The sequence below is a fragment of the Stigmatopora argus genome, chromosome 12 (assembly GCF_051989625.1).
Source record: "Stigmatopora argus isolate UIUO_Sarg chromosome 12, RoL_Sarg_1.0, whole genome shotgun sequence".
In the NCBI taxonomy this organism is placed as follows: domain Eukaryota; kingdom Metazoa; phylum Chordata; class Actinopteri; order Syngnathiformes; family Syngnathidae; genus Stigmatopora; species Stigmatopora argus.
This window is the reverse complement of record NC_135398.1, coordinates 15,563,881-15,841,532: the sequence shown is the minus strand read 5'-3', so window position 1 is coordinate 15,841,532 and position 277,652 is coordinate 15,563,881. Positions and strand designations below refer to the sequence as shown.

Sequence of the window (277,652 nt, the reverse complement as noted above, 5' to 3'; positions counted from 1 at the left end):
GGCTTTTTTCTTTTACAATAGTCACAGCCCTTGAATTAATACTCAGTGTATCTTGCTATGTAAGTTGAGATAATATTAGCCATGCAAATTTTAACAAATTATTCTGCAAAAGCAAATACGTGACAGACCAAAAGTTTGGACACACCTCAATCATGTGATTTCTTTATTTTCATGACTTTGCATTGTAAATTGTGCTGAATGTATTAAAACTATGAATGAACACATTGAATAATGCATTAAAAATGTGAAGGAATTGGAAACGTGTAATATTCTAGTTTCTTTGAAGTATCCACCCTTTGTCATGCCTTTGATTCTTGCAAAAAGTGTAAGAACGAAGCTAAGGTTAGGCAACAGACAAAGCAGACAAACACAAACACACATCTACACAACTTAGCATTAAATAGAACTTGCAGTATCAGTCATAGATGGACAAGTAGAGGAAATGTGTTTTATTGACATTTTGAGGGATTTTGTAACTTGGCTCTTGTTTTCGTATATTGAAACAGTAAGTTGCATATCAAAGTGATTTGTAACCTGAAAATTTCGTATGTAAAAGCATTCGTAAAGAGATACCACCGTAATTGTAATTAGTGATGTGTTCAATACTTATTTTGTCCATTGTCTATACATGCACACGAGTAGACTATGATATATGGATCATATAAGGGACTCCTACACGCAAAATACACATGAATCATTCTTTACGCACCATTCAGTCCAGTACCTGAACAAGCAGCTTTAAGGCAGCCCTTTCATTGTATTTAAAAATTGTTAGCGCTTTCTTAAACTCATACACACAAAGCTATGTGTTTTTTTCTGTTCTAGGGGATTTTAAGATAAACGGAGACAATAAAGAAAACAGTCTCAGGGTACGTTCACACATTAGCAAGGCTTTTAATGAAAGAAGCACACCTGATTTGACATCTGACTGCAGTATATATCTTCTTTCAGGCAGGCAAATGTGGGCGTTAATTTGAATATTAGTGGGCATGTTTCAGTTTAGAAACATGAATTTGAGTTATTATACAAACAAGTTACATGATCAGTGTGTGTTAAGTCTAAGGGGGTAATAGACTACTCTCATCTCATCTTCTTCCGCTTTATCCGAAGTCGCGTCGTGGAGGCACAGCTTCCTTCTCACCAGCCACTTCATCCAGCTCTTCCGTGAGGACCCCAAGGCGTTCCCGGACTAGCCGGGAGTCATAGTCTCCCAGCATGTCCGAGGTCGGCCACGTGGCCTCCTCCCGGTGGGACATGCCCGCGAGGGAGGCGTCCACGGGGCACCCTGATCAGATGCCCGAGCCAACTCATCTGGCCCCTCTCGATCCGGAGGAGCAGCGGGTCTACTCCAAGCCCCTCTTGGAGGACCGAAATTCTCAACTTAATAGACTAGTGAAAGTATAAATTTGAATATGTAAAAAAATGAACGTGGAAGGACTTAAAATAGCACTTTTTTTCTGAAAGTAGGTCTTGAGAGTAAAAAGCTTGCATACTCCTGTTATTTGGACTTCGTTGATCCATTACATACTTTACATTCCTATAACCAATTGGAGAGAACCAGATTGGGGTTACACTATTATGCGCAATGAATTTTTACCATGGGAGTGTCAAATTAACCTGTAAAATCTAAATGCATCGTTAATCGTAACACTTATCCTCACAGTCGCAAGTCAAATGTTAAAAAAAAAATGCAAGTGTATGAACACTTACTCCTAGCTTTTACATTTTCCTAGTTTTACATCAAATAATAGTGTCACATCCAATCATTTGACAATATATACTTGTATACCACCGAATAAGCATATTTCATCAAAATTTGAAAAAAACAGTGATGTTAGTTATGATTATTTGATTTAAATAATACCAACAATTTAGTGACTCTGAGAAGGCAAAATAATTATTTTCTTTCAGGGTAAAAGCTAAATTAAGGTCAGTTAGATGGCAACACCAATTAAATATATTTATTTAGTTTTCAAACTCCAACAAATTTGCACATGAACAATAACATCTGCATCTCAGAAATGCAATGCATGTTAACATATGAATAAGGTGTCAATTAAAAAAAACAACTTGTGAATAGCAGTGATGTGAATGACAGAGCCAAATTGAAGTAGAGAAAAAAAAACTCAATTTGGCTCAAGATGAGTCAACAATCGGTTTCAGAATTTTCCAGAATCAACATTTACACGCCATTTTATGTGGTATGTATACATTTAACAGTCAACTGTATTAACATTGTTATGGATTTAAAAAAAAAAAGAATTTGCATGGTAATGCCAGTGCTTGGAAGTGCAAAATACACGTGAATCATTCTTTACGCACCATTCAGTCCAGTACCTGAACAAGCAGCTTTAAGGCAGCCCTTTCATGTGGTACAATTAAAGCAGACAGACAATGGGAGTGATAATTGATAAAAAGAGTGTTTTGAAGGTAAAGAGGCAAAATACGGGCAAGCACGCAAAATTTGCCAGGCAACTAGGGTCACTCCACCCAAATTTTGGAATTATATTTTTAACTGCGATAACAACAAACATCTAATAAGGATTGAGTACTATTGCTAACATGCATTATTCGTTTTTTAAAAAGTGTCATGGTCTTTTTATCTACAACTTGAAACAAAACAATGTTGGCACTGACTAAGGGTGGCCTTATACTACAAGATAATTGAGCTTTGTTGCATTGAGATTAGGGTCAAAGGTCAGGCATAATTATTCACTAATGAGACCTTTAAAAGTATAATCTAAACCCTGCCAACCCACGTGTTTTGGAGTCATTTCATAGAGTATTTGATTGAAATAGATAAGTCATCACCTTATCGTGGTGGTGGTGTTTGTTTGTCCTAATTATCCTTGGAGGTATGTTGTCTGGGGCCATGTGCCCCTGGTAGGATCACCTATGGAATGTGAAAGGTGGCATGCCCTCAGCCAGTCAGGGATATGGTCCTTCCCCAAGTGGAGGAGTTTAAGTATCTTGAGGTCTTGTTCACGAGTAAGGGAAGAATGGAGCGGCAGATCGACAGACGAATCGGTCGAGTCTGCATCGGTTCGTAGTGATGAAGGAGCTGAGCCAAATAGCTCAGCTCTCTATTTACCGGTCGATCTACGCTCGCACTATGATCTATTTCACGAGCTGTGGGTTGTGACCGAGAAGAAAAAGATCCTGGATACAAGCGGCTCAAATGAGTTTCCTCCACAGTACATCCAGACTCTCCCTTAGAAATAAGGTGAAAAGTTCGGGTCATCCGGGAGGAGCTCGGAGTAGAGCCGCTGCACCTCCGGATCATGAGGAATCAGGTGAGTTGGGTAGGGCATCTGATTAGTATGCCTCTGGACGCCTCCCTCGTGAGGTGTTCCGGGCACGTCTCACCGGGAGGAGGCCATGGGGCCGACATAGGACACCCTGGGGAGACTGTCTCGCGGCTTTGAGATCCTACCGGAAGAGCTGGATGAAGTGGCTGGGGAGTGGGAAGTCTCGGCTTCACCTGCTGAAGCTGCTGCCCCTGCGACCTTAACTCGGATAAGCAGATGATATGAGATAATGCCGGAATATACTGTTTGCCTCCATGTAAAATGCTGTTCCGCTCAGAGAAGAACCATATGATGCACTGACAAGTAAAAATAAATTAACCTCCCCATATTACTACAAGGAGTACAGCAAGAGGGAGATTTCCAGAAAAGTAACTTTTTATTTAATATATTAAGTAAGTGACTTCTGCTCCCATGTTTGCAGATGCCAAAATCAGGCAGAAAATAGTAACTGCCACATTGCTAAGGGTGCTTTTGGACACACAACCATACCCATTAACAGTCATAACGTTATTCTCAAGAGCTAATCATATAATTGGGCGCATCTCAATCTGGATGGAATATGCATAATTTGATTCACGGATATTTAAAAAAAATTGTAATATGAATGTGTAAGATTACCGTATTTACTCGCACATAAGACGCCCGCGCTTATAAGCCGCACCCTGAAAGTTGTCTTGAAATGTTTGAATTTTACAATTTCTCGCATATAAGCCGCCCCCCTGATTTGCAAATTTCACCTCCATATTTATGGCTTTAATGAGTACAAATGTGTTACTTTGGAGGGAAAAGTCGTATTTCTGAGATACTGTACGAATCAAAAGCACATTATTAGGGTCAATATCATAAGGAAGTTAATGTGCCTGTCTTTGTAAATGCAAAATATCAAATTATTCGATTTGAAAAAAGAAACAAGTCTATCTTGATGAGAACCTGATGCTTCTTAATGACATAAATTACAATTATCTTACCAGAAGTTTAAGATGTGGCGGCCAAATTGCTTCTAATGTCGAAATATCTTGATTTTTTCGATGGTTCATATTACTGAAATAGTTGTCACTTTCGAACAAGAAATAAAAAGAAAAAATTCAAAGCGGAATTGTTTTATTTCATAATCACAAATGCAGTATTGTTTCCTTTGTGTTCCGCAAGGGAGGGTGTTATTTGCACGTAGATCAATTCAAAAAGGAAGTAACGCAAGCACAACCAGAAAATATGCCTATAGCGCTATACGTAGTGTTCACCAAGTCTCTGGGTGCAATAATAGCATACACATTACGCAGGTATCAAGGTTTATATCTTGACGATCGACCGCAAGACCTTCGAACAGCCTTAACTATTGACTGCTGACATGGTAAACGCTACGGTCAGAGCACGTTTAACTACGGTAAGATGGCGGCGCCCCGAGCAAGCAATAGCAGACACAAGTAAGTGTACTCACGTCTGGCCAGTCTGAGCACTTTTAACTACAGTAAGATGGCCGTGCCCCGAGCGAGCAGTGACAGGAACATGAGTTTTTTCACGTTTTATGCGAGATACGTACGTTTTTTTCCCTTGAATTTCATTCATAAACGTCAGAATAAATTTTGTTTAGCGTTTTATCTGTTTATCTTTTCTCTATTTTGAAATAAATGAAAGTATCGGCCAAACTCGTGACGTTCCGCGCCGACGCAAGGGTGACATCTTGAAGTGATGTCATCGTGTCACGGCGCCATCAATTTGCAGTTTTTTTTCCATGTCGTGTTTATGCGCATATAGGCCGTACCCTCGATTTAGTCATTTTTTTTTGTCTGACAAAAGCAGCTTATATGCGAGTAAATACGGTACATTCATGTACATATATACACACACGCACACGTTATCCTTGGTCTGCTACTTATACAATGATGGTCCACTGACAATTTGTGTTCACAATTTTGCATGTTTTTATAGTGGTATTTAGGTGAAGTGTCCCCTTTACTTTGGTGAAAGCCAAAAGTGTGGGCTCATCACTCCTCAGCTGTGGAAATAACATAGCAATAAAAAAATAAAATCAAAATGCAGTGTTTCCAGTTGTATGCTGAAATTAACCAACAAATTAAAGCCATTTTAACCAGTCTAGGTGTGTCAAGATTTCACTTTGCCAGGTGCATGTTGAAAACATTCGGTTTGAGGAGCTACCTTGCTGCTCGACACATGAAATATTGAGGTATAGAGACAGATTTAATTCAGCCAAAGAAGTGATAGGAGCAAACAGCATCACATCCAGGGAAAAAAAATATTGCATAGGATAAAAATATCAGGCCGGTCTCCATGTATTTTGAAAACATCAGTGTCGCAATTGAAATTGTGCTCTGAAATTATCCTGCTAGAGAAAAAAAAGTTAAGTTTATTGGTGGGGTCAATACCTGGTTGAATTCTTTGGATGCACTTCAGGTCATTTGCTTTTGCCTAACCTTTCTAATTTGTGAAATAATTTAGAATACCTTCAATCTTAGAAATAGAACTTTTAATCAGATATTCACTAATAGTTGTGCAGGTGATAATATGGTTATTAATAGTGTAGGGCTTAATCTTAACTGGTCAAATTCAGTGTAGTATAATGTGACATTGGAACGTGAGTTTTGTGGCACAATTTAATCTAAACACATACAAAAAAATGATAAAACGGAAAGGAAGGCATCATTTCCAGTACAGACAGAAGATGGTTTAGGTTGATCTTAAAAATGGGGCGGTCGGGGGTAGTAATTGATTGCATGTCTTCTCCCACAAGCGCACGGAATGAGCGCACTGTAAACATTTTAAGTGTTTCTGAGATGAACTAAACCTCCTCTCCATGTGGTCCTCGTTCATCCTGTCGCAGTGTCACACTTAGCCAGCTTTACATCTTGTCGTCCTCATCTTTGGCAGCAATGGCATCATAGAATTGACTAGCATGCAGCATTGCATCACCAGTAGTTGCTGTCTTTTGCTGCACGAATAGTTGACTTAGCTGATGCTGAGCTGCGCAAAGCCAATAAGTTTTATGTCATCAGGAATTTCAGACTCTTCCACACTGGATGCCTGTAGAACACAAGATTGAGACATACTGGAATGGATGACGAGAGTTGGCCTGCAATACTTTGGATCATCTGTAATGCTGATTTATTTGTGAGTAGTGTATTGAGAAAATCAAAACCTGCCATTTATACCACTAGTAACATGATGAAATTAAAACATCGGGACTATGTTTGATGAACATTTAGGGATCGCATTTAGAAAGTCATGTGACCAAACTGATCATTTGCCACCCACTTAAGATGGATTCATACTCATGCTGCCTTGACACATTGACACTACAAGAACAATGTCGCGTGCAGTTTTGCTTCACATTCGGGTAACCCCACACCTTGTTTTGAAAATGTGCTAGTTCCTTTCATTTATTGGTGTCCTTACCGCTGCTATTTTTGCTCATTTTTCAATGTTTCATTATTATTGCACATTGCAGGGACCGTTCTTCTCCATGAAGCTCTGCCGCTGTTCACCGCCTGGTAGTTCTCGCCGAATTTGCACCGTACGGCCGCCATGGTGCCGGCCTACACCTGCTCAACAACACCCGGCCACCCCCGCAGCAGTTTGCGCGCAGCCTGAAGCTCGCATCACCCGAGGTGCGGAACTGCAAATTCTCGTTTGGACTAAGACACCCCACCTCAGTCTCCGAGGAATTAAAAAAATGAACCAGAATTATGAGGTATTTGCGCCTCAACACACTACATGACTCCACCAGGTGTGATGACAACATGGCCATTGAATTTGGCAATGATCTTGACAGTGTCAAGACAACAACAACATTTGTACAAGGAAAGAAATGGCCATTTTTCTTGTGCGCGGAAAACCTCTCGCAGAAAGAAGCTCCTCCTGCTGCCCCTACGGCACCTCCTGAAGATTCCATCGATGCCTCTCAAATATGACGAAAAGGACTTGGACTAAAGCTCCCAATAACTGTTTTTTTTAAATCATTTAAATCATGAGAAGGGGAACTATTTTCACTGTGAGCATAGTCCTTAAAGTATTTACAATTTTTAATGAGTAAATTATATTTGGATATTAATACATAGCAGGTTTCATATGCCTATAATTGTAAGATTTAATAAAAAAAACTTATTGATAACTGTACTTGTGTACTTGCATTTTTGTATAGGCGCAAAACGTAGTATGGTATGTTGTAATATTAGGGGTGATCCTACTTCGTGGTTTTCCGATGATCGTGTATTCACCTGTAATACACAACTGAAACACCCTTTAACCTTTAAGTTGTGGGCCATAAAGGCATTTAAATATGGTAACTGATCGACATGTTTGTATCTACCATCTTTGGAAAGCCATTTGGGCAAATGGGTTTTTATTTACAATGCACAATGCTTACCAGCTTAAATGTGACATTTTTGTGACTGTGAGGATCATCCACAATCTTTTGCAGATTAGCAGCAACTGCAAAGAGGACAAAAAGGAAATCAGGAGTTTTGTCTCAATCAGTGGAACTTGCTACAGAGCATACAAACTGATATCTACAGTCGTATGAAAAAGTTTGGGCACCTCTGATCATTTTCAAGATTTTCCTATACATATCATTGGTTGTTTGGATCAGCAATTTAAGTGAAATAAAAACTGTGATATTTAAGAAGTGAAATGAAGTTTATAGTACTTACAGAAAATGTGCAATAATTATTTAAACAAAAGTAGGTTGGTGCATAAATTTGGGCACCCCAACAGAAAAATTACATCAAAATTTAGATTAGAACTTTGTTTCATCCCGTATTCGGGAAATTTCCTTGGTTACAGTAGCAAGCCTAGACCAAGCCACGCGACGGGTGGGGTCGAGTCGAAAAGGTCGCAAAACAACAAAGCAAAAAGCACAAAGTACAATGTGAAGTATGTAGGAAAGCATTAAGAAATATTAAAATGCAATTAAAAAAGATAGAAAAACAGCAAAAACACAAAACGAGCAAGAGCGGACGGAGCGATCGCTGTACATCCTCCTCCTGCAGAAATAACAGCCTCTAAATCCTTTCCTAAATGCTTCCTATAGCTTCCAATGAGGGTCTGGATTCTGGTTTAAGGTCTTTTTGACCATTCTTTGTTACATAGCATTCCAGTTCAGTCAGGTTTGATTGTTTCCGAGCATGGACAGCCCACTTTAAATCACGACAGATTTTCAATAATATTCAGGTTTGGGGACTGAGATTGCCATTTTAGAACCTTGTTCTTCTGCATGAATGCCTTAGTTGAATTTGAGCAGTGTTTAGTGTCGACGACTTGTTGAAGTAACTAGCCCTGGCGCAACTTCCACTTTGTCACTGTTTCTTGAACATTGTTCATAAATATCTGCAAATTCTGACTGGAATCCATGTGACCTTCAACTTTAACAAGATTGCCAGTACCTGCACTTGCCACACAGCATGATGGAACCACCACCAAATTTTACTGTGGGTTACAAGTGTTTGTCTTGGTATGCCGTGTTCTTCTTTCGCCATTCAAAATATCAAATTATTCAATTTTAAATAAGAAATAAATCTATCTTGATGAGAACGTGATGCTTTCTAATTACAGAAATTACAATTTTCTTACCAGAAGTTTAAGATGTTGTGGCAGCCATATTGCTTTTAATGTCAAAATATCTTAATTCTTTTGATGGTTCATATTACTCCAATAGTTGTCACTTTTGAAGAAAAATAAATAAATCGAAGTGGAATTTTGTTTTATTTCAAAATCAAGGCTCGTATCGGCCGCATTTGCTTGCGTCATGACGTCCTGGTGCCATTTTGTCGTGACATCATTGTGCCATGGCAGCGTGAACTTGCAGTTTTGTGCATGTCGTGTTTTTAAGCGCATAAGTCGTGCCCTCGATTCAGTCATCATTTTTTGTCTTACAAAAGTGGCTTATATGCAAGTAAATACGGTACTTTTGGGGTGTTTTCGTAACTTGGATATTTTTATTATCTCGAGGCACTCATTTGCATAATAAAAGCTTTTGTAACCTGGAAATTTTACACCTGGAGGCATTCGTAAGTAGAGGTATGACTGTATACTAAAACAGTGTGGTTTCTCAATGACTTTTTAAAAATAAATAAATGTTTAGTAAAATGTATACTAAAACGATGTGTGGCTACTAAAGTAAGGAACGCTTGTTATAAAATAATTTTGGATAAAACAGAAGGCGCAGTAATGTAATTGTAATTGGAGGCGGAGCCACAGAGCCAGAGCATGCTCTGCGCACATCTCGTGAACACCGCAAGAAGTTAAGGATAAACTAAAGACAGGAGAACTGAAAAGAGAAACACGTTCCGGTGCCGGTAAGAGTGAATTTTGGAAAAGCTTCAAATTGATTGTTGAATATGCTAGAGAAACTTGCATTGGCTTCGCTGAATGTAGTGAATGTGGTGCTTTGCTCTCATACGAGATCAAAAGGATTGGCACCCTGATGCTGAGCAGGCATTTAAAAACAGTTGAAATTGTCAACCATCTATATTATCATATAAAAGATGTAGATGTTTATAGTCTTGTTTAACTTAGATTTCGTTACAAAAGACAGGCTTTAATGTGTCATCATGAATCACGTCTCCTCCTCCCGACTCGGGAGTCCCGAGTCCTCACATATAAAATATGAAATTTCGGGTTTGCCTGGGACTTGGTCCTGCAAATCAAATGTCCCTGGCTCTGCTGAGGTAGCGAGGGCTGGCAATGTCATCCAGTGAGGGCAGAGAGCAGCTGATGATCTTCTGGGCAGTGTTGATCACCCGCTGCGTGGCCTTTCTGTCTGCTGCCGTGCTTCCAGCGTACCACACTGTAATGCAGTATGCCAGGATGCTCTACACAGTGGCTCTATAGAAGGTTACCAGAAGCTTGGTGTCCAAGTTGTTCTTCCAGAGTACCCTGAGGAAATGGAGTTGCTTCTGGGCCTTCACCACTGCCGTGGCGTTGGTAGATCAGGAGAGCTTGTCCGTGACGTGGACCCCCAGGAATTTGAAGGACTGGACCCGGTCTACGCATGCTCGATTTATGAGGAGTGGGGCCAAATCTGTGCTGCGTTTGCGAAAGTCCAGGATTATTTATTTAGTTTTTGTGTTTAGTGTGAGATTGTTCACCAAACACCACAAAGACAGTTTGTTGACCTCATCTCTGTAGGCCGACTCATCCCCTCCGGAGATGAGTCCGACCACAGTGGTGTCATCGGCAAATTTGATGATGGAGTTAGACTGGTGGGTCGGTGTACAGTCGTATGTGTACAGGGTGTACAGAAGAGGACTCAGTACAGAGCCTTGAGGGGAGCCAGTGCTCAGTGTAATGGAGGAAGAGAGGTGGGGACCAAGTCTAACAGTTTGTGGAAGGTGGTTAAGAAGTTCTTAATCCATTAGCAGATGGAAGAGGATTGTCCAAGGTGGGAGAGAACAAGCAATGATTTAGAAAGGAAAATCTTGAAAATGACCAGGGGTGACCAAACTTTTTCATACAACTGTAAATGGTGGACCTGTGTCACAAAACCCCTTGCAAGGTAAAAGCACAACTTATGGTGCCTATAAAGTCTTATTTGAACTTTGCAGCTTTTGGCAGCCTTTGAAAAGATTGCAGTTTCAAATGCGTGAAAGTAGCAAATAATTTCTTCAGATCGGCTATGGAAAGCACTCTTCAACATTTTCTATTCATTTAGCTGATTATTCCATTTTAGCACTTTATTTGTTAAAGTCAAATTTTGTCCCAAAAATGTATACGACAGAAATATCTGTCCCATTCCTTTTCCTCAGATGAAAATTGGGTGGGTTAAAAGAAAAGGTCAACTTTTGCTGTTTTTTTTAATCTTCAATTATTAACCACAAAATAAAAACAGAAACTCTGACCTTTTGTGTCATATTTATCTTAATATCTGAAACCCAAACGTTTTCTGTAACTTCACAAGTGGTTCACACACTGTAGCTAGTATTTTGCCGCATTGCTTCATGCAGATCTCCTCTAGAGCAGTGATGTTTTGGGGCTGTCGTTGGGCAACACGGACTTTACCTACAATAGGTATATGGTCAATACCAAAAGTTCATCTCAATACTTTGTTATGTACCCTTTGTTGGCAATAACGGAGGCCAAACATTTTCTGTAACTCTTCACAAGCTTTTCACACACTGTTGCTAGTATTTTGGCCCATTCCTTCATGCAGATCTCCTCTATTCTTCACAGTGGGTATGGTGTTCTTCGGATGCAATTCAGTATTCTTTCTCCTCCAAACATGAGAACCTGCGTTTCTACCAAAGAGTTCTATTTTGGTTTCATCTGACCATAACACATTCTCCCATTCCTCTTCTGGATGATCCAAATGCTCTCTAGCGAACCACAGACGGGCCTGGATGTGTACTGGCTTCAGCAGGGGGACATGTCAGGCAGTGCAGGATTTGAGTCCCTGGCAGCGCATTGTGTTACTGATAGTAGCCTGTGATCCCAGCTCTCTGTAGGTCATTCACTAGGTCCCCCCGTGAGGTTCTGGGATTTTTGCTCACCGTTCTTGTTATTATTTTGACGCCACAGGGTGAGATCTTGCATGGAGCCCCAGATCGAGGGAGATTATCAGTGGTCTTGTATGTCTTCCATTTTCTAATAATTGCTCCCACAGTTGATTTCTTTACACCAAGCGTTTTACCTATTGCAGATTCAGTCTTCCCAGCCTGGTGCAGGTCTACAATTTTGTCTCTGGTGTCCATCGACAGCTCTTTAGTCTTGGCCATAGTGGAGTTTGGAGTGTGAGAGACTGACGTTGTGGACAGGTGTCTTTCATAGAGATAATGAGTTAAAACAGACATTAATTCAGGTAACGAGTGGAGACCTCGTTAGAAGAGGTTAGACCTCTTTGACAGCCAGAAATCTTGCTTGTTTGTAGGTGACCAAATACTTATTTTCCACTCTAATTTGGAAATAAATTCTTTAAAAATCAAACAATGTGATTTTCAATTTTTTTCCCCACATTCTGTCTCTCATGGTTGAGGTTTACCCATGTTGACAATTACAGGCCTCTCTAATCTTTTCAAGTAGGAGAACTTGCACAATTGGTGGTTGACTAAATACTTATTTGCCCCATTGCATGTCATCTTACATTCTCTATATTGTGCAACAAATTCAGAGAAGGGGGTTACCTTTATGCCACTCCACAGGTAAGAACACTAAATTAGTATGCTATTCCTTATCCTAAAAGAGTACTTCCATCACCTATAGGTTATCAATATTTTAATGAACTATCCCATATTTTTCGACAAAATATGAAAAACTAGCACATGCATTTCAGGAATAAAGTAGAAATTAGGAATACAGTTGTACCTCTACTTACGAATGTCTCTACATCCAAAATATTCAGGTTACGAAAGTCCCTGATGTAAAAACTGTCTCAGGATATGAGAGAAATTCCAAATTATGAAACCTGAAAAAATTTAACATCCTCTTGTAGCATCCTGTCTTTTATATCTATCTTGTGATATAGTAACCTTCCCATTGGCCACTGGCCTCACATCACCTTGTTGGGGCTGCTTCTCCATGAAGCGAAATCACGTGGAGTATGAGCGCGACCACAAGCCTTTTTTTCTGGCACTTTTTCTGGGACTATGGCGCAGCCATTCCAGCCGGCGATGAGTTCCCAATACGTGTGCCTTCAACCTTCGTTCGTCATGGAGCTCTAAACTTGTTTTTTGTGTGTGCTTAATACATCTTTTTTTTGCTTATAATAATGAGCTTACAAATGTTGATGAAAGGCCTTCAAAGGCAATCGTCATTGCATTAATATTTCACCAAACGTAAAATATTTTCTCGAGTATACGACGTATTTGTCGCAAAAAAAAATGACTGAATCGAGGGTACGACTTACATTCTAACAAATTAGGTGACAAGGATGAAACGCGAAAACGGCCTATTTATTTTAAAATAGAGAAAAGATAAACAGATAAAACGCTTAACAAAATTTATCTTGACATCTATCAATGAAATTCAAGAAAAAAAACGTCTCTTGCATTAAACGGGAAAAAACTCACCTACTTGTGCCTGCTATTGCTCGCTCAGGGCGCCACCATCTTACCTAGGGATGACACCCTAGACGGCTACGGACACACTTCCTGGTTGTACTGCTCACGTGACGTCTTTTTAAAATCTGTTTACGTGCAGGCAACACCCTTTAGGAATGTGCAATTCAGCAGACGATTCATACAGTATCTCAGAAATACCACGTGCGATGTAAGATTTCCCCTTCAAAGTAACACATTTGTACTTCCCTATTAAAACCATGAATATGGAGGTGAAAATTGTGACTCAAGGGGCGTCTTGTACGAGAGAAATTATAAAATTCAATGATTTTAAGGCAATTTTAAGGGTACGGCCTGTACGCGGAGGCAGCTAATATGCGAGAAAATGTGGTAAGTTGCGTGTTTGTATGTACGTATGTTTAGTCAGCTGCCAAACATTTGCCTTGCCCACCCACTTCTATGGAAAATATCTTTGCACATTTTATTAATTTTAATCTTAATCACATTTTTTCTCTTTTTTGTGTTTCAAAATTATTTCATATTAAATTGCATAGTTTTATCATTTCAAATGCTTTTTCGGGGGTAGTATTGTATACAGACGCTCCCCTACTTACGAACATTCGAGTTGCGAACAACGGTACATACGAACATGTCTGCGAATATGGCATATGTCGAAAAATGTTCGGAAAGAGATGCTGTAAGTTCGTAAGTTAGATTTTGTATTGCGCGCCTTTTTCCGAGTAGTGCTTCTTTCCGTCGCTAATACCGACGCTTGGCGCTGTGAGAGGGAGGAGGCTCCGCAACGTGTCGAGGACGAGGAGGAGGAAGAAACGCCTGTCTCCATGAAGAAATTCGCTCATAGATAAAGCCCTCGCACTCTTCGAGCAGCAAGACCCAAATATTTAACGTTGCACAAAGGTTGCATATCAATTGAATTATGCCATACAGTGCTACCTCATCATTTATGATGAAAAAAAAGAAGAAAACTGTGCAATTGTCGTTAGATCGCTTCTTTCGGCCAGTTTCTAGTAAATCCTCCAAGGAAGATACTCATTAACCCTCATCTTCTTCTCCTCGACCCTCAACTTCTTCCTACATTGAAGTTACGGAGGAGGAAGTAACTTTTGAAACCCATTCCAGCGACGACGAAGACCCTCTCATGATATAAAATCCTCCTCTTCCTCCATCTCCTTAAGCATCGAGTACATCTTCCAAAAGTAAGTTAAACTTCATTTTATTTATCTTATTACGTACATGTACATACTGTGTGTTACTTATAAGAGCCTTAAACTTACTTATATAAACCTTCAATATACTTATATAGGCCTTAAACAAATTATAATACAAAATATAGCACTGAAGCAACTTACGAACAAATTAACCTTACGAACAATCGCTCGGAACGTAACTCGTTCGTAAGTAGGACAGCATCTGTATACCTAATATATAATATAATATATACAGTTGGAACAAATTACTATAAAATGTGGATCAACTTCCAAGTTACAAAACCACTTCTGGAACAAATTAATTTCATAAGTAGAGGTACCACTGTATTAGCATTTTTCATCAAGTTTTTAGATAAAAAGAGAATGCTACTTACCAATGACTAAATCTCTTCCATCAACGAGGCCCGCTGAAACCAATTCCTGAGAGACTCCATCAGCAGAATCTGATGACATGGAGAAGCATTAGGGGACAGAATAACCAGGGATTTAAATTAGAGGATGCACAATACCTCTGCCAGACATGAACTCAAATCTGATGTCATTGAGTTCCTTCTTTGGATTCCTGAGCCTCAGCACGAGACTAATGGGGACGCTAGCATCAGAAACAAAGGGATCCTACAACAGAAAGGAGACTATATAGATAGAATGAAAGGCTTTGTAACATCACCATTACCTTGGTGGAGGGTCCATGTGAGGGGCTTGCTCTTTGAGCAGGAGTAGGAACCTGTGGTGAAACTTCTTCGCCACTTTGCCCAACAGAAGTAACATTCGCATTGACAGTGCATGGCGGCTGTAGGTGTTGACTGGACCCAGCTGGTGGTGGGAAAATCTAGGCGGTATGACAAACATTAAAATTATGTTTGTTGCATCTCCTGAGTGGAGAAGAGTATTAAAAATGAATGAATTATTAATATTTAAGATGAGATGTTATAAGAACTAATCTAACAAAAATAAAACAAAATTAAATTAAAAAAAAAAAAATTAAATTCAAAAAGTTGTGGGACGAAGGAATGACACACAACTGAGATATTCATGCAGATCACTTATTCAAGGAATTGTAAGAAATCAACATCTACTGATAATGTCCACCACAAATAAACTCACCTCTGTAGTTTGAGACCCATCCCTCACTCTAGGTGACTGTGGAATGGACACGACAGATTGACAGGATTAAAAACATGCAATTGTCCAATTCACCCAATTTTAATTCAAAGCAATAGAACTTAAAGATTCCCATACTCCAAAAAAAAAGGATTAATTACGTCACCGCAGAAAAGACAGGTAGTACAGTCGACCCATGCCTATCCACGATTCAGCATTTGTGACTTCACTCATTTGTGGATTTTTAGACGGAACATAACTCCCATAGATTCATCAGAACCAAATGCTCACTCGTATTTTTCAGAACTATTCCTCTATGGAACTATAGTTCGGGTTATAGTGTTAATAGGGATAACGTATTGTCAGAGGGAAACCAGGATGCACGTGTAGTTTTCCCTGGTCGGGGGCATGACAACCAGTGTTTTTGGCAGCTGAATAAATGTAATGTCAATACTGTCATCCCTCGCCACTTCGCGGCTTCAGTCTAACGCCGTATTTTTCATAAATATCCATGTGACCAATGTATATTCAATACAAACAAAAAAATCTTTACTGGAGATGTTGTAGCAGACATAGCAGACGCTCAGGACTACAAGTGTGTTATATTTCCAGTGTGACACAATAAATCAGCATTTCCCAACCATTTTTGAACTGCACCACGATTTTTGCATAGTAAAATTCCCAATCCACACCATCAGCTGAAAATATCATTTAAAACTCTGTCACCTACATTTAAATATAAAGCATTCTCATCAAATGAATCTCAACAAGAATCAAACAACAAAGAAAATATTTAATTGTTTCCTTTTTGACACCGACCTTTATGTGCACGGACACCAAAACACTTCTGGTTCACGCGATACAAAAACAAGTAGTGTACTGATTTTATTCTCGGAATTATGTGGCTTTCTCCTAAGATGACTTCAATCGCTTAATTTCACGAGAAAAGCAGTGCTGAGGTTATAGACTTTACATCACCAAAGGATAATGTCCATGAAACCAAACTACCGTATTTTCTCACATATACGCCATATTTGTAACTAAAAAAAATGATGACTGAATCAAGGGTACAGTTTATATGCGCACGATTTAGACTTTACATGCACAAAACTGCAAGGTGACAAAGATGAAACACCATAACGCAAGACAATGCGGCCGATACGGTCATTTATTTCAAAATAGAGAAAAGATAAACAGAAAAAACGCTAAAAATGTATTTTGACGTCTATGAATGCAATTCAAGAAAAAAAAACGTATCTTGCATAAAACGCGAAAAAACTGACTTGTGCCTGCCATTACTCGCTCAGGGCGCCGCCATCTTACCCTAGTTAAATGTGCCCTGACTGGCCAGATGCAAGTAGCCTTGATACGTGTTCGTAATGTTTACCATGTCATCACATCCCAATAGATGTTAAGGCTGATCGAAGGTCTTGCGGTCGATCATTAAAATATCAGCCTTGTTACCTGCATAATGTGTATCTCATGCTGTTATTGCACCCAGAGACTTGGTGAAAACTAGACTGCTACGGACACACTTTCTGGTTGTACTGCTCACCTGACTTCTTTTTTGAATTCGTGCACGTGCAGGGAACACCCTTTCGATTCATAGAGTATCTCAGTACAGTGGTACCTCTGCATACGAGCTTAATTCATTCCGGGACTGAGCTCGTATGTCGATATTCTCGTAACTCAAATGAACGTTTCCCATTGAAATGACCTAAAAACAAATTAATTCGTTCCAACCCTCCGAAAAAAACCAAAAACAGGATATTGGATTGGAAAAAATGTTTTATTTCTTCTAATTCGCCATCTATTAACAAATTAACACATAACTAGTGGTTTAATAGTAATAAAATGTGTTTAATAGAACTAAAATTAGACGGATTTCGCGGAGGGTAGAGAGAGAGAGAGGGACAGAGAGAAGGGGGGGAGACTTTCCATGGCAACGCACTCATAACAGAACAAACAAATTTAAATGAACTTGGATTAATATATAGATACACTCAAAAGTATGTTTAATGTAACTTTACACAAAACTGAATTCTAATTCTGAAATTGTTTTAATTTGTTTTACCTTTGTTCTCCGGGTTGACTCCACCCGAATGTTCAGTGGGAGTTTTTAAAAGGAACGCATCAAGGGTTGTTAGTTTTTGCCTTCCCTTCAAATAATTTTGAAAATGACGCGCACAACTGTCCTCACAATACGATAACACGCGACCACTTGCCAGCTTGTCAGGGTGCCTCTTTTCTACAAAATCAGAAAACTCTTGCCACTTCGCTAGCATGTCTTTGATATCCTTTGTAGCCAGGCGGCCCCCTTCTTCCGCCTACTCCTCACTACGGAGTTCCCGCAACACCTCCAAATGTTCACTCTCCTGGAGCTCGATTAAGTCCTGTGTCATCAGTTCTTCGTGGTGCTCGGCGATTAGATCATTCACATCTGCCTCGTTAACCTCCAGCCCCTAGGAATTTCCAAGTGACACGATATCATCCATGACAACGAGCAAGCTCTGTGACACGTACCCCACTCTCATATTTTTCAATTATTTCGTGCTTAATGTTGATTGTCAAAGTTCGCCTTTTCTTTGCACAACTCTTCATTCCACCTGTTTGCTTTGGATCCATTGTTGTTCACTTTGTATTATGCATTGACTAACGAGGGAAAAACACGGGAAAATGCAAGCTCCGCCCAGTGCTCGTAGATATCTGTTATACACGAAAGAGATGCGGCAAAAAAGACAGTGCGCTACAATGATAAACAGCCTCTCATGTCTTGGCCACCTGGCTTTCTCGCATCTCGAATTTTTTCTCGTATCTAGAGATAATTATTTGCTCGCAATTTTTCTCGTATCTCAAAATGCTCGTATGTAGAGGTGCTCGTATATAGAGGTACCACTATACTACCACATGCCATTTCCCTTCAAAGTAACACATTTGTACTTCCTATTAAACCAAGTACTTCCTATTAAAATCATGAATATGGAGGTGAAAATTGTATATCCGGCGGCATCTTATACAAGAGAAATTGTAAAACTCAACGATTTTAAGGCAATTTTATGGGTACGGTGGTCAATATGCGAGAAAATACGGTACTTCTGGTTCACATTGCACGAAAAATAAGCAACAAAATGACTTGAATTTTAGTCATGTAATATTAGAATGTATAACTTTGTGGCAGGTAACTTCCCGCGGCACACCTGATCTTCGCTCACACGAAAAAAAAGTGCCTGGTTGTCACAACATTATGATCTGCACTTGTGAGACACTGTTAAACACCTCTTACCCGCAGAGCAGCCACTGCAGCTTTCCCTTCCTCACTCTCCTCATCCAGCTCATCGTCACTCCACTCCCAACCACCATCCTCTGTCTTGTGGAGGCGGCCACTGGAACCTGGAACACGTCTCACCTTAAAATGATTTCAGTTACTGCTGGTTAATGCTTGTCGTTTCAATGGAACACGAGATGTAATGCATTTCCGGTTGGCACACCTTTTTAGACCGATCTGTTATTGATGGACCTTTATGTAGTAGCTTTTCCTGCAGGTAGTCATTATTCTAAAACGAGGAAAATGTGCATAGATATTACATACACAAGTACAAAATTGTATATCACAATCTAATAAAGACGCTTGCCTTAGCTTTTGTGAAGAATTTGTGTTTAAGTAACTCAGCAGCAGTTGGCCTATATGGATCAAAGTAGGGGGGAAAAAAGGAGAATCAAAAGAAAAATAAATACAAAAATAGGCCACTATTAAGAAATGAATACTTAACAGACCTTTTTTCTGGGTCCTTCTGTAAACACAGGGTAATCATCTTTCTGAAGGATTTGCCATATTTCTTGACCATCTCCTTGTCTGCAATGCCTGTCTCTAAACAGGGTGGGTCGTTCTGCAAAGTCAGCATCAGCACCTACGCACATTCAACTATCAGCTTCTAAAATCAAACTGAGTTGACTGGGCAGATGCAAATAAGCATCTTATCCTTTATGTTGATGACTCCCATTTCATCTAAGTAGTTGTTATTCAGCTATTTAATTTTGTAGGGACCCTTGTTGAATAGAAAGCGTTATTGTCATTGTACATACATACATATACATACTTTGTATACTGTTCTTTGCACAACGAGATGCATTCCAGCTACAGCCCGGCTTGACAGTTATGCCATACAATGGTGGTCAACGTTTACATACATTTGTAAAGAACATAGTGTCATGGCTGTCTTGAGTTTCCAGTTATTTCTACAAATCAGTTTTTTTCTCTGAAAGAATGAATGGAACAGATAGTTTTTTGTTACAAAAAAACAATCATAAAGTTAGATTCTTTTATAACTTTATTATAGGTAAACTGAAAATGTGACCAAATGATCTGGGTCAAAAGTATACATACAGCAATGCTAATATTTGGTTACATGTCCCTTTGCCATTTTACTTAAATTAGCCGCTTTTGCTGGCAATCTTTGGTAGTAAGATTCTGGTTGAGTCTTTGAACTCTCTTGGCAAAATTGATTCAGATCCGTTAAATTTGTTGGTAGATTGCTGACATAGACTTGTTTCTTCAGCATTGTCCACATGTTCTTTAGGGGGTTTAAATCAAGACTAAAGATATCTATGAGCACCGGCCGGACAGGTTGCATTTTTTGCATTAATCAGTGCAAAATTAAGGGAAAAACAATGGATCCAAACCAAGCTAGTGCAATGAAGGGCTAACCATAATTTCCAAGGTGCGCAGTGACATTCATAACGAGATGGAGAGCCTTCGTTAAATATGGTTTAAAGATGAACAGTTAGCGGGAGATAGCATGACTGGGTCTCTAATCTGCGAAAAAGCCAGTGGAATCTACATGGACTTGAAAGCAAAGCAAGCATCTGAAAAAGACACCAGCTGAACCCTTCAAAGCGAGTCGTGGTTGGTTTGCTAATTTAAAAAAAAGAACTGGGATACACTCGGTTGTGAGGCACGGGGAAGCAGCAAGTTCCGACTCGAAAGCCGTGGTGGAATACATTAACACCTTTGCCTTGGTTATAGCACAAGAAAGTTACATCCATTTAAGTGTGTATCGTAATTTAAGTTTAATTAAATTACTGTATTTACTCGCATATAAGCCGCTTTTGTCGGACAAAAAAAAAGACTGAATCAAGGCGTATAAAAATTCAAAACCGCAAGTTAATAACGCCATAATACCATAACGTCATGACGTCATGACGTCATGACGCCATGACGCCATGACGCCATGACATCATGACATCATGACGTCATGACGACATGACATCATGACGACATGACATCATGACGACATGACAAGACAATGCGGCCGATACGGTCATTTATTTCAAAATAGAGAAGATAAACAGATAAAACGGTAAATGAAATTTATTTTGACATCTATGAATGAAATTCAAGAAAAAAACTCACTCGACCGTGTCCCCCGGGCAGTCTTGTGGGGGGGTACTCCGGGAGAATGGGGTTCCGGAAACCCTGTTACGCGGGGTCCGGTCCCTTTATGACGGTGTCAGAGTCTGGTCCGTCAGTAAGTCTGTCGTTTACGGTGAGGGTTGGAATCCGCCGTGGCGTTGAGGGGGTTCGGTTTGGTGGCCTCAGTATTGCATCCCTGCTTTTTGCAATGATGTAGTTTTGTTGGCTTCATCAGGCCGTGATATTCAACTCTCGCTGGAACGATTTGCAAACGAGTAGGGAAGCGCTTGGAATGAGAATGAGCGCCTCAAAATCTGAGACCATGGTCCACAGTCGGAAAAAGGGGTCATGTCCTCTCTGGGTCAGGGATCAGGTCCTTCCCCAGGTGGAGGAATTTAAGTAGCTTGGGGTCTTGTTCACGAGTGAGGAACGAAAGGAGCGGGAGATCAACAGGCGGATCGGGGCAGCGTCTGCAGTGATGTGGACTCTGCACCGGTGCGTCGTGTTGAAGGAGCTGAGCCAAAAGCCGAGGCTCTCTATTTACCAGTCGATCTACATTCCCACCCTCATCTATGGTCACGAGATGTGGGTCGAACCCGAAAGAACAAGATTCCGGATGCAAGCGGCTGAAATTAGTTTCCTCCGCAGGATGTCTGCACTCTCCCTTTGAGATAAGGTGAGAAGCTTGGGAATCCAGGAGGGGCTCAGAGTAGAGCCGCTGCTCCTCCAGATCGAGAGGAGCCAGATGAGTTGGCTCGGGCATCTGATCAGGATGCCCCCTGGACGCCTCCATTGGGAGGTGTTCCGGGGACGTTCCACCGGGAGGAGGCCACGGGGCCGACCTCAGACACGCTGGGGAGACTAAGTCTCCCGGTTGGCCCGGGATCGCCTTAGAATACTCCCGGAAGAGCTGGACGAAGTGGCTGGACAGAAGAAAGTCTTGACTTCATTGCTGAAGCTGCTGCCCCCACGACCCAACTTCGGATAAGCGGAGGAAGATGAGATGAGATGATTCGTACAGCATCTCAGAAATCCCTCGTGATTTTTCTTAAGATTTTCCCTTCAAATTGACATTTTTACTCCCTATTAAAACCATGAATATGGAGGTGAAAATTGTGAATCAGGGGGCGGCTTATACGCGAGAAATTGTAAAATTCAACAATTTTAAGGCAATTTTAAGAGTGCGGCTTATATGCGCGGGCATAAGTAAATACGATCAATTTAAAGTTTATGTTATGTTACAATCCTGTTGCCATCTGTCAGGTCTCTCTCGGTCTCTCACTCTCTCTCACACTCCCCCTCTCTGCTTCCCCCTCTGTCTCCCTCCCTCCTCCTCCCCTTCCCTGTCTCTCTCTTCCTCTCCCTCTCTTCTTCCCCCTCTATCTCTCTCCCGCTCCTTCTCTTCCTCCCCCTCTCTCTCCCTCCCTCTCCCTCCCTCTCCCTCTCTTCCTCCCCCTCTAGCGCTCTCCCTCTCCTTCTCTTCCTCCCCTCTATCTCTCTTCCTCCCCCTCTCTCTTTCTACCGCTCTATCTCTCTTTCTCCCTCTCTCCCTCCCCCTCTATCTCTCTTTCTACCCTCCTCTCTCTCTTTCTACCCCTCTCTCTCTCCCTCTCCCTCTCTTCCTCCCCCCTATCTCTCTTTCTACCCCTCTATCTCTCTCCCTCTCCATCTTTTCCTCCCCCTCTATCTCTCTACCTCTCCATCTTTTCCTCCCCCTCTATCTCTCTCCCTCTCTTCCTCCCCCTCTATCTCTCTCCCTCTCTCCCCCTCTCTTCCTCCCCCTCTATCTCTCTCCCTCTCCCTCTTTTCCTCCCCCTCTATCTCTCTCCCTCTCTTCCTCCCCCTTTCTCTCTCTTCCTCTTCCTCCACCTCTCCCTCCCTCTCCCGCTCTTCCTCTTCCTTCCACTCTCCCTCTCCACCCCCTCTCCCTCTCCAATAATTTACTTTAACAACACTCAGCAGGTTGCACCACTAAACAGAGAGGGAAAGAACACAAGAATGGGTTCAGTAAATTTTGTCTGACCAACCCGGTTTGCACACATTCATCCCCACATAGTGGATGAAGTCTGCCAAGTGTCATATTTCGCAGTAATTTTAATCATTACAAGTTGGACTTCATTAAACTGGTATCAGCCGATTTGCACAATGAGCAAAGGTGGTGATCCAAACTGATGGAAGAAATTAATCACTGTTTAACCAACCTCCCAGACAAAGGTGTGTTGGACTTTAAACAGGTTTCAACAAGCCAAATTCAAGACTTTTTGAAGACCATAATGAATACAATTTGACACAAATTTAACATTAATACTGGCAAAGTACAAAAGATAAGAAGGAAAACTGGAGGCCTGGAATTCGTTGAAAAGTATTTGAATTTATTCAGAGCTCTTTGCTGGGTAATCCTAGACCTTGATGCTTCGGCTACTGAGCAATAGTGGCTGACTGATGCCGTTAACTGCAGGCATTTTATGACCGCCTTGTCCTTTTCTGAATTGCAATAGTGTTCTAATGCCATTATATCCAAAGTTTTAAAGTTTTCTTGCACAGAGTACAGTGTACTTCATATGCCTCTGTCGGCTTCTACCATGCACCTACCCATAGGTACAACTACTGTAATTTGGTTCCGTTTAAAGTTATCTCTGCTGATATGCTAACTAAGCTGCCAACACACGATGTCTCTACAGCAATATCATTAGCATCGGAAGTAGCAAGTGCCAGTATTTAATCTATAAAATCCTTATAAAGCGTGATTTATGGGTGTGAGTGTGTGTGTATGTTAAGATTCTCTCGCTACGTTTGTCCAGACCGTGCAACGTAGAGTTGAAATATTTTATGTTGGCCAGAAACGGTCATGGAAACGAAATGGTCGTAACGTCGGACGCCTTTCCACGTCATTTACAAACGTCATTTTCGGAAGAAATTCCGCCAGCGAGTTTCTCGGTGCTCCCCGAAACACTTTTCCCCCTGTCGTTACGGGAAGACTCAGCGAGACACGATGCTGTTGGCTGCATTGACCCAATTTAGTTTTAAGGTACGTCATTTACAAACGTCATTTTCGGAAGAATTTCTGCCAGCGAGTTTCTACGTGCTCCCCGGAACAGTTTTTTTTTCCCACCCATCCACAAATCACGCTCGATCTATTTTAAAATCCTTATGAAGCGTGACATATGGATGCGTTTGTGTGTGCACCTGGAAACCACACTGGAGTGCTTCCTCTTAGACATTTTCGCTTAAAGTTAGTTGCATGAACTACGCATCAGCACCACTATTGTGAGTTTTTATTTTTGTCATATTTTCACTTTGGTTTACAATGTTTTACCAAAAATAACAAGGTCACGAGGGTGCTGGACCCTATCCCAGCTGACTCCAGGCCAGAGGCGGGGGACACCCTTAATTGGTGGCCAGCCAATCGCAGGGCACAAAGAGAGGGACAACCATACACACACACCCATAGCTAGGGGCAATTTAGTGTCCAATCAACTTACCATTCATGTTTTATTATGGTGGCCAGACACGACTGTCGGATCATAATAGGCAAGTGATTGCATTTCCTTACCTTCTTTAAGTGTGTAAACTCAATCTTTTATTTGTTAAATACCCATTTTTCATCAGAGAATTTTTTTTAATAGTGCAACAATTGTCTTTTGGTTCTAAACAAGCAGGGGGGCCCGGCAAAGCTTGTTACATTAGAACAGACAGGATAAGCCATTTTTAAAGCCTTATTTCATGTACTCTTAAAAAAAAAAAAATAATTAATCATTCAAATTTATCAGCATAGGAAAAAAAAACTATTTTCACCCAATGGATAAAATTATTCATTTTAATGTGACTTCTCAGGAACGTTAAAACTTTTTAAGATCCTGCTATAGCAGGGGTCTCAAACTTGCGGCCCGCGGGCCAACTGCGGCCCTCGGGACGATAATTTGCGGCCCCCGTCTTAATATGAAAGATCGATTTTTTTTTATTTTTTTTTTTTATTTTATTTTTTTTTTTTTTACCCCTTTCCCCATGATGGCGCCGTTTAAGTGGCAGCCAGTGGCAGTAGCTCTGTCCACTCATGTTTTTCTTGTTTTACAGCATGGTTTACATGAAAAATTAGAGGGAACATTGACATGCACCTGCTTTTGGCAGGTGTGATACTGGTGTGCCGATAGCGAGCAATGATGATGTCGTGACCGGATGATTCGCCTAAAGACGTTTCGCCGACGGACGTTTGACAGACGGACAGGTCGTACTAGTATTTGTTAGTTTAATGATTAAATACAAATACTAGTATTTGTATTTAATCATTAAACGCTGTTTTCAGCTGGATTTGACCGAATTTGAGAGCATTTTGAGCGAATGGACGTCTATAGACGTTTTTTTGCCTCCATCGCGATATCATCCAGTATTTGTATTTAATCATTAAATGCTGTTTTAGGATGGATTTGACCCGATTGCTGTCATTTTACGGCTCGGTTCTGCTACATCTGCCTGCCCAAGAGTGCTTATTCCCGGACTGCCATTGATGGTAGACGAACATTGATTTTTACTATAATTTGGACAACACCGGCGGCGGGCCGGATTAAAAATCCTAACGGGCCGTATATGGCCCGCGGGCCGAGGTTGAAAAACTTGTACACACACGATCCGGCGGGGCGAGCGTTCGAATCCCGTTTCGGCGAAACCTCCGTTCGGCCGAATGAACGTTCGGTGGAACGTCCATTCGGCGACCTGCCCGTCTGTCAAACGTCCGTCGGCGAAACGTCTTTAGGCGAATCATCCGAGTACCGATGATGTCGCTCACACTGGTACTCAGTGCGCTCAGGGAGGTTGTCTTTCTGCTCAGACCAACAAAAAATTAGAGGGAACTTTGGTTCGGAGCTGAATGAACCAATCACGGTGAGGTATACGGCTCTGGAGGGCGGGACATCGGCCGTGCTGTCCAGTGCCTCGCTCACTCACTCATTCATTCCTCCAATCAGCTGGGCGGAGGAGAAGCCGTGAGGCCGATTACTCCGCTCGGCGCGCACACTCCTCCGCTGCTCTCAGCATAGAACTGAATGAGGCGCTATGATCCGTGATCCAGCCTGTGTCAGTGTCTGTAGCCATCTCCGCGATTGAAACGGAGAGCGAAAGTGCACATGCGCCACAAACCCGCGCGACTGAATGTGAAAGATCAACCCGAGACTCATTCCAAGTGGAAAAACATATTACAGAGCCCCAGAGATGTCTGTTTCAAAGCCTGCCGTGAAGAGAAAGGTCGGTGATGAGCACAGACAGTTTCAAGAAAAGTGGGGAGTGCAATATTTCTTTGTTGAACACAGGGGCACCCCGACGTGTCTCATTTACACTGAAAAAGTTGCGGTGCACAAGGAATACAATTTGAAACGTAATTGTACTACGAGACATGCTGAGGAGTACGAAAAATACCAGGGAGATGAGAGAGCCAACCAGGTTGCCAGTCTTAAAACACGTCTTCTGAGGCAACAGGATCTCTTCAAGAAGGCTACCAAAGACAGTAATGCAGCAGTCAAAGCTAGCTACGCCGTTTGTGAGTTGATTGATCCTGTGCTAAGTGATCCCAAATGGCTCATGGACTTGGCTTTTCTTGTTGATATCAAATTTTTGCGGACCCCTTCAGCTTTGATGTGCAAGATGCCCCTCCTGAGCTTCAAATGGAGCTCATTGACCTGCAGTGCAACTCTGCACTCAAAGCCAAGTTCAGGGAGGTGAGTGGAGAAGCAGACAAGCTTGGGCAATTTTTGAGAGAGTTGACCCCCAGCTTCCCTGAACTTTCCCGAAGGTTCAAGCGGACCATGTGCCTTTTTGGGAGCACATACTTGTGTGAGAAGCTCTTCTCCACCTTGAACTTCAATAAGTCCAAGTACAGGTCCAGACTTACTGATGAGCATCTTCAAGCTCTACTGAGGGTCTCCACTGCTTCCTCCCTCAAGCCAAATGTGACTATGTGAGAAGAAGCGCTGCCAGGTCTCTAGCAGCAAGGAGTAGGCAAGAGAAGCCGTGTTCAGAATATTTCATGTTCAATGTTCCATTCAAGTTCAGAAAGCTAAAGGTTAAAGAGCTGTTAATACAGACATTTGAAACGGAATAAAAATAATTCATTTTCTCTACTTAGCCAGCCAGTGTATATCTACTGTATGCTCATTAGTATTATTTGGTTTTGTATTACTGATTGATTTATTTTTTATTCATCTTTAAGTTAATTTATTTAATTCATTATTTTTTGTTAAAAAATAAAGATATTTGATAACGTTGGAATGTTTTATCAGTGCTTTTCTTGTGGAAATCCTGATGTGGCCCAGTCTCACCCAGACTCGGCCTCTAGCGGCCCCCAGGTAAATTGAGTTCGAGACCCCTGTGCTATAGGTTTCACTGCAGTTTGATTAGAAGCATCAAACATGCCACAAAATGTTTAAAAAAATTACCTTCATTGGTGGATATTTGTGATATGGTGCAGCACCTGTGGCTAACTCAATGGCAGTGATTCCAAAGCTCCAAATGTCAGCTTTAAAGTCATAGCCACGGACCTGTTTAAATAAGCGGAATAAAAACATAAAAATTAAAATCAGTAAAATCCAATTCAAAGGATGCCATCAGTCTATCAAAACCATATCCCACCTGCTCCATGACTTCAGGGGCCATCCAGCATGGCGTCCCCACAAACGTTTTCCGAACCTTGTTTCTTGTCATATCCCCACCTGCTGCTAGAAAAGCACTCACACCAAAATCTGGCCATGAGGATGTAAGAAAAAGAAGGGCAGAGAAAAGATTCATGGTCAAAAATTGTCCCCCAAAATAATTCAATGTCTGATTTTCTCACCAGTAGGAAAATTTATACTGAGAAAAAGTTATTTATGTATATTCTTTCTAAAAACACAATGTTAAATATAGCAGTCATGATTGCTTCTTTCAAATTTCATTGTATGTAAATATTTCAAAAAAAAACACCAAAAAAGCATGTTTTTCATATTTACTTGTTAAGAAAACTGAAATACTGTTGACTACTTATCTTGACTACTTATCTTGACTACTTATCTTGATTACTTATTATGTTGACTACGTACTTACGTTGATTTTTTAATCATTAATGGGTGCACTTCATGGTGAAATTTAAATTTAATTATGCTTGTATGATATAGTTGTGGTCAAAAGTTTACATACACTTGTGAAGAACATAATGTCATGGTTCTCTTGAGTTTCCAGTTATATATCTGATTTTTCTCTGATAGAGTGATTGGAACATATACTTCTTTGTCACAAAAGCCATTTTATGACTTTATTATGGGTTAACAGAAAAAGTGATCAAATCTGCTGGGTCAAAAATATACATACAGCAACACGAATTAGCAATTTTGGTGACTTAGAAAGTTGTGTCAGTGAAATGAGCTTCATATCATGGCCTCTTAACGTCTTGTGAGTGATTATGAGTGACTACAGCTGGTGACTTCTCTGAGGCCATTTAAATAGGGCTTATTGGATGCAAACGCCCACAAACGCTACAATGGGAAAGTCAAAGGAGCTCAGCATGGATCTGAAAAAGTGAATCCTTGACTTGAACAAGTCAGGAAAGTCACTTGGAGCCATTTCAAAGCAGCTTTATGCTTTAGCCTTATGCTTATCCTTTCAACAGGGTTCTAATGTAAAGACGATTTACGAATAATGGGTTTGTATTGTTTTCATGTAGGGTTGGAATGGAGAAGAACTGTGTCAAAGACGGGTAAACATTTGGCGCTAGGAGGTATTGGGGGATGTTAGAACTTCTTATAGCGTCAGGCCGCAATAAATAATGGGTTTGGTATTTTATTTTATTTTAAATTATATTTGCTGTTAAGAGACCCATGTTCTTGAAACTCCGGATTAACACTTAAGATGGGAGTTTATTAACGCGTGTCGAATTTGATGTGAATCGGACAATTTTTTTATTAACGATTTTTTCGATCATCGATTTTCAATACTTTTCGGGGGTGCTTTGACACAAAACGTAGCCTATGACACTCCCAGACGCCTATAGTATAACTGTGTGAATTTTCATGAACATCGATTCAGCCGTTTCAGAGTCCATAGGGATCGAACTGAAAATTGGCTTAGCCGTTTTAGAGTGCATAGGGAACGAACAGATACACCCACAGACAGATATGCACACGCACACAGGCAAAGATGCATTTATTAATAAGTTTAGATCTTTGCTGTTCAGAGACCCATGTTCTTGAAACTCCGGATTAACACTTATGGCGGGATCTAACAAACGTGTGTCGAATTTGGTGCAAATCGGACAAAGTTTTTGAAAACCCGATTTTATTGATTATCAATTTTCTTTACTTATCGAGCGTGCTTTGACACAAGAGCCTAAAACACTCGCAGACGCCTCAAGTATAACTGTGTGAATTTTCATGAAAATCGGTTCAGCCGTTTCTGAGTCCATAGGGAAAGAACAGATACAAACAAACACACACACACACACACACACACAGACAAAGATCCATTTATATAAAAGTATAGATATAGATAATAAAGCGTACAAATACAATGTGGCACATATTTGCTCACATAGGGTGCACTTAAGTTGTTATAGGCGTACACAATTTAAAATGATCAAAAAAAACGTATAAAATACAGGAAAAACATATAGGTTGGCAGGTATGAAGTTGGGTTCTCCAAAAGTGCTTTTGCAAACTTTAAGTGAGTCTGTTTGCAGTTTGTCTGTTTGTTAACTCTCTGTAGAGCTTCTCCTCAAGTAAAATTCTGTGAATTATTGAGTGATGCACAGTGACACCATCTGCGGTAAAAATGTGGTTGATGATGATCTGTGCGTTGTCTTTGACCATTTTTACCATCCTGCGCCTTGGCATAGCCAACATTTTTCTTTGCCTGCTACTTCTTGCCTTAAGAATTGTGTTTGTGGTTGTTTTTTCGACATGTTGCTCATAGTGGAATCTGGCAGCTAATATGTCATAAATAGCTTTTTGTAGCTTTCTATTAAACCATAGTTTTACTCAGTCCTAAAGTGCCATGAAAAAGTATTGCCCGGTTCCTGATTTGTGTGGTTTTTGCATATTTAACGCACGCACGCACGCACGCACACACACACACACCTAATGTTATTAGGTTCAGGGGGCAATTACTATTTCACATAGGGCCAGACAGGTTTGTAATTTTTTTCTGCCTTGGTAAATAAAATCATTTAGAAACTGCATTTTCTATTTCCTTGGGTTGTCTTTGTGTCATACTAAAATTGGTTTGACTATCTGAAACCTTTTTATGTGTCTTTTCTTTTGTGCACCAGCACTCCGTTTTTCCTTTTGCTTCCCGCTCTCTGGGTCTTACTCCGCTTTGCAGCGGAAGACGTCCAGGACAGTCTGAAGTTTTAATAAGCGCAGGTGCAAATTTTCATTTCCTATAAAACCAGTACTAAGAAGTTAAATGTATTCAAACCAACAAAATGACAAGGCAGGGACAACAACACATTTTTGTTCCAGTGAAATTCAGTTTTGAGTCAAATTGCAAATCTTTCTGTTAGTCTGAAACTTTTAATTTTGAAATGTTACTCAACAAATTATCTAATCCAACCACTTAATGAATTATAAATAAGTGATGCAAATTGTCAGGGGTGCCCAAATCTTTTCATAACACTGTAAACGAAAATGCATGGGAAATATAAAGATTTGCAATGCAAGAATGTCAGGATAACAATGTATACAAATCATTATTTCTTGATTTGAAGAAAGGAACAATACTGTACCAGCAATTTGAACTGAGCCATCATCTCCAAGAAGAATATTTCCAGCCTTTAGATCACTGTTGGCGAAGAAAATATATCAACCATTGTGATAAAAAAGTACTAATCATATGCGTGTAAGTTTAAAAAAAATTCAATGGACTGCAGGAGCAGGACAGCAACACAAAATGCATTCTTGATGGCAGGAGTTTAAGGTGTATCAGTTTCTGTTTTTTGTCATATATGCACCCTATATGAGCCTTTTTGACCAAGAGAGCCATGAACAATTCATATAAAATGTCTTTTACCATGTCAGCATTCTCACCCTCTTGCTACTGTGACAGTGAAATTTCCCAGGAAGAATAAAGTTATCTAATCTAATCTAATAAATTTTAAAGTAATTCCTTGAGAGCCATTGCCAAAATTTAAAAGTAAAAATGCGTGTGCATTTTTTGGGTCATTTCAACACTTAAAGTACAATATGTATCTAAATTCCTTTATTAACAATTACTGCCAGCGCCACTTGGATGTGCAAATGCGAGGCTCCAATTGATCGATGTCGGGGAGCTCGAGGTAGTGTCGCGAACAGTGATGTGCCAACGCAAGGCACTTTTTGGTGAATTCAGGATTCTCTTTTACCAGCGGGTTCCATATTTTAGCTTACTGGTCAGTGGAAAGCATGATGCACCCATCCAAAGAGACATGTCTGGCTCGCGAGCTTTAGGTTCCCATCCCCTAAACTAGAGCAATAATTGTCATTCCTGGTAATTGCACCGGCAGAGACATTTCACTGTCATCTTTATTTTTTTTACATATTTATTTGAATTTATTACGCCTGCATACCCCAAACACAAGTGTGCATATATATATATACAGTGGTACCTCGTCATACGACCGCTCGTCATACAAAATGCTCGTCTTACGGGGGAAATTTCGATCGAATAATTCGCCCGTTATGCGGTCAAAATTTCGTGCTGCGACCAAGCCGGGTCTTTTTTGCATATCTTTCGTGTATAACAATATTTACGAGCACGGAACTAATTAATTCAGACGAGTTTCTCATACGACCAGGAAACGCACAACGCGCATGCAAAAAGAGGGCTTTCTGGGTAATGAAGTATACTCCTGCACACAAAACCATAGGCAATGGCAACCTTTCTCAGATTAAAACTTCATTACCCACAATCACTACTTGGGAAGCTCAGCTATGTCATTTCCTGTTATTCTTTCTTAGGAAAGCTCCTGCGATCGTTTTTTAAAGACTATTTCTCGTTGGCAAGTGGTCGTGCGTTATCCTATTGTGAGGACATTTGTGTGCATCATTTTGGGAATATTTTGAAGGCAATGCAACAGCAAACAGTCCATCGATAGCGAACGTGAGGGTGGATGCGTGGCAAACCGCTAACCCGGCCAGAACGAAGGTAAAAAAAGATTACAACAAAATTAGAATTCAGTTTTGTGTAAAGTTACATTAAACGTATGTTTGAGTGTCTGTATATATTAATCCAAGTTAATTTAAATTTGTTTGTTCCGTTTACGAGTGCGTTGTCGTGGAAAAAAAAAAGGAACCCCCCGCCCACGCCCCCAAACGTCTCTGTCTCCCGTCGGCGAAATCTGCCCAATTTTAGTTAGATTAAACACATTTTATTACTATTAAACCACTAGTTATGTGTTACTTTGTTAATAGATGGCGAATTAGAAGAAATAAAACATTTTTTCCAATCCAATATCCTGTTTTTGGTGTTTTTTCAGAGGGCTGGAACGAATTAATTTGTTTTCCATTCATTTCAATGGAAAACGTCCGCTCGAGTTACGAGAATCTCGTCATACGAGCTCAGTTCCGGAACGGATTAAGCTCGTATCTCGAGGTACCACTGTATATATATATATATATATATATATATATATATATATATATATATATATATATATATGTCCATTGTCACAAGCAACGACAAGCTACATGTAAGGCAGAACATGAAACAAATCTCAATTATTCCTCATCATTATACTCTTGATTTATGAACTGAGGTAGCGTTCAACCCAGGTGATTAGATAAACAGTAAAAGTTATATAATCGGGTGAAATTCATGTAAAAACAGTCCAGCAGTCACACCAGCCTGTTTTCTTACCGATGAATTTGTCCATTTTTATGAAGGTATTCCAGGCCCTCCAATACTTCCTTCAAGATTGTGGCAATAGAGGCCTCATCCAACACGCCAGACTTGTGTTCTCCACGTGAGATGATGTGTTTGATTATGTCCAAGACTGAACCTGAAGTAAAATACAGTAAATAAAGTATTAAGACAAAAAAATAGTGGTTGTCACTAAATACATAGACTCCAAGCGAAAGGAGTGTATAGTTCACATTTACACTGGGCAATAGTTCAATGATTAAATGAAACTGAGGAATCGGCTATTATTTGGCTATTGGATTGGATAACTTTATTCATCCCGTATTCTGGAAATTTCATTGTTACAGTAGCAAGAGGGTGGGAATGCAGATATAGGAAAGGCATTTTAGACATAAATATATAGGTAATAAGTTAATAAATAAAATAAATACATGAATAAATATATAAATAAATAAGCGTGTTGCTGTTTTTGTTAAAGAGCCTGACAGCTGATGGGAGGAAGGATCTGCGGAAGCGCTCCTTCCTGCAATGAGGGTGCAGCAGTCTATTGCTGAAAGAGCTTCGGAGGGACTCCAGAGTCATGCAGGGGGTGGGAGGTGCTGTCCATGATGGACATCATCCTGGTCAGCATCCTCCGCTCTCCCACTTCCTCCACAGAGTCCAAAGGACAGCCCAGAACAGAGCTATTGTTTTTTTTATTTTTTTTATTATTGTTGCTCTATTCACACGCCTTTAAAATATGTGTTAAGTAACCAGACAGTCAATTGTTGCTATACATAAAGGCTGGTACAAAATCATAATAAATATCCATGTGAAAATGCCATTGGTGTCTGCCGTATAGAACTGTCTAGGGATGTATTTCACAAAGCAGTTTCAATCAACTTTGAGCCTAATGTGATCCTTCACCACTTCACGGCTTCAGTACATCATGTTTTTTTTAATATATAAAATAAAAGTTCATAAAAATGTCAAAATTCGCGCTCAAACTCGGAAAGTCAGGGCACTCAGTGCAGAAGATAAATTTCATGTAGAAGAATGACGCGCAGAATAATACAAACAGCTGAAAAGGATGTCGTGTTGTCTTTTCCTCTTTCGCATAGGGCAGACAAAGACTACGGCAAGTCTATTCTAGCATTGTTTAGATTGTTTGACGTTTTAAATGCCTCCTAAGCGTCCCATCATAATTTAATCTACCATGCGTTACATCAAGAAGGAAGAAGTGAAGACGGCAGCAATATTTCCAAGGACACGAAGCGAGTGGTAACCACGAGGAATAAAATCATCGTTAAGATGGAGGATGCCTTATCGGTCTGAATTTCGGACAGTAGAGAGAAGATTCCTCTGGATAAAAACAATTAGAACCAAAGCCAAGACCTTTTACGAGAGCATATCAGGGCCTGGACAAAAATATTATTTGTGCGAAAAATTTATTTGTCTCACCAAGTAAATCAATTTTAATTTTGGCCGTAAAAATTAATAACTGAAAATTATTGCAATATCTTTCAACTCCAGCTATTTAATCTTTTGCAAGTTTACAAAAGAAAATCGGTCTTTAACTCGACACGTTTAAAAAAAGTCTTTGTTTCACGATAAACCGCATTTTAGCGCTTTTGCGTTGTTTACAATCTGTATAAATTGTGAAAACTACATCAGATTCTGATAGCCATAGTCTGCCCTCTAATCATTAAATGATGCCCATACCACGTCCAAGTGGTCAGTGTTGTAGTCCCCAAGTTCTCATAAGTGGTGCACAATGCGTGCGGTCAACGAGGTTGGGGAAATGCATGAGCCAATCAACAAGCCCTAAGTGTCCCAACCAATAATTATGCGATCACACGGATTATGCATGCTATCTTGTGTGTGCACTGCACACATTCACAGCATTTGACCTTGAACGTATGGAATCTTCGCAATGTGTGTGCAAGCGTGCAGATGCGTGTCTTGGATTGATTTTCTGCACGCATGTTTTTGGAAATTTCTCGCGTGCTACGGAGAATGGCAGAGGAAAATTATTGCAAATAATTGTGGTTTGGCAACCAATAATTGATAATTTTTCAGCAGAAAAATACATATACCGTATTTTCTCGAATATAACACGCAGATTTTTGCTATATAATTCATTCCAATAGATGGGGTGCTTGTTATAATCAATAACTAAAATAAATTACAAATTTTCGATCGAAAAAAGCATTGTCAAACTCACTTTGACGCACGGACATTGTGCAATTTCCAACTTTGAATTCAAAATACACGCATATTAAAGATCGTCAAGCCTCACAAACATCACAATCCTGCATTAATAAGCTGGAAAGTAGAATACTACATTGTAGTGTAGTACGTACTTGTATTTAGAAATATGTCCAGCGGGGGGCAGTACATTCCCTTGTTACATGTGATAGTCTTTTCCATTGTGCATATCTTCAAATCATTTATTTATTCAATTTGTATGTTCCTTTTCTTGTTTGAGAATGACAATAGATATTTGAATTAAAACATGGTATTGTCAATTGAAATGTAGTCAATGTTCAAGGAAGTCTAAAAGGTATTGCAACATAACATGTCTACATGATATGTTTGTCCACTCTGTGTATCATCTATTGTCCTAAAATTCAAACGCATAACTCCACCAACTGCACGACACTCGACACGCTCGTACCTGAAGATTTCTCTATCCGGTTTTGAACAAAACAATCGTGAAACGAAGAAAAAAAGGTAAGATTTCTGATTTTCGTCAGCGGGAAATTTTAGGTGTGCACTATATTCGATTACTGCGTTTTTCCAGATGTTTTTGGCCCAAAATTACCTGTGTGTTATTTTCGAGTGCGCGTTTAATTCGAGAAAATACGGTATTTAAATTGCACAAGCTCAACTGGAAATATATTAATGGAAATATATTGCAATAATTTTTTAACAATTATTTATTGCCGACCCCTGACCTCTGGACGAAGACAATGAAGATGAACCTCATCCCCGTTCTAGTGCTGCGAGTGAGCATCGTAGTTTTATTGCAAGCAAGGGCTGGTTTGAAAACTTTAAGATGAGGTATGGTCTTGAAAATGTTTCGCTGTATAGGGACGCTTCTTCAACAGGCTAAGAGGCAGCGAAACATTATGTCGAGTTCCCTCACATAATTCAAGAGAATGGTTGGTTATCTTCCGGAACAAGTTTTCAACATGGATGAGGCTGGCCTTTTTGGAAGAGGATGCCTTCCCAGACATTGGATTGGATAACTATTCATCCCGTATTCGGGGAAATTTCATTGTGACAGTAGCAAGAAAAGGCATAGTTATAAGTTAGACAGTACAGTCGCAAAGGCCGCACAACAACAAAGCAAAAGCAAAAAGTACATTCTTAGAATTCAAAGATTAACTGAAATTGCGGATCATCATGTGTGGGAATGCTGCTAGCTTCATGGTAAAGCCAGCCTTTAACCACAAGTTTGACCATCCTCATGCTTTAAAAAAGAAAGAACAAAGCTTTGTTGCCTGTTTACTGGATGAGCAACCGGAAAGCCTGGATCACGTAAGCCCTACCAAAGGACTGGTTCTTAAACTGTTTCATCCCAAACATGAAGCTGTACCTCACTGAAAGGGGATTGCACTTCAAGGTGTGGACTGTGCAAGATTGTCTTTATACAAGTAAAATGGACTTGGAATAAACATATAATTAACCTGTTCTTTTGAATTTATATAAAGAGTAACTATTTTCACTGAGTACAGTATTTAAAGTGTTTCCAATTTTTATATATACAGTGGTACCTCGTCATACGACCGCTCTTCATACGACATTCTCGTCTTACGACGGAAATTTCGATCGAATAATTCGCCCAAGATACAATCAAAATTTCGTGATGCGACCAAGCCAGGTGGCCATGGCACTGTCTTTTTTGCATCTCTTTCATGTATAACAATATCTACGAGCACTGAACGATTAATTCAGACGAGTTTCTCCTACTCATCGACCAGGAATCGCACAACGCGCATGCGCGGGCAAAAAGAGGGCTTTCTGGGTAATAAAGTATACTCGTGCACACAACGCCGATAGGCAATGGCACTCTTTCTCAGAATGAAACTTCATTACCCACAACCAATACGTGGGTAAGCTCAGGTGTTGCATTTCCTGTTGTTATTATTATTATCTAATACGGGGAGTATTATATTACTTCTCGTTCTCTGCTCCCAAGAACATCTGCGGCACTGGCTCGCAATTCCCTCTTTGTAATATTTCTGGTCGCAACTCTCTCTCATAGGCGTTCAAAGCGGTTGCGACCAGAGCCATTACAACGAGGGAGTTGCGAGCCGGTCTTTATGAGCAGCGGAGCGATCGCTAAAATGTACTACAAGACTATTTCTCGTTGGCAAGTGGTCGTGGGTTATCCTATTGTGAGGACATTTGTGTGAATCATTTTCGGAATATTTTGAAGGGAATACGTAGTACAACAGCAAACAGCCCATCGATAGCGAACGTGAGGGTGGAGGCGTGGCAAACCGCCAACCCGGAAAACGAAGGTAACAAAAGATTACAACAAAATTAGAATTCAGTTTTGTGTGTTGTTACATTAAACGTATGTTTGAGTGTCTGTATATATTAATCCAAGTTAATTTAAATTTGTTTGTTCCGTTTACGATTGCGTTGTGAAAAAAAAACCGAAACCCCCCGCCCCCTCTGTGCGTCTGTCTCCCGTCGGCGAAATCCGCCCAATTTTAGTTAGATTAAACACATTTTATTACTATTAAACCACTAGTTATGTGTTACTTTGTTAATAGATGGCGAATTAGAAGAAATAAAACATTTTTTTCCAATCCAATATCTGTTTTTGGTGTTTTTTCAGAGGGTTGGAACGAATTAATTTGTTTTCCATTCATTTCAATGGGAAACGTCCGCTCGAGTTACGAGAAGCTCGTCATACGACTTCAGTCTCGGAACGGATTACGATTGTATGTCGAGGTACCACTGTAGATTAAATTTATATATTAATAAATTTAAGTGTTATATATGCTTATAACTGTAATATTTAATAAATACACTTGTTGATAATTGTACTAGTGTACATGAATTTTTGCATAGGCGCAAACACGTAGTATTGTAGTAATAATAGGGGTGATCTACTTCGTGGGTTTTCAATATCGCGGCAATTTCTGGTCAACATCTGATCTACGAAATTCGAGGGATTACTGTAATCCTGGACTCAAGAGTTGAAGTCCTCTGAGATAGAAAATGCCACATTCTTAGTTACATGACAACAGATGTGTTACTTTAATTGACTTGAACTAGTTTCACCTGGTGCAGCCAAAACATAAAAAGCCATCTACAAAAGCTCTGATTCAATAATTCTTGGCAACAGAGGGCTTTGTATTTCACCCCATTTGTAAGAAATTTTAATGAGTTCAAATGAAACGCAATGCAAATCCAAAAAGATTGGTTAAAGCTGTTTCAGGGCGAGGAAGACTTTTGTCACCGCTCAGCATTAATTTTTAAAATGTTATTTAAAAAAAAACGTTTACAACACATCATCTGCTTGAACATTATTCCCTGACTGAACATGATAATGCTTGCAAATTAAGGACAGATTGACTCGATGGGTGGCATTGACAGCTACAGAGAGGGCTATCAGCAATCCTTCAATTCCAGCCTCTCCCAGCCAAAATGGAATGGATGTCTTCCGCAGTCAATTGCACTGAAACATGCTCACTTACCCCTTTGCAGTTAAAAGATGCGTTAGAAACAAAATTACTCAACAAAAAAAATGCAGCACCCCTGTAGCCCTTGTAAGGATAAAATCTACGGAAAATGAATGAATGAATGAATATGTATAACAACATATCACAACAAATGCTCGTTCAGACCTAAAGTATTCAATTTTCATTCATTTGTAACCCTCTGAAAAAAAGCCCCCAAAGAGAGAGAGACAGACAGAGAGACAGACAGAGAGACAGACAGAGAGACAGACAGAGAGACAGACAGAGAGACAGACAGAGAGACAGACAGAGAGACAGACAGAGAGACAGACAGAGAGACAGACAGAGAGACAGACAGAGAGACAGACAGAGAGACAGACAGAGAGACAGACAGAGAGACAGACAGAGAGACAGACAGAGAGACAGACAGAGAGACAGACAGAGAGACAGACAGAGAGACAGACAGAGAGACAGACAGAGAGACAGACAGAGAGACAGACAGAGAGACAGACAGAGAGACAGACAGAGAGACAGACAGAGAGACAGACAGAGAGACAGACAGAGAGACAGACAGAGAGACAGACAGAGAGACAGACAGAGAGACAGACAGAGAGACAGACAGAGAGACAGACAGAGAGACAGACAGAGAGACAGACAGAGAGACAGACAGAGAGACAGACAGAGAGACAGACAGAGAGACAGACAGAGAGACAGACAGAGAGACAGACAGAGAGACAGACAGAGAGACAGACAGAGAGACAGACAGAGAGACAGACAGAGAGACAGACAGAGAGACAGACAGACTGTATGGATGCTGTCGCGGAGGAGGTGTGTCCCGAGAAGAAAGATGCATTTAATGCCGTAAGTCTGTCGGCGAGTACAATCACCAGACGCGTTGAAGAAATCGGGAGTAATGTATATGCCCATCTGCAGCAGAAGACGAAAGAATTTGACTTTTTTTCATTAGCACTGGATGAAAGCACGGACGTGCAAGACACAGCGCAACTGCTCATTTTTATTCGTGGAGTTAGCGCAAACTTTGAGATATGCGAGGATCTGGCAGCCCTCCAAAGTCTAAAAGGGACTACAACGGGAGAGGATATTTTTGACAAAGTGTGCCAAACCATGGAGAAGTTGGACCTGGACTGGTCAAAGCTAGCTAGCATCACGACTGACGGGGCTCCTAGCATGGTGGGCGAAACTCGCGGTCTAATGGGACGCATGAACCGGGAGTTGGAAAAAAGGGGTCTCACCGCCCGGCTACGAGTCCACTGCCTAATTCACCAGCAAGCACTGTGCTGCAAAGTGTTGACGTGAGAGAGATTCTGCTCTGACAACTGAGCTGAACTTTTATCTGTTAAGATTGTGCATGGCACAACAGAAAGTTAATGTTCCATGACTTTTTTTTCTATGAAGAACCCAGAGAGAGTTATTTAGTTATTATTTATTTCATAAATAGTGTTATTTATTTCCTGTTTTTTCTGTGAAGAACTCAGAGGGTTATTTAGTTATTATTTATTTCATTAATAGTGTTATTATTTGTTTCCTGACTTTTTTTCTGTAAAGAACCTGGAAAGGGTTATTTGGTTATGTGTGGCTTTCTCGAAAACAATAAAAATTTTAAGCTCCCCTACGATCGTCACACTTTCTGTTACAAACTGACACCGGCCCCCCATCAGAGAAGGAAAAGGTTATGTGGCCCTCACAGGAAAAAAATTGGGGACCCCTGACCTACACATTCAGTCAAGGACTAATGTTAAAAAAAAGCACAACGATTGAGCGATATTAAATTAGTACTCACCACCACTGAGCAGTTTCATGACCAGCCAAAGTTCATCCTTCACCACAAACGAAGTGTAGTATGATACAATGTTGGGATGGTGGCACTGGCTCATTGCTTGGATCTCCTTCTGCAAAATTAGATCATGACAACATTACAACTTTATCCTCATAAAGGTTGCAGGGGGTGCTGCAGCCAATCCAGCTGTCTCCGGGCCAGAGGAGGGGGACACCCTGAATCGGTGGCCAGACGATCGCAGGGCACAAGGAGATGGACTATTTTACTCTAAATACCCAAAGATAATTACATTTAATTAAAGCCACTCTAAATTGACTAACTGAGGTTTATATCATGAGAATGCCATAAAACCAAGGTACATTAATGTCTAAAGCAACCAGGTCCAGATATGTCTAGTTTGTTCACAAAGGCTAACAAATGAACGTAATTCACTTCTTGAAAATACAATGTATTTATATCATTTTTACATGCTAGTATGATATGGTGACAAGTTTCAACAACAACCGTATTTACTCGCATATAAAAAAAATGCCTTGAAATTTTTGAATTGTACTATTTCTCGCGTATAAGCCGCCTCCCGGATTCCCAATGTTCACCTCCATATTCATGGTTTTAATAGGGAGTACAAATGTGTTCCTTTGAAGGAAAATCTTAAGAAAAATCATCACAAGTGGTGTTTCTGAGATACTGCATGAATCAAAATCACATTATTAGCAGGGTGTCTGCAGGTTGGAACAAGTGCAATTTTAGACTATTTTAGACCTTTTTTAGACCATTGTGGGTTAAATTTAAGACTTTCACAAAGTATTAAAAATAAGAAAAAAAACAGATCCAGATTGCATTCAACTGATATTAATTGTCATTGAAACAAACAGACTACAACACGCAACATTTTCAGGTTGTTTTAAAAAAAAATTCAAAATAACGCCTCTACTTGAAATCCTGAATGTTGAAAAGAACCACATTTATACATATTTTAGATATTGAGAGAAAAAGAGAGAGCCCAGGAGTGATAGTGAGTGTGTAGTTTTATTGTGCTTTCCGCTAACAGTGATTTCCGCTAACAGAACTACAAGGACAATAAGCCACCCCAAAAAACGGAACGGCGTGATAAATAGACGCAAGAAAAATATTTGTAAAATGTATTCTACGTCGATATTTTGAACTTTTGCACTAGGTCTTAAATGCCCCAAATGAGATTTTAGACTTACAGTGGAAAATATCTTGGTATTTTAGACTTTTTTAGGCCTAAAATTGCAAATATCTATTTTTAGACTCCACGGGCACCCTGTATTAAGGTCAATATCATAAGGAAGTTAATATGTCTGCCTTTGTTAATGCAAAATATCAAATTATTCAATTTGAAAAAACAAATAAGTCTATCTTGATGAGAACCTGATGCTTTCTAATTACAGAAATTACAATTTTCTTACCAGAAGTTTATGATGTTCTGGCAGCCATACTGCTTCTAATGCCAAAATATCTCAATTCTTTCAATGGGTCATATTACTCCAATAGTTGTCACTTTTGAAAAAGAAATACAACGGAAAAAAAATATTAGCGATTTAGCTTAGCGTTCCGATGTTCTTTGATAGCGCTGGGACACCTCATCTACACAGATTCTCCGGTCAGAGACTGAGACGAAGGCACACAGATGATTCTTCAGCTTCATTTATATCAAATCCAAGTAATTGACAATGTAGAGGATTCTTCTTTGACAACACATTACAGTCAACTTTGATGAAGACCAAATCAAACTCCGCTGGAAACGTTCGCAGTGCTTTCTACTAAAGACTACAATTCAAACTACAACTATAGGACCCCAAGCTGTCCACCTAAGTGCCTGAATGAAAATAAGGATATAATCTGCTTTATGATGAAAACAACGGAAAACATAGGAAATTTATAACAATCAGTGGAATTTTGTTTTATTTCAAAATCAAGGCTACTCGCGTTTGGCCAGTCAGAGCGCGTTTAACTAGGTTTAGACAGCAGCGCCCTAGTTAAGATGGCTGCCCAGGGACCTAAATAAGATGTCTGCGCACCGAGCGAGCAGTGACGGGAACGCGAGTTTTTTCACGTTTCATGCCAGATATATACGTTTTTTTTCTTGAATTTCATTCATAGACATCTAAATAATTTTAGTTTAGCTTTTTATCGGTTTATCTTTTCTTTATTTTGAAATAAATGACCGTATCGGCATTCGCTTGCATCGTGACATCACGGCGCACGCAGCGGCACCATTTTGTCGTGACATCATCGTGTCACGGCGTCAACGTTTTTTTGCATGTCGTGTTTTTATGCAAATATAAGCCGTACCCTCGATTCAGTCATCATTTTTTTGGTCCGACAAAGGCGGCTTATAAGCGAGTAAATACGGTAGTTTAAGTCCAAAACTGCATGCTATCTTTACATTCATTACTATTAACTTTGAATAATGTTGGCATGGAGGTATAACATACTTGATTCATTTCTATTATTTTTTTCAGTTCATATTTTTTGTTATGGCTCCTCTGACAGTAGGTAAGACCTTGTTCACAGCATGGCCCTTGGAACAGCAAAAGTAAAAGAAATGGATTTGATTGGTAAAACATTTCCTAAGATTAGGGTGCAATAACTGACATGTATAAATGGTATGTAATACTGATCATAACTAAATACTTTAAAACCTTGTTATTCCAGCACATAATGGGGAAAAATGTGTACCGGTATAGAACAGAACGTATCTACCTGTCCAACATAAGATAATAAATGTCACAGAAAAACTAACATCCTAAATTAATAGTGCGAATATATTATGTAAGCAAGCAAATGGCACATTTTTCAGTGGAGAAACACTTTTTTGCTCTGTCCCCAGTCTACATGCGTTAAGAAACATTGTTTCCACATGTTTTATAAGTCGTTTTGAGCCTTCCCAGTGAGATCAGACCCAAACTATTTCACACCGTACTTTCACTAAACATGACACACCACAGAAAAGATGGTAACTATCTCACACATCACTCGAATTTCTTACCAGAAGTTCATCCATACTAGTTTGACACTTTTCAAGGTTGATACGTTTAATGGCCACCTTCTCCTTTCTAGGTTTGCAGGTGGCTGCTTGGACCACTGCTGTGGCTCCACTGCCTGAGGAGAACAGAAGCGGGTTTGAAGCAAATCCATTCATTTTCTGACGAATGTTATCACGATATACACCGTCACACTTGAATGTTCTCTAATACAAGCCTAAATCTTGCATTGATAACTGTTGGGACAGATTTACTTGACTTTATCACTCGTTTAACTGTGGAGTAATATTACTGCATTGCATCAATAGACGTTTTATTCTGTTACAACATGGATGTGAAAAAACAGCTGTCACCGCAACTCATTTGTTCTGTACAGTCTAACATTAAGCTCGTATCTCGAGGTACCACTGTATTTCAAATTGCTCATGTGTTGGGGAACTCGTATGTCAAGGTATTACTGTACTATAGATCTTAGTAGTGATTGTAATAATAATAATCGGACATAGGCTTTGTCCTCATCATTGACTTGACAAAAGCCTAATTGGTATGATGACAATTAGGCTTTTGTCGAGTCAATGATGATGGCAAAGCCTATGTTCGATTATTATTATTACATTCACTACTAAGATGTATAGTACAGTAATACCTTGACATACAAGTTCCCCAACACATGAGCAATTTGAAATAAGTGGTACCTCGAGATACGAGCGTAATTCGTTCCGGGACTGAGCTCGTATGTCGATTTTCTCATAACTCAAACGAACGTTTCCCATTGAAATGAACTAAAAACAAATTAATTTGTCACAACCCTCCGAAAAAAAACACCATAAAAACAGGATATTGGATTGGGAAAAATGTTTTATTTGTTCTAATTCGCCATATATTAACAAAGTAACACGTAACTAGTGGTTTAATATTACTAAAATGTTTAATAGTACTAAAATTATACGGATTTCGAAGGGGGAAGAGGGAGAAGGACGGAGAGGGGGGTTTCGTACGACCCGCGCCTAACATAACAAACAAATTTAAATGACCTTAGATTAAAATGCAGACACACTCAAAAATAAGTTTAATCGAACCTAACACTAACCTTAATTCTAATTTTGTTTGACATTTTGATACCTTTCTTCTCTTGGCTCTTTATGCCCCGCCTCCACAATGACTTTCAGTCAATTTCGAGGGATGTTTGAGTTTGTATTCCCTTCAAAATATTCCCAAAATGATGCACACAAATGTCCTCACAATAGGATAACGCACGACCACTTGCCAACGAGAAGTAGTCTTGTATTAGCGATCACTCCACCAACGGGGGCTAACGGGGGAAAAACACTGAAAAAAATGCAACCCTCCGCCCAGTGCTCGCAGAGACATTACAAAGAGGGAGTTGCGACCAGAGAGACATTACATGAGGGAGTTGCGGGGAGAGCCAGTGCCCATGATGTTCTTATGAGCCGCATCTCGCGTCCGCTGTCTGCTCGTATATCAAAATTTGTCTCTTATATCAAGATAAATATTTGCTCGAAATTTTACACGTATCTCGAATTGCTCGTATGTCGAGGTACCACTGTACGAGTACTGTACTTGAAATACGAGACAAATTTTGAGATACGAGCATATGAGACAGCCAGGTGGCCGAGACGCGAGCAGCTGCTTATGATTTCATCGCACTGTCTTTCTCGCCGCATCTCCCTTGAGCAAAGATATCCACGAGCACTGGGCGGAGCATTGCATTTTTTCCGTTTTTTTTGCGTTAGTCAGTGCAGAATTAAGGGGAAAAAGAATGGGTCCAAAGCAAGCCGGTGCAATAAAGGGTAGTGTGGAGAAAAGGCGTATGATGACAATCGATATTAAGCACGAAATACTCAAAAAACATTATAGTGTACGCGTGACTGAGCTGGCTCGCCAATACATATGGAGAAGCAGGAAGTTCGCCTTGAAAGCTTTGGTGGAATACATTAACATCTTTACCTTGGTTATAGCACAAGGTTTAAATTTAGTGTAACGTAAGATCAAAACTTTTTTAAGTGTGTGTGTATAGCAGGGATGTCCAAACTATTCCACAAAGGGCCGCTGTGGGCGTGGGTTCTCATTCCAACCCATCAAGAGGACACCTTTTCACCAATCTGGTGTCCTACAAGTGCAATCAGTGGATTGCAGTCAGGTGCTTCTTGTTTTCTGCAGAAATCTCATTGGTCAAAGTGTCTGTACTGGATTGGTTGGAACAAAAACCTGGACCCACAGTGGCCCTCGGGGACCGGTTTGGCCACAACTAGTGTATGAGAATCTAAGTTCATTTCAGTTAAATTTAAAGTTTATGTCATGTTACAAGCGCATCTGTCAAGTCTCTCTCTCTCTCTCTCCCTCCTTCGCTCTTTATCTCTCCGTGCACTCCACGTTGCACTGAATAATGTATCATTTTAGTATTAAACATGATAACCATTAGTTATTTTTTACTCTGTTAGTAGATGGTGAATTACAACCATTAAAAAAAAATTTCCACTGTAATTTCTTTTTTTGTGTTTTTTATCCAGAGGGTGTGAACTAATTAATTTGTATTTAGATCATTTCTATGGGAAACGTTGATTTTAGATACGAGTAAATCGACACACGAGCTCGGTACCGGAACGCATTAAGCTCGTATATCACGGTATGACTGTAGTCTCTAATGTAGTAGGTAGAAGTGCAGCGTCCCGTACGAACACCACCCACTCCTCCGGGCGTCTGACGAGACTACTGGCGACTATGGAAACAAGCCTAGCGTAATGGCGTTTTGGGGATATGTCTTTAACGATCTAATCGAACGAATATTATGAATTTTACAGATTGAGGCGACGTGTCGTAATTGTCCTTGGGTTGCACGGAACACGACTCGGCTAACTGCAGTTAGCATTTAAGGGCTATCAGGCAAACATTAGCAAGCTAGGCTACTAACCGATCACCTCGTTGAGAACGTAGTCATCCTTGTCTATTGACCAGGATTGTGTAGACTGGTCGTCTGCCATAGTGTAGATGCGAGGACGTTTAAGTTGCGTGTCCTATTTATTTCAAATGCGTAAACTGAAATGATCGCGTTGAAACTACTCCATTTGGTACAATTAGTACCGACTGCGGCTCTTCCGCGACAAATGCGGCGCTGCTGTCAACACAACTTTAGGTGCGACTGACGCATAATATGACGTCATCACAAATTGGAAGGAACAAAGAAGCCGCCATATTGAGTGTACAGAGGTTGTACACTCTTATGTGATTTAAAGTTCGTAAGATACGATCGTATGCCTTTGATGTTTCTTTCCAAACAATAGATACATTTTCATTGTCCACACAATGAGCAGATGAACAGATCAAGGTTTTACCACCTTTATAAAAAATACCGATACTAGACAATACATGTTTGTTATATACAACCTAATAAAAATATATGAACGTTGTTTTTAATATTATCAAGATTGTGGCGAAAATAATGCGACAGTGCATGTCTTATATAAATTAATAATAAACAGGTGAAGCTCTCACACGATAACCACTAGAGAGAAGCAGAGAGCTACATTGGACCAACATTATTTTGTACCTGGAATGATATTCAGCAATAAAATGGCTTTTTTGTTCTAAATCAAGGATATCGGTGTTTAACAGTGTTTAACATATTTGGCAATATCAAAAATCAAAATCCATCCACCCATCCATCTATTTCTGTCACTGCGAACAAGTTGGAGGTTGTAGCCTGTGTAGTTCAATTTGGCTTAGAGTCAGTGTAGACCTGGCCTGGACTTGTCAAGAGTCAATTAAAAATAGGAATTGTAACAAGTAATCATTCGGATCTTGCAATTGGCTGGCCACCAATTCAGGATGTCCCCTGCGTCGTTCTCATAGTTACCTGGGATAGACTCCAGCATCCCCCGCGACTCTTGAGGATAAATCAATGAGAGAATAATTCGGGGTCCTCAATTAAGCAAACAATCGAGTTATAGGAGGAGTACCCTGTAAAAACCTATGTGAATATATAGACAATATGCCAACTCCACATTGGAAGGGCAGATATGATCGTTGTAAAACAGATGTGTCTTCGTTAACCCACACGGGGGACCATCGTTTTTGCACAATTTACTCGTCTGCCATGGTTGGAGAACATTTGTAATTTTGTTTTATACAAATAAAAATATGGGCGGCCCGGCGGATGAGTGGAGTGGTTAGCGCGTCGGCAGTGGGGGTCCTGGGTTCAAATCCAGGTCGGTCCACCTCTGTGGAGTTTGCATGTTCTCCCTGGGCCTGCTTGGGTTTTCTCCAGGTACTCCAGTTTCCTCCCAAATTCCAAAGACACGCATGGTAGGCTGATTGCACACTCTGAATTGCCCCTAGGTATGAGTGTGAGCGTGAATGGTTGTTTGTGTCCTTGTGCCCTGCGATTGGCTGGCCACTAATTCAGGGTGTCCCCCGCCTCGTGCCCGAAGGCAGTTGGCATAGGCTTCAACCCAATACAACGCCAACTCACCCTAACCCCCCACCGACCCTAGTGATGATAAAGCGGTTCAGAAAATGAAATGAAAAAAATGACAAATAAAAATAAATTAAAGCTTTTTTACGTCTAAAATCACACAAATATTTGTCTTTAATCAGTTAAAGGGTTTAAATGGCGTGAAAAAAATTCCGGGCCTAGAGAGCCAAAAAGTATCTGGTATGTGATGAAGCAGTTGGGCTTGTCTCTGCTTGTTGAATCCACACTGAGAAGAAGAAATGACAAAACGTTCTATTCATCGTCATTCCCAGCCCTCATCTGTACGCTTCTCCATTCTTTCAAATTTATCTTTTCAGTGTTTTGAACCTTTGTATGTGTCCCGAACTTTGTGGATTTGCAATGAGTAAACAATTATATTAGTTTCCCCCCGAAATTCCTGTTGTAGTTTGGATTCCTGTTGTAGTTTGGATTCCTGTTGTAGTTTGGAACTAATCATTCATTTCTACTTTTTGCTCCACCTTTCCTGGATACCAAATCAGGGTCGTTTGTCGATACACTTCCTTCACAAAATGTTAACCAGAATTTGGAAACCCTTATGCAGAAGCCCAAACACAAAAGCCCCACCACGTGCCATAATCGTGATAGGTGTAAGGTCGTAATCGATGTTGGGTGGTATTGTCAAGTCTTCCATCTTCCATACCTCATATCCTCGCAAGGGTTGTAGGGGTTTGCTAGTGCCTATCCCAGCAAACTTCGGGCAAAAGGCATATGACACCCTACACTGGCGTATCAAGTTTTTTTTTTTCTTTTTTAATTTCTAAGTTGAAGTGCATGCAGCCCGGTGGAGTGAGTGGTTAGCGCAGGGGTAGGGAACCGGGGGCATGTGGCTCTCCACTAACCTGTAAAATATGGAAATCATTGGTGAGCAGTGGTGGGCCGTTAGGGCCTTCAAGGCCTTCTCTGCTGGCCTAAGAAATATCTGAATCATATTATATTTTGTCCATCAATACTTATTATTCCAAATGGTCTGTTAGCTTCCTTTCATTGCTTTCCCCCCTGGTTGCACTGCTTCCAGATGTGTTTTCATATTGAAGCATTTAACCAATCACATTTCAGCCATTATTTGTTGCCAGATCAGATCTGCCTCAAAGCCTTCAAAATCAGTTCTGCGGGGTCTCATGATAAAGTAATCAGCTAGCAGCTAGCGTAACAGTTTTTTTTTCAGGTAGTGTTAAGTCTCACCATCTCATTTTCTGAACTGCTTTTATCCTCATTAGGGTCACGGGGGGTGCTGGAGCCTATCCCAGCTGACCTTGGGCCATTGGCAGGGGACACCCTAAATTGGTGGCCAGCCGATCGCAGGGCACAAGGAGACGGACAACCATGCACACTCACACCCATACCTAAGGGTATTTTTAGAGGGGAGTACTTGGAGGAAATACACACAGGCCCAGGGGGAACATGCAAACTCCAGACAGGTGAACCGACTTGGACTTGAACCCAGGACCCCAGAGCTGTGAGGCTGACGCGCTAACTACTCGGGCCACCGGGCTGCGCTAGTGTAAAGTTTCTCAGGTAAATTAGCAATTGTTAGGTCACCGTCGCGACTTGTGCAGCCGGTTCGTCAAACCGGAGGCCGTCCACCACAGCAGCGAGCTGATTGCGTTGTCACAGACGAGGGGAGGTGGCTTTTGAATACCCACCTGTGTCACCTGTGTCACCCACAGATACGACTTCTGCGTGTGATTTCCACGTTCTGAAGTGAACGGCATCCCAAACACGCACACATCATTGCATTAGCGCAAGTTTGATCACTACCACAGTACACGGAGAGAAGAGCTTCTGTAATTGAGAATCAAGGAAAGGACCAACGCAAAAATATGGACTCAAATGGATTAGAAAGGAATCACGGTAGGACTTATATGATCCATTTGTTTGATTTAGCCGCTCTTAAGTATTTAAGATGTCTCGTAAGTTTTATATCGCAACTTGTTCAAAACACCTGGTAGGTTTGATTAACTATTAAAAACTCCAACTTCCGAAACGAATACTAAAGGTGTGGCTTCCTCGCCTGTTTGCAGTTTAACCTTCTATGGACAGTGGGGGTGTGTTGCAAAAACGATGAAATGTGAACCCCTGCTGCAACAATAGTCGTTGCTGCAATATATGTGAAACTGAACCACTCACGTTCCGCCTTTGACTTTACTTTACCCTTATTAGTCTGACTGGGTGGACTAACCGGGATGGGGCAACAAACTACTTAAGCCCTCCCAAGAAGTAAACGTATCGTACTATCCACGTAACCTTTTTAGAAATTTCTCTGACTGATTTAAATGTTGAACTTTTAACAATATGTTAGCTAATGGGATTTCAACGGTTTATACGGCCATACTTGAGGCAAACACGCGTGTACGTATAACCAAGACATTTCGCTAAGGTACTTTTAAAAACACACAGGGGGCATTTGATATGGAGTAAAATGCTGGACTTTGAGTAGGTCTGGTTGGCTCACGCACGCCCCTTTTGTTACTTCTTCCTGTCCACGCACGCCTTTATCACACGATAACAGCGTCTCAGCAGCTGGAGGAGTGCAAATCATGCCGTGTCTGTGTAAGGAACCCAAACTTAGCACATCTGAGGAGTTACTGCGACGTTCCAGAGAACTAGAAGTGTTAAAAATGAATGTCCAGCTCATAGGTAGGGTGTACAATATTGAAATTCATGTTAGTGCACCTGAAACCAAGATGGATGTGGTCTAAAGATCCTAGTTAATGGTGAATTCCCAGAACTACACGGTTCATTAAAGGTAGTCTGCCAATCTGTTTCTTAGGTTTGGATGACGACATGGATGTCCAGTTCCTCCGGGAGGGGGGAGATCTTCTCAAGGTACGCTCGGTGTCCTGGAAGAAAAATCGGTACTTTCGACTACAAGAGGACTGCAAGACAATGTGGCGGGAGTCCAAAAAATACTTCAGGAGTCACCGGACATGTGAGTGCTGTGCTAACTTTGTTTATTAACCCTCCAGTCAAAGATTTTACCCTAATTTCATGTGTAATACACTCCCATGTTTAGCACAGGGTAGCAGAGTATTATCTGGTTATTAATTTGCATTTTTAAAATAAATATAATTTGTTCTTTAATCAGATAACGTCGATGCAAAAATTGCAAAATCATTTGAAGCGAGCTTAATTGTATATATTCGTCTGAATATATTATTCACTGTTGGTCTCACATTTGGGACACTAAAACAGATTACAGTTACAGAAGCTGTCAACACAGACAGAGCCACACTAAGCCAACTTTGACCTGTTTAGCATTGAATGGCCAAAATGTGATTGCATACCAATTTATAACATTAGATCATATTGGAATAAAGTACAGTAATACCTTGACATACGAGTGTCGCAACTTACGAGAAATTAGAAGCAAATTTTTACCTTGACATACGAGACAAATTTGAGATATGAGCATACGAGATGTTTCCCGATGTGGCCGTCCGGGTGGTGGAGTATACGAGAGGCTGCTTTTGAGAACAGCATCGCTCTGTCTTTCTCGCTGCATCTCCCTCGTAAAAGTATCTACGAGCAGCGGGCATACAGGTTGAATTTTTTTACGTTGTTTTTTTGCGTTAATCAGTGCAGAATTAAGGGAAAACAATGGTTCCAAAGCAAGCCGGTGCAATGAAGAGGAGTGAGATGAAAAAGCGTATGATTACAATCGATATTAAGCACAAAATAATTAAACATGGACGGCCCGGCGGATGAGTGGTTAGCGTGTCGGCCTCACAGTTGGGCACCTGGGTTCAAATCCACCTGTGTGGAGTTTGCATGTTCTCCCGGGCCTGTGTGGGTTTTCTCCGGATACTCCAGTTTCCTCCCACATTCCAGAGACGTGCATGGTAGGATGATTGGACACTGTAAATTGCCCCTAGATATGAGTGTGAGCGTGAATGGTTGTTTGTCTCCTTGTGCCCTGCGATTGGCTGGCCACCAATTAAGGGTGTCCCCCTCCTCTGGCCCAAAGTCAGCTGGGATAGGCTTCAGCACCCCCTGTGACCCGAGTGAGGATTAGGCAGTTCAGAAAATGAGATGAGACCTGTTCAATCTGAAAAAATTGAGCGATTTTGATTTTCTTGACTTTTACATTGTCGCTGAACATGTTCTTAAGTTTGTTTCACTATTGTAAACATAAATATATAGTATAGTATATGTACTATTTTTTGCAATATAAATCAGGAATTATTTCATTGTTTGTTAAAGTAACCGTTGTTTACTGGAGACTTCCATTGCCGATAATAAGGCTCTGATGCCAAATCTTCCATATCTGTTCTAGCTGGTAATGAGTAACCCTGACAATTTTTTAGTCATATCTTGAGATCATAAATGCAGTGTATACATTTTCCAGTTTCAAATTTGTGCCAACTTTGCATCCATAAATTCTTTTTGATGCCTGCTGCACTATACTTGTTATTGGGATGGTTTTATTGTCATGTTTTCTGCGAGCTATGCCAACGGTCTTTTTGAGGACACTAAGTATAACAGATCTTATTATTTTATTTCTGTTACATTTTCTTTCTAAAGCAAAATAATGTGCTGTAAAATGACAGGAGTTTTTCGTCTGCATAGTTTCCATTGACGACATCGCTGTCGTGCGACTGGGACGTCAGACGGAGGGTTTGAAGGAATACACGGATCAGAAGATGGAGAATTACTGCTTCTCCATTGTCTTCAAGGAGCACCGTAAAAATTTAGATCTCATCGCCACCTCTGAGGAGAAGGCCAAACAGTGGGTTGCCAGCCTTCAGAAACTTATTGTCACCAGAAAGAACCTCAACCAGCAGCAAAAAACAGAACAGTATCCTCATAACTGGAGTGCAGATTGAACTCAAAGTGTACAGAAACATGGATAGTTACAAACAGTCAGTGTGCCAGCTTTTATAGAAAATATAATGGTATTCAAATTACCGTATTTTCACGACTATAAGGCGCACTAAAAAGTCTTAAATTTTCTCCAAAATAGACAGGGCGCCTTATAATGCGGAGCGTCGTGTGTAAGCTCTAAAGCCTGACTGAGATCACTTCTTGCCGACACGCTTCTTATATAGAGAGAAGGCGGACGTGGGTGGGGTCAGACGCTAAAGGCACGTCCCTACAAGGTACCCGTATATAGTGTGGGCATGTGTTTATTGCAAAACAAAAAATGAATATAATACAAATAGACACGCTTAAGAAGCTCAGTTCAAACTTCAAGCCATCAATTATGCAGGGGAACATAATAGAGCAGCCGCGAGGGAATTTTAGATCAACGAATCCATGGTTAGCAAATGGAGGAAGCGGGAGAACGAGGTTCGCCAAGTCAAGAAGAAGAAGCTGAGTTGATTTGCGCGTGCCCATCTCGCAGCAGCGGTGAAAAACCAAGTCACGAAAATGAACTCTGAGCTTGCCGTCATTCCCGGAGGCTTAACTAAAGCGCCGGGCTAGTTACGCCACTATTTGCGAATGGATTGTGGCCGCTTGGACGAATGTGTCATTTTTGCCTCTGTTATCGCACAAGGTTTAAATTTATGTCTGCATAGTAATCTAAGTCGGCGGCCCGGTGGGGCGAGTGGTTAGCACGTCGGCCTCACAGCTCTGGGGTACTGGGTTCAAATCCAGGTCACGTCCACCTGTGTGGAGTTTACATGTTCTACCCGGGCCTGCGTGGGTTTACTCCGGGTACTCCGGTTTCCTCCCACATTCCAAAAACTTGCAAGGTAGGCTGATTGGACACTAGGTATGGGTGTGAGTGTGCATGGTTGTCCGTCTCCTCGTGCCATGCGATCGGCTGTCCACCGATTCAGGGTGTCCCCCGCCTCTGGCCCGGAGACAGCTGGGATTGGCTCCAGCAACCCCCGCGACCCTAATGAGGATAAAGTGGTTCAGAAAATGAGATGAGATTAGATGAGTAATCTAAGTTCATTTAAATTAAATTTAAAGTTTGTTATGTTATGGGCGCGTTGCTCTCAAATCTCTCTCCTGTCCTTTCTCTCTCCCTCCTCCGCTCACTCCGCGCTACAGTCTGTCTGTAAAGAATGTCACATTTTAATATTGAAGATCACAACCCCTAGATAGGCATTTGTTACTTTGTGAGTAGTTGGTGAATTAGAACAAATAAAATATGTTTTTGAAGAGGGTGGGAACGGATTAATTTGTATTTAGTTTTCTATGGGAAAAATTGATTTGAGATACGGATAAATTGACATACAAGGTCGGTCCCGGAACGCATTAAGCTCGTATCTCAAGATACTACCGTACTGCATTCATTTTCATCTATGATGACAGGGAAAGAGTACAGCAAATAAATACATTCCTTACATGAAACACCCTTTCCAGCTGGATCTTTAGCTGTCTGCACAAAGCGGACAAGAACAAAGATAGCAGGCTCAGCATGTCAGAGGTTAAGGACTTCCTGCGTCTCATCAACATTGACGTGGATGACAGCTATGCAGACATGCTTTTCGAGGTTGGACTAAGCAGATATTTTAAAATGGTTCTCTGTTATTTTGAACTCAGTATGTAAACACATATGCTACAGCTACACTTAGAACATTGATTTGCTGCTTTGATCAAAAATTAAAATTACCGTATTTTCCCGCATATACGCTGTATTTGTCGCTCCAAAAAATGATGACTGATACGAGGGTACGGCTTATATGCGCACAAATTAGGTGACAAAGACAAAACGCCATAATGCAAGACAACGATACGGCCATTTATTTTAAAATAGAGAACAGATAAACAGATAAAACACTTAACAATATTTATTTTTATGTCTACGAATAAAATTCAAGAAAAAATAAACCGTGTTTTGCATAAAATGTGAAAAAACTCACTTGTGCCTGCCATTTCTCGCTAGACCGCTACAGACGCACTTCCTGGTTGTACTGCTCACTTGACTTCCTTTTTGAATATATCTACGTGCAGGCAACACCCTTTAGGAATGTGCAATCCAGCAGACGATTCATACAGTATCTCAGAAATACCACGTGCGATGATTTTTCTTAAGATTTTCCCTTCAAAGTAACACATTTGTACTCCCTATTAAAACCATGAATATGGAGGGGAAAATTGTTAATCAGGGGGCGTTTTATACGAGAGAAATTGTAAAATTCAACGATGCTAAGGCAATTTGAAGGGTACGGCGCGGAGGTAGCAAATATACGAGAAAATACGGTACTTTATTTATGGCTACTGCAAATCATGGTACTGTCCCTAATTTTTTTTCTCTACTTACTAGGCTGTTAAGACATTTCACAGCTAAGCTAACAATTCGTTTCAAATGCATGTTAATTTATTCTCGTGTTACATCAAAAAGAAATGCGACAGATCAAAGTCCGGATATCTGTCTGGGGAGGAGATCAAACTGTTCTACGATCTGCTGACTTACCGGGAAGAAATTGGAGTGATCTTCCTTGAGTATGCACGGTCTGCTGGCGTCATGAAGCCCGAGAACCTGGTGGAGTTCTTGCAGAATGAACAGAGAGAGATGATAACACTGGCTGATGCACACCATATCATTGAGACGTTTGAGCCAGATGTAAAAGGTAAGGAATTTGGCGTGAATAGTTTTTTGTTTTGAAATGAGGGATGAGGCTTATTTATAAGTTTAATATCTTAGAGAAGATTTGCAAAGATTCTTTTGCTTCTTGCTAAAAAGCAATATAACACTTTTTATATTTTTATATTACTTATTTATGTTTTTACTGGGAAAATGCATTTTGTGGAGTAGCACCACCAATTTCATTATATGGAGGTGTGTATGATGACAATAATGGCTTTTGATTTGAATTGATTTGAAACTGATTTTTATTAGATGAATTTAATTTCTGTGACGATTACCCTTTTCAGGCAAATTAATTAACAGAGCCAGATGATATGACTGCACATTAAGGGTCTTAAAAAACAGTATTACCACAGTTTAAAAATTGATGGTTTTGCAAGTCTGCATCATCACAGAAAACACAAATCTAAGGTTCAAAAGAAATTCTTTGCTTTTTAGTGTCAGTGTGAGCTTCATTCATCTTCCATACCGCCCATCCTCGAAAGGGTTGCGGGGGTTGCTGGAGCCTAACCCAACTGTCTTTGGGCGAAAGGCAGACTACACTCTAGACTGGTCGCCAGTCAGTCGTAGGGTACACAGAGAGACAGACAACCACTTACACCTCCACCGAGTGGGAATCGAACTCGGACTGTCCGCAACAAAGTCAGGCGGAACAACCACTAAACCATCGGGTGGCGTGAGGCCGTGAGCTACATTGTACTGTGTTTTTTTATTGGCCATGAAAAATTACTTTAACATTAGGCAAAAACATACACCGCTAACTTTCCTATTACACCGTTAAATGATAGTTTGTCTGTATACGTATATAGCTAATTAAACAACTCTTGGAGACACGTTGACAGGTCTTCTCAGAGAGATAAAAAAAGAGAATTATAATCCTTCTAAGGGTTTGAATCCCTTTTGTGTGGACTTCAATTGTTTTTTGTTATTCTTCATTGGTTTCCAGCCAAAGAGAAGAAGGTGTTGACTAAGGATGGCTTCCTTATTTATCTGCACCATCCTGATGCCTTGATCCTGAATCCAGAGCACAAAGAGGTGTACCAAGACATGAGCCAGCCTCTCAACCACTATTTCATCTCCTCCTCACACAACACCTACCTCATGGAAGATCAACTCAAAGGACCCAGTAGTACCGAGGCCTATATCAGGTGAATAATTGTCATTTTGGGGGCCTCTACACCTGCATAATCTCATCAAATGCATAAACTGTATGTGAAAATAGATTAATCCTCAATTTGGACTGAGAGGATTCGATGTAACGGTAACTTATTTTCAGATGATATGGTAGAAAAAATTGCTGATTCTAAGTGTGGGACCTACCCCAGCTCTCTACGGGCACAAGGCGGGGGACAGCCTGGCAAGCAGGGCACAAGGAGACAGACAACCATTCATGCTCACACTCGTAACTAGGGGGATTTAGAGTGTGCAACCAGCAGACCCTGCATTTTTTTAGGGGGTTGGGGGGTTGTGAGGAAACTGGAAAACTGGAGTACCAGGAGAAAACCCACACCAGCCCGGGGAGAACAAGTAACCACTCGGTCACTGAATCGCTGATTTCTGAAATTAAATTACTTTTTGCAGATTTCATAGAATGAGATGAGTGTTAAACCTGACAGACATAAATTTTTTTGTTGTTGTTTATGGCTTGTTACATGACAGCGAATGTGCACAGATGGCGAGCAACAAGTTGCTGTTCTTCGGGATTGCGCATATTTATTTGTATTTCTTTTTAACGACAGATGATCTAGCGATAATCTAATTAAAACAGAATCTGAAGAAGATTCACAAGTAATGCTTGGGGTCAACTGGACAATCAGCAGTCAAAGAACAGGCTATGGATTTTTTCAAATGAGTTTGAGTTTGATTTATTATTTGATAAGGGACAGCACATATTAATGCACATATTTATATTCATGATAATGAACCTACATATGTAAATATGCAAGATTATAATATGCGGCCCGGTGGCGCAAGTGGTTAGCGCATCAGCCTCACAGCCCTGGGTTCAAATCCAGGTCACGTCCACCTGTGTGGAGTTTGCATGCTCTCCCCGGGCCTGCGTGGGTTTCCTCCGGGTACTCTGGTTTCCTCCCACATTCCAAAAAACATGCATGGTAGGCTGATTGGACACTCTAAATTGCCCCTAGGTATGATGGGTGTGAGTGTGCATGGTTGTCCGTCTTCTTGTGCCCTGCAATTGGCTGGTCACCAATTTAGGGTGGCCCCCACCTTTGGCCCGGAGTCAGCTGGGATTGGCTCGAGCACCCCCCGCGACCCTAATGAGGATAAAGTGGTTCCGAAGATATAAGATGTAAGATTATACTTATTACTAGTTTCCATTTTAGTCCCTTGTGTAGGTACAAGATAAATGATAACATACACTAGACAAATACACACACGTAGTACAATTTTAGATAGCTTCATGATCACAATTTTCTTCATCTAACAGCCAAGCTTTAAGATGATTGGCGAAGCGGTTCAGAGACGGGAGTTCACGTATGTTAATTGGTATTGAGTTCCAGGTACCTCGAGATACGAGCTTAATTCGTTCCGGGACTGAGCTCGTATGTCGATTTTCTCATAACTCAAACGAACGTTTCCCATTGAAATGAACTAAAAACAAATTAATTCGTTTCAACCCTCTGAAAAAACACCAAAAACAGAATATTGGATTGGAAAAAATGTTTTATTCGTTCTAATTCGCCATCTATTAACAAAGTAACACATAACTAGTGGTTTAATATTACTAAAATGTGTTTAATAGTACTGAAATTATACGGATTTCGAAGGGGGGAAAGAGAGACAGACGGACAGAGAGAGGGAGGTGAGGGGGGGGCGTTTTTGCACGGCAACCCGCTCGTAACAACACACTCAAAAATAAGTTGAATCGAACCTAACACTAAACTTAATTCTAATTTTGTTTGACATTTTGATACCTTCCGCCGGGTTGGCTCTTTTTGGCCCGCCTCCACACTGACTTTCAGTCAATATTGAGGGTTGTTTGAGTTGTATTCCCTTCAAAATATTCCCAAAATGATGCACACAAATGTCCTCACAATAGGATAACGCACGACCACTTGCCAACGAGAAGTAGTATATACTGTATGTGCGGGGCAGACAGAGGTCCTTTGACTGAATGCACTCTTTTTGAAGGGAACTACACAGTCACCTCTAGAGCCAGCCCTTGTTGATGTGTTGGAATTTTTTCGTACAAAATCTTGCAGTGGAGGAGGGTCTTTGTGTTGGAAGATTTTTGTAAACTAAGGTGGCATCTGCATATTTAACAGCATTGTTCCAGTTCAGACGTTTGTGTTTTTTTAAATATCTGACAGTGGTGGTGCGTTTTTGGCTTTCTGTCCAGTACTTTCAAAGCTTGCTTATCAATGGTTTCAATTGGATTTAGTGTAGTTTTGCAGGCCGATGAGCAACTTGTTAGGCAGTAAGGCAGGTGCAATATGACCATTGTGTCAAAATATAATTTTGCTGACTCAAGTGTTAGATTATTTCTAATGAACCCAAAATTGGACAAATTGAATTTAATTTTATTTAGCTTGTTTTTTTATCTGTCGTTTGAAGGCTAGTTGAGAGTCAAGAGGGATTTCTGGGTTGATTGTTTTTTCTTGGACAAAAACGTTGTGGTCGCTGTTTTTTGACGCTATTTGAGAATCACATACAGACAGTCTTAGATACTATGTTTAAGTGTAGTTGAGATTTTTCAAGCCAGATATTCACGCTCGTCATTGCATCTGTGAGTTCCTGTGCAGCATGTTTTTTGTCTTTCGTGTGGGCATATAGGACATTATCATCGGCATACATTTGGCAGGTGACAGTTAAAGGACAACTGCTTGGCAGATCATTTATTCAAAGCAGGGGTGGGCAAACCAGTCCTCAAGGGCCGCTGTGGGTGCAGGTTTTTGTTCCAACCGATCCAGTACAGACAGTATAACCAACAGGGTTTCTGCTAAAACAAGAAGCACCTGACTGCAATGCACTGATTGCACTTGTAGGACACTAGATTGGTGAAAAGGTGTCCTCTTGATGGGTCCGAATGAAAACCCGCACCGACAGCGGCCCTTTGTGGAATAGTTTGCCCAACCCTAATGTAAAGACTGAAGAGCAGATGGCCTAGCACTGACCCCTGCGGTAACCCATGACTGTTATTCCGCAAAGTCGATTTTGTGTTGTGTATCCTGACGCACTGTGATCTTTCAGATTAGTATAATTCAATCCAATTTAGCGTGCTTGGTGAGACATTAAAATTAGATAGTTTAGTCCGCAGTATTTGGTGTCAAATGCCTTTTTGAGATCAACGAAGGCCGCAAAAATGACCCCGCATTCATCTAGTTTTGATTTTATGTTTTCTAGCAAGAATCAAACAGCCGTTGCGGTATAATAATGATTTCTAAAGCCGAATTGCAGCCTGTTAAGGGTATATGGACGGTTGTTAATGTTATTCACAATTTGCTCCACTACTATCTTTTCCAAGACGGCTAGAAGGAGGCTTATAGGTCTGTAGTTGTTGGTTATGGCGGGGCTCCCTGATTTAATGACCAGTGTTATGACTGAGCACTTCCAAGGTTCAGGGAAGAGAATCTCGTTTATGGATTTGTTTACAATAGTGGATAATGGTGCTATGAGAGATTCTTTGTGGCATTTGAGAAATGTTACATAATAATAATAATCGGACATAGGCTTAACCTATGTGCAGATTAAGAATGGGTTCATTGGTGTTCAGTGGTAGGTGATATTCTATCCGAGGGATGGTAGGTGTCAGTTCTTTAACGGATTCTATAATATTAATCATTTAAAGTTATAGCTATGTCCCTTGGGTCACGGATTGTTTCCTCCTTCAACTCCAGTACCTTTATTTTTCTCTGCTTTGCGGTATGTCCTGCCAATTTTTTACTATTTTTCCAGATGTCTTTAGTGTTCTTCGCGGTGCTAATTATGTTCATAAAGAAATTAGATTTTGCTGTTCGAATTTCTTTGATTACTTTATTTCTAGAGACAAGTAAATGTCTGTCTTTAATCCTTTTTTGTTTTAAGTGATATTTTGAGAGCATGGTCTCGTTTTTTCATTAATGCCTTCATTTAACCATGGGAGGTGATTCTTTTTTATGATGGTTTTGTTTAAAAATTTCTTGTGAATGGACACTGTGTCTTGGATAATATTCAGGAATATTTTGCAACTGTCATTAGCATGATTGTGGTAGAAATAATTGTCCCAATTGATATTGTTTAGTGCCTATGTCAAATTTGGGATCTCCCTTTTTGGTATTCTCATCTGCTCTGACAAGGTTTTCTGAGCGCATGAGTATCTATTTTTAGGAATCTTTCTTAGTTGGGTCGGGCATCTGATTAGGATGCCTCCTGGATATGCCTCCCTGGGCTGGTGTTCTGGGGATGTCTCACTAAGAGGAGGCCACGGGATCGACTCAGGACACGCTGGGGAGAATATTCTCCCGGCTGGTCCAGGAACGCCTTAAGATCCTCTTGAAAGAGCTGGATAAAGTGGCTGGGGAGAGGGAAGCCTGGGGCTTCCCTGCTGAAGACGATGATGATATATATCTACAGGGCTCTGGTGCAAGGGTGTCGCTGCGTGGAATTGGACTGCTGGGATGGATCAGACGACGAGCCAGTCGTTTATCACGGCTACACGCTAACTTCAAAGATCCTCTTTAAAGATGCAATCAAAGCCATAAAGGAGTACGCCTTTAAGGTGCATGTATTGTCCAGATGTTAAATACCTCTTAAACGCTGTATATTGACTAATGCATTCAATCAAATCGCTGAATGTCCTCTCCCTGTAAAGACATCTGAATACCCAGTGATCCTATCCCTTGAGAACCACTGCAGTGTGGAGCAGCAGGAAGTCATGGCCCACCATATGAGCTCCATTTTGGGGAGTGCGTTGCTCACCTCTCCACTCGGGGACGGCATGCCCAAAAACTTCCCGTCTCCTGAGGTGCGTTTTCCGCCAGAGCTCATTTGTTTTTCCTCAATAACAACATACATCAATGTGCTCCAATGTAATAATCCAGGAGCTGAAGGGGAAATTCTTGATCAAAGCCAAGAGGTTAAACAAACTAGAGGCCATCTATGCTCCTGAGGTGGTGACTGCGGATGACTCCGATGTAACAGAAGAAGAAGAATCAAATGATGAGGATGAACTGGAGGAGGAAACTGTAAGTGTATTGTCAACGGGTCTTTGAATAAAGTAACTTCTTTTTACATTTTAATGACCTGTAGAAAAAAAAGAAACTTAAGCTAGCGCGAGAGCTATCCAACATGGTGATCTACTGCAAGAGTGTCCACTTCAATGGCTTTGAAGATGCCAGGAAAAACCTGAGCTTCTATGAGATGTCGTCCTTCAAAGAAAAGAAGGCCTTCACGCTTGCCGAAGAATCAGGTAAAGGGAGAGTTGCATTGATTGATGGATTGATAAATTTGATAAGGGACATAAGGCACATATTAATGAACATATTTATGTTCATATTAATGAACATATATATATATATATATCTAAATATGTAAGACTGTAGCCACCGGCTAATTTCCATCTTTCGTTCCTTGTGTAGGTACAAGATAAACAATAACAAGACATAACACTTTAGACGGCATCTTGATCGCAATTTTGTTTGTCTAATAGCCAGGCGTTAAGATGATTGGCGAAGAGGTTAAGAGATGGGAGTTCACGTATGTTAATTGGTATCTAGTTCCAGGCATGTGCGGCAGAGACAGAGAAGGTGCTTTTTGAAGGGAACTACACAGTCACCTCTAGAGCCAGCCCTTATTGATTCGTTGGATATTTTTTTGGGTACAAATTCTTCCAGTGGAGGAGGGGCTTTGTGTTAGAAGATTTTGTATACTAAGGTGGTATTTGCATATTTAACAGTATTGTTCCAGTTCAGGCGTTTGTGGTTCTTTAATATTTGACAGTGGTGGTGTGTTTTTGGCTTTCTGTCCAATACTTTCAAAGCCTGCTTATAAATGGTTTCAATTGGTTTTAGTGTTGTTTTGCAGGCCGATGACCAACTTGTTAAGCAGTAAGTCATGTGTGATATGATCATTGTGATGCAGTAACTTGGACTGTATGTATACTAAGCACTGACTCAAATAATCAACATTGTAAAGATGGCAGATCAGGTCTTTACTCTTTTAATGTGATGGATTATAGACTTTTGACTGCAATTTTGTGACTCTTTTTATCCCTCTGCTGTGAATTTAAAGTAGATAGTCACTCTTAGGAGCACAGTTCCCTCTAAGCTGCGCGCGTGCGCAATTGCGCACTACTCTCGTCTTCTCTGCGCAGCAGCAATCCTATGGTGCGCAGTAAAAAAAAAAAAAACGGAATTTTTTTTTTTTTTTTTTTTTTTTTTTTTTTTTTTTTTTTTTTTTTTACCCCTTTCTTCATGATGGCGCCGTTTAAGCGGCAGCCAGTGGCAGTAGCTCTGTCCACTTATGTTTTTCGTGTTTTACAGCATGTTTTACATGAAAAATTAGAGGGAACATTGACATGCACCTGCTTGTGGCAGGTGTGATACTGGTGTGCCCATAGCGAGCAATGATGATGTTGTGACCGGATGATTCGCCTAAAGATGTTTCGCCGACGGACGTTTGACAGACGGACAGGTCGCCGAATGAACGTTCGTTCAAACAGCGTTTAATGATTAAATACAAATACTAGTATTTGTTAGTTTAATGATTAAATACAAATACTAGTATTAGTTAGTTTAATGATTAAATACAAATACTAGTATTTGTATTTAATCATTAAGCGCTGTTTTCAGCTGGATTTGACCGAATTTGAGAGCATTTTGAGCCGTTTGGCGAATGGACGTATATGGACATTTTTTTGCCTCCATTGCGACATCATCGCGACATTTTACCGAGGAATTCACTTCCCTGGGCTCGGTTCTAATGTCCAAAGAGCTCCAGTATTTGTATTTAATCATTAAACGCTGTTTTCGGCTGGATTTGACCGAATTTGAGAGCATTTTGAGCCGTTTGGCGAATGGACGTATATAGACGTTTTTTTGCCTCCATTGCGATATCATCACGACATTTTACCGAGGAATTCACTTCCCTGGGCTCGGTTCTAATGTCCAAAGAGCTCCAGTATTTGTATTTAATCATTAAATGCAGTTTTAGGATGGATTTGACCCAATTGCTGTCATTTTACGGCTCGGTTCTGCTACATCTGCCCGCCCAAGAGTGCTTATTCCCGGGCTGCCATTGATGGTAGACTAACATTGATTTTTACTATAATTTGGACAACACCGGCGGCGGGCCGGATTAAAAATCCTAACGGGCCGTATATGGCCCGCGGGCCGAGGTTGAAAAACTTGTACACACACGATCCGGGGGCGGGGCGAGCGCGCGAATCCCGTTTCGGCGAAACCTCCGTTCGGCCGAATGAACGTTCGGCGGAACGTCCATTCGGCGACCTGCCCGTCTGTCAAACGTCCGTCGGCGAAACGTCTTTAGGCGAATCATCCGAGTACCGATGATGTCGCTCACACTGGTACTCAGTGCGCTCAGGGAGGTTGACTTTCTGCTCAGACCAACGAAAAATTAGAGGGAACATTGCTTAGGAGCCCTCTCAGTTCAAATGAATTGGACGTCTATCAGCGTAAATTGCAGCCAATGATTTAAATTAAATTTGGTAAATGTGTGTTCCAAATAGCAAACACTTTCATCAGTCACAATGTGGACAAGCTGAGCCGAACCTACCCAGCTGGCTCCCGCACAGACTCTACCAACTACAACCCGGTGCCTCTATGGAATGCTGGCTGCCAAATTGGTACATGAAATGGATTACTGTGCAGGGAGTCCTCGAGTTACAAACGAGCTGTCTTCCTACGCTGGAAACATAATCCAAATTTCCGTGTAAGTCTTATTTCACCGTTTAAATCAAGTCACATCAAAAGATGACAATCTCATATACTTATATAAAAGCATTCACTTCAATTCAAACATACTTTGTATAAAAACACAAGACATTGTAGTTGCTATTACTGTTCAAAGGAAGCTGTGAGAGCTATTGCTTTGCATGTGTAGGTTCTACTGGGTTCTCTACCTTGGTGACATAGTTGTCTTTCTGGTAGGAAATCTTTCTCTTTTCGTTTCTGATCTCACATTAGCACCGTACACTGAAACGCTCATAGACGAGAAAATGTTCACGTCCACTAAAATACGGGCTTTGTCCTTTAATAATGGTCGCCATGGTCAGCTTTTCCCTGAGATTCCCCGATGTCTCTCCTTTCTCCGATTGGATTTGAATTCTTTATTTTGGACACGCCAGAAAGAAAATAAGGAAAACCGCCAATTTAACAATCCGGCAAAACCAATGAGCTTAGTATATTAGTATAAAAACAACAATAGTAATATTGAAAATAAACCTAGTATGCTCAAAAAAGTTGAATAATTATTCAACCCAACCCCCTCCATTCTTCAATTAACAAACAGGCCATCATATTACTATTCCCATAATTACAAAAGAAATAACCATATACAGTGGTACCTCGACATACCAGCGTAATCCGTTCCGAGACAGAGATCGTATGACGAGGTTCTCGTAACTCGAGCGGATGTTTCCCATTGAAATGAATGGAAAAAAATTTAATTCATTCCAGCCCTCTGAAAAAACAGGATATCGGATTGGAAAAATGTTTTATTTCTTCTAATTCCCCATCTATTAACAAAGTAACACATAACTAGTGGTTTAATAGAAATAAAGTGTTTAATCTAACTAAAATTGGGTGGATTTCGCCGAGGGGCGGGGGGCTTTGGGTTTTTTTTCTCCACACAACGCACTCGTAAACAGAACAAACACTCCACCCTCACGTTCGCTATCGATGGGCTGTTTGCTGTCGTACTATTCCCTTCAAAATATTCCGAAAATGATGCACACAAATGTCCTCACAATCGGATAACGCACGACCACTTGCCAAAGAGCAGCAGTCTTTTATCAGCGATCGCACCGCTGCTCATGGGAGCTTCGGGGGCGCTGGCTAGCGGGTCCTTTTAGCTTGTAGCATCTGTGGTCGCATCCCCTCGAACGGCGCCTATGATAGAGTTGCTACCAGGGATGCTGTTGCGAGCCAGTGCCCCTGATGTTCTTATGAGCAGCCAACGAGCAGCAGTCTTTTATCAGCAATCGCCCCGCTGCTCATGGGAGCTTCGGGGGCGCTGGCTAGCGGCTCCTTTTAGCTTGTAGCATCTGTGTTCGCATCCCCTCGAACGGCGCCTATGATAGAGTTGCTACCGGGGATGCTGTTGCGAGCCAGTGCCCGGTGATGTTCTTATGAGCAGCCAACGAGAAGTAATATAATACTCCTCATATTAGATAAAAATAACAGGAAATGCAGCAGCTGAGCTTACCCACGTATTGATTGTGGGTAAAGTTTTATTCTGAGTGCCATTGCCTGTCGGCGTTGTGTGCACGAGTATACTTCATTACCCAGAAAGCCCTCTTTTCCCCGCACATGCGCGTTGTGCGTTTCCTGGTCTGAATAACTCATCCGGTGCTCGTAAATATTGTTATACACGAAAGATATGCAAAAAAAATGCCATGGCCACCTGGCTTGGTCGCATCACGAAATTTTGACCGCATCACGGGCGAATTATTCGATCGAAATTTCCCCCGTAAGACGAGCATTTTGTATGACAAGCGGTCGTATGACGAGGTACCACTGTACATTAGTTCAGATGAACAATTAACGTGCTAAGCTTCATTTCAATGGAGAGATGATGAATGCTTTTCTTTTGGCTGGCCCCTGCTAGTAGACCCAGCTCTCTGGTGGGTCCATAATGCGTAAAAAGGAGGGCAAAAAAAGACAAAGCTACTTCCGGCGCAATAGCTAAGAAGATACACTGGCTTGGGGGAACTAAATGGCAGACGAGGCACGGGCGTCATAAAGTCTCAACGTCGTAGGTCGAGTACTATGTTGTAAACCGAGGACTCCCTGTACATTGTAAGTACTTTCAGTTCAGTTTGAACTTTTGCCATATCATCTGTGTCCCAGTGGCACTAAACTTTCAGAAAAACTGTGACGATATGGATTTAAATCAAGGCAAATTCCTTGTAAACGGGAAGAGCGGCTACATCCTGAAACCGGCCTACCTTAGGAAAAGAGACACAGAGTTTGACCCGATCACTCTGACCCGAGGAGAATGGTTGAAGCACAAGACATTCCACATCATGGTGGGTTCTATTCCAGTCCATGACTTCTTTCTCACATTAAGTCATTATTCTCTGATGTGAAATGCCTTCTCATCACCAGATTATATCAGCTCAGCAGCTGCCTAAAATAAACAACAAGAAATCCTCTATTGTAGACCCGCTGGTAAAGGTGGAGTTGCATGGTGTACCGGCTGACACGTCTGTGAAAGAGACACGCGTCGTTGAGAACAATGGTGTTGCAATATATTTATATGACTTAAAAGTGCTCATGTTATATTCTACTTAAAAGCATGCAACATAAGGATTATTACGAGTGGTTATCACGTCGGCCTCACAGCTCTGGGGTCCTGAGTTAAAATCCAGGTCATGCCCATCTGTGGAGTTTGAATGTTCTCCCCGGGCCTGCGTGGGTGTCCTCCGGGTACTCTGGTTCCCTCCCACATTCCAAAACCATGCATGGTAGGCTGATTGGACACTCTAAATTGTGAGTGTGAGTGTGAATGGTTGTCCGTCTCCTTGTGCCCTGCGATTGGCTGGCCACCGATTCAGGGTGTCCCCCGCCTCTGGCCCAGAGACAGCTGGGATTGGCTCCAGCACCCCCCACGACCATAATGGGGATAAAGCGGTTCAGAAAATGAGATGAGATAAGAGAATGGCAGAAAGAAGAATAATAATCACAATAAAATTACGTAGTCCTTATTGTTATTTTACATAATGATTTGTTTTTATAGGTTTCAACCCAGAATGGAATGAGAACTTCCAGTTTGATGTATATGTTCCAGAGCTTGCCTTAGTACGCTTCCTCATAGAGGACCATGATTCAACATCTGGTAATGAGTTTGTTGCACAGTATACAATTCCACTCAACAGTTTAAAGATGGGTAAGTTGGATTCTGTTGTCCCTATGTCCTTCCTTACACGAGAGGCCATTGACTTCTTTAGAAATTACCTGATGCGAAATGCTGCACAAAGTGCTCATCTTCTCCTAACTGACTCAATTATTTTATGTTCACACACAGGATACAGACATGTGCCTCTTCTCGATAAAACTGGCCACATTATCCCTGCAGCGGCACTCTTTGTACACGCTATGATCGTCGATGTTGAATAACATTCCACCATTGGCCATGACTTTCCTCAGCCACGGCTAAGCTGTTTTATTCTATTCCTTTTAAAAAGAAAATTGCATGGTTAATTGAGTGACATTATTACAGTTGATTGAGCAGACATGTAAAGTTCTTCTAATGGGGCGGCATAAATTCAAAGTTAAGCTTAGTGTTAGGAGCTGCCATCCTTCAAGGAAAGACTGTATGACAAAACGCTTGCTTTGCTGTATCAGTGTTTTATGAGGTTTACCAAGGATTATTTTAGCAATTTATAGTAAACCAGGCATTTCAGAACAATGGTGTTCCACAAGTAGATTAAGTCATGTATGAATCACTTTTCTTTCATCATTACCTTTTTTTGCCAATAAAATGTTTAATATTTACCCTTGTCCACCTGAGATTTATTTCACTTTAGTTGGAAGGACATAGAAAACAGTCTAACCATTCAAACTTTAGCTTGGTAGCTTTCAAGCATTTTATAGCAAGTACCATCTCAAGAAGTACTTGCTGCTAGTGTCGCATCAGTACTAGTACAGTCGTACCTCGAGATACGAGCTTAATCCGTTCCGGAACTGAGCTCGTATGACGAGATTCTCGTAACTCGAGCGGACGTTTTCCATTGAAATGAATGGAAAACAAATTAATTCGTTCCAGCCCTCTGAAAAAACACCAAAAACAGGATCTTGGATTGGAAAAAATGTTTAATTTCTTCTAATTCGCCATCTATTAACAAAGTAACACAACTAGTGGTTTAATAGTAATAAAATGTGTTTAATCTAACTAAAATTGGGCAGATTTCGCCGACGGGAGACAGAGACGTTTGGGGGTATGGTGGGGGGGGCTTCGTTTTTTTTCCACGACAACGCACTCGTAAACGGAACAAACAAATTTAAATTAACTTGGATTAATATATACAGACACTCAAACATACATTTAATGTAACTTTACACAAAACTGAATTCTAATTTTGTTGTAATCTTGTTACCTTCGTTTTCCGGGTTGGCGGTTTGCCACGCCTTCACCCTCACGTTCGCTATCTATGGACTGTTTGCTATTGTATTGTCTTCAAAATATTCCCAAAATGATGCACACAAATGTCCTCACAATAGGATAACGCACGACGACTTGCCAACGAGAAATAGTCTTTAAAGAACGATCGTGGGAGCTTCTTTCCTTAGAAAGAATAACAGGAATTTTGTATGACGAGCGGTCGTATGACGAGGTACCACTGTATCAGTAAAGATCACTCACTAAAATGCAGTAGCGATCGGTGCATTTTCTCGTAGCGCCTTCAACGTATCAATCCAACCCTCAAAAACTATTTTATGGCTAAAAAAACGCTACTGCAGCTACAGCTGCGACACATAAAAAATAATCAATAAATTAATGCACAAAAATTGGGTAAAATCCACTTCCTAGCAGCATTTCATGATTAAATACAAATACTGGAGCTTTTCAGACATTAAAACCAGGCGAGGGGCGATTTTCCCGGGAAAAGACAGCGATAAACGTCAATGGAGTACAGGCAAATATTGCTGGATAGGCCGCACTACAGAACAATGGAGCACAATGTTGAAGAGCAAAAACAAGGATTAAGGAAAAAAAGTAAAATATAAGTGCGATACAGTTGTGGTCAAAGGTTTACATACACTTGTGAACAACATAATGTCATGGCTCTCTTGAGTGTCCAGTTAGTTCTACAACTCTGATTGGAACAGATACTTCTTTGTCACAAAAAATATTCATGAAGTTTGGTTCTTTTATGACTTTATTATGGGTGAACAGAAAAAAGTGATCAAATCTGCTGGGTCAAAAATATACATACAGCAGCGCTAATATTTGGTAACATGTCCCTTGGCCATTTTCACTTCAATTAGGCACTTTTGGTAGCCATCCACAAGCTTCTGGCAAGCTTCTGGTTGAATCTTTGACCACTCCTCTTGACAGTATTGGTGCAGTTCAGTCGAATTTAATGGCTTTCTGACATGGACTTGTTTCTTCAGCATTGTCCACAAGTTCTCAATGGGGTTTAAGTCAGGACTTTGGGAAGGCCTTTCGAAAACCTTAATTCTAGCCTGGTGATCTGCCTCCTACTAGCTGACTGAAGGTAAGTGAAAGACAGTGAGAGGTAAGTGACCTGTATCCATAACAGCAGAATGCCAAATTACAAGTCCGTAACTATCACTTATTTAGGTCTTTTGCCGAGTAAACGCAGCTTATGGAGAAGCACCACCAATTTCGTCATACGCAGTTTCTGGGTGTGATGACAAGTAGGCTTTTTTGTTGCTGTTGTTGTTGATGATGACGACAGGGCCTATGTCCGATTATTATTATTATTATTTAGCCATTCCATTACCACTTTTGTTGTGTGTTTGGGTCATTGTCCTGTTGGAACACCCAACTGCGCCCAAGACCCAATCTTCGGGCTGATGACTTTAGGTTATCTTGAAGAATTTGAAGGTAATCCTCCTTCTTCATTATCCCATTTACTCTCTGTAAACCACCAGTTCCATTGGCAGCAAAACAGCCCCACAGCATAATACTACCAGCACCGTGCTTGACGGTAGGCATGTGTACTTGGGGTTAAAGGCCTCACCTTTCTCCTCCAAACATATTGCTGGGCATTGTGGCCAAACAGCTCGATTTTTGTTTCGTCTGACCGCAGAACTTTCCTCCAGAAGGTCTTATCTTTGTCCGTGTGATCAGCAGCAAACTTCAGTCGATCCTTAAGGTGCCGCTTTTGGAGTGAGGGCTTCCTTCTTGCAGAGCCACCTCTCAGTCCATGGAGATGCAAAACACGCTTGACTGGACACTGACACCTGTTCCAGCAGCTTCTAATTCTTGGCAGATCTGCTTTTTGGTGATTCTCGGTTGAATCTTCACCCTCCTGAACAATTTTCTCCCAGCAGCAGGTGATAGCTTGCATTTTCTTCCTGATCGTGACAGTGACAAAACAGTGCCATGCACTTTATACCTACAAACAATTGTTTGCACTGTTGCTCTTGGGACCTGCAGCTGCTTTGAAATGGCTCCAAGTGACTTTCCTGACTTGTTCAAGTCAAGGATTCGCTTTTTCAGATCCATGCTGAGCTCCTTTGACTTTCCCATTGTAGCGTTTGTGGGCGTTTGCATCCAATGAGCCCTATTTAAATGGCCTCAGAGAAGTCACCAGCTGTAGTCACTCAAAATCACTCACAAGAAGTTAAGAGGCCATGCTATGAAGCTCATTTCACTGACACAACTTTCTAAGTCACCAAAATTGCTAATTCATGTTGCTGTATGTATATTTTTGACCCAGCAGATTTGATCACTTTTTCTGTTTACCCATAATAAAGTAATAAAAGAACCAAACTTCATGAATGTTTTTTTGTGACAAAGAAGTATCTGTTCCAATCACTATCAGAGAAATAAATGGGAACTCAAGAGAGCCATGACATTATGTTCTTCACAAGTGTATGTAAACTTTTGACCACAACTGTATTGGTAGTTATTCCAATGCTTGCATCCCTTAGTCTGATCCTTAGAATTGCAAAAAAGCTCAAAGGACATTCGTGAGACACGAAAGACAAAGGTGATTATTCTCTCAACAGAATAAATGTTTAGTGTCTTCATTTCTGCATGCTAACATGTCTAATTGGTGAACTTGACACAGGGGAATGACCCCATGAGACAGTATCAACTTTTTCCTCTCGTTCCTGAGGTTCCCAAGGGGGTGGCCTCTGTACCCAAAGAGAAGTATAGATAATATTGTTTCCTTCTACTCTTTTGCTAGTATTCAGGTTTCAATATGGTATTTTTTTGTAATTCATTAGTATATATTTTGTATCCCTGACTTACTCTCTTGTACAGCGTGGGAGTTTAGTTCACTACTTTTTGGTTACGCATGTACTACAGTAATACCTCAACATACGAGGAATTTGCGATACGAGTCAAATTCCGAGCAAATATTTACCTTGAGATACGAGACAAATTTTGAGATACGAGCATTTGAGACAGCCAGTTCGCCAGGCCATGAGAGGCTGCTTTATGATTTCACCGCACTGTCTCTCTTGCCGCATCACCCTCATGCAAAGCTCTCTACGAGTACTGGGTGTAGCGTTGCATTTTTTCCGTTTTTTTTTTTTTGCATTAGTCAGTGCAGAATTAAGGGAAACACAATGGATCCAAAGCAAACCGGTGCAATGGAGGGTAGTGCAAAGAAATAATCAAAAAACATGAGTAGCGTACGGGTGAATATGCTGGCTCGTCAATACATATGGAGAAGCAGGAAGTTCACCCCGAAAGCTGTGGTGGAATACATGAACCTCTTTGCCTTGGTTATTGCACCAGGTTTAAATTTTGTGTAACGTAAGAATAAAACTTTTAAGTGTGTATAGTAATCTAAGTTCATTTAAGTTAAATTTAAAGTTTGTTATGTTACGAGCGCATCCGTCAAGTCACGCTCTCCCATCCACGAACTGCCCGTTGTATGGTACTAGGATGATTCGCCTAAAGACGTTTCGCCGACGGACGTTTGACAGACGGACAGGTCGCCGAATGGACGTTCCACCGAACGGTCATTCGGCCGAACGGTCATTCGGCCGAACGGTCATTCGGCCGAACGGAGGTTTCGCTGAAACGGGATTCGCGCGCTCGCCCCGCCCCCGGATCGTGTGTGTACAAGTTTTGCAACTTCGGCCCGCGGGCCATATACGGCCCGTTAGGATTTTTAATCCGGCCCGCCGAGTAGGTAAATCATATCCCTACGGTCAACGGAGGGGTTTCTCCCCGGGAACAGTGCTTCGTGGGCGGATTTTAATGACACATGCTGAGTTTCATTATCGAGCTCCATATATTTCCCGAGTCACCCCTGTCCGCCCACAGAGCACTGTGCTCGGTGAAAAACCCCTCCAATGTGTGTGGGGCTCAAATTTGAAAAATTTCTGGAGCTGCAGAAATTCAGCGGGGCGTCGTCCAACCCAGTCCGCTCACGGCGCACTATTCTCGGATAGGCTCGGGGGGGAACCCCCGCCGATTTTTAAAGTGCTCAAACTCGGGAAATATATGGAGCTCGATAATGAAACTCAGCATGTGTCATTAAAATCCGCCCACGAAGCACTGTTCCCGGGGAGAAACCCCTCCGATGACCGTAGGGATATGATTTACCTACTCGGCGGGCCGGATTAAAAATCCTAACGGGCCGTATATGGCTCATGGGCCGAGGTTGCAAAACTTGTACACACACGATCCGGGGGCGGGGCGAGCGCGCGAATCCCTTTTCAGCGAAACCTCCGTTCGGCCGAATGACCGTTCGGTGGAACATCCATTCGGCGACCTGTCAGTCTGTCAAACGTCCATCGGCGAAACGTCTTTAGGCGAATCATCCGGCCACGCCGCTGTATAAAATAATGCCTTATTTTATTATTAAACATCATAACCACTAGTTATTTGTTACTTTGTTAGTCGATGGTGAATAACAACCAATAAAAATGTTTTTTCATTGTAATATCCTTTTTTGGGTGTTTTTTTCAGATGGTAGGAACAAATTTGTATTTAATTCAATTCTATGGGAAACGTTGATTCCAGATACGAGTAAATCGACATACGGCCTCAGTCCCGGAACGCATTAAGGCACCAATGTATTTGGTCATAGTTTTGTAATGTGCCTTTAGACAAATTTCAGGTTAGTAATCATTTTCGTTGAGCTCTACTTGGTAGAGATCGAACCGGGGATCAAAGGGAAATATTTAGTAACCAGTATAAATACTCTAAAGGCTCAGACATTAAAATGTGGAAAAGGTGTGCAGGAATGTTGAAACTTTTTCTAGCAGAGGGGGCCATTACGAAGGACAGCCGTTGACCAGTGGTGTCCAAGGGCAACAGGCGATTTACCAGGTTAAAGGAAAGGCCCGCCACGGGAAATACAACCACCTCTTGTACAAGACATCACAGCGGCTGACAGCAGATTTAACTCTTCTCATGTGTGGGAAGGACCAGAGACTTAGTGGACTGTTGACCAATTAGAGGATAAAGACTGCACTGATCAGATAGTCTTTGTCAATCTGCAGCATTTTCTGCTTTGGCTATGATAAATGTAGCAATTGACACAGTGCACTATTTGACTCCTCTGTCATGGTAATAAATTGTATGGCTTTGACTTCTCGCAGTGCTTGGAGTTCTTTTATGAAAAAGAGCATGCATGGAACCTTGAGGTAAAGGGATAAGAGGTGATTTTAAACAGTTTCCTACAGATCCAAGGGCAAAAATTCCTTTGGTTGTATAAATTCAAAATTGAACGCTCGGTCTTACATACAGCTAACATTCAGAGACAAAAAAACTTAATTCAATTCAGCCTTTTATTAGAGAAAGGAAAAGACAAGAAAAAATGTGGTGGGTGACTATACACCAAATGTTTCTACAAACTGAAATGTGTTGAAACCAAGTGAGAATTTGATGACTTCTGTAGAAATATGCCAACCATTGAACATAAGCACAAAGAACTCAAGGTTGTTTTTTTCAACTTTGGTGTTAAATTCATAAACCAACTGATGAATACTTTAAGTGAGGTGATACCCAAAAGAAAACGGTGAGCACACATGCACACACACACATGACCTCTGAATAGAAAATTAAAGACCTGACTAAGTCTTGCCACAGGCAAGGAAGACCAAAAAGGTTGAGGCAGGTTTGGGGATGATTGGAGGTCAACTACAAATACGGTGCAACTCCAACCAAACACTGACAAGAGAAGGTAGAAAAGGTATATTAACATTTTTCAGAGCAAGTAAATTTTCCGCAGGATGAAATAGTCTTATAAAAAGGACATTGCACTGAAAAAGTCATGGTCAAAGTCAAAATACTCATAAATGCCATCACAAACAAGTCATATCCTGTTATTAAAGAGCAACTGACTGAAAGAGCCGCAGTCTTTGACCGTAAAAATAAAATTGGACGTTTTGATGCCATAACCCAGAAAAGGAGCGAGAGGTATAAATGCCATTTCTGATGTGAATTTGTTTTCAGTGGCAATATGCTGAATTTAATGAGAATTTGATAGAGTCCAAAAGTGCTGTGATGAGATTCTGCTTGACTAAAGGTAAGAGGGAAAACAAATTAGAATAAGTTAAAAAATCTATGACCAATCAGTTATACAAAATATAAAAATTGACATTAACTGCACAGCACTAAGAATTCAGTGGCCAGTCCGGCCAATCTGGTAGTGTTAGGAAGTGCTCCCACGTCAGAATGGTAATTTACATACCTTTGAAATAAAATGGTTATTGCCTTTGTAGCAAATGATGCGGCTTTGAAATAAAATATTTATTGCCTTTGTAGCAAATGTTGCGGCCTTCGTTTTGTGGCTCTTCTCAAACAGGCACTGAGGTGAAGAGCAGTTCAAAAGTAGCCCAGGGTAAACAACACACACACACACACACTTCCACTATGCTAGAAGATGCTAATCTTATGGCGGGATGGGGTAATAGAAGCATGGCACTTGACCCTAGCATGAAAAATCATCACTGCCTTGTAGTTAATGTATTCTCGTTTAAAAAAAAAACAAATACAAATGTAGGTTAAATGCTGACATTGATTAGCACAACACGACAAACGATAGAATATTAAAAGCATAAAAAAATAATGTGACAGCTATCAAATAAATAAAAAATAAAACTCAATGCAAACTACTTAGATGAAACCTGTGTAACATAAGAAGCCCATTAAAAGTGGTTAAGTTTGGCAACTACTGTATGAGAAAGCAACAACAACAAAAAAGGCACATTTTATCCAGGTTTCAAGATTAAAACTGCAAAAAAAGAATAATTTGGAGATGGGATAATAAGGTTTACAGCTAGCAAACATAGCAAAAAAACTAATTGACTCACTATGTAATACAAAGAGAAGCAAAAAGAAACTAAGTCACATCTATACTATAAATGGCACAGGCATTGAAAAGGAAATTAAAATTCACCAATGAGAGACCTAATTATGAAAGAAATAGAGGGAAAATGTGAGATAAAAGGTACTTATTTCCACTTGAAAGCATGTCTGAAAAGACTATAACTCTGCGAAAACGCCATGTAAAAAAAACAGCCCCCTTAGAAACAACATACACACACAAGGCACTTCATTCAGTAAGAAAAGTCAGTCCTTTACACGACCAAATTTTCGTGCATAGCAACAACACAAGGACGCTTGTCCGATCTTTGTGCGGTACCAGAAAAAAAATGGATTTATTTTTTTGGTTTGTTTTTTTAAGCACTTCAACCAATAGTAAAACATTGGTTTGAAAATGAAGACCAGAGTTTGTACCTCTGAGCATGTTGTCCCCAAATAGCGTCAACTCCAGATATCTTTTTTTCCACCAACACTGCGTTCCTGGATTATTATGTTTCTTCTCATTTGGGGTGTCACGTCGAAGGCAGGGGAAAGAGAATCCTAGTACCCCACGGAACGTCAGTCAGGAGGAGTGTGGCAACAGGTGTTCTTTCCTGTTACCTGCCTCTTAGATTTTGGAGGACGCCATAAACCTCATCTTCTTTACTGAGTCCTTCAAAGAAAGGCAGCAGGTCCAGCAACTCTGTGTCATTCATGTCGTCAAACCACGACTGAACTGGAACCTGGAGAAACAATTTTGTGCTTCTTACATCATTTAGACAAAGCATCATGGTTCTAATATTAGTGTACTTCTTAAATACATTTGAACTATATTCTAACCTTTCTAAAGGAATTCCAACAAATGCTAAAACCGATTTCCATGTGTGAAACACTTGGAAAAACTGTCTATTGAGGTAACCAAGGAATAGAGGTGAGATCTTTCGCCCGAGCCCGAAACCGACCCAACAAGACCCGAAATTCGGGTCGGGCCTAAAATGTCAATCATTACTTCAGGGTCGCGCCAGACTTCTCTCTCGCTGACTTTAAAAAATATATATATATTTTTTTCTAAAACTGTGTACTAAAATGTTGTGTGGATACTAAACTAAGGAATACTTGTGATAAAATAAATGATTTGGATAAAACAGAGGCCCTGTAATGTAATTGCAATTGGAGTGGAGCCGCAGAGCCAGAGCATGCTCTGCGCACGTCACGTGAACGCCACCCTCTTAATAATCTTCCCCTCTGCAAATCTGCATCTATTTTTATTAGGAGCATGAAGTTAAGGATAAACTAAAGACAGGAGAACTGAAAAGACAAACACACACCAGTAAGAGTGAGGTGTGAAAAAGCTTCAAATTGATTGTTAAGTATGCTAAAGAAACTTGTGCTGGCTTCGCTAAACGCAGTCAATGTGGCGCTTTGCTTTCATACGCGAGCAAAAAGACTGGTACCTCAACACTGTGCAGGCATTTAAACAGCTGTACTGGCAAAAGTGATGATCATCAAACATCTATATTATCATATAAAAGATTTAAATGTTTATACAATCTTGTTTAAATTGGATTTCGTTACTAAAGACAGGCTTTAATTTGTTACCATAAATCACCCCTCCTCCAGGCTCGGTCCTGCAAATCAAGTTTTTTCAGCGCGATCTGACCTCTACCAAGGAAGAATTAGTGTTTAGTGTCATCAGCCCTCCACCCATATCAACAATTGAGGTCAAAGTATCACGGTCATTTTTGACTCAAAATTTAAAAAAATCTGCAAGGTACGAATGTAGCTTTATCCAATTTGTACTAGTAGACAACTTTGATTTTTTTTTAAAAATCTTTTCCGAGTGCTTCCTTTCAATGGGTAAAATGATGTGCTATCCCAGTGGTACACAACCACCGAGTCGCAAGCAAAATAAATTTTAAACCTCAAGAACAAGAGGCACCGTCGACGCTCAGTTATGGAGATAATGACCCAATGTCACGCTGCCTGCACCTCAGGATTGCCAGATCAGAAAGACAGTCTCTAACCCAACCACACGGTAAATATAACCCACACAGTTCGGTGGAAACCCGCCCAGTCCCTGTTTCCCCTACGCACGCACACACTCACTCACTCTTAATGCAACAAATGTGGCTGGCGCACACTTGTAAATAACCCGTTTGCAGATTTGCTGTGTCCTTGTTCAGATCAGAGTCACCACCATAAGTTTTTCGGCCCAGCACTGATTGGCTGAGCCAGCGGCACCCAGGCACCCTTGAGGAAGCGGACTAGCGAACGCGGTTGCAGTTCCCCCGGGTGCTATTTCTGGTACCCACTGCTGCTGGACGGTGTGCTCCCCATAAGTCAGCCACCAGTCCAGCTTGTAGCACAGAAACCCATTCAATGTGTATGTTGATTGGGCCATTTCATAATATAATCGTTTTATTGAGAGCATTGAGATGCTTGAAAAGTGGCTGAAAGTCACCGAAACTAGGACAGCCGTTTCAATCCCACCGTCCAACTTGAAATAAAAGTCATGTGTTGCTTGTGGAACAATAAAGTTGTGGTGAACACTTCACAATACCACCATCCCACCCTTTTGTCTTTAGTCCTGACCCCCACCTGCCCAGTTCGCAAGAAAATTTGAATTACTGGTTCACAGTAAGAAAAAGGTTGGGGACCACTGTGCTACACAACTCTGGTTCCATTCTGAATAAACTCTCATTCAAATTATCAGTCAATATTAATAATTATATCACGATTACCATTACATCTTTTTTGTTTCAAATCTGAAACTTCAAACTTCTGTGAATAAGTAAATAAATTACTTTCCTCCTTATTCAAATATGAAAGTAACTATGTTACCTTACTTTATAAGAGAATATGAACTATGATTTTAAAAAGTATTTTTGGTGTTTTGTTGTGCAATAAACATAAGACAACTCCCTCCTTACACAATGAAAAGTAAAGAACAAAACCTGCAGAGATTTTGAGACGTTTTCATTTTTAGAGATTTGCGTTCAAACCAAAAGTTGCTGTGCAATATGAATAAAATATAATCAACTGAAGGCATCATAACCATTGGCAAGTAGACTATTTTCAGCCTCACAAAAATAAGTGTAAATTTACCTGACGTATGGCCATTTGCAAAAAAATAAAATAAAAATAAAAGTTGGATGAACTTGACCCATTTTAACCCCAGATAACAAGCTTTAGATTTTTTCAAAGTTTTTAAAACATTTACATGAAATGGGGAAACACCTTGATTTCACGTAAGAAAAATATTTATTACAGGCTGTCCTCTAATGAGAGTGGGTTAAGGACATTTTCAACAAGGCTGCTCTGTGTGCACAGGTATTTACGAGGCTTTAAAAAAAACACCAGGGAGAATTCACTTTGATCTTTTAGTTGATCAGCTCGGTGTTGTTCTGCATCTCATGATAGCTCATTTTGGCCATGTTATTTTCATCCTCCGTTAGCCTTTATTGCTAACCAAGCTAAAAACACATTTCCTTATCATCCTTTTCTCCTGATCGTTGATCTGGAACTTGCGTTCATGTCACAACAGCGCCCCCGTTCTATGTTGTGGTCGTGTGGTATTATTGCAGTTTAAAATTATCGAAACTTTTTATAATTATTGTTGACAAAAAAAATATTGGTAATAAAATTAATTATCGTTATTGTTTTATCCCCAGCTCTAAGTCCTAGCATAAATAGATATTTGTCATGCTATTTAAAATGAATACATTTTGTGGGGCCAACCAAGAAAGGAACTCACAGCATTTTCAGGGTGAAAAATGTACGAGGCAGGCGAGTTGTCGACAATGATGATGTTGCTGAGCTCTCGTCCGAGCCGGCTGAGGTCTTTAACGTAGTTCCCTCTGTGGAACACGCAGGACTCTCGGAAGAGTCGTGCTCTGAAGACGCCCCAGTGGTCCAGCAGGTCTGCTACTGGGTCTGCGTACTATCAAAGCCAGAAAGAAACAACATGCTGTTATTATGCTAGCATGACAAATATTAGACTTGACGCTAAGTCAGGTAACTCTTTTAAAACGGCTTCAATAAGTCATTCACCCGAAACACTCCACGCACACAATAACTAGTGCAGTGGTACTCAAAGTGTGGCATGACTACTCCTGATGATACGTAGGCTCCGTCGCATGGACAGTATAGAAATTCCGGAATAACATCGTCAAACTACGCAGAACATGGTTTCAACTTGGCGGCCCAGTGGGGCGAGTGGTTAGTGCGTCGGCCTCACTGCTCTGGGTTCCTGGATTCAAATCCAGGTCACGTCCACCTGTGTGGAGTTTGCATGTTCTCCCCGGACCTGCGTGGGTTTCGTCCGGGTACTCCGGTTTCTTCCCACATTCCAAAAACATGCATGGTAGGCTGATTGGACAATCTAAAATGCCTCTAGGTATGATGGGTGTGAGTGTGCATGGTTGTACGTCTCCTTGTGCCCTGCGATCGGCTAGCCACCGATTCAGGTTGTCCCCCACCTCTGGCCCAGAGTCAGCTGGGATAGGTCCAGCACCCCCCGCCACCCTAATGAGGATAAAGCGGTTCGGAAAATGAGATGAGCTGGATTCAACTTTTCTTTTTTTGTTGTTGTTGGTGTGCCTTGAGATGGTTTCAAGTGTGCCGCAGCTCAAAAAAGGTTGGGATCACTGATCTATGCAGCGGTATAAAGTTATTATAGTGGTACTTGTCGAGAAGTATTTTTGGATGCGGTGAAATTCAGTTTCACAAGTTTAATATTAATGAATATAATCTTAACATTAAAAATTAAGCCGAGGCTCTAGCCTGCAGTAGTTAAAATAAATATTTTCAAGTAAACTTAAATGTACTTATCTGGAGTACAATAATGGGCAAAAAAAATTTGAATGGATTTTCTCACATACCTCTCATGGTAATCCTGCCACATTTTGAGAACAACTATGGTTAAAGGATGCAAATTAAACTTTTTCTGTTTCCACAGGAGAGGATTCACAACATCCATAATGTTCTGGAACATATCTAGACACATTTATTTTTCCCCGCACATAACTTACCCACTTAGAAGTAGCAAATGGACAGATAAAAAGAACGGGTATAAAAGGTTGAGAAGGCAAAATGAAATGATCTCAGATGAAGTAAAACCTATGGTAGTAATGTCTAACTTAACACACCTTTGCTAGGCTGGCTGTGAAGAGCACACATTCAAACAGCTCTCCCATTTTTTGAAGGAACTCATCCAGGTGTGGTCGTTTCAGCACATATACCTGTGTGAAGGTGTAGCATTATTAACACACATGGAGCAGGGCGCTGCTGCCAACTACATCAACACTGAACTTTTCCGAAACTATCTAAGATAAGTCACACACTTGCAAGGTCACCCACTACTATTTTGAATTCAAGGCTGCCACCTAGTGCAAGTAATCATGAATAGGCCAACCAGGATAAACACAGCCTATCCTGGATTACTTGAATCAGATAACAACCATTTCCCCTGGAGCTTCCTCTGGAACTTCTTCTGGGTGCAAGTCAGCCATTGTTGTCTTGAATTGAAACAAACACATATCACCTTGAGTGCATTACCTGATGAACTGTGCCATCGATCTCCACTGGAACAATAAAATCTGCATTGCTGATTGGCTACGGGAACAACAAAACACAGCACATGAATCTAAGACCATTATTGAAATTACTGAGCAGCAGATGTGTCATCTCTCAGGATAAACAAAATTATGGCATGTAAGTTGCCTGTCTTTGACCATCACGTGATTCTTTTTTTTCCTTACTAAAAAAGACAATCATTGCTGTAAAGCTGTACAGACGCTCCCCTACTTACGAACATTCGAGTTACGAACAACGGTACATACGAACATGACTGCAAATTGCGTTTATGTCGAAAAATGTTCGTAAGTTCGATTTTGTATTGCGCGCCTTTTTCCGAGTAGTGCTTCTTTCCGCCGTTAATACTGACGCCTGGCGCTGTGACAGCTTAGCTCACCCAGCATCCACCTTCCTCTGCCCAGTTCGTTGCAGTGCGGAAGTGCGTGAACATATCTCCAGTGCACAAAGAACCTTTTTCATTTTTATCATTAAATATCTCGTGCATCCATTATTCAATATGGTTGGTGAAAAGCGAAAGGCTTCTATTGAGGGAGGTGCAAGGAAGAGGCAAGCCATTTCATTTGAAATGAGTGGCAATAATAACAAAGCACGGGAATACAACTTGAATCGTTCGACCGTCAGTACCATTTATAAACATAAAGATCGAGCAGCAGGACCCAAATATTGAACGTTGCACAAAGTTTGCAAATCAATTGAATGATGCCATACAGTGCTCATAATATTTATGATGAAAAAAAAATGCAATCGTCATTAGATAGCTTCTGCCGGCCAGTTTCTAGTAAATCTCTCTCTCTCTAATGTATGTATACAGTACTGTATGTATTCTCTCCATTTTATTAAATGTTTTTTTCAGCACAAACCAATGCGTGTTAACTATACAAGCCTTAAACATGCAAATGCACTTATATAAACCTTCAATATACTTATATAGGCTTCAATATACTTATATAGGCCTTAAACATAAATTATAATACAAAATATAGCACTGAGCAACTTACAAACAAATTCAACTTATGAACAATCGCTCGGAACCCAACTCGTTCGTAAGTAGGGGAGCGTCTGTACAGTGGTACCTCGTCATACGACCGCTCGTCATACAAAATTCTCGTCTTACGGCGGAAATTTCGATCGAATAATTCGCCCGTCATGCGATCAAAATTTCGTGATGCGACCAAGCCAGGTCTTTTTTGCATATCTTTCGTGTATAACAATATTTACGCGCACAGAACGATTAATTCAGACGAGTTTCTCCTAAGACCAGGAAACGCGCAACGCGCATGCAAAAAGAGGGCTTCCTGGGTAATGAAGTACACTCGTGCACACAACACCCGGTAGGCAATGGCAACCTTTCTCAGAATAAAACTTCATTACCCACAATCAATACGTGGGTAAGCTCAACTATTGTATTTCCTGTTATTCTTTCTAAGGAAAGAAGCTCCCACGATCGTTCTTTAAAGACTTTCTCGTTGGCAAGTCGTCGTGCGTTATCCTATTGTGAGGACATTTGTGTGCATCATTTTGGGATTATTTTGAAGGCAATACAACAGCAAACAGTCCATCGATAGCGAACGTGAGGGTGAAGGCGTGGCAAACCGCCAACCCGGAAAAAGAAGGTAACAAAAGATTACAACAAAATTAGAATTCAGTTTTGTGTAAAGTTACATTAAACGTATGTTTTAGTGTCTGTATATATTAATCCAAGTTAATTTAAATTTGTTTGTTCCGTTTACGAGTGCGTTGTCGTGGAAAAAAAGCGCTCCCGCTCGGCGCCGCCGCCGCCACGAGCGCTCCCGCTCGGCGCCGCTCGGCGCCGCTCGGCGCTCACACAGGGCGCTCTGCATTATAAGGCACCCTGTCTATTTTGGAGAATTTTTTTGACTTTTATACGCACCTTATAGTCGTGAAAATACGGTACATGAAATTTAGACCAATACAAGTGTCTTTTCCGGATACAAAAATTATTGATTTTAAGTTTTCACTGAGACCATGATCTCTTCACTCTCTTTCCACCAGGCAAATTGTGCCTTGCATAAATAAGTTGTGTGCGCAAACTAATTAACTGCACAAAGTTATACTTTCAACCTTACCTTAAATGAGCTATGGACAAGTGTTTCATCCAAGTCGATCACAACACACTTTTTACCGTAGTCCGAAATTTTCAGCTCTGGTAGGAGGTACTTGGCTGTTGGCTGTGTGAAAGTGAAGACAAACAGATATCAAGTTGAAAGAGTGGGGAAATTATGAGTAAACCAGAGGCAAGCAGATGCAAAATTGGCACAAGAAACATCACTTGCAATGATTTACGTCCATCAACGAAGGACGTTTTGTTTATCCTTATTCAAAACGTGATTTGCCGAGCCATCTTGGAGTCATTGATCCTTGTATTTTGACTATCTATAGCAGGGGTCACCAAACTACGGCCCGCGGGCCGGATACGGCCCGCCGGCACATTTGGACCGGCCCTCTGAACAATACCAGAGACGCTATCGGATTTTTTTTCCTATTTGGCCTTGAAGACTGGGACGTTTTAATCTTGTGTTTGGTTCATTGCCCCCCTGCTGAGCCCACAAATCATCCCAGTGAAGCGGGGCTTCGCATTGCTTCTTTGGTGACACGCGCGGGGAGAGTGTTTCCCTTTGATGCATGCGGGCACGTCCACCGTTGCATGCACGAGCAGTGTTACCGAGACATCTGGACGATCGCAGGTGAGGGTGGAGCCCTGGGACCATCGCGGACTATTCAAGCATATTAAAACTGCAACCTGTTTGAGAACGGAATAATGGCGAAAAAGTTAGGTGAGAGAAAAATTGATTCAGAATGCAGGGTATTTAACCTGGAGTGGACAAACGATTATTTTTTTGTTCAATGCAAAGAAAAGGCTGTTTGTCTCATTTGTCAAGAGACGGTGGCGGTATTCAAAGAATACAATCTTTGCCGACACTATGAATCCCGTCACAAAGACAAGTACGATAGATTGCAAGGCCAAATACGAGCAGACAAACTCTCAAAGCGAAAAAGTGGACTACTATCTCAGCAGAACCAGGCATCCGTTCGGGCCAGCTTTTGGGTTGCTAAATTGATAGCAAGCAGCGGTAAGCCTTTCACTGACGGAGAGTTTGTTAAGAAATGTATGGATACTGTCGCGGAGGAGGTGTGTCCCGAGAAGAAAGATGCATTTAATGCCGCAAGTCTGTCGGTGAGTACAATGACCAGACGCGTTGAAGAAATCGGGAGTAATGTATATGCCCAGCTGCAGCAGAAGACGAAATAATTTGACTTTTTTTTCATTAGCACTGGATGAAAGCACGGACGTGCAAGACACAGCGCAACTGCTCATTTTTATTCGTGGAGTTAGCGCAAACTTTGAGATTTGCGAGGATCTGGCAGCCCTCCAAAGTCTCAAAGGGACTACAACGGGAGAGGATATTTTTGACAAAGTGTGCCAAACCATGGAGAAGTTGGACCTGGACTGGTCAAAGCTAGCTAGCATCACGACTGACGGGGCTCCTAGCATGGTGGCCGAAACTCGCGGTCTAATAATGGGACGCATGAACCGGGAGTTGGAAAAAAGGGGTCTCACCGCCCCGCTACGAGTCCACTGCCAAATTCACCACCAAGCACTGTGCTGCAAAATGTTGACGTGGGATTCTGTAATGACGGTTGTGGTGTCGTGCATAAACTTCAGAGCAAAGGGAGAAGATTGTGCATGGCACAACAGAAAGTTAATGTTCCATGGCTTTTTTTCTATGAAGAACCCAGAGAGAGTTATTTAGTTATTATTTATTTCATAAATGACGAACGGTCGTATGACGAGGTACCACTGTAGTGTTATTTATTTCCAGTTTTTTCTGTGAAGAACTCAGAGGGTTATTTAGTTATTATTTATTTCATTAATAGTGTTATTATATGTTTCCTGACTTTTTTTCTGTAAAGAACCTGGAAAGGGTTATTTGGTTATGTGTGGCTTTCTGGAAAACAATTAAAAAAAATTAAGCTCCCCTACGATCGTCACACTTTTTCTGTTACAAACTGACACCGGCCCCCCATCAGAGAAGGGAAAAGTTATGTGGCCCTCACAAGAAAAAGTTTGGGGACCCCTGATCTATAGTGATGAGATAGTAAACATGTTTTGAAAACTCTGACATCCCAATTATGCAATGCACCTTTTGAGTTGGGATGTCCATGAAATCAGGACCTCTGAATGTATTAAAAAAATGGACAAAAGAAAAGAAAGGGCAGAATTCCATTGGGGAGTGGTCCTCAACAAGTGGAATTCTAGCAGTGTCTTTCTACTTTATGCATGTTTTTGCAGATGTCAAATGTCAAACCTAAGAGTGAACCTAACGTTGTGTTTTTTATAGTCTGGACAGGCTATAAACTTTCTTTTTCTGCACTGAGAAAGACGCTATAGGTATGCCCTCTACTTCCAGAGTCAATGAAGTTGTTCAGAATTCATACAGAAGATGAAGGCCTTAATGGATTGGCTAATGATTTTAAATTAGACAGTTTGCAAAACTATTTAGGTTGTATTGTTTAAGATACAGTTATCTGAAACAGTTTAATCAAAATCAAATCAAAAGCCTTTATTGTCATCATACACAGCTGTGTGTAACGAAACTGGTGGTACTCCACAAAGTGCGTTTTCGCAGTACAAGAACATAAATAAGTAAGATAAAAATATAGAGTCACATCCTGTTAAGGTAAATTCTACAATATTGCACAATCGAAGATATTGCACATTGTTATTGCGCACCCCAAAGTTATTGCACAGAAGGGATTGTATGTCGTGCTAACGCAAGTTCAGAGTCCTGATGGCTGTGGGAAAAAAAACTGTCCTTAAGTCTATTTGTCCGTGCTTTGTAAGACCTGTCGCGTCTGCTAGAGGGCAGCAGCTGGAACAGGTTGTGCCCAGGGTGGTATTGGTCCCTGACAATGTTCCTGGCTCTGCTGAGGTAGCAAGGGCTGTCAATGTCATCCAGTGAGGGCAGAGAGCAGCCGATGATCTTCTGGGCGGTGTTGATCACTCGCTGCATGGCTTTTCTGTCTGCTGCCGTGCTTCCAGCGTGCCACACTGTAATGCAGTATGCCGGGATGCTCTCCACAGTGGCTCTTTAGAAGGTTACCAGAAGCTTAGTGTCCAAGTTGTTCCTCCTGAGTACCCTCAGGAAATTGAGTCGTTTCTGGGCCTTCTTCACCACTGCCGTGGTGTTGGTAGACCAGGAGAGCTTGTCCGTGACGTGGACCCCCAGGAATTTGTAGGCCTGGACCCCGTCTACGCATACTCCATTTATGAGAAGTGGGGCCAGATCTGTGCTGCGTTTGCGAAAGTCCAGGATTATTTCTTTAGTTTTCGTGGTGTTTAGTGTGAGATTGTTCACCAAACACCACGAAGACAGTTTGTTGACCTCATCTCTGTAGGCAGACTCATCCCCCGCTGAGATGAATCCGACCTCAGTGGTGTCATCGGCAAATTTGATGATGGAGTTAGACTGGTGGGTCGGTGTACAGTCGTATTTGTACAGGGAGTACAGAAGAGGACTCAGTACACAGCCTTGAGGGGAGCCAGTGCTCAGTGTAATGGAGGAAGAGGTGGGGACCAAGTCTAACAGTTTGTGGACGGTTGGTTAAGAAGTTCTTAATCCAGCAGCAGATGGAAGAGGATAGTCCAAGGTGGGAGAGTTTGTCAGCCAGAATGTCCGGTATTATAGTGTTGAAGGCTGAGCTATGGTCAATGAAATGCATCCTCACATACCGTAATTACTCGAATATAACACGCAGATTTTTGCTATATAATTAATTCCAATAGTTGGGGGTGCGTGTTATAATCAATAACTAAAATAAATTACAGTGGTACCTCGTCATACGACCGTTCGTCATACGGAATGCTCGTCTTACGGGGGAAATTTCGAGCGAATAATTCGCCCGTGATGCGGTCAAAGTTTCGTGATGCGACCAAGCCAGGTTGCCATGGCATTTTTTTTGGCATATCTTTCGTGTATAACAATATTTACGAGCACCGGATGAGCTATTCAGACCAGGAAACGCACAACGCGCATGCGCGGTGAAAAGAGGGCTTTCTGGGTAATGAAGTATACTCGTGCTCGCAAAAGTATCCCCGGTAGCAACTTTATCATAGGCGCCGTTCGAGGGGATGCGAACACAGATGCTACAAGCTAAAAGGAGCCGCTAGCCAGCGCCCCTGAAGCTCCCATGAGCAGCGGGGCGATCGCTGATAAAAGACTCTGCTCGTTGGCTGCTCATAAGAACATCGGGGGCACTGGCTCGCAACAGCATCCCCGGTAGCAACTCTATCATAGTCGCCGTTCGAGGGGATGCGAACACAGATGCTACAAGCTAAAATGAGCCGCTAGCCAGCGCCTCGGAAGCTCCCATGAGCAGCGGTGCGATCGCTGATAAGACTGCTTGCTGCTCGTTGGCAAGTGGTCGTGCGTTCTCCGATTGTGAGGACATTTGTGTGCATCATTTTCGGAATATTTTGAAGGGAATAGTACGACAGCAAACAGCCCATCGATAGCGAACGTGAGGGTGGAGTGTTTGTTCTGTTTACGAGTGCGTTGTGTGGAAGAAAAAAAAAACCGAAGCCCCTCTCCCCTCGGCGAAATCCGGCCAATTTTAGTTAGATTAAACACTTTATTTCTATTAAACCACTCGTTATTTATTACTTTGTCAAAATATGGCGAATTATAAGAAATAAAACTTTTTTTTTCAATCCAATATCCTGTTTCTGGTGATTTTTTCAGAGAGTTGGAACGAATTAATTTGTTTCCCATTCATTTCAATGGGAAACTTTACCTCGAGTTACGAGTAACTTGTCATACGAGCTCAGTCCCGGAACGGATTAAGCTCGTATCTCGAGGTACCACTGTACAAATTTTCGATCGAAAAAAGCATTGTCAAACTCACTTTGACGCACGGATTTTACGTCATCTCGTACAGCCGACGCACGGATTTTACGTCATCGCAACTCCATTGTGTAATGTCTCTACGAGCACAGGGCGGAGCGTTGCATTTGTGCAGTGTTTTTTTCCTGTTAGTCAGTGCGAATACGAGAGGAGTACTACTTCCCGGGAAAGTTGGCAAGTGGCCGTGCATAATCCTATTGTGAGGGCATTTGTGTGCATCATTTTCGGAATATTTTGAAGGAAATACAAAAGCAAACAACCCTTGATTGGTTGCATGTGAAAGTCAGGGTGGAGGCGGAGCAAATAGAGCCAACCCGGCCGGGAGAAGAAAGGTATCAAAATTTAAAACAAAATTAGAATTAAGTTTAGTGTAAGGTTAGATTAAATTTATTTTTGAGTGTGTCTGCATCGTAATCCAAGTTAATTTAAATTTGTTTATGTTATGTTACGAGCGTGTTGCTGTGAAAAAGAAACCCTCTCCCCCCTCTCTCTGTCCCTCTCTCTCTACCCTCCGCAAAATCCGTCTAATTTAAGTTCTATTAAACACATTTTAGTATACTATTAAATCCCAATTAATTTGTTACTTTGTTAATAGATGGCGAATTAGAACAAATAAAACATTTTTTTCCAATCCAATATCCTGTTTTTGGTGTTTTTTCAGAGGGTTGGAACGAATTAATTTGTTTTTAGTTCATTTCTATGGGAAACGTTCGTTTGAGTTACGAGAAAATCGACATACGAGCTCAGTCCCGGAACGAATTAAGCTCGTATCTCAAGGTACCACTGTACCGTCACTGCATTAAAATGTCGTAATACTGTCAGATGCATATCAATAAGTAATGCTATCAGACCTTTACTTCAGTCTTAGCATTGCAAATTTTTATCTTGCACCTTGATACTTGCACTAAAACACCATAGCTACCTCACATGCTGTGATTTCACATGTCACAAGTCATTTCTTTTACATCACATTTTTATTGTATAGAAATCTTGACTACTTGTGTGCATTTCATGGTGGAGCTTTTAATCTCATTGTGCTTATACAATGACAATAAAGGGCTTCAATTAAATTCAATTTCCTATCTGCAATCACATTCGTTCATTCGCCCCTTGCCATCAAAACAGCACCCTCAAGTAAGGAACCTTAAAATGCCCCAAATCCAACAGGAAGTAATCTGCGAATGCCAAAAACATCAGTAATCGACAAACAAACAAGAAGCATCTCGGAAAGCACCTAAAAATAAATAGTAAATGATCCAAAATCTACCGGAAGTGACTTGACCTTAAAATGGAAGCGAAAAAAAAGTTAACTAGTAGCCTGCTATTGACAATGATAGACGTCCAATTCACTTAAACTGGTTGTGGATGCTCATCTTTCAGTGCCATTCATGGCGCTAGACGTCCAATCCATTTTGTGGCAGGGGTGAATGAATGTTCATCGCCGTCAATGGCAAAAAGTTAGTTAACTTTTTGGACATAAGATCTAATTGGCATTAATGGGGCCCGTAAACCAAACTAAGTTTGACACACATACCCTATACCCCTTTAAAATGATAAAAGTATATCAATTCTAAAATTAAAATGCAAAGGTATTTCTGTAAAAATAATAGCAAAAATATAAGAAATGTATTTTTAAGCCATTAAGATCACACCCCTCCAGCATAAGGGTGACCATATGTGCACCTGGCCCCATGTCATCTGAGGCCACAGTTCAATGATTGACTTTTTGGTCATGTCATCGGACTTGCAGCCTTATGTCTTGGAGGCTAGAATAAAGAAGGGAGCGGAGCTGTCAACCAATCAACACCTGGCAGTGAGTTGGCTCCAATGGAGATGAAAGATGCTTGTCCAACCCGGCACACCGAAATGTATTGTGAAGGTTTACTGGGAACGCCAGGCTCCCTCGTCAGAATGAGTTTCAATTTCCATCTCCAAAAGAGCTTCTCTCATGTTCGGGGAGAGGCGGGGGACATTGAGTCCGAGTGGACCGTGTTTTGCGTCTTCACAAGGTGGGCGGTGCCTGTCGTGGCGGCAATCCCAGAAGCCAATGAAGGACACCGGTGGTAAGGAATGCCATCAGGCTGAAGGAGTCCTACCGGGCCTTTTTGGCCCACGGGACTCTGGAGGCAGGTGATGGGTATTGGCTGGCCAAGCGCCACACGGCTCTGGTAGTCTGAGGCAAAAACACCGGACATAGGAAGAGTTCGGTGAGCCCGGACGTCTTCAAAGAAATTTTGGTCCACCAGTGCACCATCAACACAGTGTATAGTGGGGTTGGGATGCTGCTGTCCTCGACTTGGGATTGAATCGGTGGGTCAGGTACTTTGAAAACCTCAACTCCACCGACAGGCCATCCCATGGGGAAGCAGAGCCTGGAAACTCTGAGGCGGATTCTCCGATCCCCAGGCTAAAGTCATTAAGGTGGTTAAAAAGAAAGATGGGGCAAGCTGGTTTTCTTCTAAAACGTGCTAACCTTGCATCATCATATAGTCACTGCTTCCTGCTGCTGAGTGATCTTATCATGTACAGCCATACCTTTCTTTACTTACGAATGCCTCTAGAGAAGAAAGTTTCAGGTTACGACATTTTTTATAGGCAAATGAGTGACTCGAGATACGAAAAAGACCCAAGTTACGAAATCCCCCAGAAAGCAAATGCATTTCCTTACTCATTATTTTATTTTGAATTCCCTTTTATTAAGCGATTCAAAACCGCACAAATGCAACATGGCACATATTTTCACTCACACACACACACACGGCACATGTAAAAGTCTAAAATGTACTACAAAGTGGACGGCTTTCGGCCCTGATAGAACGGACTTTGCCGCCATCTGGTGGACAAACACGGGTATTACATCTACAACGGCCACGGAGGGACATATTTCAGTGGTGCCGTCACATTTTCATATGCTTTATTTATTTTAAGACATTAACAAATCATTTCTGTATAATTTTCTCTCATTTTTCTGTGTTCCCTCACATCTTTCATACAAAATTGGGACACTTTGACCAATTTTAAAGGGTTTAGTTGGTAGTTGTGTGAGGACCATGGAACAAATTAGAGAATTTACATATAAAGTACACCTACTTATGAAATGTTCAAGTTACGAAAAAAGTCTTGGAACCAATTAATTTCGTAAAAGAAGAGGTTCGACTGTACTGCGTTTAATGTTTCAGAACTTATATTTTGGAAAGGCAATTTACACCAACGGCTTTGCAAACTGAAAAAAAATGAATGTAGAGGTACCACTGTAAATGATTTCTTGAAAAATGTATTGATTGAATATGGCTTTTTCCCACAATCATGGAGGTTTGCTTTCAAAAATTAGAACCAACCATGGAACTGAGTCATCATTCTTTGCTTTAATAGGCTGGAAATTTCCCACAGCAAAGAAGAAAAGCTAAGGCTCTTCGAAGAGAACTGCAGCCCACTCAGGCCCAATGTGCCAGCACCACCACACACAGTGCTGCATGCAAAGGGAAAGAAAACAGCCAGTACATACACTAGGGACAGGAAGGACCTCGATCTGGACACACTACAACACAAAAGAAAGATGTGTATAAAATGAGGGGGATGGGGAAGTAAAACAAAGGAGGTACAATTAAGGTTTTAAAAAAAATGATAGAAACTGAGTCGCATATACAAACTTACAGGGCTCAAAGTTAACAATTAAGGGAATTTAGCTAATTTTTTGCCTGCATGCGTTAGTCAAATGAACCTGATTTTTTATAGTTTGGCCAAGTTAGTACCAATTTAGACGAGTAGATGTAGGTTATTACCAATTGGAAGATACAATTTACATGTCCCCTCCAGAATTTGTTTGAGTTCCAGATTTAAAAAGCACAGAAGACGCATTTGGCCATTTGTGCTCTTGGAGCTCGGCACATTTGTGAATTTTTGTGAAATTAACTTGCCCACATTTGTTCATTTTGAGAATAATCTATCATTACGAAATTGATATGGCAAAGTACAATGCATTTTTAACACAGCTTCTCCACTGCTTTATTTTTGACCTGCCTTAAACGTTAAATGCATCATGACCCAAACATATCCAATGTAAACAAAAGCAGCACAATAGCACACATTTATGCTGAAAGTTAAGATGTCTAATTATCTACTAGTACTTGTTACTGGAAGTTTTGACTTTTAATACTGCTTTATATTATGTTACCACAATTTAATTGATGATAAATTAACATTGAAACGAATTGTGCGTCTGTGTTGATTAAGCGTGTTGCTATTTTAAATTATCTTGCATTCTTTACTCATACGGTTATAGGCTAGTTATTGAGTGGAGATAAGGACATTATGAGGTCAATTGGTGAGACTACTACAGCAAAATGTAGCAACTCGGTCCAAAGTATGCATATTAAGGATAGAGGGCGCGAGATGTAAATGGAGAGATGTAGATGGTATTTTGATGTTAGATGATTGCTAGCCTAGCATGAGAGGTGGATGCATTTAGTTTGCACCAAGACAACATGCTGGGGTGCCTTGACTCCAAAATGCACCCACCATCAGCTTTCAAAACATTTTATTTAAAAATACGTGAAATGGAGCTGTGAAAAGGGTGAGCTAGTGTCTCGAGGAAGGAAAAGTGGGAACACCCATGAGATGAGGCTTTGTTAACCCACGCCACAACAAAGCAGCGCGACTTCAGGGGTATATTTCTCAAAAATCTTGCAAGTCGCATCAGCAACTGTTACGTGTTTCCACCTTTAGCTCAACACGAATTAAGAAACCGCTGATTTGTGAACGTCTATTTTTTCACTGCAGTTTCATGCAGAGCACAATCTTTTTTAAATTCCTGCCCCCCCAATGGCTTTCACATTCAGGCATATACTAGAATGACTCATGCCTCGTAAATTGAAAAAGGCTTAACTTGGAGCCATGTAAACTGAAGATATGAATAAATATGTATATACAAGTACAGACGCTCCTCAACTTACGAACGCAATTGGTTCCGAGCGATTGTTCATAAGTTGAATTTGTTTGTAAGTTGATTCAGTGCTATATTTTGTATTATAATTTATGTTTAAGGCCGATATAAGTATATTGAAGGTTTATATAAGTGCATTTGTATGTTTAAGGCTTGTATAAGTAACACGCATTGGTTTGTACTGAAAAAAAAAACATTTAATAAAATGGAGAGAATATGTACAGTACTGTAGAGAGAGAGAGAGATTTATGTATTAGAAACTGGCCAAAAGAAGCGACCTAATGACAATTGCACAGTTTTCTTCTTTTTTCCATCATAAATGATGCAGTAGCACTGTATGGCATCATTCAATTGATTTGCAAACTTTGTGCAACGTTCAATATTTGGGTCCTGCTGCTCGATCTTTCTGTTTATAGATGGTACTGACGGTCGAACGATTAAATGCCCGTGAAACGCTCACCACTCTCACGCGCATCAAGCTTCGTTATTATTGCCACTCGTTTCAAATGAAATGGCTTGCCTCTTCCTTGCAACTCCCTCAATAGAAGCCTTTAGCTTTTTACCAACCATATTCAATATTGGATGCATGAGATATTTAATGATACAAATGAAAAAGGTTCTTTGCACACTGGAGATACATTCACGCACTTCCGCATTGCATCGAAGAAGAAGGTAGATGCTGGGTGAGCTGAGCTCTCACAGCGCCAGGCGTCGGTATTAGCGGCGGAAAGAAGTACTACTCCGAAAAAGGCGAAATACAAAATTGGACTTGCGAACATTTTTGGACTTAAACGCAATTTGCAGACATGTTCGTATGTACCGTTGTTCGTAAGTTGAATGTTCGTAAGTAGGGGAGCGTCTGTATTAATACGTTCAAGCGATTACTGCAAAAAAAGCTCACCTTTGGTGGTGATCCATTTTCTTCAGGTGGAAGTGGAGGCAGGTTAGGTGTTTTGCTATTGTTGACTGGTGTCTCCACATTGTAATTGCGGAAGCAGCAGAAGAATGCGCTGAAGATGCTCCGGCTCCTATGCTTCTTTACACTGTTCGAGTGGGATGCTAAACACAATAAAAAAAAGATCTTGAAGATAACGAGTGTCAATCTAAAAATAATTCAGAATTTAGCAAAAAATATTGCTATAACAAATGAGACATACCGATTGTCCACATTAAGTACCAAACCTTTAATTATATATAAGGACACTTATAGCACACGCCAAATTTAAATCCCAGATTGAGCCCTTTTTAACCAAAATGGCTTGAAAAGGTAGGAGTATCGAACGACTCCAGAGGGTCTTTTTATCATATTGAGCGCGTCATTATTCTACGGTGAAATTTTGCTTTTTCTTCGGCGCTGAGTTGGTTGCCGGTACCCTGACTTCAGCCATTTTTCATCTCCTGTCTTCCGCTTGAGAGTTTCAGAGTGAATTTTGACAATTTTGTGAACATTTTGGATTTGGACACTTAATTTTTAAAAAAAATACCTCCCATGTACTGAAGCCGCACCTACACAGGCCCTAGCTTACAATGTGTTCCCCAATTTATTTGGACACGCCCCTGAATGATTATTGTTTGAAGTGAGATTAAACCATTGACAACGGGCATAGAGGCCTCCATCATAAGTCTCTCATACGCTCTGTGTATATTTAATGCACCACCAGACATAACAATCATCATAATGTCTCATTATTTTAAACGGAATTACACAGTTACATTGCCGTGAAAAAGTATTTGCAGCCTTCCTGATTTCTGTGATTTTTGCATATTTATCTCTCACACACAGATTTCAGACCATCAAATCTATATTTGTATGACACAAAGACAACCCAAAGAAAGAGAAAATGCAGTTTCTAAATGATGATTTATTTACCAAGGCAGAAAAAAATTACAAACTCCTCTGGCCCTCTGTGAAAAGGTAATTGCCCCCCTTTGTTAAATCACAAAATCACAATTGTAGGAAAGCTGAGTTCGATTTCACAGGCCACACCCACACGTGTTGAATCAAGAAAACACTTAAATAGAATGTGTCAGACAAAGTGAAGTAGGCTACAAGATCAGAGCATCATGCTCCAATCCAAAGAAATTCAAGAAGAAATGCAAAAAAAAAGTGATGGACATCTACCATTCTGTAAAAGGTTACAAAGCCATTTCCAAGGCTTTGGGGCTACAGCGAACAAGTGTCAGAGCCATTATCCACAAATGGAGAACCTTCCCTGGAGTGGTCAGCCAGCTAAAATTACTGCAAGAGTGCGACGACGACTCATCCAGAAGGTCACAAAAGAACTTAGAAAAACATTTTAAGGTCAATGCTCATGACTCTACTATAAGAAAAACACTAGCCAAATCTGCCATCCATGGCAGAGTTCCAAGTGGAAAACCATTGGTGTCCAAAAAGAATATAAAGCCTCATTTTACGTTTGCCAAAAAATATCTTAATGATTCTCCACACTTTTGGAAGAAAATTCTATGCACTGATGAGTCAAAAGTTGAACTTATTGGAAGGTGTGCGGCCTGTTACAATTGGCGAAAAAAAATGGCACAGCATTCCATCAAAAGAACACGATACCACAGTGAAGCATGGTGAAAGACTCATCACAAATTATCGTAAACGCTTGATTTCAGTTATTGCTGCCAAAGGTGGCACAACCTGCTTTGCTATTAGGCTCAGGAAGCAATTACTTTTTCACAGAAGGCCAGACAAGTTTGTATTTTTTTCTGCCTTGGTAAACAAAATCATCATTTAGAAACTGCATTTGGTATTTCCTTGGGTAGTCTCTGTGTCATACTAAAATTGGTTTGATGATCTGAAACCTGTGTGTGATACGTAAAAAACAGAAATCAGCAAGGGGGCAGATACTTTTTCACGGGACTGTATGTTGTTATAAATGTATAATCACAAGCAGAATCATTTTCACAATCCTGCTGAAATCCTTTTACTTCATACGAGGTGTTTATGTACGAATAACGAGAGGGAAGGCATGATGTAAGTGGCACTAGTTCATATCACATACACATTTGAGCCTAGTGAACCACTCAGAGTTGAGTCACAACTTTAAATAGCTGACCCTCCTCAAATTTCAACCTCATTTGAACAGAGACAAAATACCCACAAGCACTCTGATAACCACTAACTTCAACCAAGACGATTTACCTAAATGGAAGCCCAAATGAAACATTTTAGACTAAATGGTAATTTTCAGAAGCGAGACTTGGCCATGAGATCATATTGTTGCACAAGCCAACAGAGCAGGGATTCTATATTTAAGACGCTATTGGGAAACTAGTTATTTAGCCACACGTCACATTCTGCGCAGTACCAAAGATACTCAGATGTGTACAGATTATATTGAAGAAGGTTTACTTGTCAAATTCCAATGGTAACTGCTGCTGGGCACTGGGTAGGACTCCAAGTCAAAAGATTTGCAGTTGATGAGTAAAGACAAATGAGTGACAATGTGCAGTAAATCTCAGCAGTATAGTGAACAATGTGTGACCGACCAACCTGTTTACTTTCTTTCCTTTCTTTACAAAAAGACATGGTTTAAGATTATGCAATCATTTGAAGGGAACTAAACACAGGACATCAACATTTTTATTTTTTTAAATGTGCACCTTTTTTAATGGCTTTGACTTAAATCTACCCAGGAAATATGAATGAATGGGCCTCCCAGTCCCAGCAGATTTGATGTCCATCAGCTTAATAGCAGAGAATGACTAAAGCGGAGTATAATTTGAATCGCCAAATTGAGGGGCAGTACTAAACTTTGGGAATAAATTGGTAGCATTACTATGGGTAGCATTACTATTGTGCTGTTATTAGAAGTAGTTGCTGTCACATCTGTTATTTTGCTTGTCCTTGTTGTTGTACACCCCTTCCTCAAAGATGTACAAATATAACCAAGCAACTTTTAGGCCAAATAAATTTTAAAAGAGCTACTTTTTGCGTTGAGATTTTACACGAGTACTTTTACCTTTATTTGGGCGACATTTCAACAACGTAACTGTACTTTACATTTTATTTGGTGCTCCTTCCACCCCTGTTGATATCATCAAGTATCCAATCATTGTCCAAAGAATTGATATTTTGTATCACATTGAAATGGTTGATTTTCACCCCCAACACAATTATAAATGTTTTCACAAGATATAGATGCTACAATATGGACTGTGCGATAAATCCAAGAGTTTTTTTGTTTTGTTTTAAACAAAGTACTGCCTTTACTCAAACATCCCCTGCAGTGTTGTTGACTTTATTGTCATTTTTTTTGTCCATGAGAAATCAGCAATTCTTGCAAAATAACTTCACTTCAATACTGAGTGATTAAACACATATTCCACATTTTCTTTGAAATGCTAAAGCTTTAAAACATTATCATCAACTGATGTGGAAATTTAAATTTAACTCATTTAATCAAGAGTCTGTAAAAAGTGTGACCTTTCACTTTTATTAAAGAACCTTTGACCTTGAGTCAATAGGGCAAATTTCCTCAACATATTTCTCAAACATTCAAGTATTATTGATGGCTTATCCAGCAAACGTAGCTATCCAAAACTTGTTCATGAACCTGCAACTAACGTTTGGATACCCCTGTTGCCAAAATAGTTTTTTTCCTTCAAATATTAGGACACTTGTTTCTTCGAGCGATATGATGTACACTTTGACTTGTCTGAAAATAGCTGCGCAACATCACCTTAACAAGTCGTCAACAAAGCTAGCTATCGCTAACTACGTTTGTTCGCCGACTTTTCTTACCTTTTTCCTGGTTGAAGGATATTATTTCCTCCTCCTTCGGGTTAGAAACTTGGGTTATTATGGACATGTGGTCCATTAAGATGGGTGGTTATTCCGCTTTAAAACAATATTAGCCCGCTTGTTCGGCAGTGCTAGCTAATGTTAGCTCACTGATTCAGCCGAGGGAAATCGGGTCGCCCACAAAAGACACGCGGGCGTCCCAGGCGAAGCGTCGAGGCAGCGGGAAAAGCCAGTTGGCTAGGTCTGTGCGCAAAAAAATCCGCGTTACGACTGTCATCTATAACCCTGCACAAAATAACATCCTTTACTCAGGGAACCCCGATAGCGCGTGGCGAAGTTAACAACTAGCCTTGTGGTTAGCGAGTTAGCCGAGAAGATCCGATCATCCCCGAAATAAATGATGTGCTGCGTCCTTCACTACCACGTCTTCGAAGCAAGCCTCTTGAAAAGTTAGTTTTATCCAGCGCATGAAGCAAGACGTTGTGAAGTTAGCCGCCTAAAACTTGGAAGTGCGGTGCCTCTGACATTCCATGTGCAATATGGAGGCTTTATGTATTTGGAGTTGCATCTGAAGTGGGCCCGCAAAACTATGAGTGGGAGGGGGCACTCTGTTTCTGTCATGGATTCAGGCAGACAGATTCGATTGATATCCAGCGCCTGGCAGTCGCAGAACTACATTGCTCGAACGCACGCCACCGTCGCTCCAAGCACTATTTCATTCATTTATTTTCTGAACCGCTCTATCCACATTAGGGTCGCGGGGGGTGCTGGAGCCTATCCCAGCTGACTCTGGGCCAGAATCGGGTGACACTCTGAATCGGTGGGCAGCAGATCGCAGGGCACAAGGAGACGGACAACCATGCACGCTCACACCCATGGAGCAGGGGTAGGGAACCTATGGCTTGGGAGCCATATGTGGCTCTTTTGATGGTGTTTATGGCTCTCCGCTAACCAATGGGAGTGTCACGCCGGCGCTGACACTATCTCTAGCGCCTTTTTAATCGTAATTTTTCTTCATTAGACTCTTCTGCGTGCATACTCTCATTGATACTCCGATTAGCAACAGTGAAAAAAACGTTCTCAAAAGAATTCAGAGACTTTTTTTTTTACTTTCAAGGTGGTGAAATGATTAATATATGCATACATTTTCATGAATTTTCACATTGTATGGCTCTCAAGGAATAATGTTTGAAAATATGATTTGTTTATGGCTCTCTTCGTCAAGAAGGTTCCCAACCCCTGATTTAGAGTGTCCAATCAGCCTACCGTGCATGTTGTTGGAATGTGGGAGGAAACCGGAGTACCCAGAGGTAACCCACGCAGGCCCAGGGAGAACATGCAAACTCCACACAGGTGCACTGACCTGGATTTGAACCCAGAACATTAGAGCTGTGAGGCCAACACGCTAACCACTCCACCACTGGGCCTTTTTTTCTCCAAGCAGTATTTTGACTTTAATTGGTGCCTGTATTGTGTAAACCAAGTTATATTATCATGTAATGTATTGTGTTTGACACAAAACACTTCAGAAAATGTCATGGTGAAGTCAACTGTTCTGTCTGTAGAGCACAAACTAAAGAATTGTAGGTAGACACTAAAATGCATCTCCAGGTTCTCATTTCTCATCTCATTTTCTGACCCGCTTTATCCACATTAGGGTCGTAGGGGGTGCTGAAGCCTATCCCAGCTGACTCCAGGCCAGAGGCGGTGGACACCCTGAATTGGTGGCCAGCCAACCGCAGGGCACAAGGAGACAGACAACCATGCACATTCACACCCATACCTAGGAGAAATTTAGAGTGTCCAATTAGCCTACCGTGCATGTCTTTGGAATGTGGGAGGAAACCGGAGTACCCGGAGGAAACCCACGCAGGCCCGGGAGAACATGCAAACTCCACACAGGTGGACGTGACCAGGATTTGAACCCAGGACCCCTGAGCTGCGAGGGCGAGGCGCTAACCACTCGCGTCACCGGGCCGCCCATCTCCAAGTTTTCTAACTTTTCTTCAAGTGAGTATTAATCAGATATGCTAACTCCCAGTTATCGTATTTATTAGAGTATAACACGCAGCAGCGTATAACGTGCACCCATAATTTGTGACTAAAAATTGGTGTACATTTTTTTTCTCACACCAAAGCTCGCACCGGTACTGGTAACTGGCAAATACAACACGGCTGCGAAGGTGACGTTTTCACCGACAGAGGGCTGTGTTTCACATGGATTCGTGTATAACTTTGCTTCAATTTTTTTTATACAAAATATTGAGCGTTATACTCGAATAAATACGGTATCCCAATAGGAGAGAGAGCTCAGGCAGCCCGGCGGCTGGTGGGGGACCTGGGTTCAAATCCAGGTCGGTCCACTTGTGTGGAGTTTGCATGTTCTCCCCGGGCCTGTGTGGGTTTTCTCCGGATACTCCGGTTTCCCGCCACATTTCAAAGACATGCATGGTAGGCTGATTGGACACTCTAAATCCCCCCTAGGTATGCCTGTGAGCGTGAATGGTTGTTTGTCTCCCTGTGCCCTGCGATTGGCTGGCCACCAATTCAGGGTGTCCCTCGCCCCTGGCCCGAAGTCAGCTGGGATAGGCTCCAGCACCCCATGTGACCCTAGTGAGGATGAAGCGGTTCAGAAAATGAGAACAGATGATAGAGAGAGCGCCTCATGTCGTGCGGCTGGCATTGTCACAATGTTCTTTTACGCCTGCAGAAAAAGACCAGAAAATTGTGAGCCATTAATTATTATGTATAAAACAACTAGTAATACATTTATAATATTATGTATTTATTTTTCCATACTGCTTATCCTCACAAGGCTAGTGGGGGTGCTGGAGCATATCCCAGCCAACTACGGAAACCAAGCGGGGGATGCCCTGAATCGGTGGCCAGCCAATCGCAGGGCACAAATAGACAGACAACCATTCACGCACACACTCACATCTAAGGGAAATTTTAAGGATTCAACTAACCTACCATGCATGTTTTTGGGATGTGGAAAAAATCCGGAGTACCCTGGAGATGAGTCAGACAATTACGGGAGAACATACAAAGCTGGGATTGAACGCTCGTTCTGCGAACTGTGAAGCCAACCGTCCCTTATAATATTCATTTTAACATTATATTACCTCTTCCCATGAAGAACTAGAGGGTCACAATTCTGAAAGCATATTATTGGATCAGAATTGTCAATGTCGATAAAGACCTGGTTATGGCTCATTTATTGGTTGAGAATGAGACTTCACAAATCTCAAGGAAGGCCAGGCTGTGTGTTGGTTTGGAGAGTGTAGAAGATGCTATTTGTGTGTTCTGCAATTAATAGCCAAGCTGGTGTCTTCTAATTGCAAATTCTTTAATTCTCTCAAGTGGTCAGAAGGTACAAACTTGATTCCGAGACAATAAAACATAGCGAAACAAAATGTAGAATAATAACACAAAATAAAACAACAGACAGAAAATTATCACCATAACTATAACATCTTTTTGGTTTCAAATTTGAAACTTCAAACTTCTGCAAATAAGTAAATGAATTACTTTCCTCCTTATTCAAATATGAAAGTAACTATGTCACCTTACTTTATAAGAAAAGAGAAAATGAAATATGATGATTTTAAAATAGTTTTAAGTATTTTTGTTGCTCTGTTGTGCAATAAAGATAAGATAACTCCCTCCTTACACTATGAAAAGTAAAGGATAAAACCTCCAGAAATTTTAACAGGCGTCTTTATTTTTGTAAATTTGCCTTCAAACCGAAACTTGCTATGCAATATGAAATAAATAAAATAATCGACTGAAGACATCATCACCATTGGCAAGCAGATTATTTTAGCCTCACAAAAAGAAACAGAGTAAATTCAACTCACATATGGCAATTTACAAAAAATAAAAAAGATGGATGAACTTAACCCACTTCAACCCAAGATAAGTTTTAGATTTTTGTAACATTTACAAAACATTTACATAAAATGGGAAAACATCTTGATATCAAGTCAGAAAAATATTACAGGCTTTCCTCAAATGAGGACAGTTGGTTAAGGACATTTTTAATAATTCAATTCCAGGTTACGTCCACCTGTGTGGGGTTTGCATGTTCTCCCCGGGCCTGCATGGGTTTCCTCCGGGTACTCCGGTTTCCTCCCACATTCCAAAAACATGCATGGTATGCTGATTAGACCCTCTAAATTGCCCCTAGGTATGATGGGTGTGAGTGTGCATGGTTGTCCGTCCCCTTGTGCCCTGCGATTCGCTAGGGTGTCCCCCACCTCTGGCCCGGAGTCAGCTGGGATTGGCTCCAGCACCCGCCGCAACCCTAATGAGGATAAAGTGGTTCAGAAAATGAGATGAGATGAGGTGTTTTCCCCTTAATATGACCTTGTGCTGCCACCCTGTGGTTTAATGAATTAATTTTGTATGTAGCTTTTTGTATCTTTAGTGATGATAATTTGAAAAAAAAAGTTGACCTTGTTACACACGATAACACAACCGTTTCATCCTATTTATTGAAAAAAAAGTCCTATTTTAATGTTAATGTTAATGATAATATTAAGCCATCTGATAGGGTTGTGCAGGGGTCGGGAACCTTTTTGAAAGAGAGAGCCATAAACAATTCCTATTTTCAAATGTTATTCCTTGAGAGCCATACTCACAATTTAAAAGTCAAAAAATCCAGGAAAATGCGCACATTTTTACTCATTTTGCCACTTTTAAAGTAAAAAAAAGTCTGTGAATTCTTTTGACAACATTCTTAGATTCTTACGCTGTTGCTAATCAATGAATATCTATAAGTTCAATGAATATCAATGAGAGAATGGATGCAGAAGACTCTAATGGAAAAAAAAATCAATACCACAATGCCGACGTGACGTTCCCATTGGTCTGTTCAGGACTCGGCTCTCTCACCACCGGTTTCCATATTTTAGCTAAGAGCCATATGCACCCATCAAAAGAGCCACATGTGGCTCCCGAGCCATAGGTTCCCTACCTCTGGGGTAGTGGTTCTTAAGCCTAATTTTTGTTTGGACTGTAGGCAGTCTGGGTTCGATTCCAGTGGCGGTCAGATTGTGAGCATGAGTGATTGTCTGGGATAGGCTCCAGGACGCCTGTGAACCTTGTGAGGATAAGCTGTATGGAAGACGAATGAATGGTAACATTAAGCACTTATTGTATATGTCTATATTTGTCTAAAATGCAGTGGCGGGCCGTCGGGGCCTTCAAGGCCTTCTCTGCTGGCCTAAGAAATATCTGAATCATATATTATATTTTTTCCATCAATACTTATTAAATAATTCCAAATTGTCTGTTTGCTTCCTTTCATTGCTTTTCCCCCTGGTTGAACTGCTTCCTAATGTGTGTTTTCATATTGAAGCATTTAACCAATCACATTTCAGTCATCATTTGTTGCCAAGGTCAGAAATCTGCCTCAAGGCCTTCACAATCAGTTCTGCAGGCTCTGCTGCATTAAACAAGCGTCAATAAGACTGTTCCTTTAACCAATCAGATTTCGAGTTGGCACCACAATGCCTTGTCGCTGGCATAGGGATACGTCATCGCTTTCACCAACTATGTTGGCTAGTAATTAGCCACAGCTACCAAACTGTATCTGGAGCGAGCTGCACAAGCTTTTTTGTGTTGTGTTTTGTTGTGTTGATTTAAAGCCATTTTCAAGACGGACTATGCCAGAAATTCGACAGGACAGGCTCGACTTTCAGCATTAGCATCGATGGCGATATAAAAGAAGGAAGAAAGAAAGGAGAATGGATATTGTGTACAGTTAAAAAGGATTTTTGGTGAGTAAAATATGGCTATAGTATTCCTAAATAATATTTCAATTGTGGGCCCGGTTCTGATATTTGAAAAGCTCCAGTGTTTGTATTTAAGCTCCAGTGTTTGTATTTAATCACTAAATGCTGCTAGGGAGTGGATTTTATCCCATTTTAGTGAAATTTTTGCCGTTTCGCCATTGACGTCCATCGCTGTCTTTTCCCGGGGAAATTATCCCCCTGGCACGGTTGTAATGTCTGAAAAGCTCCAGTATTTGTATTTAATCATTAAATGCTGCTAGGAAGTGGATTTTACCCATTGAAGGCGCTACGAGAAAATGCACGGACCGCCACTGCTAAAATGTGCAGTTTTGTCACAACTGTAAGTATAGATGTAATATTGTTTTTACCAAATACAAATTATTGTTATCATTTCAAAGGAACTACATAAAAAGTAATAAAATGATCATTAGAGTTATCATTTTATTTTTGTTGTTATGTTAGTGATCATAGAAAATATATTATTAATTGAGTTTTAATAGGGGGGTGCACTTGTATTTAATTTACAACAGGCTAACTTGTAATTGGAATTAGCTCTAATACACAATAATATCATAATAATAGATTTACAGTCTCTTATTTGTATAATGAAAGAAAACCAAGCAAAAAAAAATACTGATGCACCTGCTTTCTAACTCATTTAAACCTTTAAGAATGTCCCAGAATGTTTGTTGTTCACCAGTATAATCAACAGTGGACCACCCCTCTCCGCGGTGCTGTAGTGGCAGAAATATAACACCCCCACCCCACCCATGCGTCCCTCCTCTACCTCCTCCGTTTGTTGAGTTCTGCAACATCCTGACTGGCCACGGCTGGCAAATGCAGCCCCCACAAGACGGATGATCTAGCCTTCTGCCGCCACCCCCTTTTCTTTTATTTCTTATCAATTCCAAGGAGACGATCTTCAGTGACTGTGTGAAGCGGACACAAGGTTAGTCAAGTCTTGTACAGTAATATTGAAATCAAAGTCAGTGTGGGCTAAGCTCTGCATACAGCAGTAAAGCACTTACAATCAGTTAGTATGCTGCACACTTTGCTGCACTCCTACTACTTAACCATGGTTACTTGGCATGATGCAGCACATGATGTGTTGTTTGTCCCATTTTTTTTCAAACTTTGACATCAAGTGCAATATGAAAAATACAAAAAATGCTCTACAAAAAATACAAGTAAATCCAGCAAAAGGATGCAGCACTCAGAATCATTCCAGTCATTATTAAAGTGGAGTGAAGCGAAGATCACATAGCTCCAGCCTCACACCAAATGCTCAGGCTATAATAGGAGAGAGGTAAGGTTGCGCAGCTGACCATGCTGATTCCGAGGAGCCAGCCATGCAATCCTATTTAAATCACTGTCTTGTCAATCCTTAAGGCTTAACAAGGCAATGTCAATTTGTGAAAAGTCTGGATATGACCATAAGTGCACTCCTTAAACACCATGTGTTTGTGAAGGACATTTATTCCAAAGTAGCCCACACTGTTTGTATGTTTTTGAATGTAATTGTATAAAATCTCGCTGGAAACTAATGATCTGTATAGCACACGGCTCACCAGTGTCATTTGACTGTGGTGACAGTGATACCATGGACATATATTTATATGTCCTTCTATTTCTTCAGTGGTGTGTTCAGGCTTCCTCTGTGCTGATACAGTTACACCATGGGGATCAAGTCTGGCCTCCCCAGATATGAGTTGTATCTCTACACGGCTGTACTCTCTGGGGCCCTGGTATGGGCTGCCAGTTGGATATTTCAGGCGTCAAGCGGTGAGTATCTGTGCATACTCTCCTTGTAAAATGCACTATCTTCAGCCACTATTCTTTTTAACAGCCACTGTTGGTACATTCAAGCACCATCTCTTCCTAACATTTTACACCTTTCTATTAATATGATGATAATTTGAGTATGACCCAAATACTGTGTGGATAAAATCTGTCACGTTGAATCCAACTATCACATTAAGATGACAAATTTAACGTGCCTAAGCCCGAAACAATGCCTTTTGTCCCCATGTAATAGCAAAAGTCATCGCACAGCTGTGAATGGCTTGAGTGTGATGTGGTGAATGGTACAGTCAGTGTAGTGAGCACTTTACTATCAGCGTTACCATTTTTTGTTTTAAAAAGCTAATTTATTGCTGCTCTTTTTGAAAAGTTATTTTTTATTTTTTTTATTTTTTTTAAAGGAATTCATGCTGGACTAACTCTCCGAGCTGTGGTTATTTTTTGCCCAGAAATAAGAGGCTTTCCTTGTTTGATATCCCCTTTTCAAAGCCATTGGTCTAATCAGGCCAATGGTTTCCCCCAGTTTATTTCCTAAATGAAAATCAATACAGGATTCTAGTAATTAAAAGAAATCAATGGGGTGGCCTGGTGGAGCGAGTGGTTAGCGCGTTGGCCTCACAGCTCTGGGGTCATGGGCTCAAATCCAGGTCATGTCCATCTGTGTGGAGTTTGCATGTTCTCCCTGGGCCTGTGTGGGTTTTCTCCAGGTACTCTGGTTTCCTCCCACATTCCCAAACAAAATGCATGGTAGGCAGATTGGACACTCTAAATTGCCCCCAGGTATGGGTGTGAGTGTGCATGGTTGTCCGTCTCCTTGTGTCCTGCGATTGGCTGGCCACCGATTCAGGGTGTCCCCCGCCTCTGGCTCAGAGACAGCTGGAATTGGCTCCAGCAGCCCCCGCGACCCTAATGAGTATAAATCGGTTCAGAAAATGAGATGAGATATTTTTAATGTGTTATTGAATTGAATGCTTTTATTGTCATTATACAAGTATAATGAGATGTACAGCCTCACCTCGAAGTGCACGATAACAACAACAAACAAACATACAAATAAATAATGACAATAACTAATAAATAAACAATCAATAAATAAGTAATAAATAATAAATGAATAAGTAGTCAACAACATAAATGAGTAGGGAAGTGCACAAATAACAACAAAAACAAACAAACTGATAAATTATAAATTAATAATAATAAATAAGCAATAAATAGTAAATACATAAGTAGTGAACATAATAAATTAGTTGTAGTCAACATACTAAACAAGTATGTATACTTAGTAAGCAAAATACTACTTCAAATGCAATATCGAATTTTGTCACATTGATTGAAGTGCTCTATATTTTAATTAACTGAATAATTCAGCAAATGCCTAGCAAATATCATATTTTTGTAAATGTTTTTAAAATCCCTGTTCGTTGGTTTTTAGCAATTGAACCCTCCATAGGCATTAACTAATTTAATTTGAGATATTACCACAATTTCTTATACAGAATATATGAATATATATTTTTATTTATTCATTCATTCAATTTTTGAAGCACTTATCCTCACAAAGGTTGTGTGGGGTGCTGGAGCCTATCCCAGCTGACTGGGCATGACGCAGAGGACACCCTGAATTGGTAGCCAGCATATCGCATGGCACAAAGAGACAGAGAACCATTCACGCTCACACTCCTACCTAGGGGCAATTTAGAGTGTCCAATCACCCTACCATGCATGTTTTTGGAATGTGGAAAACCCACGCTATAGGTCATTGATTTATTATTTTTTAGTACAGAATATGTATTGCAGTTTTTCTTCATATTTGTGTTCTTTGCTCAGAGAATGTAAGCAGACAGACTTTCAGAGAAAGTGTAAAACCCGGATGGTATTACTTTGGTCGGAAAATGGTAAGTTACTTCATAGAGCTACTTGGATTTTAGGGTATTTTCTTTTTTGGTCTGCCTTCTTCTATCTACATTAAGCTTCTGTTCCTTTCACAGGATGTTGCAGACTTTGAATGGGTGATGTGGTTCTCAACATTCCGCAATCATATTCTTTTTGCTTTCGCCGGTCATGTGATTTTTGCCAAGATCTTCACTTTGCTGGCCCCAAAAGTGCGTATGTGTGTACTGAATCTGTGTTATAGAGGGTGAAACAATGAGAATTGCCATGGCACAATACAGCATGCAGGTATACATGCCTCTTTGTTTACACTGTATATTTTAATATCTATTTACTATTTGTGCACGTTGCATACTACTGTACGACTCGATCATCACTCGGGTCTGTAATTAACATACTCCTGATAAAAGGTAGGATTGGTGCATGCGAATGAGCTCAATGTCATTAAATATAATTTAAAATCTGATAGTAATTTTATGACATTTGGCATTTTTTAAAATTTTCTTTGCTTTTTAAATGTGTTTTCTGTCTTGTTTCCTGCTGACAATGAAGATTGGTATAGATGGATGTAAGGTAACCTTAATAAACTTGTGAATGTTTTCCATCATAACACTTGTGTTATTTCATTTTACTCACATGTTTTTTCACCCTCACTAAGCAAACAAACACTTGTCCTCTGTGAAATGTATTCATTGCTGTATGGCACTAACAGCGTTTTTTGTAGCATACATGAGTCGTACAAAAATAGTACCCATAAAATTGCGGTTCCTCTTTTCCTACAGCACAGATCGCTCATCTTCTGTGTGTATGGTGGTCTGGCAGTCTTGATCACGATGGGCTGGACCTTCATGGCTTTAATTCTTTCACACTGCATCATACTATACAGTGTGGCCCTGATCAAAATCAAATGGATGTGCTTTGCGGCAGGCCTGGCCAACCTAGCATCAATTAAGCTGGAGCCCTACAACTCCTGGCAGGTTAGTGTCACTTCCTGAAGTATTTAACTAATTTAAGGGTCATTTGAGAATTGATCCACAAAACGATCATTTAATTTACCCATAACATCTATAGGAAAAATTGGTGACTGGCTCTTTTGACCTGCAAGACATTCTCTTTTACGGAGGTTGTGGCTTCACCATAATGCGCTGTATGAGCTTTGCTTTGGAGAACTGTGAGAAGAAAGATGGCAACTACACATTCTGTGACCTGATGAAGTATAATTTCTACCTCCCCTTCTTTTTCTTCGGGCCTATCATGACATTTGATAAGTATCACGCCCAGGTAATCTTTGTTTGGGATAAGTGCATTAACATTGGGGTGTGCACGACTTTATTTTTTATATTCAGAATGCATACAAGGGCAAAGGCATTTTTTTTGCAAAGGATCTAGAACATGGGTGTCCAAGCCGCAACACAGTAGCCGCAGGTTATCTTTATACCCGATAAAGATGATACATTTTCACCAATCTTTTGTCTAACAAGTTTAATCAGTGGATTGCAGTTAGGCGCTGCTGGTTTCAGAAGAGCACCCATTTGTTAAACTGTCGTTCTTGGATCAGTTGAAACAAAAATCTGCATGCACTGTGGGTCTTTGTGGAATAGTTTAGAAACCCCTGATCTTGAGAATGATGGTGAGCCATGTGTTTGCTCAGCAGTGCTTCAGAACAACCTTCAACGAGTAGTTGAATAAAAAAAATGGCTCAATGAAATCGAATGTTTACTCTCAATCAATAAATAACAATTCAAGAGCCACAAAATTGGGGGTGTCGAACATTGGCCACACTCGGTTTATGGATAGTTCTGATTCCCTTATCCTCTATCAAATAGTCTTGAATAGCTTTACCATAATGATGAGAGTTACCATCAATATGGTGCAGCAAACATTTGTTTTTGTAAGAATTGTCTAAACGTCAGTAGAAAGTACAGCCCTATTTTTCATTGTATACAATGCTATCTTTTGAATAATTCCTGCCAAATACTATATGAAGTGTGTACATGAAATACCGTCAGTTGACCGAAGTGAAAACAAATACATTCATCTAAATTGCTCAATAAGTCGTTTCTATTTAAGTTTTGACCACAATTGAGTAATAGCAAACATTGTATTCCAAAAGTCCCCTGGCATATGGCATTATATGCAGACGTGGTTTGTATTGTTATTTAATCACACTTGGTGGTCTTTCACTTTTTCTTCAATATTCATCTGTAACTAGGATCTAGACTTACTTTCAGATTTATTTTTTGTAATGGCAGTAATTTAATTCCCACAGGTAAATAACGCTACACTGACCCGCAAGGAGAGAGAGATGTGGAAAATCACTACAAAAGCCATTTTGCACCTGTCAGTGATTTTGTCGGTGGATGCCTTCTTCCACTATCTTTACATCTTGACCATTCCAAGTGACATGAAGCTGGTAACCAAACTTTCAGACTGGTGTCTAGGTGAGTGTACTGTTTACATGCTTTCTTAATATGTTGGTAATTTTCAGACATTGCATAAATCCAGATACACACTGTATTTTTCAATTGACAGATGATTTATTTACCTAATTTTCCCAACAATGGATGATGTTTTTTTTGCATCGTTCTGCTCTACTGCCTAATATTTTTTCCCATGCTGACATGCATGACAAGGATGATTGAGGTGTACCCTTTACTTTCAGAGTTAGAAGTGAACTTTAATGGATTTTGTATTTATTTTGGTAAACAAGTTATTTTTTGTTGTTGAATGATCTAGAGGTATCTGGATAATGCTGTCAGAAGGATGGCAGTTCAACCCAAATAAGTCACTGAACATATTTAGGGCAAAATCAAGAACTACCAAATCCTTTTTGGTAGGATCCAGCAAAAATTAAGACCTCTCTCTGTTAAAGTAAAATTACTCCCAAAATCCGATTTATAATCCAGTCCTATTATATATACTGCAGTGGTGGGCCGTGAATTTCAAACCGACGCCTTCAGTGCTATGTCTGAATCAATCCAACCCTCAAAAACTATTTTCTGGCTATAAAACCTTCACGTCAGCTACAGCTTCGACACATATAAAACACATCAATAATAACCTCATACAATTGAAATATGATTTAGGAATATAGCCATATTTTACTCACCAATCACCATCCTTTTTATTTGTACACAAAATCCATCCTCTTTTCTTTCCTCCTTCTTTTCTATTGCCATCGAAGCTAATGCTGAAAGTCGAGCCTGTCCTGTCGTATTTCTGGCACAAGTTTTTAGGCCAGCACAGAAGGCCTTGCAGGCCCTGACGGTCCACCACTGAGTTATTCTCTTTATGCATTTTATTGGTCTTGTGCTACTCATACCCAGGTGCGACCAACCTGAAAAACTATAGTGCATTTTTGTCATTCATCATTCATTAGCTTAGATATGCTTTTACCCTTGGTATTCATTAAACTATTCATTCAACTATTGGAGTTCAACAATTCGTTATGGCATTTTCTTTTTTTTTATTATGACTGTTTCCAACACCACCCAATGGTGCAGTGGTTCTTCCACCTGACTTAGGTGCGGGCAGTCTGGGTTTGATTCCCACTTTGTGGTGGTGTGATTATAAGCTTTAATAGCTGTCTATTTCAATGCGGCCTGCGTTTGGCTGAAAAAAAGTCTCCTGCATGCTGCCTGTGAGGATCAGCGGTATGGAAGATGAATGAATATTATCAACAAACAGTAAAATGATTTTTGTGTTCTCTTTTTACCTTTTTTTATCTTTGCAGCTGGTCTCGCTTACTTCAATCTCGTGTATGATTGGTTAAAAGCAGCTGTGATGTTTGGGGTTATTAACACAGTAGCAACACTAGACCATCTAGACCCTCCTCAGCCTCCTAAGTGTATCACAATGTTATATGTCTTCGCTGAGACGTGAGTATCAACAAAACTTTGCTTTTCAAGTTGGTGCCAGAATTAGTAGTGAACAGGTTTTTTTTTTCTTCTATTAGACACTTTGACAGAGGCATTAATGATTGGCTATGCAAGTAAGTATTTCAATAGATTCTCTTTGACAAACACAGAACATTTAATACCATAATTGAATGACTTTTAAATGAGATCTTTTATAGGTATGTTTATGACTACATTGGTGGAAATCATGATCAAATCTTCAAGGAGCTTCTGGCCACCATCAGCACCTTTGCCATAACCACTCTATGGCTAGGTCCATGTGAATTGGTGTATATCTGGTCTTTTTTTAACTGTTTTGGACTGAACTTTGAACTTTGGGTGGCAAAACTCTTCTCTATTCCGCCATTTTCTACCATGGAGGTGAGAAACTTGCTAAAATAATGATTCAAAGTCTGAATTATTATACACTTTCCCAAATGTCATTTCTTTATCCGTGTACTCGTGACATGACAAGTAAAGGCCACGCCCTGCGATTTTGTTTTATGGATGTAGGGATTTATGGGGGATGCCATGTCACGCAGGATCCGGGGTCTGTTCAATGCTGCTAATTTCTGGGCCATCGTTCTCTACAACATTCTTTCCCTGAACAGTTTAGAATTTGCCAAAATGGTTGGAAGAAGACTAATTTTCAAAGGTATGGAAAATAAATTCTGCTACATCCCTTCAAAGTCATATTTGCAGTTTCTCCACATTTTCAAAGAGATCTTGGTCTAAATCCATATAAAATGAGTAAGAAAACACGTTTCTTTTCAAATGTGAGGAATTAAGGCGAAATATACTGAGGTAAAGTAAGTTATTTTTTGGGCTATAAATCACACTGGCAGTTCGAGTCGTTAGCATGTCAGCCTCACAGCTCTGGGGTCCTGGGTTCAAATCCAGGTCAAGTCCACCTGTGTGGAGTTTGCATGTTCTCCTCAGGCCTGTGTGGGTTACTCCGGTTTCCTCCTACATTCCAAACACATGAATGGTAGGCTGATTGGACACTCTAAATTCCCACTAGGTATGAGTGTGAGAGTGAATGATTGTCCGTCTCCTCGTGCCCTGCGGTCTGCTGGCTACCAATTCAGGGTGTCCCCTGCCTCTGACCCCAAGTCGGGAGCACATGGAACCTCCACACAAGAGGACCGACCTGGGATCAAACCCAGGAACCCAGAACTGTGAGGCCAATGCGCTAACCACTCAGGTGCAACTAAACAATCAAAAATAGAGTGACTATAGAAAGTACAGCTATAAAGTACCTGAAAGTGTTCTTTAGTTCTTTTTACAGTTTAATAAATGTGGGAAACAATTTTTGGTCTAATTTTATTTTCCATTCAGGTTTTCCCCTCTCCACCATCTCTGTGTTATTGGTGACTTACTGTGGTGTGCAGCTCATCAAAGAATATGAAAGACAGCAAGCAATGCTGGAGGATGTGCAGCAAATCAAGCCAATAGATGATGGCAAAGAAAAGGCAGAATAGACACGTCCAAGTCAACTCCCTAACGTTTGTTTCATTTGCAGTACTCACAACAAAACCACAATTTCACTGGCAGGTTGTGGTTTTCAATTGGTCAAAATGCGGTGATTTTGTTACAGGTCGTATGCCGTTTTCTCAAGTTCACTTTCGGGTGATAATCATTACAATTGCTGGGCAGACATCATTTGATGGGGCACGTTGATTGTATTCAAACAATGCAAAGACTATATCTCCCTCATTTATTTTCTGTACCGCTTAGTCCAGTGTAATTTTTTGGGGGGTGCTGGAGCCTATACCAGCTGACTTGGGGCACGAGGCGGGGGACACCCTGAATTGGCTACCAGCCAATCGCAGGGCACAATGAGACAGACAACCACTCACACTCACAATCACACCGCTATCGAGTGGGAATCGAACCCAGACTGCCTGCACCGAAGTCAGGCGGAAGAACCATGAATGCATCAGTTGGCCTAAGTCAGTTTGAATTAGGCAATAAAGAAAGAGGATAATATATTATAATAATTATAAATATACTCAAAGTCAAGCATTTTTTGTAGAATTTTTATTTAGTTCATCTGAAAATGTCTTACATTTTAATCAAGTTTTGTAGTGGGTAGGCGTTCCGGCGGAGGAGTGGTTACTGCGTTGGCCTCAAAATAAAATAAAATGGTTCAGAAAATGAATGAATATAGGGGGTAAACTAATATTGCACCCGTGTATTTTTGGCACCTGATAAATGGCTTTGTTGCGTGGTAAACAGATATCAAGTGTTTCATTTCATTTTCATCTTCTCAACCATTTTATCTTAATCAGGATCATGGAGGGTGCTGGAGCCCATCCCATATCAAGTTTTTTTTTTAAATGTACAAATTGGTTGTTTTTAAAACAACAAATGACTTTATTCACTTGAATGTAAAATGCTGTGGTACCTCTAGTTACGGAATTAATTGGTTCCAGAGGGGTTTTGTAAAAGTATATTTTACATTAAATTAGCATAATTTGTTCCATGATCTTTGATACTACCGCTAAATCCTTTCAAACTTTTAAAATAAAGTTATACCCTTTTGTATGAAATATGTACGCAAATGTGTGTCTATATGCTAAACATTGAAAATTGGAAATGAAATCTCAAAGAGCACATATTGGGCAGTATTGGTGTATTATTTATCAGAACTCCTGATAACAATACCTACATTTTAGTTCCTTATCAGAGCTCTCTTCCAATACTAGTATCAGTATCGCTACAACACTAGTTAAATCAATGTTGAGCAATGAAGCCAGAATAAACATAAACAGTGCTCTGGAGTCCTCTAGTTAAATGCAGCTGTATTGATTTATATCTCTTGGAGTCATAAAGCCTAATATCGACCAAGATTGTGCTGAATATTGTTGAATGTGAAGCGTACTAATTGTAAAAAGGGTTACAGGATTGATCAACTTTGTCCTTTTATCATACAACCACGAAGGTTTATCTTAATTGTGCACAAAGCCTGCTGTGTTATCATCACATTGTCATTTATTTTTCTCTATAGGAATTCTACAATGGAAAAAGTAAAAAAAATAAATGCCACTCTTCTCATCCACAAATAAGGAGTTTTTTGTAATGTGAATATTTGAATCTAGGTGCAGTTATTGTTCAGTCGGACATCATTGCTGCACATCTTAAATGGGTCAGAATTTGATCTGTTAAATTCAAGTTGTTGTGGTGGCACTGGGTGAGTAGTTCATTCATTCAAAGTCAGGCGGAAGAACCACGACGCCCTCAGGTGGCCCCTGGATGAGTAGTATCACTACAATACGGTTTAGTCCAGACACATTTGATTAACATTGTTACGCTCACACAATGACATTAAGTGAAACCTTTAAAGGGCAGACAAACCAATGCTTATTTAATCCATTCTTCTCCTTTGGTGATTGAACTTGTTTGACCGCTGCCTCCCTCTCCAGTTATTGCTTTTACTTGGACGGATAACACGTTTGCCAGTAACAAGTTTTTTTATGGACCCCTGTAGAAAAATAAAATAAAAAATGGGTTTGCTCAGTGACATTTCAGTGTGTGCGTCCATCTTTTTACATTAGAGTGCATACGTTCTAAATATACATTATTGACCATGTAGTTTACATATAGTGATTTATTTTTTAAAATATCATATCATATCATCATCCTGAAAAATGTAGTGTATACAAGCAATCACAGAGTACCTGGGAAGGTGCTCAAAGCTTGTGCTGACCAGCTGACTGGGGTTTTACAAAGATTTTCAATTGTTCCCTGCAACAATCCATCATCCCCTCCTGCCTGAAATCTGCCACCATTATCACTGTCCCTAAAAAGCCAACCATTGACAGCCTGAATGATTACAGGCCGGTTGCACTTACGCCTGTGATCATAAAGTGCTTTGAAAAGTTGGTCTCCCGCCACATCAGGGACACAAGCCCTCCCTCAGTTGACCCTCTACAGTTTGCTTATAAAGCAAACAGGTCCATTGAGGACGCCATCGCCGTAGCTCTACACACAGCACTGAGCCACCTGGAGCACCAGGGGAACTATGTGAGAATACTTTTCATTGACTATAACTCAGCCTTCAACACTATAATACCGGACATTCTGGCTGACAAACGCTCCCACCTTGGACTATCCTCTTGCATCTGCTACTGGATTAAGAATTTCTTAATCAACCGTCCACAAACTGTTAGACTTGGTCCCCACCTCTCTTCCTCCATTACACTGAGCACTGGCTCCCATTAAGGTTGTGTACTGAGTCCTCTTCTATACTCCCTGTACACATACGACTGTACACGGACCCACCACTCTAGCCTAGAAGCGACTCCATTTCCTGAGAGTACTCAGGAGGAACAACTTGGACACTAAGCTTCTGGTAACCTTCTATAGAGCCACTGTGGAGAGTATCCTGGCATACTGCATTACAGTGTGGTACGCTGGAAGCATGGCAGCAGACAGAAAAGCCATGCAGAGAGTGATCAACACCGCCCAGAAGATCATCGGCTGCTCTCTGCCCTCACTGGATGACATTGACACCCCTCTCTACCTCAGCAGAGCCGGGAACATTGTTAAGGACCCCTACCACCCTGGTCACGACCTGTTCCAGCTGCTGCCCTCTGGCAGACGCTACATGTCTCGCAAAACACGGACAAATAGACTTAGGGACAGTTTTTTCCCAGAGCCATCAGGGCTGTGAACTTGCACTAGCACGACATACAATCCCTTCTGTGCAATAACTTCGGGGTGTGCAATAACAATGTGCAATATCTTAGATTGTGCAATATTTTAGAATTACCTGTGATGTGATTTTTAAAATTACTTATTTATGTTTTTACTGGGAAACACGCACTTTGTGGTGTAGCACCACTAATTTCGTTATAGTACACAGCTGTTATATAATGACAAGGCTTTTGATTTGATATCATTTCAAGTTGCTGCCAAGGGACGACACTGATGCATCTCAGTGTTTTTCAGGCTTTCCCTTTAATCATTTTCCCTCGGGAGAAATTTATCAGAGAGAAAGGAACATGGATGCAGTCTTAAAGAAATACCAAATGTATGTATGTAATGTATTGATTAATGTATGTATACATGTACAACTATGTGTATGTATGTATGTATGTATATGTATATTTATATATATGTATGTATGTATGTATATATATTTTTTTTTTCAGGAACACATTTATTTTTTTATTTATATACTTATTCATGTATTTATTTAATTATTAACTTACTTATTACCTATCTATTTATGTCTAAAATGCCTTTCCTGCATATGCATTCTCACTCTCTTGCTACTGTGACAATGACATTTCCCGAATGCGGGATGAATAAAGTTATCCAATCCAATCCAATCCAATCCAATCCAATCCAATCCAATCCAATCCAATCCAATCCAATCCAATCCAATCCAAATGCCCGTTACATTGACGCAAAACACTTGCTTTCCCCATCTACTCACGTCTCACCCTTTTGTTTTGCTTTCCTGCTTTTCAATTCAAACGAAGAACAAACTACATGTTAAGAGACTATGCTGGACCCCATTGTATTTAAATAAATGGTATTCATAGATGAGTGCATTTGAGGAGCAAGTCTGATATGATTTGGACTCTTTTACCGCCTTATGGTAAAAAAAATCATAATTATGCATGTATGTATATGTATTTCTTAATCATGAAGCAGCTTCTGTAATCTCACTCTGTCTAAAGGTAGTGCTTTTCTTTCTCACTGTGAAGCTCCGAAGCATCTAATCATCAAATCTAGGAAACAAAGGACAAAATCAGAAATTTCAAGGTGCAAGAAATGTCTTCTCCCATGTAATGAGACATTTTCTGGAAATGCAAGCTTTTTTTTCTTTTTAGATTTTTCTCCATTGTTACATATAAGAAAAATGAAGTTGTATTTATTATTATTATTATACATTTATTACATTTTCAAAATCTTTTTAATACATTAAACAACATTCCGCTTGGCTGGATATGTTGGATTGGATTGGAACTTTATTTCATTCCGTATTCGGGAAATTTCCTTGGTTGCAGTAGCAAGACAGTAGCAACACAGACCAAGCCACGCGACTGGGTGGGGTGGAGTCGCAAAGGTCGCAAAACAACAAAGCAAAAAGCACAAAGTAAAAGGCAAAGTTGTTTAAGTGTCTTTCTCTTTAAGACCCTAAAGTTGTCACATTCTGCTATCGGCTTGGTTGTGGTTGCATTACAGAGGCAGGTGTGTGGCGGTAGGTGGAGTTCCCTATGCTACACCTGCGTCCCCTCTCGTTAGCAGAGCATTTAAACGCAGGCGACCCAAGAGAAAGGTGCTGAGGTATTCCCTTTCTCTTCACCGGTGCAATTTGTAATATTAGGCGTGTTTGCTACTTGCCATTAACGGCTTAATGTTTTGTCTTTTTTTCATTTGCTTGTGGCTGCTCATGTTACCCTCTTTTTTCCCTCAATGAATATTGCAACACACCTCCTTGGTTTGAGTTGTCTGCTTCGGGGTTGTCCCTTACTTACACCTTTGCGGACCATGACCAAAGGTCAGCATATAAGGCAATTGCATGAAAAATGGCCTGTGGCAAAATAGCAAATTATTTTTTACAGATGGGTTAGTTTACCATATGGAGTATGACATGTTGAATCAGTAGGTTGGGTAGCCCATCCACCTCTACCCCTTTTCCGATCCAGCTAGTTGAATTCCCCAGCTCTTAGAGTTTCCTGCCTATAAATAGCAATGAAGAGTGACAGCCACTGACAGCTGCAGCCAACCAGTGGAGGCTATGTCGAATGATTTGGGAGGTGACCGCTAACAGTCCTGCTGTGTTAAAGGGAATGAGCAGACCCTCTTATTATCTTCCTGCAAAACCAGGAAAAAGAAGCAGAAGAAAATGGCTGCCCTGGCTATAGACCCAACAGAGCAGCCTCGGATGTACCAGCAAACCCTTCTTCAAGATGGACTGTGCGACCTCTTAGAGAATGACAAGTTTGTGGACTGTGTCCTCAAAGTCAAGGACAAGAAGTTTCCCTGCCACCGCTTGGTTTTAGCAGCCAGTAGCCCCTTCTTCAAGGCCATGTTCCTGTCTGACCTGGAGGAGAGCAGGACCCGTGACATCGTCCTCAAAGATGTAGAGCCTGGGACGATGGGGCTGATCTTGCGCTACCTTTACACCTCTGACATTAAATTGACAGAACAAAATGTCCAGGATATCTTTATGGTCGCTAACATGTACCAAATCCCATCCATTTTCTCGGTTTGTGTGTCCTACCTTCAAGAGAAGCTGGTGCTAGGGAACTGCTTGGGTATCTTCAGGCTGGGACTTCTGCTGGACTGTCCTAGGCTTGCCTCGACTGCTCAGGAGTTTATCTGTGAACGCTTCCAGGTTGTAATCAGAGACCGGGACTTCCTGCAGCTGGCTGAGACTGAGCTAGGTCTCATCATTAATTCAGATGTACTTAATGTAGACCGGGAAGAACTTGTGTTTGAATCACTGATGGACTGGGTCGGACATGATGAGAAAAAAAGAGTGCAGGAATTGCCAGAATTGTTGCACTGCGTCCGGTTTAGGTTAATACCGTTGAGCTACTTTAAGGAAAAAGTGGAATGTCATAAATATATTCAGTCCAACCAGGAGATTAAGAAAGAGCTGGATCTGGTCAGGGATGCTTACAAGGGTCGTCTCCCCAAGCCCAAGTCAGAGAGAACTGAGGGAGAAGGAAGTGGGGTGCATGAGGAGGTCTATCTACCGGCAATACTCAACAACAACCCTCGTTTTGGGATGTTTGAGATGTACTTGCTACTTTTGATCAGTGATAAAGGGACTGTGGCCTATGAACCAGTTGGAAATGAATGCTTTGCGGTGTCAGACTCGAGAGAAATTCCAAAGAACCACTGTAGTCTGGTAACCAAAGAGAATCAGGTGTTTGTCGTTGGTGGATTACTCTACAATGAGGAAAATCAAGATGAACCCTACAGTTCTTACTTCTTACAGGTAGGTTTTTCACAGTGAAGACCATTTTAATCTGTTGAACATGTTAAATTGTAAAAATGAATGTATGTACATTTCTGTGTTTGGCCATTTATGCAACATTAATGTCATTCCCAGTTTGACCCAGTGAGTTCAGAATGGTTAGGAATGCCCTCACAACCGAACCCTCGCTGCTTATTTGGTATGGCAGAAGCGGAGAACTCAATCTATGTTGTTGGAGGCAAAGAACTAAAGGAAGGGGAACATGTTCTTGACTCAGTCATGATATATGACAGACAGTAAGTAACGAACAGTAATGTCAAAACACCTCTTATAGGATTTTGCTTTAGTCACCTACGCAGAGTTGCCACCGGTTTTTGACTATTTTTCTAATGTGACATTATTATGGGCTAGCAATTATGGTGTAGCAATGAATTGGTCTTGATCGATACTTGGATTGACTGAACAAAATTAAATCACAATTGCTCAAAATGCTATACATTGATCAACATCGCCTTCTCGTAGAAAAGCTTTTTTAAGTGACTTTGAAAATGGCACTCATCTCAATTTCTTTTCAGTTAAAGTGGTCAAAAACAACAAAATTGAACTACATTTTGATTAATTTGAAATCTAACCGACTGTTTTAAATGTGTACATAATAGCGCATTCAAGGCCCTTGAATAGGACCTTAGCAAAATGTTATGAGTACAGAATCAATGTCATAATGCATACTATTAAAATTGAAGATGTCCTATGGCTGACTGGTGACCAGTTTAGGGTGTAGTCTGCCTTTCATCTGAAGTCAGCTGGGATAGGCTCCAGTAATCTCACAAGATGCGTGGTACGGATGATGAATGAATGAATAAAATTGGGGATTTACAACCCCTACTTACTGCTGACCAGTTCGGTACATAAAAGTGCTATGAAATATACTACAGCAAGTGACTTAGCAGACAAAAAATGATTAGGCTTAATAATGAACTTAAATGCAAAGTACCGTATTATGCTGTTTAATATACCCAGGTCTATTAAATGATTTTTGCTTTTTTGAGCCTCCCGTTTGTGCGCCATTTAATATACCCCTGCCGTTTAATATACCCGGGTATATTAAACGTCAACTCAGCTTTTTTGGCAAGATTTGTATGGTGTTCATGGGGGCATAATTATAGATACTTAAGTTCATTAAAATTCCAAGTCAGACTTTATTCAGCAGTAAGTAGTTACTAGTCGGACAAAGACTCCGAATCGCGGTCAGCAACAGACTTCTCTTCAATGATGACTTCATCTTCATCCTCACTTTCACCTTCTTCCTCCAGTCCTAAATTTGGCAAGGGATCTTTGATTTTCTTTTTCTGCTCCAGCAAAGCTTTCAAGCCGGAGTTTAGTTCAGTGTTGCAGTGAGCTTCCCCTTTCTCCTTGATGCTACAACATTCAAACGCTTTGCTGAATTTGGTTGCATCAAGCATTTCCATGCTGCGGGACACAAACTGTACTACCTGATCCCAGCCTGGTCGCCTCCTGTTTCCCTTCTGTGTGAATTCCTTCTTTCCGTTCTCGAACCAGACCTCCCACTGTTCTCGCATTCGCGCCTTGAACGCTGAGTTGATGGCGACGTCTAGAGGCTTCAGATGGTTGGTCATTCCAGCTGGAATATACCCAGCTTCTCTTTGACTTCGTTTGCGATGAGTGTACGATTCAATCAGCTTTTGCTCTTGTGTATATTAAACAGCAAAATACGGTACTAGCTAGCGCAGCACAAGAAAGCTAGACAAATTGCTGAAAAAAATTGGGAATTCCCGTATCGTGTGCGGTCGTTCGGTCGCCGGTCTTTTGGTCGCCGGACTTTTGGTCGCGGTCTTTTGGTCGCCCGGACCCAAACAACGAGTGACCAAAAGACCAGAAACCAAAAGACCAGAAACCAAAAGACCGGCGACCAAAAGACCGGCGACCAAAAGACCAGCGACAAAACAAGGTAAAACAACACGGTCTACGCATCAATAAAAGCCAACAATGGCCCTGAGCTGTTTCACTGAGCGGACGTGTGAGTGTATAAGAGTTTGTATGTACATAAGTTGTCCCCTTAGGAAGGGACGTCAGTTAGGGTCTTAACAAGTTCTCCAACAAAACACAATAAAAGTACGGGAAATTTGGAGCTTTTCTTTAGCCTAATAATTAATAGGGCATTAAGTATGACTAAATAATAATTCGCAGTTTGTATTTAGGGAATTTGAGGAACGATTCAAATGGTAATTATCAATAACCTTCCGGGCGACCAAAAGACCAGCGACCAAAAGACCGGCGACCAAAAGACCGGCGACCAAACGACCGAGTACCTTCCCGTATGCATTGTTTTAGAAGGAATAACAAGGATATGATAGGAAAAACTAAAATTTAAGTGCCAATGTAAAATTACATTAATGCAGTAATTTTTTGACATGGTCACCATTTCAGAGCACCTTTACCTCTCACGAAAGGTCAGCTGGGATGATCTCTCTATCCCCTTGTACAAAGAGTGAATGACTATTATGGAAAATAAATAATGGGATTGCATCATTTTGTAAAATACTAATTTTACTTAATCAATACTTACCTTTCGTAAAATAGGTCATTACCCCTAATTGTAGTCTTCTTATGTGCTGCTTTTGTCATCTACCCAATGCCAAAAAAAGACTTAATCACGGATCAAAGACAGGCTTATTGAGTAGGCTTTTCTTTCTTAATCAAAAGTGCATGGCCACATAAATAGATAGAAATGAATAAACTATACACATTTATTTTGCATCTCAAAGTTTTTGGTCAAATCTAAAGGAACTTACTAGTAAGTGTTTTTTTTCAGGTCATTCAAATGGGGAGAGTCAGACCCACTCCCATATGTCGTTTATGGCCATGGCACGGTATCGCACAAAGGGCTTGTCTATGTTATTGGAGGGAAATCAGAAAGCAAGTAAGTCGATTGGTATTCATTGTGTTGAACTTTCGCATGGAAATGTAATATTTAATTTCATATCAGGATTATTAGTCCTGCCGGGTGAAAAATTGAGGAAAACGAGTAACATATTTAATGTTTTGATGCAGGAAGTGCATGAAGAGAGTCTGTGTGTATAACCCCGCTAAATTTGAGTGGAAGGACTTGGCCCCGCTGAAGACGGCCCGCTCCCTGTTTGGTGTTGAAGTCCATAAAGACCAGATCTTTGTCGTGACAGGAGTTACAGATGCGGGTCTCACTAGCTCTATCGAGGTCTATGACATAGCCGCCAACAAGTGAGAAAACAGCTTTTAAAAGACCACTCTCTCAAAACTATGAGATGAGGAATATGTCCACATATGTGAAATGACTCATGAAATGGAAACAGTAGACAATGAACATGTCATAAAAATAGAAGATTGCTGAGTGTGTCATATGACAAGATAGCAGCTGTCTAACACTATTTACTCAATGTCTGTTATCTAGATGGTCTGAGTTTACTGAGTTCCCTCAGGAGCGCAGTTCCCTAAATCTGAAGTCCATGGGGGGCTTCTTGTATGCCGTGGGAGGCTTTTCTATGATGCCAAGTGAAACCAGTGAGGAGCCTGTCCCAACAGAAATGACTGACATCTGGAGGTAAAAAGGCCTCATTACACAAGGTCACACATTCAAATGTGGGATGAGAATTTGATTAAAAGAATGAAAAACAAAGACAGAGGAGACCAAAAAATCCCATGTTTATCCTTCTTGCTTGTGTATTATTAAAATGCAAGACAACAAATAATTAATTGATCTAACAGATAGAGAGCAGCCTGGTGGTGCGTGGTTAGCGTGTCGGCCTTACAGCTCTGGGGTCCTGGGTTCAAATCCAGGTCATGTCCATCTGTGGCATTTGCATGTTCTCCCTGGGCCTGTGAGGGGGTTCTCCGGGTACTCTGGTTTCCTCCCACATTCAAAAAATATGCATGGTAGGATGCAGTGGCGGTCGGTGCATTTTCTGGTAGCGCCTTCAACATATCAATCCAACCCTCAAAAACTATTTTATGGCTATAAAACCTCTACTGCAGCTACAGCTGCGACACATAAAAATAATCAATAAATTAATGCACAAAAATGGGGTAAAATCCACTTCCTAGCAGCATTTCATGATTAAATGCAAATACTGGAGCTTTTCAGACATTAAAACCAGGCCAGGGGGGTGATTTTCCCGGGAAAAGACAGCGATGAACGTCAATGGCGTACAGGCAAACATTGCCCGAAAATGGGGTAAAATCCAGCCGAAAACAGCATTTATTGATTAAATACAAATACTGGAGCTTTTTAGACATCAGAACCGGGCCCGGAGTATCATTTCCCCGGTAAAAAGACAGCGATGAATGTCGATACGTCCATACGTGAAATGACAAAAAATGCACTAAAATTAGGTAAAATCCACTTCCTAGCATCATTTATTGATTGAATACAAATAATGGAGCTTTTGAGACATTACAACCAGGCCAGGGGGGTTATTTTTCCCGGGAAAAGACAGCGTTGGACGTCAATGGCGAAATGCCAAAAATTAAACTGGGGTAAAATCCACTTCCTAGCAGCATTTTGTGATTAAATACAAACACTGGAGCTTAAATACAAACACTGGAGCTTTTCAGATATCAGAACCGGGCCCACAATTGAAATATTATTTAGGAATATAGCCATATTATACTTACCAAAAATTCTTTTTAACTGTACACAATATCCATCCTCCTTTTTTTCTTCCTTCTTTCCTATCGCCATCGAAGCTAATGATGAAAGTCGAGCTTGTCCTGTCATATTTCCGGCACAGTCCGTTTTGAAAATGGCTTTAAATCAACACAACAATATATTTGATGGTGCAGCTAAGTTAGCACACTGAAAGTGGTGCGCACATACCATTTTCCCGGCTGTAACAGGCTTGCTGGCTTCGGAGTTGACCCCCCTTTCTTAATGATGTCCATTTTTTTCTGGAAAAGTCCGTCTGGAAAATAGCTTTGTGAGAGAAATCTGCAACAGAATCCATTTGTTTTTGCCACTGTCGGCCATTGTGGGTGGAGTTTGCGATCTCTGGCTGCGGCCTGCCTACTAGCCAATCATAGTTGGTGAAAGCAATGACGTATCCCAGCCAGCAAAATGCTAATGCGTATGAAAAAGCATTGTGGGGTTGCCAACTCGAAATCTGATTGGTTAAAAGCAACAGTCTAGTTTAATGCAGCAGACCCCGCAGAACTGATTGTGAAGCTTTGAGGCAGATCTGATCTGGCAACAAATGATGGCTGAAAATGTGATTGGTTAAATGCTTCAATATGAAAACACACATCTGGAAGCAGTGCAACCAGGGGGAAAAGTAATGAAAGGTAAATAACAGACCATTTGGAATAATAAGTATTGATGGACAAACTATAATATGATTCAGATATTTCTTCGGCGAGCAGAGAAGGCTTTGAAGGCCCTGACGGCCCACCACTGGTAGGATGATTGGACACTCTAAATTGCCCCTAGGTATGAGTGCGTGTGTGCATGGTTGTCTGTCTCCTTGTGCCCTGCAATTGGCTGGCCACCGATTCAGGGTGTCCCCCACCTCTGGCCCAGAGTCGGCAGGGATAGGCTCTGGCACCCCCCACGACCCTAATAAGGATAACGCGGTTCAGAAAATGAATTAATGAATAGCAGATAGATGTATTTACATACACAAGCATGCACTGTATCCGTTTAATTGGATACACGCTCTCACTGAAAATTATTTTCAAAGTTGACAGCGTGAAAAGCTGATGCATGTGACAAAAACTTAAAAGTGGCAGACAGCTTTTTCTCCTATGAAATACTGTATTCAAATACTGTGCATGTACACAAATACCGAATTTCTTAGACCCCTGATAAAAGAGAATATCATTTTTAAAAGGAAAATTTATATTGCTTATGACTGCAGCCACTTTATTATCACATAAACATTGATAAATGTGAACGCAGCTGCATGGAATTACATCTCGATGAAGGGCGGGCAATATGAGGTACATGTCACAACGGGGTGGTGAACACACAGCTGGACTCAAAAGCACAAGGCTGGGCAAGGGGCAGTTTCAGGACCAAGGTTTATTGACCTGGAGAAGACCCCAGGTCAGGGGCTCAGGGAAGCAACCCCAAATCAACTGTTTCCAAAACGTGGCAGGGCAGGGAACTCCAGAAACAGAAAGCAAAGAAGGTCATCGTGACTCAGCTTTGTGACTGGCAACAACCACTAAAATAGAGGATTATAAATGAGGACCAGGCTAAACAAACACAGGTGTAGACACTTAGTTGATTACAAGACAAGTCTGCCCTGGTGAGCACTGCAGACAGGAATCCACCAAAATAAAACAGATTACATAAACTAATTCCGCTGACCACAACGTGTAACAGTACAACATTTAATTAGAAATGCTAGTACTGGCATCGATAAAATATCGGCCCGCACTTCCTGCAAATACTGTTTTTATATATTTTTTCATTTTGTGTTTTGTCCACTATTACCCATTACAGAAAACACTACTATTTACCTTATTTTCTTGCATATAAGCCGTATTTGTATCAAAAATAAATGACGACTGAATCAATGGTACGGCTTATATGCGCACAAGACTTACAGCGTTGCCATACTCATTATCACCAGTAGATGTCGTCAAATTAACATTTCCTATTTGTTGGTTATTTTCTGTTTTGCAGTAAGAAAACAACCATTACTGGATGAATTACTTACTTCCTTATGGTATCATCTCATCGCATTTTCTGAACCGCTTTATCCTCACTGGGGTCGCGGGGTGCTGGAGCCTATCCCAGCTGACTTCGGACCAGAGGCGGGGGACACCCTGAATTGGTGGGCAGCCAATCGGAGGGCACAAGGAGGCAAACAACCATTCATGTTCACACTCATACCTAGGGGCAATTTAGAGTGTCTAATCAGCCTACCATGCATTGGAATGTGGGAGGAAACCGGAGTACCCAGAGAAAACCCACACAGGCACGGGAAGAACATGCAAACTCCACACAGGTGGACCAACCTGGATTTGAACCCAGGTCTCCCCCTGTGAGACCGACGCGCTAACCACTCATCCAACAGGCCGCCTCTTTCTTATGATATTGACCCTAATAATGTGCATTTGATTCATACAGTATCTCAGAAATACCACATATGATGATTTTTCTTGAGATTATATGTTATACGCAAGAAATTGTAAAATTCAGCACTTTTAAGGCAATTTTAAGGGTGCGGCTTATACGCAGAGGGCTTATATGCGAGAAAATATGGTCCATTATCATTATTTCAATATATTAAACAAGACTTTCCGCTGGGGCGCACATTATTAAGGTTTTTTTTTGTCTCTTTAAATGTACTGTATGGTGAACAAAAGGTGGAGAAAGACAGTTAAGATTATTTCAACTCTTCCCTGATGGGATATGTATACAAGGTATACAAAAACTATCATTAAATCTAACATTACGGAACACCTGCACTTAGTTTTAGGTTTAAATGTTTGTTGATCTCTGTGTGGAGACATGATTATGTAAATCCTTTTTACAGATATAACGACACAGAGAATTGCTGGAGTGGAATTGTACGTGAGATTATTTATGCAGAGGGGGCCACCATTGTTCCAGTCCGTCTCAACACTCTGCGCCTCAACAAATTATAATCCTTCTGTAATATTGCAGTTTGTAGAATGAGTGTACATATTAGGAGAAACAACAAAACATTAACCCTGAAAATGAGTCCAACGAGCGAAATGCCGGATATATTTTATAAATTTGTATTAAATTGTTCTTGTTATGTTCTATAATCATAACTAAAATAAAGTATTGGAGTGTTTGCATCCCATGAGTGATGAGGTTGAAGCATAAATCCAAAGTGCAAATGGTTTTATTCTTTTTTCACAAGTACTGTGTGATAACTTTGTCACAACTGATTCCATATACTGTACAGAACACACAATATACACAAAATGTACATAAACCACAGAAGAGAAACACTCAATGTTGACACAATGCAAACACCAAGGGTGAACAATACAGTATTTAGTCTTAAATGTAAACATGGATTTCCTGAAGTCTTCACTATAAACTGACAGTTTTTCCCTTATGTACAAGTATAATGTACTGCATGTGTAATGTTTATGTATGTGTGACATTTAGTCTGAGGTACTTTCAGTGAAGTTATGTAAACTGAGCAGGATGTGGGCATCTTGCCAATCAATTCATGGGCTTACATAATAACAGATGCAAAAGCAGTATCCTAATGTTTAATTAAGTCATCTGATAACTCGAAGGGCCACAAAAGAACAGCTAATGGGTTGGTGTTTTATTGAAAACTCTAAGACGATATCTGAAGCTGGATGAGCTGTTACTATATTGGGAAACACCAGGTATATCATAAGTGTCCAAACCGGTCCTCAACAGCCACAGAGGATGCAGGTTTTCGTCTAACCGACAAAGAAGATATAATCTAACCAATCTTGTGTCTTAAAAGTATAATAATTTCATTGCAGTCAGGTGCTGCTTGTTTTAGTAGAAAGCTCATTGGTCAAACTCTCCGTGATGGACCAGTTGGAGCACAAACCTGCACCCACTGCAGCCCTTTGAGGAATAGTTGGAAAACCCCTCGGCTGAGTGTTTGGTTCACTCATCTGTCCCCCCCTCCACATTTAAAGCCATATCTCCAATAGTATTTTTTTTTAAATTTCTGATCGTAATGAAACCACAAATGAACTGACTGGCTGACACAACTGGTAGATTACCTCACAAGCAGTATATAAGTATTTTGGACAGGGGAAGTTTTTTAAAATGAATTTTGCCTTAAAAAATAGGCTTTGAAATGAAAAACTGATCTGTGATTAAATTAATTTGTTTCATGTTTACTGTCATTTACAGAGATTAATGCATTCATACTGCCTGGTTTTAGGAGGGTATAGCCTATCCCAACTGACTTTGACCACAAAGTATCATCAATTTTCCACGTCGTAACAGGTTCTGTAGAGGTAATTGATTGACAGTTGGCACTTGAGTGGGTGAATCGTGGTTTGAGAACAGTCACCAGACACACTTTCAGTGTCTGAGACATAGCGTTATTTTTCTACATTTGGAAGCCTTATTATATTTATACCGTAATAGCAATGATTTCACAAAAATCAAATTGACAGGCTCACTAACAGCCTTCTTTTATTTAGCCCAGTCAAATCATTTATTGACGTTGACTTCTATCAGTTTTTATTTCAATGTCCATGCATTGTCTTTAATAGGGATGACAATCCTACCAAATTGGCCACCACATTGACAGGTTGCTTAGCCCAACTGTTCGCATTCACATCTGGTGAATTTATTTATCATTTTCAACACTCATCAGGTATTGCCTACAAATGCAAGAGCGCAAAGGACAAATGAGACCTGGACAAAAAAAATGTTGCCCTTTTCCCCCCCCCTACGGCCCCCTTGAAGGTGGCTGGAGCCTATCACAGCTAACTTCACTGACTGATCGCCAGTCATTGACAGGGCACACATAGACACATACAACAATTCGCACCCACAATCACACTGCCACCAAGCGGGAATCTGTTACACTCTTGCCCGCACCAAAGTCAGGCAAGTGAACCACTACACTATCGAGCACTGTCAAGCAATGGGTGCATTTTGTTATAATCAACCTGACATCTTCAAAAGTTTATAGGCACTCAAAATAATTAATGAGTTGTTGTTGGGTTTTTTTTTTTGCTGCTGATGCTTCTTCCTCTTCTGACATTCTGGGTGGTTACCCATATCACTCGTGTCTACTGTAAAGCTGGCACTGAGTGTACATTCACGACTGATCGCCAGTCACAAACAGGCAGCCAAACACTGCTTAGATTTTACAAATCAGTGTTCAATTAATCTAACAAACATGTTTATGGAACATAGAAAATAGAATGCGCTAAAACCCTCAACCTCAGACCAATGTTCCATCTAAGATGCGCGTGTGCGCAATTGCGCACTAATCTCGTCTTCTCTGCGCACAGCAAATCATATGGAGCGCACAAAATAAAATCCCAATTTATTTATTTTTAGCTGTGAGGCCGACGCGCGAACCACTCATCCGCCGGGCCGCCCATTCATAGATATTAATCATTACATTTTATTATTACTAAATCATTTATGTGTAGTAGACATGCACCTGCTTATGGCAGGTGTGATACTGGTGTGTTCCCATAGCGAGCAATGATGATGTTGTTCACACCGGTACTCAGTGTGCTCAGGGAGGTTGTCTTTCTGCCCAGACAGACAAAAAATTAGAGGGAACATTGCCTCAGACCCTCACCCAACCTGTCCCCTGGGTAATTGGTGTATATAAGCTCTCCTTTATAATACTTCTAGATCCAACCCTATGGTGAAACTGGCAGACAATCAGTATTACCGCTTATTTTATAATGCTAAGTATTGTGCTGCAAAAATTGAATTCTTTATGCCACTTTAGAAAGACCCGGTCAGATTGACAGAATTTCAAGGCAACTATGCATATCAATAAAAACCCTCAGTAACCTGAGATGCACAAGCTTAATCAGTCTCGTCTCTACCTTGGAATCCAGCAATAATGGCTCATGCCTTGGGCTGGATAAGATCCAGTACGTGGGGAAAGCTTTACTAGGTTTCTTAATGAACAAAACAACATGGCCAATAGGTTAAATGCATGCACAACATAGTCCAGGTGGTCTACAAATAAAGATTGTACGGTTTGTAGAACTCTACTAATTCTGCTTTCAGTCTGTCCCTAATTGAATTCTATTTCGCAATGCTCTTGGAATTTCATTACATTACTCACCATCACTTGGGTTATAGTATTTCAGTGTACAGGCTGTCGGCCTCACATGATAAAAGGGTCCTCATAGCTTCAATGTGGGTGCAAATCACTAGCATATAAAGTGCTTTTTCAGTGAATTGAAGATATTACATCAAAATAGAAGCGGGAACCATATAAAGCAGGGGTTGGGAACCTATGGCTTGGGAGCCTTATGTGGCTCGTTTGGTGGGTGCATATGGCTACCAGCTAACCTGTCAGTTAATATATTGAGTTCTGAACGCACCAATAGGAGCATCAAGTCGGCACTGTGGCGTTGACAGTACATCTGACGTCGCTTTAATCATATTTTTTTAATTAGACGACTCTTTATGCATACAGCAATACCTCGACATAAGAGTGCCCCGACATACGGGCAATTTGAGATACGAGTAAAATTTTGAGCAAATATTTATCTTGAGACAAATTTTGAGATACGGGCAGTGTTTTTTACCCGTTAGTCAGGGCAGAATGGCGGAGGAGCTTGCTCGATAATACGAGCGGAGTATCTACTACTTCTTGTTGGCAAGTGGTCGTGCGTTATCCTATTGTGAGGACATTTGTGTGCATCATTTTGGGAATATTTTGAAGGGAAGACAAAAGCAAACAACCCTCGATAGGTTGCATCTGAAAGTCAGGGTGGAGGCAGGGCAAATAGAGCCAACCCGGGAGAAGAAAGCCATCAACATTTAAAACAAAACTAGAATTAAGTTTAGTGTAAAGTTAGATTAAACTTATTTTTGAGTGTGTCTGCATCGTAATCCAAGTTCATTTAAATTTGTTTATGTTATGTTACGAGCGCATTGCCGTGCAAAAAGTCTCCTCCCCTCTCTCTGTCCCTCTCTCTCTCCCCTCCGCGAAATCCGTCTAATTTTAGTACTGGTAAACACATTTCAGTACTATTAAACCACTAGTTATTTGTTACTTTGTTAATAGATGATGAATCAGAACAAATAAAAATGTTTTTCCAATCCAATATCCTGGTTTTGGTGTTTTTTTCAGATGGTTGGAACGACTTTGTTTTTAGTTCATTCCTATGGGAAACGTTCATTTGAGTTACGAGTAAATTGACATATGAGCTCAGTCCCGGAACGAATTAAGCTTGTATCTTGAGGTACCACTGTACAGTGATTAGCAACAGCGCAACAATGTTGTCAAAAGAATTCAGAGACCTTTTCTACTTTAAAAGGGATGAAATGAGTAAAAAAGGGCGCACATTCATTTATTATCTATTTTAAATTCTGAGTATGGCTCTCAAGGAATAATATTTGAAAATATGAATTGTTTACGGCTCTCTCTGTCAAAAAGGTTCCCGACCCCTGATATAAAGGCTATGTTGACAATGCAGGGTGTGAAGTCAAAAAACAGTGGTGGAAGAAGGGGGTAGTCATTCTATAAGGCCATCCGAGCAGATGGCGGGGGATTTGGGGGGACAAGACTTAAAACAATGTATTAGAGCTATGCGCATCATTTTACATTAGTTTTGCACTGTGCAAGCACAAAGCAAGTGTAATAGTTAATCAAAGCGTATTCTTTGTTGCAAGCAAAGGTATAATAATATGAAATAAAATCCTTGCAGCCACCTTTACGCCTGCGGCTGCACCCCCTGTCTCCTTGCCCCTGAATGAAAATATTTTAGCAATTCCAATACGTATTATTTTGCATTCATATTGTACAAAGATATGCGACTCACACTATGACCACGAACACGTCCATGAAATCTCGTGCATGCGCACTAGGACACGTTTATGAAAGTAAATATGGTTCCTTGACGAGGTCCTGCTCTCTGAGCCACCATTTTTAAAATATTTTTTTTAGCATCTGATCAAGAAGCAAAAGGTGTTTTTCGCTCCTTTATCCGCTATTGCTGGTTCACATCTGTCGTTTGTTTTTATCATCGAGTGGGGACGTATTTCACTTGATGATGTACAGTTTGAATTTGTATGGATGAAGGTTCATAGTGCAGAGGCATAGGATACATATCCAATTTATATCCATGTATGAAAGAGTCCCTGGTTAGATGTGAAAAGATCAGAGTTGGACTGTTCATATTGCATGAAAATATCAGATACATACATGGCGGAAATGGGCAAAGCCCTCTTGATCTGCGGTGTGAATGTAGCCTTAACTGTACTGCTTAGGTAGTATTTCAACCATTTAGAGCACTGACTGTAAGAGAATAGTTGCCTTTCTGTGTTAGATTGCTGGGAGGTGCTCCTTACAAGCAGATGCTCGCCGGGCAGTGGGGCTGCATTTTGTTAACATGGTGATCTGGGTGCTGAAGTTGTTCCCATTGCTGCCTATAGATGGCTGCTGGTACTTTGTGTCTGCACCTAAGAAGCGCTGTAACATCCATCTGCGCCACTTACGTTTTATTTCCGCTTGTACCTGGAGGGGACATGAGGAGGCAGAGAAAATGGTGACAAAGTGGAGTGTTAGCGATGTAATCGGGCAGTAAACATTTTCAGTTGCTATTTTTGCCTTTGCTTACCTCTCCATTAAGGAAACAGTACAAAACAGCAACTACAAACCCCTGCAGAAGAGAGAATATGTTGCCAATATTCTGACTGCAGAGACATTTTTTCAGATGAATGATGTCTTTAGGACTACAACCAATTTGAGACTCACACAACATAGTTGGGTCTCAGGGAAAATTTCCCAAGAGAAACATTCTTCGAAAAAGCATCTATAAATCAGTGATGGTTTCCATCTTAGTACTCCATCTTTCTATTGCTTTTACCACCAATTTATCGGAGCAAAATTTTACGTTAAATAATAGTCATACCTCTACTTACAAATGCCTCTAGGTACGAAATTTTCAGGTTATGAAATCTTTTTATATGCAAATGAGTGCCTCGAGATACGAAAAAGATCCTAGTTATGAAATCTCCAAAAAGGTAAATGCATTTCCTTATCCGTTATTTTATTTTGAAAATATTGTCGCTGATGCATTGATTCTCACTTTAGAACCTCACTAGACTCTACTGGGCTCTCATTGGCTGTCTCACAACAACAAACTATCCATGTTTCAAGATTCACTCTTACACACCTGTCAACCTCAGCTAAATGTTCCCCTTATTAATGATTGCAATTCCCCTTATTAACTGATAAAAACCAAACAAATGCAACGCGGTACACATTTACACATACACACACAAAGGGCACACTTTCATTCATTCATTTTCGGAACTGCTTTATCCTCACTATAAAAGTCCAAAATGTACTACAAAGTGGACGGCTTTCTGACGCGGACGGGTCAAAGGGGAATGCCTCTGCGCATATCATGTCCTGTCCACCTCAGTTAAAAAAAACTAGAAATGCAATGCGGCACATATTGACACACACAGGGCACATATTGACCCACATAGGGCATGTGTAAAAGTCTATAATTTACGACAAAGTGGACGGCTTTCTGACGCACATGGGTCAAAGGGGAATGTGCGTGCGCATATCATGCCCTGTCCACCTCGGCTAAATACTCCCCCTATTCTCTCATCTCATTTTCTGAACCGCTTTATCCTCATTAGAGGCGCGGCGGGGGGTGTTGGAGCCTATCCCAGCTGACTTCGGGCCAGAGGCGGGGACACCCTGAATTGGTGGCCAGCCAATCACAAACAACCATTCACGCTCACTCATACCTAGGGGCAATTTAGTGTGTCCAATCAGCCTACCATGGATGTCTTTGGAATGTGGGAGGAAACCAGAGTACCTGGAGAAAACCCAAGCAGAACCTGCAAACTCCACACAGGTGGACCGACTTGGATTTGAACCCGGGGCCCACACTGTGAGGCCGACACGCTAATCACTCAGCCGCCCACTCCCCTTATTAATGATTGTAATTCCCCTCATTAAGCGATAATTATATTTTAACACACACACACACAGGGCACACGTAAAAGTATCAAATGTACTACAAAGTGGGCGGATTACTGACGCGCACAGGTCAAAGGGGAATGTGCGTCCGCATATCATGCTCTGTCCATTTCGGCTAACTGCTCCCCTTATTAATGATTGCAATTCCTCTTATTAAGCGATAAAAAACGTACAAATGCAACGCAGCACATATTTTCACACATACACACACATTTGGAACACGTAAAAGTCTCAAATGTACTACAAAGTAGACGGCTTTCTGACGTCGTCGGGTCATAGGGAAATGTGCGTGCGCATATCATGCTTCAACACGGATAGATTTTGTATGCTTGTTATTCATTTGAAGACAATAATAAATCATGTTCTTATAATTTTCTCTCATTTTTTGTGTTTCCTCACATCATTCATACAAAATTGGGACACTGATCAATTTTAAAGAGTTTAGTTGGTAGTTGTGTGAGGACTGTGGAACAAATTAGAGAATTACCATATAAAGTACTGATTCACTTACAAAATTTCAAGTTACGAAAAAAGTTCTGGAACCAATTAATTTCGTAAGTAGAGGTCTGACTGCATCTTACGAAATTAAACATTTTGGAAATGAAGTGTGGCCTTTTGTGGTCAAACCATGAACATCTATAAGCAAATCCATCAGCACTTGTCATTGTCGAACTCCATAATATTTACCAGAACCTTGACCTTGTATGTCATATGAAGCTTGTATATATCATATGAGGCTTTACCTGAAATGACCCCAGGATAAGATCAAAAATCATCCTCAGCTGTGAGTTGATGTGGTCCGGGATGAAGGCAAAGATAATATAGTTTATCCCAAAGAGAGGAATCAAGAGTAATGTGGATTTGGCGAGTCTCCTAGGGGAGGGAGACAGATAGATGTTTTATCCTCATTATAGTCAAGAAAACAGTGGTTGCTATGACTACCACTATAAACCATCATCATAAATAAGATAAAATACTACCATTATAAATATACACCTTAAGATATCCTCATTTATTAGAATTAACCCAATAAGCTAAATATTGTTTTGAGTACAAAAAGTCAAAACATCTATTCTCTGTATTTTACTTGTGAAATACCAGGATTGGAGGAAATTTGTATATCCCACACTTCACACTAAAAACAAATCTACATACAAAACACAAACATGACATCAATTTCCGAGTCGAACAGCTTTCTAAAAAACAGACAGACTAAATTTACTTATTTTCATGAAATAGTTAGACTTAACTAAATAGCTCACATGATCCCGTGCAACAATGTAAGAGTACAGAGTAAGATACGTAATTACTTTTTAATAAACCAGATAAAAATCTAGCTTGAGCAACCTGCGATTGTGGTGAGCTAATCAAGCCTTAAACAGTAAATTTATCACCTGTTATTGATGAAAATGCTCATGAAATTCTGTAAAGTTAAGGTTTATTTTTGAGGAATCCATCCAATTCTGGAATGACTCTTACAAAAAGAACAGAATATTCCTTCATTTATTCATTCATTTTCTGAACCGCATTATCCTCATTAGAGTCACAGGGGGTGCTGGAGTCTATCGCAGCTGACTTCGGGCCTGACGCGGGGGACACCGGAATCGATGGTCAGCCAATCACAGGGCACGAGGAGACGGACAAACATGCACACTCACACCCATACCCATACCTAGGGGCAATTTAGAGTGTCCAATCAGCCTATCATGCATGCTTTTGGAATCTGGGAGGAAACTAGAGTACCCGGAGGAAACTCACGCAGGACCGGGGAGAACATGCAAACTCCACACAAGTGGACCGACATGGATTTGAACCAGGGACCTCAGAGCTGTGAGGCCGGCGCGCTAACCACTCATCCGCCGGGCCGCCCATGAACAGAATAATGAACATTTATTTGTCAGGAGCAGCAAGTCCATGTTTTGCTTAAAAATAATCGACTTGGACTAAAAACCTACGTGTACTGATTTGATTCCTTTCTTCCAATGTCGGGACAATTCATCTTCTGCCGTAAAATCCGAATTATACAAATGAAAATGAAAAAGTTGACCTGGAAAAAAAAGCAGTAGACATTTAAATATACTGTTACTTTGGATAGAGCTCTACAAAAAGTTTCACTCAAATGAAATTAAAACACTTACAAGAATGGTCACCAGAATGGGTGTTTTAATGATCCACCAAGGTTTGTCATCAATTATTTCCCAGCATCTGTCAAAAATGCACATCGCGTGACAAAATACTATTAAAAATGTTACCATTGGTAGCGTGAATAAATGTATACATGTTAATAATTTGAAATTAAACATAAGATACTGTTAATAGTTATGCAGTAGGATGGCAATGATGTACAAACTAAAATTTAAAAAAAAGTTTTATAGCATTTTTTTTAGGAAATACTATGCAATACTTAAGCATGGCTATAACAGCAAGAACAAAATATATCAAATTTATTCAAAAAACAAAGTAGACATTTAATTCACAAATTTTTATAGATGATACATTTACTTTATTTTATGGAAATAATTAAAATAATCCTAGTCAAATCAAATGATCACAACAAATAAAAATAACATGTTTATCCTCACCCAGGATCATTTAAATAAGCTTTTGTAATCACCCATGCTGAGATAAAGATGGTTGGAGCCACTGCGGATGACAAATATTAAGGTAATTATTAGTTTTGTGCCATACCATATGTCTAAATAATCAAAGACGGCCATGATCTTGAGAATGCTTTTATGTGAGTTACACTGAATAAAATACTGGGTTTTGGATACTATGCTTAGCGCAGACTAAAATGTGGGAATATTTATGAGTATGTATAGCTATTACTTATTTCAATGCTGGATGGGAAATAACACATTGGAATAATGTTGATGTGGACTATGGTAGCACACCTAACATCCCCAAACACACTTCCTAATCCTGGAAGGAAAGTTCAAGTCAATCTCAAAATCTTTAATCATTCTCCTGTTCAGAGATCCAGCATTCAGGCTCATATGGTATGATTGTTATGTCTGCTACAGGAACATAAATTGCTTAGATGGATCGTTTTAAACAACAAGGCAGCTGGCCGCCACAAACCGAAATAACCATTACTGATCCATATGTAAATTAAGTCACATCACTATCTCTCAGCGTCTACACCAAGTAATGATATATGACAACGGCTGTTTTATCTCCTGAAGCCAGGGGCGGCTAACTCCATTCCTCGATAGCCCCTATCCGTCTGTTTTCCATATGTTCCTCCTCTACCACACCTGAATCAAAAGATCAACTTATCAGCAAGCTGTCCAGAAGCTTAATACCGATCCAGAATATTTGATTCAGGTGTGTTGGTGGAGGGAGATATGGAAAACAAACCGAATAGGGGCTCTCGAGGACCGGAGTTGGCCACCCCTGCCTTAAGCATTACTTTGCGCATGTCCTGGAAATCAGTTCCCTTGAACAAAATGTGAGATATCTTTGTTCACATACCCCAGCCAATCAGGATGTACCACCAGAAGTACTTCCTCTCCGAGAAGAAGGAGACAGCAAGGAGAGCATGGAGATACAGGCCTTCAACCAACAACCAGAAGTAACTGGCCATGATACCATATTGAAAGAATACCATCACTGCCTTACATCTGACCTGAAAACCACCCAGAGTTTTGTGCAGTCAGTGAACAGCAGCTCGTATTGGTGACAGCATTATAAGTATACAGTAAATAAATTGACATACAAAGAAATTTCTGAGCAAATTTTTGCCTTGAGATAGGAGATATGAGATATGAGCATACGAGATGGTTCCCGATGTGGCCGTCCAGGAGGTCGAGTATACGAGGGGCTTATTATGAGAACAGCATCGCGCTTTCTTTCTCGCTGCATCTCCCTCGCGTAAAGAAATCTACGAGCACCGGCCGTAAAGGTTGCATTATTTGCATTAATCAGTGCAAAATTGAGGAAAAAAAAATGGGTGTTTTGACTGATTCGTTTACAACAGACAATGGTGTTTTATATATTGTTTTGTTACCTGACATGTTTCGATCCCATGCTTAGTGAGGCGAGTTCAGTAATCCCTCAAATATCGCAGCTGTTGTATAATGACAATAAAGGATTTTGATTGATTGATAATATGGACCAGACAAGGCCACAAGAAGACAAAATGAACTTAATACAGTCCCAACATATGAGAAATTTGAGATACGAGGAAAATGCAGAGCAAATTTTTGCCTAGAGATACAAGACAAATTTGAGATTCAATACTGATACGCTACGATATGATACAGATGCGGCCATCCGGGTGGCCGAGTATGCGAAAGGCTGCTTATGAGAACAGCATCGCTGTCTTTCTCGCCGCATCTCACTCACATAAAGATATCTATGAGGTTGTACAGGTTGCATTTTTTACTGGAGATAGCGTAACCGAGTCGATAATCTAAAGAGCCAGCGGAATCTACATGGACTTGAAATCAAACCAAGCATTTGAAAAAGACACCAGCTGAACCCTTCAAAGAGAGTCAGGGCTGGTTTGATAATTTTTTTAAACTAACTGGGATACACAGGGTTCCGAGGCATGGAGAAGCAGCAAGTTCCGACTCGAAAACCTCGATGGAATACATTAACATCTTTGGTTATCGCACAAGAAGGTTTAAATATAGTGGAACGTAAGATTAAAACTTATTTTAAGTGTGTGTATAGTAATCTAAGTTCATTTTAGTTAAATTTGAAGTTAATGTTATGTTACGAGCAACTTGCTAGATCTCCGCTTTTCAGCCATGCCGTCGCTCAGCAACAGGGAGACGACGCGCCCGCACTGTCCTCGGCTCGCTGTGGCTTTGCTCAGCAACGGGAACATGACGTGTCATCGCTGTGGCTTCGCAAAGTCACGGGAGGACGATATATATATATATATATATATATATATATATATATATATATATATATATATATATATATATATATATATATATATATATATATATATATATATATATATATATATATATATATATATATATATATATATATATACATACCGTATTTTCACGACTATAAAGCGCACATAAAAGTCTTAAATTTTCTCTAAAATAGATAGGGCGCCTTATAATCCAGTGCGCTTTATATATGGACCAATACTAAAATTGTTATCACGATAAAATAAAATAAATCAGTCGATAGGACAACTACGGCAAGCAGCCCCCAACTCTACTATTTTCCCGTAGATAAAGTACTGCGCAGTGACTGCTGGGATGTAGAGTTCTTTATACAGTTCTTCAATACACCCAGTATGACGGCGAGCACACTAATTTGGTGCTCGCCGTCATTTCGGCTGTATTTACAAAAGAAATCCTGCCGCTAGATGTTGGCATCAACAGAGCATTCAAAGCTAGACTGCGAACTATATATATATATTATATATATTAACTCGGAGCTTGCCGTCATTCCCTGAGGCTTGAGAACTACAACCGCTGGACATCGGCATTAACCGGGCTTTCAAAGAAAAGTTGCGAGCAGCATGGGAGCAGTGGAGAGGGGACCCCGCGTTTTGGAAGACTCATTTGGGCAATTGTTTAATTCGGACACAGAAAATGAGGACTTTGATGGTTTTGTGGATGATGATGACGTGAGTACATTGTAAAATGGCTAAATAAAGTACAACCGAACTCAGTTTTGCTTCCGTGGCCTTTTTAAAAACGTGTTTTTAGCGTCCGGGTTTAGCGTGCATTCGGTGCATGTAGCACCAAATTAGTGTGTTCGCCGTTGTAGTATATTGATACTATTAGTGCAAAGTTATCACAGCCGTCAACCTGGGTGTATTGACAAAAGGGTATATATCCCAGCAGTCACTGCGCACCGGAAATAGCGTCTGGGGCCGCTTCCGTAGCCAGCGCTATTACGGTTCGAAATTCATCCATAAATAATATATATATGCCATGCCTGGCTGCGTCTAAAAGAACGGTGCGTCCTTTGAGTGTGTAAAATACAGAAATAGCACTCGTTATTGACACTACGGCTAAAAATACGATGTGCCGAATAGTCGTGAAAATACGATATATATATATATATATATATATATATATATATATATATATATATGGAGTTTGTATGAGTTTGAATGTTATCAAATGGGAGAGACGTGAACCAGCTGTGCTTGAAGTGGGAAAATGTGTGCCTAAAGAAGGAAATATATAAACTCTGACAGCAAAAGTGATTTACAGCCCGCAAATCCAATCTACTTAGATAAGAAAGAAATGGGTTGTACTGAAAGAAGACATGGAACGCACACTTGTGTTAATGGTAACATGACCTGTCTTCTAAACATAGAATGCTTGTCTTCCTAAATTAAACGGTTCAAAAGTTAGTAGCTTCAATTTTTCATTTGGGCGCTGTGTAGTTTCTTTTAATGTTATAAGCAGTGAGATTAAGTTATAATAAAGTCCCTACCAGAGCGGAATGTGATTTATTGACAAAGGTTCAGGTTTAATGTTCAGCAAATAGGAACTTTCACAACATCCTGCTAGACAGATGAATGGGGAACACATTTAGGAGTGGCGAGAAACAAACATTGTTACACCCACTGTCATGTAAAGTAAACTTGGACACCACTTCAATGTCAGGGAATAAGTAATTCAAAGAACTCAGTCTTCTATTACTGAGAGAAACTATTGAGGTTTCTTGCTCTCGGATACACAAAAATAAGGAAACAGGATGCATTTGTCAGACTAAGTCATGTTTTGATACAGTACTTACAGAGGAATGGCAACTCTCCGTCTCTCCAACATCATACAGAATGACGTCCTTGATAAAGACAGCAATCGCTTTCAGAATGAATGAGACAAAGAGATGTATGTGGATGTAGTTCCTTGTACAGTGCAGCTTCCTGTGATACACCAAGAAATAAACATGAATACAAGTAACAAACATAAATGTTGTGGCGTTCCGACAATATCTAATCCTAAATCTAGCGTCAAACTTTGCCCTAAATTAGTTTCCGTTTTGAGAGGCTAAGTCGCACTTGAGTAAAAGTAAAAAAAAATGGCAATGAAGTGGGTAAAAAAAACATTGAACTGGGAGTTTCTAAGGTAAAGTATGTTCAATAAGCAATGAGAAAATGTTAGAAAATGCATTACATATGATGTGTTCAAAGTGCTTCATGGTGAGTAAATGCAGAGTATATCCTACACAGTATCTAACTAACTAACTTTAAGTACTCTGATCCATCTGTGGAAAATGCAGGGAAACAGAGCCATATTACGCCATCATATTTTTTGTTAAAGGGAAGAAAAGAGAAGGTTTTGGAAAGATATAGGAGGCCTGTGGGGGTGATTTGATGAGCAAAGCAGGTTTTCTGCCAGTGGTTTAAAAGATTTTCTAAAGGAAAAGAACCGATAGAGGTTGAAACCAAATCACCAGCACCAAAAAGTTTCCAATGGTCAGAAATGTCTGTGTATCATCGTCACGGTTATTTGACGACCTTGAATCACTAACTGTTGCACTTCCTGGGTGTTGTGGATAAATGGTAACGTGGTGGTTCCCCAACCCAGAGATTGTGGGCTTGATTCCACGCACTTTTGACCTTGTCAAATTCTCCTTGAGCATCTCCTGAAGCCAATATAGCTCCTGATGCTGCATCACCCGAATGAGATTACGGTGTCAAAGCAATTTGAGTGCATTTGAAGGTGAAACAGCACTATACAAGTGTAGCATTTATCTTTCCTCAATGCATTACTTGCTGCAATTTTTGATGCTCCAGATCTGGGATCATCCCAAATTTTTCAATTCTTTCAGAAAATCTGTTAAATAATAATAATACTTTGTGCAGGCTCCAGCACTGCCGCCAGTTTTGTAAGGATAATGAACAGGCTATAAACAAATATTATATTCACAGGAAAGAATACATGTACTGTATGTAGTTCAGTTAAGAGGCAATTTTAGCTAATGAAATAAATGAGACGAGCAATGGAGGTGACATTAAATAAAATTACGACCTATTTAAAAAAAATGAAATTCAACATGGCCCATACATCCTTCATTTTTTCTATATGTTTCCCAAAGAGAAAAATATAAAAACTATACAGAAAGAATACCAAGTCAGGAAGGGGTGCCCAACCCCCGGCTCTTGAAGGCCCCTATCCAGTGTGTTTTCCATGTCTCCCGCCACCAACACACCTGGATCAAATAATCAGGATCATTATAAAGCTTCTGGACAGCTTGCTGATGAGTTGATCATTTGATTCAGGTGTGGTAGAGGAGGGTGATATGGAAAACAGACTGGACAGGGGCCCCTGAGGACCAGAGTTGCGCACCTTTGATGTAGACCAGGGGTATCAAACTCATATTTTGTTGCGCGCCACGTAGTTTCAATTTCATCCGGAGGGCCGATATGTCTTCCAACTAGGCTGCCAAAATTATTTGATTAATAAATTGACAGCATTTTCAATCGTGCTGATCGATAGATCATTTTTGGACATTCAAATTTGCACAAATCATCTGCATTTATTGATTTAAAATGAGGAAACACAGGAAATATTCCCTATACATCTATAATCTTCATTTGAATTTGATCATAAAACAGAAAGTTGGCACTCATCATTTACTTTCTTGGGCCACACAAAATGATGCGGTGGGCCAAATTTGGCCCGCGGGCCGCCACTTTGACACATGTGATGAAGAGTAAACCAATGGGTGTGTGCTCCAAGCAGACGGGTGCAAACCATCACAACACAATATTCAGCTGACCAATATTAACAAAGACTGCTGCTCACATCCTGTGCATGTCCTCCAACATCCAAATCATTGGCATTTTGGGACATTGAGAAGTAAACAGAAGCCTTGCTGTTTAACCTTTTACATACTACACTCACATACGTACAGACCAAACACAACCACACATATGGCTGAGAACAATGATGTGTTTCTTAGTGGTCACGACACACTCCTGGCCAGCGGCAGTCCGTGAATTTTCTAGCGATGCCTTCAGCTATGTCTGAATCAATCCAACCCTCAAAAACTATTTTATGGCTATAAAACCTCTATTGCAACTACAGCTGCGACACATAAAAAACATTAATAATAACCTCATACAATTGAAATATTATTTAGGAATATAGCCATATTTTACTCACTCACTAAAAATCATTTTTACCTGTACACAATATCCATCCTCCTTTCTTTCCTCCTTCTTTTTATCGCCATCAAAGCTAATGCTGAAAGTCGAGCCTATCCTGTCGTATTTCTGGCAAATGTTTTTATTCGATTTAGTGCTGAAAATGTTCGTTCCCGGTTGTGACAGGCTTGCTTGCTTTGGAGTTGTCCGACTTTTCTTAATGATGTCCAGCTTTTTTTTCTTGAAAAATCCGTCTTGAAAATGGTTTTGACAGTAAATCTGCAAAAAAATCAATTTCTTCTCCTCCTTCAGCCATTGCGGGTTGACAAAACCGCTATTTAATCAAGACAACAATATATTTGCTTGTGCAGCTCACGAGAAGGCCTTGGTGTCACCAAATCGAATTCTGATTGGTTAAAGCAACAGTCTTATCGACGCTTGTTTAATGCAGCAGAGCCTGCACAACTGATTGTGAAGGCCTTGAGGCAGATTTTTGACCCTGGCAACAAATAATGGCTGAAATGTGATTGGTTAAATGCTTCAATATGAAAACACATCTGGAAGCAGTGCAACCAGGGGGAAAAGCAATGAAAGGAAGCTAACAGACAATTTGGAATTATTTAATAAGTATTCATGGACAAAATATAATTAACATCAGTCTGTGATTCAGATATTTCTTAGGCCAGCAGAGAAGGCCTTGAAGGCCCTGACGGCACAACACTGCTCCTGGCCCTTTACGCTAATGATTCGTTCTTAGGTCATTTCTCTATGTACACTTATGGTCTCTGTTTGTATACAGAAGGTCAAAAGGAAAGATGCTCTGAACAACACTCAAGTGGCTAAGTGGTTTACAGCTGCTTTCAGCTTCTTCGTTTGACAAACATTGAGATGAAAATTGGTCACATGATGTGAAAAACAGTAAAACTTCAGGAAGATGTGAAATAAGTTACGCAGAGATCCATAAGTATTATATATGTGCAATAAAAATTAGTATTGAGTATTGTAATCAGTACAAGTATTAGCAGTAGTTTCCCTCTGCATAAATGAAACCGGTGACGTAACAAAAGGCAAGTTGAGACTTGTTGTGCGATGAATCGAAATACAATTGAAAACGGGTCAAAGGAGAAAGCAAGTCCCACAGAACAATTGCAGGGCACACATAAAGACAGGCAACCATTCACACTCACAATCACACCGCCACCGAGCAGGAATCAATCCAACGCTGATGTCAGGCGAGTGAACCACCACACCATTGGCCACTGTCAAGCATTCATTCATCCATTTTCCGTATCGCTTATCCTCATAAGGGTCGCGTGGTGTACTGGAGCCTATCCCAGTTAAATATGGGAATCAGGCGGGGGACGCCCTGAATTGGTGGCGAGCCAATCGCAGGCCCCAAGGAAATGGGGATGTACAGTCTAGCAATGGGTGCAATTTGTTATAATCGACCAGACATCTACAGAACACCATCACGTGTGGCTTTTATTAACATTGTATTAGTGATTAGCGCGTTGGCCTCACAGTTCTGGGGGCTTGGGTTTGAATCCAGGTCGATCCACCTGTGCAGAGTTTGCATGTTCTCCCTGGGCCTGTGTGATTTTTCTCTGGGTACTCCGGTTTCCTCCCACAATCCAAAGACATGTGTGGTAGGCTGGTTGGACAATCTAAATTGCCCCTAGGTATGAGTGTGAGCGTGAATGGTTGTCTGTTTCCTCGTGCCCTACGATTGGCTGGCCAACAATTCAGGGTGCATTCAGCTGGGATAGGCTCCAGCACCCCCCGTAACCCGTGTGAGGATAAAGCAGTTCGGAAAATGAATGAATAGATCAAAATTTTATTGATTTACCAATTACGTACAAATGGAAAGTCAAATCACACGGCCGTCAGATATGCTATTCAGCATTTTTATCGTGAAACTGCTGAAGTACAGATGGAGAACGTTTTACGGTGGAGTACATTAACAGTGAACAACTGAAAAGTGTAGTTTGTGCTTTGCAACCCCCTACCTCAGATATTCATTCATTTTCAAGACTTCTTATCCTGGTCAGGATCGTTTCAGCTAACTTTCGGGCGAAACGCAGACTACACCCAAGACTGGTCTCCAGTCAGTTGCAGAGACAGATAACACCAACAATCATACTGCCACCGAGAGGGAAATAAACCCCACGCTTGTCCACACCTAAGTCAGGCAAGTGAACCACTACACCATTGGGTGGCCACCCCATATTTGTTACAGTGGTACCTCGACATACGAGCAATTTGAGATACGAGCAAAATTTTGAGCAAATATTGATCTTGAGATACGAGTAAAATTTTGAGCAAATATTGATCTTGAGATACGAGACAAATTTTGATATAGGAGCAGACAGCGGACGCGAGAGGCTGCTTATAAGAACATCATGGGCACTGTCTCGCTTCCCGCAACTCCCTCGTGTAACGTCTCTCTGGTCGCAACTCCCTCGTGTAATGTCTCTACGAGCACTGGGCGGAGCGTTGCATTTATTTTGTTTTTTTTCCCGTTAGTGCGAATGGCGTATATACTACTTCTCGTTGGCAAGTGGTCGTGTGTTATCCTAATGTGAGGGTATTTGTGTGCATAATTTTCGCAATATTTTGAAGGGAATACAAAAGCAAACAACCCTTGATAGGTTGCATCTGAAAGTCAGGGTGGAGGCGGGGCAAATAGAGCCAAACCAGAAGGAGAAAGGTATAAAATGTAAAACAAAATTAGAATTAAGTTTAGTGTAAGGTTAGATTAAACTTATTTTTGACCGTCTGCATCGTAATCCAAGTTCATTTAAATTTGTTTAATGTTGTTACGCGCGCGTTGCGGTGCAAAAAGTACCCCCCCCTCTCTCTCTGTCCGTCCCTCTCCCCTCCGCGAAATCCGTCTAATTTTAATAATATTAAACACATTTTAGTAGTATTAAACCACTAGTTATTTGTTACTTTGTTAATAGATGGCGAATTAGAAAAGAATAAAAAGGTTTTTCTAATCCAATATCTTGTTTTTGGTGTTTTTTCAGACGCTTGGAACGAATTAATTTGTTTTTAGTTCATTTTTATGGGAAACGTTTGTTTGAGTTACGAGAAAATCGACATACGAGCTCAGTCCCGGAACGAATTAAGCTCGTATCTCGAGGTACCACTGTAAATGAAATAAGGTGATGATAAAGTAAATCAAGGCAATACTTTTTTTCTGATAGGAATATGCAATGTGTAATATAAGGTTTGGTTTGTGACGACCCGCAACACTGCTTACCGGAAAAGGCACAATATACTGATAGCCATGGTGAGAGAAACCAGGGACACGCTGTGACCAATAGTGTAACCTACTTTGACAGCGTCAAAGAAGTCTTCCTGCAAGAAGACACATTTACTTAGTAGTTCCTGAAAATGTGGAGCAACATCAAGCCACGCTGCTATACTCACCGTATCATCATCGTCCATGGTGCTGTTGGGATTGTAGCCACAATCAATGATGTAGGAGTCAGTGCTTATCGGAGCCCAGCCATCTTCAGTGCAAGTCTTCGAGAGGTTACCTAATGAAGACAGGAGAGTATTTAAAATTTCTGCCTTGGCTACAGTTTTAGGAGTTACAAGGCAAACCTTAACTTTCATTTGCAGACACTTCATTATTTGTCAGAGAAATGCATTCTCACTGGAATGCTTCCAAATGACAAAAGGAAATGGGAAGCATTGCTGAAAGGGATCAGCAGTCCCGCTAGCTCAAAAATACCAGGACAATTCCCACATACATGTGTCTCCATCCGTCTTGTAATTATGACTTGAAACGTACCCCAGGAAGTCAGTCGTTACTGAGAGAAACTATTTTGGCGGGATGAGTTTGCTTGCTGTCGTATAAGGGACATTCATTAGAAATCCCAAAAATAAGGCAATAGGGTGACGTTCATGTATACATTTGACTGAGAAGCGTCAGCCTTTCATTAAAGGCTAAGGGGATGAGCTAGGTGAGGTACAGCAAAAAAAATATTTCATAGATCAAAATATACCTGTGCTCTTCAGACAGGAAAGCAAACCTACGCAAGTTCAGTTGCCCAGAGCTCAGAATAGAAAAATTAATCCTTTATTAGTCCCGTGAAGGCAATATGTAGTTACGAGACATTGGCTTATAGAGAACTAATGGAGTGCTGAACACAAACAAACAACACAAGTATTTGGTCCTTCTTGAACCATGCTCAATATTTAAATGGCTTCTGCTATCCCAATTTCCCTGCTCGGTTCAAGAGACTGACAGCCCAATATAACAGCAGTGGTAATGAAAATATATGACATAATATGAAATGAACTATTTCTATGGTGATTGTAATAACTTTGCAGGTTATATAACTGTTAATATATCCATAACAGTAATAGATGGCGGAGCCCAGGGTAAAACACGTGTAGCTCTTTATTGCCAACTGTCCAACAACACACACACTCACAAACCGGACACACAACACTACTACGTCCGGGTTACGCTGTGCCACCCCACGGCTCCAGGTGGCGTGGTTTAACACTCTTCCATAACCCGAGGCAACTATCCTTATCAATATATTACACTCCTCCCCCTTTAACTATGAAGTTCCTATTTAGACTTAGCACTCAACTCCAACAATTATCTTTGCCTCATTAACTTTTTATAATTTTACTTCTCAACTTGTAACTAAATTATTACTGCTAACACAACCATTAGACTCAATATTCCAGTCTTTGACATTTCAATCTCAGGAACTCTTTTCACATTTTTGTATGAACAGGAACTCTTTTATTTTAGGAACGACGTTCCTCACAACTGACCGATCACAAATTCAGTCGCTTCGGAGGTGCTCTATCTCTCACTGGGTACCTGCGCCCACACACCTCTGGGGAACTGACTGCTCGGTTGTCAGGTGTAACTGTCTTGTCACAGGCCACTGAGCCTGGCGAAGATGTTACACGTGTCTCTTCAGGTGAGTACGGGCTACCACCTACTGCTCCAGGTGTGCCTTTCCTCCCCACATCTGCGTGAACCACCACAGGGTACTTGTTTGTGATGTCCAGCTGCTCATCCGGAAGCTCCAATGTCTCTGATCTGGACGGTTGGTTGTACAGCAGATGATCAATGTGGATCGAGCGTCGGCTCACACCATTCCACACCAGGTAGGTGACTGGTCCGAGTCTCTTTTCCACTGTTCCTTTTGTCCACCTCTCCTTCCCTCCACGGAAATTCCGGATCAGAACTGAGTCACCCTCAGACAGATGTCTCAGCTTGGAGGTGGTTCTATCATGATAGTGTTTCTGCTTCTCTTGTTTTGCTTCCACCACTCGAGCGAGATCTGGTTTCAGTAAGCTGAACCTGGTCCTGATTTTACGTTTTAAAAACAGTTCCGCTGGTGCACATCCTGTAACAGTGTGCGGTGTACTCCTGTATGCTATCAGGAAGTTAGCTAGCCTGTGCTGCATAGTTATTGTGACCTTTTGTTTCTTCTCCTCGAGTACTTGTTTCAGCAGTGATGCTTTCACTGTCTGAACTGCTCGCTCTGCCGCTCCATTGGAAGCGGGATGGTAAGCTGGTACCAAAGTTTGTTTTATTCCGTTGCTCAGCAGGAATGTCTTGTACTCCTGCGAAGTGAATTGAGGTCCGTTGTCAGAAACAATCTCCTCAGGAAGCCCGTAGGAAGAAAAAATGTTCCGCAACACCTCAATCATTTTGGCTGCTGTGGTTGTTGCCATGGCGATGACCTCCAGCCATTTTGAATGACTGTCCACTAGTACTAAAAAGTGGTGTTGGTCTTTCTCTGCAAAGTCAATATGTATTCTCTGCCAAACTCTAGTCGGCCATTTCCAGACGTGTAGAGGTGCGGTTGCAGGTAGTTTCCTCACACTCTGACAGGCGTCACATTGTTGTACTGTATGTTCTATGTCACTGTCCAACTGCGGCCACCACAAATAGCTCCTGGCCAAGGCCTTCATCCTGCACCCTCCCGGGTGTCCTAGGTGAAGATCATGCAGTAGTCGCTCTCGGTGTGCTGGTGGAATGATAACTCGAATTCCCCACAATATGCAGCCTTGTTCCACCGACAGTTCATTTTTCCTGAAAAAGTATGGTTTCAGTCTCTCGTCCTTGTTTTGACTTGGCCATCCAGACCGAGTCAGCTCCAGTACTTTGCATAGGACTGGGTCCTTGAGAGTGCTCTGTGCAATCTCTGTAGCTTGCACGGGAAGCTCATCTACTACTGAGAAATAGAAGATGCTGTTTTCCTCCGCGGTGTTATCCTTCCCCTTCCCGGGCAGTTTAGATAACGCATGTGCGTTGGCATTTTCTGCTGACGTTCTGTACTCTATACTGTAGTCACTTCCTCCGTCTTCATCTTCCTCTCCAAAGTCGTTGTCTTGGTCATCACTACCAAAGTCATCTGCTGAATCATTTTTGGTTTTGGGGAGTTTTTCCTCGGAGTCCTCACTTTCATCCTGTGAATCCTTGGAGCGCTTGTGCTTTTGCTCACGGGGTACTGCACGCACTTTCTTGGGCTTTGAGTCACCATACTCCTCATCTGCATCGTTACCGCCCCTTGCTGGTATAACTGAGAAGATGCGTGCCCAGTCCAGTTTGGAGTTTTGGAGCCAGTTACGGCCAAGTAGGGCTGGTCTGTCACCTTTTACGATCACTAATGGTAGCTTCCCACTCTGGGTCCCATATTTTACCTTGGCCGTCACTTGTCCCCTCAAAGGAATGTTCTCTCCGGAAAAAGTTGACAGCTGCACTTTACTTACTTCCAAAGGCAGATGAGAGAGATGCTTCTTATACACAATTTCTGAAACCAGTGTTACAGCTGCTCCTGTGTCCAGTTGCATCTCGAGAGGAGTTCCTTCTAATATGACCTGTACTGTCATTTCCTTCCTCCAATTCCCGACAGCATTTGTGGGATACACGGCATTCAAGCGATATGACTCCCACAGTTCATCATCCGCATTTCCTGTTGTCTCATTTTTATTTCCTTTTACATACTGCGTGTGTCCTTGCAAATTTTTAGTTTTACACATCCTTGCTATGTGTCCTACTTTTGAACACTTGTAACATGTCTCTCCTTTATACCTGCATTCATGAGCGGCGTGGTTGCTTAGTCCACATCTGTAACAGGGTTGGTGATTTTCTCTTCTCTGTGGTCTGAATTTTCCACTTGTGGTTTTACTTTTCCAATCGCTGGTGGCTGGTTGGTATTTCCATGCACTTTTGCTTGTCTTTTCCTGGTCAATCTTATTTAATATGGCAGGTTCTTCCATTTTGCTAGCGAACTCCAACGTACTCTTTGATGTTATCTCCATGGACAACGACAGTTCACATGTTTTTTTAAATGTTAGATCTTGCTCCGTGAGTAATCTTCTCTGAATAGCTTCCACTCTCAATCCACAAACAAATCTGTCTCTCATTGCTTCATCCAACTGGAGACCAAATTCGCAGTGGCTGGATAGCTGCTTCAACGCCACGATATAATCCGACACAGACTCGTTCTCTCTCTGATTCCTCTTTTGAAACTTGAATCGCTCCGCGATCACCAGCGGTTTCGGGTTGTAATGAGATGCTAATCTTCCACTTAGCAACTCATATGAGAGGCTACTAGGCTTCTCTGGTATGCAAAGGTGTTTTAACAATCCGTAAGCCTCTGCACCAATTATAGACAGGAACACGTTGGTTTTTTTACCTTCCTCCACTTCGTTGATGATCATCCATTGCTCCAAACGTTCCAAATAAGATTCAAAATCTTCTTTAAGTGCCTCGTATTCGCCGAGATTTCCCAGGAATCTGGCCATGATGCAGCGCCGCCGTTAGCTTAGCACTCGTGCTAATGCTAGTCTGCAAAGTCACGTTACCTCCTTGTAACGCCTTAATCTCTTCGTCCGAAACTTTTAATCCCTACCGCCTGGAAAGGGATCCCATCCTCGTCGCCACTGTAATAACTTTGCAGGTTATATAACTGTTAATATATCCATAACAGTAATAGACGGCGGAGCCCAGGGTAAAACACGTGTAGCTCTTTATTGCCAACTGTCCAACAACACACACACTCACAAACCGGACACACAACACTACTACGTCCGGGTTACGCTGTGCCACCCCACGGCTCCAGGTGGCGTGGTTTAACACTCTTCCATAACCCGAGGCAACTATCCTTATCAATATATTACAGTGATAAGTTAAAATGCTTAAGTGTTCACACATTATAGGCCATTCCCATGCATACCCTACGTCAGGAGTGGGCAAACTATTCCATGAAGGGCCTCAGTGGGCACAGGTTTTGGTTTCAACCCATCAAGAGGAGACCTTTTTACCAATCTGGTACCTAAGAAGTGCAATCAGTGGATTGCATTCAGGTGCTTCTAATTTCAGCAGAAACCTCATTGGATAAATTGCCTGTGTTGGATCGGTTAGAACTAAGACCAGGACCCACTGCGGCCTTTGGAGACAGCTGGGATTGGCTCCAGCACCCCCCGCGACCCTAATGAGGATAAAGTGGTACAGAAAATGAGATGAGAAAAAGATGACTAAATTCATCAAAGCAATTACTAATGTTTTTTTTTAAATTTCTCGTAGTCACTTTGATAGTACAATGTAAGAGGTCAAGAAACGACTCATTCAACACTGCTCCCACTTTGTTTCCTTCCAGTGTGTTTTTCTCTTTATGACTACCTTAAGACAACTCATTGCTTACTCAGTACCTTACCTACTAACTAGGTTATTTTGGGGTACTAGGATGAATTTTTATCGACGGATACTCGGTGTCGAGAGAATCGGAAAGGTGTGCCTGTATTTTCAACAGATGACAATGCAGTAATACCTTGACATATGAGTGTCCCAACATACAAAAAATTTGAGATATGAGGAAAATTGCGAGAATTTTTTGGCCTTGAAATACGAGACAAATTTGAGATACGAGCATACGAGATTGTTAAAGATGCGACCGTCCGGGTGGTCGAGTATGCGAGAGGCTGCTTATGAGAACAGCATAGCACTGTCTTTCTCGCCGCATCTCCCTCGCGTAAAGACATCTACGATCACCGGGCCGTGCAGGTTGCATTTTTTAATAGAGAGAGCATGACCGAGTCGATTATCTGCGAAAAAGCCAGCGGAATCTACATAGACTTGAAAGCAAAGCAAGAATCTGAAAAAGAGTCGTGGCTGGTTCGATAATTTTTAAAAAACAAACACTCGGTTCTGAGGCATGGAGAAGCCAGGAAGTTCCGGGTGGAAAGCCGCGGTGGAATACATTAACATCTTTGCCTCGGTTATCACACATGAAGGTTTAAATTTAGTGTAACGTAAGATTAAAATTTATTTTTAAGTGTGAGCATATATTAATCTAAGTCAATTTAAGTTAAATGTAAAGTTTATGTTGTTACAAGCGCGTTGCCGCCAAGTCTCTCTCCTGTCCTTTCTCCCTCTATCTCTCTCTCTCTCTCTTTCTCTCTCGCACTACGCTACCGTCTGTCTGTACTGAATAATGTCACATTTTAGCATTGAAGATCATAACGTCTAGATAGCTATTTGTTACTTTATGAGTAGGTGGCGAATAAGAACAAATAAAAAGTGTTTTTTCCATTGTAATACCCTGTTTTTGCAGTTTTCAGGGTGGGAACGGATTAATTTGTATTTAGTTCATTTCTAGGGGGGGAAATGAACTTGAGATATGAGTAAATTGACATACGAGCTCGATCCCAGAACGCATTAAGCTCATATCTCAAGGCTTTACTGTACTTGTGTTTTGCAGTTTGTTCTCTGTTTTAAAGACTCACCAATCAACATTTTGATCTATAGAATTTCTTAAGTTGTTCTGTAGATGGCAGTAGAGCAAAAAGAGGTCAACCAACTGATTGCAATCAACAATCGCAATCATATAGTATCCAGTAGGGCAAATAAGTGTTTAGTCAACCACCAATTGTGCAAGTTCTCTTACATGAAAAGATTAGAGGCCTGTAATTGTCAACATGGGTAAACCTCAACCATGAGAGACAGAACGTGGAGAGAAAAAAAACAGAAAATCACATTGTTTGAGTTTTTAAGAATTTATTTCCAAATTAGAGTGGAAAATAAGTATTTGGTCACCTACAAGCAAGCAAGATTTCTGGCTGTCAAAGAGGTCTAACTTCTAACGAGGTCTAACGAGGTCTCCACTCGTTACCTGTATTAATAGCATCATTATCGGTATAAAAGACAGCTGTCCACAACCTCAGTGTCTCACACTCCAAACTCTACTATGGCCAAGCCCAAAGAACTGTCGAAGGACACCTGAGACAAAATTGTAGACCTGCACCAGGCTGGGAAGACTGAATCTGCAATAGGTAAAACGCTTGGTGTAAAGAAAACAACTGTGGGAACAAGTACCGTATTTTCACGACTATAAGGCGCACATAAAAGTCTAAAATTTTCTCCAAAATAGACAGGGCACCTTGTAATCCAGTGCACTTTATATATGGGCCAATACTAAAATTGTTATCACGATAAAATCAAATAAATCAGTCGATAGGACAACTACGGCAAGCAGCCCCCGACTCTACTATTTCCCGTAGATAAAGTACTGCGCAGTGACTGCTGGGATATCGAGTTCTTAATACACCCAGTTCTTTAATACACCCAGTATGACGTCGCGCGAGCACACTAATTTGGTGCTTGCCGTCATTTCGGCTATATTTACAAAAGAAATGTTGGCGTCAACAGAGCATTCAAAGCTAGACTGTGAACTATATATATATATATATATATATATATATATATATATATATATATATATATATATATATACATATATATATATATATATATACATATATATATATACATATATATATATATACATATATATATATATATACAACTACGCCAAGCAGCCCCAGACTCTACTATTTCCCGTAGATAAAGTACTGCGCAGTGACTGCTGGGATATCGAGTTCTTAATACACCCAGTTCTTCAATACACCTAGTATGACGTCGCGCGAGCACACTAATTCGGTGCTCGCCGTCATTTCGGCTATATTTACAAAAGAAATGTTGCCGTCAACAGAGCATTCAAAGCTAGACTGTGAACTATATATATATATATATATATATATATATATATATATATATATATATATATATATATATATAATAATTAACTCGGAGCTTGCCGTCATTCCCGGAGGCTTGTCCCGGAGAACTACAAACGCTGGACCCAGCGTTTTGGAAGACTCATTTGGGCAATTGTTTAATTCGGACACAGAAAATGAGGACTTTGATGGATTTGTGGGTGATGATGACGTGAGTAAGTTGTAAAATGTCTAAATAAAGTACAACCAAACTCAGTTTTGCTTCCGTTGCCTTTTTAAAAACGTGTTTTTAGCGTGTGGGTGTAGCGTGCAAGAACTATATTTCCCAGCAGCCACTGCGCACCGGAACCCGGAAATAGGCTGCTTCCGGTAGCCAGCGGTATTGGGTTTCGATGTTCATCCATATATAATATATAATATATATGCGTCTAAAAAAACGGTGCGTGCTTTGTGTGCTTAAAATACAGAAATAGCACTCGTTACTGACACTGCGGCTAAAAATACGATGCGCCGAATAGTCGGTATTAGAAAATGGAAGACATACAAGAACAGTGATAATCTCACCCCATGGCGTCAAAATGATAACAAGAACGGTGAGCAAAAATCCCAGAACCACACGGGGAGACCTAGTGAATGACCCAAAGAGAGCTGGGACTACAGTAACAAGGGCTACTATCAGTAACACAATGCGCCGCCAGGGACTCAAATCCTGTACTGCCAGACGTGTCCCCCTGCTGAAGCCAGTACACATCCAGGCCCGTCTGCGGTTCGCTAGAGAGCATTTGGATGATCCAGGAGAGGAGTGGGAGAATGTGTTATGGTCAGATGAAACCAAAATAGAACTTTTTGGTAGAAACACAGGTTCTCGTGTTTGGAGGAGAAAGAATACTGAATTGCATCCGAAGAACACCATACCCACTGTGAAGCATGGGAGTGGAAACATCGTGCTTTGGGGCTGTTTTTCTGCAAAGGGACCAGGACGACTGATCTGTGTAAAGGAAAGAATGAATGGGGCCATGTATCGAGAGATTTTGAGTGAAAATCTCCTTCCATCAGCAAGAACATTTAAGATGAGATGTGGGTGGGTCTTTGAGCATGACAATGATCCCAAACACACAGCCAGGACAACAAAGCAGTGGCTTTGTAAGAAGAATTTCAAGGTCCTGGAGTGGCCTAGCCAGTCTCCAGATCTCAACCCCATAGAAAATCTGTGGGGGGAGTTGAATGTCTGTGTTGCCCAACGAAAGCCCCAAAACATCACTGCTCTAGAGAAGATCTGCATGGAGGAATGGGCCAAAATACCAGCAACAGTGTGTGAAAAGATTGTGAAGAGTTATAGAAAACGTTTGGCCTCCGTTATTGCAAACAAAGGGTACATAACAAAGTATTGAGATTAACTTTTGGTATTGACCAAATGCTTATTTTCCACCTTGATTTGCAAATAAATTCTATAAAAATCTAACAATGTGATTTTCTGTGTTTTTGTCACATTCTGTCTCTCATGGTTGAGGTTTACCAATGTTGACAATTACAGGCCTCTCTAATCTTTTCAAGTAGGATAACCTCCACAATTGGTGGTTGACTAAATACTTATTTGCCACACTGTATATATATATATATATATATATATATATATATATATATATATATATATATATATATATATATATAAATACAGACGCTCCCCTACTTACGAACGAGTTAGGTTCCGAGCGATTATTCATAAGTTGAATTTGTTTGTAAGTTGATTCAGAGCTATATTTTGTATTATAATTTATGTTTAAGGCCTATATAAGTATATTGAAGGTTTATATAAGTGCATTTGTATGTTTAAGGCTTGTATAAGTAACACGCATTGGTTTGTACTAAAAAAAATATTTAATAAAATGGAGAGAATATGTACAGTACTGTATAGAGAGAGAGAGATAGAGATTTATGTATTAGAAACTGGCCGAAAGAAGCGATCTAACGACGATTGCACAGTTTTCTTCCTTATTTCATCATAAATGATGCGGTAGCACTGTATGGCATCATTCAATTGATTTGCAAACTTTGTGCAACGTTCAATATTTGGGTCCTGCTGCTCGATCTTTCTGTTTATAAATGGTACTGACGGTCGAACGATTCAAGTTGTATGCCCGTGCAACGCTCACTACTTTCACCCGCATCAAGCTTCGTTATTATTGCCACTCGTTTCAAATTAAATGGCTTGCCTCTTCCTTGCACCTCCCTCACTAGAAGCCTTTCACTTTTCACCAACCATATTGAATAATGGCTGCACGAGATATTTCATGATAAAAATGAAAAAGGTTCTTTGCGCACTGGAGATACGTCGCGCACTGGAGATACGTCACGCACTTACGCAACTTACGCACTGCAACGAACTGGGCAGAGGAAGGTGGATGCTGGGTGAGCTGAGCGCTCACAGCGCCAGGCGTCGGTATTAGCGGCGGAAAGAAGCACTACTCGGAAAAAGGCGCGAAATACAAAATCGAACTTACGAACATTTTTCGACATAAACGCAATTTGCAGACATGTTCGTATGTACCGTTGTTTGTAAGTCGTATGTTCGTAAGTAGGGGAGCGTCTATATATTATATTTAGATATTGATACATTACAGTCTTTTGATATGCTTATAGCTTTAATATTTAATAAATACAGACGCTCCCCTACTTACGAACGAGTTAGGTTCCGAGCGATTGTTCATAAGTTGAATTTGTTCGTAAGTTGCTCAGTGCTATATTTTGTATTATAATTTATGTTTAAGGCCTATATAAGTAGGATTGGTTTGTACTGAAAAAAACATTTAATAAAATGGAGAGAATACATACAGTACTGTATACATACATTAGAGAGAGAGAGAGAGATTTACTAGAAACTGGCTGAAAGAAGCTATCTAATGACGATTGCAGTTTTCTTTTTTTCATCATAAATGATGCGGTAGCACTGTATGGCATCATTCAATTGATTTGCAAAGTTTTTGCAACGTTCAATATTTGGGTCCTGCTGCTCGATCATTGTTTATAAATGGTACTGACGGTCGAATGATTCAAGTTGTATTCCCGTGCAACGCTCACCACTTTCTCACGCGCATCAAGCTTCGTTATTATTGCCACTCATTTCAAATGAAATGGCTTGCCTCTTCCTTGCACCTCCCTCACTAGAAGCCTTTCGCTTTTCACCAACCATATTGAATAATGGATGGACGAGATATTTAGTGATAAAAATGAAAAAGGTTCTTTGCGCACTGGAGATACATTCACACACTTCCGCACTGCAACGAACTGGGCAGAGGAAGGTGGATGCTGGGTGAGATAAGCTCTCACAGCGCCAGGCGTCGGTATTAGCGGCGGAAAGAAGCACTACTCGGAAAAAGGCGCGCAATACAAAATCGAACTTACGAACATTTTTCGACATAAACGCAATTTGCAGACATGTTCGTATGTACCGTTGTTCATAACTCGAATGTTCGTAAGTAGGGGAGCATCTGTATACACTTTTGATCATTGTACTTGTGTACTTGCATTTCTGTATAGGCGCGAAAACATGTATTGTGGTAGTAATAATGGGGTGATCCTACTTCACGGTTTTTCGCTTATCGCGGCCATGTCTGGTCTACATTAACCGCGATATTCGAGGGATTACTGTATATATATATATATATTGCACTGAACAGCACTATAAATCAAGATGTAAGACATTCCATTTGTTTGCCTGCTAGCCCACTCAGCCATTATAAAATACAGCCAATTCTTGGAAAATTGTTGGCAGTAAAATACATTGGACTCTCAAATACCTGAGAAGGAGGTTTAGCTCACTCAAACAACATGACAAGACACAAAGGAGACGATAAGCCATTGCTGTTCTAGTCCATGCACCCACTGAGCATGTTTGAGGGACTGCCAGAAGAATGCTTTCATCAGCCCCCAAGTCAGTACTTCGTACGACAACGAGGCGAGCTCAAACGAGTTAATCAGGCAGTATGGTTTAGATTTTTATAACCTCCCCTGCAGGAAGATTTTATAAACATGTGAAAGATTATCTCCATCTCAATTATATTGGTACAAAGAGCATATTGGGTTGGTGACAGAGTGAGGCAAAATTTTGAAAAAGAGCGGAAAATCCAGTTATTTGTGTTGTACCAATTGTTCTTAAACTTAATACTCCTACTATAATTTCTGAAAACAACTCTGTTGTTGCCCGTGACCTGGCCCCGGATAAACAGAGGAAGATTAGATGAGACCTCCGCAATGCCTAATGTTAAAATATAGTTTTGTATGAGGGCTCAAGCGTTCATTTAAAATGTGTTTTTCAGAAGAACCACTGCACCATTGGGTGCCCCATTGGAAAATATATATAAAACAACAATAAAGAAAAAAAAGTTTAAAAAAGGTACGTATCAGGTCACAGACTGCTCCTCAATGGGGCCATTATGCCACTAAAATGTGACATAATGCAGGTAAGTTTTCATCCTAAAGTTTCACTTGCCAAACAGTAATTTTCCTGGTTTTTAATTACCAGCCTACCATTTTGGCCATTTTGGAGGAAACCACACACAGAAAGATTATGCAAACTGTACAAATGAATCTCTCAGGGATTGAACACCTGATCTCAGAACTGTAAGGCAGACATACAGTGGTACCTCTACATACGAGCTTAATTCGTTCCGGGACTGAGCTCGTATGTCGATCTTCTCGTAACTCAAACGAACGTTTCCCATTGAAATGAACTAAAAACAAATTAATTCGTTCCAACCCTCTGAAAAAACACCACAAACAGGATATTGGAAAAAATGTTTTATTTCTTCTAATTCGCCATCTATTAACAAAGTAACACATAACTAGTGGTTTAATAGTAATAAAATGTGTTTAATAGAACTAAAATTAGACGGATTTCGCGGAGGGTACAGCGAGTGGGACATAGAGGCAGGCGAGGGGGGGCGGACTATTCCACGGCAACGCACTCTTAACAGAACAAACTAATTTAAATTAACTTGGGCGGGTGACACCCTGAATTGGTGGCCATCCAATCGCAGGGATCAAGGAAACTGACAATTATTCACGCTCAGACTCATACCTTGGTGCAATTTAGTGTCCAACCAGCCTACCCTGATTGTTTTTGGGATGTGGCAGGAAACCAGAGTACCCGGAGAAAATCCACGCAAGCCCAGGGAGAGAGGCATTAAGGCTGCCAGAGAGGCATTAAGGCTGCCAACAGAGGCATTAAGGCTGCCAAAGCAGACTACAGGGGGGAGATAGAAGGGGAACTCGACGACCCCCAAACGATGTGGCAGCGCATATGGACCCTCACGAACTACAAGGGCCGAGCTGCGACTATAGCGGACTCAGATGCGGCACTCGCAGAGGACCTAAACAACTTTTTTGCCTTCTTTGAGTCCCAAGGCCACCACCCAGTCACACCACATAAACCTCAAGTACATCCCATTCCAAACTCGGGAAGAAGCCCTACCCCACTCATTGTGGAGGTAGTCGATGTGAGACATGTGCTCTGTGCAGTCAACCCCCGGAAGGCCACAGGACAGGATGGAATGCTGAACAACTAGCTCCAGTCTTCACGGACATTTTCAACCTTTCACTGAAACAACCCTCCGTCCCAGCCTGTCTGAAATTGGCCACCATCATCCCAGTACCCAAGAAGTCACCCGCTAACAGTCACGAGCGACTACCGCCCAGTAGCTCTCACACCAATCATGACTAAGTGCTTTGAAAAATTGGTACTGAAACACATCAAATCCTGTCTTCCCCTCATCCACGAACCACATCAGTTTGCATATCGGCCGAACAGATCCACTGAAGATGCAATAACCACCGCCCTCCACGCTGCACTGAGTCACCTTGAGAATAGAGGGAGCTATGTCAGGATGCTTTTTATCGACTGCAGCTCAGCATTTAAGACCAGACCGGACATTCTTATCCCCAAGACCAAACTGTAAGGCCAGTGCGCTAACCACTTGTTCAGCAGACCGCCATGAAGAAATTAATACAGTAATACCTCGACAAACAAGTGGCCCGACATATGAGCAATTTGAGATACGAGTAAAATTTCGAGCAAATATTTATCTTGAGATACAAGACTAATTTTGATATACGAGCATACAGCGGACGCGAGAGGCTGCTCATAAGAACATCATGGGCAATGTCTTTCTGGTCGCAACTCCATTGTGTAATGTCTCTACGAGCACAGGGCGGAGCGTTGCATTTGTGCAGTGTTTTTTTCCTGTGAGTCAGTGCGAATACGAGAGGAGTACTACTTCCCGGGAAAGTTGGCAAGTGGCCGTGCATAATCCTATTGTGAGGGCATTTGTGTGCATCATTTTCGGAATATTTTGAAGGAAATACAAAAGCAAACAACCCTTGATTGGTTGCATCTGAAAGTCGGGGTGGAGGCGGGGCAAATATTGCCAACCCAGGAGAAGAAAGGTATAAAAATTCAAAACAAAATTAGAATTAAGTTTAGTGTAAAGTTAGATTAATCTTATTTTTGAGTGTCTGCATCGTAATCCAAGTTCATTTAAATTTGTTTATGTTATGTTACGAGCGAGTTGCCAAGCAAAGTCTCTCTCTCTCCCCCTCCCTCTCTCTCTGTCCCTCTCTCTCTCTCCCCTCCGCGAAATCCATCTAATTTTAGTACTATTAAACACATTTTAGTACAACTAAACCACTAGTTATTTGTTACTTTGTTAATAGATGGCGAATTAGAACAAATAAAAATGTTTTTCCAATTCAATATCCTGTTGTTGGTGTTTTTTCAGAGTGTTGGAACAAATTAATTTGTTCTTAGTTCATTTCTATGGGAAACGTTCATTTGAGTTACGAGTAAATCGACATACGAGCTCAGTCCTGGAACAAATTAAGCTCGTATCTTGAGGTACCACTGTACCCCCAAAATCTCTCATCTCATCTCATTTTCTGAACCGCTTTATCCTCATTGCGGGGGGTGCTGGAGCCTATCCCAGCTGACTCTGAGCCAGAGGCGGGGGACACCCTGAATCGGTGGCCTACCCCCAAAATAATATTTAAATTTAATTGAGACAGTTTTACGTTTAATTTAAGTTGGTCATTGGAGAGGTTTTAGATTTGTTATTTTAGATTTGTCCTGACAAGTAAACTTCCTTATATAGTGCTTAATATTTTGTATGTCGATTATGAAATTTAAAGGGATATACCTAAAAAATATTCTCCAGTTCTGCAATATCCCAAAAACACTGAAAATGTTATACAATACAGTCATAGTTGTATACATGATTCTTACGTGTTGGAATCTCTCTGGAGAAGTAAAAGAGATATTTGGGGCAAGGGATGGAGACCACCTCTCCAACCTCAGCGTTTGGCCAGCAGGTGATCTTGTCCCAATTACCTCTGCAACCTGGATGACACAATAAATAAAGTCAAAACTTACAGTAATTTTCTAGGGTACTGTAAGTAAGCCAATTGGTGTGGAGCTGCTGCTGCCACAAGTGAAAACAAATGTTTTTGCTCATCACTAACATGTTTGCATTCACTTGGGGAAGGTAAAATCAAACTGAAGGTGGAGCATGATTGTTCCTGTCGCAGCCAGAATGTCAGCTCCATAACCTTAGTTAACACTAAGCTGCCACCATGATTAATGAAAAAGCCTGCTGTCCTTTTTTTACCCATTCTGATTTGAATTCATCAGTTGGCCGGGACTTTCCACATTGCATTTAATCTCAGGATTCAGAATTGGTTCACAACACTTCAATTTACATCTCCTCAATATTTTATCAGTGAAGCCTTCAAAGTTTGTCAGATTGACACTAATAGCAATAGGCTGGAGATATAGTGGCGTGAAAACTTGCGGCAGTTAACAAAAGGAAAGATGATGCTTAAAGAGGTGTTTTTGAATGGATTTTATTGTGTGGTGAAAGAGTAGATGCCTGTAGTTAACCTCTGCTGTGTGGTTAAACACAAGAGCATTCTCTCATTCATTCATTCATTTTCTGAACCGCTTTATCCTCATTAGGGTCGCGGGGGTGCTGGAGCCTATCCCAGCTGACTTCGGGCCAGAGGCGGGTGACACCCTGAATCGGTGGCCAGGTGATCGCAGGTCACAAGGAGATGAACAACCATGCACACTCACACCCATACCTAGGGGCGATTTAGAGTGTCCAATCAGCCTCCCATGCATGTGTTTGGAATGTGGGAGGAAACCGGAGTACCCAGGTGGACGTGACCTGGATTTGAACCCAGGGCCCCAGAGCTGTGAGGCCGACGCGCTAACCACTCGCACCACCGGGCTGCTTTCTCGGACTCAAATGTAATTAATTATCCATGCACATTTGCCTTAAAATAGCATCCATTTTCTAGAGCACTTTTCAAAGGTGACCAGCTCACATAATTTCAATAATAGCAGGACAAATAACAAAATAGAAAATAGTCTCACATTCACATTTAGCGCCTCTTATTAACCCTCCATGCAAAGTTCGGTAGGGGGTCACTAATTGTGTATCATGCGTTTGCATTCGACCCAAGTGCTGAAGTGACGCACCTTCAAGGACATTGACAGAACTTTGCTGATCTAATTTTATTCAGTATGCTTTTTGTAAGCGTCACACACAATGTCGTGAATTGAATTTTGTGACAAAGGAAAAGACAGCGAAGTCAATGTAAAACCATGTTAGCATCAGCATTGTAGAAAAAGCGAGTGTGAGCCAATGAGAAAAACAATTCTTTGTGCCATTCAATAGGGATCCAATGGTGAATAGTGTTCATCCACCCATCCATTTGTATGAAGCTTGTCCTCATTAAGGGTGACTTGGAGCCCATCCCAGGTTCCCGGGAAAACAGTCATTACTGATGTTCCACGTACAAAAATGGCCTGTTGCTCCATAACGACTTCAATATCCATCGATGAATCAGGAACTACACCCTAACTAACAAAAAGCCACTGCTTGTCACACAATGTTTACAACAGTTTGCAAGATAACAAAGGGCCCGGTGGATGAGTGATTACCACGACGGCCTCACAGCTCTGGGGTCCTGGGTTCAAATCCAGGTCACGTCCCCCTGTGTGGAGTTTGCATGTTCTCCCGGGGCCAGCGCGGGTTTCCTCTGGGTACTCCGGTTTCCTCCCACATTCCAAAAAACATGCATACTAGGCTGATTGGACACTCTTAATTGCCCCTAGGTGTGAGTGGGAGTGTGAATGGTTGTCTGTCTCCTCGTGCCCTGCGATCAGGGTGAACCCGATTCAGGGTGTCCCCCGCCTCTGACCCGAAGTCAGCTGGGATAGGCTCCAGCAGCCACTGTGACCCTAGTGAGTAAAGCGGTTCAGAAAATTAATGAACGAATGAACGAATGAGCGAATGAGCGAATGAGCGAATGAGCGAATGAGCGAATGAGCGAATGAACGAATGAATGCAAGATAAATGAGACTGGAAGATTCATACAGGGGGACACCCTGAAGAATCTGTTGTTCTGTTAACGGGTGAAACAGCAGATAGGAATTTTATCGTTTGAGTTTGTAGTAACCCTCCATGAGTCATCACCTTATCGTGGTGGTCTGGTTTGTGTGTCCCAATGATCCCATGAGCTATGTTGTCTGGGGCCATGTTTCCCTGGTAGGGTAGAGTAGGGTGGGCTGTGTCCAGCCGGCCCCCATGGGTGCAGGCCCGGCCACCAGTCGCTTGCCATCGTGCCCCACCTCGAGGCCTAGCTCCAGAGTGGGGCCCCGGTGAGCCGAGTCCAGGTGAGGGAAATCATATTTCAATATTCTTATTCGTCATCGGGGACAGTGCCTCTGAATTGGCAGACCAGGGTGGTGGTACCCCTTTTTAAAAAGGGGGACCAGAGGATGTGTTCCAATTATAGGGGAATCACATTCCCCATTCTCCCCGGGAAGGTCTGTTCCGGGGTGCTGGAGAGGAGGATCCGTCCAGAGGTCGAATCTCGGCTTCAGGGGGAGCAGTGCAGTTTTGTGGATCAGCTCTACAGTCTCAGCAGGGTTCTCGTTGGGTATTGGGAGTTTGCCCGACCAGTCTACATGTGCTTTGTGGATCTGGAGAAACCCACCCAGGCCCAGGGAGAACATGCAAACTCCACATAGGTGGACCGAACTGAATTTGAACCCAGGACCCCAGAGCTGTGAGGCCGACGTGCTAACCACTAAGATGCCTGCTTTTAATCTACTAAATATAAATATATATTCATTCATCTTCCATACTGCACATCCTTATATGGGTGGCAGGGGGGTGCTGAAGCCTAACCCAGCCAATTTCGCATGAAAGGCAGACTACACCCTATAAGTCGTAGGACACAGAAAAACAGATGACCATTCGCACTCACAATCATACCAGCGGGAATTGAGCCCATGCCAGCCAGCACTGAAGTCAGTGAATCACTACACCATCAGGTGCCATAATTATGTATTTATTTAGAAAATACAATGTTATTTTTTACTGTAATACAGATGGCACCCAGCTTCAGCTCCTGTATAGAGTTAGCGTTAACCTAACTTAACTTTAAACTTGCCACATCCACTCTCTTCCCTTACCAACTGGTTATCTGACATTGAATCCAAGTTCACCTCAAATCGTCTGAAGTATGACAAGATGGAGATTCTTTTCAGTGGTATCAAAACTACCTATCCACAATTCACATTTTATTCTCATTATTGAAAGCCTAAGAGTTTTCACTTTCCCTCTACTCCAATACAAATCGCATCAGCCAGTCTGGCTATTTCAAACCCAGCACACATAAATTGGTAATAGTGGATGGTGTGTTATAGTCCTTTTGCTTTCATGCTCTGTGTTAGCCACTCTATTACTACCCATGCTAAAAATAGGTGTTTTATTTCTTACCATCTTCTTCGTCTGCTGAGCATTGGTCAGGAACTAGCATTCATGTCACATCAGCGCCCCATTCTTTGTAATGTTCAGTTGGTGTAATTGCAGTTTAAATATATTGAATTTTAGCACGTTTTTATTATTAATGTTGACAAAAATATTTGACAATAATTATATATCGTTTTATCGCCCAGGCATAGCATGAACACCATCTGCTCCGGAACAGTTACTCACATCATTACATCGCATCGCTCCTGTCCTTTAGCAACTCTACTGGATGTCAGTCAAGTCAAGAAGCTAATTCAAAATCTTCCTGCATATATTCAAGCTCACCCAGCATCTACCTTCTTCGTTGCAATGCGGAAATGCGTGAACATATCTCCAGTGGGCAAAGAACCTTTTTCATTTGTATCATTAAATATCTTGTGCATCCTTTATTGAATATGGTTGGTAAAAAGCGAAAGTCTTCTATTGAAGGAGTTGCAAGGAAGAGGCAAGCCATTTCATTTGAAACGAGTGGCAATAATAACGAAGCTTGATGCGCGTGAGAGTGGTGAGCGTTTCACGGGCATACAACTTGTCAGTACCATTTATAAACAGAAAGATTGAGCAGCAGGACCCAAATATTGAACGTTGCACAAAGTTTGCAAATCAATTGAATGATGCCATACAGTGCTACCGCATCATTTATGATGAAAAAAAGAAAACTGTGCAATCGTCGTTAGATCGCTTCTTTCGGCCAGATTCTAATACATAAATCTCTCTCTATATATATACAGTACTGTACATATTCTCTCCATTTTATTAAATGTTTTTTTCAGTACAAACCAATGCGTGTTACTTATACAAGCCTTAAACATACAAATGCACTTATATAAACCTTCAATATACTTATATCGGCGTTAAACATAAATTATAATACAAAATATAGCACTGAATCAACTTACAAACAAATTCAACTTATGAACAATCGCTCGGAACCTAACTCGTTCGTAAGTAGGGGAGCGTCTGTATACACACAGTGGTACCTCGTCACACGACCGCTCGTCATACAAAATTCTCGTCTTACGATGGAAATTTCAATCGAATAATTCGCCCGTCATGCGATCAAAATTTCGTGATGCGACCAAGCCAGGTGGCCATGGCACTGTCTTTTTTGCATATCTTTCGTGTATAACAATATTTACGAGCACCTGATGAGTCCGGTTTTATGGTGTTGAAGGCTGAGCTATAGTCAATGGAGAGCATCCTCACGTAGTTCCCATGGTGGTCCAGGTGGCTCAGTGCTGTATGAAGAGCAATGGCAATAGCATCATCAGTGGACCTGTTTGCTCTATAACCAAACTGGTGAGGGTCAATTGAGGGAGGGATTGTATTCCTGATATGGCGGGCTACCAACTTTTCAAAGCACTTCATGATCACAGGCGTGAGGGCAACAGGCCTATAATCATTCATGCTGCCAATGGTTGGCTTTTTGGGGACAGGGATGATGGTGGCAGATTTCAGACAAGATGGCTGACAAACTCTCCCACCTTGGACTATCCTCTTCAATCTGCTGCTGGATAAAGAACTTCTTGACCAACCGACCACAGACTGTTAGACTTGGTCCCCACCTCTCTTCCTCCATTACACTAAGCACTGGCTCCCCTCAAGGCTGTGTACTGAGTCCTCTTCTGTACTCCCTGTACACATACGACTGTACACCCACCCACCAGTCTAACGCCATCATCAAATTCGCTGACGACACCACTGTGGTCGGACTCATCTCAGGAGGGGATGAGTCGGCTTACAGAGATGAGGTCAACAATTTGTCTTCGTGGTGCTCGGTGAACAATCTCACACTGAACACCACGAAAACTAAAGAAATAATCCTGGACTTTCGCAAACACGGCACAGATCTGGCCCTACTCCTCATAAATGGAGTATGTGTAGACAGGGTCCAGTCCTTTAAATTCCTGGGGGTCCACGTCACGGATAATCTCTCATGGTCTACAAACATCACGGCAGTGGTGAAGAAGGCTCAGAAACGACTCCATTTCCTCAGGGTACTTAGGAAGAACAACTTGGGCACCAAGCTTCTGATAACCTTCTATAGAACCACTGTAGAGAGCATCCTGGCGTACGGCATCACAGTGTGGTATGCTGGAAGCACGGCGGCAGACAAAAAGGCCATGCAGAAAGTGATTAACACTGCCCAGAGGATTGTCGGCTGCTCTCTGCCCTCACTGGAAGACATTGCCAGCCCTCGTTACCTCAGCAGAGCCAAGAACATCATAGGGGACCCTTACCACCCTGGTCACAATCTGTTCCAGCTGCTGCCCTCTGGCAGACGCTATAGGTCCCACAAAGCACGGACAAATAGGCTTAAGGACAGTTTTTTCCCCACATCCATCAGAAATCTAAACTCGCGGTAACATAACACACATTCCCTTCTGCGGTAATATGAAAAGATGTTTGGGTGGTGATCTGCCTCCTACTAGCTGACTGAAGTAAGGTAAGTGAAAGACAGTGAGAGGTAAGCGAGAGGTAAGCGACCTGTATCCACAACAGCAGAATGCCAAATTACAAGTCCGTAACTTACACTTATTTAGGTCTTTTGCAGAGTAAACGTAGCTTATGGAGAAGCACCATCAATTTCGCAGTTTCTGCGTGTGATGACAAGTAGGCTTTTTGTGTTGTGATAATGACGACAGGGCCTATGTCCTATGCAATGTTCCCTCTAATTTTTCGTTGGTCTGAGCAGAAAGTCAACCTCCCTGAGCGCACTGAGTACCAGTGTGAGCGACATCATCGGTACTCGGATGATTCGCCTAAAGACGTTTCGCCGACGGACGTTTGACAGACGGGCAGGTCGCCGAATGAACGTTCGGCGGAACGTCCATTCGGCGACCTGTCCATTTTTCATGTAAAACATGCTGTAAAACACGAAAAACATAAGTGGACAGAGCTACTGCCACTTGCTGCCGCTTAAACGGCGCCATCATGGGGAAAGGGGTAAAAAAAAAAAAAAAAAAAAATCCGATTTTTTTTTTTTTTTTTACTGCGCGCCATATGATTGCTGCTGCGCAGCGAGGACGAGAGTAGTGCGCAATTGCGCACGCGCGCAGCTTAGAGGGAACACTGGTCCTATGCCTATGTCCGATTATTATTCAGACCAGGAAACGCACAACGCGCATGCGCGGGGAAAAGAGGGCTTTCTGGGTAATGAAGTATACTCGTGCACACAACGCCGACAGGCAATGGCACTCTTTCTCAGAATGAAACTTCATTACCCACAATCAATATGTGGGTAAGCTGAGCTGTTGCATTTCCTGTTATTTTTATTATCTAATACGAGGAGTATTATATTACTTCTCGTTCGCTGCCCTTAAGAACATCAGCGGCACTGGCTCGCAATTCCCTCTTTGTAATATTTCTGGTCGCAACTCTCTCTCATAGGCACCGTTCAAAGCGGTTGCAACCAGAGCCATTTCAATGAGGGAGTTGCGAGCCGGTCTTTATGAGCAGCGGAGCGATCGCTAAAATGTACTACAAGACTATTTCTCGTTGGCAAGTGGTTTTGGGTTATCCTATTGTGAGGACATTTGTGTGAATCATTTTCGGAATATTTTGAAGGGAATAAGTAGTACAACAGCAAACAGCCCATCGATAGCGAACATGAACCGCCAACCCGGAAAACGAAGGTAACAAAAGATTACAACAAAATTAGAATTCAGTTTTGTGTAAAGTTACATTAAACGTATGTTTGAGTGTCTGTATATATTAATCCAAGTTAATTTAAATTAGTTTGTTCCGTTTACGAGTGCGTTGTCGTGGGGAAAAAAAAGAACCCCACACCCCCAAACGTCTCTGTCTCCCATCGGCGAAATCTGCCCAATTATAGTTAGATTAAAAACATTTTATTACTATTAAACCACTAGTTATGTGTTACTTTGTTAATAGATGGCGAATTTGAAGAAATAAAACATTTTTTCCAATCCAATATCCTGTTTTTGGTGTTTTTTCAGAGAGTTGGAATGAATTAATGTGTTTCCCATTCATTTCAATGGGAAACGTCCGCTCGAGTTACGAGAATCTCGTCATACGATCTCAGTCCCGGAAGGGATTAAGGTCGTATGTCGAGGTACCACTGTGTGTGTGTGTGTATATATATATATATATATATATATATATATATATATATATATATATATATATATATATATATATATATATATATATCAATGGTGTGCCGTCAGGGCCTTCAAGGCCTTCTCTGCTGGCCTAAGAAATATCTGAATCACAGACTGATGTTAATTATATTTTGTCCATGAATACTTATTAAATAATTCCCAATTGTCTGTTAGCTTCCTTTCATTGCTTTTCCCCCTGGTTGCACTGCTTCCAGATGTGTGTTTTCATATTGAAGCATTTAACCAATCACATTTCAGCCATTATTTGTTGCCAGGGTCAGAAATCTGCCTCAAGGCCTTCACAATCAGTTCTGCAGGCTCTGTTGTGTCCTCCAAAAACTGATGAAAGTTTAAAAATGCTGAGGCTTTGGAAAGACTCCTCTGGGCTCAAATAAAGTCTCTTTCTTGCTCACAGGGAACAGATTGCGGCTCGCACGAGTGCACGAGTGCTGAAGTCAGTCTCCTCCCACTTGAAGTGAGCGACTTTGCAAAAGAGCGCAGTAACCAATGAAACCTGTTCTTTGGCAAACAGGGCACACCCACCACCCATCCATTCGGGTTTCAACTTTGTTGCTGAAGTAGCGGTGTCCAATCTGCAGCTTATTATGGTATTCATGGGAAAAATATAATTAACATCAGTCTGTGATTCAGATATTTCTTAGGCCAACAGTGAAGGCCCTGAAGGCCCTGACGGCACACCACTGATGCAACGTGACCTTGGAGGCCAAGAAGGCGCTTAGGAAAAAAACACATATAAGGTAAGTTACTTTTTTGACATAGAGGCCTGGTAAGATTTCTATTCATATTTGTGAGATAATTTGCTTGAAGCAATTTCCTGTCCTTAATAATCAGCACTGTAATTTTAGCCATATGAGCTGAGTGGTTTCTCTATCACCCAATAAAACTGCATGGAGTTATTTTGACTCAGTTTTGTATTTTCAGTCATGTCGGTCTAAAACTAAAGTACACAAAGATAGATTATGAAAGAGCATTCACTGGAAGTAGCTTATTGTTGGCTATCATGAAAGCGCCGTTCAAGTCTGCCGGGTTTACACACAAGCAGTTCATTTGCCGGTCACCTAACTTAATTTGTCGTGGAACCAAATGGGTGATAAGCCAGCACTTTATGGGATATTCTATCTCCTTTTCTGAACTGCTTCATCCTCATTAGGGTCACGGGGGGTGCTGGAGCCTATCCCAGCTGACTTCGGGCCATAGGCGGGGTACACCCTGAATTGGAGGCCAGCCAATCGCAGGGCACAAGGAGACAAACAACCATTCACACTGACACTCATACCTCGGAATGTGGGAGGAAGCCGGGGTACCCGGAGAAAATCCACGCAGGCCTGGCCGGGGAGAACATGCAAACTTCACACAGGTGGATCGACCTGGATTTGAACCCAGGGCCCCAGACCTGTGAGGCCGACGAGCTAACCACTCCGTGCATTTCACACCTGGGCCTTCAATAGTGCTACGTGTGAATCAATCCAACCCTCAATAAGTATTTTATGTCTATAAAACCTTTAATGCAGCTACAGCTGCGACACATATAAAAAGAATCACTAATAACCTCAAATATTTAAATATTATTTCAGAAAATAGACAGTTTACTCAACAAAAAATATTTTTATTCATACACAAAATCCATCCTCCTTTCTTTCCTCAAGAAGATTTCAATTACTCTGTCGTACAGATTACACGTGCGTTTCAGGTCCATCAAGAAGTTCCTTTCTATGGCCATCAAAGCTAATGCTGAAAGTCTAGTCTGTCCTGTTGTATTTCTGGCATAAGTTTTGATTCTATTTAGGGCTGAAAACGTCCGTTCGACAGAAGCAGTGGACACGGGGATGGTCACTGCCAAACACACTAATGCAGGGGTCACCAAACAACGGCCCGCGGGCCGGATACGGCCCGCCGGCACATTTGGACCGGCCCTCTGAACAATACCAGAGACGCTATCGGAATTTTTTTTTTTTTTTGATTTTTTTTTTTTTTTTTGGGGGGATGCGGCCCGCTGGCACATTTGGACCGGCCCTCTGAACAATACCAGAGACGCTATCGGATTTTTTTTCCTATTTGGCCTTGAAGACTGGGACATTTTAATCTTGTGTTTGGTTCATTGCACCCCTGCTGAGCCCACAAATCATCCCAGTGAAGTGGGGCTTCGCATTGCTTCTTTGGTGACACGCGCGGGGAGAGTGTTTCCCTTTGATGCATGCGGGCACGTCCACCGTTGCATGCGCGAGCAGTGTTACCGAGACATCTGGACGATCGCAGGTGAGGGCGGAGCCCTGGGACCATCACGGACTATTCAAGCATATTAAAACTGCAACCTGTTTGAGAACGGAATAATGGCGAAAAAGTTAGGAGAGAGAAAAATTGATTCAGAATGCAGGATATTTAACCTGGAGTGGACAAACGATTATTTTTTTGTTCAATGCAAAGAAAAGGCTGTTTGTCTCATTTGTCAAGAGACGGTGGCGGTATTCAAAGAATACAATCTTTGCCGACACTATGAATCCCGTCACAAAGACAAGTACGATAGATTGCAAGGCCAAATACGAGCAGACAAACTCTCAAAGCGAAAAAGTGGACTACTATCTCAGCAGAACCAGGCATCCGTTCGGGCCAGCTTTTGGGTTGCTAATTGATAGCAAGCAGCGGTAAGCCTTTCACTGACGGAGAGTTTGTTAAGAAATGTATGGATACTGTCGCGGAGGAGGTGTGTCCCGAGAAGAAAGATGCATTTAATGCCGTAAGTCTGTCGGTGAGTACAATGACCAGACGCGTTGAAGAAATTGGGAGTAATGTATATGCCCAGCTGCAGCAGAAGACGAAATAATTTGACTTTTTTTCATTAGCACTGGATGAAAGCACGGACGTGCAAGACACAGCGCAACTGCTCATTTTTATTCGTGGAGTTAGCGCAAACTTTGAGATTTGCGAGGATCTGGCAGCCCTCCAAAGTCTCAAAGGGACTACAACGGGAGAGGATATTTTTGACAAAGTGTGCCAAACCATGGAGAAGTTGGACCTGGACTGGTCAAAGCTAGCTAGCATCACGACTGACGGGGCTCCTAGCATGGTGGCCGAAACTCGCGGTCTAATAATGGGACGCATGAACCGGGAGTTGGAAAAAAGGGGTCTCACCGCCCCGCTACAAGTCCACTGCCAAATTCACCACCAAGCACTGTGCTGCAAAATGTTGACGTGGGATTCTGTAATGACGGTTGTGGTGTCGTGCATAAACTTCAGAGCAAAGGGAGAAGATTGTGCATGGCACAACAGAAAGTTAATGTTCCATGGCTTTTTCTGTTACAAACTGACACCGGCCCCCCATCAGAGAAGGGAAAAGTTATGTGGCCCTCACAAGAAAAAGTTTGGGGACCCCTGCACTAATGTGTACAGCTGCCCCATGCTCTCACTCAGATTTTTCTGCTGAAGGAAGTCAAGGAGATCAGTGGGAGATTTTCCTGCAAAATCATCCATGGCATACATAACAATCAGTTCTGTTCTTAGCCAAGGCAGATCGAAAAGTGTTCCGTGGCTCTGCGTTAAAGTGGAGAAGGCTGCATGTGGGAAAGTTTCCTGGTATTCCTGAAACATCTGCGAGTCGAGGAGGGAGAGAAACATCAGTCTTTCGTGGTCTTGAAATCTGGTCCGCATCTGGCAAATAATATTGTCCAGAATCCTGTCGTGAAGTTGTTGGTAGTGCACGCGAGAATTTTGCGGTTGACCTCTTCGTGCGCTTGGAACACCCACACTGCGTTCGGTGGCCTCGTAGATTTCCTCATATCGGCTCCTCTCGCGTTCAACTGTGCCACAAAACTCCTTTACTCTTGCAAGACAAAACTGTACATCCAGTTTGTGGTTCTGTGGTATTGAAAAAAGCACGTCTGAATGCTCAAAAATGCCATTAAATGTGTGAAGCAAAAAACAAAATTCAAAATCATCCAGACGTGCTTTAAATCCATCAGCACACCGCACAGACTCCTCGTCGTACTCGTCATGATGCTCCAGGATGTGATGAAACAGTTCCTTTAGAGCAGCTCTCTTCTCAAATACTGTATTGACCACCCTGGATGCATACTGCCACCGTGTTGGTGCCACACGGGGCAGACGCCGCTGGCAGATTTCGTCCAGCAGCTGTATGCGTCGAGGCGATCTCGAAAAAAATGCAGCAAAGCCATTCAGGTGAGCAAAAAATATCTTGCATTCTTTAAGGTTTGAGGCCCCCTGAGTCAGTACTAAATTGTGCCGATGGGCATAGCAGTGTATGAATAAAGCTAACGGTGCTCTCTCCTTAACTTTAGCCTGCACCCCATTTAATCCAGACGACATGACCGCTGCACCGTCATAACACTGTGCCACAACTTTACCCAGACATTCATTTTCCACCAAAAATTGAATGATGAGACCTGCAATGTCATCGGCTCGCTTCCCACTGGTAACATTTTCAAATCTGACGAACCGCTCCTTGACACCTTTGCCCGTGACGTAACGCAGAACCAGTGCGAGCGTCTGTCGTCTCATCCACCATTACAGAGACAAACTGTACTTTTTTTATTTCGCTTCTGATCTCTTCATCCATCACTTGAGCAATAGCAGTGATCAGGTCGTTTTGTATTTTGCCCGACGTGCCACTAAATACTTTATTAGTGGACAGGTGGTAATGTAAATCCGGGTTTTTCTCAGCAAAAAGAGAAAGAAGTTCCACATAATTTCCTTTGTTTGGGGAGGCAGCGCTTTCATTGTGTCCCCGAAATGAAAGTTCCTGCTTACCCAAAAAAATGACGCAGTCTATCAAACTTTTTAAGATTTCCCTATTTTTCTTTACCTTTTCGTTGTGGCGCTCCGTTTCCCTGCGCGCTTGCTCGTTTAATTGTGACTCCACTCGAGTATCTCCAAAAGTTTTGGAGCGGACCGTTGCTTGTAAGTGTCCGGCAGAGCTTTGGTGTCTCGTTGCTGCTTGGGTTAAACAAGACAAGTTTGCAAATCCAGTGTTGCTCCAAACACCATGTCGATCGGTGGCAAATAATAAGCACTCCCAGCAATATAATTTGCTGTGTTCATCGGAGCCCGTGAGCCAAGGATAGCGCTCGTAGTTAGCGCACTGAAAGGTCCGAACACACCCTTTTCCCGGCTGTAACAGGCTTGCTAGCTTCGGAGTTGACCGCCCTTTCTTTAATGATGTCTGTTTTTCTGTAAAAGTCTGTGTGGAAAATGGCTTTGCCAGCAAATTTGCGACCGAATCCATTTGCTTTCCTGCGTTGGCCATTGTGGGTGGAGTTTGCTAGTCTGGCTGCCTCATTCTAGCTTTTGGCCCGTCTACTCTAGCAAGCCAATAATAGAGGGTGAAAGCAATGACGTATCCCAGCCAGCAAAATGCTAATGGCTGCGAAAAAAGATTGTGGGATTGCCAACTCGAAATCTGATTGGTTAAAAGCAACAGTCTAGTTTAATGCAGCAGAGCCCGCAGAACTGATTGTGAAGGCTTTGAGGCAGATCTGATCTGGCAACAAATAATGACTGAAATGTGATTGGTTAAATGCTTCAATATGAAAACACACATCTGGAAGCAGTGCAACCAGGGGGAAAAGCAATGAAAGGAAGCTAACAGACCATTTGGAATAATAAGTATTGATGGACAAAATATAATATGATTCAGATATTTCTTAGGCCAGCAGAGAAGGCCTTGAAGGCCCTGACGGCCCGCCACTGATATTATATATATATATATATATATATATATATATATATATATATATATAATTCACAATTGCTATGAAGAGTGGTATTCACTCATTCCTTCATTTTCTGAACCGCTTATCATCACAAGGGTCGAGAGAGAGTGGTATAAATTACAGAAATAAATGTTACTAATACATCTGAATGAGAATTTTTGCAAAGATTTTTTTAATGTTGTTTTTCTCAGTGATAGATGGGAATTTCAAAACTCAACATACCTGATGTTTTGTTCTCAATAAGAGCTTCACACAAACCCTTCTCCTTGTCCAGTTCCTTCATCATGTCGCACATCTGATTCTGCATGGAACACGCCTGTAAAACAATCAGATGGCAAATTAATAGATAAATGATATAATATATAAATGATTAAAAAAAATTTAGAGCTGTTCTGAAGTTGTCAAAATGTTTAAGTTTTAGTCTCTGAATAATGTACATTTTGTAATTTCTATAATCCTCCTTGAACGCTAAAGGAAGATCTTTGTGTTTGGTCAAAATAAGCCATTGGAAAACAGTGCTTTTACTTTGAAAAAAAAAAGATAAATATATATCTCATCTCATCTCATTTTCTCAACTGCTTTATACTCATTAGGGTCGCGAGGGGTGCTATCCCAGCTGACTCCGGGGCCACAGGCGGGGGACACCCTGAATCGGTGACTAGCCAATCGCAGGGCAAGAGAATCTATTTCAACGGCATGCCGCTCTATTTTTCTTAACTTTCCCCCGTAGTGCCGTTCAATTAGAGGGTGCCGCTTCGACTAGCTGGTCAGAATTTTGAGAAGATGCGGTAAATTTTATGGATGAAAAGAGAAACAAGGCAACATATGCATAATTATTTAACAAAAGGCACAAATACAAGGCAATTACTGGTAAGTAATTACAAATTCACTGGTAAAAATCAAGTGACATGTCGCTGTTGTAGCTGTCCTCGTCATTCACATCACCTTACGCATCAGCGTCGAGTTTCTAAGTGAGTTCACGTTCATCATCGCCAGCATTGGCTCGCGCTTGCTGGAGAAGTTGCAAACAAGTCTGAATCGGGCCGTCTGACCTGAAACAACGCATGTTGCCTGATTTGGTGTAACTCTTTTTGCCGTGCAACATCCAGTCCTCGTAGAACTGTCGGATTTTGGCCTTGAATTGGGCGTTCCAGTAGACGTTGGGGGCCTGTATAAATTTGGTGCAGCCTCCTGGAATCACAGCCACATTAATCTGGAGCTTCTTCAATTGCTTCTTGGTGGCATCGCTAATGTGACAACGCTATTAATCCCAGGCAAGAAGCCGCTTGCCAAACATAGAATAACCGATGATCTTCTGCAGAAACTCAGAAGTCACATCGTCATTGAAGAAGGAGCGGCCGGCCCAACAATGATGGAGCGTATTCTTGAACTTGTTGACAATCTCTTGAATTGGTCGCCTGTTCTTGAGTAGGACGTACTGTCGGCATTTAAATCCGTCGGATCGAGTGGTCAGTAACGTGTAACTTGCCATGACCACCAGTCTTCACGGGGACCTCTCGGACTCGCTGATTCTCAACGGTAAGACTGCTCGAGTAATCCAAGTAAACGGCCCTCTCGTTGGCAGCAAAGATGTATGTATAGTTGGAGGTGCGACGGCTCTTTTCGGCGAACAATAAGTAATTCACGATCTTCACAGCGTAGTCCTCCGGCTCTTTCTGACAAATAGTCGTCGGGCGGCTTGAGACCAAGTTGTGGCGAAGCAAAAACTTTTCCAACCAGCCATTACTCGCCTTGAAATTTTCGTCAGTCGACAAAGTGAGCGCCTCTTTCTGGATTATCGTGCGGATAACGCAGAGCTTCTTCTGACATTGCTGACGAACCCAGCTGATGAGTTTCTCGTCGAAAGCCTTGTCCTCGAAAGCCAGCTTCACCGCTGTATTTACATCCATCCTAATTCTGGTTCATTTTATTTATGCCTGGTGTCGGACATGAGAATTTGCACCTCGGAAGATGCGAGCTTCAGGTGGTGAACAACGGCACGTGCACGCTGGTGGTCAAGCAAAAGCGGGAGCGCCGTGGAGGTCGCTGCAATGTAGAGCACAGCAACCTGGGAGGAGAGACCAGCCACTACACCTCTGATCTCTTCACCTCCTGAGAATTTATTTTTATCTATTTGCAGCATACAGATCGCCACAACACACGTGGATCTCCAGAGGGGAAAAGCATTCACTTCCCATGTTTCACTTTTAACAAGATTCCTACCAGCTGAATTATGTACAAAAGAACGCCATTTATGCCGCAATGGCGTGTTACGCCTTTAGCATATCAAGGAACGTCAATATTTAGGAGGCATTTCCAACGGACTCAAGGTGATGTGGGCAATGCAAAATTCACTTGCAACAAAACAAGAATTGGCAAGACATAATGCATCAAGGCAATGTAAATATGATATTTAGCACACCCATTCTCCCTCTATTGTATATTCTTCCTTCTTTTTTCACCTTTATTTTTTCATCTGTGTTCCGGTTGTGAGTTTCAGCGTGGATTTAGACCTTTTTTTTAAACTTTTTTTATGTACCTCAGAAAAGTAGTGAAGCTGCGAAAGTTGAAGCGGCGATGTGAAGAAGGATCACAGTATAACATTTAATATCTCCTACATATGGCATCTAATTCTCAGCACGACTCAAGTGCAAAAAGGAGATGAAGGTGCTATCTTGAGTGCTTCACATATCAAGATGAAACCTCATCTATCATCTCCTGATAAGAACCAGACTTGAGCAGATGCAAAATTCCCCATCTGGCTGCATATACGAGACATGAAAATCCATTTGTGAAAAGTAATTCAGCCATAATACTCATCACATTTCCATGTTTTAGAGCAGAAAAGAATGGAAAGGCATGTATACTTAAAGGGATAACTAATATACATGGATTCTCTGCAGAATTTATTACTGTTACTTTGGCTGATGAGTTGTCTCTCTTTGGGCATAAATCAGACCGACATGATTGTTGTTATTGTTTGTTACAGAGTACCTCCACAAAATGACAGTCCTCACCGGTCTACGTGATTTCACACAGCAATCAGAATGAAACAGGTACCTCTCAGGCATCAGGCAGGACTATACGTATTCTTCAAATAGGAATAACATGTATTACTTCTTTGTCAGCGTGTTCACAAAAGAGAATAATAAAAAGGTATACAGACGCTCCCCTACTTACGAACGAGTTAGGTTCCGAGCGATTGTTCATAAGTTGAATTTGTTCGTAAGTTGCTCAGTGCTATATTTTGTATTAAAATTTATGTTTAAGGCCTATATAAGTATATTGAAGGTTTATATAAGTGCATTTGTATGTTTAAGGCTTGTATAAGTAACACACACTGGTTTGTACTGAAAAAAAACATTTAATAAAATGGAGAGAATACATACAGTACTGTATACATACCTTAGAGAGAGATTTACTAGAAACTGGCCGAAAGAAGCTATCTAATGACGATTGCAGTTTTCTTTTTTTCATCATAAATGATGCGGTAGCACTGTATGGCATCATTCAATTGATTTGCAAACTTTGTGCAACGTTCAATATTTGGGTCCTGCTGCTCGATCTTTATGTTTATAGATGGTACTGACGGTCGAACGATTCAAGTTGTATTCCCGTGCAACGCTCACCGCTTTCTGAAGCGCATCAAGCTTCGTTATTATTGCCACTCATTTCAAATGAAATGGCTTGCCTCTTCCTTGCACCTCCCTCACTAGAAGCCTTTCACTTTTCACCAACCATATTGAATAATGGATGCACGAGATATTTAATGATAAAAATGAAAAAGGTTCTTTGCGCACTGGAGATACGTTCATGCACTTCCGCATTGCAACGAACTGGGCAGAGGAAGGTAGATGCTAGGTGAGCTGAGCTCTCACAGCGCCAGGCATCGGTATTAGCGGCGGAAAGAAGCACTACTTGGAAAAAGGCGCGCAATACTAAATCGAACTTACGAACATTTTCAACATAAAGGCAATTTGCAGACATGTTCGTATGTACCGTTGTTCGTAACTCGAATGTTCGTAAGTAGGGGAGCGTCTGTACATATTTTCATTCACCGGAAAATTAATCAAATGTGCGTTTATTTTTACTGAACAGTATTTTTCAAACCGTAAGCCAAATAATGCAGAATAAATTGGAATAAAACAGGTTGTGCTGGATTATACTATAAATTGCATTTTTGGCAGAAGTTTTATTTAACCAACCATTACCCTGTGACATGGTAATAACAACAAAAAGAGCACAACAGGCTAAACAGGCACCTGTTCATGTAATATAAGAACAGTAATAGAGAGCATCATCATACACAACATAACTTGTTTACTAAACTCTTGCTGTCACAACAAATCTATGAAAGTCTTCATCTTCAGGATCACTTTTAAATAACTTCACTGACTCCGTCAGTGGCAGAAACACCCAAAGCACACTTCACATGGTATTCAGCGTAAAACAAAAAAGTAAGCATCTATCAAACACCTCAGAGTGTAAGTGTTCCAGCCAAAAAATAAACAAATGCGACTTCTAGTCCAGAAAATACGGTAGTTAACGTTCTAATGTTCATTCATCTTCCGTACCGCGCTTCTTTGTAAGGGTTGCAGGAGCCTATCCCAACAGACTTCGGGCAGACTACACCCTAGATTGGTCGCCAGTCAACCATAGGGCACACAGAGAGACAGACAACCATTCACGCTCACAATCTTACTCATATTGTCATATTTTTAGGCTAATATTGTCAGGCCTAGGGCTAGACAGGTAGGTGGATGCGCCTGTCATTCAATTACAGGTTCAGCAGCAAACAGATTGATCAAAACCAGGTGGGACTCATCGCCATCAAGGACCTAATTAAGCCACCCAGAGCTTCCCTACGTCGCTGGATAGTCTCCAACAGTTTACTGTTAGCGCCTTCTCACGTTATTTCTTGTTTTCCCTGCCTGATATCCGACTTCTTGTTTTTGTCCCAGGACCACGTCTACGGCACACCTCTTGTACCTTTGCCTCGTGTTCTCCTACAGACCTCACGGCTCTCGACCTCCACATCAGGTTCACCGACCTTCCTATGCTGCTTCCCTTGTGCCTTCGTTTCATTCGGGCACATTACAATAAAAATAAATCGCCACGATCTCAACTGTCCTTGTGCCTGCTTTGGGGCCCTCCGCCCACGATCACAATACATTTCTCATCTCACCTCATTTTCTGAACCGCTTTTATCCTCACTAGGGTCGCGGGGGGTACTGGAGCCTATCCCACCTGACATCGGGCCAGATGAGGGGGACACCCTGAATTGATGGCCAGCCAATCGCAGGGCACAAGGAGGCAAACAACCATTCAATCTCACACTCATACCTAGGGGCAATTTAGAGTGTCCAATCAGCCTACCAAGCATTGGAACATGGGAGGAAACCGGAGTACCCAGAGAAAACCCACACAGGCGCAGGAAGAACATGCAAACTCCACACAGGTGGACCAACCTGGATTTGAACCCAGGTCTCCCCCTGTGAGACCGACACGCTAACCACTCAGCCACCAGGCCACCTCTTTCATATGATATTGACCCTAATAATGTGCTTTTGATTCATACAGTATCTCAGAAATACCACATATGATGATTTTTCTTGAGATGATATGTTATACGCAAGAAATTGTAAAATTCAACGATTTTAAGCCAATTTTAAGTGTGCGGCTTATACGCAGGGGACTTATATGCGAGAAAATATGGTACATTCTCATAATTTCAATATATTACACAAGACTGTGTCCAATCAGCCTACTGTTTTTGGAATGTTGGAGGAAACCGGGTTACCCGGAGAAAACCCACACAGCATACAAACTCCACACAGGTGGCCCGACCTGGATTTGAACCAAGGTCTCCCACTGTGATGCCGACACGCTAACCAATAAATATGATGTTTATTTATGAAATAATACAGCTTGGAATTTGGGGAGAAAATGATTAAAGTTGGGATATTTTGAGAAAAATATAGGATATTTGTGAGTTCAGATGAATTGTCTGAAAAAACTATGATACATGTCGTAATCATGCTTATTGATGGTGGGTTGCAAGATATGCACAGTTCTGTCTTAAGCCATAGTCCTCTTTAGGTCTTGGCATGTCAGTTTAATTCACACATAGTACATGCTTTTTCTCAGGAGACCGCTGCGACTAAAGACATTGGAAACCACAAAGTGAGGAGAAAGATAAATGAGGCTGTTGCCATGGTGTCCGGTTCAGAATATCATTACACCTCTGGTCCATGCCAGGCGTCAAAAACACCTAAGTGTCAGTAACAGACCATCATACTATTGGAAGCAGCAGCTGTCTGAACCACGTTACAATGATGGAGACAGACAATAAGGTCATTCCAGTAAAAAAAAAAAAAGTTTTCCAAAACCCTATGGAAGTAAGGAGGGATTTCAATAGTTAGTATTAAAAATAACAAGGAGATATTAAAACAAAACATTGTTGAGAAGCATGACTGAACCACCTCTTAGTCCTTCTGCTCTTGGGGTCACAATGACGTGTGTTGCCCCCAAAACAAACTCTGTTCACAAATAAGCTCGGTCTTGCGTCCGGACAGCAAAGTTCCATATGAACAAACGTTTAAATGGAAGACTCGGTGAGTTAACATTCCTGAAAGGAGGTCAAATCATGCATATTAGGCGTACTCACGGGTTTGAGCAGCATGTAGGACAAGAAAACAAAACATCCCCTTAAATGTTCAGCAAACATATCCTTAAAACGTGTCCTCCAAAAACTGATGAAAGTTTAAAAATGCTGAGGCTTTGGAAAGACTCCTCTGGGCTCAAATGAGGTCTCTTTCTTGCTCACCGGGAACAGATCGCGGCTCGCACGAGTGCACGAGTGCTGAAGTCAGTCTCCTCCCACTTGAAGTGAGCGACTATGCAAAATAGCGCGGTAAGCAATGAAACCTGTTCTTTGGCAAACAGGGCACACCCACCACCCATCCATTCAGGGTTTCAAGTAGCGGTGTCCAATCTGCGGCCCGCGGCCCCACTGATGCCCCCTGTCCTCTTTTTATTGGCCCACAGCACAGCATTGAATATGGGACAGCCCAGTGGATGAGTGGTTAGCGCGTCGGCCTCACAGCTCTGGGGTCCTGGGTTCAAATCCAGGTCAGTCCACCTGTGTGGGTTTTCTCCAAGTACTTCGGTTTCCCCCCACATTCCAAAGACATGCATAGTATGCTAATTGGACACATATATATGAAATATGTATTATATATATAAATATATGTGTATATATATATTTATTTATTTATTTATATATGACATATGTATTATATATATATAAAAATATATATGTATATGTGTATATATATTGATTTATATATGACATATGTATTATATATATATATATATATTTATATATATAAATATATATAATACATATGTCATATATATATAAATAAATATATATATATATATATATACACATATACATATACATATATATATACATATACATATATATATATATCAGTGGTGGGCCGTCAGGGCCTTCAAGGCCTTCTCTGCTGGCCTAAGAAATATCTGAATCATATTATATTTTGTCCATCAATACTTATTATTCCAAATGGTCTGTTAGCTTCCTTTCATTGCTTTCCCCCCTGGTTGCACTGCTTCCAGATGTGTGTTTTCATATCTAAGCATTTAACCAATCACATTTCAGCCATTATTTGTTGCCAGATCAGATCTGCCTCAAAGCCTTCACAATCAGTTCTGTGGGCTCTGCTGCATTAAACTAGACTGTTGCTTTTAACCAATCAGATTTCGAGTTGGCAACCCCACAATGCTTTTTCATACGCATTAGCATTTTGCTGGCTGGGATATGTCATTGCTTTCAGCAACTATGATTGGCTAGTAGGCGGGCCGCAGCCAGAGATCGCAAACTCCACCCACAATGGCCGACAGTGGCAAAAACAAATGGATTCTGTTGCAGATTTCTCTCACAAAGCTACTTTCCAGACGGACTTTTCCAGAAAAAAATGGACATCATTAAGAAAGGGCGGTCAAATCCGAAGCTAGCAAGCCTGTTACAGCCGGGAAAATGGTGTGTGAGTGCCACTTTCAGTGTGCTAACTTAGCTGCACCATCAAATATATTGTTGTGTTGATTTAAAGCCATTTTCAAAACGGACTATGCCGGAAATATGACAGGACAGGCTTGACTTTCATCATTAGCTTCGATGGCGATAGGAAAGAAGGAAGAAAGAAAGGAGGATGGGTATTGTGTACAGTTAAAAATAATATTTGGTGAGTATAATATGGCTTTATTCCTAAATAATATTTCAATTGTGGGCCCGGTTCTGATATCTGAAAAGCTCCAGTGTTTGTATTTAATCACAAAATGCTGCTAGGAAGTGGATTTTACCCCATTTTACCCCAGTTTAATTTTTGGCGTTTCACCATTGATGTCCATCGCTGTCTTTTCCCGGGAAAAATAACCCCCTTGGCCTGGTTGTAATGTCTCAAAAGCTCCAGTATTTGTATTCAATGAATAAATGATGCTAGGAAGTGGATTTTACCTAATTTTAGTGAATTTTTTGTCATTTCACGTATGGACGTATCGACGTTCATCGCTGTCTTTTTACCGGGGAAATGATACTCCGGGCCCAGTTCTGATGTCTAAAAAGCTCCAGTATTTGTATTTAATCAATAAATGCTGTTTTCGGCTGGATTTTACCCCATTTTCGGGCAATGTTTGCCCGTACGCCATTGACGTTCATCGCTGTCTTTTCCCGGGAAAATCACCCCCCTGGCCTGGTTTTAATGTCTGAAAAGCTCCAGTATTTGTATTTAATCATGAAATGCTGCTAGGAAGTGGATTTTACCCCATTTTTGTGCATTTTTTTGATTATTTTTTAATCAATACATATATTGAATATATATATATATATATATATATATATATATATATATATATATATATATATATATATATATATATATATATATATATATATATATATATATATATATATATATACTTTACTATACAGTGGGTGCTAGAGCCTATCTCAGAGGACTTGGAGCACAACGCAGGGGACACCTCGAGGTGGTTAGTGTGTCGGCCTCACAGTTCTGGGGTTGAGGGTTCTATCCCATGGCAAATGGTTGTCAGCCCCCTTGTGCCCTGCGATTGGCTGGCCACCGATTCAGGGTGTCCCATGCCTAGTGCCCGTAGTTACCTGGGATAGGCTCCAGCATCCCCCCGTGATCCTTGTGAGGTTCAGCGGTTCAGTAAATGAATACAAGTATACAGTCTAGGGCAGGGGTCGGGAACCTTTTTGATGGAAAGAGGGATAAACAATTCACTTTTTTTTCACTTAAATGTTAATCCTTGAGTGCCGTGCTCCGAATTTATAAGTCAACATACATGAAAATGTGTACAATTTTTAGTCATTTTACCACTTTTAAAGTACAAAAAGTCTTTTGACAACATTGTTACTTTGTTGCTAATCAATTAGAATATCCATGCAGAAAAGTGTTATGAAAAAAAAGTTTGATTATAAGGCGCTCCATAGTTTACCTCACAGGTTAGCGGAGAGCCATATGCACCCATCAAAAGAGCCATATGTGGCTCCCGAGCCATAGGTTCCCTACCCCTGGTCCACAGTGTAGTCTGCCTTTCGCCCTGAAGTCAGCTGGGATAGGCTCCAGCAAACCTTGTGAGGGACCGCGGTGCGGATGATGACTGAATGGATGTTTTATTTAGTAACAATGCAAAACATTTATTGTGGTAAACAAATCTAAATATTGCTCAAACCAATATACTGGTCAACTTTTTCTGTTCAATGCATGTATGGTTTGAAGTGTTTTTCAATGGCCTGCTTTTATGCCAAGTTAGTGACTCACTGAGGCTTTGAAACGCTTTGGTGCATGTCGGATTTCTAATGGGATTGAAAGTCATATGTGCCGTCGTTCTTGGAAAAGATGAAAGAATTTCTTTGCTAAACACATCTCTCCTTGTCTTTTAATCTGAAAACTTAATTATCAAATTAGTTTGTGGCTCCATTCAAGTACTAGTGCACATGCAACCAGATTTGTTATCATAGGTATCACAGGTTAGTTCAAGCAACCCACATCTTAATTACAATACATTGCAGACAATTAAGTGTGTTTGGCTTTGTGCAAAATGTGGAAGCTCTTTCCTAACAAAGGAATGAACACGGCGCCGGCTGAGTGATTAATACATCGGCCTCACAATTCTGAGACCGAGCGTGAGACCCCAGGTTCGGACCTTCCTGTGTGGGTTTCGTATGTCCCCCCCAGTATTGCGTGGGTTTCCTCCGGGTACTCCGGTTTCCTCTCACATTCCAAAAACATGTACTATGGTAGGCTAATTTGACACTAAATTGCCCATAGGTATGGGTGTGAGTGTGCGTGGTTGTCCGTCTCCTTGTGCCCTGCCTCTGGCCCGTTTCACATCCAGTTATGAAAATACTAAAGCTGCCTTACGGAGTCTGCTGGGATAGGCTCCAGCACCCCCCGCGACCCTAATGAGGATAAAGCGGTTCAGAAAATGAGATGAGATGAGCTCATTTAGAAACTGCATTTTCGCTCTCTTTGGGTTGACTCTGTGTCATACGAAAATTGATTGGATTGTCTGACCCTTTGTGTGTGATAAATATGCAAAAAACAGAAATCAGGAAGTGGGCAAATACTTTTTCATGGCACTGTATACTGTGTTTCTGCTGTTTTCTGTAATTTGTTACTTATATGATAGCTCAGTCATCCAGTTATGAAAATGCTAAAGCTGCCTTACGTCAACAGGTTAGGAGCTTTGCCCATAACTCAGAAATACGGTCTCATTCAGCTTCTAGTATGAAATGAAGGGTGTTCAAAGGAACCAAAAATTCCACAAATAATACATCCATATGTAAAACTTATTTTATGATGTGAATAAACTAACTTCTTGATGCAAGACACGGAATTGCTGTGGGTAAAATATTCCTTCATAAAGACAAAAGTCTGTTATCTTCTGCTGTTTTTAAATGATTCACAATACTGTACATGTGAAAGAGAGACTGCATGAACAGCTGGCATTGTTTCTCAAAAACATAACTTATTTATCACCACACACTAATCAGAGAGAGCGAGAGAGAGAGAGAGAGAGAAATGACAAATTGAGAAATTCTAAAAAGATTCAGCTGTTAAAAAATAACTTTCCTAACTGGTGCTATCCCACTCAGAGAATCTACCAATGGCTGAAAGTATTGTATGTTGGCCAACATAATGGTCATCATCTCATTGTCAAATGGATTTGTATAATGAACACACACCAACGCAAGGTCAAATACACATGTTAGAGCCCTTGTTATATAATCCTCATTTAAAGTCTCTCCTCTATTTATCTAATTGTGAATATATTTCTATTTCAGCAATTCATTTTCGCACATAAATGAAAGATAAGACCAATAATAAAGGATAAACAACAAAGGGGAGGCCCGGCAGCGCAAGTGGTTAGCATGTCGGTCGCACAGCTCTGGGGTCCTGGGTTCAAAACAGGTCGGTCCAACTGTGTGGAGTTTGCATGATCTTTCCCGGCCTGTGTGGATTTTCTCCGGGTACTCTGGTTTCCTCCCACATTCCAAAGACATGCATTGTAGGCTGACTGGACACTCTAAATTGCCCCTAGGTATGAGTGTGCGTGGTTGTCTGTCTCCTTGTGCCCTGCAATGGGCTGGCCACCAATTCAGGGTGTCCCCTGCGTCTGGCACGAAGTCAGCTGGGATAGGCTCCAGCATTCCCCGCAACAAAGGACATAAAAATGACAGAGGGTATGAAATATGGGCATCCATTTAGTGAGGTAAACAAAGCATGTATACTCATTCATCCTGGAAGAACAAGGTTTTCACACAACACATTTAAACTGATATGGAGCACCAGGAGTGTAAAAATGCAATAAATAAATACACAATTAATTAAATACTTAAATGTGTAATTAATATGCTTCGATTTCATTCATTCATTTTCCAAACCGCTTCACAAGAGTCGCGAGGGGTGCTGGAGCCTATCCCCGTTAAGTATGGGCATCAGGCAGGAGACAGCCTGAATCAGTGGCCAGCCAATCGCAGGGCACAAGGAGACGAATGTATACATATATTTATTTATCCATTTTCTTAACCTCCTATTCTCACAAGGGTTGTGGGGGTGCTGGATCCTATTCCATCTAACTACGGGCACCAGGCAGGATGCAAGGCACTATTATGTTCGCTCGGGGACGGAGCGGAGATCGACCCATCTGCAGGAATCAGGCAGAGAAAAGGGAGTGCAGGTGCACAAACGTAAGGCATTAATGGTAACGAGGAAGGAAGACGCTCAACGACATAACCTCCAGGACAAGAAAATACTCCCAAAATGACTGACAATCACACAGGCTTTAAATACATAGAAAAAGGTTTACAAGACAATTGTGAACACCTGGGAAGGACACAACTGGTGAAACCCATTTGCAATCACACGGACAGGACACACAAGGGAAAAATACACCCAACCAACAAACCGCAACAAGACATACCCCCCTTAAGGGATGGATCCCAGACATCATAGAAGAAATCAAACTACATTTTTTTTTAAAAGGAGAGCGGCAGGGGTACCGGAGGACGGCAAGCTCACTGTCCACAACAAAAAAAAGCCTGAACGTCCAAACAAAAAACAAAAAACCTTAGTTGGGTGGTTGTCCTGGCCGGCCTGGGGGGAAGCGGCAGGCTGGTCCATCGGGTGGTCGTCCCAGCCGGCCCGCGAGGAAGCGGCAAGCTGGCCCGTTGGGCGGCTTGTAAGGAAGCCTTTGGGCAGTCATCCCGCCGGCCTGTGATGAACCAGGGATTCAATCGGGTGCCCCATCCGGGCCGATCTCTGGAGGGGCAACGGCAATGTCGCAGACCGCCTCGACCAGGAAGTATGATGGGTCGCAGGCCGCCTCGCCCGGGAAGTACGGCGGGTCTCACGCTGCCTCGCCCAGGAAGCACAATAGGTCACCAGCATCGGGGCGCCTGCCATCAGAGTCGTCACTGTCAGGGCCGTGGCATCCGAGTCGCCACAATCAGGACCATCGGCGTCAAAATCACCACCATCAGGTCGCAACCCTGTGGGCCCCCAGTGTTAAGGTCGCCACCATCAGAGTTGCCGAATAACGACGAGACGGGCGCATAAGAGCAGAGCGCCATGGCGGACGCATGAGAGCAGGGCGTCGGGACTGGCGCATGAGAGCAACGGGCTGGGATGGGTGCATCAGAGCGCCGTGCCGAGATGGCCGCACAGGAACCGGCGCTGGAGAGCGACGAGCAGGAACCAGCGCTTGACAGCAACAAGCAGGAACCGGCGCTTGAGAACGGGGCACCGGCTCGTGAGCTCGGCCATTGCCAATCACCCCGCTCTTCTTCCCTCGCTGCAGCGCACGTCGCCGGCTCAAGGTGAACGGCGTGATTTGGCCGGCAGCCCCAACGCAGTCCTCAGTCCACCGTCGTGCTTCCTCAGCCACCACGTTCCTTGGCTGTGAGCGGCTGGGAGTCCAAGACGGGGAGGCGGCTGGCGGGAGCTTCACTCTGTCGGAAGGAAAGTCTAGGAGTGAGAAAGTCCGATCCCGAGTCAGAGTCGGAGCCCAGGAGGTTGACGAGCTTGGGCCATCCTCATACCCTGACAAGTCGGAGTCCAACCAATTCAAGAATAAAACGCTTGTTTGCGGAGGGCGGTGGAGGCTGGGATGAATGTTCCGTGGGGAAATAACAGGAGGAAAACCTGAGCGGGCAGGCAGGCGGAAGGCTGATGGCAGGTGGGTGACATGGAGGCCATCGGCGGTGCTCATGTCAATGCCAATGGCTTCCCGCCAACTTCCTGGGAGGAGACCAGTGGGCGATCCCACACTGGAGCCAGGGAGATCCTGCTGGGTCCATAGTGGTTGGAGTATTCTGTTATGAATCGCCCGATGGCGGAGCGGAGTTGGACCCATGTGCAGGAATCAGGCAGAGAAAAGGGAGTGCAGGTGGAGAAATCTAAGGCTATAATGGTAACGGAGAACTAAGATGCACACCGACATAACCTCCAGTACAAGAGAATACTCCCACAAAGACTGACAACGACACGGGGTTTAAATACATAGACAGGTTGACAAGACATTTGCGAACACCTGCGTCACACGAGGGAAGGAGCACGGAAAAGACACAGCAGGTGAAACATATTCACAATCAGGCGGACAGGACACACAAGGGAAACACACCCAACCACCAAACCCCAACAAAACGTGACATGCACAAGGAGACAGACAATCAATTTAGAGTGTTCCACCCTACCCTGCATGTTTTGGGGATTTGGAAGGAAACCGTAGTACCCGGTGAAAACTCACACACGCCCGAGGAGAACAGGCAAACTCCACACAGTCTGGACCGACTTGGGACCGAACCCTCGGCCCCAGAACTGTGATGCCGACACGCTAACCACTCGCCGCCCTATGACACATATATGCCCTGGAATGATTGGTTCTCATCACAAACTCAGACATTGTGAAATTGTAGTACAATAATGAAAATCTATGGGGGGGGTTTCCAGAAATGGCCAAACACAAGGTCTTTTGTGACATTATACTACCAATAGCTATGTCTTATTTGTTGTTGGATTTAGTCACTAGCTGCAGTGTGAGTATTTACACTTTGTGTGTTCTATCAATTTCCCCTTATTATTTATTATGGGTAAATATTCATGGGTGTTCCCATGCTTATCCTGTCCACTCTGTCAGCGTGAATTATGAATTGCTGTAAAAAAAACTTTCATATCTAGAACACAAAACCAGCTTGCTAACTGAATCACGATAAGGGAAAGTCAACTATGAACTCATAAAATGCTAACATTAACATAAAAATTCCCACTTGTCATTTTACTCATATACAGTGGGGCAAATAAGTATTTAGTCAAGCACCAAATGTGCAAGTTCTCCTACTTGAAAAGGTTAGAGAGACCTGTAATTGTCAACATGGGTAAACCTCAACCATGAGCGACAGAATGTGGGAAAAAAAACAGAAAATTACATTGTTTGATTTTTAAAGAATTTATTTCCAAATTACAGTGGAAAATAAGTATTTGGTCACTTACAAACAAGCAAGATTGCTGGCTGTCAATGTGGTCTAACTTCTTTTAACGAGGTCTAACGAGGCCTCCACTCGTTACCTGTATTAATAGCATGTTTTAACTCATTATCGATATAAAAGACGCTTGTCCACAACCTCAGTCTGTCTCACTCCAAACGCCACTATGGCCAAGACCAAAGAGCTGTCGAAGGACACCAGAGGTAAAATTGTAGACCTGCACCAGGCTGGGAAGACTGGATCTGCAATAGGTAAAATGCTTGGGGTAAAGAAATCAACTGTGGGAGCAATTATTAGAAAATGGAAGACATACAAGACCACTGATAATCTCCCTCGATCTGGGGCTCTATGGTAGATCTCACCCCGTAGCGTCAAAATGATAACAACAACGGTGAGCAAAAATCCCATGATAATGATATTAGAATAAACATGGTCTAGACCAGGGGTCGGGAACCTTTTTGACGAAGAGAGCCATAAACAATTCATATTTTCTAATGTTAGTCCTTGAGAGCCATACTCACAATTTAAAAGTCAAAATACATGTAAAGGGGTGTCTTTTATTTTAGTAATTTCACCACTTTTTTAAAGTGGAAAAAAAGAATACTTTTGACAACATTCTTATGCAGTTGCTAATCAATGAGAGTATGCATTCTAGCAGAGTCTAATGCAAAAAAAGAAGACTAAAGCAGCACTGGACGTAGTATCTCAGTTCTGTCACCAGCGGGTTCCATATTTTAGCTCACAGGTTAGCAAAGAGCCAGATGCACCCATCGAAAGAGCCACATGTGGCTCCCGAGCCATAGGTTCCCTACCCCTGGTCTAGACTCTAGCGTTTTATCATCTCTGGTGTGACACTTCACATACTGGATAAACTTAGGCAGAACAGTCTTTAAACACGCTTTGTTGAAGTCACCAGCGACAATAAAGACTCCATCGGGGTGGTCAAGCTACTGTTTGTTTACAGCCGTTAGCAGGAGGCTATGTGCCATGCTAACATTAGCATCCGGTGGGATATAGACAGCCATTACAATGATAACCGTTAGCTCCCGAGGTAGATAGAAGGGCCTGCACCGTACCGCCAATAGCTCTAAATCCGGGGAGCAGTGAGTGTTAATCATCCTACTGTCGCAACACCATTCATTGTGTATGAACACGCAAAGTCCCCCTCCTTTGCTTTTCCCTGTTAATTCTTTTCGAACGATCGTTTCGAAATAGCGTCCGGCTAGCTAGCAATACCGCGGCATCGGGGATTTGCGGGTGTAGCCATGTTTCTGTGATGAAAACAATGTTGCAGTTCCTGACAAAGCTGTTGGTAGCAATCTGAAGTTCCAACTCATCCATTTTGTGGGTGATGGATCTGGCGTTGGTCAAAAAGATATTCGGAAGCGGTGCTCGGTGTGGTTGCTGCCTTAGCTTAGCAGCTAGACCCGCTCGGCATCCGCGCTTTTGCTTTCTTTCCCTTCGCCGCCTCTGTCGTACTCTGAGTGGGCTGACTATCCACGGAGATCCCGGAGGTCTCGAGATGTCCTCGGCAGCGGCGGGCCGTCAGGGCCTTCAAGGCCTTCTCAGCTGGCCTAAGAAATATCTGAATCATATATTCTATTTTGTCCATCAATACTTAATAATTCCAAATTGTCTGTTAGCTTCCTTTCATTGCTTTCCCCCCTGGTTGCACTGCTTCCAGATGTGTGTTTTCATATTGAAGCATTTAACCAATCACATTTCAGCCATTATTTGTTGCCAGGGTCAGAAATCTGCCTCAAGGCCTTCACAATCAGTTCTGCAGGCTCTGCTGCATTAAACAAGCGTCGATAAGACTGTTGCTTTAACCAATCAAATTTCGAGTTGGCAACACCACAATGCCTTGTCGCAGGCGTAGGGATACGTCATTGCCTTGTCGCAGGCGTAGGGATGCGTCATTGCCTTGTCGCAGGCATAGGGATACGTCATCGCTTTCACCAACTATGATTGGCTAGTGATTAGCCAGAGCTACCAAACTGTATCTGTAGTGAGCTGCACAAGCAAATATATTGTTGTGTTGATTTAAAGCCATTTTCAAGACGGACTATGCCAGAAATACGACAGGACAGGCTTTACTTTCAGCATTAGCTTTGATGGCGATATAAAAGAAGGAAGAAAGAAAGGAGTACAGTTAAAAAGGATTTTTGGTGAGTAAAATATGGCTATATTCCTAAATAATATTTCAATTGTGGGCCAAGTTCTGATATCTGAAAAGCTGATTTTTTTTATGTGTCGCAGCTGTAGCTGCAGTAGAGGTTTTATAGCCATAAAATAGTTTTTGAGGGTTGGATTGATTCGTTGAAGGCGCTACGAGAAAATGCACGGACCGCCACTGGTCCTCGGGGATATCGTAGGTCCGTTGGTAGTCTGTTGTGATGGATATATCGCATCTCCTTCCGAGAGTAATTAAATCCTGGCGACTGTAGAAAAAGTTTGCCTCACAGATGTTAGTAAATAACGAACGACACCAAACTGGAGAGCATTGAGCCGCTGCACCCGTGCGCGCCGCCATCTTGGATGATGTGACTTTTTCAAGTGGGACCAAATGTGACATATTACAATTCATTCATTCATTTTCTGAACCGCTTTATCCTCACTAGGGTCGTGGGGGGTGCTGGAGCCTATCCCAGCTGACTTCGGGCCAGAGGCGGGGGATACCCTGTATCGGTGGCCAGCCGATCGCAGGGCACAAGCAGACGGACAACCCATTCACACCCATACCTAGGGGGCAATTTAGAGTGTCCAATCAGCATATCATGCTTGTTTTTGGAATGTAGGAGGAACCCAGAGTTCCCGGAGGAAACCCATCCTGGCCCGGGGAGAACATGCAAACTCCATATAGGTGGACCGACCTGGATTTGAACCCAGGACCCCAGAGTTGTGAGGCCGACTAACCACTCAATACATTGGGCGGCTTTCTATTACAATTCAGCATCCTGCTAACTGAATATACAACAATTGCAGATTCAATTAAATACAGAACTGCTGCCATCTTTTGGTCACGTATATTTATTATTTAACCGGGATTTTTTTATTGGCTGATTTAAATATGACGTATAGCAACACGGAAATGAAGTAAATTACCAAAACACTATCTTCTGTTCAACACTTTTGCAACGTGTACTTTCTATTATATTGGTAGTTTGTTTGTTATTTGCCAGGGATATTCATTTTCTTACTTATAGTTAAGAAACCAACCCTGTTTTGGTTTGTGTTGGTTCTACGTAGATTATTAGTATATAGAAATGAGTGACTTTACTAACCCATTGTTATTTGGAGTAGGTTGCAGTTTTGCCTGTTCAGGCCTCTTTTATAATTTATATCAAAGCAAGAAAAGAGAATTAACGAAGCTGAAGGTAAGTAAACTCATTCACTTTCTTCCCCAAATCCACCCTTTCCCTTTGGTATCTGATACTTAACAGGGTTCTTAACTTAGGAAATTGTTTATATTTTCAGTATTCTTTTATTAACATGTAATTTAATTACCTGTCACCTGAAACCCCGACTTGGGGTTGTATTAATGTTTGTTATGTAAAATTATAAAATCAAAGGAATTTTCCTCTGGCTTAAAAATATATATACGTATATATGAAAAATGTGCAATATGAACAGATATGCATAGGCACCCTGTGGTGGAGAAGCGTAAGTGCGCTCACTTGGTTTTTAAACGCCAGTTTTTTTAATTTTTTTTTAATTTTTTAGCAGACACCAGTATTCCGACCAGACCACCACATGGCTATGGTTCTGAAATCATCTCCCCACAAGAGGCTACAGTATGTCGCTGTAGAGGGTAAATGGCTAATTTAGAAGAGTTTTGCCTAACTACTATGTTGACCTTTTAGCACATTTTAGTTTATTTGATCTATTACTGACCTAAACTTTTTTGGTGTGTCTGTGTTCAAGGTTTGGTTGAGTCAGATGAAAAGTCCCTTAGCAGCCAATTTGTCCCAAGATGCTTTGGTGTGATACAGAAGATAAAGGTCACAGAACATGGGGAATATTGGAACCCCCACTCTAAAACATGGTATACATTCAAAATCATTATACTATATCAACTTGTCAAGTTGTAAGCACATTGTCAGATAACATTGCAATTATCTCCAGGAGCTCCCGGCCTACAAACAGGAATGAAACCAACAACTCTGTTCCCTTCTCTCTTATCTGTCCTGACTCCTACATGTCTGACTTCCACGTGCAAGTGCAAGACCCCTTGCAAGGCTCGGGGTATTTCCTTGAGAGGGTTTATCACCGTGTAAGACGGGCAGAGGAGGGCTTGGTGAACGTGGTCTTGCAGGGCATAAGCGGGGAGCGAGCAGTGGCGAAAGAGGAGAGCGAAGAGATGCTGCGTGTGGGCAGTAACTTAACTGTGTTTGGGGAAGTGGTTCTGGAAGGTGGTCACGGGAGACTACAGCCCCCGAGGGACGGCCGAGAGTACCTTTTCATTCCCACTGACTACAAGAGCTTCATCGAGCGGCATGAGAGATCAGCCAGCATGTGGAAGATGCTAACAGCCATGACGGGCATCATTGGCACGTCTATACTCGCCGGTGTGATATATGACGCAGTGAGAAAACGTGATAATAAATCCTAATAAGATGGTCATCACAATGTGGACTCATGTTTGTTTCACATTTGAGATTTCCATTTCTTAAAGGAGAATACTACACTTAATATAAATGTTCTTCCTGTGACTTGCTAAAAGTTTTTATTTCCTCAATAAGCCTGTTTGTAGAGTTAGAAGCCAAACACTAATGCATATATACTACTGACACTGGATTCTTTCTTTTTTCCTTTTTTTGGGTTGGGGGCATGGAATATGGCAAGAATCTGTTGTATAAAATGACTATTTAAGTGATGACTGATGATGATTTTACCTCTAGGAGATATTACCGTGTCGCTCATAAACCATGTGAGAATGTTTCTATTGTATCACTCACATAAGAGCTTTTCTATGCCAACATACTGTACATATAAACATTTAGAAATGTTGACATTTTTGCAGTTATGGGCTATGGATAAAAGTCAAATAAATAGCAGATAAGGGATGATCATTGATTTTTTTTAACCAACATATTTGATAACATTTATTGTTGTGGATGTCTCATTTTAGTCGACAGAATGTAAATCATAGAATTCACTAACTCAGATTGTACCTGAATGAAATGGTTAATGAGGTGTCGTCAGTTTATATTAAATTAAGGTAATAAAATAGTGGTGTGGTCATAGTATTATATATTCTACACACTTTTCAAAAGCTTAATTCTGTAACTGTAAGAGATAAATGTGCCATAGTCAAGCTGTCTGAAAGCACGTTCCATTCACAAATTAGAAATCGATGTCAGTAAATAGCAATGGAGTCTTAGGTGTGGGTCAATGTCAAGTTTGTCCAAGGGCACTTTTGATGTTTTAAAATGACTAATTGTTCTCAGTTTTCATCTGATGATTCCTCAGCCTCCCTCAGCCACTGGACGAACTTCTGAAGCTTTAGAGAGGAGAGAAAGGAACATGTAAATATTAGGGCTGGATGATAATGTCTGAAAAGAAAATCCGATTTGTATCTGCAAATATTTGAATACTTTTCCCTGATCCCGCCCATACTTTTAACAAGGAAACAAGACTGATTAGAAAGGTATTGTTAATTATTCATTTTTAAATAATAATAAATCTATTAATCTCTCTTGAATAAAACATTTCTGGAAACAATGCAGCTCAGCAAATAAACTGACATTTTTGCTAAGAGTGTATATTAGTTATTTGATAGGTTAGGTCTTGAAACAAGCTTTAAACATGTTAGTTTTAATGGTAAAATCCAGAGGTTTAGTATGGGTACTTAATGAAAATTGTCTTTTTTTAAAGACTCCAATGGCAAACTCTGGGACTGCAGGATTTTAAAATATGTTTGGCCTTCATTTTTACACCCTGCAGGTGGGCCCTCAGGTTTGATTGACCAAAGAAATTCCAAGTAAAACACAAAAATGACAAACTTCATTCAGTCAGTGGCGAAAAACTTGAAAACCCAAACTTTCAGCCTTCAATTATTTGTACAGCTTTTCTAAGCGAAAGTTGTGGGGATGGTTGAGCAAATCCAGGGTGAGGACAGGAGGGAGTGCTAGCCCAGCCATAGGACAACTAGACAACCATTCACATGTTACCCTGCTGGTCTTAAAAGGCCACCTACCCCTTGGTTTTTGCGGAGCTTTCTGCTCTCGTCAGATGTGACACTATGAGAAAACCAGCGCAGAATCATTTCTTCCTCCAGAATCTCCAGTTGGTACATGGTCATTAGAATCTGGATGGTAAGGAATGGATACTTTTCACGCCCTGGTACTCCTGGCCTTAGTAAGCCTGAGTGTCTTGCAATTGGGTGTTACCTTGCACATGGCAGGCCAGTGACTGTCATGCTCCAGGAAGTGTTCCTCAAAAGCTGATAGACAGTCAAATTGGTCCTTTGATCTCTTCACGTAATTCTTAAACACAGGTGCCCATTTCTCTAATAACTGAGAAAAGAACCAGCGTTAGCAGAAGTTTACTTGTAAATCCTTACAGGTATGTGGAATCTTAGGGTTAGAACTTTTGACCTTTTCCCCCCAAATCAAAGTCCTGCATCATGCTTTTGGATAAACTGTTATTGGTATAATTGAAGGAATCAAACTCTGTTTTCAACTCTTTAATTTTTTTTAAGTCCCCCTGAAACAAAAATGTATTAAATACAAATTGCAGCCAATGATATGAAATGCAAAACCATGGTAAATTATCACTAGAACCATTACAACTTTATTTGACCTAAAATGGACCAATAATAGATTGTCCTATAACTTGGAGTTTTAGTTTCTATTCTTGCTTTCATTTATTAGACATGTAAATAAATAAATATATATACACCGTATTTTCACACCTATAGGGTGCACCTAAAAGTCTAACATTTTCTCTAAAATGGTCGATGCCCCCAATCGGTCAGTGCGCCTGGTCTGTGCACTAAATTCAATTTTAGTATGGCCCTGACCACTTGAGTGACTGGTTTTATTTCTTGCCGACACGCTACTTCAGTGTTTCTCAACCGGTGTGCCGTGAGCGATGCTCGGGTGTGCCGCGGGTAATTACAAGGAGTCACTCATTGTAATAATCCAAGAGAGAAATCTCAATATTAAGAGATTAAAATTGAACTATTATGAGGTTAAAATTGAAATATGAATTCATAGACTGTACTATAACAAGATTCAAATCATAATATTATGAGATTAAAGTCATTTTAGTTAGATAGTTGAAGCCGCGATAATCGAGGGATTACTGTTGTGGTTGTGTTGTTTTATGGAGTATATACTACAGCTAAAAGTGCTTCTTACAGTTTAAGCTGCACATTGATTGATAAAGAGAGGTAAGTTGGTACTTTGCAAAGTCTGTATAATATAACGTACACAAGAAAGGAAGCATTACCGGCAGAAGGACAGCAACATATTGTGAGGCGGTGAGTTGTGAGCTATGCTGCTGGAACGGGAGATCCAATAGCACTCCAGTCAATATCTGCATCACTTCCTGCAGAGTTATGTTGTAGGCATACCTGTACCAAAGGTTTGTAAATTGTCACACTTGTTGGCATTTTGAGACTTCCTTTGGACATTTTGACATACTTGAGTGAGTTGATTTCAAGAACAAGGTGGTCGCAGCTGATATTCTCATCCAAGCCTCTTTGCAAGGTGCCCAGAACTTCCCTTTGAAACACTACGAGGTTTACAATAAGTTAGATTTGTGTAAGAAAAGCAAAAATAGCCAGGTTATTATGTTTATAGGCGTGTGTTATTAAAACATGTTTAATACAACACATGGACAAAATAAATTTTAATTTTAAAATTAAAAAAGAAAACAATGTGAAGCCTCGAATACGCCATTTCTAGCGTTGCGATAGCTCAACAGTTGATGCATCTCTGGATTACTGGAGGATTTTGTATTGATTGAGGATCTTGCTATTGATTCGCTCTTATTAAATGCCTTCACAAACTGATATTAGTTCAATCGTTCCAGGTGACAACTTTAATAGGGACTACATTTACATTTATAGTGGATTGGATTGCAAGGATTCCACAGGTAACAATGTCTTCGACCTAGAACTTTTTTGAACAGGGGTGGCCAAGTCCGGTCCTCGAGAACCCGTATCCACTCTGTTTTCCATATCTCCCTTCTCTAGCACACCTTAATCAAATGATCAACTCATCAGCAAGCTGTCCAGAAGCTTGATACCGATCCAGTTGATTTGATTCAGGTGTGTTGGTGGAGGGAGAAATGGAAAACAGACCAGATAGGGGCTCTCGAGGACTGCACTTGGCCACCCCCGGTTTTGAGGTTATGCCATTAAGTCCCAGTTTTACACTGGGATGAAATTTGCGGAAAGAAAAAAAAATGCTGACTCTAATCCAAAATGCTGCTGCCAGCGTCCCCACAAAAAGAGAAAAGATGACCATTTTACACCACACATGAAATCACTACACTGGCTTCTAGGGAGTCAAAGAGAAACTATAAAATCTTACTAAAGGTTTACAAAACACTTTTGCCCTTGAACTAAATTACATGCAGGATTTTCTTGTTCTTAGGTCGTGAAACTGGTTTGTTATGTGTTACAAAAAAGCGGGGCGGCACATTCAGTTATTATATATTCCTCAACTGTGGAACGATTAGTACCAGAAACTCTGAGGTGTGCTGAAACAGTTGATTCCTTTAGGACAAGGCTAAAAATTCAACTGTTTACTATTGCATATCTCTATATCCCCTTACTGTTCAACAGGCAAAGCAATACTTGTGCTGTTTCCAATTTTAATTGTTTTAATTTTTCTGTTTCTTGTAGATTTTAATGTTACTTTTGTGTATCCTATTATTTGTGTTTTATTTCTATATCTTGATTGTAGTTTCTCCATGATGTTAATGTGATGTAAATAAATGACCTTATGTTGAAATGTGCCCATAAAAAAGTGCATTTCTTTGGCTTATTCATTAACTTTTAGAAGTTTAGTTTGTCTTTTTAGTCAGCTGGACCAGTTAGTGAAAACAGCTAGCTTCTGCTATAAATAAATAAAATAATCAACTGAAGACATCATCACCATTCGCAAGCAGACTATTTTCAGCCTCACAAAAAGAAAATATTTACCTCACGTGGCCAATTAAAAAAAAAGATGAAAACATGTTGGATGCACCTAACCCATTTTAGCCCAAGTTAACAAGTTTTAGATTTTTGCAACGTGTTCATAAAATTTTCATAAAATGGGGAAACTCCTTGATACCAAGTAAGAAAATAATTAGAGACGGTCCTCAAATTAGGTGAGTGGGTTAAAATGGGTTTTCAATAAAGCTGCTGTTTGCGAAATCTCTTGTGTCTTTGTTTAAAAGAGAATATAATGTGGAGAGCTGCCGAGGTTCAGTCAATTATGTTATCTGTCAGTTTGCCTCTTGTCCGTTCATACAAATACAGATCGTCGTGTCGTGTGACAGGGAGACTTCACTTGGATCTTTTACTGGGTAGGCTCGGTGTTGTCCCGCATCTCATAATTGCTCATTTTGGCTGTGTTATAGCACCTTTGCTTTCATGCTCTGTGTGCACCACTCTATTGCCAACATTGCTAATTGATTAGATAGCTGTTCCTCACCATTTTCTTCCTTTACTAAACCTGGTCTGCATCTAGGGTTCATGTCGCATAAGCGCCCTCGTTCTTAGTGGTGTAGTAATTGCAGTTTATCACCCAGGTTTACAAACAACCATACACACACAAATCCAGGGACAATTTAGTGTGTTCAACCAGCCTTGTATTTGGGATGTGGCATCTGAAGAACCCAGAAAAACCCACGCAGGCACAGCGAGACATGAAATCTCTACCAAGAAAGGCCAGGATTGATGTCAGAAGTCCGAGGCGGACGTGCTAACCAACCTATCTATCTATCGTGACACCAGTTGTAAATATAAAGCAATGTGAATGAAATTTGAATTTCACCATTGACCTGTAAGATGACATTATTGACAAATATGTAGCAGATGTTCAGAAAAGTGAAGAAAATGTTTGAGGCCAACAAATGTCATCCAAATCTGGAATGATCCAAAAGACTTTGAGAAACTTTGGAAACGTGATTCACCTTTAGTGTCATCCAGTTCAGGGGAGGGAATCACTGGATCATCGGGACCATCAGGTTCACTGTCCTCACTTTCGCTGTCTATACAGTGGTTTAATGTCAAGCCTTGGAAATAAACAAATTGTTGAAACTGCGGTATTGTGTGTCACTTCATGAAGTATGAGTTTTAAAAAGATGTTTTTTCTCCTACCCCAGAGGCAATGTGACAACTCTTCATCATCGGTGTCGTCCAGGTTGCTGGCTTTCCAAGTGTATCCTTTTCCTTCTGCTCCAACGACTGTAGGGTCAAACCCTGCAAAGGAAACAAATGACCCTTCACTTCTACACTAACTAAAATGTGCCTTTTTCCTCCCCATACACACCTTTCTGTCTGATTTGGTTCTTGCTCTGCCCAACTGAGGTGTCATCAGTAAGGAATTCATCATCATCTTCATCCTCCTCTGCTGGATAGTGCATTGACACCACAGTGCCCTCTTGCAAAGAGATGTGTGGTCCAATCACAACCTTGAAAACAAGCGAGAATAATTTTGCTCCTTTATTTGAACCATGCAGAGGATCAACAAATGAAAATTTCAAAATAGTACACGACTCTCACAACTCTATTAGGAGGGCCCCTGTTTGTAGCCCAAAGATCAACAATCAGGATGATACATTCATTGCTTACATTGTACGCCAGGACGCACTGTTTATTAAGCCTGGCGCCTTCTTTTACTTCAGCCTTGTCACAGACTACAGAATGACTAATCACCACATTAGACCCAATTTGAACATTGTTCCAGATGTAGGCATGGTCCAGCGTTACATTGTCACCTGACGCACACAAACAATTTCAAATTATACACTGTATTATACAATCTATTTTCCGGTACTCAGATGAATCACCTAAAGACGTTTCGCAGACGGACGTTTGACAGACGGACAGGTCGACAAATGGACGTTCCGCCGAACGGAGGTTTCGCGCGCTTGCCCCGCCCCCAGATCGTGTGTGTAGAAGTTTTTTCAACCTCGGCCCGCGGGCCATATATGGCCCGTTAGGATTTTTAATCCAGCCCGCCGCCGGCGTTGTCCAAATTATAGTAAAAATCAATGATTCATTTCCCTTTGCCGCTCATCACTCTCAATTTATTAGTCTACCGTCAATCGCAGACCAGGGAATAAGCACTCTTGGGCGGGCATGTCAGCCCGGGAATAAGCACTCTTGGGCGGGGAGATGTAGCAGAACCGAGCCGTGAAATGACAGCAATCGGGTCAAATCCATCCTAAAACAGCATTTAATAATCAAATACAAATACTGGAGCTCTTTGGACATTAGAACCGAGCCCAGGGAAGTGAATTCCTCGGTAAAATGTCGCGATGATGTCGCGAAATACAAATACTAGTATTTGTATATACAATACTAGTATTGTATTTTGTACTAGTATTCTATTTAAAAGAAGACAAAGGAAATTCACATATTCTTCGTCGTCTTTTTTTTTTGCTTGGTATTCCCATAGGTATCGTGTATACAGACTAGATTTCCGATGCGTGTTGTGAGGCAACGGAGCTAGACGCCGTCGCTTGTTGGCCATTTTAAGTTTGGCGAATGGACGTATATAGACGTTTTTTTTGCCTTATCGCGACATCGCAACATTTTACCGAGGAATTCACTTCCCCGGGCTCGGTTCTAATGTCCAAAGAGCTCCAGTGTTTGTATTTAATCATTAAATGCTGTTTTAGGATGGATTTGACCCGATTGCTGTCATTTCACGGCTCGGTTGTGCTACATCTGCCCGCCCAAGAGTGCCTATTCCCGGGCTGACATGCCCGCCCCAGAGTGCTTATTCCCGGGCTGCAATTGACGGTAGACTAATAAATTGAGAGTGATGAGCGGCAAAGGGAAATGATATAATATAATTTGGACAACGCCGGCGGCATGCCGGATTAAAAATTCTAACGGGCCGTATATGGCCCGCGGGCCGAGGTTGAAAAACTTGTGCACACACAATACGGGAGCGGGGCGAGCACGCGAATCCCGTTTCGGCGAAACTTCCGTTCGGCGGAACGTCCATTTGGCGACCTGTCCGTCTGTCAAACGTCCGTCGCCGAAACGTCTTTAGGCGAATCATTCGGTCACGCTATTTTCCGGTGTAGCCTTTCCTGTGAACTCACCTATGAAGCAGTTGTTTCCGATGACGGTGTTGGAGATAAAACAGTTGGTCCCAATGCTGGTGTCACAGCCAATGAGTACATTCTCCTCCATCTGGCTCCGGTGGCCGAGGCTGACCCCTGACCCACGGTAGACGTTGTGTCGAGAGTAAGTGTAGCTCCATCCTTTCTCATCCGTAAAATTACTCTCCGGTGTGAGTGGGTAGACCCAACGCCTCATCAAATCGGATGAAACCGAATCGTACATGAGCAAGTTGGAGACTCGTGCACCATAACCATCTCGGCTGACATGTATGTGAATCTGATTGCCCAGGATCTGAAGGGGGAGTGAAAAACATTTGGGATATAGATTTTCACAGGATTATATTAATAAAGATAACTGATTGTAACCTGTAGTATGACAGCCTTTTGCAAAAATATATCACTGTAAAATTCATGTTTTAAAATGTATTTTAAGTTGTAAAAAAACACAATTCCATAGAAAATGTTTAATTTATGTTGAAATAAGTTATGGAATTCTTTGTATTGTTAAAAAAAAATTCAAAATCAGACCCACGCACACAGACACCAGCACCAATGCAAATATAACACTTAACCCTGTTTTGCCAAATGATTTTTACTTTGACATTTCTTTAGTTTCTATCTATCATTGCATTCATTGGTATTTGTGTGATTAAATAAAGTTCTATGAAGCTCAGGTCGTGCATTGTAACATTTTTCGTGTATTTTGTACTCCAAATTAATATTGGCTCCAAATATCGGTTATCAGCCTCCTCTAAGTACTGTTTCATCAGTATCCGTCCTGAAAAAACGTTAGTAAACTCCACCCAGGATTGAACCCTTGATCTCAGAGGATTGAGATGGATGTGCTAACCACCCTCCACCGTGCCACCATGCAAAAAACAATTGCTGTTTATTACCTCTTCATTCACCAAAATTCCCCTGACAAAGTCATTCCTCGTTTGGTAGTCAAAATTATCGGTGAAGAGCTCCGCAACCTAAAAGGTAAGGCAAAGAAATTTTGATTTTGTGTCTTTTTGAAATATGCTTTCAACAGATGAGGTTTTGAGTAGGAATTCTTCTCACCTGCGGTGAGCAGATACTGATGTGGCAGTCAAGGAGATCATGTCTGATTTCAAACTCATCGCTTCCACTGTGGAAAATGTTCTGTGAATGAATCAGTAACTTAGTTACTTTACATATATTTTGGGGTGGAAAACATACATTGTGGTATAAGCATGACTGATTTTTTTGCTGTCCTGTGCTATAAGAAATGTTGTGGCCACAAGATTAGAATTAATAAATGAATTACAGCAAAAGGTTTTGCCTTTGCCCTAGAACAGGAACAATAACCCAAAATGTCGAAAGAGCCATATTGGACCCAAAAAACAGAATATGAAAAAAAATAAAAGCCTTATAATGAAGGCAACACATATATATATACACACATAAATATATATTTATATATATATATATATATATATATATATATATATATATATATATATATATATATATATATATATACACATACATACATATATACATACACACATTATGTGTGTATATATGTGTGTGTACATATATATATGTATATGTATATGTATATATGTATGTATATACACACATATATACATATATCTACACATATACATATATCTACACATATACATATATATACATATATATATACATACATACATATACATACATATACATACATATACATATATATACATAAATATATAAATACATAAATATATATATATATATATATACACACAAACACATATATGTACATATATATATACATATACACATATATATACATATATATACACATTAGATAGATATATATAAAGTGTCTCACTCAAGTGGAATAAAAGCAATAAAATATGTGAATTGGGCCTAGTGTAATCCTTTTGCACCTCCTCTAAAAACCTAGTGGCCAATGTCCACTGAAAAGCTTTAATAAAAAATTCTCACTTTAGAGACCTCGCTACCCTCTAATGAGCTCTCATTACATCGCTCTCATTCTATCTCATATAATGACAAAAGATAAAAGCACTCAATTCAAATGGCTGTCTCACAACAACCACTATCCATGTTTCAAGATTCTCTCTTACACACCTGTCCACCTCAGCTAAATGCTTCCCTTATTAATGGTTGCCATTCCCCTTATTAAGGGATTAAAAACCGCAAATGAAACACGGCACATATTTTCACACACACAGAGGGCACACATAAAAGTCTAAAATGTATGTAGTACTACAAAGTGGACGGCTTTCAGCCCTGGTAGAATGGGCTCTTTTCGCCATCAGGCGGACAAACGTGAGTATTACGTCTCCCAATATAACGGCCGTGGAGGGAATTATTTCCGCAGCGCAGGGCACATTTTCACTGGGATTTTTGGCCATTATATTCATTTTAAGACATTAATAAATCATTTTCTTATAATTTTCCCTCAATTTTGTGTTTCTCACATCTTTCATTGACTTGTGTGAGGACCGTGGAACGAATTAGAGAATTTACATATAAAGTACACCTCTACTCACTAAATTTTCAAGTTACGAAAAAAGTTCTGAAACTAATTACAGACGCTCCCCTACTTACGAACGCAATTGGTTCCGAGCGATTGTTCATAAGTTGAATTTGTTTGTAAGTTGATTCAGTGCTATATTTTGTATTATAATTTATGTTTAAGGCCGATATAAGTATATTGAAGGTTTATATAAGTGCATTTGTATGTTTAAGGCTTGTATAAGTAACACGCATTGGTTTGTACTGGAAAAAAAACATTTAATAAAATGGAGAGAATATGTACAGTACTGTAGAGAGAGAGAGATTTATGTATTAGAAACTGGCCAAAAGAAGCGACCTAATGACGATTGCACAGTTTTCTTCTTTTTTTCATCATAAATGATGGGGTAGCACTGTATGGCATCATTCAATTGATTTGCAAACTTTGTGCAACGTTCAATATTTGGGTCCTGCTGCTCGATCTTTCTGTTTATAAATGGTACTGACGGTCGAACGATTCAATGCCCGTGAAACGCTTACCACTTTCTCACGCGTATCAAGCTTCGTTATTATTGCCACTCGTTTCAGAAGAAATGGCTTGCCTCTTCCTTGCAACTCCCTCAATAGAAGCCTTTAGCTTTTTACCAACCATATTCAATATTGGATGCATGAGATATTTAATGATACAAATGAAAAAGGTTCTTTGCACACTGGAGATACATTCACGCACTTCCGCATTGCAACAAAGAAGAAGGTAGATGCTGGGTGAGCTGAGCTCTCACAGCGCCAGGCGTCGGTATTAACGGCGGAAAGAAGTACTACTCCGAAAAAGGCGCGAAATACAAAATTGGACTTGCGAACATTTTTGGACTTCAACGCAATTTGCAGACATGTTCGTATGTACCGTTGTTCGTAAGTTGAATGTTCGTAAGTAGGGGAGCGTCTGTAATTCCACAAGTAGAGGTACGACTGTATATTAATTACCATTGGAAATATAAGCTTCTTTAAGGTCTGTGTCTTCTGGTAGTGTAAAACTCTCCGACTCTTGCTGTCCATGGCAACGATCACATCATCTTCCTCACAGCGAGACTTGTGACCCGGCGAGGATTCCTTAAAGAGCATTGTCATCACGGAGATGTTCTTATCAATCTTTCGGCGCTGCCTAAAGCACATAAAAGTCAATAGTCACAACATTAGGTACACATTAAATGTGTAGCTCAGTACAATTAAAAGAGACAACACTAAGTAAAAACACCATCTCCTCTCGTTTTCTGAACCACTTTATCCTAATTAGGGTCAAGGGGGTGCTGGACCCTATCCCAGCTGACTGCGGGCCAGAGGCAAGGGACACCCTGAATTGGTGGGCAGCCAATCGCAGGTCACAAGTAGACAAACAACCATGCACACTCACACCCATACCTAGGGGCAATTCAGAATGTCCAATCAGCCTACCATGCATGTTTTTGGAATGTGGGAGGAAACCGGAGTACCCGGAGGAAACCCACACAGGCCCGGGGAGAACATACAAACTCCACACAGGTGGACCGATCCTGGATTTGACCCCAGGACCCCAGAGCCGTGAAGCCGTCGTGGTAACGACTCGCACCACCGGGTCACCTATTCACGAACTTGTCTGGATTAATGAATTAAAATTGAATGAAATAAAAATGTCCAATTTCAAATTAGTATAGATCTTACCTGTGCTCCAGCAGCCCCTGGCTGATGTCGATATTAGACACCACATCTCCATAAACCAACAAGAAATCTGATCGTACAAGAGACTTGGCATCAACGTCCCTGAGCACGTCTCCCAGGGATCTGTACAGGTCTGAGGTAATGATGTGCACTGTGTTCGGAGAGGTCGATCGACACCATTTAGACTTCCTACCATATTCAAAACAAGATTGCTGTAACGTGACTCATAGTTCAGATCCAATGTAGTGATTATATTGGCACTCACTGTAAGTGTTCCTTAATTTGTCCAGCCATCCAACAGCAAAACACAAATGTCTCCTGGACTCCCGTGGAAGTGAGGAACTCGAGAGTGTAGTCGATAATCGGAACATTACATAGCGGCAACAAAGCCTACCACCAAAGTTGGACATTTTCAAAATTAGTTACCAGTTGCATGACTACGGAAGCTTATTGCATTCACCTTTAGAAAAAAAGCCCTGGCCGTTTTTCAAATTAAATTATTTTTGGGCTTGTTTTTTGAATTAATTATTTTTTTAAACCTCAGTTTTTTATTTTTTGGGGCTTTGTCATTTTTCAAATTAATTAATTTTCTGGGGTTGTTTTTTTAATTAACGACTACTGCGGGTTTTTGTTTTATTTATTTTTTCCCCTGAGCCTGCCTGGCCTCTAGCGGAAAAAAAAATTAAAAGGAAAAGGAAAAAAACAATTCAAAAAACAACCCTAAAAATAATTAAACTGAGTTTTGAAAATTAATTAATTAAAAAAACAACCCTAAAAATAATTAGACGGAGTTTTGAAAATAATTAATTAATAAACCCTAAAAATAATTAAACGGAGTTTTGAAAAATAATTAATTAAAAAACAACCCTAAAAATAATTAAACGGAGTTTTGAAAAATAATTAATTAAAAAACAACCCAAAAAATAATTAAACGGAGTTTTGAAAAATAATTAATTAAAAAAAAACTAAAATAAATTAAACGGAGTTTTGAAAGATAATGGATTCAAAAAACAACGCCTAAAACAAATTAATTTGAAAACCGAAGAAAAAATAATAATTCAAAAAACAACCCGAGAAAAAAAGATATTTGAAAAAAGAGGAAGACAAAAAAATATTTCAAAAAACAACCCCAGAAAATTAATTAATTTGAAAAACGGAGGTTTAAAAAAATAATAAATTCAGAAAACGGCCAGGTCTTTTTTAAAGGTGAATGCAATAAGCTTCCGTACATGACAAATATTGAAAATTCAATATTTGGCATTGAGCAAATATGTACACGCAGCTGTACTAGAAGCAACGAGCCATGTAACATATCTGCTAGCAAATTGTAGCAATGGTTGTTAGCTCTGAACTGCGTTTTACCCGCGGTTGATCTCTTGTCACCGGGAAAAACTTGCGGTTGAAGCTGTCAGCGATCAAAACGGCCTGCAACTGGGGCTCTTCTTCATCTTGCTCACAGCCACCTCTTCTGCCTGAAATTCTCTGTTTTCCTCCTTTACCGGTAGCCATACTTGAATGGTTGACTCGAATCAGCAATGGCATCAGAACTGGCTACGGTAGCCGAAATGGAACAATTTGCATGATACACGTGCCGTACTATGTGCGTGTGTGTACTGTTAGACAGGGACTTGCAAAGAAGCAAAAGGCGCAATGGCCCGGACCCTTTCTCTCGGCCCCCAGTCGCTAAGTTCCCCCAATTATTATTATTTCAAAGGTAATAGTTTGTATTTTGCGAATGTCTTAAAAATGTAGTCTCTGTAAATTTGATTCCATCAAAAATAAATCAAGTAGTTTTTCTAATCATTGATGTAATTTCCATTTAATTTTACATTCTGTATATATATATATATATATATATATATATATATATATATATATATATATATATATATATATATATATATATATATATATATATATATATATATATATATATATATATATATATATATATATATATATATATATATATATATTGTATAATGGCCTATAGTAGACTAAATAATTTAGCATGTTATGGTGTAGGGCGGCCTCGCGGGTGAGTGGTTAGCGCGTCGGCCTCACAGTGGGGGCCATGGGTTCAAATCTACGTCGGTCCACCTGTGTGGAGTTGCATGTTCTCCCTGGGTATGCGTGGGTTTTCTCCAGGTACTCCAGTTTCCTCCCACATTCCAAAGACATGCATGGTAGGCTGATTGGACACTCTAAATTGCCCTTAGGTATGAGTGTGAGTGTGCATGGTTGTCCTTTGTCTCCTTCTGCCCTGTGATCGGCTGGCCACCGATTCTGGGTGTCACCCGCCTCTGGCCTGGAGACAGCTGGGATTGGCTCCAGCACCCCCCGCAACCCTAATGAGGATAAAGCGGTTCAGAAAATGAGATGAGAATCTTATCAAAAGAGTATGAAAATGTTTAAAGACTCACACAGAACTATAACTATTGAATTTCTCCAATAAAAATAATTTATGTAACATTGTGTTACTGCATAGTTGGAACCGAAGACGCAAGTGGAGGTAAGGTTTCGGGAGAAGTCGTATGACTCAATGGACTCAAGTACTGTATTTACTCGCATAGAAGCTGCATTTGTCGGACAAAAAAATGATGATTGAATCGAGGGTACGGCTTATATGCGCATAAAAAGATGACATGTACGAAACTGCAAGGTGACAGACGAAACGCCATTACACAAGACAATGCAGCCGATACGGTCATTTAGTTCACAATAGAGAAAAAATAAACACATAAAACGCTAAACGAAATTAATTTTGACGTCGATGAATGAAATTCAAGAAGAAAAAAATGTATCTTACATAAAACGTGAAAAAACTCACTTGTGCCTGTCACTGCTCGCTCAGGGCGTCGCCATCTTACCTAGGGCATCGGTGTCTTACCTAGTTAAACGTGCTCTGACTGGCCAGACGTGAGTAGCCTTGATAGATGTGTTTGTAGCGTTTACCATGTCAGCACATCCCAATAGTTGCTGAGGCTGATTGAAGGTCTTGCTGTCGATTGTTAAGATATCAGCATTGATACCTGGGTGATGTGTATCTCATGCTATTATTGCACCCAGAGACTTGGTGAATACTATACCACTATGGACACACTTCCTGCTTGTGCTTACGTTGCTTCCTTTTTGAAAGGAAATGCTTGATTATGAAATGAAACAAAATTACGCTTTGATTTTTTTTCATTTCATTTCTTGGACGAAAGTGACAACTTTTGCAGTAATATGAACCATCGAAATAATTGAGATATTTTGACATTACAAGCAATATGGCTGCCACAACATCTTAAACTTCTGGTAAAAAAAGTAATTTCTGTCATTAAAAAGCAACAGGTTTTCATCAAAAAGACTTATTTCTTTTTTCAAATTGAATAATTTGATATGTTGCATTTACAAAGACAGGCATATTGACTTCCTTATGATATTGACCCTAATAATGTGCTTTCGATTCATATAGTATCCCAGACATAACATATGCGATGATTTTTCTGAAGATTTTCCCTTAAAAGTAACACATTTGTACTCCGTATTAAAACCATCAATATGGAGGTGAAAATTGTGAATCAGGGGGCGACTTATACGCGAGAAATTGTAAAATTCCACTATTTAAAGGCAACTTTAAGGGTGCGGCTTATACGTGGGGGCAGCTTATTAGTGAGAAAATACGGTAAGTGGACAAGTGGACTGTCTTTACCAGGCAACAATTCTCTGAGCAAGCATAGCGATCAAAAGACTAATAATTTATCATCTGAAATTATTAATGCTGGGATTTTTTTACTGGTGCACTTTGGGCGACACTATCAGGGTCAAAAGTGTCCAGCCAACAAAAACTTGTTGTTTTGGATCCCAGGTCATCACTCTTCATTGGCCAAAGTAGTGAATAAAACGGTTTGATCAAAACAACAGAATAGGCTATTTACTGGCTGGTCCACTTCATTCAGTGATCTAAATTTACTCAATTCTCTGCATGGTTGCAGGAGAAAATAGAGGTAACCATTTTCCTGATAAAATGATACAATTTCTTCTTGGGGGGGGGAAAGTCACTCAACACTGGCCACCACTGTAAGAAAACTAAATGTTAGAGGCTGCAAAATATTGTGCTTTTTGGTTTGTACTACAAAGAAAAGGACTATTGATTGTGGCCCAGTGAAGTCCAATCAATTGAAATCAGTAAACTACTCCTGATATGATGGTTTGGTTTTAAGGTTATAGTAATGATTCCACTTTGCAGACAGTTCATTTGTGACCATCTTGTGACAGCTCCAATCAGCTGACGTCCACTGTACCCTCAATTGTACTGTCTCCATGAAATGCCATCGTTGGAAAGATGGTCTAATTTTTATGATCACATGAACCTCCACATTCCTTGTGGCTCTGTTAATATCCTCATCCAACCTCATCCGAAAAATTGTATTTTACTTATAATATATGAAGGTTCTAATTCCTTCTTTTACATAATATTCTGATGTTGTAGAGACTATTTCCCATCCAAATATTCCAATATGTTCTTGAGATAAATCATATATGTATTATGAATTTTTTTTTCATTGAAAAAATACTTTTGGGATTTTAAAAGCCGAAAAACTTCAGTAAAAAGTTCGTCCGCACTCGTCTTTTGTTTACATTTGATCTGCTGTTTTGCATAGGGTGATTATTTCTTCAAGCTGGCAGCACCTAACGGACTCTAAACATTATTTTTCGTATCTACAGGGTGTAAGGAGCGCGGCGCTAACATCAAAACAGTGCATTTTTGCTATTTAGGCCTGTCATGAGACTTTTAATTTTCATAAAAATGTGCTTTAGGCAGACAACAGGTTAATGGTATTTCTTTTTGGAAGGAGTACCATGTAAAAAGAGGAATGAGATCAAGGACCTAGGAAGATTCAATTAACCATCAGATGAACCATGAGAGTAAACCATATTGTGAATACACTCTTACGATGAGAGCACTACAGTCATCTATTCTAGTGGATGAATAATTTTCCACTAGTAAGGCAGAAATATATATAATTTTTGCCAAGGCCACTACGTCTGCTGTTTAGAATCTCATCCTATCCAACTCCACATCAGAACTTATAGAAGTTATTAAACCAAGGATTTTGATACAGAATAGGTAAAAAGCAATTTCGATCATTTCTTTAGTATAAGGTTGCTCTCAAAACGACACGAGAGGACAGCATACTTATGCATGCATGTCAAATGGAAAGATTCCCTCAGCCTCAACTCTTGTGAAACTGAGTCACCCTAATGTTGGAAAACTGCAGTGGCATGAAGCCATACATTTGGGCCAATTGATTGAGGCAGTCAGAGCTACGTTTGAAATTTTCTGGGCGCTGCCACAAACCCTTGAATCCGCTGCTGGCTTCCTTCTCTAGGTTAACCATCTCCAGAGGTTCGACGAAAACACCTGCGGGCTTAGCGCCAGACCAGAGTTCGCGCAGGTGAAGGGCCACAACAAAGTTAATGGCAACGTCTTCACAGTTCTGTGTGGCTTTCACCAGACTGTGCATCGCTTTTGGCTGGTCCTCATACAGTTTTAGGTAGCGACGATGGAAGAATGCAGCACCGATCAACACCATAGAATATCTAAATGAAACAAAGAAAAAATATTATTTTTATACTTTGAAGCACTCATCAACTTACCTGTAGCTAACATTCTGGAAATTAATGTAAAGAAAAAAAATTGACAAAGGAATAGGTCGTAACCCAAAAACTCCCAAAGGAATGTAACACTTTTAGCGCAGATTGATGTTAGCTCTCGGCATTAGCCACTGATGAGTGGCACATAGAGCTTAGGCCTGAACGATACATTGATCAAAATTGTGACACAATCCTGTCGAGTGATGTGAGGCAATAGTATTACAGTCTCCCCTCGAATATAGCGACTTCAACTTTCGCTGATTCAATTTTATTTTTTTCTGAGAGATATTTTTAAAAAGTTCATACAAATGTCTAAATCTACGCTGAAACAATGGAATGGAAGACATGAAAAAGGTGGTGAAAAATGGCAGAGGTCAGGACAACATTTCATCTCTCAGCGCCGAAGAAGGTAAACAGTGGGGCAAATAAGTATTTAGTCAACCACCAATTGTGCAAGTTCTTCTACTTGAAAAGATTAGAGGGGCCTGTAATTGTCCACATGGGTAAATCTCTACCATGAGAGACAGAATGTGGAAAAAAAAGAAAATCACATTGTTTGATTTTTAAAGAATTTATATCCAAATTAGAGTGGAAAATAAGTATTTGGTCACCTACAAACAAGCAAGATTTCTGGCTGTAAAAGAGGTCTAACTTCTTCTAACGAGGTCTAACAAGGTCTCCACTCGTTACCTGTATTAATAGCTCATTAACTCATTATCGGTATAAAAGACACCTGTCCACAACCTCAGTCTCTCATACTCCAAACTCCACTATGGCCAAGACCATAGACAAAACCAGAGACAAAATTGTAGACCTGCACGAGGCTGGGAAGACTGAATCTGCAATAGGTAAAATGCTTGGTGTGAAGAAATCAACTGTGGGAGCAATTATTAGAAAATGGAAGATGTACGAGACCACTGATAATCTCCCTCGATCTGGGGCTCCATGCAAGATCTCACCCTGTGGCGTCAAAATGATAACAAGAACAGGGAGAAAAAATCCCAGAACCACACAGGGGGACCTAATGAATGACCTACAGAGAGCTGGGACCACAGTAACAAAAGCTACTATCAGTAACAGAATGCGTCGCCAGGGACTCAAATCCTGCACTGCCAGACATGTCCCCCTGCTGAAGCCACGACACATCGAGGCCCGTCTGCGGTTCGCTAGAGAGCATTTGGATGATCCAGAAGAAGACTGGGAGAATGTGTTGTGGTCAGATGAAACCAAAATAGAACTTTTTGGTAGAAACACAGGTTCTCGTCTTTGGAGGAGAAAGAATACTGAATTGGATCCGAAGAACACCATACCCACTGTGAAGCATGGGGGTGGAAACATCATGCTTTGGGGCTGTTTTTCTGCAAAGGGACCAGGGCGACTGATCTGTGTAAAGGAAAGAATGAATGGGGCAATGTATCGAGAGATTTTGAGTGAACATCTCCTTCCATCAGCAAGGACATTGAAGATGAGACGTGGCTGGGTCTTTCAGCATTACAATGATCGCAAACAAACAGCCAGGGCAACAAAGGAGTGGCTTCGTAAGAAGCATTTCAAGGTCCTGGAGTGGCCTAGCCAGTCTCCAGATCTCAACCCCATAAAAAATCTGTGGAGGTAGTTGAAAGTCCGTGTTTCCCAACGACAGCCCCAAAACATCACTGCTCTAGAGGAGATCTGCATGGAGGAATGGGCCAAAATACCAGCAACAGTGTGTGAAAAGCTTGTGAAGAGTTACAGAAAACATTTGGCCTCCGTTATTGCCAACAAAGGCTACATAACAAAGTATTGAGATGAACTTTTGGTATTGACCAAATACTTATTTTCCACCATGATTTGAAAACAAATTCTTTAAAAATCAAACAATGTGATTTTCTGGTTGTTTTTTTCCACATTCTGTCTGTCATGGTTGAGGTTTACCCATGTTGTCAATTCCAGGCCTCTATATATATATGCATATATACACATATGTACATATGTGTATATACTGTGTATATATATATATACATATACGTATATATTCGTGTGTATATATATATATATATATATATGTATATGTATATGTATATGTATATATGTATATATATATATTTATATATATATATATATATATATATATATATATATATATATATATATATATATATATATATATATATATATATATATATATATATATATATATATATATATACACATGTATTTGCATATGTACATTTGTTACCTTAAAAGAAAGCATAGCAATTGAACAACTAATAATGTTGGGGCCAACAATGCCTTGTTGTTTCGGTACCCATAACATTGTAAAAAAAACATGTCATGTGCCGCAGTCTTCATTAAAATATTTTGACCCAAACACCAGAATAGTTTACTTAGTGGGTGGTCTATTTCAGTGGTCCCAAACCTTTTTATCACCGTGGACCGACCGGTAAAGCTCTTCCTATTTTCTCATGGACTGGCGTGTGGGGAGGGCGCCAACTTAAGACAAAAGCGTGGACTATATGTTGCACAGACGAGGTCCACGATGGCAAAAAAACTAGTCCTGAGCATAATAAAACATTTTATTATTATTGTTATTATAAAAACTCTTCTCATTTCAAGTACGAGGGTGCGATTGAAAACGTTAATATTTATTTCTCTGACGGACCGGCAATGGGTGGCTCAGGCACCAGTCCCCGTCCATGGATCGGTGGTTGTGGACCGCTGGTCTATTTCATTCTTTGTTCTCGATCGACTCCGCTCACCATATTCATCTTTAAGCTATTTCCTAGACAAAACATATTAATCATCTTTCAGATAAAACAATTTAATTTCTTGGAAAAATAGACAAAAACACTGGCTGCCATAGTACTGAAACTAAATGGACAGGGGGTAGTGCACGAAGAAGCCTACCCTTTACTAGCTTCCTAGCCATCTGTAAAATAGGATTTAAACTGTGTTTTGTGCATTTTGGGGTTATTTTAAAAAAGAAAATAAGAAAGAAAGAAAAAGAGACAGAAAAGCATTGAGGCTCATTGAAGTCCAATCAATCAAATTCAGTAAAGTACTTCCTGAGGTACTCGCTAGGGGGACTATTGTGTACAACAACATATGCCCCTATCATTCAAATTCTAAATTAATGGCTTTTGCTCTTCATCCATTTATTGGTTTTATTTCTATTCCCTGTTTATGTTAATTTTGTTTTTAACTGCCGTGATGATTTAATGGGAATTTTTATTATTATTATTATTATTTTTATTTCTATCTCCCACTTGTGTCGTTGTGAATTTCGTCTAATATAAATCACTTTTAGTTACATTGTGCTAAACAAATGAACATGCCTTGGCTTTAATACAATGCACACAAATCACAGTTTATCATCTTACTTGTCTCCTTGTTTATGTAAATCTGGCAGCCCTTGGCCACTGTAGTTGTACACCCCAGGCGCGGTCTCGACATGTTTCCGGGGAACAAAGCCAACAATTTGGTCTGGAAATTGCTATTGAACAAACACATTGATATGTCAAAATAAAATCTGGCTAGATTTTACAGAGTGCATTACACTAGACTTAATGGGCATTTTCAATCTGGTGTAGCTAAACACCAACTGTTTACCTTCCAAACAGAGAAAGCAAAACTGATGTCTGAAACGCTGAGAAGAACGTCATCATCCAACATCAACACAGCTAAAAAAAGAAGTGAAATTAAATGTCAGGCTTTGGTTTCTATTACAGGTGATTAAAAAACAATTTTGCGAGATTTTACATTGGACGATTCTAGGATCAATTCAAAATCCTTCTGAATCAATATTTATACATGTTTTTGGTGGAAATAAACTATAGGTGACTGCACTTCCACTTGTCTCCACTAGTCAGCAGTCACCGTGACATGTAGTAATCATCATGTGAATATGATATTTTTGTCTTTTGGCCATGTGTTGGTTAGGGTACCTGTAATCCGCAAGCTAATGTTTTGACCTGCCTTTTTATTTTTAATAAATGTTCATTAGCTGCCTAAAGGTGTAGTGGTTCACGTGCCTGACTTCGGTGCAGGCAGGTGTGGGGTTGATTCCCACTGTTGGCGGTATGGTGGTGAGTGTGATTTGGTCATCTGTCTCTGTGTGCCTGAAGTCCGCTGGGTTAGGCTCCAGCAACCCCTGCTACCCTTACGAGGATGAGCTAACAAGCGAACGAACTGTCCATTATTGAGCACTATACATCCTTTAAGATGTTTTTCCCTCATATTTTGAATCTGGAAAAAAATGTTACAATGAAGGCCATGTGTTGTTCAAACATTCACCATGTTTACTTACTGAATGAGCTTTCAGATTATTGATTCCAAAAAGCATAAATGAAGCAATACTCTTTGTATAAATGCAAAAGTCGGTTGCTTAAAGAATCTAAATATGCAAATCAGGAAACAAACTTGTGGGAAAACTCGGTTATGGTAAAACAGATAAAGCATCTACTCAAAATACACTATGCAAATAATTGTGTTTCTAGTCCAGTGGTCCCTCTACTTAAGAATGCTTCTACATACAAAATTTTCTGGTTATAAAACCATTTGATATGCAAATTACTGTTCCAATATACAAAAACAAGATCCAAGTTACGAAATTCACCAAAACGTTTTGTGTATCCAGTATTTTAGATTGAAATTGTTGTGGTGACGTTGCATTCTCTCCCTCCACTTCGCTGGCCTCCCATTCACTGTCTCACAAAAACATTATTTTTCATCCATCCTTCCATCTTCCATACCGCCCATCCTCTAAGGCAGGGATCCCCAAACTTTTTCCTGTGAGGGCCACATAACTTTTCCCTTCTCTGATGGGGGGCCGGTGTCAGTTTGTAACAGAAAAAGTGTGACCATCGTAGGGGAGCTTAATTTTTTTATTGTTTTCCAGAAAGCCATACATAACCAAATAACCCTTTCCAGGTTCTTTACAGAAAAAAAGTCAGGAAACAAATAATAACACTATTAATGAAATAAATAACTAAATAACCCTCTATGAGTTCTTCACAGAAAAAAAGGAAATAAATAACACTATTTATGAAATAAATAATAACTAAATAACTCTCTCTGGGTTCTTCATAGAAAAAAAGCCATGGAACATAAAATAAAAATGAGCAGTTGCACTGTGTCTTGCACATCCGTGCTTTCATCCAGTGCTAATGAAAAAAAGTCAAATTCTTTCGTCTTCTGCTGCAGCTGGGCATATACATTACTCCCGATTTCTTCAACGTGTCTGGTGCTTGTACTTGCCGACAGACTTACGGCATTAAATGCATCTTTCTTCTCGGGACACAACTCCTCCGCGACAGCATCCATACATTTCTTAACAAACTCTCCGTCAGTGAAAGGCTTACCGCTGCTTGCTATCAGTTTAGCAACCTGAAAGCTGGCCCGAACGGATGCCTGGTTCAGCTGAGCTTGGCGTACAAATGTATTCTGCTGAGATAGTAGTCCACTTTTTAGCTTTGAGAGTTTGTCTGCTCGTATTTGGCCTTGCAAGCTTCATACTTGTCTTTGTGACGGGATTCATAGTGTCGGCGAAGATTGTATTCTTTGAATACTCTTGACAGATGTGACAAACAGCCTTTTCTTTGCATTGAACAAAAAATAATTGTTTGTCCACTGCAGGTTAAATACCCTGCATTCTGAATAATTTTTTCTCTTACCTAACTTTTTCACCATTATTCCATTCTCTCTTTGACAGGGAAACCTTATCCAATCCTTAATATCCTAATAATCATCAACATGACCCACGCCAAAGCTAGGATTTTTTTTCTGGGGGCCAAATAGGAAAAAAATCCGATAGTGTCTCTGGTATTGTTCAGAGGGCCGGGCCAAATGTGCTGACGGGCCGTATCCGGCCCGCGGGCCGTAGTTTGGTGACCCCTGCTCTAAGGGGTTGCTAGATCCTAACCCAGCTGTTGTCTGGCGAAAGGCAGACTACACCCTAGACTGGTCGCCAGTCAGTCGCAGGGCACACAGAGAGACAAACGACCATCCACACTCCTAATCATACCGTAGGTAAGCACTAGAAGTGACACGCACAAACACGCACAAACACGCACAAACACGCACAAACGCCCTCAAATGGCATCCTCCCTTGGAATGACCATATTGCTTGTTTTGTTTTGTTAAATCATCTTTCTCGAATTGCAGGATATGGCTTTCCCAAAATACATACTGTGTTTGATATCCAGTTTTAAGTTTCACTACAAACGACCATCCACACTCCTAATCATACCGTCTCCAGCGGGAATCGAGCCTGCGCTTGTCCACACCGAAGTCAGACGAGTGAACCTCTACACCACGAGGCGGCACTCATGTTATGTTAATTTGTGGATAAAGAAAGTTTGTTTTTTATTTAAAATTACTGGTGCCAATGAAATGAAGACGCAGTCCCTGTTATTCATCCATGACTCATATTGCAAAGGCAATACGGCCGTAACCCACCTACCATCATTACGATATTAGGGCAGAAGGAACCATTAAAAGTAAAAACTCCTTGGCATGGCCTCTCTGTCGTCACTGACCAACGAGATGGAGAGACCCCTTTTGATAAAGAAAAAAATGGAGGACATACAGCTGAAGGAGTCAATTTCTTAAAATGCATATATTTAATGCTAAGTTGTTTTGAATTCATAATTTGCAGTTGTTTAGATGTGTGTTTATGGGTATATGTTCATGTTGTCTGTTGCCTACCGTTAGCTTCTCCTCAGACTTGCATGCTTGTTATTCATTTAAATACATAATTAAATCATTTTCCTCCTCGTTTCTCTCTTTTGTGCTTTTCTCGCATCTTTTATACAAAATTGGGACACTGATAATTTTTAAGGATTTAGTTGGTCTTGTTTTTGAGGATTGTGAAACAAATTGGAGATTGTACATATTAAAATACTGTTCTATATTTATGAAAAATCTAAGTTACGAAACATGTTCTGGAACCAATTAATTTCATAAGGAGAGGTACCACTGCATTTCATTTTGTCCCTTGGCAAAATGGCCAATAAGAGCATGTTAACAAGGCAAGATGCAAACTCACCATCAGTGTGAATTTCCGAAAAGGGTTGCAGTCTGTTTTGCAAACTGTTCATCTTTTGCTCTAAAAAGACAATAGGAATATTATGAGGGCCCAAAGAGTCCCGTAATTTCTGGCTGGGGCCTTCATCAACATTATTCCACACTATGAGAATCTTATGGAGATTTGATACAGCCAGGCAACGTTCGAGGACTTTCAGTAGAATCTCATCTCGTTTATAGGTTTGGATGATGAGGGTAAACCCCTCCTGCTTGAAGTCAGTGAGATCCCTCGTCTTTTCTGTGACAACACTCTGGTGACCATGGAAAGCTTTACGAGTGACAACGACCACAAGCAGCACGAGGATGCACCAAAAGAACAGGAAGGCTCGGTTGCGGCTAAAACACCATCTGCAGAGTAAAAGACAGTAACACAAATCTTTATGAATTGAATTTATTCGGATGATTCATTTGAAAGGGTTGTTGTGAGTATTACTAGGGCATAACATGCTGGCCATCCTCAATTTATGAATTACGGGTATTTCTAAAACTAGCATGAAGCTAAATAGTACTCAACTATTTGGAAAAAAATTACATTTACGGAGCCAAAATTAAATGTGGATAATTAGAATCTAGATGAAAGCATTATTCTAGTGTATTGTCATTTTTGGATATAACAGGAAAAGGAATCTGTCCCTAATGATTTATTGCTACACTGTTCCCTTTGTTTCCTGGTAAAGGAAGTTGGCATGAGAAATTCAAAACCTAAACTCAGGTAACCAAGGCTAAGATTGATTTGATCACACAACTTCCCTCTGTCGTCCACATTACAATATATTTTGGCAGTGGTGGGCCGTCAGGGCCTTCAAGGCCTTCTCTGCTGGCCTAAGAAATATCTGAATCATATTATATTTTGTCCATCAATACTTATTATTCCAAATGGTCTGTTAGCTTCCTTTCATTGCTTTTCCCCCTGGTTGCACTGCTTCCAGATGTGTGTTTTCATATTGAAGCATTTAACCAATCACATTTCAGCCATTATTTGTTGCCAGATCAGATCTGCCTCAAAGCCTTCACAATCAGTTCTTGCGGGCTCTGCTGCATTAAACTAGACTGTTGCTTTTAACCAATCAGATTTCGAGTTGGCAACCCCACAATGATTTTTCATAGGCGTTAGCATTTTGCTGGCTGGGACATGTCATTGCTTTCACAAACTATGAATGGCTAGTAGGTGGGCCAAAGCAGTACCCGAGGCAGCCGAGATCGCAAACTCCACCCACTATGGCCGACAGAAGCAGAAGCAAAAACAAATTGCTTCTGTTTGCTCACAAAGCTATTTTCCAGACGGACTTTTCCAGAAAAAAATGGACATCATTAAGAAAGGGCGGTCAACTCCGAAGCTAGCAAGCCTGTTACAGCCGGGAAAATGGTGTCTGGGGCACTTTCAGCGCGCTAACTTAGCTCCACAAGCAAATAGTATATTGTTGTGTTGATTTAATGCTATTTTCAAAACGGACTATGCCGTTAATATGACAGGACAGGCTCGACTTTCATCATTAGCTTCGATGGCGATAGGAAAGAAGGAAGCAAGAAAGGAGGATGGATATTGTGTAAAAAGGATATTTGGTGAGTAAAATTACAAATATGGCTATATTCCTGAATAATATTTCAATTGTGGGCCAAGTTCTGATATCTGAAAAGCTCCAGTGTTTGTATTTAAGCTCCAGTGTTTGTATTTAATCACAAAATGCTGCTAGGAAGTGGATTTTACCCCAGTTTAATTTTTGGCGTTTCACCATTGACGTCCATCGCTGTCTTTTCCCGGGAAAAATGACCCCCATGGCCTGGTTGTAATGTCTCAAAAGCTCCAGTATTTGTATTCAATCAATAAATGATGCTAGGAAGTGGATTTTACCTAATTTTAGTGCATTTTTGTCATTTCACGTATGGACGTATCGACGTTCATCGCTGTCTTTTTACCGGGAAATGATACTCCGGGCCCGGTTCTGATGTCAAAAAAGCTCCAGTATTTGTATTTACTCAATAAATGCTGTTTTTGGCTGGATTTTACCCCATTTTCGGGCAATGTTTGCCCGTACGCCATTGACGTTCATCGCTGTCTTTTCCCGGGAAAATCACCCACTGGCCTGGTTTTAATGTCTGAAAAGCTCCAGTATTTGTATTTAATCATGAAATGCTGCTAGGAAGTGGATTTTACCCCATTTTTGTGCATTAATTTATTGATTATTTTTTATGTGTCGCAGCTGTAGCTTCAGTAGAGGTTTTATAGCCATAAAATAGTTTTTGAGGGTTGGATTGATACGTTGAAGGCGCTACCAGAAAATGCACCGCCCGCCACTGTATTTTGGATTGGATTGAATAACTTTATCCTGTATTCGGGAAATTTCATTGTCACAGTAGCAAGAGGGTGAGAATGCAGGAAAATACATTTTAGACATAAATAGATAGGTAATAAATAAATAAATACGCGTGTTGCTGAAATATATATATATATATATATACACACACACACACACACACATATATATATATATATATATATATATATATATATATATATACACATATATATATATATATATATATATATATATATATATATACATACATATATATATACATATGTATATATATATACACACACACATACATACATATATATATATACATACATCAGTGGCGGTTGGTGCATTTTCTCGTAGCGCCTTCAATCCCTCAAAAACTATTTTATGGCTATAAAACCTCTACTGCAGCTAGAGCTGCGACACATAAAAAATAATCAATAAATCAATGCACAAAAATGGGGTAAAATCCACTTCCTAGCAGCATTTCATGATTAAAGACAAATACTGGAGCTTTTCACACATTAAAACCAGGCCAGAGGGGCGATTTTCCCGGGAAAAGACAGCGATGAACGTCAATGGCGTATGGGCAAACATTGCCCGAAAATGGGGTAAAATCCAGCCGAAAACAGCATTTATTGATTAAATACTGGAGCTTTTTAGACATCAGAACGTCGATACGTCCATACGTGAAATGACAAAAAATGCACTAAAATTAGGTAAAATCCACTTCCTAGCAGCATTTATTGACTGAATACAAATACTGGAGCTTTTGAGACATTACAACCAGGCCAGGGGGGTGATTTCCTAGGGAAAAGACAGCGATGGACGTCAATGGCGAAACGGCAAAAATTAAACTGGGGTAAAATCCACATCCTAGCAGCATTTAGTGATTAAATACAAACACTGGAGCTTAAATACAAACACTGGAGCTTTTCAGATATCAGAACCGGGCCCACAATTGAAATATTATTTAGGAATATAGCCATATTATACTCACCAAAAATTCTTTTTAACTGTACACAATATCCATCCTCCTTTCTTTCTTCCTTCTTTCCTATCGCCATCGAAGCTAATGATGAAAGTCGAGCCTGTCCTGTCATATTTCCGGCATAGTCCGTTTTGAAAATGGCTTTAAATCAACACAACAATATACTATTTGCTTGTGCAGCTAAGTTAGCGCACTGAAAGTGCCGCACACACCATTTTCCCGGCTGTATCAGGCTTGCTAGCTTCGGAGTTGACCGCCCTTTCTTAATGATGTCCATATTTTTCTGGAAAATAGCTTTCTGAGCGAATCTGCAACAGAATCCATTTGTTTTTGCTTCTGTCGGCCATTGTGGGTGGAGTTTGCGATCCCTGGCTGCCTCACTATGGCTTTGGCCCGCCTACTAGCCAATCATAGTTGGTGAAAGCAATGACGTATCCCAGCCAGCAAAATGCTAATGCGTATGAAAAAGCATTGTGGGGTTGCCAACTCGAAATCTGATTGGTTAAAAGCAACAGTCTAGTTTAATGCAGCAGAGCCCGCAGAACTGATTGTGAAGGCTTTGAGACAAATCTGATCTGGCAACAAATAATGGCTGAAATGTGATTGGTTAAAAGCTTCAATATGAAAACACACATCTGGAAGCAGTGCAACCAGTGGGAAAAGCAATGAAAGGAAGCTAACAGACCATTTGGAATAATAAGTATTGATGGACAAAATATAATATGATTCCGATATTTCTTAGGCCAGCTGAGAAGGCCTTGAAGGCCCTGACGGCCCGCCACTGACATGTATGTATGTATATATATACACATGTACATACATATATATATATACATATATATACATACATTTATATATATAGATTTCAGCAACACGCTTATTTATTTATTAATGTATTTATTTATGTATACATGTATTTATTTCTGATATGCAGGTGCAAATGTGTCAATTCCCCACATTGTCCTCAGCCATCCGCTCACAATTTAAATGTTGCATGTACTGGCAGCATTTCTTTGCTCTCAAGAGTTTATGCTGTCGGCATAAAAAGTCTGATGAATTGAACCAAATCCTTCATAGGCCAAACGTATGATTAATAGAACTGTTGTATGGTGGAAGGCATGCTGAAAGCCACATAAATTATTATTGGAATACAGACTAGACTCATCTTATCTCATTTTCTGAAACGCTTTATCCTCACTAGGGTCGCGGGGGGTGCTGGAGCCTATCCCAGCTGACTTCGAGCCAGAGTCGTGGGACAGCCTGAATTGGTGGCCAGTCAATCGCAGGGCACAAGGCGGCAAACAACCATTCACACTCACACTCATACCTAGGGACATTTTAGAGTGTCCAATCAGTCTACCATGCATGTCTTTGGAATACAGTGGTACCTCGAGATACGAGCTTAATCCGTTCCGGAACTGAGCTCGTATGACGAGATTCTCGTAACTCGAGCGGACGTTTTCCATTGAAATGAATGGAAAACAAATTAATTCGTTCCAGCCCTCTGAAAAAACACCAAAAACAGGATATTGGATTGGAAAAATGTTTTATTTCTTGTAATTCGCCATCTATTAACAAAGTAACACATAACTAGTGCTTTAATTGTAATAAAATGTGTTTAATCTAACTAATATTGGGCAGATTTCGCCGACGGGAGACAGAGACGTTTGGGGGCATGGGGGGGTTCGTTTTCTTTCCACGACAACGCACTCGTAAACGGAACAAACAAATTTAAATTAACTTGGATTAATATATACAGACACTCAAACATACGTTTAATGTAACTTTACACAAAACTGAATTCTAATTTTGTGGTAATCTTTTGTTACCTTCGTTTTCCGGGTTGGCGGTTTGCCACGCCTCCACCCTCACGTTCGCTACCAATGGACTGTTTGCTGTTGTATTGCCTTTAAAATATTCCCAAAATGATGCACACAAATGTCCTCACAATAGGATAACGCACGACCACTTGCCAACGAGAAATAGTCTTTAAAGAACGATCGCGGGAGCTTCTTTCCTTAGAAAGAATAACAGGAAATACAATAGTTGAGCTTACCCACGTATTGATTGTGGGTAATGAAGTTTTATTCTGAGAAAGAGTGCCATTGCCTATCGGCGTTGTGTGCACGAGTATACTTCATTACCCAGAAAGCCCTCTTTTTGCCCGCGCATACGCGTTGTGCGTTTCCTGGTCTTAGGAGAAACTCGTCTGAATTAATCGTCCCGTGCTCGTAAATATTGTTATACACGAAAGATATGCAAAAAAGACCTGGTTTGGTCGCATCACGAAATTTTGATCGCATGACGGGCGAATTATTCGATCGAAATTTCCGCCGTAAGACGAGAATTTTGTATGACCAGCGGTCGTATGGCGAGGTACCATTGTATAGGAGGAAACCGAAGTACCCAGAGAAAACCCACGCAGGCCCGGGGAGAACATGCAAGCTCCACACAGCTGGACCGACCTGGTTTTGAACCCAGGTCTCCCACTGTGAGGCCGATGCGTTAACCACTTATCCTCCGGGCCGCCCTTACAGACCAGACTGGCCTGCTTTAATCTTTCTTTCATTCTTACAGACCAGACTGGGCTGCTTTAATCTTTCTTTCATTCATTTTCCTTACTGCTTATCCTCACAAGGGTTGTGGGGGGTGCTGCTCAACCATTCACACACTCACACTCATACCTAAGGACAATTTAGTTTTCAAAAAGGTTACACTGCATGTTTTTGGGGTTATGGGGAGGAAGCTGGAGTAGCCAGAGAAAACCCAAGCAAGCCCAGGGAGAACATGGAAACTCCACATAGTGAACTGGAATTTAACCCTCGACCCCAGAACTGCTAGGCCAATGCGCTATACACTAAATCACCGGGCTGCCCTATGCCTTACTTAATCTAATGAGGAAAAAAAAATAAACTTGAGGCTCCAGTTGGCTTTCAACGTAACTGGCATGACAATCTTGTTACGTTCTGGAACCAATTAACTTCATAAGTAGAGATACGACTACTTTCTTCCAGATCGGTTTTCCTCGAGCAAATAACTGGCTGTGACTATGCCTGTGGAAGAAACGTTGGCTCGGTTGACGCATTTCACTCTGGCACGAAACAAAAACTATGTGAACTATGAATACACAGAGGGTAGTGGAAAAACAGGTTGAATTACTTGGCAATTTAACTGGGTATGAGGAAGATAGGTACTTTGAAATAAGTGGCTAAAATTGTGAAAACAAAATGGGAAATGACCCCACAACACCCCAAGAAAGGGCAAACTACCTCAGGTACCTCAGGTAAGTCACGCCCACACGGGCTTGGGTAACGCGTTACATTCTGGCACAAATCAAAAGCGACAGGGACAATTTATACACAGAAGGCAGAGGGGAAACAGGTGGAATTTTGGCAACAGGCAAAGGAAAGCAGACTGTAGCCTGCCAGTCTAGAAGACGGAGTGCGTTACTCCACATAGTGAGGATACACCTGGAATTTAACCCTCGACCCCAGAACTGCGAGGGCAATGCGATATACACTCGTTCACCGGGCTGCCCTATGCCTTACTTAATCTAATGAGGAAAAAAAATAACCTTGAGGCTCCAGTTGGCTTTCAACGTAACTGGCATGACAATCTTGTTAAAGTTAATTGCACCCGTGTGCCGTTGTCATTTTTAAAAATATTTGTGTAAAATGGAGCATATTATATCATCACCATTGTTATTCATATACTTAAGTGTTACATTTTCTGCAAAATTGAAGTTTAGAGCTTACTTGAATTTGTGATGTGAAGAGTAAATCCTTTCTTCTCCAGGGTCATACATGATTCAAGATGCAGGAGACAGAGCAGATGTTCTGTAAAAACTTAAAGACCTTGCCACACAACCTATTTAGTATACAACGTACACAAGTTATAAAAACAATGTGATGAAAAAATTATTTTCAAATTAGCTGGACGTTTGGCAAAAACAAAATGAATTCCATCTGGCGGGCTGGAAGTTTCAATTGCCTCTGACTTCTAAATATTTTAGTGAACATAGAGCAGTGCTGGGCGGGGTTGTGGTGAGGTGTGCAAACCTGTTAAAGCCAATGGGAGCTTTACTAAGTCATGGCAGTCTCAATTTATGAATTACAGTAAATCTAAAACTTGTATGAAGTTAATGGTACTTCAACTATGTGACAAAAAATAAAATGTACGAAATGAAAATTAAATTTGTATGATTAGAATCTACATGAAAGCATAATTCTAATTATGGCAAAAATCATTATTCTTTGACAAGTAATAAAGATATAGTCATTTAAAAGTTGGGAAAGTAGAGCTATTTTTGGTCAGCGGGTTTAATAGAAATTCAATATGTCGCCCGATCTGATTTTGTGAGCAAATTTTCCAATGGTTCGAGGTCAAGGACTCTAACTTGCTTATTTTCTCACAGATTGCCTTAAAACAAGACACCTTCGGGGAAACTAGTCAATTCTAAAAAGGGTCCTTAAACACAAAATCACGCCAAATAAGACAACAACAACACAAAACCAAGTGTATATTCGCACCAGGAAAGTCCTTGTTTGACTTTCTTTGGTCCAGACCAAAATACAAGCATATAACTTTTTTGGTTTAGTGTGCTTCCTTTTCAAAATGCAATTTTTGCAAGAGTTTCAGGATTTGAAACAAATATATACATTTGAAATCATTGGACAAAACAGTCTGGCTGGGGCAACATAAATGTAAATGTGCCACCCCTATCCCTCATATAGCGACCTCCACCATGTTTCGCATAGAAATGAGCCGAGATCACTTTCCTCGCGAGGTCACAGCTCTTTTTTCCGCACCATAGCAATTTTTGGGGGGGTTTAGTGCAAACCAAACAGGGCAGTTTGAATACGCCCTAAAACTCATTCCCTCTGAGGAAGAGGAGGAAAACAATATCAAAAGTCAAAGTAGGAAAGAAACTCAGGTAGCTTACACATATACTCAGTCTTTATACAGTTATACCTCTACTTACGAATGCCTCGAGGTACGAAATTATCAGGTTACGACATTTTTTATATGTAAATGAGTGAGACTGAGATACGAAAAAGATCCAATTTACGAAATCCCCCAAAAAGTAAATGCATTTCCTTATCCGTTATTTTATTTTTACATTGATTTTCACTTTAGAACATCGCTACCCTCTACTGGGCTCTCATTTCATCGCTCTCATTCTATCTCATATAATGACAATACAGTGGTACCTCGACCTACGATCAGCTCTACCTACGACATGCTCGAGGTACGATGAAAATTTCGATCGAATAATTCGCCCTAGATACGAGAAAAATTTCGAGATGCGACCAAGCCAGGTGGCCGTGACATGAGAGGCTGTTTATCATTGTAGCGCACTGCTATATTAAAGGATTTCAGAATATTTTTCAAGAAGCTGAATTTTCACCCGTGCCCGGACATTTGGTTGACGGACGTTTGGTCGACAGACACTTGGTCCCCGGACATTTGGTCGACGGACAGGTCGTCGAACGGATGTTTCATCAACGGATTCGCCGCCGGACATTTCGTCGAACGGACGTTTCGTCGCCGGATTCGCTCGCTCTCAAAATTAAAATCATGAGAGAGAGACAGAGTTTACTGTTGAAAGCGATCAACCAAGCATGTCCCTTTCCCCCTCTCATTTATTTTAGTGTGTGCATTGGAATGATAGGTGAAAAGGTTGGGAAGTTACCAAGTGAGCAAGTCAAGTATGTGACAGAAAGCATTGTCAGAATTCTTTAACACTTAACCTCATTGTGGGAAGGATTTCTTCTCCTGTGATAATTACTACATATAAAGTGGTAGTGGTACCTCTACTTACGAAATTAATTAGTTTCAAGACTTTTTCGTAAGTCATAAGTAGGTGTACTTTATATGTAAATACTCAAATTCCTTCCACGGTCCTCACACAACTGCTGAATAAAACCTGTAAAATTAGTCAGTGTCCCAATTTTTTATGAAACGTGAGGAAACACAAAAATGAGAGAAAATTATAAGGAATTGATTGATTAATGTCTTAAAATAAATAAAGCATATGAAAATGTGCCCTGCGCCACTGAAATATCTCCCTCTGCGGCAGTTATAGACGTAATACCAGTGTTTGTCCGCCAGATGGCGGCAAGAGCCAGTTCTACCAGGGCCGAAAGCCGTCCACTTTGTAGTACATTTTAGACCAAGGGTGTCAGACTCGGGTTGGTTAACGGGCCGCTTTAACGTCAACTCGATTTCATGTGGGCCGGACCATTTTAGATATAATATTTAGATTTTTTTTTATAAATGGATTAAAAGAACTGTATTAAAAGCCCTGTTTATTCCGTTTTTATACATCTAAAACAATGTTTATTTTAGCTTTTTTATATATTTTTAGATTTTACAAAATGATTTTTGATCTAAAAACACAGAAAAAAATTGATTAAAAATTACAATTATTGATTTAAAAGGGGGAAAATCAGGAAATTTAATATACATCTATACTCTTCATTTTAATTTGATCCTAATACAGAAAGTCGGCACTCATTATTTACTTTCTCGGGCCGCACAAAATGATGCGGCGGGCCAGATTTGGCCCCCGGGCTGCCACTTTGACACGTGTGTGTGTGTGCCGTGTGTGTGTGCCGTGTGTGTGTGCCGTGTGTGTGTGCCGTGTGTGCCGTGTGTGCCTGTGTACGTGATACTTTTCTACATGAGTTTATGGAGAGATGAGGCTTGGTGCAAGACAGTTCCTTGACAATAATTTTGGGATTACAAAAAGCTTGGCTTGTGATACCGAAGCAGGAGAAATTGGGGAAAGAGAAAATGATAATAAAATAATAAATAATAAGATTAATTCATCTTCCATCCCACTTATGCTCAAGGGTTGCTGGAGCCTATCCAGCGGTAACTGCACCAGCCCAACAGGAGATGACTCACCAAACCATGGCAGGATGTGAACAAACTCCTCCCGACGAGGCCCTGTCCAGCCCCAATGCATTGCTGTCCCAGACGGCACAATGCTGCAGATACATATATAATCAGATCTCCTGAAGTCCATATACCCTAAGCAGGATAAAGAGCCTTCTCAAACAGTCTAATGACGTCACCAGAAGGACGTTAGCTATCTCACCCAGTTCCATTCAACAGAAAACGGATGTAAGTGGCAACAAACTTACCAGTCGTCAATGGGACACTCGGTAAAAAGCCAAAGTACTACCGGCTAGGCATTTTTCTGGCAGAACCGAGAAGTTTCATGAAGATGCAGAGAAAGTCAGGGATGTGATGGGCCAGGTTGGGGTCCAAGCAATGCAAGGTGGGAAGCTAGCATTAAGCTGTCATCTTACTCCTTGTTACGTGATCACGATTCCTGGCATTGACAGTTTCCTTGAAATGAATGTACATAGGCAATGAAACTGCTGTGGGGGGGCCGCTGAAAAAGCCCGGTACCACCAACCAAGGGGGGAGAGAGAGCGTGCAGGTCAGACCAGATCTCAATCAATTATTTTTTTAATATTTTGTAACCGAGACAACAATCAAAACAATGACAGGCTTTATGTACTGTTAAAACAACATCACATGTTAATTAAATTATCATCATTCTTAAATCTGTCTCATACGGCTTTACCTACGTTTTTTTATAATTGTTTAAAGCCCCAGTTTAACTTTCAGAGTGACAAAAACATCCAACTCTTGTTGACAATTTGAACAAGAACCTTCATTAACTGCACTGTGAAAGGTCAAATGTTTTTCATGAATGGTCTCTATAAAATTTATCTGAGACAGTAAAAAATTATGCGTGGTGTTTTGTTATCTTTATGCTGTGTTCTAAAACACATTGATAACGCTGAGTCTTGGAGGTCCAGGACGCTGGTATTCCTTCGAATCCAAGCTGGTAAGTAGGAGAAAATTTTTTTAGCAGTCTGGAAAACATTTATCATGTACATTAGGCCTGGGCGATATGACAATTGTTATCACAATAAAAAAAATCACAGTCAATGTCAACATTTTTATTATTATTCATTATTATTATTACGATAACTATCACATCTTTGGTCTTTCAAATTTGAAACTTCAACCTTCTGTGAATAAGTTAAAAAAATACTTTCCGTGTTATTCAATTATGAAAGTAGCTGTTATCTGACTTAAAAAAGATATATGATAAATATGATTTGAAAAAAGTGTTTTGTTGTTCTGTTGTGCAAAAAAAGTCCCTCCTTACACTATGAAAAGTAATGAATAATAAAACCTGCAGAAATTTTGACAGGCATCTTTATTTTTATAAATTAGCCTTCAAACCAAAATTTGCTGTGCAATATGAAACGAAAAAAATCAGCTGAAAGCAACATCACCATAGGCAAGTAGACTATTTTCAGCCTCACAAAAAGAAATGATTTACCTCACGTGGCCATTTATTTATCTGTTAAAGTTGGATGAATTTAACCCAATTTAACCCAAATTAACAAGTTTCAGATTTTTGCAACGTTTTCAAATCATTTGCATAAAATGGGTAAACTCCCTGATGTCAAGTAAGAAAAGAATTACAGGCTGTCCTCAAATGAGAATAGTGGGTTAGAATGGGTAAGGGAAATTTTCAATGAGGCTGCTGTTTGCGCACAGGTTTTTAAGGGAAAAATTTGGAGGGAAAAATAGAAAGAAATCCCTTCCGTGTCTTTGTTTAGATGCTGCTATGCTGTCAGATTTTTTTAAATTATTGGGTTCCCATGGCATCTTGCCCTATGTTAGCAAGCCAATCAATAACCTATATTCTTGGACGTCATGTATACAAGTTGGAGATAGAAGAGTATGGACCAAAGTTCCTTCCAAGTTGCGCGACTGTGCAATTCTGCACTGGTCGCACACCCTCTGCGCACAAGAAAAAGTATCCAGCCCAGTGAATACATGGCAAATGAATTAGATATGCAAGTTATTTTCTGGATTTTCTGCATTTTGCTGTGTAATTCAGTGAGTGACAGGTGTCCAGTCAATCATAAAATACGATGCAATTACACTACGCAGCCAATCGCGGTATTGACAGTACGTCGACTCCCCAAACCATAGAAAAAAAGAACTGCGGTTCTACAGTTGGAATGACTGTCAGAGTATGTGCAAATAGAAGAACAAGCGGTGATATTTTCTTTTTCGAGTGAGAAAGGTCTGCTCTGCAAAACATGCTGTGAAGCTCAAGTTGTAAGCATGTTTTCCGATGGAAAAATATGGACTAGTAAATGAAAGCTAGACTTCCTTAAGCAACACATTCAGCATAAAAGTCATTTAAATGCTTGTGCATATTCTAGTGACATTTATGAAGATGTTTTATTTATGAATATTAATCATGATATTTCATTATGACGAGATCAATTATAGGTAATAAAAATGCACCTGCTGATGGCTGTGTGATACTATTGTGTGGCCATAGCAAGCACTTCTGATGTTGCTAACAGTGGTCCTCGGTGTGCTCAGGGATGTTTGTCTGTATGCCAAGGAAATACTGCTGTTGAAGAATGAAGTAATGAACCTGTACCTGCAGGCTCGAGGGTTTGGGAGGAAATGTTGAGGGCTGCTGAGCTTCAGTCAATTGTAGTGTGCCTCACGTGCATTTTTAAGTAGAGCTAGTACAGTACAAGTACACAACAGGGAGACCTCACTTGGATCTTTTACTGGGTAAGCTCGGTGTTGTCCTGCACCTCATAATCGCTCATTTTGGCTATGTTATAGTCCTTTTGCTTTCATGCTGGCTGCCGGTCTATTGCCAACTCTGATCCTAAATGATTACTGTCATCCTTCCTTCAGAAAACCTCTCAAAAGCTCCTTCTGCGACGCCTACTGCGCCTCCTGAAGATTCTATCAATGATCCAATGCTTCTCAAATGTGACAAAGCACCCAATAACCAGCTTTTTGTTCTTTTTTTTCAATTAAGCAAAAATTAACTATTTTCACTGTGAGTACAGTACTTAAAGCAGTTATATTCTTCTTCATTTATACATTTGTTATATTACAGTCTTTCTTCCCCATCTTCTTCATCTGCTGAATGTTGGCCTGTTATGATCGTGGACGGAGGGCCACAAAAGAAGCACAAGGACAATTCTGGTCGTGGTGGTTTCAGTTTATTCAAAATGTATCAGGGCAGGGCACAGGTACGAGGGACCACCCACCAGTCTGGCCCTGGGCTTGACATGGTCTGGAACTAGCGTTAACATCGTATCAGCGCCCCCGTTCTTTGAGGTGCTCGAGTTTTGTAATTGCAGTTTATATTTATCGAATTTTATTGAAACTTTATTTTTCATGATTGTTGACAAAATTATTTGACAATAATTACTGTTATTGCTTTATCGCCCAAGTCTAGTGTGCATTAAAAGAAACAGGTGTAAAATGATTTCAAGTCCATACTGGGTGAAAAAATAAAAATGCTTCCTACCTGTGCACCCAGACAAGCACCAATAAAGGACCCTCTGCTACAGGTGCATCCCCCACAACGCATGGTTTCTCTGATGGCCTCTTCATAATTTGTAGCCGTCAGGACACCATGTAGCGCTGCTTGGAATGCACCAGGCAAACCTAAGGGGAGAAAAGCCAAACGTGATGAGATATCTTTAACTTTTTTTTTTAATTGCTGTATTTTCACACCTCTAAAACGCACCGTTTGATAGGGCGGAGTCTCATTTGCAGGTATATTTTGTTTTTTTGTCAATACATTGGGCACTTCTTCAGAAAGGGCACTAGCATGACACTAGGCTAGCGTATGTTATGCTAACCGCTAGCGTACCTACCTATGTTATGCTATCCGCTAGCATAAGTTAGGCTAGCCGCTAGCGTGTTTTTTAAAGACAGCACGAGCAAAACTAAGTTTGATAATGCTTTATTGAGGTAAAAAGGTATACTCTGATATAAAGAGTTCGACGTTCAACATGCTAGGCTCCACTGTCAGTCAGAGTTATGTATTCCGGGAATTTGATTCCAGCTTTGGCGAAAGCGCGAACAGTGCTGGCCCCGACACTTGAGCCCAGTCATGCACAATCCATTGTAACTCGCGACATGCATCACTCCTAAGCCTTTGATTCTCCTTGCTGTTATTTCGGCATCAACAATTCATTCCAAATCGTCACATAACTCGTGCGAGCGACGCTGCCTGCCCGATCTACTATGTTAGCCATCCGTTAGCAATTCGTTAGCAAAGCTGTTAAACTGTGTTCGATCCATGGCTTCAGTCCATTTTCCAAGCGTTCACACCAGCATTCTGTTGTCATTCACATCAGGCATTTCCTCTGTATAGCTCTAATATGCTGTTTCTTTGAGTATTGAGAGTGTTTTTGAGGGTTAAAAGCGCTGCGAGCACACGGAAGTAAAATGCCTTGCCACTTCCCTGGCATTCTTTGAATGGATTTACCGTAATGCTTGGAATGCGCAGGGAGGCTATTTTTAGGGTGAACGTTCACTGGGTTGATCGCAAAAAGTACCGTGCCGGCAAGAAATAAAACCAGTTACTCAAGCGGGCGGGGCCACACAAAAATTGAATTTAGTGCACAGACAAGGCGCACCGACAAATTGGGCTCATCGACCATTTTAGAGAAAATTTTAGACTTTTAGCTGCGCCCTTTAGGTGTGAAAATACGCTACCATTAAGTATTAATTCAAAGTGAGACCTCAGGTGTTTGAAAAAATTGCTGGGATAACCTCCTGGGCAGTTTTACTTAAATTCTCCTTCACCTGATGGATATGCCCTGAAATTACAAAATGCACAAACATTAAACATTAGAATTTCACAGTTAGTGACTAATTTGAGAAAAACTAATTTTGACATATCAACATTATACACATACCAATGACAACTTTATGCAAATCTTGTGGATCCTTTCTGGTTGGATCCTTAAGATCCATAAGCACGGCCTCGAGGACTCTTGGATCAGGACCATTTAGGATGAAATATTCTAAGAACCTGTGGAAAATATGTCAAGTTTTCTCAAGTATTTATATTGGTAAATATAATCAACTCAGCTATTTTGAATATCATATAAAGTATCATATAGAGTGCCAACATGCACTACGTCTTGCCATTTTCTGTTTTGTTGCGCACATCACCTGTGGAGAAAGACTTTTTTTTTAAGTCGCCATTGAAAATGCCTCCTAAATAGTGACGTTCCTCGATATGTTAAAGGCGTAGCACGCCATTGCGTTTGGTGTCGTAAAAAAAAATCTATACTGTGGCCTTCTTTTGTTCATAATTCAGCTCATCGGAACCATGTTAATGTGCTCTGCCGTGCGGTTAAGAGGGAGACACGCAAAGTGAATACACATCCTCTCTTGAGATGCACCCGTGTTGTAGCAATCTGTATGCTGCGAATAAATAAAAATAAATTCTTGTGAGATCCACCAGCGTAGTTAAAAGGTCCAAGATGTAGCAGCTGGTCTCTCCGTCCAGGTTGCCGTGCTTCACGTTTCAGCGACCGTTCACCACTAAGCGCTGCCGCTTTCGCTTGGCCAAATATATATATACAGTCATACCTTTACTTACGAATGCCTCTAGGTACGAATTTTTAGGTTACGATTTTTTTATATGCAAATGAGAGACTCGAGATACGAAAAAGATCCAAATTACGAAATCCCCCAAAAGTAAATGCATTTCTTAATCCGTTATTTTATTTTGAAAATATTGTCGCGGATGTATTGATTCTCACGTTAGCATTAATCTCATCGCTCTCACACACATACTAAAGTGGGTGTAGGGAACCTGTGTCTCGGGAGCCATATGTGGCTCTTTTGATAGGTGCATATGGCTCTCCGCTAAATTGTGAGGTAAAATATGGGAAACGCTGTTGAGAGAGCTCAGTCCTGAATGCATCAATAGGAGTGTTACGTGATCATTGTGGCGCCAACACTACCTCGAGTGCGGCTTTATTCCACTGGATTCTTCTGCGTGCATACTCCCATTGATTATCATTGATTAGCAACAGCGCGACAATGTTGACAAAAGATCTCAGAGAACGTTTGTACTTTAAAAGTGGTGTTATTACTACAAATAGCACACATTTTAGTGTATTTTTACTTTAAATTTTTTAGTATGTTCTCAAGGAACAACATTTGAAAATATGAATTGTTTATGGCTCTCTCCATCAAAAAGGATCCCGACCCCTGTACTAAAGGAAAGTATTGTAAGTACTCACATGGAAGCTACCAACGTCTCTGCCACACATGCTTCGTTGTTTTGTGTAACTCGAATTGCCTGCTCAACCTTTTCCAACATGTCGGGTTTCCCCGCGTAAAAAGCCACTATAGGAGCCAGTTTAGCTATTCCATCAATTTGACAGTCGGTCTCACAACCTGTAAATATTATTGCACTTTGGTTAGTTGTTCCTCGTCATTGTGTCATCACTTCTAGCTAGAACCAGAGCTTCTTTCACCTGTCTCCTCTTTACCAGAATCCACATTCTTTAGGAAGCTTTTTAAACTACCGTGTCTCCACGGTCCCTCAATGGGCAGCTGAGGTCTTGGGCCTAAAAAAAATACACCATAGCATGCAGGAGAAAATGCAAGAAATGTTTAAAATCTGCATCCAAAACATCAACAGTCAGACCAAAACCTTGAATATCTTCTTACCGCCGCTTTGCCTGTATGGATCATTCACAGGTGTGTCATACTCCGATCCCGGGCCAAAGAATTTTAGGGTGCGTTGTTTCAAATCGTCAATATTTAGACCTGATCAGAGGATTTGACAGTTGAAGAAAAATCTATTCACGGGAATAAGCATGAACCATAAGCAAATGTTGAATGATAAAATATTTTTCCATTCAACCACACATTTTTGTCCAACTTGTCTTCACCTCACAAGGGCTATCATTGCCATTTTAGTATGCACTATTTCATAAGATCAATATTTAGACCAGGGGTGGCCAACTCCGGTCCTCAAGAGCCGCTATCCGGTCTGTTTTGCATATGTCCCTCCACCAACACAACTGAATCGTGTGGTAAAGGATCGCAAAATTATTAATGTCTGTATTGTCTGTAAGTTAAGAGTTAGCCAGTATAAAGGGCGTGCACGCAAAGCCTTCACACTGTTGCGTAGCACATTCTTGCTTGTTTTTTCCATTATCACAGGTCTAAAGAATGTGCAATTTGCATACTTGAGCAACCAGCCTCTACAATAAGGGTGAGCAATTTTTCCACAAAAGGCCATAGTGTGTGCAGGTCTTAAGTCCAATCGAAGAATATGACCCCTTTTGAACATCCTGTCATTCTTCACCACTTCGCGGCTTCAACATTCGTTTTTTATATTAGCAGAACTGCCAACCTACGTCGACCCTATTTCAGGAGTACCCTTGTCCTATTTCCAAAGTATTTCCGGAGTGAATGCGATTCACACAAAATTGATATAAAATGTAAAAAAATAAGCATAGGACAATTTAAATCAAACCGTTATAATCATGTTTTTACATTACTAATTGAACTACACTGGTACCTAGAAATACGAGCTTAATTTGTTCCGGGACTGAGCTCGTATGTCGATATTCTCGTAACTCAAACGAACGTTTCCCATTTTTCTCATTTGCACAGCAATGCGCTGATAAAATAACAAACAAATTTAAACGAACTTGGATTACGATGCAGACACACTCAAAAATAAGTTTAATCAAACCTAACACTAAACTTAATTCTAATTTTGTTTGACATTTTGATACTTTTCTTCTCCCGGGTTGGCTCTTTTTGCCCCGCCTCCACACTGACTTTCAGTCAATATCGAGGGTTATTTGATTTTGTATTTCCTTCAAAATATTCCCAAAATGATGCACAAAAATGTCCTCACAATAGGATAACGCACGACTACTTGCTAACGAGAAGTAGTATATACGCCATTTGCATTGACTAACGGGGGAAAAAAACACTGAAAAAATGCAACGCTCCGCCCAGTGCTCGCAGAGACATTACAAAGAGGGAGTTGCGACCAGAGACATTACACGAGGTGCAAGCATTCGTAAGTAGAGGTATGACTGTACTTTTGTGTGTTTGTTTTTAATTCTGCTGTTCCAACATGTGGCTATTTAAAAATGGTGTCACTGTAGAGTGAAAGTCTACCTTCACATTGAGACAGAGACTCTAGCAGCACATATGCTTGGTCCCCATAGCAGCTCTGTTGGCCTGTCTCTCTCCTGTAGAAGGTGTTTGCTGATTGAGATCGGAATTCCGGATTAGGGTCCTCAGACAGGATCCTTTGCAGCTTCTGGAGGTCATAGATCCAATGGAGAGGCTGCGCTGTGAGTTACAAGTCAAACATAAAACAAAATTATATGTCAAACTTCTGCAGATCTGCCAACTACTCCCGAATTTCAGGAGTTTACCCGGAAATGCAAGGCAAACTACGGGACTCCGGGCAACCTCCCTAAACTCTGGAAATCCCCCAAAAATGTCACTTAAATTTTTTTTGAAGCAACCATTTCGGAAAAGCACCACATTTCCTATTTAAATGCCTTGAAATTCACACCATTGCTACGGCTTCCGGCATCTTGATTCAACTGCACTGTAAACTGGAAGAATTCGGTAACACGAGTGGATTGTGAATCATCCGAGTTACAAGTTCTGACGAATGATTCATCTTGTGCGACTTCAGCACATATCGATTTTGTGTGAATTGCATTCACTCCGGATAATCTCCAGAAATGGGACAAGGGTACTCTGGAAATGGGGTCGACAGAGGTTGGCAGCTCTGCTTCTGTGCTCACTATATCCATGTGCATTTTTCTGAGAGGGCGGCCCGGTGGCACGATTGGTTAGCGCGTCGGCCTCACAGCTCTGGGATCCTGGGTTCAAATCCAGGTCACGTCCACCTGTGTGGAGTTTGCATGTTCTGCGTGGGTTTCCTCCGGGTACTCCGGTTTCCTCCCACGATCCAAAGACATGCATGGTAGGCTAGATATGAGTGTGGGCGTGAATGGTTGTTTGTCTCCTTGTGCCCTGCGATTGCCTAACCACCAATTCAGGATGTTCCCGGCCTCTGGCCCAGTCAGCTGGGATAGGCTCCAGCACCCCCTGCGACCCTAATGAGGATGAAGCGGTTCAGAAAATGAGTTGAGAATGAGGGGTTTCATTTCTCCACACAAACACACTTCCAGGCTATACTACAGGGACATGAACTTTCTCACCCAAAACTTTTAGAGTTGGCAGTTAATTGATCCAAAAACAAAATGAGAAGAATTAAAGGGTATAATTGTTTTATTGGCACATCCGGTACCAGCATATGCAGTATTTAATGACTCCGAAATCATTTATAAAACAATTTATCAGCCGCCTGCGTTCTAAAGGGTGTGGTTGATTTTTTTTCTTTTTTTACCTGCTGCATCTGCAACTGCTGATCCGACAATAGCTCCAATTGCTCTACTAGCCCGCGTTGCCATCTGTGGAACAAGTAATATTATTATTACTTTGTCTTTTCTTTTTGTTGTTGAGCGTTAAACTGCAGAGTTTAATATCGGAACTACAACTTGTTTGTGTCATTAATTACCTTTAAATTAATTTGACGATTGCTCTGCGCAGGTTCCAACAATTTAGCATATAGTAGTCAGAAATTTTACCATCGTCTTTCGGTGTAGTAAATCAGTCTCGATATATCGCCATTACAGAAAAATAAAAAGAGTAAAGAGTCAGCTATCCACCAAGAAAAATCCCCGTGACAGGTTCTTCTTCTACATAATCGGTGGGTGCAATTTGACGTTTCGCTAAATTGCCGCCCTCTAGTGTGCATAATTATTTTTTTACGTCTATATATACTACTTGTAAACTTTAGGGCAGGGGTCTCGAACTCAAATTACCTGGGGGCCGCTAGAGGCCGAGTCTGGGTGAGACTGGGCCGCATCAGGATTTCCACAAGAAAAGCACTGATAAAACATTCCAACGTTATCAAATATCTTTATTTTTTAACAAAAAATAATGAATTAAATAAATTAACTTAAAGATGAATAAAAAATAAATCAATCAGTAATACAAAACCAAATAATACTAATGAGCATACAGTAGATATACACTGGCTGGCTAAGTAGAGAAAATGAATTATTTTTATTCCGTTTCAAATGTCTGTATTAACAGCTCTTTAACCTTTAACTTTCTGAACTTGAATGGAACATTGAACATGAAATATTCTGAACACGGCTTCTCTTGCCTACTCCTTGCTGCTAGAGACCTGGCAGCGCTTCTTCTCACATAGTCACATTTGGCTTGAGGGAGGAAGCAGTGGAGACCCTCAGTAGAGCTTGAAGATGCTCATCAGTAAGTCTGGACCTGTACTTGGACTTATTGAAGTTCAAGGTGGAGAAGAGCTTCTCACACAAGTATGTGCTCCCAAAAAGGCACATGGTCCGCTTGAACCTTCGGGAAAGTTCAGGGAAGCTGGGGGTCAACTCTCTCAAAAATTGCCCAAGCTTGTCTGCTTCTCCACTCACCTCCCTGAACTTGGCTTTGAGTGCAGAGTTGCACTGCAGGTCAATGAGCTCCATTTGAAGCTCAGGAGGGGCATCTTGCACATCAAAGGAGAAGGGGTCCGCAAAAATTTGAAATGTGGCTTTGTGTGTCTTGAAGTCTGCAAATCTGTGATCAAATTCCTCCTGTAGCTTCGAAATGGCCTCAACATACTTCTCACCACTGAATGGTGTGCCTGCATCCACGAGAGCCTTGCATGCTGGGAAATGGCAAAGGTTTGTCTGAGAGAGCTGGGCTTTCCATAACACAAGTTTAGTGCAGAATGCTCTCACGTTGTCATAGGCAGCACTGACAAGTTGCCCCTGGCCTTGTAGCTTCTTGTTCAGTACATTAAGCTCATGTGTGATATCAACAAGAAAAGCCAAGTCCATGAGCCATTTGGGATCACTTAGCACAGGATCAATCAACTCACAAACGGCGTAGCTAGCTTCGACTGCTGCATTACTGTCTTTGGTAGCCTTCTTGAAGAAATCCTGTTGCCTCAGAAGACATGTTTTAAGACTGGCAACCTGGTTGGCTCTCTCATCTCCCTGGTATTTTTCGTACTCCTCAGCATGTCTCGTAGTACAATTACGTTTCAAATTGTATTCCTTGTGCACCGCAACTTTTTCAGTGTAAATGAGACACGTCGGGGTGCCCCTGTGTTCAACAAAGAAATATTGCACTCCCCACTTTTCTTGAAACTGTCTGTGCTCATCACCGACCTTTCTCTTCACGGCAGGCTTTGAAAGAGACATCTCTGGGGCTCTGTAATATGTTTTTCCACTTGGAATGAGTCTCGGGTTGATCTTTCACATTCAGTCGCGCGGGTTTGTGGCGCATGTGCACTTTCGCTCTCCGTTTCAATCGCGGAGATGGCTACAGACACTGACACAGGCTGGATCACAGATCATAGCGCCTCATTCAGTTCTATGCTGAGAGCAGCGGAGGAGTGTGCGCGCCGAGCGGAGTGATCGGCCTCACGGCTTCTCCTCCGCCCAGCTGATTGGAGGAATGAATGAGTGAGTGAGCGAGGCACTGGACAGCCCGGCCGATGTCCCGCCCTCCAGAGCCGTATACCTCACCGTGATTGGTTCATTCAGCTCCGAACCAAAGTTCCCTCTAATTTTTTGTTGGTCTGAGCAGAAAGACAACCTCCCTGAGCGCACTGAGTACCAGTGTGAGCGACATCATCGGTACTCGGATGATTCGCCTAAAGACGTTTCGCCGACGGACGTTTGACAGACGGGCAGGTCGCCGAATGGACGTTCCACCGAACGTTCATTCGGCCGAACGGAGGTTTCGCCGAAACGGGATTCGAACGCTCGCCCCGCCGGATCGTGTGTGTACACGTTTTTCAACCTCGGCCCGCGGGCCATATACGGCCCGTTAGGATTTTTAATCCGGCCCGCCGCCGGTGTTGTCCAAATTATAGTAAAAATCAATGTTCGTCTACCATCAATGGCAGTCCGGGAGTAAGCACCCTTGGGCAGGCAGATGTAGCAGAACCGAGCCGTAAAATGACAGCAATCGGGTCAAATCCATCCTAAAACAGCATTTAATGATTAAATACAAATACTGGATGATATTGCGATGGAGGCAAAAAAACGTCTATAGACGTCCATTCGCCAAACGGCTCAAAATGCTCTCAAATTCGGTCAAATCCAGCTGAAAACAGCGTTTAATGATTAAATACAAATACTAGTATTTGTATTTAATCATTAAACTAACAAATACTAGTACGACCTGTCCGTCTGTCAAACGTCCGTCGGCGAAACGTCTTTAGGCGAATCATCCGGTCACGACATCATCATTGCTCGCTATCGGCACACCAGTATCACACCTGCCACAAGCAGGTGCATGTCAATGTTCCCTCTAATTTTTCATGTAAAACATGCTGTAAAACAAGAAAAACATGAGTGGACAGAGCTACTGCCACTGGCTGCCACTTAAACGGCGCCATCATGGGGAAAGGGGTAAAAAAAAAAAAAAAAAAAATTAAAAAAAAAAAAAAATCGATCTTTCATATTAAGACGGGGGCCGCAAATTATCGTCCCGAGGGCCGCAGTTGGCCCGCGGGCCGCAAGTTTGAGACCCCTGCTTTAGGGACTATTTTGTCACTGACTGTGCAGTGCAATTTGAAATAGCTTTACACCAGCTCTCACTTGGGCGAATCCTGTAATGCAGTGTTTCCCAACCTTTTTTTGAGCTGCGGCACACTTTTTGCATTGAAAAATCTCAAAGGACACCACCATTTAAACAACTTTTAATTTAAAACCATGTCGGCTATAATTACAATAGTCATTCTGATCAAAGTTTTATCAGCAGGAATAACATAAACCTCCAAAATTATTCCAAAATGTAATTTTTCACACTGACCTAATGTCACCAAAAGTTGATGTCTGCGGACCATGAACAACTTCCGGTTCGAGTGATGCAAAAATCTCATCTCATATCATATCATTTTCTGAACCATTTTATCCTCATTAGGGTCGCGGGGGGTGTCAGCAGACGTGAGGCCAGAGGCAGGGGACACCCTGAATTGGTGGCCAGCCAATCGCAGGGCACAAGGAGACAAGCAACCATTCACGCTCACACGCATACTTAGGAGAAATTTAGAGTCTCCAATCAGCCTACTGTGCATGTCTTTGGAATGTGGGAGGAAACCGGCGTGCCCGGAAAAAAACCCACGCTGGCCCAGGGAGACTCCTCACAGGTGGACCGACCTCGAACTTGAACCCAGGTCCCCCACTGTGAGGCCGACGCGCTAACCACTCAGCCGCCCTGATGCAAAAATAAGTAATTCAATTGTTAGGGTTATTAGTCTTACATTATTATACATTTGCTCGCAATGAAGAACGCTTTGCTTTACTTAGCTTATTAGTCTTACATTATTATATATTTGCTCGCAATGAAGAACGCTTTGCTTTACTTAGCTTATTAGTCTTACATTATTATATATTTGCTCGTGTGACATACTAGAGTGTTTGATTTATTAGTGTGACATGCTAGAGTGTTTGATTTATTAACGATTGCATGTAAAGAAGCTATGACGAGTTTGGATTGAATGTGTGTATCGGTGTTCGATTGTTGATCCTTGGATCCACATGGCAAGTGTGGGGCATGTTAAAGAAGATAGGTATTCGATTATTGATGTCTTAGCAAATAGCTTGAGGCACGGGAGGTGTGCTGAATCATTACAGTAAAAGTTGGATTGAACTAACAACAACATCTCACTGTTCTGATTATTTCCCCCTGTGTGTCAAGGTATGCTGTTTATTGTAAAGGCTGTTTGAGTTTGGGGTTTGTAATATACACTGTTTAGCATGTGAGAAAAGAGATAATGGTTATTAATGTTTATTTACTTTTGAATTACGGGCGTGAATGTGAGAGTCTCGGGTCACGCACATGGAATAGCATTTAGCACGCTACCTTCGGCCACCATTATCGTTGACAGTGTCTATAACGGTCATAGAAAGGATGTTATATTATTGATATTGCATTGTTTGCCCTGTTGAATAATAGTAGGACTACTAGAAGTTGTAAAAGGAAAAGATATAACAAGTTATGACCGTGTGTTGAACGAGTGTGTGTGTGCATTGGGTTTTGGATTCTAAAGTGTTGATAATATATATATTTATATATATAGGTGAAATTGTACATTATGTTTTGGGTTCTAACGTGTTGATAATGTATATATATATGGGTTTAATTGTATGTTATGGGTTTTTGTGTTAATTGATTACAGTAAAAGTTGGATTGAACTAACAACAACATCTCACTGTTCTGATATTTCCCCCTGTGTGTCAAGATCGAATGCAGGGTGTAACATTTTGGAGGCACCGCTGGGATTGCTGTTCAGATGTCCAGTGTCCAAGACCTGCTCACTGAATTCTGAGCCAGCTAAATCCCCCCACAAAACCAGGCCGATGGCAGTGAGAGGAGGTGTTGCTGTTTAAGAAGAACTGGAAGTTGACGGTTGAGTACTTGTCATCTGAGGCCTACGAGATCATCAGAGGGACAGTAAATACGTGCCAGTTCAGAGTTCACTCCTGTACAGTCAACAGAGCTCCTAGATCGTCAACAAAATGGAACAGTTACTCGAAGAGGTGGTAGGAACATTGAACAACCTGACGGAAAATAACCTACTGGAAATATGTGATTTTCTTAACATATTAAGAAGTGTTAAACGGAAATCGCGTCTATCATTAGTGGCTCACATTGTAAAGTACCTAGAAAGAGAAGAACTAGAGGAACTGCAGGATGAAGGCATGTCTGAATTGTTGAAACTGAAAGATAAAATATCAGATATGAAGCATGAAGTCAAAATAGATGAAAACGAAAAGCAAGGATCAAGATTGGAAGAGACTCCAATAACTTTGCCCCAGCTACCAGATGCTGCGGACCCTCAAGGGGGTGTGTCTCCCCAGCCCCAGCCAAGCTCATACTGGCGCAAGGACTTCAAAATTGCCGGCCAAATAGGTGAACCAGGCCAGAGGGACAAGCTGACATTCTCCAGCCTTGTTCATCAAATTGAAAATGGACTGAATAGGGGTTACTTAGATGTGGAAATTATTGATGCAGTTATCAGAGCTATCTCCCCCAGTTTGCAGCTACGTAATTATTTGGAAGAGAAACCTAACCTCACTCTTCCCACACTCAAATGCATCCTACGCACTCACTTTCAGGAGAGGAGTGCTACCGACCTCTATAAGCAGTTAGCTTCAGAAGTGCAGCAGATCAAAGAGACTCCTCAAAGTTTCTTAATGCGAGTCTTGGGTCTTAGGCAGAAGGTACTGTTTGCATCTCGAGAATCAGAATCAGGACTCCAGTATGACCCAAGTTTAGTCCAGCGTATGTGCTTGCACACAATACTCACTGGTCTCCAGAGTGACAGTGTGAGGGTAGATATGCAGCCTCTCTTGCTGGACTGTAAGACTTCAGATGAACTGTTACTAGAGCGGTTAAATATAGCCTGTGCTAATGAAGTGGAAAGGAGAAATAAAAAGAAGTTTAGTACCCCACAGGCAGCGACACATATTACCAAGGTGCATTTAGAAGAACTACGACCTACCAATTGCCCTGGAGAAGAAAAACCAAAACTGTCCCGTGAGGTACGAGCGGAGTTGACTGAACTTAAGGCAAGTGTTGCTTCTCTTAAAGATCTCAGTGCAGAGATAGCTCAGATTAGAGAGACACTACAGCGGGCTATGTTTCAGCCTCAGTCCTACCTCCCACCTTCAGTTAGAAGACCAGTTAGGGAGCCCCAGCCACCTTTTGCAAAACAAAATTACTACAGCAAGCCCCCAGCACCCCGCTGGAACACTAGCCGCCCTGCTTATGTCCCAAGAAGGTGTTTTGCTTGTCACCAGGGAGGGCGAGATGTGAAGTGCACACATTGTTATCGGTGTGGGAGTGGAGAACATTTCCAAGCTGGATGTAAAATCCGAGGAGGCAGACCACTAAAAGAAAAGACTATAGCAGAGCTAACTCAGGAAAGGGAAGGTGTGGTTCGTGTGCTTTGTGGCTCACCCAGTCCACTGGCCATCGTCAATCCTCCCAGCATGCAACAGCAGCAGGTGGGAACTCAGCAACACCTGATGGTGGAACCTGCCGATTCAAAGGCAAAGATCAGACGACTTAGACAAGAACTAGAAGAGAGGAATGAACAACTGCTCGACAACAGACACCAGCAGGAAAACATGGAGGAAGAAATAAAGAGGCTCCAGCAGGAGAATTTGAAGCTGCTCGTAGACGCCCGTGCAGCCCGCGCCTATCGCGATGAACTGGATGCGCTGAGAGAACGCGCAATCAAAGCTGACAAGCTGGAGTTATACAAGGCCAAAGTGGAGAAAGGGAGACAAGGGATGGAGGAGGCGTACACCATTGCCACCGTGAGTGTACGAAAAGCTGCAGAACGAGGTAAAAAGCACTATGACACCAAAGTGAGGAGCTCCGTGCTACAACCAGGAGAGCGCATCCTGATAAAAAACCTGACACCAGAAGGAGGAAAAATTGACAAGAGTATGGAGAGAAATAAACAGCAGCGGGTATCTCATCTTCAAGAGACAGACCAAGACAGTGGTTACGAAGATGACTTTCACTACGAGCCCCTCCAGGTGCTAAATGAGAGAGATGCCCAAGGGATGGAGTCTGAGCACAGGCCACTGCCAGCGAATCAGAGACTCGGAGTGACGGGCCCTGCTTCCGGACCAGTACAACGAGAAGATTACTATCAGCTGGAGGACCTGCCTGGTGAGGGAACAAATCTGGCTGTTGAAGATCCTCGTGATGATCATTTATCAGAGACCTCTCCGCCACCCGCTGTGAATGAACCTGAGGCGTTGACTTATGAACGGCCAAGAAGGGAGAGACATCCACCACGACGAACAACCTATGATCAGCTTGGTGTCCCCTCCTGTTATAGTACTCAGTCACCACATCAGCTGCTACCTGCTTACCCTGCACCAGGAGTGGTTCCTTGGTTAGTACACCTGCAGCCATATTACATTCAACCACCCTTTATGTATGGACTCCAACAGGCTTGAGCCTACAAGGGTGGCATGTATTATGCGAACATGGACTGTTACGGACTGTGATTACAGTTTCCATCCAGTGAACGTGGACCGTACGAGTTGTGGATTTTTTTTGAACTGTGGCCCTTGCCGCCTGGAGTTTTCATGAGTATCAGTTTACAGAAGAGGATGTGAAATGACAAGTTCGCTAGACTGTTCAGCATTACAACCAACAAGGGGAAGATATTTGGAATATACTGATGTCGGGACGACATTTGTTTTTGTGGGGGAGAGTGTGACATACTAGAGTGTTTGATTTATTAGTGTGACATGCTAGAGTGTTTGATTTATTAACGATTGCATGTAAAGAAGCTATGACGAGTTTGGATTGAATGTGTGTATCGGTGTTCGATTGTTGATCCTTGGATCCACATGGCAAGTGTGGGGCATGTTAAAGAAGATAGGTATTCGATTATTGATGTCTTAGCAAATAGCTTGAGGCACGGGAGGTGTGCTGAATCATTACAGTAAAAGTTGGATTGAACTAACAACAACATCTCACTGTTCTGATTATTTCCCCCTGTGTGTCAAGGTATGCTGTTTATTGTAAAGGCTGTTTGAGTTTGGGGTTTGTAATATACACTGTTTAGCGTGTGAGAAAAGAGATAATGGTTATTAATGTTTATTTACTTTTGAATTACGGGCGTGAATGTGAGAGTCTCGGGTCACGCACATGGAATAGCATTTAGCACGCTACCTTCGGCCACCATTATCGTTGACAGTGTCTATAACGGTCATAGAAAGGATGTTATATTATTGATATTGCATTGTTTGCCCTGTTGAATAATAGTAGGACTACTAGAAGTTGTAAAAGGAAAAGATATAACAAGTTATGACCGTGTGTTGAACGAGTGTGTGTGTGCATTGGGTTTTGGATTCTAAAGTGTTGATAATATATATATTTATATATATAGGTGAAATTGTACATTATGTTTTGGGTTCTAACGTGTTGATAATGTATATATATATGGGTTTAATTGTATGTTATGGGTTTTTGTGTTAATTGATTACAGTAAAAGTTGGATTGAACTAACAACAACATCTCACTGTTCTGATATTTCCCCCTGTGTGTCAAGATCGAATGCAGGGTGTAACACTCGCAATGAAGAACGCTTTGCTTTACTTAGCTTATTAACATTAGAAAACTCATTTTAGTACATCTGCTTGCAACCGTGTAAATGCTCGCTCCTGAGTTTGCCTAAACAACGTGACGGTCACTCCTCTTGGACAGCTGGAATATGGAGACGGTCGACTCCTCACACTGTTGTTCACACCGCTCCCTTGGGAAGATCCGGCAGACCTTCAATTGTTTTGAGAACTGAAATGCATGTTGTAAATCTAATGTAATAAACAACGAGAGAGATCCGTCTAACGGCAGAATGATCTTGGACAAAGACACGTCAGGATCGATTCTCTCCTGCAAGAACACTACAGATGAGTCTAATGTCTCCCTTATTTGTGCGTGCATCTGGGAATGCCTATTGGTGAACCTATCAGTAATGTTTTTAATCGGATCATTTTATCACTTTTCTCCAAATATTAGTACTTAAATCTCGAAATATTGCTTAAATCTCCTAATACGACGCACACAGACTTTGTTGATGCCCTAGAAACCAAACAACTTCCGGTTCATGTTAGAGAAAAATAAACAACCAAATGACTGTTTCACAATTTGAATTTTGTATAATAGTATAATCTATAATTTAATGTTCATCATATTTTGATTTTAACCTTGTAATAGTTCAATTCTAATCTTGTTATATTCATATTATTTTTTCTCTCTCTATATTACATTGTATGACTTTTTGCAGTTTCTAGTGAGACACCTGACCATTGCACAGTGATTGGGAAACGCTGCTGTAATCAAATGGAGAAATTTAAAAAACACTCATTTCAAGATTGAACCGTGCAACTCAGCTGGATTTTATTACCTTAAATTATTTAAGGTAATAAAATCCAGGTGAATTGAAGTGATAGCTTTATTGTCATTCTAACAAAACTACAAAATATGCCTTTCAGGTAACGCTCAACCGGACTGTTATAAAATCACATACTGCATTGGAGGGACATAGGCCGGCTGACTGTTGACTCGCCATTGACTGGGCTCCGGCCAGAAACAGTGTGAAAATGAAAACAATGGGTTGGAAAGAGTGGAAAAAAACATGGCCTTTCATTCCCCTTCGAGTGAAGAGGAATTATAGGTATGGGGGAAAACACATTCGAAGCAGTACACTTGAAAGCACAACTAGGGACACTGACAACTATAAGTTAAGGACAGGGGTGGACGAAGGGATCCATCCCGAGAGATGAAAGCAGTCGCAGCAAAAAGGTGCATGACACATCCATGCATCCTCATGCCGGTGGTGGGGGTGGGGTGATGGATCACGGAAGTGTTGACTCTTAGGGCTGTACAGTCATAGTTCATTCAGTCCATAGTTCAGCTCCCCATCTGAACTCCAGCAGCCTCGGTCGAGCCTTCAATAAACCAACTTGGGCAGCTGGTTCAATCCAAAGAATTCCGCCAAAGCCTTTCCAAAATACAGTGCCATAAAAAAGTATTTAGCCCCTACCTGATTTCTGTGATTTTTGCATATTTATCACACACAAAGGTTTCAGATCAGCAAACCAATTTTAGTATTACACTGAGACAACCCAAAGAAATAAAAAAGGCAGTTTCTAAATCAATGGTTCCTAACCTGGGTTCGACTGAACCCGAGGGGTTCGGTGAGTCGGACTCGGGGGTTCGGTTGAGCCTCTGCCGTGGAAGTCAAGACACATCGACTCATTGTCTATTAATGATAACATGCCCCGCTTGACCATCACTGCATGCAGATAATCACGTGACATTGCTTGGCCAATCAGTGCTGAGAGGAATTCATATATCTTGAATTTGAAAAAAAATCATGTCATTTTACACTAAAGAAGGTTTCGGTGAATGCACATATGAAACTGGTGGGGTTCACTAGCTCCAATAAGGTTAAGAACCACTGCTCTATCACTAGCCAATCATAGTGTGTGAAAACGCTGAGGTATCCCTATGCCAGCGAAAGGCCTTGCTGTTGGCAACTCGAAATCTGATTGGTTAAAGCAACAGTTTTATCAACACTTATTCTATGCTCCAGGGCCTGAAGAACTGATTGTGAAGGCCCCCAGGTAGAGATTTCTGACCCAGGCCAAAAATATAATGGCTGAAATGTCTCTCTTATCGCAATCAAAAGCCTTTATTGTCATTATACAACAGCTCCCTATAACAAAATTACTGGGTTTTTTTTATCTTTTTATTTATTTTTGAGCACCAAACTGGGGAGCAAAGAGCGGCTGCACCCGTGCGCGCCGCCATCTTGGATCACTCGGTCAAATAATTTTCTGAACCGCTTTATTCTCACTAGGGTCGCGGGGGGTGCTGGAGCCTATCACAGCTGACGTCGGGCCAGAGGCAGGGGACACCCTGAAGTGGTGGCCAGTCAATCGCAGGGCACAAGGATACAAACAACCATTCACGCTCACACTCATACTTAGGCATGTCTTCGGAATGTGGGAGGAAACCAGAGTAACCGCGGAAAACCCACGCAGGCCCGGGGAGAACATGCAAACTCCACACAGGTAGATTGACCTGGATTTGAACCCAGGTCCCCCACTGTGAGGCCGATGCGGTAACCACTCAGCTCCCGGGCCACCTGCCTGAAATGTGTTTGGTTAAATGCTCAAATATGAAAACACAATCTGAAAGCAGCACAACCAGGGGAAAAGCAATGAAAGGAAGCTGACAGACATTTTGGAATTATTTTTAAGTATTCATGGACAAAATATAATTAACATCAGTCTGTGATTCAAATATTTTTAGGCCAGCAGACAAGGCCTGCAAGGCCTTGACAGTCCACCACTGGTCATTAGTATATGTGAAATGTCATGGTCACCAATCCTTAAACTGTCCTATTAAAACCACTGATGACATATGGCTGATACAGATATGATATGTCAAACCTTGATGATGTTCAGTCTGTGGATGTAGAACAGCAGCTGTTGTTTGAATTATAAGCTTCGGTGGTATCAAGAGCATCATGTTATACCATGATATCCAACTCTGCCTCCTTAAGGTATTACTGCAGAATGTTCACAGATGCAGTGAATTAGTTCAATTTCCCATTATTAGTGACAACACACATTGCTGGTATAAGATTACAAGCACACGCAAGTACATCTTCCAACTGTTCCCCTCCAACTCAGACCTGTAATACTGCATGCTTGCATATCTTGCCACAGATAAGAGGGACGGGTGGATTTCCTACATGTATTTATAGTTTACTTCTTCCATTTCAATTTGTAAAGTAATATCTCAGGTGACCATCTTAAGCATACATGGCAAAGGGCATCCACGGGAAAAAAATTTCCCCAGTCCCTTGTAGAAACCTTGTTTTAGTATTGTACCATGTTATTCTCACGGGTCATTAGCAGGTGCAGCAACCACTCCACATTCCTCCTCTCATTCATGTCCCTAGGTGACCTGGTGCAACATTATGAAGGCGCCAAGTTCAGCAAATAAGACACCAATACACCTCCTGATGTACTTCACTGTACCACATCTATTAGTTTTAGCTGGGATTCAATACTATATCGTCGCTAATTATGGGCAAATGGTCCTGCATCTCGGGATTTGTTAAAGATTTTCCTTTCAAGCAAGCATTTGCACACATGCACGATTTCCTTCCAACCTCATCCCAGCCTTGATTTCAGCTCTCAACCAAATGTATGAAACATAGGCCTACACCCAAAGCCGTCTCCCCAGCAACCACACAGGCCCCCGCCTCATCTTACCCCACATAGACACACACCGATGCCAATTTAGCTCAGCCCCTCGAATGCCGCGTGCCCCAATACCAGTGACCCATGTGGGGTTTTTATTAAGGTGGATGTAAGAGTTGGTCTTGCTCTCTTCTGGGTGACGTGGACTGGAAAGGGTTCCTCATACTTAGACTCAGCTTTTTACTCGGCATTCTGATACTGCAAATACATCTAATCCACTCCAGAGAGGAGCCATGAAGTGGACCTCGGTGTTTGTGGCAGTATTGCTGTCATTTGTGGGGCTCTCACTGAGCAAAGACAGCTTGGATTTCCCCGAATATGACGGCAAGGACAGAGTCCACGACCTCCACCTCAAGAACTATAAGTCTGTGATGAAGAAGTATGATGTCATGGTGGTGTACTACCATGACCATCCCGCATCCGGCCGCGTCGCCCAGAAACAGTTTGAGATAGAGGAGTTGTCCCTTGAGGTAAGTTGAGTTGCGAGGAGTGTTATGAGAAGAGCGTGAAGCGCGTTGTACAAGAAAAGCTTTCTCTTTCGGACAATGTTAATATTTAAATATTTTTTCCAAGAGAAGTAAAACGGGCTTGGATGACATCTTGAAAAAGGGGGTAAACGTTTAGCGTGTTGGAGAATTATTGATGGTCTAGTATAGTGCACTAATGCAGAGCACAATCACTTACGTTTCACCACAATCTTAGGTTCGGTTAGAACTTTATTTCATCCCGTATTCGGGAATTTTCTTGATAGATCAGCATGAAATCCTCATTAGATTAAGGTACACATGAAAAAAAAAACGCCAAAGGATTTGTATACATCAAAGTACACTCAAATCTGACATACCTCTCATCCCAAACAAAGTTGCAGGACTGCAAAGAAATAGCAGTCGTGATATAATTTTATACAGATACTACACCCACTCTCTTCTGGGAACCCCACTAATGTTTTAGTTCAGCTTGATATGAAATATTTAAAGATATGAGATGCTTTTTGAACTTCATCAATAACTGTTTGCATATCTCAGGGCGATCAGTGCAATATGAAGAGGAAGAGTAAAACATTACATTATGTCAAAGATGGAGTAGCCACTCTCCTTTAGCATATCACTTCCTCCATCAGGCTGGCTCTGTGTGGGGGGTCAGGGCTGGGGGCTACAAGCCAGAGTCCAAGGCTCTGGCTCCAGTTGTGTCGGCTCAGCTCTGTCCTGTGATTGACACCTGCAGTACTGTACTCGTCAGCACATCTCAGAGCACGAAACATCTCTGCCAACTCACCAAAATAGTCCCTGAAGTTGATGTGGCTTGAAAGTTATATTTATCTCAAGTTGCTTTTGTGGTAGGTTAAGTACCCAGAAGGTTTGTGTTTCTCAGTATTAATGTATTTATATTACCATAAAACGGATTAAATTTTATTATTAGAAACAGATAATGGCAAGGGTACAGCATTTAATGGATCAAGTACTTCATGAGGTTTTAAGTGTCAATATTTCACCACGCCTGTCTCGTTGAGTGGAAGTGTTTTTGAAATGAGGCTTGGGTTGGAAATTTGACAGCAGCTTATTTGAGCACTTCATATACAGTTTCTAAAAAGTAAAAAAAAATATCCATGCCCTATATATTTTCCATTAGTATAGCGGCATTAAGAAAAAGTTGTACATAAATCTTAAATATGGCATTATTGCACTTTGCCCAATACAAAAAAAACATAGATTAGTATTCACTTCCTTTTCCGTTTCATTAAAAAGTTATGATTTATTTAATGATTAAATGATGAATGTGATGTCATTATCATGGTATGAAATGTAATTCTTATAATTTAGTTATGTTTTGGTTACATGTTGCATTGTGAAAGATCTATCACAAGATGATGAACCACAATAAGGATAATGAATCCTTTTGAAAATCATCATCACATGTGGTTTGCATATTTAATGAAAGCATGTTTTTAATGGATTTTTTTTAATTGAATTTTTTTGTTTGTTGTTTTATTATTTTATTTTTTATAAAAGATATGCTTGTGCTCCAATCAAAGTAATGGCCTTGATCCACTTCCTTCATGCGACCGTCTCTGAATCGGACGCTCCTATTGGTGAAAGTAGCTGTCAGTCATGAGGTTCAAGTTTCATACAGATTTAGAAAGTGCATAAGCAGCGCGCAGATAGGGAAGGCTTTTATGGTCATGAAACAACTACAGAAAAAGCAACCCTCAAAAGAAATGAGCAAAAAAAAGCTTGTTCGACATTAGTTAAGACAAGTCTCTAAAATGTACTCACTAATTCTTCATTCTTTGATTTTCCGCAATGCTTAACCTTGTTAGTGTTAGGGTTGCTGGAGCAGATCTGAGCTGTCTTTGAATGGTCACCAGTCATTCGTAGGGCATGGAGACCTTTCACCCTCACAATCACATTGCCACTGAGTGTGAATCAATCACACGCTGCCCATATCCAAGTCAGGCGAATTAACCACGACACCATCAATGACTTACACTGACCAATGACATTTTGATATTGTGTGTTTCCTAGCTTGCAGCGCAGGTCCTTGCAGAATTTGATGACGAGGATGTTGGAGTTGGGCTCATTGATGCGAAACTTGACAAGGCTTTAGCTAAGAAATTGGGTAAACATCTTGATCCTCTTGGTTATGATCAATGTTCCCTCTAATTTTTTGTTTGTCTGGGCAGAAAGACAACCTCCCTGAGCACACTGAGTCCCGGTGTGAGCAACATCATCATTGCTCGCTATGGGCACACAGCAGTATCACACCTGCCATAAGCAGGTTTATGTCTACTACACATAAATGATTTAGTAATCATAAAATGTAATGATTAATATCTATGAATGGGCGGCCCGGCAGATGAGTGGTTCGCGCGTCGGCCTCACAGCTAAAAAATAAAAAAAATAAAAAATTGGGATTTTATTTTGTGCGCTCCATATGATTTGCTGTGCGTAGAGAAGACGAGAGTAGTGCGCAATTGCGCGCACGCACAGCTTAGAGGCAACATTGGTTATGATAAAAGTATCATTGATATATTGAACCTATTACTATTTCTTGTTCAAAAATACTATGATGATTCAACTTTCTGATTTGTTTTCAGGACTTGAAGAGTCCGACAGCATCTTCATCTTCACAGATGATGAGGTCGTTGAGTATGATGGAGAGCTTGCAGCTGACACGCTTGTGGAGTTCATCTTTGATGTTCGTGACAAGATAACCTCTCATTAAATAGCTTCTATATTCATTTAGTGTTGTTTTTTGTCTCGTTTTTTTTTTCCTGAAAAGCATTCTTTCATTGCACAATTGTCCTGTTTTTTCTGTCCTCCATGACCTTTAAATTTCCTTGGCAGCTCCTTGAAGACCCCGTGGAAATTATTGACAACAGTAGGGAACTGAAAGGCTTTGAGAACATTGAAGAGGAGATCAAATTGGTGGGCTACTTTAAGAGTCACAAGTCAGAACGTAAGAATCTGTACTGTGATGGCATGAAAATCTACACTTTGCTTTTGTTTTTGTCTCTTTCTGTACTGATTTCGAAGATTTGCTAAAATAATAGGTCAAATATTAGGTCAAACTCATCTTGTATGAGCATCTTTCATTAAATAAACATGCAAAATAGATTTTGAAAAATGCATGCATATTTGTAATTTATGCCAATACACATCCAGAATTTAATTATGTCATATTAAATGACAGATTTTGAAGCTTTTGTGGATGCTGCTGAAGAATTCCATCCTCACATCAAGTTCTACGCAACATTCAATGGCAAGGTAGGCAAACAAAGAACACAATATATTCACCTACTTTTCTAGAATACTACATACATGTCCATGAACATGAATATAAATATGTTCATTAATATGTGCTGTCCCTTATCAAATAAATCAATCAATCAATCGATCAAAAGATTAATTTGAAATGTCATTCTCATGGTTGGGTATAAAGTAACTACTACTTCCCCAATTTGTGAAATACTGCATGAGGATATTGTCAAACTGTTTCACCATGAGGTCTTTCAAAGTAGCATTGCAAGGAATTTTAAAATATATATACAGTGGTACCTTGAGATACGAGCTTAATGCGTTCCGGGACTGAGCTCGTATGTCGATTTACTCGTATCTCAAATCAACGTTTCCCATAGAAATGAACTAAATACCAATTAATTTGTTCCCACCTTCTGAAAAAAAAAACCAAAAAACAGGATATTACAATGGAAAAACATTTTTTATTGGTTTTAATTCACCATCTACTTACAGAGTAACAAATAACTAGTGGTTATGATGTTTAATAATAAAATGAGGCATTATTTTATACAACGGGGAGTTCATGAATAGGGAAGAGAGAGAGAGAGAGAGTCACTTGACGGATGCGCTCGTAACTTTAAATTTAACTTAAATTAACTTAGATTCCTATACACACACACTTAAAAAGTTTTAATCTTACGTTACACTAAATTTAAACCTTCTTGTGCAATAACCAATGTATTCCACCGCGGCTTTCGGTGAACTTCCTGCTTCTCCATATGTATTAGCGAGCCAGCTAAGTCACGCGTACACTACTCATGATTGTCATCATACACCTTTTCTTCGCACTACCCTTCATTGCAGTGGCTGGCTTTGGATGCATTGTGTTTCCCTTAATTCTGCACTGACTAATGCAAAAAAACCGGAAAAAATGAAACGCTCCGCCCAATGCTCGTAGACATCTTTGCACAAGGGAGATGCGGCGAGAGAGACAGTGCGGTGAAATCATAAAGCAGCCTCTCGCGTTGGCCACCTGGCTGTATGCTTGTATATCAAAATTTGTCTCGGATCTCAAGGTAAATATTTGCTCTGAATTTTACTCGTATCTCAAATTCCTCGTATGTCGGGGCACTCGCATGTCGAGGAATTACTGTATACTATTACAGTATCACCATGACATTGTGTTGAGGTGCACTGTGTGAAACAGTGACTTCAGCATTGGACATGGAGAACTAAATGATTGTAATACACATACAGTCATACCTCTACTTACGAATGCCTCTAGGTACGAACGTTTCAGGTTATGAAAGCTTTTTATATGCAAATCAGTGCCTCAAGATACGAAAAAGATCCAAGTTACGAAATCCCCCAAAAAGTAATGCATTTCCTTATCCGTTATTTTATTTTGAAAATATTGTCACGGATGCATTGATTCTCACTTTAGAACCTTGCTACGCTCTACTGGGCTCTCATTGGCTGTCTCACAACAACCACTATCCATGTTTCAAGATTATTTCTTACATACCTGTCAACCTCGGCTAAATGTTCCCCTAGATAATGATTGCAATTCCCCTTATTAAGCGATAAAAACCGTAACAATACAACGCGGTACATATTTACACATACACACACATAGGACACATGTTCATTCATTTATTCATTCATTTTCTCAACCGCTTTATACTCACTATAAGTCTAAAACAGGGGTGGGCAAACTATTAATACTACCACAAAGGGCCGCAGTGGGTGCAGGTTTTCATTCCAACCCATCAAGAGGACACCTTTTCACCAATCTGGTGTCCTGCAAGTGCAATCAGCGGATTGCAGTCAAGTGCTTCTTGTTTTCTGCAGAAATCTCATTGGTCAAAGTGTCTGTGCTGGATCGGTTGAAACAAAAACCTGCACACACAGCGGCCCTACCTCTACCTCCAATCCTTTCTCTCATTTTTGTGTGATTCTGACATCTTTCATACAAAATCGGGAAACTTTGACCAATTTTAAAGGGTTTAGTTGGTAGTTGTGTGAGGACCTAGGAATGAATTAGAGAATTTACATATAAAGTACTGCTCTACTTATGAAATTTTCAAGTCACGAAGAGTTGTGGAACCAATTAATTTCGTAAGTAGAGGTACGATTGTAGTTTGTACTGGACAACTGGAGTCTCAAAATGTGGTAGGATGGTCAATTGCCACCAGAGGGCCCTTTTCTTTCCATTCATTCCTCTTCTATACCGTTTATCCTCACAAGGGTCCTAGGGTCATGGGGGTGCTGGAGCCTATCCCAGCCACCCTCAGGCACCAGGCGGGGGATGGCCTAATCCGAGACTGCCCGCACCAATGTCAGGCGGAAGAACCACTGCACCATCAGGTGGCATCTTACCAAATCAATAATGCTAAATATACAGTACTTTGAAACCAAACAATTAAAATGCCACTCCAATTAAACAATTTGTCAAAGAAGCAAAATGTAATTGAAAGGTTTTTTTCCTTATCAAATTATTTAATTTAATCAAATAATTGTTGTAGCACTGCTTAACAGTGTGGTATACAAGTATTAACAACACCAAGAATTCATCTGTAATGTATTTAAACAAAGTGAAATAGAATGCTGCAATCTAACAAAAGCACATTTTAAATTGTTTTTGGAGCTCTTGTACTTCATTTCCATGAGACCGATGTGGAAAAGACCATCTGGATTGTTATAAGCCCTAAACTCTGTAATGGAATGGGGCAGGGGTGTTGATGACCAAGGCATGAGTAACTTACACATCTGTAAATGTAGCAGGAATGTTGAAATATAGCAACAGGTTTTGGAGCAAGATCATATATGCTGCCATCCAAGCAGCATCCTTTTTTTCTGGGATGCCAAACGTTATTTCAGCAAACAATCAATGCCACGCCAGATTCTGGACATCTTACAAAAGCATGGTGTTGTAACTTTAAAAAAGTGAGGTAAGTACTGGCCTGACCTGCCAGCTGTCAAAAATGCAGTCTCAGATTGAAAATGCTGAGCGTAAAATCTAATTAAGGAAACCCAGGCAACTTAAGTTGGACTCGAGCGAGAATATGACAGAATTCCACCTTACAAAGCTTTACTTATTAGTGTCTTCAATTCAATAATATGTTCTGGCCCAGCTTTTAAAGAAAATGTGTGTAGACATCAATATCATAGAGTGAATAGACTAAAAAATGCTGTTTATATTTCACACAATCAGTTATTTTGGGACTTATTTTGGACACAAGAAATGTTTTGTTGTCCCCCATATTATAAAGTGCTTTTGGCTTCAGACCGGGGAGTTTGTTCGAGGGTCGCGGGGGTTCTGGAGCCCATTCCAGTTGACTTTGGGCATGAGGTGGGGGACACCCTGAATTGGTGGCCAGCCAATCGCAGGGCACGAGGAGACAAACAACAATTCACGCTCACACTCATACCTAGGGGCAATTTAGAGTGTCCAACCAGCCTACCATGCATATTTTTGGAATGTGGGAGAAAACCCACGCAGGCCCAGGGAGAACACAGGTGCCACTTATACAACCCATATTTAGGCAAGTATCGCTTATATCTGTTCCCCATATAGCTCAGATTTACTCTCCATTTGTAATATTACATGTAATCATTGTATGTGTATATTTTGAGTCTTATTTTTTAACTATTGGCATCAGGTTGCCAAGGCTTTGGACCTCAAGCTCAATGAGGTGGACTTCTACGAACCCTTCATGGATGACCCAGTTGTGATCCCGGGAAAACCTTATACTGAGGAAGAACTGGTGAAATTCATTGAAGATAATGACAGGTGTGTCGAGCGTCTCTGAGAAATTCATTTTCCCAGTTCAAAAACAAACTCTTTGTGTTTTTGAAGGCCAACTCTAAGGAAGCTGCAGCCCCACAACATGTATGAAATCTGGGTAAGAACCGTATTGTCTCACAACAATATAAAAACATCGAAGAGGCATTAGAAATTTAATTCTTACTGTTACTGTTACTGTTTGGAAAATGATTTTTTATTTTGTCCAATGATTTTGTGTTCTTTTTAAAGGATGACCATGTTGATGGCGAACACATTATTGCATTTGCTGAGGAGTCTGATCCAGGTGCAGACCAAATTTTTTTTTAAGTTTATCACAAAGGGAATATTGTCTCATAACATGAAAAATGACAGAATTTCATTTTTCTAAATTGAATGAGTGAAGAAAGCATGATTCATTCATCTTCCATACCATCCATCGAAAAGGTTGCGGGGGTTGCTGGAGCCTAACCCAGACTACACCCTAGACCAAGGGTGTCAAACTCGAGTCGGTTCACGGGCCACATTAATGTCAACTCGATTTCATGTGGGCCGGACCATTTTAGATATAATATTTATATATTTTTTAAGCAATCGGATTAAAAAAACTGGATCAAAACCAATTCAGTTTTTTATAGATCTAAACGCAGGGGTGGCCAACTCCAGTCCTCGAGAGCCACAATCCGGTCTGTTTTCCATATCTCCCTCCACCAACACACCTGAATCAAATAATCAACTCATCAGCAAGCTGTCCAGAAGCTTGATACCAATCCCGATGATTTGATTCAGGTGTGTTGGTGGAGGGAGATATGGAAAACAGAGCGGATAACGGCTCTCGAGGACCGGACTTGGCCACCCCTGATCTAAAGCAATGTGTAGTTGAGCTTTTTTTTCTTAGTAAGGAAAAACGTCTTTTAATCATTTGTTTTTCATTTCAAAATGAAACAAAATATATATATTTTTAATTGTATTCAATAATAAAATGGAAAACTGAAAATATTTATATATACTTATTTATTTTTAGATTTTACAAAATGCTTTTTGAACTAAAAACTGAAAAAGAAAAAAAAATGATTTAAAAAATTATAAGTATTGATTTAAAAAGTGGAAAATCAGAAAATATAATATACATCTATAATCTTCATTTGAATTTGATCCTAAATCAGAGTCGGAATTTGTGATTTACTTTCTCGGGCCGCCCAAAATGTTGCGGCGGGCCAGATTAGGCCCCCGGACCACCATTTTACTGTGCCCTAGTCTGCCATAAGGCACACAGAGAGACAAACGACCATAAGCACTCACAATCATACCGCCACCAGTGGGAATTGAGCCCACGTCTGCCCTCACCGAAGAGTGTAGAGGCGGCCTGAATGAAAAAAAGATGTTACTAAAAGTATTTTCTTGAAGTTTCCGCCCGACATTGGAGGCAGAGATTCTATCTCTTTTAGACAATCAAATGTGAAATTGCCTTCTCTTCCTGATGACGTCAGTAATACCCATTGTCCCTTTGAACTAACTGTACACAAGTTAAATCTGTGTTTTTGTGTGTGGGTAAAACTGCTTGTCACAAAAAGGCTGAGTTTGTGGAAGTGTAATTTTTTCAGGTTTAAACATTATTTTCTCCATTATGAGAGGTCTGAGAAATTCACAATTTGCATACATCGATACTTTGAGCAACCGTCTTTCACTCGAGGTTCATTTATAGTTAGTGTTGTCTTGCCCTTTAAAAGGAACCATTGTAGATTTCAGTTGTAACTGGAACAAGAGTAAAGAAAGCCTTTCCGCGTTTTCAGTTACATGAGCTTTAAATGAGTAGATGTTTAGAACCAAAAGACAATTGTTGCGGGATTTTAAAAAAATCTATTTTGAAAAATGGGTTTTTAACAAATAAAAGATTTACACAGTTAGAGAAGGTGAAGAGCCTCACCCTCTTGCCACTGGAACAACGAAATTTCCCGAATACGGGATGAATAAAGTTATCCAATCCAATCCAATCCAAATACAATTCATCATCTATTAGGATCCGTCAGCCGTTTCTGGCCACCATTAAAAAATCCACTCTCTATGTTGCACGGTTTGGATAAACGTAGTGAGAGAATCTTAACATACACACACACACACTCATAAATCATGCTTTATAAGGATTATAGAAGATAACATTAAAATCGAATGGAATGGGGAAAAATCAATATAAAATTAGGACAATGTTATCTTTTCTATTTCAATTTTACTTTTCAGATGGCTTTGAGTTCTTGGAAATCCTAAAGGAAGTTGCTGAGGAAAACACCGAACATCCTCACCTCAGTATTATCTGGATTGACCCTGATGATTTCCCCCTGGTAGGATTTGTTTCAAATTGAGCATTGACTGAAAGATACATACTTCAAATATGAATAAATGAAGTGGCCATTTGGGGTGGTTTGCGAGGCTACCTTTTCAATTATGACACTTACTATGACTTTAAACATTGTATTCTTCTTTTGTTTAAAGCTTGTACCTCACTGGGAGAAGATTTTCGGAATCGACCTGTCTTCCCCACAGATCGGTGTCGTGGAAGCTGATGATGTAAGATGACCTTTGATTAAGTGTCTGCTCGAGTTTAAAACCCATGCCAGTTGGGGGGTGGCTACCATTTATATGTCACTCCACACCAGGCTGACAGCATCTGGATGGACATGGACGAAGACGATGACATGCCATCTGCAGAGGAACTAGAGGACTGGATTGAGGATGTTCTCTCAGGAGAAATTGATCCTGATAATGATGATGACGACGATGATGACGACGATGATGACGACGATGACGATGATGACGACGACGATGATGACGATGACGATGATGACGACGACGATGATGACGACGACGATGATGACGACGACGATGATGACGACGACGATGATGACGATGATGACGATGACGACGATGATGATGATGAGGATGAGGATTAGTGACAAATTCTGACATTTATCTAAATCTGACCAATGCAGTTGAAAGTGCTAATATGAACAGGAATAATATCTTTTGTTTTTGTCTCATCTCTTCATCGTCTGAACTAAATTCCTTTATAACTCCCCAATCCTTTCCCATGCACAATTGTTCCACTCATGTAACTTTAGTGGGAAAACAAAAACAAATCTTCGATATGTACTGCTAGTGCTTTTATATGATTAACGTTGGTGTTCAACTAAGTACCAAAGGTTTGCAGTATTATACTGGATCATATTTAATACATGTTCATTCATTTTCTTGTCCGGTGCAAAAACATCAAGTCAAATTCAAAGGTGCTAGCAGGTTTTTACAGATTGGTGTTTATGTATCACCAGCCTCAGCTGCCAAATTACAGTACCTCTGGTGTTTTCTACGACAATGAAGCCTAACAACAGCCAAATTTTATTTTTGTAACAAGACAAATTACTTACTGTGAAGTCTTAAATAAATGACAGATTTGGATAAAAACACCGACAGCTGTGTGTTTGTACGCTTTTGATTACCATGTGATTGTTAAATGACCAACAAAGGCATTTATGTGGTGCTTGGTTTCACACACAAAAATTATATAACTAAAGCAGCACTATATGCTACATGTATGACTTCTATGACCTCCAATTAGAGGGAAGATCTTGAGCCCGAACCCGACGGAAATTTTGGGTCGGATCGGGCCTAAAATATCAATTACTTCGAGTTCGGGTCGGGTCGGCCCGGGCTTCTCTCTCCTTGGAAAAAAATGTACAACACTAAAACGATGTGTGGTCTCTCTCGCTGAATATTTTTTATTTTTAAATAAAATAAATGTTTTTAAAAATGTATACAAAAAAACGATGTGTGAATACTAAACTAAAATAAATAATTTGGAATTTTTGATAAAACAGAGAGGGCGCTGTGGTGTACAGTGGTACCTCGACATACGAGTGCCCCGACATACGAGCAATTTGAGATAGGAGTAACATTTTGAGCAGATATTTATCTTGAGATACGAGACAAATTTTGATATACGAGCAGACAGCGGACGCGAGAGGCTGCTCATAAGAACATCATGGGCACTGTCTCTCTCCCTGCAACTCCGTCGTGTAATATCTCTCTGGTCGCAACTCCCTCATGTAATGTCTCTACGAGCAGTGGGCGGAGCGTTGCATTTTTTCAGTATTTTTTTCCGTTAGACAGTGCGAATGGCGGATCGATTGCTAATACAAGGAGTATATACTACTTCTCGTTGGAAAGTGGTCGTGCGTTATCCTATTGTGAGGACATTTGTGTCCAGAATATTATGAAGGGAATACAAAAGCAAACAACCCTCGATAGGTTGCATCTGAAAGTCAGGGTGGAGGCGGGGCCAATAGAGCCAACCCGGGAGAAGAAAGGTATGTATAAAAATTTAAAACAAAATTAGAATTAAGTTTAGTTCAAGGTTAGATTAAACGTATTTTTGAGTGTCTGGATCGTAATCCAAGTTCATTTAAATTTATTTATGTTATGTTACGAGCGCGTTGCCGTGCAACCCCCCCCCCCCCCCCCCCCGCTGTCCGTCTCTCTCCCCTCCGCGAAATCTGTCTAATTTTAGTAATATTAAACACATTTTAGTACTATTAAATCACTAGTTATTTGTTTCTTTGTTAATAGATGGCAAATTAGAACAAATAAAAATGTTTTTCTAATCAAATATCCTGTTTTGGGTGTTTTTTCAGAGGGTTGGAACGAATTAATTTGTTTTTAGTTCATTTCTATGGGAAACGTTCATTTGAGTTACGAGTAAATCGACATACGAGCTCAGTCCCGGAACGAATTAAGCTCGTATCTCGAAGTACCACTGTAATTGCAATTGACGCGGAGCACAGCATTTGACCTTTAATGCATGGAGAAATGCGACCAGTGTGCATGCAGGCGTGTTTTTTGCGAGCATGCATTTGCAAATTTCTCGCACGCTACGGAAAATAGCAGAGGAAAATTATTGGAAATAATTTTGGTTTGGCAACCAATAATGATTAATAATAAATAATAATAATTAATAATAATGTTCAGCATTAAAATAAACATTTACATTGTGAAAGCCCAATTGAAAATATATTTATGGTAATATCCTGCCATAATTTTCAACCAATTATTTATTGCCGAACCCTGCTGAGTCCAAGTTGCCATTAAATTTCTTTGTGACCTTTCACCTCATGACCCCAAAATGTTGGGTCTAGGGTGTAGTCTGCCTTTCGCCCTACGACAGCTGGGTTAGGCGCCAGCAACCCCCGCAACCCTTTTGAGGATGGGCGTTATGGAAGATGAATGTATGGTTTTGAAGTCTTTGTTGTTTTTGAGAATTTTCTGAATTTATTAAAGTTATGTTAGTGTACCATACTCCCCATCTCTGCCTGCTCTCCGGCATTTGGGTCCAATCACGTTTCACAGTCCGCAAATATAACATCAATATATCCGTTAAATTTGATGATAATCCCTGTATTCAGTCTTAAGTAATCTTGAAGACAATCATACAAACAATCAGACATTCGTAACCGAATACCTTACCCAACCAATGCCAGATCTGTTTTGATTGGATTGAGGTGTGTTTAATACTTTAGTAATACAGGATGTACATATATTAAAATTCCAAAAATATTAACTTTTAGTGATGGTCGGGCTCTGTAGATTTTATGGTCAGAGGGTGTTTGCTTTCTTCCCTTTGGTGTTCTTTGAAAATCCCACTAATCCGGAGGTATTAAGGGGACGCGACCCCCTGTTTGAGTGGACAATGAGTGTCACTTCAATACAATAATGAGCACATAAAACACCAGAAATCACAGTTTACCACACTGGCAGAAGAACACATAATAGTTACTGTTGTTATAGAAGAAAGACTGAAATATCATACAGCCATAAGTATTCAGAGCTTTTGTCTAGTATTTCAGTATAGGCACCCTTTTGAGCCAATACAACCAGGCAGTATCCGTCATCTGTCCAATACAATCACAACAGAGAAGCATGGTGGTGTGATCATGGTACACCATCATCATGGTGCAAAGGTGTTTCTCAGACGAAATGCTTCTCCAGGGTGAAAGTGAGAGTGAGTAGGACTGGGGTAAAAATTCACCTTCCAAGAAGACAATGATCATATCCACGTGGCTAAAATAGTAAAGTAGTAAATACTGAACAACTTTGTGGCTGCTGTTGAATGGCCAAGATGACACAATTGAACATCTCCGAGACCTGCAAATGGCTGTCCACCAATATTCACCATTCCACCTGACTGAACAAGTGTGAAAAGCTTGCATCATTCCCAAATAGATGACTGATGAAGACTATGACATATTTTACTCATATAGTTTATTACAGATGCTTCATTTTTATATATTACTCCTGTAGAATTAAACACTTGTTTTAGCTAGATGACCACGCGAACGGAAGGTCCCCCTATAATAATGCTTGTACAATGAACAAAGGCTCTCTGTTTGAGATTCTTTTGAGGTTGACTACAGACAGCTTCCGTACAATGCCAGCGGAGATAAGGAGCCGAACGGAGCGGAGCTTCAAGGCCAGCAGAGTTACGGAGAACAATAGACAGTTGAAAAATCCCAAAGGAGGCACCCTTCAAGACAGTCTGGACCAGTTACGATCATATTGTTGATCAGCGAATGAATACAGACGCTCCCCTACTTACAAATGAGTTAGGTTCCGAGCGATTGTTCATAAGTTGAATTTGTTTGTAAGTTGATTCAGTGCTATATTTTGTATTATAATTTATGTTTAAGGCCTATATAAGTATATTGAAGGTTTATATAAGTGCATTTGTATGTTTAAGGCTTGTATAAGTAACACGCATTGGTTTGTACTGAAAAAAACATTTAATAAAATGGAGAGAATATGTACAGTACTGTATATAGAGAGAGATTTATGTATTAGAAACTGGCCGAAAGAAGCGATCTAACGACGATTGCACAGTTTTCTTCTTTTTTTCATCATAAATGATGCGGTAGCACTGTATGGCATCATTCAATTGATTTGCAAACTTTGTGCACCGTTCAATATTTGGGTCCTGCTGCTCGATCTTTCTGTTTATAAATGGTACTGAATGTGCAACGCTCACCACTCTCACGCGCATTAAGCTTCGTTATTATTGCCACTCGTTTCAAATGAAATGGCTTGCCTCTTCCTTGCAACTCCCTCAATAGAAGCATTTCGCTTTTTACCAACCATATTCAATAATGGATGCACGAGATATTTAATGATACAAATGAAAAAGGTTCTTTGCCCACTGGAGATACGTTCACGCACTTCCGCATTGCAACGAAGAAGGTAGATGCTGGGTGAGCTGAGCCCTCACAGCGCCAGGCGTATTAGCGGCGGAAAGAAGCACTACTCGGAAAAAAATACAAAATTGGACTTACGAACGTTTTTCGACTTAAACGCAATTTGCAGACATATGTACCGTTGTTCGTAAGTTGAATGTTCGTAAGTAGGGGAGCGTCTGTATTCATTTTTGTATTATTATAACTGGGCAAACTTGGGTTTGGACATTTGTCTTTCTCATCTTCCACTGTGCACAGAGACGCTCAGCTGGTTTATGTTTGGGAGGGGGACCCGGAGCTCTGTATAGATCAATTTATTAGGAATAAATCATCTGTGGATTAACCAGCTCAACCCTGGTCTCTTTCCTGAGATGCTGAATACGCAACAATTGTTAGACGGGATAAGACAGATTTAGGAATTGGAGTCAGAATCTAAAACTTTACGTCTAACACTGACTAGAAAAGAAAGCCTGAAATATTAGATTAGATTAAGCTTTATTCATCCTGTATTCGGGAAATTCACTTTGTTGCAGTAGCAAACAAACACAGGAAAATACATTGTAGACCTAGATAAAACTGGAACCACACACAGGAAGCCCACACAAGGTGGAGACCTTCTGCAGACTGAGACTGAGGTTTAAAACATTCAGAATCACTCTTCCAAGATGATCCTGATCATCAGGACCAGTAGCCTCCCTTGCTTGAATGGTTCCAAACAACATCCAGGACTAGCAAAAAGAAACTAAGCTAATAGAACAATGACTTCTTCTCACACGTGATGGGTGGAGTCGAGTCGTAAAGGTCGTGAAAACATTAAAGAAAAAGCAATAAAGTACAAAGTAAAGTATAAAGGAAAGTATTGAGAAATATTCAAATGTAATAAAAAAAGATAGAAAAGGTGTCAAAACACAGAAACGAGTAAGAGCGGATGGAGCTACTGCCCCTGGCGACCACTTGAGCGGCGCCATCTTGAAAAAAAATCACTTTGTTGGAGTAGCAAGAACAGATACAGACACAGGAAATGACTTTGTAGAGCTAGATAAAACTGGAACCACACACAGGAAGTCTTCCACAAGGTGGGGACCTTCTGCAGACTGAGACTGAGGTTGAAAATATGCAGAATCACCCTTCCAAGCTCTTCCGCACAGTACCTCAGTAGTCTGTATTTGAATAATCAACATTAACAGAGTGCATCATTCCCGATTCTCCCATTGCGGTCTGGTAAGCGCCGACAGCTCATCCATCTTATTGGGGAGAGATCTTGCATTCCCCATAATAATAGATGGAATACTTGGTCTGAAGCACCGCTTCTTCTCCCGGCACTTTTGTCCAGCTCCGGATTTCCAGCGACATTGAGGTGTTGCTCTTTTGGTTGTGTATTGTTCATATGTATATAATAATAATCATGGGCGGCCAGGCGGGTGAGTGGTTAGCAGGTCGGCCTTACAGTGGAAGACTTGGGTTCAAATCCAGGTCGGTCCACCAGTGTGTAGTTTGTATGTTCTCCCTGCGTGGGTTCTCTTCGGTTTCCTCCCAAATTCCAAAGACATGCATGGTAGGCTGATTGGACACTCTAAATTGCCCCTAGGTATAATTGTGAGCGTGAATGGTTGTTTGTCTCCTTGTGCCCTGCGATTGGCTGGCCACCGATACAGGGTGTCCCCCGCCTCTGGCCCGAAGTCAGCTGGGATGGGCTCCAGCACCCCCCAACACGAATGAGGATAAAGCGTTTCAGAAAATGAGATGAGATAATAATCATAATGGAATTATGAGATAATTAATACATATTAGTTTTAGTAGTTCAAGATTGCAATTACTTTCAAATAAATTAGATATGCACCTTTCATATCCAGACTTTGAATCATTTCGTGTGTATATAATTACAAAAATAATTAATAATACAATTACAATTTAGACCTGGTGTGAATATAAATAGTCACGTTCTCTAAAAAGGCTTGAGAAATGAAGCATTATAAATGTAGAAATTGAGACTTCGCTTTTAATGCACAAAACTGTCAAGTAGACATTTGCCCTCACGTTCATAATCACGCGCATACACAAAAACTTGGAAATATATGACGTCACTTCCCATGCCATTCGTCCACTTTTCGCGCATGCGTAAATACTAGGCACCTTTCCTGTTTCCGAGCCATGTGATTATTTTGTTGCTAGACAATTTCTATTTTTGCAAAGCCGTTTCTACCATTCATACACTGCCGGAAAAAAAACGACAAAATGTCGGCAGACGCCGTAAACATACAGGCACAAGTGGAGTCCGTGTTGGGTGCGCTCGTCAAAGTCGCCACGGCGGAGTTGACCAAACTGTTCGAGAATCGATACCGAAGCGTGGCTGCTTCCCAGCAAGTTGGCCGCGCCGACAACGGTTTTTCAGATATTTTCTCGCCCGAAGAGAGAACCCGTAGCGTCGGGGTTCAAGTGGACGAGGACGTAAAAACACCGCTCGAGTTCTCGTGTATGTTGAATAGCAAAATCATTTCGTTTTTGTTTCACGGCTAGCCTGTTGCGTCTGTGGACGTCTCGTTGTTTCTTCTCAATTTACTATCAATGTGATTACAAATACATATGACGTGTATAATGTGCTCTAAACGAACAGTCGTCCAGCGCTCTACAATGCAAAGGAATGTGAACCCTCTTCTTTTATCCTTTGCAGATGGCGATTGCTCCAAAGAGTACACAAAAGAACAGGAGGTGCTTGGTTGCCTAAGTGTTATTCTAACTGGGGATAAACCACATGACAATGTGAGGTTCTTGGCCTGAACGTGTAGATGTTTGAGTTGTGTGAAATCATTGGAATCATGTGATTTTTGGAATCGTTTTTGCATTAACGTTGGACTGCAAACAATTAGTGTCATAATAATAGACTTTGATGTTGTGTTTTGAATCTCAAAGCATGCAGAAGCGGAGACTGGAGATGGGGCAGGCTTGAGCATCTTTGAGACAGAGCCAAGCACATGTGCTACATCAGATGGTAAGGAACAAAGATTTCCCAATATTACAGTTAAAGATGCTGTAAGGCAGGGGTGTCCACAATATTCCACCAAGGGCTGCAGTGGGTGCAGGTTTTTATTCCCACTGATCCAGCATGGGCTGCTTGACCAATCAATGTGACTTCTTTTGAAACAAGCAGCTCCTGGCTGCAATCAACTGATTAGAGTTTTAAGACACCAGATTGGTTAAAATGTTTCCTTTTCATTGGTTGGAATTGAAACTTGCACCCACTGCGGCCCTTGGGGACCGACCGGTTTGGACAACCATGCTGCAAGGTCATCCACTCCTAAATACCGTATTTATTCGAGTATAACGCGCACCCATAAATTGTGACTTAATTTGCACCAGTGCAGTGGTACCTCGAGATACGAGCTTAATGCGTTCCGGGACTGAGCTCGTATGTCGATTTACTCGTAACTCAAATGATTGTTACCCATAGAAATGAACTAAAAACAAATTGATTCGTTCCAACCTTCTGAAAAAACACCAAAAACAGGATATTGGATTGGTTTAATAACACTAAAATGTGTTTAATTGTACTAAAATTATACTGATTTCGCGGAGGGGAGAGAGCGAGGGACGGGGGGTTACTTTTTGCACAGCAACGCGCTCGTAACATAACATAAACAAATTTAAATGAACTTGGATTATGATGCAGACTCAAAAATAAATTTAATCTAACCTTACAATGAACTTAATTCTAATTTTGCTTACATTTTTTATACCTTTCTTCTCCCGCATTGGCTCTATTTGCCCTGCTTCCACCCTGACTTTCAGAGGCAACCTATCGAGGGTTGTTTGTGTCCATGATGTTTTTATGAGCAGCCTCTCGCGTCCGCTGTGTGCTCGTATATCAAAATTTGTCTTGTATCTCAAGATAAATATTTGCAATTTTTTTTACTCGTATCTCAAATTGCTCGTATGTCGGGGCACTCGTATGTCGAGGTATTACTGTACTGGTAACTGGCAAATGCTGAACACACGCCGCCATGACAAAACATTTGTTCACAACATATGGTATGGAAACCTGGTAAAACAAACTACTACAAATATGAACACAATTTTCAAATGGAATTTACAATTTTAAATCCTTTAAGTCTAATCATCATCATAATATTTAAAATGTTTTTCAAAGTCTGATTGATCATCAGATTCACCAAACAATTGATTATATTCTTGAGCAAGGATAGTGTTCCCCGGGCAGACTTGTTTCCCTGGAGCAACTTTTCAAATTTTTACAACCCTATATTATCCTATAAACTTGCCATGGCTATTTGGAGAGGGATGGCTTTTGTAAAACAAGGTGGATTCTCGCCATCTGGCGGACAAAGACAGGTTCTACGTAATGGCTGCAAAGGGGACTTTTTCCCCGGCAGAGGGCAGTGTTTCACCGGCATTCGTCTATAACGCGCACCCAAACTTTGGTTCAGTTTTTTTGTACACAATTTTGCGCTTTATACTCAAATAAATACGGTACATAAAATCTGTTTGAAAAGAACTGCTGAAAACATGGTCGCTGGCTGAGAATAAGTGACACACAAAAATTGTGAGTGAGATATTTCACCTAAAATAAATATCTGTTAGAATGAAAAGGCTCACTTGCACATGGGGTATTCTCTTGAGCATTTTTTAATATAATTTATTTTCTTATTTAACCAGCACGTATCAAACAAACATGAATCTTCATGCATAGGTGAGCGATATACAGTAGTCATACCTCTACTTATGGAATTAATTGGTTCCAGAACTTTTTTTGTAACTTGAAAATTTCGTAAGTTGAAGTGTACTTTATATGTAAATTCTCAAATTCGTTCCACGGTCCTCACACAACTACCAACTAAACCCCTTGAAATTGGTGGTGTCCCAATTTTGTATGAAAAATGTGAGGATACACAAAACTGAGAGGAAATCATAAGAAGATGATTTATTAATGTCTTAAAATAAATAAAGCATATGAAAATGTGCCCTGCGCCACTGAAATAGTTCCCTCGGCGGCCGTTATACTGGGAAACGTAATCTTGTGTTTGTCCGCCAGATGGCGGCAAGAGCCCGTTCTAGCCGAAAGCCGTCCACTTTGTATTACATTTCAGACTTATACGTCTTCCCTGTGTGTGTGATAATATGTGCCGCATTGCATTCTGTACGTTTTTTTGCTCAATAAGGGGAATTCAAAATAACGGATAAGGAAATGCATTTACTTTTTGGGGGATTTCGTAACATACATAGCTAACATATTTTTGCTCAGGCATACTCCTCGATAATACTTGCAAATGCTCAAAGCTTGAGTTTACAGACTTAGAGAAGGTAAAGAAATTAATTCAATTTCTCGTCTATTATGATTTGACAGCCGTTTCTGGCCAGGCCACCATAAAAAAAATTCAACTCTCTACGATGCACGGTTTGGATCCGACAGCCGTTTCTGGCAACCATAATGTAAACTCTATGATGCAGGGTTTGGACAAAAGTAGCGCGAGAATGTTAACATAAAACATCCACCCATCCATAAATCACGCTTTATCTATTCCTGCACTTTTTTCCCCTGTCGTGACGGAAAGACTTGCCGAGACACAATGGTGCGGGACGCGCTGACCCAAGACACTTTTCCATGTAATTTACAAACGTCATTTTGGGAAGAATTTCCGCTAGCGTGTTTCCAGGTGCACACACACATCTATCCGTACATCACGCTTTATAAGGATTTGAGAATAGATAAAGCGTAATTTATGGATGGGTGGATGTTTTATAACTCCCGTCACGACAGGAAAGAAAAGTGTTCTGGGGAGCACCTAGAAACTCGCTGGCGGACCAATCAGCCACGCGGTTACTTTTAGGGGACATTATGTAAAAACAACGATTCATACATGAACTCTGCTTTCAGCTGTAACAAATAAAAGTTGAGTTTACACACTTTGATTGAATTTGTTCACCTTCTCCATCAGTCTATTAGGATCCGACAGCCGTTTCTGGCCACCATGAAAAATTTCAACTCTACGTTGCACGGTTTGGACAAACGTAGTGAGAGAATCTTAACATACACACACCCATCCGTAAATCACGCTTTATAAGGATTAATAGATAAAATATGATTTTTTTCTCAAATTCAAGACATACAAGTTCCTCGGGGCACTGATTGACTAAGCAGTGTCACGTGATCATCTGCAGCCAGTTATGGTCAAGCGGGGCATGTCATTGTATGTAGACATGATGCATCTTGACCTCCGCAGCAGAGGCGCCACCCAACTCCTAGGGTTCGATCGAACCCTGGTTAAGAACCACTGCTCTATATACATTAATGAACAAATGGGATTTAAAAAAATATATAATGATTGAATACAATTATTTTATTAGAACTTTTCCTAAAAGACAAGAAACAAGACATTAGAATTAAGAAGATAAGTGCAATGTGAAGTTGTATACTAAAACCCACCCATTTTTCTTTTAATTTTTGTAGGTCATAATTGGGGACTGAGACATAGTTCCCCAGCTAAGCAGCCAGAGACGAGTGAATATGTCTCTTTTAGCTGCCCCCTTACCCAGAAGCCCACGTCTCAGCCACTGAGCTCTGAGATGCCTGTTCAAGCGGAAACTAATCAAGCGGGCATGACCAAATGTAGAGCCTACAGCCCCTGTCTCTGCGATGGGACTGCAACTCCGGCACCGGTCGGCATTTGGGAACGCCCGTCCGTGCTGAACGGAAACAAAACCCACCAGGTGAACCTAAAGTGCTCTTCACCAGACCAAAAGCTGGCTGGTTTCTGCACTGTGCAGCTTGTCAATGTGCTCAATGCAGCAGAAATTGAAGCGAAGATTCAGCGGAGCGACGGTGATGGTACGGCGAGGTCGCCCTTGCCTAAAGATTTGCGCCGCCACCAAGGTGTACACACTGGCCACCGCCTGTGCTGCTTCACACCGCGCCAAAATGGTGTATGGCGACTCCACAAAGTCATAGGCCCCTCCCACAATGGCTACACGTGCAGCACATGTGGCAAAATGTTTAAACGGCGCAAGATTCTCCGTCGACACGAGCGTTTCCATACCGGTGAAAAGCCGTACTCCTGTTCCAAGTGTTCCAAAACATTTGCACTCAGGAAGAGTCTACGCCACCACATCCGCTTCCACACGGGGGAGAGGCCACACCAATGTACACGCTGCTACAAAAGCTTTCGCCTGCGAGAAAATCTGAAAGCCCATCTGAGATTTCACACTGGAGAAAAGCCATATCAATGCAACTTATGTGGGAAGATGTTCCGAGTCCTGGGAAATCTGGATAGACACAAACTCAACCCATGTGGATTCTTCGTACCTTCATTCCGGACTGTCGCTGGCCTCTAGTTAGGACTCAGGTGACCTATGTTCTCCATTTTTATTTTTTGGTTTTTTTAACCTAACGGAGCTGTGAATGTATCTTAAGCTTGCCTGTTCTTGAGAACTTGGCTTGCACCAATAAAAAAAAATGCACATACTGTTAAGTTGTAACTTCCAACTTCAAAGGTACTTTTGTGAAATTTTTCCTTTTGGTGCTAACAGACTTTCAACTCCCGCCACAGATTTTCTATGGGGTTGAGATCTGGAGACTGGCTAGGCCACTCCAGGACCTTGAAATGCTTCTTACGAAGCCACTCCTTTGTTGCCCTGACTGTGTGTTTGGGATCAATGTCATGCTGAAGGACCCAGCCACGTCTCTTCTTCAATGTCCTTGTTGATGGAAGGAGATTTTCACTCAAAATCTCTCGATACATGGTCCCATTCATTCTTTCCTTTACACAGATTCAGTCTTCCCAGCCTGGTGCAGGTCTACAATTTTGTCTCTGGTGTCCTTTGACAGCTCTTTGGTCTTGGCCATAGTGGAGTTTGGAGTAAGAGACAGGTTGTGGACAGGTGTCTTTTATACCGATAGAGTTAAAACGGATGTTATTAATACAGGTAACAAGTGCAGATCTCGTTAGACTTCGCTAGAAGTTAGACCTCTTTGACAGCCAGAAGTCTTGCTTGTTTGTAGGTGACCAAATACTTATTTTCCACTCTAATTTGGAAAAAAATTCTTTAAAAATCAAACAATGTGATTTTCAGTTGTTTTTTTCCCACATTCTGTCGCTCATGGTTGAGGTTTACCCATGTTGACAATTACAGGCCTCTAATATTTTCAAGTAGGAGTACTTGCAAAATTGGGCCTCTCTAATCTTTTCAAGTAGGAGAACTTGCACAATTGGTGGTTGACTAAATACTTATTTGCCCCACTGTATGTTCCAGACTAAATCTGCAAAATACAAATCCCATTAAAATAAAGATTTTTTTTTTCATTCAAAACCTAAAAACATGCATTTCTGACCTGGTATGTCAACAAATACGCCCTAAGGAAAATAAAACTCAAAAAGCGGAATTGAAGAGTATTATGACACTGAATAATCTTACAAATAATTCAGTTGACATTTTTTGGAAGGGGTTTTTATTACCAATGATATATATAAATGACCCTTAAAAGCTGGATTGAAAAGGCGTGTCACATTGAATAACCTTAAACAATAATTGACTATATACAAAAGATCTGCCACCATTTTTATATTTGCAAGGTTTGTCATTCCAGACCGGGGGTCACCAACTGTGGTTCTCAAGGGCCCCTATGAGTGTGTTTTCCATATCTCCCTCTACTCTTCTGAATCAAATGACCAATTCATCAGCAAGCTGGCCCCAAGCCTGATAACAATATACTTGATTCAGGTGTGTTGGAGGAGGGAGACATGGAAAACAAAATGGATAGGTGGCCAGACTTGGTGCTCCAGACGTATACTGGAGTATATTACATATATTTTTCGCAGTTGCCGACCAAATGGAAATTTGACCTTCTTATTATCAGCTGTGTAAAAAGGAATTATTCAAAGCGGTGTGAAGTTGTGATGGTTCAGTTGTGGAAGACCGACCATATTATGGAAATTCTGTGTGAAAGTGGTAATAAGCTATTCAGGGATGATTGCCCATTTTGCTACCTCAAATTGTGAACATTATAAAGATTCTATTAAAATCTTTTGATGGATTTACTGTTATTTAAAAAAAATGTCATGTTTATTTTAGTCCTGTGACTACTGTATTGGCCCGAATATAAGAGTGTTTTTTTGCTTTGAAATAAGACTAGGAAAGTGCCGGTCGTCTTAAATTTGTAGTCTAGACATTATACCCATTCACAATGCTTCTGATTTTGACCCACCAGAAAAAATAATTCCCCACCACTGCTCTAAATTGTCTCTAGGAATGAGTGTGAGCGTGGATGGTTGTTTGTGTGCGCTGGATTTGGCTGGCAACCAACTCAGGTTGTACCCCGCCTACTCCCCGCAGTTAACTGGGGTAGGCTCCAACACCCTTTCAAAGATAAGGGATACAGAAAATGAAGTAATATATATTTCCATGCCCACCATGAAAACACTTCGTTTCTTGTGAAAATGAATTGATTGTGTGGGAAAATATTGCTATTGATCAAAAATATTCACAACGTCTAGTGCACACAACTGACAGTTTTATGAAAAACACTTAAGTTGTCAAAGATTGTTCCCTGGCCGATTGCCCATAGCAAAAAACGGCCGTGTTTCACATATGGAATCTAACACCATACAAAAAGAAAGCAATAAACACAAGCTAAACACATTACCATATTTACTCGCATATAAGCTGCCCCCGCGAATAAGTCGCACCCTTAAAAATACCTTAAAATGGTACATTTTAATTTCTCGTGTACAAGCCGCCCCCTGATTTACAATTTTTACCTCCATATTCCTTGTTTTAATAGGAAGTACAAATGCGTTACTTTTTGTTGGAATAATGATTCAAACCTTTTAAATCATTATTAGTAATATTTAATTAAAAAAGGAAAAACATCTTTCAACAAACTCTGCTTACAACTTGCAAGGAAAATGCCGTGTGGCGTCGTCATAGCCCCCAGTGCATTCTGACGAGCTGCATACTCTTCGGTACATTTAGCGGCACATAACCAAAACATTCAAAGGTAATCTGATTTAAACAATTGCCATTGAAAGAAAAACACCTGCGTAAGAATTTGCAGTATGAGCATAATAATTTCTTTATAAGGTAAACTGCCGGTGTCCCAGACAAAACAATTTATGAGTCCTTCGTAGATCTCCCAGTAAACAGTCCTTGGAGGGTGAGGTGTTATGTCAACAAGCTGGAGCCAGCAGGGTGACCTCGAGTTTGTCCCAGTCTCAAACTAAAGACACTCTTATACAAAAGTAATTAAAATGCCTTATTACTTATTAAAAATGCTTACAAAACATATAGAAACACCCCATAATAATTCTAACATTCCCTCCTTTTACTATATGTTTGTTATTCATTTTATGACAAATTCAAAATGAGAGGGATATCACCGTTGGCTGTTTTAATTTTACCCGCTTAGGCTCTACTCGTTCGGCAGGTCTGAAAAGCAGAACACAAGATCATTTTCGTCCAATCCATCCTCGTAATTACCATGCTCCTGGAATTCACTGTTAGTGTCAGCATGTTTCATCAGTAGGAGATATAATTCATGCAATCTGGAATTTGTAGGGGCAATCGCAGTGGTTATAAGTCGGCTCATCAAAGATCTTAAGCAGGGAATAATACAACACCCACATAATGTCAAAATCGTAGCAAAAAGGGCTACCACAAATTAGGCCAAATCATTATTAGTGAGGCCACAAATCTGTCAGCGGACATTATTCTACTCCAGGATGCTTTTTCATCTTGCGGTTTAGGGTCTGCAGGCCATCGTTGGCCCTGGTGTGGGACCCAGTGGGGGGCGTGTTGTTGAGTGCAACATTTTCAAACGTTGCATACGCCCCCTGCTCCTTCAAGAAGCATTTCAACCGCTGCACGATCCTGGAACGCCGTCAGACTAGTGGCTGCCAGTTGTTCCTTTATCGCCACAAATCCCTGTTCAGTATAATTTCCAAGTTTTTGGACATTGTAATGCAGGTAATTTATCCAATCAACATTTTTGTTTGGAGTAATTAAAAGAAAAATATACTCCCAACCTGCTGCGATCTGATTAGCCAACTTATACTCATCCTCGTGGATGCCAATCGCATCAATGTATGTCGGATCACCCTCTCTCCATGCGACGCCGTCGCGAGGGCCCGCCATCATACCGGATTTCTGTGCGGCCAATTGTATCTCCTCTACTGTAGATGGAAAAACAGACACTGGTAATAGCAGTGAGACCAAGGCACAAAGTCCTGCTGTCATTTTGGCAGGAGTCGTATAATTTGTTTTGACCCCACCACCACCATAGGTCAGAACGTGGAATCAGGGGTGCCTTCTGTTTTAGGACGTGGGCTCACCACGTCACATTTATCGCTCCCAGTGCCGGACCGTGCCCTGTGAGGACTAAGCAGGTAAAATGATTAAACGTGACATGTGTTGAAAAGTTAGGCTTGTCCTTTGCTGCCGTTGTAACTGGGTAGACATTATTCCATTTCATACATTTTGGGCTTACATCTTTTGTCATTATCTCCTTTACACAATCAGGGGTAATTTGCGCGGGTACTACTCTTAAGAGAGGTCGGCCCCCCATACATGTTATACAGGTTTGATACAGGTTTGATTTATAATAGCTGCATTTTCCATCAACAATAACCAATTATTTCTTACCGCCTCCCGTTTGGGAACTCCCCGTTGCAGAAATGAATTCTCTGGTCATCTCAGATTTTAATCTTACTATGGCGGATCCGGGTGTTTCCATCTCTGACGACCTTCTTACCGTCTCCATGGACATGGTTCTCCACCTGCCCATGGACTTAGGAAA

The 277,652-nt window shown here is 40.9% G+C and overlaps 12 protein-coding genes across 25 annotated transcripts; 6 read left to right on the top strand and 6 right to left on the bottom strand.

Moving 5' to 3' along the window:
• Nucleotides 1–4,392: 4,392 nt before the first annotated feature.
• On the bottom strand, nucleotides 4,393–46,572 carry LOC144085406 (serine/threonine-protein kinase OSR1-like). The gene is made up of 17 exons (XM_077614642.1): nucleotides 46,319–46,572; nucleotides 43,392–43,504; nucleotides 40,379–40,487; nucleotides 32,897–33,038; nucleotides 30,789–30,844; nucleotides 27,668–27,777; nucleotides 27,475–27,576; nucleotides 19,414–19,547; nucleotides 19,272–19,320; nucleotides 19,128–19,193; nucleotides 18,923–19,045; nucleotides 15,643–15,678; nucleotides 15,212–15,367; nucleotides 15,048–15,153; nucleotides 14,913–14,981; nucleotides 7,690–7,754; nucleotides 4,393–6,347 (listed from the first exon to the last, which is right to left on the bottom strand). The coding sequence occupies exons 1-17, from the start codon at nucleotides 46,386–46,388 to the stop codon at nucleotides 6,273–6,275; spliced, it is 1,581 nt and encodes a 526-aa protein (XP_077470768.1). The 5' UTR covers nucleotides 46,389–46,572; the 3' UTR covers nucleotides 4,393–6,272.
• A 2,880-nt stretch (nucleotides 46,573–49,452) lies between these two features.
• LOC144085911 (1-phosphatidylinositol 4,5-bisphosphate phosphodiesterase delta-1-like) lies at nucleotides 49,453–68,113 on the top strand. Of its 6 annotated transcripts, none has more exons than XM_077615598.1 (15): nucleotides 49,454–49,750; nucleotides 50,670–50,828; nucleotides 52,466–52,694; nucleotides 54,212–54,341; nucleotides 55,194–55,422; nucleotides 56,386–56,587; nucleotides 61,014–61,158; nucleotides 61,252–61,404; nucleotides 61,481–61,624; nucleotides 61,689–61,848; nucleotides 64,126–64,242; nucleotides 66,467–66,645; nucleotides 66,725–66,857; nucleotides 67,356–67,505; nucleotides 67,644–68,113. In XM_077615598.1, exons 1-15 carry the CDS (start codon nucleotides 49,720–49,722, stop codon nucleotides 67,733–67,735), a joined length of 2,253 nt encoding a protein of 750 aa, XP_077471724.1. In that variant the 5' UTR covers nucleotides 49,454–49,719; the 3' UTR covers nucleotides 67,736–68,113. The 6 variants fall into 6 exon arrangements, 5 of the variants coding, with proteins under 5 accessions (XP_077471721.1, XP_077471724.1, XP_077471723.1 ...); XM_077615596.1 differs by lacking the exon at nucleotides 49,454–49,750 and adding an exon at nucleotides 50,327–50,536; XM_077615595.1 differs by having other exon boundaries at nucleotides 49,453–49,750; nucleotides 67,356–68,113.
• Nucleotides 68,114–74,051: 5,938 nt separating this feature from the next.
• LOC144085671 (CTD small phosphatase-like protein) lies at nucleotides 74,052–98,507 on the bottom strand. Of its 3 annotated transcripts, XM_077615180.1 has the most exons (9): nucleotides 98,147–98,507; nucleotides 97,798–98,040; nucleotides 93,946–94,103; nucleotides 91,608–91,640; nucleotides 83,267–83,368; nucleotides 81,141–81,197; nucleotides 80,732–80,824; nucleotides 79,339–79,524; nucleotides 74,052–76,327 (listed from the first exon to the last, which is right to left on the bottom strand). In XM_077615180.1, exons 2-9 carry the CDS (start codon nucleotides 97,871–97,873, stop codon nucleotides 76,202–76,204), a joined length of 831 nt encoding a protein of 276 aa, XP_077471306.1. In that variant the 5' UTR covers nucleotides 97,874–98,040; nucleotides 98,147–98,507; the 3' UTR covers nucleotides 74,052–76,201. The 3 variants fall into 3 exon arrangements, with proteins under 3 accessions (XP_077471306.1, XP_077471304.1, XP_077471307.1); XM_077615178.1 differs by having other exon boundaries at nucleotides 97,798–98,507; XM_077615181.1 differs by lacking the exon at nucleotides 91,608–91,640 and having other exon boundaries at nucleotides 97,798–98,506.
• Nucleotides 98,508–104,389: 5,882 nt separating this feature from the next.
• Nucleotides 104,390–114,707, top strand: hhatla (hedgehog acyltransferase like, a). 3 transcript variants are annotated; one of them, XM_077616166.1, is made up of 13 exons: nucleotides 104,390–104,544; nucleotides 105,232–105,377; nucleotides 107,226–107,293; nucleotides 107,387–107,500; nucleotides 107,841–107,861; nucleotides 108,071–108,265; nucleotides 108,360–108,569; nucleotides 109,558–109,729; nucleotides 111,022–111,166; nucleotides 111,244–111,279; nucleotides 111,364–111,565; nucleotides 111,698–111,839; nucleotides 112,523–114,707. In XM_077616166.1, exons 2-13 carry the CDS (start codon nucleotides 105,272–105,274, stop codon nucleotides 112,663–112,665), a joined length of 1,554 nt encoding a protein of 517 aa, XP_077472292.1. In that variant the 5' UTR covers nucleotides 104,390–104,544; nucleotides 105,232–105,271; the 3' UTR covers nucleotides 112,666–114,707. The 3 variants fall into 3 exon arrangements, with proteins under 3 accessions (XP_077472292.1, XP_077472293.1, XP_077472294.1); XM_077616167.1 differs by lacking the exon at nucleotides 107,841–107,861; XM_077616168.1 differs by lacking the exons at nucleotides 104,390–104,544; nucleotides 105,232–105,377; nucleotides 107,226–107,293 and having other exon boundaries at nucleotides 107,394–107,500; nucleotides 107,841–107,856.
• Nucleotides 114,708–118,046: 3,339 nt separating this feature from the next.
• LOC144085888 (kelch-like protein 40a) lies at nucleotides 118,047–126,862 on the top strand. Its single transcript, XM_077615563.1, has 6 exons — nucleotides 118,047–119,147; nucleotides 119,262–119,422; nucleotides 121,960–122,067; nucleotides 122,199–122,384; nucleotides 122,575–122,724; nucleotides 126,659–126,862. The coding sequence occupies exons 1-6, from the start codon at nucleotides 118,047–118,049 to the stop codon at nucleotides 126,768–126,770; spliced, it is 1,818 nt and encodes a 605-aa protein (XP_077471689.1). The 3' UTR covers nucleotides 126,771–126,862.
• Nucleotides 126,863–126,978: 116 nt separating this feature from the next.
• On the bottom strand, nucleotides 126,979–181,551 carry LOC144085889 (vasoactive intestinal polypeptide receptor-like). 2 transcript variants are annotated; one of them, XM_077615564.1, is made up of 13 exons: nucleotides 181,363–181,551; nucleotides 174,918–175,011; nucleotides 161,230–161,343; nucleotides 146,325–146,434; nucleotides 146,155–146,252; nucleotides 140,537–140,666; nucleotides 137,282–137,435; nucleotides 136,390–136,450; nucleotides 135,946–136,012; nucleotides 135,763–135,854; nucleotides 134,551–134,680; nucleotides 132,426–132,467; nucleotides 126,979–132,322 (listed from the first exon to the last, which is right to left on the bottom strand). In XM_077615564.1, exons 1-13 carry the CDS (start codon nucleotides 181,420–181,422, stop codon nucleotides 132,131–132,133), a joined length of 1,344 nt encoding a protein of 447 aa, XP_077471690.1. In that variant the 5' UTR covers nucleotides 181,423–181,551; the 3' UTR covers nucleotides 126,979–132,130. The 2 variants fall into 2 exon arrangements, with proteins under 2 accessions (XP_077471690.1, XP_077471691.1); XM_077615565.1 differs by lacking the exon at nucleotides 161,230–161,343.
• An 11,305-nt stretch (nucleotides 181,552–192,856) lies between these two features.
• mul3 (mitochondrial E3 ubiquitin protein ligase 3) lies at nucleotides 192,857–194,858 on the top strand. Of its 2 annotated transcripts, none has more exons than XM_077614670.1 (4): nucleotides 192,857–193,169; nucleotides 193,519–193,603; nucleotides 193,717–193,837; nucleotides 193,918–194,858. In XM_077614670.1, the coding sequence occupies exons 1-4, from the start codon at nucleotides 193,059–193,061 to the stop codon at nucleotides 194,402–194,404; spliced, it is 804 nt and encodes a 267-aa protein (XP_077470796.1). In that variant the 5' UTR covers nucleotides 192,857–193,058; the 3' UTR covers nucleotides 194,405–194,858. The 2 variants fall into 2 exon arrangements, with proteins under 2 accessions (XP_077470796.1, XP_077470794.1); XM_077614668.1 differs by having other exon boundaries at nucleotides 192,858–193,169; nucleotides 193,516–193,603.
• A 6-nt stretch (nucleotides 194,859–194,864) lies between these two features.
• eif2b5 (eukaryotic translation initiation factor 2B, subunit 5 epsilon) lies at nucleotides 194,865–207,945 on the bottom strand. The gene is made up of 16 exons (XM_077614663.1): nucleotides 207,646–207,945; nucleotides 206,549–206,673; nucleotides 206,287–206,472; nucleotides 205,573–205,750; nucleotides 203,155–203,235; nucleotides 202,989–203,066; nucleotides 202,072–202,384; nucleotides 200,588–200,733; nucleotides 200,286–200,427; nucleotides 200,114–200,215; nucleotides 199,927–200,028; nucleotides 197,442–197,532; nucleotides 197,248–197,371; nucleotides 196,185–196,310; nucleotides 195,992–196,102; nucleotides 194,865–195,295 (listed from the first exon to the last, which is right to left on the bottom strand). Exons 1-16 carry the CDS (start codon nucleotides 207,823–207,825, stop codon nucleotides 195,239–195,241), a joined length of 2,142 nt encoding a protein of 713 aa, XP_077470789.1. The 5' UTR covers nucleotides 207,826–207,945; the 3' UTR covers nucleotides 194,865–195,238.
• Nucleotides 207,946–209,451: 1,506 nt separating this feature from the next.
• On the bottom strand, nucleotides 209,452–226,300 carry LOC144085419 (exostosin-like 2). Of its 2 annotated transcripts, none has more exons than XM_077614666.1 (5): nucleotides 226,035–226,299; nucleotides 218,951–219,336; nucleotides 215,515–215,585; nucleotides 215,286–215,398; nucleotides 209,452–211,872 (listed from the first exon to the last, which is right to left on the bottom strand). In XM_077614666.1, exons 1-5 carry the CDS (start codon nucleotides 226,082–226,084, stop codon nucleotides 211,506–211,508), a joined length of 987 nt encoding a protein of 328 aa, XP_077470792.1. In that variant the 5' UTR covers nucleotides 226,085–226,299; the 3' UTR covers nucleotides 209,452–211,505. The 2 variants fall into 2 exon arrangements, with proteins under 2 accessions (XP_077470792.1, XP_077470793.1); XM_077614667.1 differs by lacking the exon at nucleotides 209,452–211,872 and adding an exon at nucleotides 214,152–214,687 and having other exon boundaries at nucleotides 226,035–226,300.
• A 3,440-nt stretch (nucleotides 226,301–229,740) lies between these two features.
• Nucleotides 229,741–238,944, bottom strand: LOC144085418 (crystallin J1A-like). 2 transcript variants are annotated; one of them, XM_077614664.1, is made up of 10 exons: nucleotides 238,739–238,944; nucleotides 238,568–238,631; nucleotides 237,316–237,492; nucleotides 235,843–235,941; nucleotides 235,647–235,739; nucleotides 235,410–235,566; nucleotides 234,069–234,184; nucleotides 233,892–233,969; nucleotides 232,667–232,806; nucleotides 229,741–230,171 (listed from the first exon to the last, which is right to left on the bottom strand). In XM_077614664.1, exons 2-10 carry the CDS (start codon nucleotides 238,629–238,631, stop codon nucleotides 230,022–230,024), a joined length of 1,074 nt encoding a protein of 357 aa, XP_077470790.1. In that variant the 5' UTR covers nucleotides 238,739–238,944; the 3' UTR covers nucleotides 229,741–230,021. The 2 variants fall into 2 exon arrangements, with proteins under 2 accessions (XP_077470790.1, XP_077470791.1); XM_077614665.1 differs by having other exon boundaries at nucleotides 229,741–230,140; nucleotides 238,739–238,942.
• A 12,271-nt stretch (nucleotides 238,945–251,215) lies between these two features.
• Nucleotides 251,216–261,815, top strand: casq1a (calsequestrin 1a). The gene is made up of 11 exons (XM_077615600.1): nucleotides 251,216–251,536; nucleotides 253,589–253,682; nucleotides 254,161–254,261; nucleotides 254,411–254,522; nucleotides 254,757–254,830; nucleotides 258,466–258,596; nucleotides 258,663–258,708; nucleotides 258,840–258,894; nucleotides 260,826–260,926; nucleotides 261,078–261,152; nucleotides 261,242–261,815. The coding sequence occupies exons 1-11, from the start codon at nucleotides 251,300–251,302 to the stop codon at nucleotides 261,533–261,535; spliced, it is 1,320 nt and encodes a 439-aa protein (XP_077471726.1). The 5' UTR covers nucleotides 251,216–251,299; the 3' UTR covers nucleotides 261,536–261,815.
• A 6,125-nt stretch (nucleotides 261,816–267,940) lies between these two features.
• Nucleotides 267,941–273,347, top strand: LOC144086360 (uncharacterized). Its single transcript, XM_077616278.1, has 4 exons — nucleotides 267,941–268,328; nucleotides 268,527–268,615; nucleotides 268,766–268,844; nucleotides 272,316–273,347. The coding sequence occupies exons 1-4, from the start codon at nucleotides 268,091–268,093 to the stop codon at nucleotides 273,194–273,196; spliced, it is 1,287 nt and encodes a 428-aa protein (XP_077472404.1). The 5' UTR covers nucleotides 267,941–268,090; the 3' UTR covers nucleotides 273,197–273,347.
• The last annotated feature ends 4,305 nt before the right edge of the window (nucleotides 273,348–277,652 follow it).

Excerpts from the sequence above, each read along its gene's own strand:
- LOC144085889 (XM_077615564.1), bottom strand. The coding sequence starts at position 181,422 with ATGTTTGCTGAACATTTAAGGGGATGTTTTGTTTTCTTGTCCTACATG. Across the intron at positions 134,681-135,762 it reads AAGGAATCAAATCAGTACAC|GAGACTCGCCAAATCCACAT; the intron begins GTAGGTTTTTAG and ends TCCCTCCCCTAG. Across the intron at positions 132,468-134,550 it reads TTATCCTGGGGTCATTTCAG|GGGTTTGTAGTTGCTGTTTT; the intron begins GTAAAGCCTCAT and ends TCTCTTCTGCAG.
- LOC144085888 (XM_077615563.1), top strand. The coding sequence starts at position 118,047 with ATGGCTGCCCTGGCTATAGACCCAACAGAGCAGCCTCGGATGTACCAG. Across the intron at positions 119,423-121,959 it reads GTCATGATATATGACAGACA|GTCATTCAAATGGGGAGAGT; the intron begins GTAAGTAACGAA and ends GTTTTTTTTCAG. Across the intron at positions 122,385-122,574 it reads TATGACATAGCCGCCAACAA|ATGGTCTGAGTTTACTGAGT; the intron begins GTGAGAAAACAG and ends TCTGTTATCTAG.
- LOC144085419 (XM_077614666.1), bottom strand. The coding sequence starts at position 226,084 with ATGTATGACCCTGGAGAAGAAAGGATTTACTCTTCACATCACAAATTC. Across the intron at positions 215,399-215,514 it reads TTGCTTTCTCTGTTTGGAAG|CAATTTCCAGACCAAATTGT; the intron begins GTAAACAGTTGG and ends TTTGTTCAATAG. Across the intron at positions 211,873-215,285 it reads TTACATAAACAAGGAGACAA|ATATTCTATGGTGTTGATCG; the intron begins GTAAGATGATAA and ends TGTTTCATTTAG.
- hhatla (XM_077616166.1), top strand. The coding sequence starts at position 105,272 with ATGGGGATCAAGTCTGGCCTCCCCAGATATGAGTTGTATCTCTACACG. Across the intron at positions 109,730-111,021 it reads ACTTTCAGACTGGTGTCTAG|CTGGTCTCGCTTACTTCAAT; the intron begins GTGAGTGTACTG and ends TTATCTTTGCAG. Across the intron at positions 111,840-112,522 it reads AAGAAGACTAATTTTCAAAG|GTTTTCCCCTCTCCACCATC; the intron begins GTATGGAAAATA and ends TTTTCCATTCAG.
- LOC144086360 (XM_077616278.1), top strand. The coding sequence starts at position 268,091 with ATGTCGGCAGACGCCGTAAACATACAGGCACAAGTGGAGTCCGTGTTG. Across the intron at positions 268,329-268,526 it reads AACACCGCTCGAGTTCTCGT|ATGGCGATTGCTCCAAAGAG; the intron begins GTATGTTGAATA and ends TATCCTTTGCAG. Across the intron at positions 268,616-268,765 it reads GGGATAAACCACATGACAAT|CATGCAGAAGCGGAGACTGG; the intron begins GTGAGGTTCTTG and ends TGAATCTCAAAG.
- mul3 (XM_077614668.1), top strand. The coding sequence starts at position 193,059 with ATGAGTGACTTTACTAACCCATTGTTATTTGGAGTAGGTTGCAGTTTT. Across the intron at positions 193,170-193,515 it reads GAGAATTAACGAAGCTGAAG|CAGACACCAGTATTCCGACC; the intron begins GTAAGTAAACTC and ends TTAATTTTTTAG. Across the intron at positions 193,604-193,716 it reads ACAGTATGTCGCTGTAGAGG|GTTTGGTTGAGTCAGATGAA; the intron begins GTAAATGGCTAA and ends TCTGTGTTCAAG.
- LOC144085406 (XM_077614642.1), bottom strand. The coding sequence starts at position 46,388 with ATGGCAGACGACCAGTCTACACAATCCTGGTCAATAGACAAGGATGAC. Across the intron at positions 19,194-19,271 it reads AATTCTTCACAAAAGCTAAG|AATAATGACTACCTGCAGGA; the intron begins GCAAGCGTCTTT and ends TCCTCGTTTTAG. Across the intron at positions 6,348-7,689 it reads AAAATGTCACATTTAAGCTG|GCATCCAGTGTGGAAGAGTC; the intron begins GTAAGCATTGTG and ends TGTGTTCTACAG.
- eif2b5 (XM_077614663.1), bottom strand. The coding sequence starts at position 207,825 with ATGCCATTGCTGATTCGAGTCAACCATTCAAGTATGGCTACCGGTAAA. Across the intron at positions 206,473-206,548 it reads CAAATTAAGGAACACTTACA|GAAGTCTAAATGGTGTCGAT; the intron begins GTGAGTGCCAAT and ends TGAATATGGTAG. Across the intron at positions 205,751-206,286 it reads CAGGGGCTGCTGGAGCACAG|GCAGCGCCGAAAGATTGATA; the intron begins GTAAGATCTATA and ends TATGTGCTTTAG.
- casq1a (XM_077615600.1), top strand. The coding sequence starts at position 251,300 with ATGAAGTGGACCTCGGTGTTTGTGGCAGTATTGCTGTCATTTGTGGGG. Across the intron at positions 251,537-253,588 it reads TAGAGGAGTTGTCCCTTGAG|CTTGCAGCGCAGGTCCTTGC; the intron begins GTAAGTTGAGTT and ends TGTGTTTCCTAG. Across the intron at positions 254,262-254,410 it reads TTGTGGAGTTCATCTTTGAT|CTCCTTGAAGACCCCGTGGA; the intron begins GTTCGTGACAAG and ends TTTCCTTGGCAG.
- LOC144085911 (XM_077615594.1), top strand. The coding sequence starts at position 50,437 with ATGCCGTGTCTGTGTAAGGAACCCAAACTTAGCACATCTGAGGAGTTA. Across the intron at positions 66,646-66,724 it reads ACAAGACATTCCACATCATG|ATTATATCAGCTCAGCAGCT; the intron begins GTGGGTTCTATT and ends TCTCATCACCAG. Across the intron at positions 66,858-67,355 it reads ACGCGTCGTTGAGAACAATG|GTTTCAACCCAGAATGGAAT; the intron begins GTGTTGCAATAT and ends TTGTTTTTATAG.
- LOC144085671 (XM_077615178.1), bottom strand. The coding sequence starts at position 97,873 with ATGGACCACATGTCCATAATAACCCAAGTTTCTAACCCGAAGGAGGAG. Across the intron at positions 83,369-91,607 it reads AGGTCCTTCCTGTCCCTAGT|CCAACAGCCAAGTACCTCCT; the intron begins GTATGTACTGGC and ends ACTTTCACACAG. Across the intron at positions 81,198-83,266 it reads TTGTCCATAGCTCATTTAAG|CCAATCAGCAATGCAGATTT; the intron begins GTAAGGTTGAAA and ends TTGTTCCCGTAG.